We start from the raw sequence: 235,426 nt of genomic DNA, 5'->3' as shown, positions 1-235,426 counted from the left end.
TAAATTACAAAGAATAAAATAAATATACTTCAATTCAAGATTATCTTTCATTAAAATTCAGCATTTGCATTATATAGAATATATATCAGATAAGAAAATATACCATTTAAACAAATTACCTTTAATAATCTCTTATATAACAACAACAATATAATTAAAAGTAAACTCAACATCTTAAGGTTTATTACTAATAATAATATTCTTCCAATAATATAATTATATTTCAATCATAAAAAAAACATTTTCAATACAAATCTTTATAATATTCGTACTCCTATTACTAATAAATTGAATATAAAAGATAATGTCAGTAAAAACACTAATCTGCTTTTTAATATTCAAATAAATAGTATTAAGTAATTTAATACTCAAAATCTTACAACTAGAAACAATGAATTGAATATATTAAAAGAATACTTTCCATTTAAATATTTTATAAAATAATAAATACAAAGTTGAAATGAAAATAACTTTAACAAATAGAATTTCGATAGAAATATTATTGTTTTTGAAGAAATCAATAAAGAAAGCAATCATACAAAATTGTTTTGCCTTTCAACTAAAATATTTAAAGCATCTTTCGATATATCGACTTTGAAATTGAATAATATTCTAAGTTTTTATCAATTTATAGAATTTATACCTTACCAAATCGACTTTATATTCTTTATTAACTTTTATACAATCAAAATAATAATTATAGAACAACTACTTAATAAAAACTTGCTTATTATAAACCATTATACTAAATAAATAAATAAAATATAAATAAATAAGGATTAAGCAATAACAATACTATTATCGAAAAAATACAAAAAAGGATTAGAAATAAAATTTTGAAAGAGATTTTGAATATATTAATAGAAATAAATAAATCTAATTAATTAAAGGAATTTTTTAATTTCTTAATAATCCAGAATTCTAAAATCTATCCCTCATACTAAATTTTTCAACCACCCACCTAAAATTTTTCCAGAATTAGCTCCACTTTCATTTATTCTATTGATTTAATTAGTTAAGGAAATATATAAATAAACTTGATATAATATTTCATTACACTCAAAAAATATAATAATATGAAATTATATAATCAACCCTAAGATTATGTAATTTGCCCATCCCTATCGCCCACCCATCCATCCTTCCACCAGCACCACCCAACCATCTAGAACCTCGCGGCACGACGATCCCCCAACGTGGAAGACGCACATCATATCATATCATATCATATCAAACCTCTCTCTGATCTCTGCGCCCTATCTCCCAGACACCATCTCCCATTTCCTCGCACGCCACACCTCCCAACCCTGCATCGTCCATACCCGTAGACACACACTACCTAGGTACCGAGTACCTCCAAAACACGCCTCGGAAAAATCGTATGATGTCTCTCGCGACTCCCCAACCACATCTCGCCCGCCTCTCCTTAGGTGCCGTAACTCCCAACTCAATGTTTCACTCCCATCCCATCACATCACATCACATTACATCACACCTACTCTCCCATACCAGCATACCAGTACCTATATTCCCCATTTCCATCCTCCCATCTTCACCCATCGCCCCGGCGGCCTGTGGAATTGAGTTTCGTTGGGTACCGACACTTTTCCCTAACCCGATTTCGTCACTCCATTCCCCATAAAAATGCGTGAACAGTGAAACCGAGCATGCCGCGCAGTATCGAAAAACGCAGTATCAAAACTCCCTACCTGCATCCTATCTCGATCTCTATACCAAGCATGCCATGTGCCTAATGTATATCAGAATCCAGAGATGTAGATCCCAAAGCCATCATGTGAGTCAACGGGTCATTCAAACGGAAGGAAAAAGAAATATTCAGTAATTAGAAGATTTTAATTCTGAGCGTGACACACTCTTCAAGTCTACCTAGGTATAATTACAAATTACCAACTTATGACACGGGCATCGTTAATACTCATAAAATTCACTCCATCCAGATCAATCTTCAAACATTCACTTGCATTCACAGCAAAAACAGATACTTATAAAGACCTATATACCAAATCGTGTCCATTCGCATCAATTTGTCATTCTGTATGTAACCCATCCATATATGGTACCCAGCCTGATGGCCTGCCCCATCCTGTTGATCCGTCTCCTCCTCATTCACTCAAATTTCATTACCCATTTCCCCAATACGTAAACATCCTAATTACAGACCCCTTCCAAATCTTTCCCCCTCCCTCGATAAACCCTAAAAGAAAGACAATCCTAGGTAATCCCATCAATACCAGCCCCATGCCATCCCATGACATGCCCCAGACCCAACCCTACAAGATATCACAGCAGAACGCACTCACGCAAGACCCGGACCACAAGCGAGCGAAGGAAATCAAAGAAATCTCACACGCACACAACACACAACAGAAAAGGCGAAAGCGCTCATCCCCAGTGATTCAAGAGGCTTTTAATTCCATTCCATTTCATTCCCGAGATCATCAAGTTTCATCCCACTATTCCATTTGTTGTTTAATTTTTACTCCCTCCTTGATATAGTTTTCCCACCTCGAAACATAACACCCCATGTGTAGGAAACGAAAAGCAAACACCCGTACCAAAACGCTCGCATAATATCAAACCCCACTTCAAGACCCCCAGATTGTTGTTTCGCCGTAAATGCCAGGAGACAAAAACAAAACAGCAAAATCCATGCCTACCCGTTATTACCATTTGAACATCCGAGAGAGAAAAAAACAGTAACAGACTCCTCCCTTGTGGCCGTTGCCGAGATTCAATTAGACTCCCGCAATATGTGCTGAAAGCAAAGCATGATAGCGAGGTGGTGAAAAACTCGCTCCCCTCCGTCCAGAACCTGCCTTCCGATAAATTCTGCAAAGGTTCCATACGCCTGCCATGCCAAGCTTATTATCGATATTCTTTTGTCCTTTCCCACCCACCACGCGCAAACATATGCAGATATCAATCAATCATACCCCTGTCCTTTCGCGCCTATTTTCTATGTTCATTCATAATCCCATACCCAATTTATCCCCATACCGAAGCCTGTACACCAAGATTCTTGTTACCCCAAACACCGCTCTTAGATCCCCAGCCTAATCCACTTTCAGTCTGTCCTTGCGGGTTGGGGTTTGACGCCGCGGAAGTCGTTCTTGCATCCTTAGATTCAGTAGTTGAATCATTAGCAGCAAAGCCATAGCTTAGTGGAGATGGCAAAGGGGTAGTGGATCGCTTATTTAAAGCTGGATTAGCAGCTTGACCACTAGGTCTAGTGCCAATTGGAGCCACGCCGCTAGCGGGAGCCTTTCCTCCTTGGCGTGGTGGGGATCCACCGGGGGAGGAAGTCGAAGTCCGACTGGACTGTTGAGCAGCAGATTCGAATAGACTAAAGCTGGTAGGGTTGGACGATGGGGAGGATGTGCTGTTAGCACGAGATCGTTGTTGACCTGGAGCCTGTGCTGTTGCGGCAGATTGAGACTCGGGAGCATTTTGCTGATTTGAGTTTTCCGCCTGGCTAGCTTGAGAATTGAAGTGCTCAAAGGCAAGAGGCGAGTGTCCTCTAATAGCACCTGGTGCAGCATTAAGGGTTTGCGAGGTGGACCCCTGATTGGTTGGGCGCGGGGTACCATTTTCATCGAAACTGCCATTTTCGGCATTGAAGGCTGGACCTTCCCCATAGAGAGCACTTCGCTGACGGGCAATCAACTCACGACGTTCTTCCTCGCTCATACCGCTACCTGGGCTTGCGATACGGTCTGGTTTGCCTCCCAAGATTTCAGCTGTAACGCCTTATTCCAGTCAGTAAATGTGCATAATAGATCTCAAAGATAAACAACAAAGACAGATTTTTCTTTCAATTTCACACAGGACAGTTGTAGGCGAGATGAAAAGAGTCATGAAAAAAGTCATGTACAAAATTTTGACTGATAAAAACGAACCACTGGGTAAGAGCCGCTGGGTACAGGGTATTTGACAAATAAGACTTTTATACATTGGAAGAGGGTGGCCTACTTCGATTATATTGCTGCTCTTGATGATAGTTGCGCAATTCTCTCTCACGTTGAGCCGCCATTCTCCTCTTCGCCTGCATCACTTGTTCGGCTTCATTTGCGCCTCTCGATGGTTGGTGTCGCTGGTTGGCATAGAAATTCTGAAGATTGGATCCCGAGAAGGACCGAGCATCACCGAAATCGCTAACCGAATGGTGTCGTGGAGGACCAGCAGTCATTCGAGGATCTAAAATCAATAGAGTTAGGGCTGAAGAGTTTCAAGTTGTCCTCTCTGAAGGTGAAGCATACCGAATTGTTCCGGAAAGGTTCTCGAAGGACCAACCATTGGCATGGAATCACGACGACCACCCGCTGGTAGGTTGAACATTTTCCCACTCTTGACTAGATTGTCAATGGCACGGTCGACCTCTAGATTTTCAAACTCATCAGCTTCTTGATCATGAAATTCCTAGCACATTCATCGAGACCATGTAAGGATATAGATCATTCCCATCCTAACCCCAAACACCAAAATCCTATCCTGCGCAAGACAAAAAGGGCGAATGGGCCTATTCCTACGACCAGTGTATTTCATTGAACGTACCCTCGATTTGTGTGCTGAAAGCAGTGGAGTCCTCACGCGGAACGACTGAGCTGGCGCCTGTGACACCTGTTAATTGACACCCTGGCGATAACATGAAGAGTTTCCAGACATACCAGAGCGAGCAGGTGGGGTTTGTTGCTCCCAAGAAGGTTGCCCGGAGGCAGACCATTGCTGATTATCGTAATAAGACATTTTTGGCAGATTGTCAATTCGAATAGATGCTTCGAAAGAACTGAGGGCTAGCAGGGTGCTCGATCTGAGTGAAAGGAACGTATACGACTAAGATTGTCGTGAGTATGGAATTCTATATAATGATTTCTTGCAATTAGTAATGATCGATTGAAGAAAAGTCAAGATCCTCTAGAGATGATACTTGGAGGCAAAATCCCTCGAAGATTGGAGCGCATACAAGGAGAAGAAAAAAAGGCATGAACGTATGTAGCCGAGGATTGAAAAATGATATTGTAATAGCAGCGAAAGCGGCGTGTGGATGTTTTGGAGGAGGGGAAAGAAAAAGCGAAGCAAGAGAAAATTTGTGTCTCACTACTAGATTTTTTTTTTATGAAGGAGAAAAAAAGTTCAACTCACCAGGAAATGAAAATCCAGCAACCACAACAACAATGAATGAGACTGAACACCTTGTGGAATAAAGCAACAAGTATTCGACTGGGAGAAAGGAACAACCAAAACTACTCCGAATGACCAATATATATATATTTATATATATGTGTGTGTATATGTAATATCGCTGGATAACTTATTCTAATGAATATCGTTATTTCCTTCGTTGATGGCGAGAGAAAAGGAGATGGAAGAGAGGTCGGAAAGAGGTTCAAAATCGTGTTGTTAGGTAAGTGACGATAATGAGGGAGGGAGGGAAAGAAAAAAAAGGATGGAAAGAGATTAATCTTTTTTTTTTCTTGGTGGATGGTGGATGTACGATAGATAATACTAAGGCAGGAGAGGTAGGCAATGTTTAACGGTTAGTAGTAATAAGTACCTGGGCACCTGGGTAGTCAAATAATGAAATTGGGAATCGTAATCTAGGGTACAAAAGAATACGATATCGTAACTGATTCGATCTGAACTGGGTGGAAGGAAATATAGCCAAGGAGGAATTTATTGTTATTGCAAGTTTACCAGTTTACCAGTTTACCAGTTTGCAAGATTGCCAGTTTATCAGTTTGCCCGTTTACATACTCCGTACACATACAATACACATACAAGTTTACAACCTTTCGTTATTAGTCCATTTTCATACGTTTCCTCTTCCTCTTCCTCTTCCCTTTCGCTTTCCCTCCCCCCTAGTTGGTCAATCAACAGGTCCATAATGTCCCTCTTCTTTTCTAATCATCATCTAATAAGAATTCCTGTGGTCACTTGATGAGCGGGTGGTTCAATCAAAAATGGCGAATGGTTACCCTTTTCGGTGGGAAGAGCCGGTATGAGGGAATCGAGGATGATCCAATTCTTACCACTAGCGAAATCTCTTTTTGGTAGATCCGTGAGTTGGGAGTGGTGGAAATCTTGCGATAATTTTATTACTTCGGGTGGTGGTGCAGTAGTGTGTATTTGATGAGGAGTGGATGCGGATTTTGCTGACAAGGGACGAGCAGAGGGGAAAGAGAGGAAGCTTGAAAGAAGGAGGGAGATGAGTGATGAGTGATGAGTGATGAGTGACGAGTGACGAGTGATGAGTGACAAGTGATGGATGAGGAATGAGGAATGATTGCTCTTTACCAATGGAAATTCCATAAAGCTACATTTGATGCAGAGATTCATACCTATCGTACATCATCGTCTTTTCTTCCATGGGTCTGTTGTGAAGATGAACGGCCAGTCATGGGAGCACTGTGTTCGGTTTCTATATTTCAACGCTTATTGTCGATATCAAGCTGCTCTCTATATTTATTTACATGCATCTCCAGCTTCTTCCTTTCTTTGCTCGTTGTATACCTGCCCTGTTGAGGATTTGTACCATCCATCTAGCTGTCTCCTCCTGCCGCTACCACTTACCCACTGATGTCGCGTTCTACATATTCGTCAGACACTTCAATCGTACCGTCACGGTTCTCTAGCTGTCCCTCTTCCTGGAGACCCATTCCATTCACCCCATTCATTTTCTTCCTAAGTATTATCGTTGTGTCAGTGCTTCCTTCCTAACCATTTGTAGTACTAGTTTTACTCATATATCAAAAGGTACCAAACCACTCACTACCTGGTACTTAGATATTCTCCGTAACATGAAAACTATATTAGTTCAGCAAAAGGTATCATATCTACTTTCCTCTTCCATCCTTCATTTCCAACTCATTTCCCTGATCGTGTTCTCGACACCTATCAACCGTTGATATCGGTACGCGGTTATGGAGCTTGGTATGGAGATAGGAGAGTTGCATCATCACTCGGGATAACAGAAACTTTGATTTGATTTTGGTCACTGACTGTGTTCACCAAACGAATCGGATCAAGGCAAGAGGGGGTGGTTATACCACACTTTGTCCCCTCGTCCCTCTTTACATGAAGATGGGTTTGTGCAGGAAAAGCCGTTGATAAGGATCATGATGACCTACCTACCTTGATCATCTATTTTCATGTGTAAGGCTGATTTTTCATTTATTCAGGATTAAATGGTGGTGACAGTGTATCACTCACTTGATTCATCATGAGATATAATATCTATTCAGCCTCATCGTTAAGTCTTGGTCGGAAGTTCTAGATGTTGTTCCATCTCTTCCCAAGTTCTCAGACATTCATCCCATTTATCCCTCAAATCGAGGAATCCGTCCTCGGAGCTTCAATATTGATGGATGATTGACTGATTGATGCTAACACACCTCCCTCTTCAATCTTTACTACTCGGCCCTAATCTTTTCTAAAATGACCTCCACAAATCTACACGGACAGAACAGACTATCCAAACCTTCCAAGTGTATCAAATTCGTTATTTAGCGATAGCTTCTTTCGCTACACCCCACATTCATCTTTTGGTCTCTCCACTATTCTCTGGGTCTCTAAGAGTTTCCACTCTTCTATCGAACAACTTTCCTCAATGGAACACACCTCGAGCCCTAGACCGTACGATAACCCGCCAAAGTGTGCACGTTATGTCTTTGATTCCACACAGTCCCAAAGTATAACCTTGAACCCTTTGGAATTTGACTGGCAAGCAAGATTCATGGAAGGAAATGCTCTTCTCTTGCCTTCTGTTCTTCATCAAGCACCTAGCGAATGAATCGCTCAATCGCTCCACCACCAATTCCAACGGACGTGCAACCAACCAACAGGGGGACTACAATTTCGCTGAGCGCGATATGCGGATGATCCTTGTACAATTTGTTCTCTGGATGTCAATGATCAAGCCACAGACGACAACCTGAGAATAAGTCTCGGGTTATCTGGATGAAGTTGTCTAGTCCACCAGGTGGTCCCGAGGTTTCTCGTGGGGTTCATAAGAGAGAAAGAAAATTGAAGATCTCATTCCTCAATTTTACCCCTATTCGAAATGGGGTGAATCTGATTTCATGGCAAGACAAAGTCTTCGCGTACCGGTATTGACGGATGAGTGGAAAATCCTTTAGTGAGAAAGTCGTGCTTGATATATCGAACATTTACAGGGAGTCATTCATCCTTCAATATAATATTCCAAAAAGAACCAAAATATCTTGTTCCTTATCGCACTCACGCACTACACGCACTACACTCCTTTTACAAGGATCCTCACCCTATCTATCTTGCTGCTTTATCATTCGCACAACTCCGAACACCTTTCTGACATGCATCATCAAAGTTCAACAGCCGAGCCGAAATCTACTTCGTACTTTGTAGAGAATTAGCAAAGCACAGACAAAAGGAAAGATGCAGAAACTTTATACGACTGTTATTGCAAACCATGTTCTTGAGAAACGGTTCTTCTATTGAATATGACCAATCTATAGTAAAACATTTCCAATGCCGGTAAGCCGGTTGAATCTTGCTTCTAAGAAAAGCGTCACCTGGCAATCATACCTACCCACACGCATTGGAAATTCCCGCCGGAAACCGAACCACAGAAGGGGAACAAACAACAAAATCTGTAAGGTGGCCCAACGAAACTGCAGAATGTATGCATCCCACACCTGGGCCATCCATCACACCCAACTCCATGCCGGTTTCTTAATGCGGTGCACGCCACGCATCTGCAGATTGTAATACCTTCGCCAAGTTCGCCCCACCATTGGTCAAAATGGGTTGGTTTGATTTGCTGTACTATGTATGGAAACTTTGATGCAACATCCCCCTCATTCACACGGCTCTTCCCACAGGAAATTGCAGTCACACTTTTGCTCTGCATATAAAAGGCTATATCTAACCGTCAGTTCGGAAGGAAATAGGCTACAAATACTGAAGCTTTCGACTTCCCGATTTCATGTACAATCGGTGATGAGTGAAGTTGCGTACTATGCAACTTTCTTCCACTCAGGATATCTTCAAAAGAGAGAAAAATCAATTCTAGCTTATGCATCGGATGCGAGAGCTTCATATACAAAATCAAGAAGGATCAAGATGGCAACGTGCCTCTCAAATGATTAGTTTTTACCATCCATATATGAATTCAATAATGAAGTTTCGGGATTGATTCCGGATAGCCTACCAGTGAGGTATATACTTGAATTCTTGACACGATGGATATTATCCGCCTTCGTCTCCCACCAGTTCATTACTCCTTATCATCACGGGGAAATACAAATCTTTACTTATCGGAGTATTACCCCACCATGAATTTAACCATCCAGCGGGGTTTACGAGCGGTGAATTCATCATCATCGTGATGTTTGAATGTTTTGCTTTGAAGTCGATATGAGGTTCCTGAGCTTGGGGGGCTCAACTCGAATATATTATATTTTGCATCATGTCTTTTCTTCCCGACTAAGGAACTGGCTCCCATCTGTTCACGAATCTCTCACTTTTCTCACTTCTCTATCTTTCTGGTTTCTATGTAGCTCTCACCACAAACACAAACCACAAACCACATCAATAATATATCGATACACGACGACCATATCAAAGAAGCCCAAACCCACAACTTCTAAAAACTACACACAATCTAGCTACTTTCGGGCTTGAAGTAGTCTACAACATTCACCACGGCCCAGAGCTAGACAATCGAAATGTACGTAGAAGTTAATTCCGAAGGTGTATCTATCTTACCTTTTCTATCTATCCTCCAGCCTCTCTTCCCTCCCCTCCCCTTCCAGATCCCACAATCGTCTCATCTCATCTCATCTGATAACCGACGTCTCACCATCAATTCATCACCATACATATCTACTTAGTTCCTCATTATCTCCTCTCTTTTTTTCTCTACACTTCCAGATTCCTTCTCCCTTCTTTTCACTATAATCAGTCAGTCAGTCAGTCAGTCAGTCAGTCAGTCAGTCAGTCAGTTAGTTAGTTAGTTAATCAGTTAATCAGTTAGTTAGTTAATTAATTAATTAATTAATTAATCAGTTAGTTAATTAGTTAGTTAATTAATTAATTAATTAATCAGTTAGTTAATTAGTCAATTAATTAGTTAATCAGTTAGTTAGTCAATCAGTTAATTAATTAGTTAGTCAGTCAGTCAGTCAGTCAGTACTCATTCTATCCTCTCTCCTCTCCTCTCCTCTCCTCTCCTCTCCTCTCCTCTTCCATTTAAACCCACCACCCTCTATACAGAAAGCGAGAGAATCCTAGGCTAGGCTAGATAGATAGGTACTGTACCGTACCGTACAGTACAAAAATCATCCATTTCAATCCATTTCATTTCACCTTATCTATTTATTTATCTATCTACTTTCCTATCATCTCCTTTCCTATTAGCACTACCCAGCACTACCTACCCCAGCACTACCCACCTCGCATCATCCAACCCCCCTCCTCCCCCTCCCCCCCAAAAAATATTCATCAAATTTCAAAATTTCAAATCCAACAAGAAATCAAAATTACCCTGCAGATGAAATGGATACAGTCCCTTACCTACTACCTCCCTACCTACCATCCATTAATCAGTAGATACCTTAGCTTACCTACCTTACCATCCTTACCTTACCTACCTACCTCCCTTAGCTTACCTATCTACTATTCAGATACTTCCCTCCTCACCTGCAACATCAACACTTAATAGTTTTTAAAGGATATATATATACCTATCTATTTATTTATTTATTTATTTATTTATTTATTTATTTATTTATTTATTTATTTATTTATTTATTTATTTATTTATTTATTTATTATTTATTTATTTATTTATTTATTTATTTATTATTTATCTATCTATCTATCTATCTATCTATCTATCTATTTATCTTCTTTCCTTCTATTATAAATACTTATAAACCTAGGTATAAATACTATCTAGTAATATATATATACGAGTATTTCTAAGAGGGTATGTTAAAGATCCGATGTAGATAATATATTTCTATTTATATTTATATTTTTATTTTTATTTTTATTTTATTTTTATTTTTATTTTTATTTTTATTTTTACTTCTATTTATACTTCTATTTATATTTCTATTTATATTTCTATTTATATTTATATTTATATTTATATTTATTTTTATTTTATTTTTATTTTTATTTTTATTCTTATTTTTATTCTTATTTCATTTCATTTCATTTCTCGAGTACTCGAACACATACTCGAATACTCGAATATAAATCTATATACGATATCTTATATCTTATAACTAATACTATCTAATTAATGAATTTACTTATTTCAATTCATGTAGTAAAATCGTAATGTATATATATATATATTTATTTATTTATTATTACACTCCCTGTTCTTCTTGTTATTCTTCCTCTTCCTCTTCCTCTTCCTCTTCCTCTTCCTCTTCCTCTTCCTCTTCCTCTTCCTCTTCCTCTTCCTCTTCCTCTTCCTCTTCCTCTTCCTCTTCCTCTTCCTCTTCTTTTCTTCTGTTTCTTCTTCCAATGATATCGATAGTAATGGTATCTAATGAGCGCCCTATCCTCATATTCCTATTCCTATTCCCATTTACATTTCCCGCTTCACACTTCATACTCTATACTTCATACTTCCTCAATGCAATTGATATACACAAGCCCAATCATAGCCATCAACGCAAAGTTCGCTTCATATCTCATTTGTCATCCATGTGCAGACTAATTCCATCCACCACCTATCGTATCATACAATTTCGTCATTTCTTATTCATGTCGTTTTGTCTCGTGGGACTGCTTGCTTGCTTCATATTCGTGGGAGATTTACTCCTACTCCTTGGGTATGCGAATGGAGATGGATTTTCATCTCGTTTAGTCTCCTCCTGTTGCCACTTCCTCAATCACTGTCATCATTTAAAAGTATTCCCTCTCTTCCACAATCGGCGTCATCCTCCTAAACTCTTCACCCCTCTCTCTTTCCAATACCAAAAGCGGTCTGAACCCTTCCCTCTCCACCAACTTCACCTTCTCCCCTCTCTCCACATCCCCCCTCTCTCTTTCCCTATCCCCCATCTCTCTTTCCCATTCCCCATCATTCCCCATCTCCTCATTCACAAACAAGCCCCTCGCGTAATCCCTCACACAAAGCGCGCCTAAAACCTGCAGTCCCATAGCTGCCATAACCCCCGCAATCAGCGTTATATATCCCAGCGTAATAATCTTCTTACATCCACTCTCGGTCCATCCATCATCTCCTCCCGTCCTCCCTACAAAATCCGCAAAAGATGCGATGTGTGATGATGCGGGGATACTGGTCGAGATGGTGTAAGAAGCGAGACTTATTTCTTGCGTATTTTGCGACAGGGAGGGAGGTTGAGTGACGGTGGAGAAATCGAGAGAGGTGGTTGAAGAGGGGGTGCAGAGGATAGAAGAGGAGTTGGAGAGGAGGGTTAGGAGGAGGAGACGGGGGATTGCGCTGAGGAGTGTATCGAGGAGGAGATAGTTTGAGAAACAGAGAATGGAGAGGGAGTGTTTCTGAGGGGGTTGTTAGTTCTTTTCTCTCTTAATAATTGTTATATATATCTAGTGATATCGATATCGATTCATGAATTTCAACAAAGAGTGGAGAGAAATTCAGGCCTGGGATAAGGAAGAAAGAAATATACATACCCTCAAAGCCCCAATAACCCCAAAAACACTCATCACGTTTGCAAAATGCAGATACAATCCATAGTTAACCGCGAGGTGAAACGGCTCGTCGGGGATTTGGTGGAAGAAGATTGAAGAGAGGGTGTTGGATGTTAGAGAGAGGAAGGCGATTAGGAGGGTCGTGGAGCGGGATGAGGTGAGTGAGCTTCTGGGTAGTGTTAGATAGTTGTGGGGGGAGATTGAGAGGGGGAGGGGGTGTGGATGGATTAGAGTAGATGAAAGTAGATGAAATAAGATAGAGGAAAAGATCATCCATACCTTGATAGTAATCGTGTCATTGCTGGTGTATGTATATAATTGATCAACACAATAAATAAAGTAAAAAAATGGTATAAGAATGTGAATATCCCAAATCGAAATCCCCAACACCGAATTCCCAATGCGGATTCAAGTCCGGTTTCAATTTCAATTTCAATCCCAATTCAAAATTCGATGTCGATATCGATATCACTCCAGAAAAGATCTCGAATAGAAGAATGTGAATGAATATAATGGAATCCTAATCGCAATTCGATAGCCAAGGAAGTTTCCTTTGGTCGTAGGTAGTAGTTGTCGTAGTAGAAAATAAACGTATAGACGTATGTAGCTCAGGATATGTATATATATATATACCTATGTATCTCCCGATATACACAACAAAGAACAGCTCGGCACGCAAAGTACTTAGGCAATCCTCACACCTTTTTCTCCGGGCAGAAGAATGAAAAAAAAAATGAGAAAGAGAATCCGTTTTCACACAAGCTGGCGCTTTTCTTTTTTTCCTCGAACTCGACCTCGATTTGATTCGGTACTTGGATGTGATATGCTAGGTAGGTATGTAATGAGGAGGAGATAAAGCGGATATAAGAATATTGCGATTGCTCAGAGAGATCCTTAGGATAATTTATCTTATGTATATATTTCTTGCATGTGGGTATGTATGTAGGTATGTATGTATGTATTTTATTTGATATTCAATGTGATGATGCCGATGAAGAAATGGATACTATAGTAGATTCGTAGTAAGTAGATTAGAAAGAAAGTAACTTTCTTGCTCTGCTTTTTAAGAGATGAGGTATGCTCGATTGACTGTATGCTTTGAAATAAATGAATGGGTAGGAAATGGAGAAATGGACAAAAGTGATAATTCCGTGAATTCCGAGAGCGAAAGAGAGAAGCTGTGGCAGGGAGGGGTTGGACTCGGGATAGACGGATACCGGTTGGGTTGGTAGCCGGGCTGGGAATGTGTTGTTAGTTAGGTACCTAGTAGGTACGTAGTAGGTGCTGGGATTTCTGCGGTTGTGCGGGTTTGGCTTGGCAGAGAGTTTGAGAAAGATGATGAGACTCCGTAGATGATGAGATAGATGATGAGGATGTGGTGAGAAAGTATAATAAGACGGATGAGGAGGGCACGGAAAGATATATATATGTATTGTTATTGTGTGTAAGTTTTGATGGATCAATCTTCGTGTGCACGTACGATACGACACGACGGATGTTGATTTCTAATGATGCATTAAGCTCTTAAAACCTTAATTCGAGTTCCCAATGACGTTCTTCATTCAGTCCTAGAGGCAAAGACGGGAGGAGATGCATACATTCTATCTAGATCTCAAGTAAATATCCGGGAGTGGATGCCGATTGGATGTTAGGAGGCGGTTCTAGACAGGTACTAGAGGATGGGTACTAGATGTTTAGAGGGTTAGAGTGTCAAGAATTTCTTGCTTGAGAATTTTTGTTTGCTACAAAGGGCCTTTTAGGGACGAGACAGATGAGAGAGAAGGATGGAAAATGCGGAAGGGCCGGGTAGAAGTTTTAGTTCGGAGTTTAGAAATTTGTTCACAGATGATTAGATCATTGAGTTGAGGGAAGGCTAAGTGGGTTGCGTGCTTTTTGGGAATAACCTTATGTCGGGTCTGAGTCTGAGTCTTTCGGGGTGTTTTTCACCAATAGGGTTGATTGTCTAAGGAATATCGTAGGTAAGATTGGATGAGGATGAAAGAAACGGGTGTGTTGGAACAAAGCTGACAACCTGATACCTTTCTTTCCCTTCTTCACTTGTCACTGGCGAAAAGAGTTCCAGACCAAAGTTGGTGCTTTGTTATACGAGTCCTTCGTACAGACAGAGTAGATGAGGTAGTTGGGCTCCGCAATTAAGGCGGAAGAGTAGGCTGGCCCCCCTCGGCCCCGTATGTGGACGAAGTATTGAGCTGATGGATTTAAGCGGCTTCTAGACAATTCAAGGCGCGATTCGCGATGCTCAAGAGAAGATGTTACCTCATTGTTTGCATGCCAAGGAGCATCGGGCGTATAAATCGAGATGTAAGTATTTCTTTTGGGATGAGAATATAGAGTCAAAATTGGTTGGTGGAGAAGAAATCGTGATCGAGATACAAGAAAAGTTGATTAGTGAGCGTGAGCATAAGCAGTGAGGAAAAGAAAAATGAAGAATCCCCCCCCCCAAAATTGCCAAGAAAATGACTTCATGATTTGGAGGTTTGGCAGACTGTTTTGAATGTACCCTGGTATTATTCAATAAGTGGTACGATATAAGGCGGAATGGGATAGAGTGGATGAATCAAGTCTTTGTTTCGTTGACAAGGAAAAGGACGAGGAGGGGAGAGATTGAGAGGGAGATATGGTATGGTATGGTAAGAATAATGTGGAACATGAGAAAGAAGATGATAAAGAAGGAAGTGAGTTCTTTGAGTCAACATGAAGCAATCCTAACAACCAAGTTATTGACGAGTGGACTCTGAAAGGCTGGCTGTACGTTAGTATTCATACAATTTTGAACGAGCATTTTGAGTACACATCATGAGAAGTCTCTAGTAAACATACGAGGTAAACGTATTGAATCCTGCTTCCTTACATTAGCACATGTCGGCACTTCAAAGTTGGATATGGATGTGGGTGTGAGTGCATTTGCAATTGTAAAGAAACCAAAAAGGGATCGGTCGGGAAAGATAAGTTCATTGCCGCGGAAGATCCCTCCGATTCTTCAACCACCAGTGAACCCCCAAAACTCAAAACACGACAGAACAGAACCTCAAGGTCTTGTTAATCCTAATCCCTTCACGGCTGTGGCGTAACATGACTTCTCCAGGGCTTTTCGACACCTCGGCGGTTAAGCAGGCGAGGCAGGGCTAATGAAATTACCGAATGAATGCAGGGAGAATATATGGATGTCACCATTACCAGTATCCAAATGAAAGGAATAAATGAAGAATGCATCAAGGTAATTGGTAAATTGGAGAAAATGTGGGAAAAAAGGTAATTGTGTGCCGCCTTTCCCCAGATTTCTCTTTCTTGGACGTGGTGGATCGGTTGAATTGTGTGAAAGGATTCATTATGGATTGATTATATTATCATTGATCATTGAAAGAAAGGAATGATGGATGCATTCATTGTTCCCTGGGATGGGAAGACGTCGGGGATTTGATCAATCGTATATCGGAAGGATTCTGGAAATCTTGGAGATTCAAGGAGATTAAATGTGAACGGAGAGCAACAGGAGGACCCTGATGAACCCCTCAATTAACCGGAAATCCATACATCTTCGTAGGATCGTCTGAGACTTGGAAAGAAATGCTTCTTGTTCCTTTTTTGTTTCCAGATTTGGAGAATGGGACTGGGGTAGGTAGTAGGTCTGTACTTGAGCGAGGATACTATTCAAGGCACACACTCTGTCTAGCTGCTATCGTAATCAACCTGATTCTCATGTTGCTCATGTTTCTCTTTGTCTTTTGGATTATTCCAGAATTCTTTGCCAAGGTTAATAAGGTTTGATCTCGGATTTAAGGGGTAAATCAACCATCTTTGATATTGTTATTGTTATTGATTGATATTGATTGATATTGAGGTTTGGCCCTTCCTACCCGCAGCTCCTTAGCATGATTCGATGTTGTGAAGGAATTAATGATCCTGGAAATGTAATGGATAACTCCAAGTACCTTGGTAGTTGTAATTTATGGATAGATGGATAGATATATATCCATCAATGAAATGATTGCCTGGGAGAAACATGAACCAATAAATCGCATCGAGGAATCGGGATGTCGAAGAAAGGTTCAAAGACTAGACTGTAGAAAGGTCGGAGCTTGAACCCCTTCGTCTCAGAAATGGTAATTTGACTTTGATGTACGATACTGGTATTAAGGATTGTGGTTGAGCCCTGCAGGCGGGGTTCTTTTTAGAATGAACGATTCGAGAAGGAAACAAAACGTCTTGGACTTGGGACTAGCTTAGTTTAGAAAAGCTTGCACACTGCGAAGGTAGCTTTATTAGGTACTTTACATACGAAGTAGAATTGTTCAGGCCGTGTTCGTATTGTTGGATTGTTGGATTGTTGGATTGTTTCTATGTTTTCCCTTTCACTGACTATGCTTCGTGGCCTCACTTTGGGCTGATCTTCTGGTAAGCTGTAAATTGCCCCCTCCTGTCAGATTGGCGATTGCTTGGAGAGAGGAGTAAAGTGTGGTATGAGTATCCCGAAGACTGCCATCTTACTTGCCAGTCCCCAAACAGGCACAGGCTCACTGCACTACACCGGACTAGGACCTAGGTAAAACTGTCCCGTTATGCAATCCACACACACACACTGTATGCACATGGATAACTAGTACGAGGTACCACGGTCACGTCGAGATTCTCCAAGATGGGGAATTGTGATGGAGCTTTTAGATACAGGAGCTGAATACATACTCGCCCCTCAAAGGAATGAGACTCTCTCCAGGGCTGAAACTTATACACTCGAGTGACCAACCAACTCGTTATTCATGATCATTTTCTTCCAATTACTTGGCCTCCTTGGTACGTGCTCTATGAACATATATTGTACCAGCGAAGAAGAAACCGTGGAAGAGCTGGAAACTTCTTTGCACCTAAATCTAAATATGCGGAGATATTTCGTGCTAGACTGGGGATTTGTGATGCAATTTGGGTGGGCACATAGTACCGGTATCCATATTAATATTGAGGTCACACAGTCACCCTCGGTGTTACATGAAATGTGAATGGCTAGATGGTTAGGCAAAAGGAATAGGCTCACAAAGGAAATGGACTTATATTTTCCGAAGTGGTGACTGGCACGAGGGATATAACCAAAAAGTAAAGTTTGAGTAGCTGGGACCAGAGGAGAGGAGAGAGGACTTGGCTATGGGGGAGATTTGCGTTGGCCATGGTTATTACTCGTATCATATATACATATACATATACATATGGAACTCTCCAGGTTGTCTCGTAGGTACGGCCAGTACATGGAATTGGAGGAGGCAGATCTACGCATGTTGTGTTGTGAACCAATTTACCAGGAGTCGAGTAGTTTTATGAGTAAATCTTAAGAGACCTCAGAATGGCCCGTATGATGGAGGATTGTACATGTGAATGTGTGAATGTGTGAAAATGTGAATATATAAATATATGAATGAATACATGAAGAAAAGGAGGTACCATCTCTTTCCTTCCATTCCCTCCAGGGCGATGAATAACCGCTTCAAAAAATGGTCTTGATATTCAATTCTTCCATTGTCCAGTTCTCCGATTATAATTTCTATTGCTGAAGTCAATATCAATACCAATACCATACAGTTCGAACTAGTACCTACATACACCTACCACCTACCACCTACCACCTACCGACCTACCTATACCTACCTAGCTGGAGGTAGTTACGAATCACATGGAACCCTTGAGATAGGAGAATATTGAATGAAAATACGGGAAAGTGCCATTCTCATCTTTTAAGCAGCAACTCTTTGGAGCAGCAATTCACCTCCTGCGAGTCCTCCTTATTACCTTCTCCTGCTTGATTACTTCCTCCTTCCTCCCTCTCACCTCACCTCACCCTGTTGCTGCTCTGTTGGGACCAGAACCATGCTTAGCGTTCCTTTTTAAATCGAGGAAAGTCCAATACTCACGTTCCTACCACACACGCCCCGAGAAAGTGCTGCTTTACTCCGTCCATTGATTAATTACTACGACTCACTATAGTAAAGTAATCAAGTACAGACAGTATCCAGTACCTACCTAGTACACCACCTAGTACACTCTCTGGTATGAAAGTGCGTAGAAGTGTGATACAACGGTGGAAGAACAAAGCAACAGCCCTCCCAAAATAAAATCTGGTTCCCCTCCAATTCTCTTTCTACCAACCAGATTCCTACTTTTCTCTCTCCTCTCATTCAAGAAAAGAAAAGAAAAAAATTAAACAATTGATCAATTTCATTCTCTTGTCATAATTAAAACCAAAAAGACCACGGAGGAATAATTCTTCTCGTATGTTTATGTTCACACTGCACAGCGGAATCCCGTAACAGATACCCTCGATTTTTCCAAAGCAACGAGTTCCCTTTTTTTCTCCACTCTTCAATTTCGATACGAATTTCTATGGTCCGGAATTAAAAAAATAGCGAGGGACCAATACATAGGACCACACTCTCAACGCAACTCAATATCAGAAGGGGGCAATCTCGAAAGAAGGAAAATCAACCTCCGACAACCTCTCCTTCTTTGAATCCACGAATTACGACCACAACCACGACGTTTGTTTACGGAGCACAATTACATATACTTCCTACATTGGGGAGACTCTTTGATTCTCTTTCTCTTTTCATAGTTGCGTGGCTACCTCCATCGTCTTTACTCGTACCAAGATCCGTGTGTCTTTGCTTCGATTTCCCCGTCGGTCGTTTAGAGTCGAGACATTCTCAACACATCGTCAAGAAAAACGACATCCCCTCGCCCACAACAGAAGGAATTTATAAGGTTGATGGAGGGCCAGCCTTCTACAGGTAATTCTAAATATCAATATCAATCTGCACAGTGGTCGCGACTCGTGCGGCGTAATACCCACGCCGATTCAAATTCCAGCTCCTCGCCGAGTGTTCCTGGTTTCCCTCAGCTTCCAACCCAATTCATTCCCATTTTACTCCCCCAACAGCCCTCATTTCACCAACAACAACTTGAACAGTACAACAAGCTCATTTCTTCAGGCGGAAACACTAGACTGCAAACTGCACCACTTCCCCCACTACTTTCAGCACAACACATTCAGGCGGTGCCCGGACAAAGATCCAGCTCAAGTGGCGTTACCACGGAACGAAAACCAAAACCTGCTGCGAGGGGCGGTCATGGGAATAGGGACGTACGAAAATTCAATAAAAGCGAGCGCGCGCTCATAACAGAGAAGGAGACATCACCAGCGATGCCGGGCAAGAAATTTGAGTTGACAGCTCAACTCCCCCCACGACCAGTTGCACAACATCAAAATTCCACATTGTCTCGAGAATCGAATTCCGTACCTTCTACACCACATCAGCATCCGAGGAAGTTCTCTTTCGACGAGTCGAGAGAACCTTCACCAAATGCCCCTGGCAGCCATTCCCCTAGATCGGCATACTCCGAATCAAATATAACTCTACCTTCGAGACCACCTCCTGCCCAGCGGAGAGGATGTCAGTACGAAACGGCTATGGCCTCCATAAGGCGGCGCATGCCTTATAGTCTTGGGGCTGATCGATTGGAACAATTGAAGGATTCTGATCTGAAAAGCAAATTGTCAGATGAAGAAGAGAGAAAATTGTCCACAGATATGCGCGAGCTATATGATCGTTTATTGCCAACGGCGGAAACCGACGAGAGAAGGAGGAAGCTGGTGTCGAAGCTGGAAGATATGTTTAACAAAGAATGGCCTGGGCACGATATACGGGTTTATGTTTTCGGTTCATCGGGCAATTTGCTTTGTACTGATGCGTCAGATGGTAAGTTGAAAAGGTGCTAAAGTCTGAAAGCTCTACTGATAGATAATCTTAGTCGATATTTGCATAACGACCGACTGGAAGGTGATGGAGGGTGTATGCATGATTGCAGAATTACTCGCAAAGAGTGAGTATCCCGACCCCAGCCAACGACAACATAACTGACATTCTCTAGATGGTATGCAAAAGGTAATTTGTGTATCAACTGCTAAGGTTCCCATCGTCAAGATATTTGATCCGGAGCTCGAGTTGCCTTGCGACATGAATGTCAACAATACCCAGGCTCTAGAGAACACTCGAATGATAAAAACGTACATCGAGATTGATCCCCGTGTGAGGCCCTTGGCTATGATAATCAAGCATTGGACAAAGTCAAGGGCGATCAATGATGCTGGTAAGAATAGGAAACCCCTTGGCATGACTATTTTCGCTCACATTCTTTAGTTGGTGGCACATTGAGCTCATATACATGGATATGCATGATCATCAATTTTCTACAGAGTCGGGAGCCTCCTGTGTTACCATCACTACATCAACGGCCTCACCTTAGGTTACCAACGAAGGAAGGGGGTGAAAGCAGCTTCGCAGACGATATTGACGCCTTGAGGGGGTTTGGTCTGAAGAACAAATCAACCTTGGGAGAACTTTTGTTCCAATTTTTTCGATTTTACGGGCACGAATTCGATTATGACAAGCAGGTAGTCTCGGTCCGAATGGGAAAGCAAATCTCGAAGCAGGAGAAGAAATGGGCAATAGCAACAAACAACATGCTGTGCGTGGAGGAACCTTTTAATACTGAACGGAATCTTGGAAATACCGCAGATGATTTCTCCTTTCGTGGACTTCACTTGGAAATGAGGAGGGCATTCGAGTTGATATCTGGCGGCAAACTGGATGAGTGTTGCGAAGAATATATATTTCCAAAAGAGCAGGAGCGAGTTTGGGAAAAGCCACCCCCGTCTAAGAAGCCAACATTGACTGCTAGTCATCCCCCGCATAGGAATGGCAGAGGAGGTCACCGTGGCGGTCGTAACAACCATTCTAATCGCAATTCGTCAAATGGCAGCCGCAAATCTTCAAATAGCAATTACGATAACCACATGTACCCACAGCATGGGATACCGTCGAATATCTCTACACAGGACCAATGGGCTGCCCAGCAACAAGCGCAATCACAGTTGCACAACCACCTCTACGCCACGTATTCGGTCTTACAGGCACAAGAGAATACTTTAAGGATGCAATTGGTCCAACAAACGTACATGGAACAGGCTCATGCTCATGCTCAGGCTCATGCCCAGGCTCAAGCATATGCACAGTCTCACGGTCGCATACAAGGCGGTGGCATGCCAATCAAGCAACAAGCCACTGATCGAAATCGAACCTCTTCGTTTGATCAAGGGCCATTAACAGCACCTATACGACCGGACGGGATGTACTTTTATCCGTTCCAATACGCTGGGCAACAAATGTATGCCTACCCAACCTCGAGTACGAATCCCTCATCTCCGCAATTGAGTGCTGTTGTGCCAGAGATGAGGAGAGGTATTCATCGGTCCACTGTTACAAATGGCTCGAGCTCCAACATGGTTCAATCGAATGGGTCTATCAGGTCACATTCACAACCCGGGACTCGTACTGCTCCTTCGCCTCTTTTATTGCAAGGAAATGGGCATCCTGCTCATGGTACCAATGGAATTGGGGTGTATCAACCTTTGCGACCACAGGGCAACGGTGTTCCCATCCCAAATTTTATTCCAGACGAGTCCACTGAACAAGGATATGAGTCGAGGCGAACGGCTACTACTCCACCAGAGCTTAGTACGCCAAAGGAGTATGTTGGGTATTACGTCAATGAGCCAACTCAGCCATATACTCGCAGAGATTTGCCTTTAGCGATACCTTCGTTTGGAGACATATCTGGAAATAGACGGCGATTGTCAACCGATCAGCTGCCGCAATCGATTCGTGACAGGATCAAACGTAATCCTTCACGGTCGCCGTCTCCACTAGGTAACGATAGACGCTTCTCGCTGGCTCAATCTGCTCCATCTCAACATGCGATGTCCAGTTCTAATCTTCGTACCCTGCACACCAATGGACCATTGGTAGTGAACGGTTCTTCTGCTGTGGGAGTCCCTAATTCTGTTCCGACAAATGAGGGGCCAATCTTTGAAAATAAGATTTCCCACGCGAGAGGATCTGTTGGATCAATATCCCAAGCGTCTCTTACTGAGAGTGATATCTCATTGGGGGAGGACTTTTCTGGGCAACGTACACCTAAATTTACACGAAGTGGTCTAAGCGAGGTTTCTCCTTTAGTTGCTAATGGATCTAGTCCTAACCCGACTCCCCCAAATGGCTCTAATAGCCATCAATCAATCGCAAACGGATTGACATCTGCAGAGGGCCTTGATGGGTATTCACGGTTGTCTCCTAACTCAAGGAATATTGCCGCCCGCAATGTCCCAAATGGCGGCATCCCACTCCTCAACATTGCGAGTGGTCATAATGACATCCTCTCAAACGAGCTGTCGCATCTTTCACCCGTATACGAAACGCACACACCCTCACCGACGATCAACAAAAAACTTGAGAATCTGAAGTTGAATGGACCTGCTGTCATTGAGAAAAATAAAATTGATCATTCAAGGCCAATCCCAAAGCAGTCAGTGGGAATTGAGCAGCCGGTCAAGCAATCTCCATCTAATTTGAAACAAAATGGGCATACTAGATCTGCTAAGAGTGAGGGTGGTGGACCCGGAGTGTCTTCTGGAAAATGGCAACAAACTCAACGTAAAAAGGGGCGTACTCCTATTGAGGCTAAGAATGTTAATGGTGGTCATTCGCACGGCGAGAAACTCCCTGTCAACGAAAGCGAGCGTAAGGGTGGGTAAATTGTTGGTAGCTTGAGATAAAGGTCTACTTGATCAGGTGAAAGTCCAGCTGAGAGTCGCTCAAAGGATCAATAGGTGCTCGACGTTCCAATGAAAGGCTTCTCGCAACTAATTGTGGATGTATTATAAGGCAAGCGGCTTACCTTGCGCGTCTTGAATGGAGTTAAAAGGTTGCACACATCTGCATATGAATTTGCGATATTTGCAGCAAAAAGTGGAGGACAGGTCAAAGGGAAAGTTTGTTTGCATATCAGATCTCCTTGGCTATCATCGAATAAGCGTGTTTTACGACTATTATAGATTTCCTCTCCATGTCTGTCGACACATGGTCAACCACTGGAGGCGAAAAGAAGAAAAATTAAAAGAGGGTTTCTCGAAAACTCATTCATTCAGATGGATACTTTGTTATGGTTTTCTATCTATGCATTTGCAAAGCGATATGGTTCTGGGTTCCGGTCCGGGCGACTTTTTCTGGTTTGGGATTGTTGTCGATTCTTTCTATGCTTTTCGATTTTAAGTTTTGCTATTGTTTTGGTCAGAGGGTTCATAAACTTGCACAATGGGTTTCGACTGGTCGGGTTGTTCTTTGATATACAATTGGCATGCATACACATAGGGAAAGCTCAAAAATGCGATACTTCATGCAAAGTACTTGTTTTGATGGCGCGAGGCGACGTGGGGGTGGTCGGTCAGCAAGGCATTAAGCGGGAGTGGGGTTTGTGGATTTGTTTTTGTTTTTGTTTTTTTTAAGTCATTCGGATTGGGTGGGATGGTATGAATGGATGGTAAATGAGACCAGCGAGGAAAGGGAAGCAGCGTATGATAAGGAAGAAACGGAATGGTCTCGTGTGTATGTTTATAGTATGGATGTGCAAGAACTGAGCGAGCATAGCAAGCGATGAATATGAGAGGGTGGATGAGGAAATTCCCTACTGGGTAGAGGATTATACATACCCAGTGAATGTGCGGAGCAGAGCGAATACTGACGCAGCAAGCGATGCACAGTGGAAGATACATGAAATGAAATGAAAGAATAAAAAAATTGTCAAAATGAAATATTTGAATGGATGAGGGGGTGATTTTTGATTGCGAATGTGAATATGAATGTAAGTCGCTGAATAGGAGATCCATTATTGTGGGAGTGGTGGAAGTGATGGTCCTCTTATCGAGTGTCTCTAAAAGTTGGAAGTCTTTCTTGAAGTTGTGGAAAAAGTTTATTTGTTCATTTATTCATTCATTCTTTCTGGGATTCGGTATATATTTGCTTTGTGGGGGATGAAACTTATAGAAGATGGAGGTTGGAAGACGGAAGATGAAAGATGAAAGATGAAAGATGGTTCTTGGGCTTGGGGAGAGATGTTGAGGTTGAGATACTTGAGATTTGATATGATGAGATCTGGGTTGACTGTGTATGTATGGATGGATGGAATGGAGCACCAGAGAATCGAACTTGAATCAAGGAGATATCGAAATTACATCCTAGGTAATCATTACAGATCTTTAGCGAGAAGGAGGATACGATAACTAGGTAGGTACTGTATACTGTATACATTTCCTATATGTGGTTAACTAGCGAATGAATGGATGGATTAATGAATGAATGGATGAATGAATGATTTGCTGATTGGATGATATGTTATTGCGCAGGTGTTTAGGTAGGTGGGTAGATAGATAGATAGATAGATAGATAGATAGATAGATAGATAAATAGATAAATAGATAGATAGATAAATAAATAAATAAATAAATAAATAGAGAAATAAATAAATAGAGAAATAAATAAATAGATAAATAAATAGATAAATAAATAGATAGATAGATAGATAAATAGATAGATAAATATAGATAATATGAATATTATAAATTGCTATATTTTGTTGAGGTTTATAGTAATGAGTGTATTATGATGTGTTATGATATGATTGATCATTGATCATTGGATAGAATGCACTTGTAAATTGAGTTTTGAATGGAATTTAATTGAATAGAATAGAGAAGATAAGGTGGCGGAAATATGTTTTGGGTGGAAGTGAAGTTGGTTGGGGAGTATTGTAATGTAATATGGTATTGTTGAGTCAATCTTGTTGGATGAGGTGGTGAGTATATAGGTAGGTATGCTGGAGTTTTTTGGGGGAGGGTTCGAGGTTGACAGAAGTCGCTGGCTTACTTACTTGGCTTTTGGGGTTGGTTCTTGAGTGGGAGTTGTAGTTGGTAAGGGTAGGTTTGGATGGATGGATGGATGGGAAGGCTTGAGGGGAGTGGTGTGAGTTTAAGATGGATGGGGTGGGATGGGCTGAGATTAAGCGATTTCTTTAGAAGTTGGAATGGAAAAGGGGGAGGGTGGAGGGGTGAAGAGAGTTATGGATTGGATTGTTGGATTGATGATTGGGATGGGACGTCCTGTGCAAGTAGCGGTACAAGATTGTCATGATCAACAGCCAAGGTGAGGTTCAAGTATACTGGTTGGGTCTGATGCAGTAACGACATTACTGGCTCGTACAGTAGTGAAAATTGCTAACGCCAGATTACCAAATGTGTATTTGAATGATGTTCATATGGAATCAATCACTGGTATATGAGACATTCGAGTTCTTCAACACCGATATAGAAATGCAACAGAACTGCACCCTAGGTTCTTCTCGCCCGAAGCTTCAGAATGGCCCTCGTAATAAACTTATAAAATGCCGGTTAACTATCGGAGACTCACCGAGGAAATCAGGTTGAAATAGAACAGTGATTTGGCTCCTCATGATCTCGACATCTTCTGATTTAACTGCTTGACAAAATATGAATACTCTCTATGTTACCGATCTTTAGTAGCTTTCCCATTTTAATTCACATGCAAATTAAGCATGAAAATTTCGCATTGCAAGCCAGGTCAAAACACGATTGACGTTCAAATCGGAAGATTCAGGGTCCTTATTGGTCTAGCCCTAACAAATATCCGACTTCGGGTTGAACGATTAGTGTGTCCGTCCCGCCGTCCCGTTTACCTAGCCGACTAAGACCCCCATTCCCCCTTTCTGCCTTCCCCAAGGTAGTTCTCCAATATGATGAATTGAGCGAAGTGTCATCTGTTCACTCAAAATGATGCACCGAGTAGGAACAATGTGAAGCATGTCAAATGATGTCAGCCTTGCCCCATATATTATTTGTTCTACTCTATTCGTACAGTGAAGAAGGGGTCTAGAGTTCCAAAGGATTGCAGTTCCATTTGCAGAACGGGCACGGAATGTGAGTCATTTGCCGTATACTGCCAAATGATAAAGCAATATTCTAGATCTGCACGGCACTAGAACCGTTTGTGCGCCACTCTTGAGAGGTCTATATATATTAGCTAGCATGCCCGCCCTCGAAATTTCCGATATCATGTAGGGGAACTTGTGATGGGTGACGGATGAGTGATGTGTGAATGCAATTGATCAATCATATCTGTCCATTAGAAAGTTCTGCCTGTCTGTCTGATTGTTACGCGAAGAAAATCATGGGGAATTGAGAATGACGCTTTTCCTGATTCTGTTGGCCGAAAAGGCTATGCTAGTCAAGGACCATGGGAACCAATCGTATTGATCTTGTAAGATCCACATTGACTCGCCGGTACAAAATAGGTTTAGTTGGCTGACAGGGAGTCATTGGAGTCATTGCGACCTGCTTTGATTACTTCGAGTGAGATGAACCTCGAAAAAGTCATATTAGATACAGTTTTTTCCTTTCAGGCTTTCAAAACTTCTCGTCTTTTCCGTAAGATTCATCGATACTGATTCAAACTCTGACTCCAATTCCCTTTCCAATTGTTCATTCAATACTCCTCGTCGTTAATTCTCTTCTGTGAGTTCAACGGCAAGTAGAGTCACCCCGGGACGAATCCAATTACCTACCCCTCTTACAAATCATCATCTAATCGATAAGGCTGTACGCGTAGTCAATTGATCAACAATGTCTACAGGAAATCAAATGCCTACTTTCAACACTTTCACAATTACTCAACCCTTCTTGGGCGCACCTCTTCAATTCCAACCTGCTCTTGGATCAAAAGAGCTTGAGGAATTGATCGATGCTTACGTTATTGGAGATGCTTGTAAACAAGACAAGCTTTCCACCGTGACAATCGATTTCTATAACCATGCAACCGTCGATATTAACACCGGCTCCCTGGTCCGTCGATACGATGTTATGCCATGGACCTTTGGGCAAAGTCCTTCGCAATCACAATCTTCGGGATTGAGCCCACCAATTTTCACTCCTAGCCCTGCTTCCTCAGCTACCTTTGCCGATTCTACTTATAGCTCAACGAGCACCCCACCCAATCGCACTAGGGGGTCACGAGTTACAAAGAAGACCAAGAAGGATACCACCAAGAAGTCTGCGGAAGTCAGACTACCTGGCTTCTCGATCATGACTAAGGATGGTATCGATGTTACAAATTCCGCTGGCCGTGGAACTAAAACGAAAGAACAGAGAGAGCATGCACATCTGATGAGAATCATTAAAGCTTGCGATGAGTGCAAGCGAAAGAAGATCAGAGTGCGTAAATCTCAATTTTTTGCTTTTGGGTCGAGTCCTTGCTAATCAAACTATAGTGTGATCCATCTCATAGACGTGCTTCTCATACAAACACGCCGAGAGCATCTACGTCAAGCAGGCCTTCTCCTCCTTCACAATCAAACCCAAGTCCTGCGGCATCAACACCTTCATTATCTAGAGAAACTACCCAAGGCTCTGAACAAAGCAGTCCTCCTGTTGATTCATTCTCAATTGAAGATTTTGTGCTTTTTCCAGAGGATGACCTCAACCAATGGAACCCAGAGATGGCTATCCCAGGTTTTGATACCCAATACAACGACTTCAGCATGACTAATTACGAAAACTTCCCTGATTTCGATACTGGTTTCTCAACAATGAATGATAACATATCATTCGACTTCCCAGTATACGATCAATCCTCATCTTTTAGTCCCCAGCTATTAAATACCACTAGCCACATACTAAATTATCACAACACACAACCATTGAGCTCTGCAGATGTCAACTCGCAATACATCTCTCAAACTCAACCACAGCCCGATCTAGATTTCTTTGAATCATTTAGCAATATACCGAACTTCTCGCCAACCCATACTCAACAAGCTCATCCACAAGGCTTACCACATGAAGATCCTGGGAAGATTGATAGTTATGGACATGCTTCAACTGAGAGATCTCAAACCCACAACATCTCATCGGTACTATCAACCGCAAACACCCAGACCAGTGGTGCAAATATCCTAAATGACTTCTCTACGACATTCGGCTTCTCCCCAACTGATAGTTCTTACCAATCACAAGGCTCAGAAGACGGCTTCGTCAGCACAGGCCCCGATAATGCATATGATTCTGCTACTGGCTCGGGTGTCGACTCGGGCATTGAACAATCACCACGATCTGAATCAAGTGATAGCGGCCATGAGACGGTATCCAGTACCGAGAAGGGACGCAGTCGCAGCCTGCGCAACAGACAACAAGTACTCCTAGAACGTGAGCGCGAGCGTATTGATGATCATGGCCGCCAGCTTATGAAGGCTCTTCTATCCAACAATGGCAAGTCTCATGTTCCTGGTGCTACCACCGAACAACCAGTTTCAAGCCCGAGCGTTCCACATGGCGGTGACGGCTTCGTAATGACCACAAACACCTCCAGGAGCTTCGCTTCTAGTAGTATGCCCGTTCATGAAGAAACACCATGGAGCTTTGAATCGACGCTCTCTTCATTGGCTAGATCTAGACCGGAAGTACCACAAAATGCGATGGAAAGCGGCCGCGCCCATGGCGTATCTGTTGTTGTGAAACCTCACGAAAACCCTGACGGCTTTGCAAGATCGAACAACTCGACGATTATTGATGCCTCTCTAAGTCGTGCTGTACGACTAGCTGGCGATCGTGTCTCTTCTCGCTTTGCAAACTTTGCCACGATCAGCTCGGATAGAAAGATACTAAGTGTCGGCACCGACCGTGTGTCTACACACCTAGTTGCAAAATCGGCATTGTCAAGTCTAAGATCCAAGGTCGCAGTAGAAAGTACGCCAACGATACTATCTAATGTAGTTTCAACTGGAACTCTAGTTGTACCGGACCAAGTCGGCGTTGTTTCTTCTCCTGGTTTTGTACTTGCGAAAAAGCTTTCAAAGGCATCATCTGGTTCTTCCACCAAGGTCAACAGTGGCTCTTTGGATTACAGCGGCGTTGAGACAGTTGTTCAAAAGGCCCAGGGTGCTTCTGCTGGACAGCTTTCGAGCCCAGGCTTGAGCCTTCAAACTTCGGGATACACCTCCACGCTTTTCAAGAATGGCGCAGAAGCAGTAAATACACCGGCAACCGCCACGCTCGGCACGATCTCAACCCTCGCAACACTAGCAGCACTTGGTCTTGCCACTACCGTGGCAGTATCCAGACATGCTGAGACAGCCGCGATAGTATTGGCTATTTGTCTACTTGCGTCTGTGTTCTGTGATGCTCGATTGGTTATTCCTGAGTCTGGAAAGGGTTTCATGAACATCTCGCTTGGTGCATTAATGTGGAACTTTTGGTCCGATATGATACTCAAGATAGATTGCGAACGTCAACATGTAAGTTTTCCTGTGCCAAAACCTCTACTTTATCTACACCCTGGAGAATATTTACTAATATGTTTCTAATAGGTATTGAATGAAAAGAACAATGGATTGTTTGCTGCGGCTGGAGAGATGGCGAAGAAGTTTTCCTCGAGAATCTTAATCTAGATGTTGGCATTCGTGCTAGACATGATTAGAGATTTGAGGAGACGACACTTCACCTTTTTTATTGATGTGTTGCTATTTGGCGAATGATATATCGGTTGCGACATGATGCTTTCTAGCATTGCACTTTTTGAAGATGAGAGACAGGGAAAGGCATCGGTGTGTAGAACTTGGTTGGACGAGGTTTGAAAAGCACATTGGAGTATGGTTTGTTTTCATGGCGCATAAATACGGCATGGCATATGTTGTTTTTAATAAAGTATGTATGTATACGTAGGTATATCCTAGATGGCGATATAGATATAATAATTCTTCTGCCAATCTTTCATCGTCGTGGAAAGCTGGTGGATCAATCCTGTTCGCATCTTGATGTGATCGCTTTTGTGTGTGTTCCTCTCTTCCCCCTCCATATCCCAATCATCTCATCCCAGCTTTGCTGGAATTCCGAATTGATTATTCCGTATCCTTTTTCTAATCTCGTTTCTTCCATCTTCTCATTCTCTCTTTTTTTTTTTCTTCTTCTAAATCTCATCTCATCTCAGCCCAGCCCAGCTCAGCTCAGCTCATCACCCTGTCTTGTTCATCTCATTCATTCCACTCCGTCCATATAAATCAACAAAACATAAAGCACAACAAAAAAGAATAAGAAAAAGAAAACAAATAAGAAGACGAACATAAACATAAACATAAACAAGCAACTAAATGAATGAACGAGTATACTATAATTCTAGCATCCACACTCAAGTAATACGAATAGAATTTTCGAAAATTATCATATTCATTGATAAGTGGAAGGTGTATCTAAGATACCTGTCTACCTAGGTAGGTACTTGGAGATGATGTGTAGGGAAGAGGTATATATGTATAGGTAGTGATAGGATATGATATGTATAGTTTGAACTTTGAAGTTTGAAGTTTGAACTTTGGGATTTAGGATTGGAGAGATGGATTGATGAATTGATGAAATACTAAACATTAAACGTACACCAACTACTACGATAGAATTCTAATTCAGTTTTAACCCTTCTCTAAAAAAGAATAATAAATGGAATCTGTATATATTAGGATATTCGGTTATATAGCTTTAATAATTCGTGTAAAGTATCAGTAGAGAGGAAAACTGGAGGTGGTGTCCCTACCTGGACTGGTTGATCGATGAATTACTTCTGATATGGGATATGAGATATCTTGATGTTTATTAGAGTGATTGGGTAGATGAGCAGATGAATAGATAAGTAGTGAAATACTTGATAGATGAATGGAATTCATCGATATCTGGATGAGGTCTATAGGTGGTCTTTAGGTAGGAGGTGGTATATTATGGGGATGAAGTTTTGACATTACAGTCATTTTTTTCTTCGTCTTATTTTAAATTTTCAAATATTGTTTCATTCCAATTCTCACTCTCTGCTGTGTGAAGTTTCAGATCAGACTACGTAGGTATGTATGTATGCATGCAAATTTGTATGTTCCATCCATCCATCCATCCATCATCAATCATGCCCAACACACAATTCATTTCTCATCCGCTGCTCTCCTCCACCATTCCCCAGCAATACCCCGGCGTTATCCAGAACGAAGAAGTATCAAAATACCAATGAATAAAATATGCTTTCGATTCCGAAAATTTCGATCAAGTAAAAGAAATGAGCACCTTTGATACTTAATAATACAAATACAAGTGACATGTTGACCAAGTGAACCCATCCGTGAGTGCAAGCTCGCGACCCAAGTAAGCGAGTAGACACCGCACCGTGGTTGTTAGTGTTTAGTCCCATTTTGCTCTAGTCGTGGCGAGAGTAGAAAGTTGCTAGCACTGCAGCATCGAGAAAGACAAGGAAGATTGATTGTAAAGAACAAGAGAGAAAAAAATCAAAGGTGATAGTAGTACGTAGGAAGGATGTAAATTCAATCATATGGAAGGTCCCCTTGAGACATTTGAAACTTTAGGCACGGCTGTTACAGCATCAGTCTCGTGTATATCAAAGGCGAGAAGATAAGATTTGACTTACAAATTCCCAGGTAGTCGGGAGATAGGTCGACGATGCATCTTGCGATATCGTCTAATAGAGAACGAAGAACCATAAATTTGTTTTGTACAAACTATACTCCAACGTATCAGGGAATTGTGTTGTACCCATGGAACCCAAATGAAGACCCAAGCAAAAGCTTAACTAATCGTTTATTGGTAAAGGAGTTTTTGAATAGCGTCCCGTTCTTTTTTTAAAAAAAAATCTCAGCAAATGTCTTTTTTTCTAATTGCGCATCGAAGAGTATGGGGGAGGTAGCCTCACAAATAATCTCTCTCGAATTCCGCATCCAGATGAACGGGTACCCTATCATGATCCTCGGAGTCATTCCTCTTATCTCTTTCTCTCTCCTTGTCCTTGTCTTCTGACTTGTTTGCTAATAATTGCAACAGCAATTTATTATTTTGTGACACGATAAATTCAATTTTATCGACTTTGCTTTCTAATGCTCGTAGTCTTGAATCATTGCCCATGATATCGCGCCAATCTTCTTTGCTCAATTGGCCTTCTACTACGACGCGTCGAGGTGGGGATGGAGGATGAGGAGGCGCGAGTCGATACTCTGGGGCGTAGGGAACCATTGGCTCTGGGTGAGCTTGAGGTGGTAGATGGTGTTCGTTATTCGTAGTTCTTCTTCTTTTGTGAGGACGAAATCCGTTCGCATCGCCAAACTCTCCATTTGGGGCTGATTGGTATACCATTTCTTGGCCAGGAGGAGGAGGAGGAGGATGTTGAGGTTGATTTTGTCCCATATCTGCGATTGGCTGTGGGGGAGCTGGACCCGCGACAATTCGCACACCTGGGCTTTGGTTTTGCATTGAGCTTTCCTGCGCAATCACTTGTTTCCTGGCTTCTTTCCTTGATTCCTCTACCCTTCTTCTCGCATCCACCTGTCGTTGCCTTTCGGCCTCCGCGTCCGAATCTTCCACCTTTAAAAATTCAATCCATTCATCCAATAACGTATTTAATTCTCCGCCTGGCTTATCAGGAATAACACCATTTTCCCAATCGCACACTTGTCTCCTACGAGCTTCCACCAATCTTGCGACAGTCGCGCTCATTTGCGCCAGAACTTTGTTAGTAGACTCATGAAATTGTGCGTTAACTCCATTCCAGAATTGACTCTTGGTTCCCTCCTTGAAATTGTGTTTTTGAGCGATGCAAGCTTTCAATGCTTGAATTTGATCGCGCTCATCTAAATTCTGTCTGGGTTTGCGCGTCGCACTTCCGCCTCCAATACTACTCGCGACGGAACTTTCTCTTAATTCTCTAGCTGGAGTCATCAAACTTCGTGGGATACTAGGAGGATGCATGCGCGCTTCACTGTTTGGAGTTGTCATGGTGGGCGTTTGATTTTGTGGTTGTGTTGAAGCTGGGGTTGAAATATTGGGCGATGGACGCGAATTTGCTGGGGTGGATGGAGGTAGAATGGGAGCGGGATGTGGTGCGGAAGATAGCGATTGTCGGGAAGAAGCGTTTTGCGCCATTGCTGGAACGAGCTTGAATGTGTGAAACGCTGATGGCATAGGTGAGTTGAAGTTGAAGTTGGTTCAATACCTGAAGATGTGGGAGAAGTTTTTAGATTTGGTGCAGGGCAGGGTGCGAATTTGAAGCCAGAGCGGATTCATGGTTCGAGATGAGGCTAATTTTAGAAACTAGTCTCGATAAGGAATAGCTTACCTGCCTATGGTTTGATCAATTGTAACCGGTGGTAAACGACCCGTAGGGACCATTATTGCTTATTTTGGCCAAAACTATTGATTACTTGGTTCAAGGTCTGGGAAAATTCCGAAAATAAATCTGTAATTTGTGAAGTATTAGAGAGATAGATGTTGTTGAAAGAGCGGTCCCTCGCAGTTACTTTTAGCTTCCTAGTTCACTATATTCAAGGAAGGTTCTCGCCTTTCCGAACAATATTAACGACACTGCCCCTTCCAATCTTAAATAATGAAGTGAAACATTTCATATTTATTATAAAGTCTATTCGACTACACTACATTACCATTCATCAATTAGACAAACATTGGTGATAGGCTAGAGATGTCAAAGAACTGTGCTGATGCTGATCATTTCCTCCCCTCAAATTCTAAATATGATACTCAAAATCTAACTCTCCATCCCCAGTCTTTACTTTCCTATTATCCTCAATCTCTCCCTTTCCAATCTTCTCCTTCGTTCTATTCTGACTCTTCACATACCAAACCTTTACTACAATCAATATTTGAGCAAGACACAACGCTCCCAAGGAGAAACTGTTTCCAAGAACATAAGGAGAGGTTCGATATATTTGGCCTGCTACTATTCCGGCCGTGTTGGCAATAGATTGCTGAACACCGATTGCTGTCGCACGCCTGTAATGTGGTGCTACGTTGACGTTTAGCCAGGTTATGTTGAGTCCAGGACCTGTATAGACGGCGATAGCACAGAGGAAGGTTGCGAAGAATTTTACTCCTGAGATAGTGGTTAGTATTTCGTTGATAAATAATCTGAGAAGTGTAATCTACCTTCAGCCTTCACTGTGAGCAGTAAAATATACCCGACTATTCCGAAGATGTTGGCAAAAAACAAAATCTAGAATCTTGATTAATCTTCGCCTTGACTCGAAAATCCGAGATTGACTTACAGGTCCACGCATACTGATCTTGTCCGATACCCAAGCCAAGAACAAGAAACTAATCGCACCCCACATATACACTGGTATAGTAAGATAGTTTGCTTGAAGTGTGTCGTAGTTCATTGCTTTTAAAATGGAGGGTAAGAATGTACTAAACCCATACAACAAGCAATCTTGCATAAATTGTATGGCAGCACTTGAATTCTGGTTAGCCCAAAGCTCAACTAGACTTAGAACTTCTGCTCGTACCTGATATAAAGCTTGGGGTCTTTGAGCTCGATTCGAAATTCTTCCCATGAGAACTTTTCGGAGCCTACGTATAAAGATGAGCTGAGAATTCGTTAATGTGACGAGAACAGATTACACACCCATATACTTCTGCCTCTGTATAGCCCTCAGTCTCATCACCTCCCTTTCTTCTGCATTCAGAAACCATGCGTTTCCAGGGTCTGTCGGAAGACCAAACCAAACGACTACAGCGACTACGACACTGAACAGCCCTTCGATGATATATACCCATCTGAAACTGTTAGCTCCTTTCAATTCAATCTTTCATGAAAGCGGAACAAACCTCCAGCCCGCAACTCCTGATACACCATCCATTTGAAGAATTCCATAAGCTAAAAGACCTCCAAATGCGCCGGACAAAGCAGCGCAGCTGAACAAATATCCAACTCGCTTAGCCTGCTCTTCTCGACGATACACCATCGTCAAATACAAATTCAGACAGGGAAATAGACCTGCTTCGCAACATCCAAGAATCAATCTTGTAGCATAAAGACCTCCGATGTTTTGAACAAATCCGGTGAAAATGGTGGTGAGGGACCATACAGCGCAAAGTGTCGACAAAATCACGCGAGGAGTGATTTTCTTCATTAGTACCGCTGCTGGTGTCTCGAAGGTTACATAAGTTGCGTAAAAGATTGATACAGCAGTAGAAAACTGCTGGTCTGTAGCACGTATGTCTGTCAACATACCAGCTACTTTCACATTGCCTAATAATCGTGAGTTCCTAATCAATTCTAAGGCAATAAATCGTGCTTACCTATGTTGGAGCGATCTAAGAAACAAGATAAATATACCAACATTATCACTGGAGTGAAGGCAAGATCGAGCTTCGCAAGTAGCTTGACTTCTTTTGCTGGATCAATGTAGACATCGATATCTGAGTCGTCTGTATGGCCTAGAACCCCAGGCTTCTCGTGAAGCGACTCCATCTTCTCACTGTGAGGTTGCTCCATCATGACTGATTTGTGTTAGGTGTGGCGAAAATTGCTCAGATCAACTTCAACACGAGGGACAGTCGATATTGACATACATCGATGGCATCATAAATTTAGTCAATACCCTCGTTATTATATGTGCAAACATAGTGTCGAACATGGCCAGGGAAATATGATGTTACCCTGTTCACGGTCTTACAGTCCCGCGCGCGGGGTTGGCCCGATAAGACACCTATCAGGAGGTTTTATGGAAGATCGTCCTGCTATCTGCACTTATCTGTACCCATCCGTGCGAACAATGGTTAATCTTTGTAAACGTAGCCGTTCAGCTAGTGACATGTATGCAAGGATTCCGAGTTACTTCGCGTGACCGATAATGCACCCGACGGTGGAGGAACTCCGCTGTATGTACCATGCGGTCCCACATTTTACCAACCCCATAAATGATGTTTATCTTGTCGGGAAGATAACTGAATAATGTTAATACATGAAGAGACTAAAATTCTGATACTAATCAAACTCTGGACACACATTGACTTACGATCCGTTAATCGGATTTATTGTATGATATCCAAATCAAATGAAGAGGATTTCTCAGCCTGTAGCCGAATAAATCTGAGGCCCTGTAGACTACGTAGTACTCAAAACAAGATATCCATGTAATGACCCGAATGTTGAGAGATAAATCATTTTCATATCTGCGAACCTAACCCATCGGACCATGTTGAATATCCAAGCGCAAGATCGCTGCCCATTAAGAGGTCGAATTCAAAATCGTTCATAGCAAGATTATCCCAGTCAACATTGTCTGAGGAAATGGTGGTATCCGCTCCAGAATCGAGAAGGCCCATCATGAGATCAAAATTACCCGGAGAGGTCTTTTGGAGATCCTCTGTCGATGGTTCTCTTATAGCAGCTGTAATGGCATCTCGGACTTGTTTTGCGCATGTCCATGTTAACGATACACCATTGATAGCCTCTAATATTTGATCCAAGGGTCTTGAAACTGTAAGTTCTTTCCAAGAAGAGTTTTCGATAGATCTTTTCATCAATATAACACTCGCAGCTGATGCGAGGGTATGAACAAATGTAATAGGAAGGTGACTATAAGGGTATTTTTGAAGATTATTAGAGTGCATTCGAAGAAGTTTCATGATGATTTCCAATGACTCGTAGCATATCTGCATGTCCTCGGTTTCGCCAATTCCTGGTTCTTTAAAAGCAGCCCTTGGTGGGCGGTGAAGAAGTATCATTGCTGTATGATATTGCATGCTTAATAGTGTTAGTAAATTTCAAAATCACAGGCGTCTAAGCTTACTGTAGATGGAGTACGAAAGGAGGCACATTGCCTGCAGTCCATTTCGTCCAATGAAGTTTCGCTGGCAAGTTCTTTAGCCATTTTGTCAAGGCCACATCCACTTCTCTAATTGAGGTCTCCAATATCGTTGGATCGGTATTTACATTTCTATTTTCGAAGACTTTCGTAATCATAAGATGTAGTATTTTGCAAAGCTCGATTTGATGAACCCATGAAGCGACTAATGCAAGACCATCCTCATATGCAGTCTCGGAAGTACCCTCCATTATGTATTTATTGAGAAGAGACTTCCATTCTGGCGGATAAGGTATCCGTACAGTGTCATGAACATCTGATTCCGCAGGATAAAGAGCGGGCGGTCTTCCAAAATAGAGACTCAACTGTTTATCCGCTATAAAAGCAGCCCAATAAGCTCTTCGTAAGATCTCTCTGTCGATCCAGGAATCATTAGAACCTTTCCAATTTGTAGGATCGAGATGCAATCCCATCTCATGAGCAATTCGAAAAGCCATGCCGGAAAACAGCCATCCCTTGGAAGTCTTTCCATGTCCAATTTCCCGATGACCAAGAAGCAAAAGGGCTTGTAAAGTTGTAAGGTTTGGAGATTCGAGCGCAGTTCCATATAGAATTTCTTGAGCACGATTGGAAAATATATCGGATAGCTCTCTCTGCGTTGTACTCTCACTAGCAAGAGCACCCATGGAACAGACGGCATATATGAGAAGATCTGAGTAGTATGGCCCCGTACCAGCATCGAAGTCTCGGAGAAAATATTCCCTATACAAGCACATATGGTATTGGTACTGGTTTTGAAAGAATATTCTCATAAGACATTTGCAGATATCACTTCGAGGAGAAAAAGCTAAGTGCTCTTCCATCGATCCACCTGTTATATTTAGGGTTTGGGTAGTAACTGGCTGCTTGACTTCAAGCTGCGGTAGTATGGTAGATGGAGAAGTATCATCTAGATCCTCTGACGGGCTAATCTGGAAAAAGCTAGTTGCACCATAGAATTCAGCCGAATTACCGTCTTTGAGTTTCCTGAGGTGACCGGCCCTTGATCGTACAGGAATTCTCTGGGTTTCTGGTGGACTGGGCTCTGGAAAAGCAGAAGATTGCTTTGACTGTAGACCCAGATGATTCGTGGAAGCACTGAAATCAGCTAACATCTCGTCTCGCTTGGAAGCATCTGCGGCAATGAGTTTGGTAATAAATAGTTCCAGAGAGGCTATTTGCCCTTCGAGGGCTTGTACATATCCTTTTGGTACCGGCCTAGACTCGAGTAAGGAAATTAGCAAGAGGCACTTTACTCAGTGACATGCATTCAAGCATACCTAGATTTTTCCGATTGCGGATAAACACATTCATGATTTCCTTTCCGACATGCAGGACACGGCTGCGTACGATCACACTTGATCTGATTTCTATCGTCAAACACACATTTCTTGTGAGGGCTTATCCACTGAAATTACTTACCCGCCTATACCGGCATCTCTCACATCTGTGAAATAGACATTAGTACTTCAGTGTGACCAAATCGCCGAATATGACCTACGAAACTTTTGATGCTTTTTGTCCAGGCAATCTACCTCCTGAATGACTCATTGCGGGGGTGTATACTTCGACAACTTGTGTCTTCACGTAGGGCTGAGGTGTCGATGCAGCACAAGCGTGTAGACTAGGGCAGTCACGAAGGTCTGGTATCACTAAACTCAAAGAGTTGAAAGCTAATGCGTTAGATTTTGAGGGAAACTGACATAAGTTTATCAAAATTGTATCTATTGAGTCAACGTTTTATTGTATTATATTCAGGTGAGGGTGGTGATGATGTGTGAGGATTAGCCTGGTTCTTCTCAGCTTGAGCTCAGATACGCCCACCTAGGCCCGAGCTAACGGTTAAAATGTTTGTCCCGTTTGTGTACCAAGGCCTAGGTAGGCGAGCTCACTCTGCCATCCAACTGTCTAATACAGAACCAAGCAGACCTCAATTCTAATTGAAAGATTTACAATGCCTTTACACAGTTTACATATTCTTTAGACTTCACGCGCGTTGAACAATTTCAATACCATTCGGAATTTAAACTGTCACCAGGTAAAGATGTAATTGAGCACCGAAAGTCGAACTGACAATCCTGTTTAGCTATCGATCTTCGACTCCTGAAAGCCAAATAGTTGATTTATGAAATGAACATTGAAACCATTAAAGAATGCTGTTAGGAGGGTCTTTGAAACCTCAGGATTATTTGGCTGAAATCTATATTTGGACATTCAAGAGTCTTACGAGGATGCATTTTTAGTCAGACAAACCTCTATATCGACTCAGTTCTTAACAAGATCACCGTCTCTGCAGTCTAATACTAGCATGTGGCCCGGTGCATGACCCATGACGGTTCCCTCCAAGCCAGCGCTGACAACAGCGTACTGCGGGGTAACACCACATCCCCAAAACACCGGAACTATTTCGTCGTCTAGAATCAGTGGGCTCCCATTATCATTGACAGAAGCATCGCCCCAATCTGGTTTAGCAATGTCCCGAATTCCCAATTTCTCCACGGCATCCCATCCCCAAGCAATTGGTTCCCCGTGAGTTGCTAGAAACGGTCTTGTGATTTCTCTAACTTTCTCGATATCATCCTTTCTGTATGGCCGCATAGATACCACGTATGAGCCCCGATCAAAGACTCCAGCAGGACACAACGATATGTTGGTCCTGTACATCGGCACATTTCGATGGTGTCTGATGTGCGATGGCGTTAATCCACCATCAACAAGAGCGCCTTCAAAACTGTACGAGCATCCGATTAAGAAAGCTACATGGTCGTCTGTCCAGTGCGCCTTTATGTCATCAACATGATCACCCAAGAGCGCGCCATTCTCGTAGACCATATATTTTGGAATGTCGGTTCGGATATCGATATTTGCAGCCAGATCTTCATCTGCCACTCCCTCTATCCACGATTCGAGAGCATTATAGGATCCTACTGTGGCAGATTTGGCGATTAGAGGACATGGTACTGGATTTCTCTTACAGAATCGCTCGAAGTCGCCAGCGTAGCGCGAAGGGAGGACGATAAGATTAGCTTGTAGATGGGATGGCGCAAGAGCTGAGGTCTGTCCTATCTCGCATTTGCGTGCCGATTCTCGAACACTTGCACCGGACATTGTTAATGTATGATGCTATGTACAATGGAAATTGTATTAACGTGTGGAGGTTGATGAAAGGTGGACGTTCGTATTTTCACCAATAGCTAACAGACATATGAAGAGTACATAAGAAAGAGAAAATGGGAATATACCTACCTAAATACCCACCCAAATATTTGGTTCTGGTGACTTTTATCGAGCTGAGAAAGGCACATTTATGAAGACGGAGTTCAATCTGCGCTTCAAGCAAGAAGAACATTCTGCCACATGCGAGCAAAGGCGGTAAGACCGGCCTGTCAGTTTTCTTATCATCGACTGCAAGCTATGCAGCCTTTTCCCATATAACTATCAAACATGAAGCTATCATAATCCAGGAGGGAAAACATCGGTTTCGTATTGAATTTTTCATTATACAATAAGTCATCTATCTACGGCAATCAAAGGCACCGTTTTGAAATCCGTCAAGGACTCCCGAGGTCCTGACGGTTGATTCCTTGTGATCATTTCGGATTTTGGATGGAGAGAATGCTACTAGACTTTGTATTCAGTCTAGTTTCGGAAATCTACAAGCAGGATTGTTTATCAAAATCATGATACACAATGTGTTCATATGCACTGCAGCTATAGGTTTAGCTGATGGTGCAGCAGTTTTTCTGTGAAGGGTAAAGATATCAAGTTTGGGCGACCAGAGGAGCATACCAAGTAATCAACATGAGGTGCCTGTTGAATATGTACAGTCTGCATATAAACAAGAAACGATTGTTTGAGGATATAAATATTGCCTATCTACACACAAATACGTCTGCCGTTGACAAACGAAGACTGGTGGGAGAAACGAACGGAGACATGGAAGCTGGCTTTCTCCAAGGCAGAACAGTCCTTAAGAAAAAGCTATTCGTCCAAACTCTAGCTTTTGAGACCTTTGTCCTTATTGTTGGTCATAAATCTGATCTGGTTGAAATGAATTTTTGTTATGGACGAGTTCACTCAGCTTGGAGAGTGAAAGGCGATAAGATGATGACATTGCCTCCTCTTCTGGGATTTCCGGTGGGCAAATTCACAGATTGATAGCATTTCAAACAATATCATGAATGGCCTTTATTGTGTTTGCTACGTATGCCTTCTTGTCTATTCTACTTAGGGTCGAAAAGTTTCTATACATCCGAATCCAAACACCATAACATTGTACAACACAACTGGTGTACAGTCTGTATTCGAAGATTCAAATACAAAGTCCGAAATTCGCGCGATTTTCCCTGGTAATCACCATTCGCACAAATCCTATTGAACGCCAAAACTCCTCCCCAGGTATCACTAAGGGAAATAACCAACTGGTTCCTGAACAGTCTACAAACAAATGCACCAATTCACATTCCCCTCACTGCATATTCCACTCGCGAGGCTTCCACTCATCATCCATTGTAACTCCACTTTTGATCAACCCACACTCCAGCGTTCCCCATTTCTCGAGATAAACTCCTCTTCCTAATGTGATGGTCATTTGAACGGCCTTTTCAAACCCATCTGCATTGCGATAATAAGGCTCGCCTTGACCTCCGGATTGTTGATGCTGCCATGTATTCCGACCATCGCCGCCTTGGGAGTACTTGGCTCCTACCATGTCGTTGACGACTTGGAGGAGTTGAAAATATGCTGAGGAACCGGGCTCGTCGGTTATCCATTTCGTGTTTAAAGATGTGGATGGAGAAGATGTGGTTGATGCGGTTGGACTTGTTGAGGCTGACTTTGAGGTGGCGTCATGATGGAGATCCGCTAATGATTTTATTTGAGGATTTGCTGATGAATCTTCCAGATCTCGCTTTCTATACTCGCCCACATTTGAATGGGTAGTTGAAGAACTGGATTCTTTCTCCCCCTCTTCCTTTTCTTGTCGCAATTTTTGCTGTCTATCTAAGGATCCCTTTACCTCAGCATTGCCAATTTCATATTCTTCACTGTCATCGGCATTAGTTTTTGGGTGATCCATAATATGACCTTCATTCTGGGCCTTTTCCTCCTGTTTTTTTATCTCTTCGGCTTTATTGTCAAGCGTAGCTTGCTCTCTCATTGCCTGAGCTTTCACCTGTTCTTGCATTGCCTTTGTATGCGCTTGCGCATTCTCATCATCAATCACAGCCTGTTTTTTGTTTTCTTCCGCCTTTCTCCGGGCCTCTTCTTTCTCTTGAGCTTCCTTTTCCATCTTCAGCTGTTCCTCGTTATGCTTGCGTGCTGCTTCAATATCTTCCGGTCTGGTCTGGTCCGTAAAACTGGCTTCTACAGTATTCTTCTTTCGGTATAGAACAATCAAATCGTCAATGCTGTTCGCAACATCATAAATATATCCACGTCCCGCTCTATCCAATCCGTCAAAATCATTCCCAACTGTTGTCATTAAATGGCGTGGCTCGTTCATCTCATATCCAGCCATGATCAATCGATCGTACATATCACAATCAGTATGATAGAAAGGAATAGTAGTATCGAATCCACCGATCGATTCAAAAGCTGCTCTGTTTACCAAGGTTAAGTAATCAAATGCAAAGAATCTCATCGCCCATGGCTTACTTCGATCCGAGGAATTTGGATCCGGGCCAGGTGATTGTGCTGATTTAAGAACTTCGACAGCATGTTGATAGATAGTTTTGTGCCCAGAGTAATTATCAGATGCAGAGGTGTCCTCTTCGAAAGTGATAGGAACGATATCCATGTGACTCCAAAAATAAGTCTCGAGATCCTTTTCGATAGCGGTCCAGAGAAAGAAATTTTGCAATTGGGCAAATGTATAAAGAGTAGGTGTAACTATAACATTCACACCTAACATATGAAGTCGAGTGTGATTTAGGAAAAAAGGATTTTGGAGGGAAAGACGACCAAATTCGTTAGATCTCATCGTACCGGTATTTTCAACGACATATATATCTTCGGCTGGCCAACCCGAAGTTATCCATGAGACGACCGTTTGCTGGAGTAATGGCCAATTCCTAGTGAAAGCAATGAAAAGGGGTGTTTTCTCTTTAACGTGGGGGGTCGGAGGTTTGTTCCATGGGGGAATAGGAGGTAAGTCGGCGGCGGAGCGAGCGTTCATTGCTAATGGGAAATTATCTTTGATCATCGGATTGAATTCTTGCTGTTGCTGGACCTCTTGAGATGGAGTACTATTATGTTCATTACTGTCTGCTTTTGGAGCCTGTGTCTGCTCCGAGGGAAAATGTTGTCTTGATTCCGAGGCCTCATTTTGAGCCGCCTGGAATTTGGATGACTCGGCGAGTTCATGTGGCGTATTTGTTGGTGTTGGTGAAGGGGTCGATACCGTTTGTGAATCCGTCGCTACCGCAACTTCAGGTGTTGTCGATGTCATCACTTCTTCCACTGAACTCGTAGTCGAACTCGTTGTCGCCACCCGTTCCCTCTCAACCCCAATCTCGTTATCGTGCAAAATTTCATTGTTTTTCTTAACCTGTTCCCAAACATCCTGCGGTATGATCATCTCCTCACCATAAACCACCCTTTTTGGAATCCTTGGCAGGAAGAATTTCCATGTGTAACAAAACAACAAAATAACCCCAAACAGCACCAAAGTCCTCAATCTTTGTACCACCATTTTCTCAAATCTTCTTGCCTCCAAATCTTTCTACTATAATACGCCACGAATAATTAGAAAAGAATGAAAATGTTATGCAATCCAATGTCAAAATGAAAACATCGAAATTGGAATTGGAAAGTCATCATTCTATAAAAACCAAGGTTGGTTTCTTTTAATACACAGCATAAGGTTGGGAAAGTCTACCCCGTACATTTTGCGTGGAACAAAGCACCGGATCCACCTAAGCCGGAGAGTGGAGTATTTGTAGTCGTACTACTTGTACGATATACAGACGGATAGATTGCTCGCCGAAGTAATAAGCGCTTTAAGCCCGTCTTTTCGTCGTTGTCTAACCTACTCCTACAAAATCCAATTAGGACAAGTATCTAGGTAGCGATATAAAATCTGCGGTATGTGCAACGAGTAAACGTTGCGCATCCAAGATTTACATCATCAATGACTAGAAAATTACGATAGGCATCACCCAATAAAGTCTATCAGAACCTGCACATGCAAGATATTGTTCCCATAGAACCATTTACATCCAACTGTACCTAGATAGTTCTAGGTCCTTCCAGGCTGGCACCTTACAAATTCTAGGTTCTGTACCTGGCGCTAAGCGAGCCACGCAATCGCATCTCGCAAGCCCCTGGCGCCCCTCTAATTTTCAGGGTCACGAAACTGCCGCGAATATGTGGATACCGTACCTTAAAACTCCCTAAAATGTCAAGCCTATGATATGCGATGGCAAGCTTATGACAGGCTTGGCATAATATATGTGAGAAGCAACTCACGCTACTTTGTACCAATGCAACAGATGCAACTTGCAATCATGCAAGTGAAAAAGCAAGGTGAATCACTGAAGATATGCTCCACCTCCAGGAAAACTGGAAGCTCAAATTAGATTTCACCGATGTGCGACTCTGTGATACGTGCTAGTGTGTGATCGTCGCTGGTCTGATTTTCATTGGAGTGCTGATCGATTGTTGGGATGAAACAGAGTATTTATTTGCGACGGGTGGATTGACATTAGGAGGGGAAAGATAGACTGATTACGACATAAGCCTGTTTGTTTTAAACTGTAAAAGTAATTATCGCGGGGATCGTTCATTGAAATCTAGAAAATATGATTCTTTTTCTTTTCTCTTCCAGGATGTGGGAAATGGTGTCTTCGCTGCGCTATGCTATGATGTTTTGCTAATCTATCCCTTTTAAACCTCCTTCGAAAATTATAACTGTATACCCAATCAACAATTTACAGCCAAAGATTAATGGCTCTCAAACTCCACTGATATCACTATCCACTTCAAACAAGATTTCTCGTTATTGTCATCTAAAAATTACTGGCTCTCCTTCCACCTTCGATATGTCTCATCCTCACCCTTTTTCGCGGGCTTCAACTTCCTCAACTTAACACCCCATCTCTTTCTCCACTTGTGCCCTGCCCTCTTTATCCTCTTCCGCGGATAGTTAACAGGACTTTCACCACCCGCAAATATTGCAGCATCATATAAGAACGCCCCAAAAATAGCACCCAGAATCGGCGCACACCAATTTCCCCAGATCCAATATACATCAGTGAAGAGATCCTCTCCATAGCCAAGTGCTAGGAGCGCAAGTCTTGGACCAAGATCTCGAGAAGGGTTCAAAGCAGCGCCAGTATTGTAACCAAAAGCCATACTGAGAACGACGATCACGAGTCCCATTACAAATGCTGACATACCAGCTCCTGGAGGTGCGTTCATGTCGTCTCCTAGTGCTAGGACTGCGACTGCTAGGATTGCAGTTCCGACGAATTCGGTGAAGAATGATGTACTAGCGTTAATCCAGGCATACCTGGGGTATGTAATAAAAGCTCCCATAGTATCGCCGGTTTTCAGGTTGGTCCCTCCATATTCGACGATGTTGGTTTGATAGAGACCGAATGCTATCAACGCTGCGATGAACGCTCCTAGTATCTGTGCGAGAACATACATTGGTACTTTGCGAAGAGGAAAACCTCGATATATCCAGAGCATTATGGAAATGGCCGGATTGAGATGAGCTCCGGAAATACCACCAGCAATGTAGATACCAAGCATTGATGCCAAACCCCAAGCCCAATCGGTAGTAGCTTCGTTCCCTGCAGGTGATGAATTTTTGCCTGATGTTACCACCACTAGATCCGCACAAAATCCGAGTGTAAGTTGGCAAGTGACCTAGAAACTTGTCAGCAGGGGAAAGAGTTTATTTTCAATGAAGAAGGACTCACGGCCAATAACTCCGCAAGTGGTTCTCGAAATCGCAATCGTATAACGGACCAGTGTGTATGAAGATTGTGAATCTCATCATCGTAATTGGGATCGTACGCTACCAACGGTATCTCTTGGCCAACCCATTCTCCATCTAGGTCATCCGGACCCGCAACTTCCGTTGTCACAGACCCTTGGTCATCATGGTCCGAAAGATTGGGGAAAGGCTCATTCTGCGAGTGTTGTGAATTCTGTGAGGGTCGACCATCAAAAGAGAGGGGAGGGCGTGTTGGAGGACGTTCTGGAGATGTCGTATCTGTGTTTGTTGGTTTATCGGCTAGGTCCTCTTCTTCAATGACCTGCGACGGAGCAGTCAATGGCTGCTGCTGCGATGTCGTACTTTGTAAATTTGTCGGCGAAACCAACCCATGTGCTTCCATGAGGTTGTTTTCACGTTGTTGTCTAGCATTTTGAAGTGCGGTTGAGATTCTGGACAATTTGAGGGTTGGTTCAATCCTACCTTGTTCTAAATCCAAATCCGCCTGGGTTTGAGGCTGCTGTTGCTGTTGCTGGGCCATATTGATTTCTGTGCGTGACGGAATCATACCTGGACGTACTACACGGGGTAAAGGCTTGGCCAAACCCCATACTGGCCTTACATTCTCGGGTTGAACATAAGCAGGATTTAGATGGGCGTACCCTGGGTCAACATAGGGCTGATTCTGCATCATGGTTTCAACCGGTGCAGGCCCAGCCAATGTAAAGTTATCTCCGCCTCCAACATCGGCTCCTGAGGTCACGGCTTCTAATGCAACAGTTGGTCTTCTTCGGATGGAGGCTCCTCGTTGACGACTTGTTGTGCTCATGCGTGGGCGAAGACCTGACGCTTGAGTGCGATCGGAAACGCCACTAGGACGAGGTTCTCTCTCGGTAGTAGGAGGAACGGCTCCTCGCTCAGGAATAGAACGCATTCTATCACCGCTTTCTCCCAAAAGAATTGAGGTCCCCCTCCTTAAAACTTGTCTCCTTGAAGATAGATCATTATTTTGAGGCACCTGGCCAGTCAGAGTTCGTCCGCGTCTTCGAGTATCTGGTGAGAGTTGGTTCCGTCGTGTGGGTAGTGTATCAAATCTTTTCAGAGGCTTGACCCCCTGTTCTCCTGTAGATTGTGCTCGGCTGGATCCAGCTACTGGACTTAACTCACGTGGGGTCTCCTCTCTCGTACTAGGTAGATTTGGTAGACTAGTCATTCCATGCTCATGTTCATTATGTTGTCCTCCTCCAGCCTCTATGCTGCTCGTGGGCTTGATCTCTTCGTCCGCCATGGTCTATTACCAATCAAGCTCACCACAGATGAAATCTCAACGTAACGAGTGATTATGCTGTGGCAATCGACTAATGTCGTAAATCGCAAACAAATAGAGTTTTATAACAATAACATTACTAATGAATGCAAAAAGCAGAAGAAAAAAAGGAAATCAAATGAATCCAGATCTGGAGATTGTACGAACCATATGATATTCCAATTTTGCACCGCGGACAGATTTTGGGCCGGCATTTAAACTTTTCACCAAGCTTTCCTGACGCCTCAGCGGGGATCCGCCGTAAATCCACAACTTTGTAGACCGAAAGGGCCTCGAGTGTTATGAGAAAGGGGTCAAGCATCATCGCGAGCGATATTATTCCATGTGAAATTCCACTTTTCTGAGTATTTATGGAACGTTTATGAGCGAAATCTCGGGAGATTCAAGGAATACTGATGTTGTGAGGTGGTAGGTGGAGCTCTTATTTCGTCAGTCATCAAAACCAAAATGTTCTAGGTCACATATGGAATGGTGTTGTCAGGGGACTAGACAAAGATTGTCGAATCACGTGTTGAGATGTTATCTATTTTCGAGATTTGATCGGGAATTCGGAACTTTTGTAGAGGTATAAGGATTGAAAAAGCATCCAAAAGAAAATTTCAGATCTCAACGTCATTTTATTAGTGCTGAGGGTAATATCTATCTCGTTTCTACGATATACCTATGGACGGGAATATTCTTCTAGGTCTCATTGTCCTAAATGAAAGAAAAAAAAACATATTTGACGCGTCTTCTACAGACAAGTCCTTCGTTTCCGAACTGTCCGAACTGGCGAGCAACCGACTGGCTAACAACTCGTTGGTGACCTGAATGTAGATTGTGCATATTGTGAAACATTGGACCTGCGTTAAACAATCCATTCTCGATCCAATCCAAGGCAAAATACCTCGTTACTCGTAACCTGTAGGATCATCACTCTATTTCCTCGTATTCCCGCCCGATAGAGCTCTTCAAGTCAAACCAACCGAGTCGCCAAATTTTCTCGACATTAATTGCGCCCCATAACTCCACGATCAAATGTTCATGGCCTACATCATAGATGCCCTCCAAGTTTTCACGAAACACCCACACTCTTACAGGCCTCTACCAAATCGGGTATCTCGTCAGCACTCTTACTCGCAGCACCCCATTTAATGGTCCCCATCTCATCTGTGGCCCAGCTTCCACCCACCACCCATCGATTCCCACTCGGATCAACCTCTCTTCCCCAATTCCCCTCCTGTTTCCCCAGTTTCTGTCGTGCAATCTCGGTCCATGGATTCAGCAAATGCCACGTCGTGCTTACTCCCAACCCCCAATTGGCATAGATTTCCCGATCTTCATCGACGACTACTTGAACTGACCATGCTCCCCCAACCTGCTGCACCCATTTATCCGTTGCTTCCTTGGAGTTGTGAGATATGGCGATGAAATGTAAGTTTTGGTGTTTATTGGCTAAGCGACGGAGTTCGATGAAGGTCTTTTCTGCAACTGAATGGGAAAGGGTTAGCCTTGAGGCCAGTCTGATGCTCCAAATTTTGATAGACGAGAACGGGTAACACGGCCCATTAAATCACAATACGACGACTAATAAGCAAACTCACAAGCACATCCACAGCACCTCAAAAATACGAGCACGCAAGCCTTTCCATCCTCCATGGGTAATATCAATTTCCCTGTGTTTGGCGCCTTCGTTCCCACTATCGGTGCAGGGGCAACTTCTACTATTGCCGGTGGTGGATTTCCCCATGATTTCCAACTCTTTGGGACATTGACCTCTGAAGTCATGTTTGAGAAAGTGTCTCCCCATGTGGCATTGCTGTTTCCAGACTTAGGATTGATGGATTTCTGGTCGCCATTATCGAGATTTGTGATTGAAAAGTTGGAGAGAGTGTTTGACGGGAGACCTGCTTTTCGAAGGGCAATCTTGGTGGTGAGTTTACTGAACATAGTTTAGATTGATGAAGATGAGGCTGTGGTTGGGTGTCGTAGAGTGGCTAACGACACTATCGTGGTGGTACAAAAATGATACAAACTGGATTGGAAATTACAAGTCAAGAATTGCATGAGGTAGATATACATCCATCCATAAGCCTCGGCCAAATACAGACAAGTGCAAAGAACTCCTTCGTACAAACTCTCAGGCTGGCATGAAACTCAAAGTTGTCGCAGGTCCGCTCAGACCTGGGCGTGTTTGCGTTGATATAATGTCACGTGACATAACCATGTTGTTTCGTTCCTTCAAATTTGTTTATATTGACTTAGTTCATCCGAGGTTTGAAACTATTGGGAAGTACTTTTCAAGCCTACCTAGTCTTGAAAAGTGATTTAACTCACTCAATTAGATGATTGTTCATTGTTCATTGTTACTAGTTTCGATTTATCATGCTTGGCTAGTCACCAACCAGCGTTGTAGCAGCGGTTTTGACGAAAGTGGTTTCATCAGACTCACTTAAGTCTTAAGTCTATTGGATTGAAATAGTTTCTCTTCTCTTTACTAGAAATGTCACTTTCGACAATAAATCTAGAGCGTGTGCTTCGCCCATAAAGCCTGGAACAGAGAGCGGATGCTCCAGCGAAGGTGCTATGGTGAGACCATCAAGGTCATTAGAACGTTAATAGTACTATATGATTATATCGATTAGCTGGCGAACAGGGCGCGAGCGCCTTCTCCCCCAATTGTTGAAGCTCTACTTCAACTTCTTGTTCTCCCCTCCTCTTGCTTTCCATAATCTATACCTCCCAGCCACCTTGTAAAGATATCTGATAGCTACCTACACACACACTCGTGATTTTTATACAGTATTATATTGCGGCAGAATGGTATATGAATCCCTCATCATTGATAAGATTTCCATCAACAACGACATGAGCCAGAGCTTCCAAGCAAAACATTCAAGGTATATCTCAAATTAGCGACCTCAATCTGGCAGCAAATAGGGTGATCTAATCACTTACAGTACTCCAATGACAAACATGATTGAAGCAATTGCAAACTTCCTTTTCCTCTCCATCTTCAAACCCCACAAGCTCCAAATTGCAGCCCCCCAAAGCATGACTTCGTTCAAAAATGGGAAGATTGTCGAGCTAGCAAGCCAAATGTGCCAATACGAAGCACTAATTAACCCGAGACATCTATCAGAAGTTGGCATAAATGTGCGATTCGTTTCCCCATCTTTGTTCACCAGACATGGCTTGCATATCATATCGAGCGTTGCATTGATTGCCAATAGGAGGAATTGATTACACATAAAGATCAAGAAGGAGACGAAGGTAGAAAGTTTGAGTGGAAGATTTATACTGTCGAAATTGCGCACATAGTGGATGTAGATGAGAAATTTCAAGCCGAATATTGGACTAGTGATTGTTGTTACATAGTTGGCGGACTGAATCTTGTGTTAGCATGCAAGAACGATCATTTCTGAGTATACAGTACAGGTATAGACACTGAAACTCTGTCTTGAAATAGATTGCACAATGAATGTGAGTAACAAAAAATGCTTTGGGCCTTTGGCTTACCTGACTCCGCTTAATCATATACTGTTCCTCATTGATGAGTTCTCTGAGTCAAATGAATGATATATATTCGGACAAACCCATTACTATGGGCAGGAGGAGCATCAATCATACCAGTAGATAGAATAATTTATCTTGCCAATATGTATATACGTTAGAAATTTTTCGCTTTTCTCTTTAAATGCCCCCAACGAGTTCAAATAAGGGAAACATACAGTCGCCTGATCCCATGTACATATAATTACATTCAGTAGGGAAGCAGGCGTAAAGGATCAAGCTAGACAATACAATGATTGAAGGCGCTGCATATCCAATCATCTTTATAATTTGTTGATTCATCATCATTTGGAAGGCTATGTTGTGAAACAATGTGGGAATCGCGAAAAGGTGTGAGCCTGACGTATATCTAGGAAATTACACATGTTTTGGTGGGTGAGAAATGGGGGAAAAGATAGTAGGAAAGTTCTTTTTCTTCTGGGAACCTCAAGGATTAAGTAAATGATGCGAATATGATAGTATATGCAAATGATGTAGTGATAGTGATCTAATTGGTCACTCTCTCCGGTGCGTGCATGTAATATCGAAACAGGATTTACTCACAAAAGATCGTGATATTCAGAACCCTTGTGCGGCTCCGCTTGGTCGTGGCATACCAAACTGACTTTGAATCCTTTCTAACATGAAGTAAAGACAAAGAACATATTATTCGAGATTGAATGCTTTAGAGTCCACCATCCCAGTTTCAACAATTATAAACCATTAGTTAATTGTAGACACAGATTTATTTTGGTGTATTATGAAAAGCTACGACTAAACAGAGCCGCGTGCCTTTATATTTTTCAATGGAAAAATTATTCATAATTTCAAACAAAGTATCCATATGTTTTCAACCTTTATACTCTAATACATTCTCTCCTAAAATTAAAATTAAACTCAATAAACATTCAGTGCCTCTCTCAGATTCGCCATCCACATATATGGCTGAGATAGTCCATCACTACTACCCGCATCAAAGTACTCCCATCCATTAACACCTCCAAAATTGGGATATTTGTTTCTCAAACTTTTGATCGTGTTCTTAAGCGTACTGATCGGAACCCATCCACTCGCATCATTTCTTGCAGCCGAAGCCAGCATTACTACTCTTGAGGGATCCCAGCCAGCGCTGACAATAGCGTCATAATCATTTGTGTTTCCTGTGGATCCCCAGCCATTGGTGAACTGAGCATTGTAAAACGATATCATCGGTGTGCCGGTATCTGGATCTCGAGCTTGGGCGTCGAGATCAGAATAAGAAAATCCCGAGAGACTTCCGCCGTGAGATAGAGCTGAAGCTACTGGTGACATAGTTATGTCAAATTCGGGACCCATGTCGGTGTAAAGCTGTTTGATTAGACGAAGAGCAACAGCGATATCCACGAATTGCTCAACGTCAATGTCTATGCCATTGAGATTGTATTTCCTGATGAAATTATTGAGGAGAGGGTCGTAGTATTGGTGAAACTTGAGAAGCATTAGCAATGAATATAGAACAGAGATTATGGGGTGTCAAGCTACATCATCGTCATCTCCAGTAAAATAGTTCCAAGTTCCAGGAGCAGCGCCACCCATCATACATGATACTCTTATCCCTGCTGTCTGAAGAGCCTTTACCTGATCCCATAACTCATCGTACATTGGAGCATCAGGAGGATCGTCATTCAAATGAATAACCCCTGGTGTGCTCATGACATGCAAGGCAGCGAGGATGACGTGGGTTGGTAGGATATCTTCACCCAATAGAGGTAAGAGAGATAGATTCCTGTCTTTGTTGTATTCCTCGTGGTAAGTTTGAACGTACACAGCGAGCCGTGGAATTATGGCTACATCATCACTGGTAGAGTTCTGAGCAACTTGTGGGTCGATTGGAATCGCTTGAATTAGGGGCAAAAGTGAAACGGAAAGCAGGTTAAGAAATTTCATCTTGAAGACTGGGTGATATCATATCAAGCCATTCAATCAATCGAGGAAATCTTCAACCTTTAAGAATACCTTCATATTTACCAAGTGATACTTTTTGCAAACATGTTGGTTTAATTCCGCAGTAATATTGAGCAAGGCTCGTGAGTGACCCCTGTGACTGGAACCATTCATTGGTATCTGTATATTGCCGGCTCTGTCGTTGTATAAGCGCGCAAGAAAACAGAAAGAAATCTATCCCCTCCATCGATAGAATGAAATATTAAATATGAAAATCATCAAATGACTTCCATAGGATACTTCCTATAGATTAAATCGCACAAATGGAGATTTTAATTGAGCCATGAGGAGAAAATCAGGTGTTACCAAGTCTTCCCTTGGTCATCAAAAGTTGCACCCGATGTCCAAATATCGAGGCATAACGAGTGAATAAAGCAAACGAAGTGAACAGCATGACTGACTAAGCCGAGCTGTTTCCACAAGATCCCCCGAGACTAAAAAGCATGTGTGAGATAAGGTTGCATTTTCGGGGTTCTGGGCGTTATTTGAGGCCGGCGCTTGCTAGGTGGATACTACCATGCCCTCCTTACTCTTTTGGGACTGTACAAAAAGTTCGCGCTTGAGAGAAATGCACGAGAGTGCACAAACTAGTCTCATGCTTCTGTCGCATGTTGGAGATCACTCGTTGGAAAAGACTGTTTTTGATAGGGTTTTGATAGTTGCACCGCCTGATATACACTTTTAGGAAGAATGATCGCTTTTTCGGGATGTACTATCATAGGAAATGCTTGGCAAGGCGCTCATGTGTTGCCTTTGTCTCCTGTTACAACGACACTAGGGCACAGATCCAATTTAGTAGCACAAAAACAAAATAATGGAAAGATCTAACACGTTGGTATTGAGGTCCCAGAGCAAACAGTTGCTAGATGGGAGAACTTGAGCTTGTCGTCAGAGGGGCTTTCATTGGGGATAGGCGGTTGCTCATCATCAGAACATTCAAAAACTGCAACCATATGCTAATGTGATGAATGAATGAAGTTGGTCTTGATCGCTCGAATGAACCGTAAGTTGACAATGAAAGGTGCCAACACATTTCATCTTGTCTCGCAAATACCGTCCGATAATTGCTACAACCAACGGTGACAACACAACAAAAATGGTCCTTCTCATGGTACGAGTCTGCCATGCACAGCTTGATAGATTATCAGAAAGAATAATTTGCATGAACATGAGATTTTATCCTTTGATAGGTGAAAATGGTGAAGAGGAAGAAAGAGAGAAAGAATGATCTCCGTAAACTACCCAACGCTAAAGCTTCGACCAAGCTTCCCGCATCACAACTACAATCGACTACGTCAAGAACTACATTAGGACTTTTATATCAAAAAGTATTTGATCCAAGACAACCTCCGATTTTTATTTTTGGACTTTTCAATTCTGCATATTTACCTTTGATTCCTGAATCTAATGTCAAAATGTCAATTGATAACGCAAAAGTCTTAAAAACAGAGCCATTGGTAGAGTATTCCCTTCATATACTCCGAATGCCTAAAACCATTGAAATTCTGACTCCATAGCAGGACCCTGCCAAAGCAAAATGGACAAAACTCGTGTTGTACGTGTTGATCTGCTTAATCTAAGCTAAACCATTGTAGCTGATACATTTACAAATATTCAGGTCAACGTATCGCGATCCTCGAGGAAAAGTTCGTGATTGGGAACATGCGGAACGATCTACTCGACCGAAGTCATCTGAGATAGACGGTGTTGGAATTGTCGCCATAATACAGAAAGAGACCGGTATGTAAGGTCATCTGGATCAAACTACACTTGGGTAAAAAATAAAAATGTTGATACCAGTGGAACTCAGGCCCGGAATTAGTTTTACAGAAGCAATACCGACCACCGTTGGATAAATTAGTGATCGAAGTACCCGCCGGACTTATCGATGAGGGGGAAACTGCAGAAGAAGCAGCTTTAAGAGAATTGAAAGAAGAGACCGGTTATGTTGGAGTCTTGAGTGAGAGTACACCCATAATGTTTAATGGTAACCCCCTCATATTTTGCTGTCACTCACATAGAAATCCCCACTAATGGATGTTCTCACAGATCCTGGATTCTGCAATACAAACCTCAAGATGGTGCATGTTACGGTTGATATGTCTAATCCAGCCAACCAGAATCTAGTGCCCGAACTCGAAGAGAACGAATTTATTGAAGTATTCACTTTACCTCTGAAGGATTTATGGGAGACGTGTAAAAAATGGGAGAAAGAAGGATATGCGATAGACGCCCGGGTAGGAACTTTGGCTGAGGGAATTGAAGTTGCCAGGACGCTGAATTTATTTTCAAAATAAAGTACGAGCACGATGTTATGATAGATAGATGAATATAATAATAACGTCCGGTACATGTAGTGTAACATGTGTAGGAATGCTGCTCAGGTCCATGGGTATTCAAGGTAATGTCATTTAATTCGGAAGCTATTGTTCGTGCATGTGATTCTGAAGTTTCATAGCTTTCCTGTTCGCTTTAACCCATCGTAGAGAGCCCAAGCGGTCAAAGCCTTACTGTCCCTTGCACCCTCCTTCCACAAATCCTCCAGTTTCACCAGTTTAAGTGTAATCTTCTCACCCTCGTCTCTCAACCCCGTAAGCTTCCCTGTGGTCTCCTTCAACTCCTCTCTTGAGATCTTCTTCTCATGCAAGAAGACTTGGATATACTCATCACAGCCCCCGGCACTAGGAAACATTGCCCTCGGTAACACTTCTCCCTCTTTGTTCGCTCCATCACCAATAGCCAGTTCGCTCAAGTTGGTCAATTGATCTGCCGGTATTGTCCAGCCCAGCTCCTCTTCAATTTCCTTCGCAGCTGCACCTTTGAACGTTCCATCATCAACCATGCCGGCTGGTAATTCAATAAATGCTAAACTCCCTGAAGCAGGTCGAGGTTGAACAGTCATCACAACCCATCTTTCCTCGTCAGGTTTTTTTGCGTCATCAGGTTGAACAATGACCATCATTCCAACACTTGGGCCTCTGAGGAAGATGTCCCCGGGCAGAGACTCGCCTGCTTCATTCGTGATTTTGCTGCTGATCTTGATAAAACCGATGCGCTTGCCCCAGCGGTCGAGTGATTGGATTTTAACAGAGCGGAGCTGATAGGGATCGGAATGGAAGGGATGATCAGAGGATTTGCCTTGTAGAGCGAGAGATTCAGTTAGGCGATTATGCCATGACTATGAAGGAAGATAATGTTAGTAAATATCGCAGGGAGGAGTAATGGAAAGAGGAGGACAGTGATGTATACTTTAAAGGCTGGAAAATTCAATAGTTCATCCTTGGTGATACCTTCACAAAGTGTAACCTCTACGTTACTGTCTTGGATTTGAAAGGTAGACATTCTGATAGCAGTAGTTCGGTATCCTCTATGATAGAATCTAGAGAACGGTGGAAATAGCCTTGTGAGGATGAGTGATGTAATTGAGGATTTCAAGGTGGTTTTATGCATAGGTTACGGAGTACAACCTTTGTACTTTGTAGCTACTAGTAGTACGGAAGTAAACCGATTCATTACTACAAAATCTGCCGAACATATTGGGTGAAATGGAATAATCGATGATGCCCAAGCAAGGAAAGAGGTAGTAGAATTGATGTACCTCATAGGTGGTAGGGAGGTCCACGGGTAGCCTTGCAGCCTCCCCATGCGCCACCGAGGCTGTGGCTGTGCCGTGACCTAACATCCCCGCCCCGCCATGGATGACCTCGGATCCTCTTCAATTAATATTTTACCTTCATACTACCTAGGTACCTATAGCAGCTACACAGCATTTCCAAATCATATTAATACTACTTTGTGTCTTATAGCGCTATCATATTGATGCCAGGACTCAAAATATACAGCAAAACTAAATCCAATAATGATTGGATAACCATCGCCTCCCTCACACCTACACACACTGTGAAAATTCCGCAACTCCTCAATGTTCCCAACTATTGGACCCACCAGCCTCGCCGCTTCAATCGTGCGGTCAAGTATGGCCAAGTCCAACGATGAAGGGGTGGCCTTCGCTTGTATTACCTCAGTGCCATAGTTGGCCACTTGTTGGTTTAATATCGTTGCCGCGTGGGCCAACATTAATTCCTATTATTATAGTAGCTGCTTCGCTTTTTAAAAGCCAATTCCGAGAGCTCAAGCGCGGAAGCCAGATGATATGATGTAGTTCAGGTTTGATTTAAGACCGGAGGATTGATTTTTTTGTGATTCGAGGCTGAAGCTCCCAAGACAACAGTTGCTGATGTTGGTGCATCGCAATGTAGTTTGAAGGCGGCATGGGCGGCGCAAGTGTCTCATCTTATCATAAACACACCTTAATCTTCCATTTTCTTTCTTTATTTTCTTAGGTTTGGTTGTTTTATTCATTTTCATTCTAGCAAATTTGTTGTATTTCATAATGGCTGCATCACAGACTCCAAAGTCACGAGCAGTATCATTGGTTTTAGCATCACTCTTTATTCCTCTTGCATCAGCAGGTTCTAATGCAATATCTCTTCAATGGTCAGACAGAAGTTATGGCCCTGACGGACCATGGCAAGCAGTTTCTATTGATATCGGCACACCCACTCAAGCTATTGACCTCCTTCCAGGTGGGACATGGACAGCTAATATCCTAAGCACTTCAATTTGTTCTAATTCTTCAGGTTGCTCATCATCGAAAGCTGGACTTTTTGATAGGCATGCTTCCACTTCCTACACTCAAATCAATAATACTGGTGTCATTGCCAATACCACAATCGCAAACCGGGCCGGTGCATTACCCAATTTATCTGGCACCGCTTACATAGGACTTGATACCTTGACAATTTCCAATGGAACTGAAAGCAACACTATCGAGAACTTTGAACTGCTTGTCATTGAGAATGCTGTCCAAACTCTATCAAATGGAACAGCATACGCACCTCAAGTCGGGACCCTTGCCCTAGGTGCCCCAGCCATTAATCAGACACTCTCTTCAAATATTACCGGGCAGTTTCTCTCCTCTGGTTTATACTCCCAGGCTAGGATTCCGTCGAATTCGTTTGGATTGCACATTGGCTCTGCTTCGGTGGGTATTCCTGGAAGTTTGGTACTTGGTGGATACGATCAATCTCGAGTTTTGGCGCCTGTCACTACGCAAAAGGGCTACAATGGTACATTTTCTGTGTCACTAGTTGACATTTCAATCGGTACTATTGATGGATACTCTCCTTTGAACTTCAATACCACTAAATCTGGACTTCTCTTCAATAATGCAACTTTCGCCGCATCTAATGGCTCACTAGCAGTGAACGTCGATCCTTCAGTTCCACATCTCTACCTCCCGACATCAACTTGCGGCATACTTGCCTCTTTCCTCCCCATAACATACAACGAAAATCTAGACCTTTACCTCTGGAACACTACATCTCCACTCTACAAGCCCATCATCTCATCGCCTACCTACCTTGCCTTCACATTCTCTAACCCAGACTCAGACAATCAGAATACTCAAACCTCAATCAAAATTCCCTTCTCCCTCCTTTCACTTTCGTTAACATCCCCCCTATCTAACACTTCTGATTCCGTTCCCTATTTCCCCTGCCAACCATCCTCACTCCCCTCCGGCTCTTGGGCTCTCGGCCGTGCATTTCTCCAAGCTGCTTTCTTAGGAACCATCTGGACTGACTCATCCAATATCTCTTCTTCCCAAAACACTGCATTTTTTCTAGCTCAAGCGCCGGGTCCTGATGTTCACGATGAGGAATTAGTTAACCTTCAGCCTGATTCTACTTCCCTCGATACCTCAACAACCACATGGAAAGACACCTGGTCGTCTCATTGGACGCCCCTCACCACCCCTATAGATCTTTCCTCGCCCCAGTCCCCCACCTCATCGTCTTCATCTTCGTCTTCTAGCACAGGACTACCTACTGCGCAGATGATAGGAATCTCCGTTGGCAGCGCCACGGTTTTTATTTTTATTTTGTCAGTAATTTTCTGGATTTGTAAACGCAAGGCCAACATAGCGCGAGCAAACAAAGAAAAAGAAAAGGAAGAGGCGATTTCACGGGAAATGGAAAAGAAAGAGAGGGAGAGACAGGGTATCGACTTGGGCTGGATTAAGTTGGAAGATGATCCTTGACTTATACAATGGACTTGTACTAGGGAATATAATGGAAATATAATAGGAGTTTTAGGTTTAGCATTGAGATTACGATACTGTCATTATAATAAAGCTGGTTAGTGTTTGACTGCAGACCATATCTTCTCAGCTGTTCGGTTGCATGTCAATCAGTGTGTGGTGCTAGCCAAAGTAGAACTTATGAGATGCAGAGTGCTTTATTTACATGGTTGGTGATACGTTTCAACCTTATAAGATTGTAATTTTGCATTTTATACATTCATCTTCCCATCCACGCCTCCCCACTCGATATTAGATAGAGCATCCCAGCGACAAGTGCTTGATAAAATCTACCACGGCACAGCCTTTGGTCCCGTAACATCCCGCCACTGCCCATCCGTCTTCACTTGTTCCTTCCTCGTCTCCCTATCCTCTCTTTCAAGCCTATCCGCCTCCTCCTCAACTTTCCTCTCCCACCTCTTCCCCATCTTCGTCTTACTAAATCCCCATTTCCCTACCCACCACAAACTACTCATTCCCAAAACTCCTATGACTCCTGTAGGCGCAACAACCCATCCTATCCCCGTCGCAAAACTTCCAATGGTAGTAGCAGATAGCGCTGCGACGACAGAACCCACAGCTGCGTACTTGGCATACCGGATAACACGCCAGAATATAAAGACAGTTATGGAGTGAAGAGCCCGAAGAAGAGCGCGGGTACGAAATCGAACGGGTTTTGGGGAGGTAGGAGAGCCGGGAGAGATAAGATATTGGATGTTTTGGGTGATAGAGGTGAGAGCGCTGGAACTGCGAAGTTGAGCTGTTCGTTCTGTTGCAGTGAGGGACTGAGATTGAGGCGAGGTAGATGGGGATGTAGGTTCATCAATTGTATTACCCCTTAAAGGCGACATGCTTGCGGCTATTTCATAGGGGTGTTTTTTTGTTGATTGTATTTACATTGAAAATATAGCCTTTTGTCGTACAAACAAATTATTTGTGCTACGTCATTGGTGGTTAGGTTGGTGGTCTGTGCGTTTGCGACCTCCTTCCTTAACCTCACCTCCAATCCTTCTTACTCTACATGCTCCTTGCGATAATATCTCATAATTACCTGGATCTGTTTATTGCTCTGCATGATATCAATTCTCCGACAATGCAAGCAAGACTGAGCATCACAGACCAGTGCGAGTATAGGCTGGAAGATTCTTCAAATCCAAGAGTCTATAGCTAGGAAGATGAGACCACCGGCTGCGGTCAACGATGGAAATGGCGGGAATCTGTTTGGACTACGCGGCGAGTAGAGTATCCAGTGATGCAAAAATTTGTTGCTATTATGCTGTCTGTACTCCACGGTAAATGCAGGTTAGAGAAGACTGGGCGGTTGACAAATCGCCATCTACTTGTCTTATGAGCTTTGAAGAGCGCTGCATTAACTTTCAGTTGATTCTCGCAAAGCTTATTGAGCTGTCATATGCCAATGTCCGGACCTTCGAACTCTGTAAAGCTCTAGACCATTGTGAATCCTATACGATTGCATACATCAGACGAAAGGGAGCCAAGAAACAAGACATGCGGAGCACTGACAAGAAGAAGGCCGCTGGTAGAACTTGATGAAAGACGGACTATGTATCCATGTTTTCACAAACAATGAGAAACGGGGCATTCTTGCTCGGTATGAGACTTCGAGTTTGAGAAACTGCATCTCTCTTTATGCTCTTGTTTCCGTGTGGTCTCATGTGCGTACACAGAATTGCGAGGAAACTATTTACGGATTATAGTTGGACTGCGGCCATGACTGCATTCCCAACAATACGGTTGTTGGTTGACATTACGACCGTGATTTGCAGTACGGTTCATGACACCAAGGCTATACAATCACCTTCTAAACTTTCAGGATATCTCACTTAAATCATATGCAAAGTGCAATGAAAGACGTTATTCTTGCCAGCACAAAGATGTCTGAAGCCGATCATTCAACTCGCAGGCCACAGCAAAACTCAGAGCATACCAACAAAAACACAGGCTCGGACGTCTCACAAATGCCTCCAAAGAATGATAGTTTACATCGGCTAACCCAAAGCTCACGGTCAAGCGAACAATTCCTCTTGAGGTCTCGGGAGCGTGAAGTCGAACAAGCCCATGAGGAAAATTTGACAGGGTGTATGTGCCTCGTTCTCGCAAAAGTTCCGCATTTTCACTGGTCAAAGTATTAATTTTTGGTTCTCCATTCATGCATTTGCTAAATTTTGCAAGAAAAAAAGAGCAAAGGCTGGCGGGGGATCAATTTGCATACGATCTCTGGCATAGACCACGGGAGGAACTCGACGAATCACCCGTACAAAAGGGATGTCCCTGTTGTAAAAGTTTTTGCAAATGCCCTAGGGCATGGAGACAGTGGCTTGGATGGGGTGGCAATTGAGAATTTTTGCTGGTTATAGTACCTATTTATACTGTTTCCAATAGCATGGTAAATTACAAAGCAACTACTTGAGATTGATCTTGAGAGACGGAGCGGCGGAGCGGAAAAGTGTGCGTTACGCGGAACAGCTACGTACTTGAGGATTGGCCCAAGCAATACCCTCGGAAGAAGTTGTCAAATACACATACAATGCTCGTCTAACTTGGGCGTCATGCATGGTGTGAATACAGTTTGTTCCTAAATTTAGCACTCCTGTATGATAGATTGATAGTTGATAGAAATCAACTATGTGGAAAAAAGATGATCGGAGATCAACCGTCAGGTGAACACAGTCAAAACAACTTGAAACCTGTACCCTGTGCGTTGTTATTTGTACAGCACGCATACAATTCATATCTCATCAGGAGCCAATTAACGGCTCGGGACCCAAGCCTCTTTACACTCTAGTCCAATCACCGTTTACCCACTGGGTCCCTTTCTTTAGCGAGTGGACCACGTATATAAACAGCATCCCCTTGCAACAAAATCTTCTGGAAAACTGAAACTGCGCAACAACAATTTCGACACAATGCATTCTTCTCAGCTATCCATAGTCAATCACTCAAGTGTTAAATCATGACGCATACAACTCATAAATTCCACGATGTTCGCTCTCAGATTCAGAAGTGCGGGGAAAGAACACCTGACAGGCAAGGGATGCACGGAACTTATTCACATACTTTCCCCGCACATGATTTACCACCACCTTGACAATCCACTCATCCCATGGGCATGATTCCAGGAGTCGACCATTTTGCGACAGCAACGACGACGACGATATGGCAAAATCATGACACGAGTATGGGATTCAAGGAGCTCCGGAGAGCGTCGCCATGTTCATCGCTACGCCAGCTGTACATCGAATCTCAGCGCGGGAACTGCGGAGATAGGTATACACCAACTTTACGTCGTGTCAAGAGTTTTTACAATCCACCTAAGGACTTTGCGCTTGTTTTTGCAATGTCGCTTTTGAATCATAAAGATTCGATGGTCGAGGTAAAAATTGATACGTCAAATTTCGTGATTACAGTTGAGATACCATTGCGAATACACAATCCTTACCAGTCAGTGCCGATGGGGAAAATTCTAGAAAGGGAGGAATTAGAGTGTCCGGAATGCGGTAGAGAATTTATGGGGGAGTACGGAGTGGAGGATCTGGCGTGGCATTTCAATAATGTGCATTGGAAGAGGAGGGTTGAGAGAAAAAAATGCTTGAGTATGGGTTAGGAGACTGGTAAAACAAATCGACTATTGCAAAAGGTTATAGAACCATGGATTCCAGAATACCTTGGATCGAGATTGAAATTGATAATCAGAGTTTCTTTACGGTTTCTACTATCCGGAACCTTGACCTTTAGAGTCAGTCTACTTCTCCCCACAAGGATAGAAGGCACGAACGTTCGTCCTTCGCACCTGTCTGTCATCAATGAAAGTAATTCAGAAACGCTGACTGGCCGCCCTAAACTCGTTCACTTCACACCAGCTCAAACGTATGCATATTGACTACATTAATATAGTTTTAATAGTTTGAGCTCGATTGTATTACTTTGGATATCGAATATTGAGCAGTGTATCCTTTCTTACACAAAAGTACCGCTCCTTGAGAGACATGGATCTTGCCGAAGACAGCCCATATACGACCATGGACGGGAATGCCGCATCTGCTCCTGATGAAAAAGAAATGCAGCATCGGTCAAATTCTGGTGGAATGATGGATGGTATTATGGGTAAAGATAGGCTAGATGAGGATGTCTCTGAAGAACGATGCAGCCGTTCAGGCTGTCCCAGTCGATTCAAAAAAGACGGTTTCAATTGCAAGGAATGCCAGTCGCAGATATATTGCAGTATGTATTTCTGTGATTAGCCAAACACCGAAAACTGAACATCTTTAGGTAACGTATGCGCAGAGAGACATTGGCCGGAACACAAACTTACTTGCGAGTGTCTTAATTATGTTCTGAGCATCGACATGTGTTTCGAGAGATATCGCAACAATCGGCCTGGTTGTATCATGTCCTGTCCAGCAAGAGCCACCTTTGAGGACTTTTACCAAGCACTCAGCATCTCCTTGCCTTGTCTTGAACCTGTATACCGCTTTTACATCTTTGACAGGGGCCAGATAAATGCTGCGATTAGCCATTATCCACGACCTGAAAAGATTATTACGAGACCGGGATCAAGCTCTAGTGTATTAGATTATCGCCCTGATCTACGACAATTACTAGGACAGTCAACGGATATGCCTTATTGATGTTTTATGCAAACATCCATATGAACAGAGCCAAAAGATTATTCATTACATATGTCATAACCGCAGAATTCAGAAGACCTGGCAGTATATGACCTTATTCATGGACAGAGCACCAATTTCTCCATTTCTGCTTATGTGGAGTGGTGCCTTTCGATGTATAGAGGATTATGGCAAAGGCCAAAATTTTATGACCTTGAGACTTGCATATGAAGCTTCTGAACCGACACAAGAACAGAGAGAATTGCTCTCTTGGTACGAATCAATCAAAGCCTCGAAGGCTACCAGAGAAGGAATCAACCAAACTCTGAGCCGTATCCGAACTTCCACCCGTCCCTCTTATACCCATTCTTCCCATACCGAAGCAGAAGGCTTTTTCTAGTTGAAAATTATGATTCGATCCAGAACAAATGGAAGAGAAGTATTAAAGTTTCAATTTAACTTGGTGAGGAGGGGGCGAGAGAAAGACTATGCAAATTAAGCCTGTGACGGTGATAGGTACAAGGTCTATTATGTATATATAGTATATGCAAACTTCAGAGGAGTAAGAGCATTTGGCATAAGTCAATACACACAACTCAATAAAATGATTCTATCCCATTATTACGTCTCGCTTTAAATCTTGCCTCGAAAGTGGATTGCTGGTTGTTTGATTGTCCACTTGGTAATTCAACATCGCCAAATCTCATCAGAGCTGTAGAGCGGGGTTGGTGAGGACGGTGTATATCCTAAGGGCAACGATACGAATACTCACCAGATACAGGCATTCGCTCATGTAAGTCGCCGAGCGCTTTCACCGACTTGTATTACTTGCAGTACTGATTCATGTAAATAGTTATACGCACCGTCCTATTCGAAGTTACTAAGGAAATGGTTGAAGTCCAGAGAAAGAAGAGCTCCTCAAGAACTATCAAAGTGCACATCCTGTACAACGAGTGCGAAGCCCAGGTACGCAAACGATTCTTAGTATTCACTGTGACCTGCACCAATTTATTCACTGATATGAAATCCCATTTGAGAGACGATACTGACTTCCCAAATTAAAACAGTTCAATATGGGTCAGTGGGAGTCCACTCCTAACGAGATTGAATTACGAAAGGAAGAGCAGATGGCGAGATGTGTGAAGGATAACACCACCGAAGTTACATACTGATTATGTACTCAGGATAGAAACACCATTCGCAAATCAGATGTCAAAAATTTAACCAAAAATTATTTCCGTTTCTCGTCATGCGCTGTCATATTATGTCAAATGTCTTAAATTGAGGCTAATATTACACAGTCAATATGCCAGTATAGCTCTTACTGTCTGTTTATTATAAAGTCATATGGTATCAGTTGAAACTGTTGTTACATGAACTTTAGAGCTGTAGCGGAATCTTCATCTTTGAACAGAAGGAGTCAAGCATAAATTATTCAACGGATATTATGGTGATTCTTCTGTATTCCTGAACCCGGTATCCCACTTGAACAACTTGATGAGGTGTGTGTACACTTACTATTAGCAGTTCCCCATCAATGAATACGATATCTGAAGAAATACATGCTCTGAGAAAATGGTTAGACGTCTCGCAAATACCATTTGTTGATAGAATGACATGATTCATTTGATCTTTGAATGTGTTACTTTCCCACAGAGAGATATTCCTCACTAAGAAGGACGATTGGGCGGTTTCTCTGATATAGAATATTTGAGATACCACGGGTCTGTCGTCGTACGTGATGGTGTGCACACTATAGAGATTAAATTGCCATTCTTGACTGTGTGATCAGGCACATATCTAAGACGAGATTGGTTGACGATGGTGCAAAATGCGTGTGGTTAATGACGAGGCCAGCGAGCACAAGAGCTCCACTATAGATAGATGAAGCCTATATAAGAATTAGTCTTTCCCAACCCAATTCATATAATATAGTCTCTTCTACGAATCACTTCAATATGAGCAATCAAAAGGCCGAAGAGGCGGTCAAGCAACCATTAAGTGACAACGACATCAGTCGATTTCTTCGTAAACCAGATTATCAGAGATCAAAGTGGGCGCGCGATCACGATCAATAATATCAATGCAATTAATATCTCTACCAGAGTAGAAGCCGTCATACACGCCAAGGCAAAAAATGGCGGCTTGCCTAAGGACGAATCGTTGGAGTCCAACTTCGAGCACAGTTCGTATCGAGTGAAAGTCTTTGATGATTCACTTGAGAGCTCCCCATGGTAAAGTCTCCATCTTTGGATCGGGGACAAGTATCGACTAATAAATCTTCCCAGGTTCGTGGAAGATGACGCGTCGAGCCAATTGCCATAATATCTCCCAATCACTGACTTCTATGAAGATAAAGCGATTTCCATGAAGAGATGCATAAAGTCCTGACAAATTTCACATACACAGACAGCGTACCGGTAAGATTGAAGAGAACTGCCAAAACTATTGCTAAGATCCCCGCTATCACTAGGGAGTCAAATCCTGCCACTAAGAGGTTTTGGGTGTTGATAACCGATATGGGGACGGCTATATTATTTCGACCCGGTGCGTATGCAATCACCAGTTCTTGTCCTTTACCGCTTCAACGGCTTTTAGCTCTTGAGGCCCATTGATCTGTGTTTGACGTGTATCGTTCGAACTCGGAAATGTTAGATCGGCATTTGTACTACTTGTACTCCTACTGCCACATGTACTGACATCTATCATTGAGAGCTGAGGGTTGCGAATTGAAATTTCCAAAAAAAAAAAAAGGATATAATAATGATGATGATAATACCAATGCTTGCCATTGCCAGGTTTCGTCAAAAATGGTTTTGATTAAACTACGGCCAACGTGATGTTAGCAGTCCAGAGTAGCCAGGTACCAAGACCAATCGACTAGAGAAAGGTTTCGCATCCTTTAAGATTCAAAACAGACTCTGTCAACCCAAAATAATAGTGAACATCTATAGTGACGGCCCAAGATCCCAGATTCAATGAACTCCCGTTTAAACTGATTGCAGAACGAGATGCTACCCGCTGTAGTCAGACAGTCAGATAGCATACCATAGTTATTAGCTAGAAAGAGAGAACGTTATGGATGACATGATCTTGTAGATATTGGACGTGCTAAGAACTTGGGTAGCACGGTAGTCTTCAGAAGCAATTTATTAAGAGAGATTTTCTTTTATCAAAGCTTTGAAACAGAACCGATTTTGGGGGAATTTTCTCGCAGGCGAAAATCGAAAACAGGGACTCGGATACAAAGAGTTCCGATTGGTTGAAAATACGATTTGACAAACGAGGTCTAGCCAACACAAATGTAAGCGACGTTCCGATCTCATCACGTGTTGAGCAGAACGGCTCGGATTCGTTTACCGAGCTTGTTGATAGGTTGAGATAAGAGAAAGAACGGATACTTGTAACCGCTTACAATACCTAGATGTGAGAAATGAAATTTGCTGGCCGAGCTGCCTAGCAAGCCCGACAAGGCGAAACATGAAGTCTTTATTTTGATTCATGCCTTGTAACGACATGTAACGGTTGATATTTGGAGGAGCGAAATAGCTTTATAATAGCTGATCATCAGCTTTAAAAAAACTCTGAAGCATTTTTTTCGCTGAGATTCTTCTTCAAATCTGAATGAGAGAAGACTCTACCACTCCAACCAAAAACAGAGACGGAGTAGATGCCGCTATTCCCATTGCGCTAGTCAGGACTGAGTAAAACTTGACGATCGGACCTAGGCTGCTCCGAAATCCCATCTCATTCCTCCACTTACAAACATGGGCTTGTTCCCTCAACAAAGCGACTGCAGCGCTGTCTACAATCCAGTTAATATATAGAAATGCTGACAATTCCCACGTAAGTTTCTTCTCTCTTTTACCGTCTTTCTGCCAATTTAAGGTAAATTCATCTCTTTCACACATCTGATATCATTTTTGCCTACAAACGGAAACGGGAATCGTTTTCACGCCGTGTAAGATTTTCTTACACATCACTTTCGCCGCACCCTTACGTCTTACTTTTTTCCTCGTATATCATATTTTCAGCCTTTCACTTGTTGAGTCAGTCTCTCGACACTCTTTATCTTCTGGATTTCTATTATCTCATAAACTGAGGGACAGCCTTTATCGACACTTTATTCTCACATCATCGCCACCATGAATTCCCTTCTTATGCTTCTCCCTCGAAACAAACTGGATAGATTCGCGGATTGCACAGTCGACACATGTCCGATCTCTACATCCTATTATTTCTATCGTGTATCAATCGGCGCAAATGCGGCTTTTCTCGCTCTTTTTAGCATTTCATTCCTTGGATTTGTCTTTACATATGCATTCACTCGTCGCGCAACCGCCTTCACATTCGCTATGTGCGCCGGTGTTATACTTGAAGTAATCGGCTATGCGGGTCGTATAATGAGTTGGGAGAATCAATGGAAACAAGATGGATTTTTAATGCAGATTGTTTGCTTAACAATCGCACCGGCATTTATGGCGGGAGGAATCTATTTGTGCTTGAGAAGAATTGTATATGCTTTCGGACCGGAAAATTCAAGGATTAGTCCTGAAGCTTATACCAGAATTGTATGTTCTTGACACATTTTCACCATTCGTCTTTTCACATCAGCCTAATACTAATTATTCCATAGTTCATTCCATGTGATCTTATGTCACTTCTCCTGCAAGCTGCAGGTGGTGGTTTGGCATCCGCAGCTTCACACTCAGGCAAATCCCCAGATACTGGAGATAACATCATGGTAGCTGGTCTCGCGTTCCAAGTTTTCACGCTATTCATTTTCATGATCCTCTGCGTCGACTTTGCATTACGCACACGTTCCCGATACCGCTCCCTCGGTAACGCCGCATTCGATCAAAATCCCGCTTTCATAACACTTCGCTCTTCTAAAGGCTTTAAGGGGTTTTTAATCGCTCTTGCCCTTGCTACGATTTGTATCTTCTGGAGATCTGTATACAGGGTCGCGGAATTGGCAGAAGGATGGACTGGGAATCTTATCAAGAAACAAAATCTATTCATCGGATTTGAAGGGGTTATGGTTATTGTGGCTTGCTTCACTCTAAACTTGTTTAACCCTGCCATTACCTTCAAGGAAGCAATGACCGGGTTGGGTGGTTTAGGCACGAAGAAGAAGATGAAGAAGGCAGGAGAAAAGACTAGCGATGGGGTTAGTGCCAGTAACAGCGATCTTGAGGCTGTTAAGGTAGCTCCTGTTTAGATTGTGTGTGCGACTTGACTTAGCAACAGTTTTGGAAATGTTTTACGAATATAATCTCATAGCATTTTACAAGCGTTTATAGTTTTCTTTTAGATATCCTACATATAGTCGAAATATATTTAAATTTATTGAGTGCTTTTAGTCTCTTGGCAATGCATTGGTGGTTCTGCATGATCGTGGTCAAGTCGACTGCTTGTCGCGGGCTTGTTTTCCGATTTGATGGCGAGGGACTGACATCCCCTTTTCTGTGCGCTCTTACACTATCTGATGCACTGGCTCCATTTGAAATGAATTCGATTCACTGGAATCTCTGTCCCTTGAACATCGGTGAATGTTCTGACTCGCCTATTTGCTTCATCTCTGACACCGTTATTCACTGTGGTCAAGCAAGCTACTTGTTTGTTATTTTTTTTGCGGCAATTATAGACGTTGCTTTTCTACAGCAAAATACTACGACAGAAAGTTGAGAACTATTTCTCAAGGGATATATACAGGCTCGCCTAAACCCGTATTGAATCTATCTCTTATTGCTGAGAGAAGGTTTCGTGCGAATCTTCTCACTTTAGGTAATGCATCATTCTATCAACGCGCTTCGTTCCTCATCGGTCTTCCAGCAAAATTCTTCTTTTCGGGCAATCTTTGACTAAAATACCTGCCGTGAAATGCTTCCGACGTCCGATGAAGATATACCCATGTTGGCGGTTTCAAAAAATACCATGAACCCGAAGGCCATAATGCATACACGGCTTTCAATATTAGCCGATCGTCCAATATCTATAATTCGACAGAACTCTTTACAAAACCTCCATCAGCTTGTCGTAATCATAGTCTGGCTAGGGGTATCGAAGATTTGGCTGCGAATATTACCATCAGCATATTCAACGAACCCAAACTTCTGTAAGTTCGCCGCGACATCAAGTACACACATCATCAAGTATCTCGGAGCTAACATTACTTTAGTAAGCAAAATGCAACAAATGTTCCAGTTACTTCTCGAATTCTACCAACGTCTTCTCGTATTCCCCGAAAGATCATTACCTCTCATATGGCATCGCATTTTTCTTCATTTGTCTTAGTACAATCCTTGGTTTACACGCTTTCTACACTAATGGTGTTGTTCACAGCACAGCACTGTCGGTCATTATAGCCACGACGAGGAACCCGGATCTCGATATTCTTGCCGGTGAGAATTTGGTAGCTAACGCATCATTGAGTAAGAATATTAGAAATGTAAAGTCAAGGTTGGGCGTGATGAGGGGGGAAAGACCAGGGGAGGAGAGAGTGGCGTTGGTTAGACCCGAAGAAGTGAGGGAATTGAAAAAGGGATGGGTTTTGGACCCGGGCGGGCTACTTGCGTGCAATGTGTTATAGATGATATTCTTTTTATTATACCGATAGTCTCGAGCAACGAAAGTAAACCTGCTTTTGAGTTCTGTTAAATGGAGATTGTTTTCCGAAAGAAAGACAAATTATCACCTGCAATGCAGCTTATTCATGCTTTACACGACGATTAAGAAGATTTGAAGGGAATGCATATTCCTCATCATAGAGCAAGAGAAGATCATTGATTTTACGATAGTTGTGTAGTATCCCGAAATTTGAGCCGCGACATAAACGTTTATCACCGGCGGTTACTCCTAAATATGGAAGAGCAGTAAGACCTGATACTTTACTTTATTGCAATTCTTAATATACCTTAAAACAAGAGTCAATAATTTATTTTCCGAGTCGATCTTAAAAATGACGTGTCTATCAGATCGGTGCGAGCAATGTAATCAGTACCACTCAATCTCACAGAAAATAATGTACTCTATGCAAATGACAATCACGATTGACGTATTTATGTATTTTGGCTCGGACAATCACCATTTGAAATACAATTTTTCATGCCAATGGCAACGAGAAATAATAATTGTTCTCATTCAAGGCCTGATTTTTATCGTCCAAATTCACTTCCAGCAATCTATCAGACCAAATTCCTACTGGTGAAGTATGATTCCGCATCTACAACGTTGTCTCATGTCTCGTGACAATCACGAATTGTCTTTGCAGAACAAGGATCACCTCAGTCTTGGTAGCAACTTTGACCTCACATTGAGGTTGGGACTAGGAAGTTTTTTAGAGATTGAAATCCTTTTTAGCCACCGGATGAAAAGTCTAAGAGGAAGATGGATCATGCAACGCATTTCGAACAGCAGAATTCTCAATAAATTGTGTTGAGTTTTGAACCTAGGAGCCCAGTGGAAAGCTATTTTAGGAGTATATAGAGCTTTCGGAATATCAAATCTGGTACAACAATTATCCATATGATCAAGACGCATAAAACATCTTTTGCAGTCTCTCTCAAATTAGTTCTCGCACCACTACAGAAATGCCCTCTCTACTCACGAATACCTCAATGAGCTATAAGATAGAGACTGGAATTACAGCAGCAAGTCTAGACAAGGGATTGAAGTGGCTTGCTCGAAGGAAAAAATGGTTCAAATGTGCTGGAGAAAATCACTGTTCTGGATTCGATATGAAGAAATAGAAAGTTGGTATATGACATTAGATTAAGTTTATTGTCAATTGTAAAGTTGTGCTGGGGACGTTTATCAAACTATCGACAATGGCAGCATGAAAAAGAGAAAGACTGAAACATGGCAGCAACAATTTATAGAACTAAAGGTAAAAATGTTATATTTTTCTTATTTTCAGGTCATCAAGCGAGGCTTCCTTGCAAATACTAATCACGCAATACACAAGGTATTGAGGGCGACTGGTCGACCTCAAATGTAAAGAACGTATAGTCTGTAAATAAAAAGTAGATGAGAGTAATAATATTCGTTTTTACTCCATAATCCCATTCATTCAAAGCAGCGATATTGATGAATTGGAATGCAGACTCCATGTCTTTCAGCCGAGAACTGTGTTGCCAAATATTACTAACAACTAAAAGCCAATGCTAAGCTGGTAATTTGCTGCGAAAGGCTAGTTCAAGGAGGTGATGTGTTTGTATCCACCCATGTTGCTTAAGCTAGCTGTGTTCAACCGCTCTCTATTGCAATAGAGATGGTAGAGCGATATGGAAATGAGAGAAAGTGAGGGGTCTCTCATTGCTTTGTGGCTTTCTGATTTCCGGTACCAAGAATATCACCCTGCTCTTCGCTTCCGTTCTTGGCCCGATCTATCCTCTCTTGAGTCGTCTTGAACAATCGTGGAACACCAGTCTTCTCGAACGGTACATCTTCTGAGACCATCTTGGCAATAGCTTTACCAGAAAGCCAAATGACTGGCATACCATGACCATTGAACCCAGCAATTACAAACTGATTGGGTTTTCCAGGTACCTCACCGACATGAGGATTTGAATCGTAAGAATATCCCATAACTCCAGTCCAAATATTGTCAACTTTAGCACCAGAGTCCTCCCAGCCATTGTAGGTTTCCTGCATGTAATTTTCATAATAATCCTTTGCTGACTCGATGAGAACACTGTCATCAACATTATTGTACCATTGATCTTTATGAGGTCTAAATTTCGACCCGGCACCACCGACGATGATACTACCATCTGCTCTGGGTATAAGATATGAAAGGGTGTTGTCTTCTGTTCGGTTGATATAAGTGTTGTTGAGAAGTGGTGCTGTCTTGCCTTCAGGTACAGTTATACGGCAACAGATACCTTTGCAAGGAACTATGTTTTGATTGTATTCGGGAAGAAGCGCAGATATGTATGCATTGTTGGCATATACTATCTTGCCAGCATGTGTATTTCCTCTGCTTGTCCCAATGGTGAATCCTCCACTGGGTACACTGCTTACACTAGTCACTGGTGTGTTGGTTTGCAAGTTAACTTTCCCGGTTGGCAAAATTATTTCGAGAAGCCCCAGTATAAACTTATAAGGCCACATACTCCCAGCTGTGTATGAAGCACAAGCCTTAGCACCCTTAACTCCACAGATCTAAGAAAAAGTTAGAGATGGATCATTCTGATGCACGGAATCTCACTTACGCCTTCAACTTCTTTCCCCGTATGGAAGATGACATCATCCATGTACTCAAAATCGTTCTTTACCATCTGGTCATATACTGCCTTAGCTTTCTTTGCCATCTCCTCATTACACCATACATCAACTGTGCGGCAGAGGCTAAAGTCACAATCAATATTCTCTTTTTCGATGAGTTTCTTGATCTCCTTGACGTGAGCAATCTCAAATTCTGCAATCTCAGCTCCTGCACGTGGTCCACCTCGCTCAACATAAGTTGGAATATGACCATACAAATCAGGTCTCAAATGTCCTCCATTTCTACCAGTTGCACCCGAACATGCACCTCGTGCCTCTATGATAGTGATTGACTTGACCGAGTCACCGCCCTCTTTGACTAGATGATATGCGGTGCTAACCCCAGCGTACCCCGCACCGACAATGACTACATCGCTGTGCGTTGGGAGATCTTCTGTAGAGCGGTGGTCATGCAACCTATGCTTTTCAGATTGCCAGAAACACTCTCCTGGGTTAGAAACTGGCAGACACTTGGATACTGTCGAGTTTGATTTTGATGGTGCGACCGAAATCGAGAGGTCATTTAAGGTTTCGGAAACAGTCTTCATGGTGTCGATAGTGTTCTTCGTTTCTCAGCTTTGACTTGGGAGTTCTGAAGGAACACCGGTATGCGTATATGGACTTCTGAGTAATTATTTTGATCGTTTGGCGGGAAGGTAATGTTTTATATTTTTGCTGTGTGTAATTCCGAAAATGGTTGTCCAGGTACTAGGTATATAAAGTGAAATCTTGGGACACTTTCTAGTGATACGGTAGTAATTGACATGCAGAGGTTTCTTCGTCTCTTTAAAGACTCAGACAGCAACCTACTATAAACATCCGTACAGAGAGAGGTTCACGTTAAACTATATGTATACCTTTGATAATTGATTTGTAATATTGAAAGCTCAAAGGTATGTATTAGGAAAGGTTAAAAATATTTGTAATCAATCTATCCATATGTACGTATTACCTTTTCTAACACACAGATCTTTACAGAAGGTTACTGTATAATAAGAATCACTACGCTCATCGGAATTTGCAATGATCAGACTAAAGAGTGAGTAATTGATTGATTGTGAAAGTAATTGACAGCTTGCAGTACCCGTAAATGCAAGAGTACAACGAGGGTGTCTTGATAATGCAACGTGACATCTCCTGATCTCTCCATGTTCTTATCAGATGTCTACGTCGCTCGGCCCCTGTCCTCCAACCTTATCAAATTGGCCATTGGGCCCTTCACAATCTTATCATCGATATCCCACTATGACTACCTAGGTACTGATACCTAGGTATTTATCTCCGCAATTTCACTTAGTCAACGCAGTCTTCAACTTTCTCGAATCGGGCTAATTTCAAGCTCCCTGACGTGATGATGTTGTTATGTGACACCTTTCATGTATATCAGACGGTTTAGGCATATGAAGTACGGCCAAGAATTCCGCGGCAATTGCAGACGGAATTGCAACGGTTAACTTTGCAAGCTTACGTGGTAAAGTGGCGTAAATAAACTAGCCGCCTCGATTTTAGTGTCTTCCGCCGTCCCGAGTGGGGATTCCGAAGGACTACTTCTATATCTGGCTCTTTTATCCAAATGAACGCATATACTACCCAGCTACCTTACAGGTAGTATATTCCAGATCCGGCTGAGCTCAAAGTCATTGGTTAATTGCAAGTATGAACATTACGACGTATCCCCCCTTATTTTCTTGCTTCGAGCGGCTGTTCTATAATCTGAGCTAGCAGACAGGTTGGAACAACACCATATTCACCTGCGATTTATTGCCTCGTAGAAGAACTGGACTACTATCTAACTAACTTGTAATTTGGATGAACTACGAGGAAGCTACGCTTTAGGCTATGGAGGAGGTGATTCTAATCTAGGTTTTCAATAATGTCAAAACTCCAACAAACCATTCAATACAAAACATCATCTGAAGTATAAAGACTGCAAGGGCTGAATGCTTATCAGCTCTGCGGGTAGAGGACCCTGGAAACTTAGCACGCAATGAGATAGTTCGCAGCTTCAACAAGTTGGTTTGGCTGAAGGGATGTTATCATTATGTGGGTTAAGCAGGGGACAGAGCCGAAGGAGCATTTTGGGTATCATTGACTTCCAAGGTTAGCGGGGTAGCAACCAATTACGGATATACCCTTCCTCAGTTCTGGCAAAAGCTATGATGCAAATTGCTTCGAGACGAACGAGAGATGACTTTTATCATGATAAGGGACTTCTACTTGATATACATTATCTACAGCTAGCTCGATGTGGCTTCCCTACCAATGCAGGGTAGAGGATTCTGTGATCTGAAAGAGTACAAGATAGACCAGAAATACGCTGTATTCAGGTCCATCACTCTTGCACAGGAAATTTTTCTTTCATCCCTCTTGGTTGATATTGGTATCTTTCAAAGATGTCCTTAGATCATAAATCAGACGACTACGAGCTCGGCCATGGAGGCTCCAAAAATGAGGCTATCGGACAAGGGGATATCGAAGTTCACTCTGGTCAACATGAGAACGGAACGGTAGTAGAGTTTCAGGAGGTGAAAGCTTTTAAGCAAGGCCTTCATCAACGCCATATTCAGATGATTGCGCTTGCCGGAACAATTGGTACTGGTCTATTCCTTAGTTCTGGCCGAGCAATTGCAAGATCCGGTCCTCTGGGTGCATTTCTTGGTTATTCGGTGGTTGGCCTCGCTGTTTCGAGTGTAGTGTTTGCTGTTGGAGAAATGGGAGCCTTAATTCCTCTCACTGGAGGACAAGTTCGTTATGCTCAGCACTTCTTCGACCCTGCCATGTCTTTCGCCAATGGCTGGAACCAAGTCTACTCATACATTGTCTCTATTCCCTCCGAAATCGTTGCCGCTGCAGTTTTAGTAGAGTTCTGGACAACAATCAATAATGCAGTTTGGATTACAGTTTTTGCCGTTCTCATGATCTTGACCGCAGTCACTTTTGTTAGGGTCTATGGTGAATTGGAGTTTACGTTTTCTATGCTCAAGATTATGCTTGTCATCGGAATTAATGTAATGGCTCTCGTTGTTACCTGTGGAGGAGGTCCGAACCATGAATCGATAGGCTTTCGTTACTGGAGGGACCCAGGAGCTTTCGTCCAGTATTTGGGTATTGGCGGTAGCTTGGGTCGCTTCCTTGGATTTTGGACAACACTCAACAATGCTTTATATGCATATTCTGGAATCGAGAATATCACTGTAGCTGCTGCCGAGACGAAAAATCCAAGAAGAGCAATCCCAATGGCCGCTAAGCGCATCTTTATCCGAATTCTTTTGTTCTACATTCTGACCATCTTCATGGTCGGTCTTGTGGTTCCATCCAACGATCCCAATCTTCTTCAGTCTAGTGGTACTGCCTCACAATCACCATTCGTTATTGCTGCGAAGAACGCCGGTATCAAGGTTATCCCATCTATCATCAATGCTGTTGTACTTACCTCTGCTTGGTCTTCCGGAAACTCCAGTATGCTCGGCGGGACGCGAATTCTCTTTGGTATGGCTATGTATGGACACGCCCCCAAATTCTTTACTAGAGTGAACCATGCCGGTGTTCCTTATATTGCAGCTGCTTTATATGCTGTTTTCATGTGCTTGGGCTACATGACTTTGTCGAGTACTGCTAGTACAGTTTTCACTTGGCTTCAAGATCTTGTCTCAATTGCGACCTTGGTTAATTGGATATCCATTTTGGTCGTCTACCTTAGATTTCAAGCTGGCTGTAAAAAGCAAGGCGTCAATCGCCACACTGAGCTTCCATGGGCCGCACCACTCCAGCCATACACGACGTGGGTTTCTCTGACCCTCTTTGTCATTCTCCTCTTTACCGGAGGATACGTGACTTTCATTCATGGCGAATGGGACACTGAGACATTCATCTCGTCGTATTTGAACATTCCTCTCTTCCTAATGCTGTATTTGAGCTACAAATTTTATGCCAAAACTAAAATGGTTTCTTTGGAGGAAATGCCTATTCGTGGATTCATTGAGATTTACCAACAAAACCCAGAGCCAGAGGAGGAGCCCAAGAAGGGCCTTGCGAGATTGAATATTCTGTGGTCATGAGACCTTCTGCAGCAATTTTGTCACATAGCATGTTTAGCATTATTATTACATAGTTACTTGAACAAGATTATAATTACAACTTTTCCTTCTTCTTGTAGATTTAGAATTCTGCTGAACAAGACGGGCATATGTTAGGGCGTGTATTTCTAGCAATATTGCTTATTCATCCATCAACTCTACAATACTTTGACTTAGAACTTTGACTATCATGATTTCATGAATCCCAGTTTCAGCGCAATTCGTCATCGCCACTCACTCGTCAACAGACGACACAATTTTCAAAAATGGTAAGCACTTGCGACGGTTATTCTGAATCTTCTTCACCATGGCCAATGAAAATCCAAAATATCCAAATTCATTTTCAACCGGTTTGGAGATAACAAGATACCTGGAAACAGAGTAATGTAGAGTTTGCGGAAAAGGAACCCCGTAGATAAGTGCGATACCCGAAGCTTATCCGACCTCAACCCCTGAAGCCGACGCATGCAGTCTCGCAAAGTTGCGATAAGAAGCGACCATACACAGATGAAGTATTATAAATAAGAGATGCTATAATAGGAAGGTGCTGTAGAAAGATGCTGCAGATAAGATATCTTGAGTGGGATAGTCGTTCTCGGGGAGTTAACTTTAATGCTGGTTTAGACGCCGAATATGGAGCAAAGAAGGAGGGGTGTGCATTAAAGTTGAAACCTACCAGATAAGCCATAAGATAAACTTCCTTCAAGAACTATGTTCAGTAATCAGGAGATATCAGAACTTCGGGCGAGATCGGACATGTTATTAGATTGCGGTTGTAGTGAGGTTACATACAATATGGAGATGGTGCCAATGCGGGGAATCTCTTATTGCGGATCACGGCATATACATCGTGGGGCTTCCCGCAATTAGCAATCCGTAGGTGGGATCAAATAGATATTGAGATAGTGTCTCTGTCATTAAGTATATCGTATTTTGAATGACACATACATTGGTATCACAAAAGTAACAATTGAGTTGGAATCACATATTGCTGGAAGGTAGAGAGCACAAGTTTAGTCATTCAAAGCGCAGAGTAGATCAAACCAATTATTTCACTCTGTACCTCTGTCTCCGGATCAACAAATCTAAACTCTGCATTATACCACTTGACCAAAATAAACCGTTCCATTTCCACGAGTCAGCAAGCAGTCAATTACTAAAACCCAATTACCAAAGTCAAAAAATACAAAAATGGGCGGCCAAAAACATGTCGTCTTCGACATCGTCGGTACCCTCGTCTCATTCGACGAATACCACGCGCAAATCGACCGCGCCATTGGCGAAAAACTCCGCGCCCACAACATCACCGCAAAATTCTTCGGCTACAGCTGGATGACCGCTGCCGAGCTGGAATTCACATTCCTCTCCATTTCCGAGCGATATAAGCCCTACAAAGGCATCTTGGAGTCAACTTTCTACCGCACTTTATGGTTCGCTGGAGTCGACGACCCGCGAGCCCTGTGCACTGATGAAGAACTCAACGCGTGTGTGCAAGGTTACTCTGAGCTACAACTGAGACCCGGCGCCAAAGAGTGTTTTGAGATTTTGCAGAAAGGCGGGTTTAAGGTGTGGTTTTTGACCACGGCCGATTTGAAGCGTGTGCAGCAGTATTTCTCAAAGGGGGGCGTCGAGATGCCTGCAGAAAACTTTATCTCGTGTGATAGCTCTGGAGTTGCCAAGCCGGCTTTGGCAGCGTATAGAACAGCGTTGGAGAAGTTTGCTGCAGATGACGAGACGTGGTTTGCGGCGGCCCATATGTGGGATGTTTCGGCAGCAAAGAAGGTTGGATTCAAGGGTGCTTATTGTGCGGAGTACGAGAAAGAGCCGTGTTTGGATATTTTTGATACTGAGCTGGAGGTTATGGCCAATACCTTGCCGGAGATGGCTGAGAGAATAGTGAAAGCTTCTTTCTCGTAAGGTACCATATCATCAATATAGTAATTTTTAGTGATGGCACTGTCACGAACCTCTGTAATTATTCAATTTCATGCCTATATTCCAGGGAAAACTCCTCATCTCACTAATCGTGGAGCAATGGAGGAAGTGCAGTAGCAAGATCAACATTCAAGCAGGAATTAAAAAATATCAAGAATAATTTCCCTGTGACACAACCATCATGCCCAATTCACAGTGTATCATGAAACTAAACGACAGCAGAAGCATAGATCGCCACGCAGGTGATAAATTACCACGAGCAAAATGTAAGATTACTTCACCATTCGCATTCACCGAAACAAAGACACAATAGACATTGAGTAAAAGTCGCCGCCAAATCTATTTGCGTTACCTGCTATCGATGATAGTAACCCGGTTTCTCGACCAGTAATATTTACAAGTATCTACACTCCTCGTCGATCAAATATGTACAATCTTTCTTTTCGCTTCTTTTTCAAGGCCTTTTCCTCCATCAATCATGCCCTGGCACATGCCCACCTTCTATTCATGAATAATGCAATGCAATGCGATATAAAGCAAACCAATTCCACGCTCATTGTGCTGGAAAAAGTAGCCCCCTCCAAAAAAGCAACGTGAAAGAAAAAAACTGGGTATCCATCCGTCATCCAAATGTGTTGTATCCCCCGATCCCGCCAAAGCCTCCCGAAGCCCCCGGTCCAAATGGAATTCCTTACAAAAGAAAAAAAAAGAAAATCGTAGAAAAGTAGTACATGCCAAGTTAACGCCGTTCCGTGTGTATTTTTCGTTGCCTTACCAGGTCCAATCTAATGTCAAAACTTGGTGACTTAAGAATATGCCTGGCAGTGTGTCGTATGAGGTGTCATTTGTTCCTTGCTAATGCCAATGAAGCGGAAAGTATGTTGCTCTTTTAGATACCAGCTCCAACTGGCACTCTCTGCATGATAATAGGCACGTCACTAAAATCCAGCCCCCACTGCTGAGACACTTCGACTCCCTTTCTCCCACCCTTGTTCATCGTCCCGCTGTTTCTCGTTCCCGCACTCCCGCCTAGACCGTAGCCGGGCTCAAATCCATATCCCAGACCTCCCGCATATCGGTCCAGTACTAACATATCCTGCGTTGAATTCCCCATATCCGGAATTGGCTGAGATTCTTCAAAAGACGGAGTGTCATATTCGTTGGCTAAAAACTCACCAGAAAGATCATGAAGATTAGTAGAAGAGCCATACGTGTGATCATAAGCCCCAGCATGAATCTCCCACTCCTTTTCACTATAAAGACTCGCAGCTCTTGAATTGTTTCCAGACTTTTCCTGAACATCGAAACTAAAGTGATGAAGAGGGATAGGTCTATGGTATTGTGTAGCTGGTCTAGCACTTTGCGATCTTATCTTGGACGGCCTTTCAGCATGACCGATTTGAAGTTGTGCAGGGATGATTTGCTCTTTTGTATCAAACCAAAGTTCTTGCCCCGATGCCAGGGATCCCTGACTTGGTACCTCTCTGATGGGAGGAGAGGTTGAGGATCTTGGAGGCGGAGTGACTGATTTTTGATATGAAGAAGTCATTATTTCCGGCGATAATGGCTGGGAAAGAGGAGATTGTGCCACTGATGTAGATCTCAATTTTGGCAACGCCAATTGCCCTGGAGCCGGAACTGGTACAGATTTTCGCTGATTCTGGAAAGAGACAGGCGGGGGACTATTAACCCTGTTGGTTCTTGCAATGGATAACCTCTTCGCATCCTCCTCAGCCGTTCGTCTCTGCGATGGTAGATCCCGAAGAGTAAATGTGGAGCTTGATGAAGTAGCTCTTGAGCTCGGTCCAGTACTACTATGATCAAACGGGTTGCCGCCCACAAGCTTATTGTAAGAGTCCTGACGGCCATTAATATCCGGCCTTGATAGTAGAGGTTCCTCAGATTGAGATCGAATCAAATTAGTGTCTGTAGATTGAAGTTGCGCGGCTGCGCTCTTCATCTTAGGTGTAGGTGCACCCCTTGGCGTAGCTCGTGGAGGCGTCCTTTCCATTGCTGTAAGTGCCAAATCATAGGGAGACCCTCCCAAACTATTCTTAATATTGTCAAAAGATGTCAGATGATTTTCAAAATCTGTTTGGTCCTCCTGTGGATATGTATTCAGAGAAGTGGGAGCCTGATACGGTTGGAGTGTATATCGATTCTTGGGTGTAGATGGAGCTGATGGAGCATATGAATGTCTTCGTGCGTTTGGTGGTTTCCACCCGGTATGGTAATCCTCCTCTGGAATGGACGAAGGAATAGGAGGGATTGCATTATGTAACCTATTATATGTGGACTCCACTTCCCCGGGCTCCAGAGACATTATAGTAGTTATCGTCTCTTTTGAACTGACCCTTCGCATTGCTTTGTATTCCATGATTTCATCTACACTGTCGCTATTTTGAAATGAAGCCGCAGTAGGTAGATGCATCTCACTCCGTGATCGAGATTGCGCCGTGAATCTTGGAGAGCCAGGGTAGAAAGATTGTGGGCGTTGTCTCTGCACTCCCCAATTTGAGCCTGAAGTCTCACCAGCAGTGAAAATTTGAGGCTGACGCGGAACTGCTGGCATGCTCTGTCTGTAAGACATGGGCGTTGGCTGTTGAACTTGAGATTGATAGCTCGAACTTGGCAGAGAGACGTTGCTCAATCTGGTCATCTTTTGGGATTCTAGGCTAACCATTGGAATCGCGTGGTTAGCAAGAGGTGGCGCTTCTGTTGTCCTGAGAGATATCCTTGTCGGTGAAACTCGCGCTGTTGAATTCCTTCTGGAAGTAGATGAATTGTATCCACTGTCAGTTGTTACCAGCTGTTTTGAGATCATATCTTGTTGACTATGGATCCGGCCTAAAGTTTGTTGTTCTGGTGTAGCAGGCGATGGGCCGTAGCCAGAGTCAAATGAACGATTGTCATTGCTGTAAGAAGACTCGAGCGTAGGTGTAGTCATTTCAGCCTCAAATAATTCGTCTTCTACAGCAGTGTTCTTGCTGGTAGCTTCTAATGGGGACCCGATGGGACTGGCAACAAAAGAAAATGGACTTAATTGAGGAGGGAGATTCAAAGAATGATTATTAGTAGGAGATAACGGCGAATTAAGAGTAGATGTAGTACCCGGGATTTTGATGGTTAGAGAATCGTGAGAATCATTTTCAATGGGAGATTGTGAGAAAGAGGTTGGTGCCCAAGGACGTTTCACGGCTTCTGCGGGGACAGAAATGGTATAGCTTCGATTGGCGATACCTTGAATCCTGGAGCTTGCTTGTAAAGTAGCAATATGTTGATCATTAGATGGGAGACTAGCTCTTCTTTCGTCGGCACTAGGCGTAGGACTTGCTGAACCATTTGTAATTCTCAAAGAACCAAGCTGAAATGAACCAATATGGCCAAGGTCATTAGGAGTAGAAGTACGTGCACCGTGATTTTCATTCTCCACATTTGTTCTTAATGTCAAAGGTGCCACAGACCATTTTCCAATATTTTGGTACGAAGCTGGTATTTGATTCTGAACAGACTGAGGATTTGATATGACGCTGTGTCTTGTCGCTACACCATGTTGAAGAAGAGATTTTCGACGGATAGGTGCATATATTGCAGGGTCTGATTGAGTTCTCTGGCAGAATGGGTCTGACAACTGCCAATCCATCTCTCCACCGTGTTGTCCAGCCAAATTTGTTGCGACATTGATGGAATCTGGTCTCGGAGGAAGGCCTTCTGATACAAGGGAAAGGCGATTATTATTATTCGATGGAAATGGGACATGGGGAAGTGATTTTCGCGAACGATGGAATGTTGGTCTGGTATTTAATGAGCACATACTGTAAATAGAGAGTATTTAAAGTGACTTACCTAGGACTTTGGGCAGCCCATGACTTTTCCTCTGTCGCCTCAATAGCAACAGAATTTACAGAATTACTTCTTGTAAACCTGCCAGTATTTATTGGTGGAGAAACACTCGGTATAACATCAACGCTGGCGCCCAATTGAGGGTTCTCCGTATCCTTCTTTGAATTCCTTGACCTGAATATACTCATTCTCTTCTTCTTCGTGGGTGTTGGCTCTGATACATGTTGAAGAGACTCAGTCTCGAGAACACTGACAAGCTTGCCATTGGGAAGAACTGAAGCTGCAGCTGTTACAATCCCTTTTCCAGTAACGGAGTTTCGACGACTCGGATTTGGGCTGTTGGAGTTGGATAGCGGTGGCCCGGTAGGCTTGGTTTTTGGTTTCGATAATTTCTTGCCTCGTCTTGGGCCTTGTACTGATTGACTGTTCCCCATTGTTGATGCGGAAGAATGACAATCGAAAGACGAGAAGGCTGAAGCTTAATTATTATACATCTGGCGATGTATATTATATTGCTTCCATTTCGCTCAGATTATACTTTACCAAAATCTTGAATTAATGACGATCCTATGGAAAGTATGTAATATAGGGCAGATTGGGGAGAGAGAGGTGTAATGTCGGTATATTAGGAGGGGGTGGAGGAGGTGGAGGAGGAAGGAGAGGAGGTCGAGGGCTTCGACATGAATGGTGATATGCCTCTTGTATATATCAATTCTTGATACGAAGGGAAGAGAAGGCGCGATGTTCATTGGAGAGTAGTACAGGGGCTTGTTCAAGGATAAATGTTGGATAGAAGCCTTGACAAGGTTTCGTAGCTCATACCATGTAAATAGAAACGGGGTAGCTTTGAAAGATATCAAGGATAAGTGAGGAGTTCAGATGCTCCTACTGCCAATGAAAAAGCAGGACAGCGAGGACAGTCAGGACAGAAACAGGAAAGGATATGAAAATTGCTCCTTTAGGATTAAGTAAATGTATGAATTATGCGCCATCCAACTTATGCATGGATTTTGTTCAAATGCGCTTGGAAAATGCGCTTGAATGCTGTTTCAAAGGATGCAGAAAAAAGATGCAACATAACTAATTTGTATAGGAATTTCTTGTACCCGCAGCCCAGAACCATTAGGTGACACTTGCGGTATGTGAAAACTCAATTGTTGTTGGCTTGGTCTACATCACCAAAATGCGTCCAAGCTGACGACGATCCAACTTCCGCGGGATGAAGAAAGAGTTCTCATATGTACTTTGTATGATGATGTATTCTTGATTTTTGAGTGGCTGGCGTGAAGGCAAAATGAGTGAGGTTTAGGGATACGATGGTAGATGTCACGGCTCACGATAATGCATCCAAGTTTTACGAGATAATGAAAGCTTTAATAAGTAGTAAGCATGGGGGAAACAGACCACTTTCGTTATACGGGTAACGGATGAAACATTATTATATGGTCCTTTGTGATATCCAACAAATTAATATTTGCATCATCGTTTTTAATATCAAAGCAGCGTGTACCATTTATTGGCATTGCAGCGATACATGCACAGCGATAGCGTAAGCTGTCTATACCAAGCATATAGATAGACAGATACATACATTGCCGTGCCGTACTGCCACTGAATGAAGCCATCACGCCATTTTCTCTTTCTCTCTTCCTCTCTTCTTTCTGTCTCTCTTTTCACGATACAGTAGCTTTCAAATGGTACTTGATTGATCTCTATCGGTCTTCCCCAATATCACGGAATCTCCGTAGATCCACGACTCTCATTTGCTTTTTTACCCTCCGACTATCTTCCTTCACCGTCGCCCCTTACCGTCGCCCCTTACCTTTGTCCTTTACCGTCGTCCTTGACCGTCGTCCTTCACCACCCACCCTCACTCCAACACTCTCAAACATCAAATCCTCGTTCTTAAGAGCGGCAAATACTTGGTCGTTGCTCTCAAGGATTCGAAGGCCACGACAGGTTATAGTATGGTAATGTGGAGATAGATACACCCAATTGGAATCTTCTAATCTCCAAACGGATAGAAAAGATCGGCTTGGCTGATGCATTTGCATTAGCGGGCGGCATAAGTTTTGGTGGCATCTTCCTTCTTCAATAATAATGTTTAACTTTCATTCAAGGATTCAAAATAATTAAAGAGGTTGGCCCCGCTTGTAGTGGCTGAGGCTCTAATCATCCTCCATGGCGCGTCAAAATCTATCAAGTGGAGTGTACAACTTCATCTCGAAATTTTAATCGTATGTGCGTGCACAAGTGGAAGTTTATTCATTCCACTTTCAAAAGCTTGAAGACGCTCATTAAAATTGTGATCGGATCCACCAATTTGCTATTTTCAGATGCCCTGATCACGATGAGATCCTTGTGGCGGAGCATCTATCTTGTCTGTTAAATATACTGTTACTTGACTGCCTAGGGAGATTATACTCCTAATATTACTATTTTCAATTCAGTCGCGCGCGTAGGGTTGTTTCTACTCTTATCGTCTCTAAATCATGATCGGTAAAGAAGAAGAACAAGTCATCCCTCTCCTAACTAATTTCAATACTCACCGTGTAGAACACGAGATGAGACACAAATCGAGTCTCATCAAGAATCTGTTTGAAGGCGAAACTCCATCTATCTTGATACGCATATCATCGCCAGATCTGACGTTCTTCAATAGTACGGAGATCGTCTCCGTAGTTGGTATCATAGCACTTAAGCCAGGCCAGATTTGAGACTACGCAAACTTTTGGGCATTTTCCGGGCCAAATGTGGTTCCATGGAACTATGAATGATATACACGATAGATCGACCGTGGCTGGCTGTCAAATGTCGTTCTCTGGAACTATAGATGATACACACGATAGATCAGCCGTAGTCTTTCTCGACTGTCAAATGATATTCATGAATCTGAATCACTAAATGTAGAAAGAACATTTGAATACGCAATCGAGAGCATGTTAATGTAAGCCGATAACCAAATTTGTTTGAAATTGACTATGAACCCCTTCATCCTCGTCCTAATCTGCATGAAACTAAGCGAAAACCATCACCTAGGGCCCGAATGTAAACAATAGCCCTCTCAACAATTCTCGCCGAGCTATCGTATATTGAATTATGAATTCATCTAGAGAGAACTTTTCCATCTACCTCCCTGATTTCTCGTATGTTGAAATTGTACCATCAAACACTAGTGCAGATATCTAGCTTGGCTCTTGGTTATCCTTAACGCGCTGAATCGACCATTTTGCGACATGAGACGAAAAGCTAGATCATCGGGAAAATTTCTTGAGCCAGAATTAATTTTTATTCTTAAGCAAATCTCAATCATCGCAGACGAGCCAGGGAATCATCAGCTTCCAAATAAATTAAAATTCTATCGGAAACATTAACGTCACGATCTCCACAGGCAGGTACAGTGAAGCGACAGCTGAACGGTGTTGCGGCGTTCCGAAACGCGCTCTCGAAATGCCATCTTAAAAACAACAGCAGCCCAAACTACGACTAATTTAATGATGCACCAATTTGAATTTCAGCTTTCGTTAGTATGTTGTTGTCGTAGGAGACGCCGTATTTCTAAAAACAACACGCCACGTTGTTTATGCCAACTATTTAAGCTTGCGTTTGAACCAACATCATACTCGGTACCGACAATCCTTCAGCAGACAGTGTACCTGTTGGAGGATCTTGTCAAATCCTAATAACATGCAGATCCAGCCAGCAACCATCTTTCCCTTGATGCAGTTGAACAACCACGATTCCTTCTGTCTGTACAAGACTTCAGGCGCGCCCTACCAAGCTGTCGTACCCAAGGGAGCACAAAAATGATATTTCAGCTCACAAAAAGGATGATCTGGCAGCGGAAGAATATTCACTTCTTGCATGCATAATCTCCACCCAGTACGGACTTGACCACAGCACCATAGAGAAGTACCGTCGAACCAAACCACGCGTTAAGTCACAAGATGTGTATTGGCACTAGAAGCCTGCACAATTTGGACCAACTGAGAGCTCCTAGGATTTCGGGACATAAATGCCTTCGATGCATGAGAACGCATTGCGCTGCAGCGGCACAATGCAACTTTTCCAGACCTTCAATGTTTTTTACTCCAGGTTATCGCCAGCAATTGTAATCTCAGCTTTTCGCGTTACAGTCAGGCGTCATCTATTGTGTTACCACAACTAATCTTTGCGCATTTGCTGTTGAAGACACTCGTCCATCATAAGTATTGTTTCTCTCCGCTATAGCTTCTCCGTAGGTTCAATGCTTCACGATATCGTCATCTTTCCTACCATTTGCTTTTACGCCTTACGATTTTCTATCATGCATACATGACCACTTGGGAAGTTCCGAACGAAATCAATCAGTTCTATACATAAACGTTCCAGAATCCAGATTTTCCCACTAGCTGCGATCACACGAACTCCCCTCCCACCGTTATCAACTTATCTATTCGAACCTCGGAAACCGCCCGCTGCATTAACCTATCAGACTTATCAGCATGACACTACAATACGGATCCCCGTCTAGCCCTACACACTTCTTTTTCAAAATAAAAGATACACAAAGCGGAGGTTATGTAACAGAAAAGAAGAGATTGGACGGTAGATACTATGATAATGATGAATCAATGAGCATAGATACGAACTGGATAGAATTGTAAACCTTGGAAGCGTACACGGAACCGGAAAAGCATATGGGATTTACGGTTTCTCTCTATCAAAGCTCTGTACGAACTTCGAAGTATATATGTAGCATGTACCATGTATGAGTGCGAGCAGATGATGAACCTTATTATTAATCAAGAAGCAATCATGTCAACTCTCGAGGTGTTTCTTTTTTTCACCATGTCCCAAACTTCTTCTCCAATCATCAACGGCAATTCACGTCCGATGGTTACATCTTGGTTGGGTATCACTCGCTATCATATCATCTGCTATTTACCCCTGTAGTGATACGCTACTTCACCCTCTCGGGCGACTTCGCTCGGCTTCTCCACAAACTGACACATCTAACTCACCAATCAAATAACAATCAATCTATGAGTTCGAATCTCAGATTCTCCTCCACCTTTTTGAAGGAGTCCCAGACTTCCGAATCAACCATGGGATGTATCTCCTATCATATTTTTGAACAACACATCAAGAAGATCATCATCACCAGCAGCAGCAAGATCAGTTGTGGTTGCAGCGAGCTTGATTCCAGATTCCAACTTGATCTCCTTGGGAAATTGTGAATCAATATTCCAATATCACTTTCATATTCACCGATGTATCCTCCTAAGAATTCTTTGAGATGGAGACGATAACAATACCTTCTCCATCGGCATTTCTTTCCTCCCCTGTTCTCAAGCCAGCACCAGAACCACCTCCACCACCTAAAAAACGAAAGCAATCGACTTCCAAGCCATCCGCTGCTCAATCCTCAAAGAAAGAACATAGTATCAACAAACCTAAGCAATCAAAAAGTCGGAATGGTAAGCTTTGGATACCTTCATTTTCATATCTCTTATCTTCGTGATTGATAAGAGCTTTTGTGCCCCGCATTGAGCTTCACATGCTGATTGAAACTCCTTACAACTTGTTAGGTTGCATAACTTGTAAAGCAAAACGATTAAAATGCGATGAAACAAAACCCTCTTGTCAGCAATGTCATAAGAGGGGAGTTTCCTGTGGAGGATATAAAAAAGATTTCAAATGGAGGCCATTCGAGGAGGCTACATTTACAAACAAACCGCCACCGCCACCAGCCCCTCAAAAAAGAGGTACTACAGTGACTCCAAGCTCTATAGACTGGCTCTAATATCTCTAGGTTCAATAGCACTGGAAAAAGCACCAGATAACTCTACAGCTGCAAGTCCAGTAGCTTCTGATGGAACGGCTTCTACCCCCGGCGGAGAAGATACGCAGATGCAAGACTCGTTTTTCAATGCCGCAGTGCCTTCCCCGTCTACTTTTGATGTCTCGACTTCGCTTCCGGAGCTTCATTCGGGATTCTCTCCTATGTTTGATATGAGCACGCCTACTTTTAGTCAGGAGGATTCTCAACGCTCTCGGATTGAGCCGGATTCGGTCACAAGCAGTCTAAGTAGCATGTTTGAAGACACCGGTCTAGTCACACCAACAAGATCAAATTTCTCTGGTCAGTCACCAAGATTAACAGATCTATTACAGTCTGGATCGGATCTGAATACAAGGCCGTCATCCATGTCCATGGCTTCGTCCATTCCTATGACATCAGCAATGATGGGTATGCCCATGTCAAGCCCTAACATGACTCAATTTCAAATGACGAATGATTCATCGCTGGAAGATGATATTGAGGAAATCATTCGAGAGCCTCCCTTATCTGATGCTGATATGTGGTTGGCCATGAGTCCCTTTCAACCTCAATCAAGATCTCCCAGTGCATCTCCTAGGAGTTTTAGTCCAATGTATCGACAGCCGGATGTGCCGGCCGGTAGCCCAGAGATGCTAATGCTTAGATTTGATAAGCAGACATGTGGCATTTTATCTGTCAAAGATGGCCCTACAGAGAATCCATGGAGAACATTAGTTTGGCCTCTTGCACGCGATTCCCCCGCATTGTATCATGCTATCGCATCCATGACCGCCTTTCATACATCCAAAGAGAAGCCCGCCCTTCGCGTCGACGGCATGGAACATATGCGTCGCAGCATTCGATCTCTCGCGACAGGAATTGAAAAAATGCGCACCGATACTGCACTCGCCACAACGCTTGTCCTCGCATTTGCTGAGTCTTGGGATCAGCATATTTCAACTGGGATTGAACATCTCAGGGGTGCAAAAATCTTGGTTAATCAAGCACTCATAAAACACAACAAAAGGAGTCTTGTGGGTGATGATCTCGCCAGATTAAAATTTCTTTGCAACACTTGGGTTTACATGGATGTTATTGCTAGGTTGACATCGATTGATGATGAAGATTCTACAGATTTTGAGAACATTCTTTCGCCGCTTAATAATCTCTCTACCAATTCCTTTTCTTCTGCTTCTTCTTCTTCCGCCAACGTCACTCCAATGTCAGAAATCGACCCCCTAATGGGTAGCGCGGCAACACTATTTCCTCTAATTGGTCGCGCTGCAAATCTGTGTCGCAAAGTACAAAAATCGAAATCAAATTCTATAGCCATAGTATCACAAGCCATGGAACTCAAGCAAGAAATCGAGCAATGGCAACCTTCAACCGCATTCTCGACTCCTGAAGATCCAACTTCCGAAATTCAACACGCTCTTCAAACTGCCGAAGCCTATCGTTACGCTACTCTTCTTCATTTACACCAAGCCGTCCCTGAAATCCCATCTTTAACATGTGCAGAACTTGCGAAGAAAGTCCTAGTTTTCCTGGCTACGGTACCGCTTAGCAGCCGCCTCGTTATCGTTCAGATATATCCACTCTTGGCAGCAGGCTGTGAAGCAAAGGATGCCGAAGATAGAGCCTGGGTTAATGAAAGATGGGCAAGTATGGGAAGAAGAATGTGGATTGGGAATATCGATCGCTGTTGGGAAGTCATGCAGGAAGTGTGGAGAAGAAGAGACGAAGTTGCTAGGAAAAAAGAACAGGAATTGATGAGGAAGAATGGCGGTAGAATGGGAATGTCGGGGATGCATGGCGGGCCCAGCGATAATATGAGAAGGTTCGAGGAAGGAATGGAGAATGGAATTGGAAATGAAGAGATTTCATTTTCGGATCTGTTGAATCTCAATGAAATGGGGATTAGAGGGCAGAGTAGGAGAGCTTCACCGGTGGGAAACAGACAAAGACATAGCATTTCGGGGCCGTCTCAGGGATCATTTGGGGAACTCATGGCTCAAAGACAAGCCGCGGGTCTTATTACGGAGGAGATGGACCAGGAGTTGACAGTTAGAGGAAAATTGCATTGGGTGGGTGTCATGAAGGATTGGGAATGGGAGAGTAAGTCTAATTTCTTTCATTTGGTCTATTTAACTTTGTCTTCTTTATGTCCATTATCCTTTCCAGACTGGGTATATCCTCATCAAACTCCCATCCATATTTCCCTCCCACCTCCTCTCATTTTTATCGTGTAACAAAAGAAATCGTTATCGGTATGATATGTATGATATAACGCTAATGAATGACATTGAAACAAATAGTCCTACTTGGCTAATCCACAATTCTGCAACCAACTTCTCGTTCCAGCAGCGTCTGATCTTCGGAATCCTTGCTGCCACGCGTCGTTCGCTTTGCGCACAGCTCGCTTGTGTCTTTCCCGTCTTTGCTCCTCTTCCAACGCATTTTGCATAAAGGCTTCGTATGAATCCGGATGTGGGTGGTTGTTTGTTTGTTGGCTTCTGGGAGGTTGTTGATAGGAATTTACTTCGTTAAGAAGTGTAGATGTGATGGACCAATTCGTCGCAGAGGAGTTGCGATGACGGGGACAATAACTATTTTGCTCCGAATCGCATTGCTGGTATTGTCGCTGTGATTGGGGCGTTCGAGAGAAAGATTGATGCCGCTTTTTGCTACTTGATGGAGTATTCTGTTCTCTCTCTCGCCATGATGATGAGGATGACACTGAGGACGAGGCAATCTTTCTTTTGATGTTGGAAATCATTGTGTATGAATGAATGGGTGGGATTGAGCTCAAGTAGCTGATTTTGGTTTGGGATACTTCTAGGCCCTGTGTCTGTAAAGGGATGTTTTGTACTCGGGTCCCGTGTGGCTTGACCTGTGAATCGCAAAGTGATCGATGATAGGGTGTGAAAATGTATCCTTTAGCGAGGCGTCTGGGTGGCTTTTTGGGAGTAGAGGAGATAAATGGCGTTTTAGTTGTTGCCCTTGGAAGCCGTGACTTTGTCAATTGGTTTTCTCCTATATGGATATTGAGATTGGATTTATATGGTTGCTTTGGACCGATGAAAATGAAGTTCGAGATGAGATATCAGTTTAACTTGATATTTACAAATATAGAAAGAAATATCAACCAAGCAAGATATGAAACTGATGGATTTCCTGCTACTGGAGCACGCAAACACGTAATGGCTTGAATTGCGTGTAACAAAGAACCTTGCTTGATGGAGTAGAGAACAGAAGAGAGTAATGTGAACAATATGATGTATGTAGGTGCTGCGAAAAACCAGAATCTGAAACGAAGTCTTGGATAACGACAGAAAGATGGAGATTCAGTTGATAGATAGGATCGTTTCAATCGAATGAGATTCTCGTGTTGGGATGATTAATGCTTTCTCTGGAATTTCTGTGCAACAGAAATGTCAATTATAGTGCGCGTAATGTGTGACGCAGAATCGGTGTGCTGTTCGACGGTCGATGGGAATGCGATGTGCGGGAGGGAAAAACGTGATGAGGTTTGGAAATTGGAATCAAGGAGGGGAGGGGAGGGAAAGTAATGTGAGGTGAGGTGAGGTGAGGTGGTACTGGCTGGAGTCAAACGGATGTGTATAAGCAGTGACCGGTTGGAAGAAAGAAAGAAAGAATGAATGAATTTAGGAGGTGTGCTGATGAAATCTTAGGGATCTGAGGGGTACAGAGATGAATGGATGGATTGCGATCGATCTGATCGGTCGATGCAAAGCAAAGATGAGATGGAGACGGATTTTATGATTATATAGACAGAGTGGTCGATGGGGTTGTGTGACTTATTTTCGCTTCTTTTCTCTATGTAGCTAGGTCGGTGGGTAGGTAGGTAGACTCTCTAGAGTTCAGATGACTCGATCAAGAAGCTAGGGGTTTAGATTTCTTGAAGTTTCTGGATCGAAGACGGATGAGTGGTGAGTGGGGTTGTGTCGGATGGATGGACGGACTCGGGGGGTGTTCTCGGGATGCGGGATTCCGGGTTGATGGTGATGGTTTGGATGGGTGGATGGGTAGATGGGTAGATGATGGCTGGACTTGAATGATCGTGTGGAACGTGGGAGATTGGTCCGCTTGGTGATATTTGAGAAGTATTCAAGTTTCAAATTTCAAGTGCCACGGTGTTGGATCTGGTGGGTGGAGATCGAAGATCTGAGATCTGATAGATGACTAGGTAGGTAGGTAGGTAGGTGTCTGGATGAAACGGGGAGTTGGACTGTGGTGATGCGTAAGGTTCAAATTGCGTGTATGTGTATGTGTATGTGAAGCTAGAATGCGGAGATGGAGTCGGAGAATACGAAGGGAGATGGAGATGTAGGACGGAGAGATGAGACTATTTATGTACGATCGAAGTGAACGGGTGTATGTATATATACAATATACTAGGTTTCACGTGGAGAATATAGATGGGATAGGGCGGGTAATATTGGAGTGGAGAATCAGACGGTGCTAGTCAGAATATATGCGTATGTTTCTGATATAGATTTTGATTACTCGTCTTACCATCGGATATCCGTACACACGATTTCCACAGTTTTGTTAAACTTTGTAATCGAATCACTAGATCCATCATTCCTATTCTCTACTCTCTTGGCTCTTACGGTCTATGATGTTATATTACATCGGTAAACGCTCCCTCACGAGTAATTACCCCCCTTCTTGCCAGTCTGCTGAATAAATGAAGATAAAATCCCAAACAATCACCCCAGATCCGACGCATGATTTGCGCACGCAGTCCCTGATCTGCCAAACCCTTCTCGGGTTTCCTATAAACGTCCGGAAGCTAACTCGATCGAGTATCCCGAAACCTGGGGGATGACGATCTGGGATCTAGGGAGAGAAAACGAGATATGCCGGAATTCACCCGGTCGTGATATTCCGGGGTATAATCGGAAAAGTGGAATCAAGGTGGAGGCAAAGAGAATGAGATTTTGAAATGGATGGTGGGGATTCTCTTGGAGGGGTGATAAGATAAGGATAAGGATATTTTTCGAGTCAAGTAAATTGGAGTGATTCATGTCATGACTTTCATGACTTATTAAAGGGAAATGATCGGTGATGCCGACAAGTTGGAGACGAAATGGTAGAACTGGAATGTCTAATCTCAACTCGTACAAGCTCCGGTGTAACAAACTTGGTATATCGTTTTTGTACTCTGATATACAAGTCTTACCATTTCACCGTGCCATGGTTTAACATGTTGTATCCTCATGTCGTGTTAGCTGAGCTGTCGTTTCGAAGTACCGAGAAACCTGTAAATAGGAACAGTGAGTCCTGAGCCTTGCTCAAGTTGAAAAGTCGGTCGCTATTCACACCTATGGGTTCACATAAATGTTCTTGTGAATAACAACAATATGAATAGTAAATCAGCCAAAAATAGAAGATAAAAATAAAAATGCTCGGAATGTACATTGACTTCTCGATGATTGACATCTTAAAGAACTGAATAGATCTAGTATGTTGATATATCCAAATAAGAGGAGCAAGAATGATAGCTTTTGATGACGGATCAAACACTTTTTTACTGGTGCTCTGTGTATTGATAAGTGAGTGAACATCGCAGATATTTAGATATAAATTCCATGATAGATATGTATGTCTTGCAGAAGCTGCGGGCGTTGACTGTTTCATATTATAGGCTATCAAATATATAAGCATACCTCTTCGGCGAGACATACTCATGCAAAGCAGCATAATTAAGTGTGGAATGAATGGGCTGAAGAGCACGCAATATGCACAAAATATTCGACATATTCTGGGGTACAGAATATGGTAAATACATATAGGTTCAACGTACGAAAAATGATGGATTTTGTGTATGATAAAATCAAGCAAATTTAAATTTGCTTTGGTGCAATATATTGACCAAAAAAGTCCATCTACTAAAAATTACAAAAAGATATTCTTGATTCAGAATATCGAAAGAATTGAAGCGAAAATATGAATCCTAAATCGCAACAAAGTGGGGGGAATAACAAAAGTCAATCTATGGAAATGGTTTGAGGGTATCTACTGAGGTGAAAAAGGCGCTGGCTAAGGAAAGGGTAATTTGGATATCGTGCGATCGTAAAATAGCGTTATAGTATGCATCGTTCATTGCGGATGGAGGTAAATTGAGAGATAGAGCTTCAAGCTCAAATTCCATACTTGGATGGGGATAGTGTGGGTTGTTGGTTGGATTCGAGGTTCGTGAAATCTTTCGTCTTTCTTAATTTCGTATGAGACATATCCGCCGAGTTGTCCTTGTATTATGCATGCAACAACCAAAGCTAGAATTTGAGAGTGGAGTGGCAGAGAGTGTTTGCGTTCTCCTTCCACATTGTATCATGTACTCATCGAAAATATACTGAGCAATTTCTGGGAAGTTGCGCATATGCATGTTGTGTCGTCGTTTCCTCAATTTATTTGTGTGTGTTGTCGTGTCTTCGTGTATCAAGGATTCCGAATAGACCAGCTTTCTTTTCCTCCATTTCGTAAACAGAGAGAGAAAGTGTGTCGACAACTCCTCTTTCTCCTTTTTGTAACTTCACATCCTCCTAGCCCACGGGCTTAAATTGACTTCCTTCCTCTTTTCGGCCATCTTCTTCCTCTTTCTTTCTTCTGCCTCTTCTGCCTTTCTACACTTTTCTAAATATTCCCTGAACTCTCGTCCTTCTAGATTCTCATCCATCCCATTATTTATTTCGGATGTCTGTTTGACTTCTGTACATATGCTTGTTTTCCGCGGAGAACCATGGGAACCATTCGTGGAATTGGTTGTAGACGGTGACAGAGGGTTTTTGTGTTCAGAATTGGGAGTTCTGAGTGATTTGCGACGTTGATGATGCTTTTTATCGTCCTCTGGAGGAGTCTTGGAGTTTAATGAAAAGGAAAAGGATCGAAGCTTCTGCAGAAACATCTTTCGCAGGAGTAAAACCTCGACCCGGCGGGGATATAAGGGTATACTTATAGATGAATCGTTCGAAGAAACCGTTGCAGGGTTGGGAGGATGAATCAGTATTGGCAGCTTTGACGCAGATTGCAAGGTTTCGAATATGGACCTGTAGATATTCAAAGTCAGAGGCCCGAGGTCCGAGAACGATTTTGTTTCAATCGTCGAACAGACTGAGTGGATGCTTGGGGTGTTGTTGCTTCTGGATTTTGATTTCAATGCGAGGATATCAAGGATGCTGGCAGATTGAAAGTTTGTTTATCGAGATTCGTTGGAATAATCGAAGGTGCGTTGATAGGTACAGTGAAAAGTTTCTTTGTTCCCAAATTAATTCTCAATCACAAATTGTAGTTTCTGAATGGTCTCGTGCCTCATCGAGTGGTGGCGCTTCTGGAATCACTGTCTTGATGTCAAATTAGTCACAATATTGAATTGTGAGGAGGCGTAGGTGTCGGTGTCGGCGTCGTATGAACCATAGATACTGCTTATCGTTTGCAAATCTGGGAACATATGATGATGACGGGGTTCGGTGTTGGTGCTCCTGTCATGCTTTGATACCTTGAAGTCGGAAGACCGTCCAATAATCTTCACACTGGTATATCAAACCCGTTTGTACCTGTGCAAAGTCTCGCTGGAAAGATATCGTCGATTTGCTGAATTGCAGCAAAGGCTGGAAATTTAGTTCCAAGATTCTTTGTTCTCCTTGGCCTATTGTCTATGTGGTTGACGCAAGAACAATCAATCCGATGCTCACGATCTCAGTTCCGATTTCCAATTTGGCTTTAGTTCGTTTCCCCTTTCTCGTATCTGTGTGATGTTACAATTCAATCGTTTCTGTTGTTGTTCTTGTTGTACAAATCACTTTGATCAAATGTAACCTCGATGAATGCCCCTTCTTGGCGAAAGTCCCCCAGTCCACATAATTTAATTTCGACTTGAACCATAAAAGGAAGCTAGAAGGAAGCTTGCATCAAGTGGTCTGATTCTTACCCGTTCGGACCCGTCTAGTTGGTTTTGAGTTCCCTTTGAGTTCGGTTGGACTTTTTCACCGCACTAGAAAATGACTAGAAAAACACAAGGCTATCACAAGCCTGATACTCCGCAAATCAGTGGATTCGGGTGGTAATAGTGCACATGTCAACTGTTTTAGCTCCTGCAAACCTTTCAATTGGTACGATTCAAAGTTTTCACCAGGACAAAGTGGAAGAAGGGAGAGCGGTCTAGAATTTGACAAAAATATCGAAAATTGATGGTTACACATACGACAGGGTGAGTTCAAGAGATATGAAGTGTACGAGTACTTTGTAAGGTTAATGTAAGATTGAAAAGATAAGAACTTGAGGACTGGCTAAAAGCGGGGTAGGTCTTGCTATCATCACGTGTAGGGCAGGAAGAGGTTAGGTAATTATGGGACCGTAGGATCAGTGAGGTGAATGGAGAGGGTTATGATGTCTTGTACATTTGCACGCATCTTCTTCATGCCCCCGACTCGAGAGCGAGTTCAATATTATGCCTTTCTAAGATCTCACAGTCTGTGGAATACTATACTCATCAACCACATATATGCTCATCTCTTTACTCTCGAAACAAGCGAGCTTGGGATTGTACGTGAAGTTAACATCCTTTGAGTTTATAAACCCTAATTATTCATCGTTTTGTATCATCTAATTACCTAGGAAATCTGGAACCTATATCATAAGATTACCCAACGAGGCAACTCCAAGGAGAAGACTTTGAATAATCCTGAATAATTTCCGAGAATTACCTACGAATCTATTATCCCCTATCTTCGAAACCATGTCGAAACGAAACAGTATGTCCATTTCCCTCCAGCCATGAAATAAGCAGCCCTAGAAAACTCCCGGTATGATCCTTCGAAAGGCTTGACCCATTGACAAGCTCCAACTTCCGAAAAACTCCATATGTGCAGTACACCCTTTAAAAAACCCCTCCATTACAATGGTCCCCAACTCCGTAGACTCTGCATAGTCAAAAATCGCTTGAACTTCATGCTGGCAACTCTCGAGGTCCGATGGGATCGGCAGGCATCTCATGAACAATTTGATCGGCATGCATCTCATGCAGAGGCTGATCAGCATAAGCGCTATGCATACTTTGTGCGTCACCCGGTACCATGAAACTCGGCCTCATGCTTGGACTCATAGCGCTTGGAGTCAACATTCCACCTGTATGTATACTGCCATTATCAATGTTCGGACTACCAAGTGGACTATCCGTATATCCCGTCGGGACGTATCCTTGGCTAGGGCTTCCGGGGGGCTTCGACGACCTGACGGAGTGACGAACAGATTCCGCTTGAGTCGCACTCATTGCATTGGGCAAGTCATGATCTTCAGAGGAAGAATGTCCAGGGTCATATGCAAGTGCTCTGCTGGCTCTTTTCTTCGACTCTCTGCGATGATGAAAGATCCAGGCAAGAACCCCCAAAATTGAGACAGCACCAATCCCACCCACGATTCCACCAATTATGGCACCCAAGGAGTGATTACTATCTGGAGAATCTGTATCGACAGTGCTGTTACCTTCGCCTGTTGGGCTTACAAGTGAGATGGTCAATATGCTTGAACTTTTCGATGACATTGTAGGTGTTGGTGTTGCTGTCGTTTTTGACGTTTCTGACGTTGCTGTGGTGGTAGAAGAAAATAAGGTGTCGAAATCTATAGAAATCGGTGTAACAAAAGTGGCTTCCCAAGTTTTCCAGCTTTGTTTATCACTACATGTGATGGATGTATAGACATATGTATCCGATACGAGATACCGCATGGCGCAAAAATCGTTTCCATCCTCATTCCCACCACTATTAGATTAGAATGTCAGTATGATCTGTTCTAGAGCCTATCTCAATCCTTGAATTCTTTCTCTTTCTATTCGCCCTTCGGATTTTTTCAACTTTGGTTGCGGATTTTGCAATTTGGAAACAATAAACCCATAGATAGCTCACATACCAAGTTGTAACACGGATGTTTGGAACTGATGTCCTTCCACAACTACTTGTACAAGCAGACTCGTCGACGCAGACCCCTGCCCAGCCACAACTCCTCGGATCTGAAATACCAGCATGGCAAGTTCCAAACATCAATCCATTCTCGTCGACCTGACAAACATCTCCGGGGTATAATTCGAGATCAAAATCTGGAATTTGATAGTTGCCGCATGATTCGACCACTGTTACTCGTTTGACCACATGAAATGTTGGAAAGTCCGGTTTTTGAGGAGGGGTAGTTGGCGCAGGTGCTCTTGTGGAGACTTTGATGCTTGACGAGATGGAAGTTTTGGTTGGAGAAGGATTCTTATGCTTGAAGCCAGTAAGCGCAATCTTTTTGGAAGTAACGTTGTTTGCAAAACAAATAGCGATGATGAAAAGAAGGATCAAAATATTTCGAGACATCTCTTCAATCTGGGGGTGTGATGTGGAGATGTTATTTGGACATCTTTAAAGGTCGAGGATGTTGACAAGGTGAAAAAAGTGAAGACGCTACGGTGTAACAACAATCTCTTGTAGTCGTATTAACAATTATTCACTTCGGAGAGCTTTCTCATATGTTATTGTTGTGGCTGACCAATAGGTAGATGAGGTTCAGATACCAACAGTTGGTTCGAAGTGCTCGGAAATTACATTACCGATGAAGACGAAATTTAGACAAGAACATTCAAAGAATATCTAGATGAGTAGTCAATCTCTTCAAATTATCCAAAGAAGTGTTATTGAACATTCATTATCAATCACATTAAGAGCAGAGTCTCTTGAATCAGTTAACATACTTCCTACTGATGTCAAACAACAAAGCACAAGTTGAGGAAAGTTCTAGTAGACACCATATCAACTCCTTTCTACCAGCTCACTTCCTATCTATCCATCTCTAGTCATTTCAGAGCAATGAGACTTTGGCTCTATTGTTAACAAGTCACATAAACTCCTCGAAGAAGTGGAGCCTTCATCTCTCTTGAACGTTGGATGTCTGTGAAGATTCACATTTTTAAATTCACTACTACCCGAAGCACAGAGAAACACATTTTCAAACTCTCCAACAAAGATTAATAGATACCTAGGTAACTAACAGTAAAAGAAATGCAAAGCTCGTGATCCAAAAACCTGAGCACGAAAGGAAGAATCAAAGTAAATCAATCAACTTCTAGCAGCCTCCTCCTCTATTTGAGCTTCTTAGAATATGAACTCATCTAATCGGGGGTTCATATTTATTCACCCCCTTATCTCATTGGTACAATGGGGGGTGAAGAGGATCGTAACCCCCGATTACTGTCATTCATTCATTCATTCTTTCTTCCAGCCATAACACCAAAAATAAAGAGTTTCTTCTCTCTTCTCTAACACCCGTAATACCTCATGAACAGAGACAGACCAGGCCTCTCCACTTCCAACTAACAACGACTTCGAAGAATTCAACTGAGCGTCCTCCTTATTTGTTTCTACAAATACTGCCTCAAGTAATCTTCCAAACATAGTAGGCGTTTTAGTCAAGATTATAGTATCCAATAGTCCGAACTATAGTTCAATAATATAAGAATTTAAATGTTTAAAAGCAATGAGAAATTTGAGGATAGTTCAATGTTCCTATCAAATTCAACATCTGAAATGATTTAAATATTCTAATTGGTTTGAGAATTTTAATAATCTTCATTGTTGGACTGCAGTCCGGAATATTGGACACTCTGATCAAGACATCTCTCCAGCTCTTTTAGTACACTGCTGATACATGATCCCGAACACGTTCTCTACGAACAGACAGAGATGTGTATCTCATCCAAGAAAGAACCTACTACAGTAGGTTTTGAACGAGACCCGAATCATAATCAGATCGACATGTGGGTTCTTCCACGAGGTCGAAATTTACTGCGTTCACGAGTGAGCCAGTTGCACAGTATCGGCGGTATTCTTATACACGGATGGACTATAGTACATACCCTTCTACCAATGCATACCCTTCTACGAATATATCCTTTGGTCCTTCGTCACAGCGCCGCAGGTTCAAGCGATATCTTTTTACTCCGAGTGGACGTTTCAGTTTCAGGAAGTAGAATACTTGATACTGGGTTGAACTTTCGATAGCAGCCGTTGAAATATCTCAAGAACCGTAGGGATACGATCTGAGTGTTTACTGGCACTCGATCGGACGAAATATCGATATGCAATCAGGCAATGCGTGAGGACGATAATTAAGAAAACAGCTGCGACAATGAATCGCGCTGGCTTGAGAAGCATTTTTGTGGTATCAACTAGGAGATGAGAGCGCAAGATTTTCAACAAATCCAGCCTGATATTTGTAGCTGTATTGAAGATGATTGACGCTGAGCGTAGGGTGCGTGATGGAATTTTGACGCGTTGCATGAAATGGCGGCTACAGCTTGAGACCCATTTGTGTCGCTCTCAAGCGCAATCAACGCAGGGTTATGATTAGAATCTCATAGTGATTCATATCCTCAGCGCCCACTAACCAATGAATCTCATCCTAAACTGAGTTTCTGCGACGAAATTGTCCCGGTAGATTGGAACCGAGAAAATAGTTAAGTCGTAGGCGCCAGGAGATAATTATTCAATTGAGGATTTTCTCCGACCAAGATCGTGAAAATATACTCCTGCTTCATGCAGCTTCTGCAGATAAAAAAATACAATACCGTGACGATCTCATTTTCCAAGATTGATAATTGTTACACTTAACTTGAACATTCGCTTCCGGAAGGCTCAAGTATCTTACCCAGAGTCAGCAATCCGTTGTTCCTACGGAAGTAAGCATTACATTACACGGAACGTGATCGAAAGACGTTTCAAATGTAACATCAATGGGCTCCCGCATGAATGAGAAGATTCTCTCCATGTCTGTAGAATCAGGGCTTATCCCTATCCTTCTTTTTTCTTTTGTTGGGCATCTTAAGTTCTGGGTCTTGATTGCACTCTCTGGCGATTAATAGACAAAGATGTTTTCACTGGTTTTTTGGACTCTGATTTATGGTACCAATGCCTCGCTCGTCGTATTACCATCACCTATTCCAACTACTACTACACTCAAAGCGCCAATCATACTGGAGAAACGCCAAGCAACCACTTCTGGGGAGACATGTGGCTACGCAAATGGAAACGCAATGTTTCCTCGATCCGCAGCACCTGGATATTTTTGCGGCAAAGACGCTCAGAACAGTTTATGGGGCTTCTGCTCAGACGCTGTTACTGTTGCTGATTGTGGACTCCACGGGTACTGCTTTGATAAAGGAGCATGTTCTGCTGGTTGCGGGGTTTCCGGGTTGATTTCCACCACTTGGTATGTATTGCTCTAGCACTAGCTGTAGGATGATACTGAGTTATTCAACTAGCCAGCCTTACTGCTTTTCGGAATTTCTGGTGTCTAATTACCAGACCTATACGCATATTACGTGCGCAAATGCTCCTGGCTCAGCTGTTTGGCTTGCGGTTCCCACCATTACTTCTCCCATGCCAGCAACTATATCTTCTTCATCACGAGCGGCGGTAAGCATATCAACTCTGGAAAGAACAGTAACTGTGTCTTCTTCGTCATTCGCCACGAATCCTAAAGTATCAACTTCCACACCTGCTATCATATCATCAACCATGACCGACGATCCAGCAGCAACTTCCAACACCGGTATAGCTCCAGTTAGCACAGCATACCCGTCAAGCAGCTTGCCAGTAGGGGCTATAATTGGCGGGGCTCTCGGGGGCCTTAGTCTCATTCTTCTTACAATCATCGTGCTCGTCTTTTTGAAGAGACGACACACGTCTACCCCGAAAGTCGTGAAACGTGAGCCAGCCAGCGAGTTACCAGGCACGACAGCTAGGAGTGAAATCTTTGAGATATATGGTGGTCAAGTTGATAGACGTGTTGATGGGCTTCGGAGCCCAAACGTAGTACGGAAAGCGAGCTCTGCTGCTTTTTCTGGAATCTATTGAGGAAACGGTTGTTTTGCTGCTCTACAGTTGAGTCGGGATATTGATCTCATGTTATGAGCGATAGTAAAGAAAATGATGTTTATAAGATGTAGAATATCGTGATAAACTGCAGGCCTCAGAATTCTGATTCAGTAAATTCAAGGGTAGATCGGCAATCTGAGAAGATTCCAATAATTAGAGGCTCTCCAGCTCCAGTTCCAAAATATCATCTGAAGGTAGTGGGTTGTAATTTTGGACCTGCATAATTAGTCCCAACTGTTGGGCACTTGGTAGCTATTTTAGCCAAGCACCCAGCTAGCCGGTACCACAATAATTCCTCTAGCCCTATAGAAAACGCCACATGTGTTACAGAACTGCGGGTTCCTTTTTTGATCTTTAATGTGGTAGTAATAGCCGCCGTCATCGTAAATGTTAATCATCATATCATGAGGGTTCCCTCGTTGCAATAATTTCGATTTCGGCTTGGACTTTCCGTAATGTTCGCTGGCCGAAATGGAAGACATAGCATGGTAGTGTATGTAATTCGTTATCTGAAGATGGATTTGTATTTCCTACTTTTCTTCATTTGCATAGGTTCAGGTGCCGCACATGTTATTACTCCTCGAAAAATCATCTCAACTGGCTCCCCCACAGTTCTCGGGTTGCAACCTCGACAGACGACAGCATTCGCCACTTCCACTTGTGGTTTCCTGAATGGGAACGCAAATCAGCCACTGGTTGCGAACAGTGGCTCGGAGTGTACCTTTGATCCAACTGCTACGCTATGGGGCCTATGCAGAACTGGGTTAACCCTCACAGATTGTGGCTTTGGTGGTTATTGCATCGACGCTGGACCTTGTTCGACAGGATGCGGGCTAACAGGTACGGATGTAAACACATTGAGTTGGTACGCTTAGGATCGCTAGATGTATTGGAGTGCAGTCTCTGACAAAAACTTTAGTGCGAAACAGAAAAGCGCTAGCTTTTGTGTCTCAAGTCTCCTCCTCTTCGGCGCAGATCAAACTTACACACATATGACTTGTGCATCCCAAGCGAATGCAAGCCCGCCTGCCTTTCTATTTGAAGCAACCACAACTGCTCCAATATCTGCGTCGACTTCTGAACAAAGCTCGTCGGCTGCAATAACGGCAAGCCCATTGAACGTGCAATCAGATCGGGAGTCTGCCAGTCCATCCGCATCAGGTTCGGCCACAAACACTGCTAGCAAAGCATCAGCCTCTGATTCCGGTTCCAACTCGGGTTCGAACTCGATTTCAAAGTCTGTTTCAAACTCGGTCTCTTCTGGTGCCATCGAATCTCAACCATCAGATGCTACACCCTCAAGCGAACCTACCCCAAGAGAATCTATCTTCACTGAATCTGGCTCCCTCGTCACCTCCTTTTTCGGTCAAACGAATACCATAGGAGTTACAGTATCAATTACTACCACCGCCAGCGGAATCTCATCCCCCAGCCCCTCCGATTCTACCGCCCCAGCTCCCAAGAACCCTCCCAAGTATGATCCCAAAGCACTAATCGGCATTGTACTTGGAGTACTCGTCTTCCTCCTCCTCCTAATCTTCACTCTCATCTGGATAGGAAAATACCGACGAGCGCAAAAGAGCAAATCTACTACCCCAACAGCCGAAAGTCCTACGAACTTCTTCTTCAGCAATCTTCCAGAAGTGATGGAGCCATTTGCAAAAACTGATGGGATCCATGAAATGTATGATGATCACGGGGAATTGAGGGAATTAGATATTGCAGGAGCAGTTGCTGAGAGGACAGGAAAAGTAAGTGTTAGGGAATTAGCTGCTACGCCTGTGGGGGGTGGAAGACGAAGTGGCAGAAGAAGCGCGAGGGAGATGGAAGGAGATATGTCGTGGGGAAGAGAGAGAATAAGTATTAAGGAATTGGATGGTGGGGTATTCGTGAGGAATGGTCGAAGAGGTGACAGCATGACGCAGGTGTTTGAACTTGATGGACAATCGTACATATGATGAGATATGATTAATGCCATAGTACTTAATTAATGAGAACACGACCACTGAAACAATCCGGAAAGTGATAGGGCTCGATAATCTTCGGCACTAGCCAGAAAATCATATATCAAGGACAAGTAGTATCAGATGAGATCGTCAAGTAGTGCATCATAACTCATGACATTGGTAGTTGTATTTACAAACAGCAGATAGACTCCATAATTCATTATCCCATTATCCAATTCCATTTGACTGATATTCCGCTCTTATGCGGTTCCAGTCTGTCAAATAGTTAGCCCTATTCAAGTACGTGAAGCTTTATTGAAGCATACCTTTCTCTGTCCAACGAAGAATCCCAACCCGAAAGTTTCTGTAGTGAAAGTAATCTTACTTCCCTTTGGAACTAATCCAAGTTAGACTATAAGCTTCTAAAGTATTTCTGGGCAACTTACAGTAGAAAACATCGCCCTTGGTGGCATGAACCTTCTGTCCAGTTTCATCGCTAATATCAAACTCTCCATCAACGATAATCTTCATCTCATGATATGTGTATTCGTAGATCAATGGTGTGCCCTTTTCTAATCTGTAGAAGCCAGCTGATAGTGGTGCAGCTTCATCGGTAGATACTGCCACATCACCGAGGAATGCATTCTCGTTAGCAATGAGAGGAGGCTTGAACTCGGTTTGAGCATTGGCGTGGTATGTGAATGGAAGAGAAGACATCTTTTCAGTTTTTGATGAGGATTTAGATGATTTAGCTTTACTGATTATAGAACCCATTGTTAGTCTTGATGAATGGATAAAGAGGGCGATGAGAGTGAAGCGTGGATGAGATAGTAAGATGTTATAGAGGTGATATTTGGTGATTGAGGAAATGGGAATATTGGAAAGGATCATGATCGTATTCATACCTTGAGTTCTTATCTTCTCACAGTAACTTGCAAAGTTCTTGAAGAGAGTTGATTCGTGAATATGAAGTTATTGTAAGGTATGTCTTGTGTTTCTGCAGATGATAAGAAGAGTGTGTGTCGAACTGGAAAGAATCGCTTTCTTCGTCCATGGTGCCTTCATCTTATATATCCATCTCTGCTATTAGCTCCCGATAATGCAAAACCACCAAGTTGTTAAGTCATCCCACTGTAGCAAGAACATTTGCCATATGAGGTATTCTCAATGTATTCCGTGGACTGTATTGCTGAAATAGGAAATGCGCGGGGTATGATATGCCTTTCTGAGATCTAAGGAGGGGTACATTTGGAGCTCGGGCACGACAAGAAAGGCATACGGGCGGATTTCGGATTCGAATTCAGGTTGTATTCTTGATAGGTATCGACATGTCTTAGCTATCGCTCTATAGATTGTTTGGGGATATGACTATCTGTAGATGGAGCGTGCATCGTCGGTATCTTTGTGTCAGAAACCTTAAGAGCTTAACCGGCTGGTTGTTTTTAGCTCCCGTAGCTGATGCATTCTCATGCAGCAAAAATGGCGAATGTTGAATGAAGGGGTCGTCGTTGATCTGAGATAAGGAAGCGATGGAAATTTTGCCCGAATGTAGTTAAAATGAAGCTTATTAGTCGCGCCCCATAATTTTTGGTTTGATGCTTTTTTGTCAACCTGAATTCTAATTCCAAACGCAGGAAACCTTTTACACCAGAATGCCATCCAAGCTCTTCAATATCAATACAAACAAAGTAAATGAGATAGGTAATTATGAGAATAACACGGGTCTCTCTCTTTCCTCTAGCAATCTAGCTAGCCAATAAAATTGCTAAAATGTTGTCGGCCCTCGCCCTTTTACCCCCTGACGCCTCGGGCTTTCGCGCCCTTCGCCCTTTTCTTCGCCCTCTCGCCCTCTCGCCCTACGACGTGCAACAAAACATGAATTGTCACATGGAATTATTTCCATTGGTTAATCATTATAAACGTTAAGCTACTGATTGGTTTGGTCGGTATTGACCCTGTAGTGTATTGCTGCAACGTCCTTCGGGCTTCGGATAAATGCTCATGTTTCAATTACAATACCATCCACACTGCATCATGGATCCCATGGGCCTTTCGCCCTGGAACCCGTAAGAACATCTGCTTCACCATTGTCTCTCACGACAAAAACGTCTTCATGCCTCACGCCAAACTTCTCTTCAAGGTATATTCCAGGCTCTAATGTGAACGCCATCCCTAAATCTAGGAGTTCTCCTACATTCCCCTTGTTCAAATAAGGACTCTCATGCGCCTTGATACCAATTCCATGGCCAACGCGATGTGTAAATGCTTTCTCGTAGCCGGCATCTGCGATGACATTTCGAGCCGCTATATCTACAGAAGCGCATGATGAATTTGGTTTCAATGCATCTAAAGCTTTAGTTTGTGCCTCGAATACTACGTCCCAAATTGCGATCTTGTGTTGGGCAATTGGTGAAAGAAGCGAAAAATCTTTCGGTTTCGAGAAGAAGGGTGGAAAGAATGTTCGGCAAATGTCTAAAGAATATCCATATAGATGAGAACTTTGAGAAATTACATCAGCTTAGATATATCCAAGGAGTGAAGTGCTTGGAGCTCACCCAACATCGATCAACACGAAGGTCTCTTCTTCCAGAACTTTACTTCCATTTGGTCCACCATGTGGCATTGCAGCATTCTCATCTATTAGAAGATCAATACTATTCTCCGTTATGCTTCATACTCATTTCCGCCCAAATGAGAAGTGTGAGATAATCAGTAGGTACACAAGATTGATGTGCGTCATAACTCAGTGAGTTCTACACAGTAGAAAGGTATGTGCAAGACAGGAAATACTCAAAGACCATTATGCGAAAGAACTTGAGAGAATCAATGATTGACTTACCAAAAAGTACGATATCAAAGAATGGATCCATCCCACCAGCTCGCATTGTACTGTCAAGTCCAGCCATGACCTCATTTTCAGTCAAGCCCGGCACCATACACTGCCTCATAGCTCGCAATGCTTCGACAGTTCCTGTATTGACCGCCCTGAGTATATTTACTTCGCCAACTGTTTTCGTTTGCTTCACTCGTTTCACACTGCCAGCAAGTCCCACCACTTCGAAGCCATTTTCTCCAAGTCCTCTCTGGATGAAGTCTCTCATTTCTTCGTCGACCATCACCTTTGGAACTTGAGCAGACCCTGCATCTTTCTTACCGACGACAGTATGCCAATTTTTCAAAAGCGTCAAATAAGGATCCCAGTGTTCCTCCCAAGTAACGATGTACAGGTCACCTTCGAAAGGCATACCGAGCATTCTTACCCTCCCTTCCTCGAAATGTGGTGCCAGAAATGATGTCTTTGCAACAACTCTCCTCAAACTTGTATCATAATGAGGTGTAATGATCATGAGAAATGGTCGCTCTTCAGGCTCCCAAACTTCCCAGGCTTTTTGACTGACGTTGGCATAATACTGAAAGGTATATCCTGGTTCAACGATAAATGCATCTATTCCATCACTATCAAGAGCGACAGCTAGATTATCTCTCCGCTGGACGAATTCTGAGAGCACAATAGGTGAAGCAGTTTCTAGCCATGGCAACCCGGTCTCAAGAAATGTATTTACAGAGCATCTCTGGAATTTCTCATATCTGGACAAACTAATATCTCCAAGCATCAATGGTGCCAATGGCCAAGACTATTTGCTTTAAGTTAACATTGAATCTAATCATCGAGGCTTGTGGCGGACACTTACCACGAAATTTGGTAAAAGTTGTACGCCGAAGATAAGGATAACGAATGCAGTGAAGGCGACGACGTGTCTCTTGGAAGACTGAAGCCAATTCTCCGGGGACCTAAAAGACCGACACTTTTCCATTTTGTGATGAGATATTTCAATGTTGTGTACGAGGGCGTGTCTTTGATGAATGCCGGGTCCGTGCGCAAGCACTTTTTCACACCAAAATTCACCCAAACTCACCTATTTTAAAATTTAATATTAAATCAATTAATAATATTATATATTTGAAGTTTTATAAAAATAATAAATTCTTGTTTAAAATCTAATAATACAGATTTAGTTTTTTTATTAAAGTTTTCAATTAAATCAAAATTTATATTGAATTTTTAAGCTTAAAATCTTTATAAGAAATAATGTTTATTTTAAAAATCAAATTTCTATAAAGAATTCTATTATCAATTCAAATTAAAAACTAATAAATCTAATACCAAATTAATCTTTAATCAATTCTCTTAATATAATTCAAATTTCAAAGTTTTATAATCAATATTTGAATTATAATTCATTTATAAATATATAGAATAAAGCATAGTTTTGGTGAGGAAATTCGCTTAAATTTCAGCCCGGCATTCATCAAAGACACGCCCTCGTATTTAATTCATGAGTTGAACATCATCGCACGGTGCTGATAAGGAATGTTCTTGATAGCGGGGGCGGGGTATCACCTAGGTGTGTATGGAGCTAGATGCTAATTCCACCCCGATAACCAAATCACTTCTCCCCATATTATCTTCCTACCTACGGTTCACTAGCATAACTGAGATACCTGAAGTTATAATAGCTTTCCCAATAGTGCGGACGAATTCTGAAGATACTATTATCAATCTCATAACAATCAAATCAATTTCAACATCTCAAATTATTTCAATGTTTAGAAGGGATTGGATGTTCTAAAGTTTTTGATTGTTGGACTGCAGTTCGGACTATCAGACACCCTTATTAGTTTGAAATCTGTTTGTATATTATTGGAGAAGTGTAGCTAGCTGCTTACCTACTTTTACCATGAGAACTAAACTTTCAGTGTTTATCACTGTTACCCGATGTAACCATCTTGGATTCAGGTCCTTCCTCCAAGCTATTGTTGACACATTTCAACGTGGTCTTTCAACAAGCACTCCTGAATCATTGGACATCAGGAGCGAACTAACGATGCATGTCCTGATGAAAGTAGTTACCTACCTGCCTTTAGGTATCGAGGCTATATTCAGATCATTCCCAGTATGGTGGTAGGATCAAAAATGACCACAAATTACCATTAGTCAAGATCTCAAGTCGTGGTTGAGCTTCATGTCACAATTGAATTGACAACCAACTAGTGAGTCGGTGGTTCACCTAGAAAATCACTTGGAGAATAACCATTCACTGAAATATAAAATGGATGCTGTCAACATTCGCTTCATTGGATATCTAAACAATGCAATACAGATAAAGAGTTGAAACCCCTCATTTAAACCCCTCAAATTAAGTTCTGCTGAAACCTCCAGCAGGAGTGACAACTCTGACATCAGGTGGTGCCATCAAAAACTCAGCTGCCTTGCTATCAGCCTTGTATGATTTGACATGGGCACTCTCCTCATGAGCTTTGAAAGCTGCCTCATCTTTGAATCTGCAAGATCTGGTTAGCCCATAGATCCAGAATATATGAAATGGAAGAGGAAAGGAGAAGGGGGAACGTGTGACAGGCAAGTTACTTACATCATAGTCATAACGATTTGCTCTGGGCCATCACCTGACAAAGGCTCGGTCTTCGATACTTTGTACATAAGGCAGCCTGGCTCGGCATCTTCAACAACTTTGGCGAACTTAGCACCTTCGGCGAGAGACTGTTAAATTGTTATGTTAGAGAGTGTGAAAGAAGATATTCGAGGATAGTAAGAAGACGATTTGGGGGTTCGATGGAAAGAATAAACTTACTTCCTCGATCTTCTCCGGCTTAGGAGTGAAGGTGACGACTCGAGAAATAGGACTCATGATTGCGGTTATGAGAGATTTGGATTGTAACTTGTTTATGATGAGGTGGTTGAATGGCTTGATGAGATTCGTCTTCTAGTGATTTGGTTGTATGTTGTAGAGCAATAAGGTTGGCTTTCTTGTCCTTTATATAATTCGAGGGGGCGAAGATCTCCGCATTAGATATCTCTCAATGTCGTACCTGTGATACTAATGCATTGACAGCTTGTAAGTAAAAATAGCTTCGGATTACGCATTCTCGAAAGCCGTCCGAATCCAACAATTGCTTGAGAGTCCGAGGAGGTGGTGGAACAGACGTGGCACGGGTCATTGCATGAGCAGATTCCCCACAACTCAAGATATCATAGCGGAAACTTCATGGGTTGCCTTTGTTTCGATTCAACCCTTCTACAAGCACAGCTTCCCATTTGTTGGCAGCACAGCCATAGCATGATTTTCGTGTTGAGGTACTCGAATAGTATTCGATGACTGACTTGTTCTCAAGCACTTATGCTCGGAAGGAAATTGTGGGGTTCAACAATCCAGAAGATTGGATGGTGGATTTCAGCTTCATGTTTGAGCGAAAAAAGCAGTAATAGTCGGCTTTTCAAATGGCCGACTTGTTACCACACTCAACCTCTCAAGTAAGGCCATCCAAGACACTTATGTCTCAGGGATTTATAATGATATCAATATATAGAAGTACGAATAATAGAAAATGCAGCGTAAATAATGCCATATCTTTATTCAAATTTTGACTGAGTACGATGATTGTTAAAAATTATATCAGATATTGAAAAAGAGTGTTTATTTTTGGGTTCTCAGTCGTCCCGCTGAGGCTCAGACACAGCAACTACCCGTGGACATCTAATGAGTGAGCTCGGAATACGATGTGTACATGAAGCTTTTGTTGTCCTAGAATCAAGTCCAAACGCCCACAGTACTCAAATAACAAAACTGACCAAATGGATCATTGCCGTCCTTTTTTCAAATGAAAGTTCGCAATGGCACAACTTCATGATCTGTCTTGCTTCGAGTCCAGGTGACGCAGACACCGCGATATATACATAAATTCATGAAATTCTTCAAACAGCAAATGGAAATAGAATCAAACCCTAATTTTATATCATGACTAGTAAACATAATAGATTGAGGTGCACGAATATCCCAAGCACGCGATTTTGACTATTTTGGTCAGAATCTCCGTCCATATGTGTTGTTAGTGCTTCACGTAGTTCTTTGTGGTCCAACCTGAGCTCAAGTTCTTGCTATTTTTAGTCAATCCAAACTCTCACAACTGATTATTCCACTACTAAAAATGCAATAGGCGTGACCAGACGGAGCACTGGCTGGTGGGACAGTCCATAACCGCGGCTGCGGAAACTTCTACTGCAATTTCCAGTGTGACCAGCATGGCCATTGTTCTTCACATATTTCTCGATAATATCTTCCTTGGTACCCCAATATAGCCACACCATTGGCTGACGTCCAGCACCAAGAAATATCACATGCTTATCCCCAAATTCCATGGTAGACAATTTGCCGCGGAAGAAATATTGTTGCATTTGACCGTCATGAGCTTTCTTAGAATAGACTTCGGTTGTAACATCGACGGAAACAGTGAGTTCGGGATAGAGAGTCATCAGATCTTCACCCACGTTGACGTCAACCATCGGGGCATTGATATGTATTCGGGGGAGGCTTCCTGTTCCGTCATCCGTATGGTAGATGTGGACTCCGCTTGAAACTGTCTGGTTTTGGGCGATGGACCTACTTTTTGCGTCGAACGACAGTGGAGAGTCAAAGTTCCGAAGCGAGTCGGACTGTAACAGTAGAACCTTCAGGTAGAGAGCGCGATATTGGATTTGGTTGAAGTGTACCAACTATCTCGATCTCAGCATCGGGGCTGCTATTGAGGGGCTCACTGCTAGCTGTATTATCTTTCATAGTATCGTTTTCAGAAAGAAATTGCGAGAACCAGATGGAGTAGCCCGTTCGTAGAGCGACTTTGGAGCCTTTCATGCGAATTTGAGGCAACAGTGATCATTATTGATGACGTGGATGATGATGATGATGATCGAAATAAGGTGCTTATCCTTAAGATACTGATATTCGTTCATCCATTGGCTGACAGTGTCATAGAAAGCCTGCCGTATCTATCGAACATATCGTCTTTTAGAATGAAGTTGCTTAAGCACATTCGGCCTTACTGCAAAGGAAAGTCCTAACAACTTATCATTGTTTTGTGATCACAGAGTGACCAATAGTCTGGACTGTAGTCCAAAAACAAGGATTGTCAAATCCCCCAATTCAAACATAACATTCAAATGATTTGAGATATTAAATTTGATTGGAATGTTAAAATATTTTCGGATTTTTAACTTCTTTTAAACATTCAAACCCTTGCTGGTTTGACAATGAAGAAGTTTATCCTGCTTCAAAGCTTTGAGCGATGTCTTCGTTGAAGTCAGACTCGTCGAGTTAAACATATCTTCTCCACTGATTCTAGAAAGTACAAACGTTCTTCGAATGAATTTGCGAATGTTCACGATTGATCGATCTGGATTCTATAATGCGTGTTAGTATAGGTATTCCGACGTATGATGGGTTGAAGGCGAACAGCACGCATACCTATAGTGCCATATATCGAATCAGCGAATCAGGGTCGGCAGATTTCATGAAGGTGAGATAATGTCATTGTATGAGAAAAGCCAGTGGAGTGTTTAGCTAGAGTTCGAAATGACACTGAAGAAATAAGGCGTTGAGATTAAGATGGAGCTAGAGACTGATAGCGAGAGAGATGGAGGAGGGGGTGATCTTGAGATAGACATTCAAGAATCCGCCGAGGACATTGGATGTTCGAGAGAGATACTGAGAAAAGCAAATGTGCAGGTAATGAAGTATTTTTCATAGAGCCTGTTACACCTCAATGATAGTGTCACTTGTCTTGTTCTCTTGTGAGTTCAAAATAATCACTCGTATGTTTGGCTCTGGGTTCCCTTCTTGGGTCATCAGTTCTGACTTGGTTTCGCCGTGTAATTACGACTAAAAATGCTGAAAATATGAAGGTGAAGTGATGGTGATGCCTACCTCCTCTTTGTGACGGCCAAATTGGGCAACCACCACTACCACCATCACCAATATATTCATACATAGTGAGAATCACCTGATGTCCTGGTTCCTTCTTCCTTCAAAATTCTCATTCTTAGCGAAGTCCCACCATGCCTAGATAATATTCTCAATTCTTCTTCTTCCTCTTCCTCTTCTTCTTCAATGCCACCCCAGAAAATGAAGAGCTTTTGTAAATATTACCATCCTTCCTTCGAATGGTTCATCAATTCAATCAACATCAATCAATTCAATTGGCTTCATCAAGATCATCCATCAATTGATACAGCCATCAATTGACATATCCAACTTGAGCTTGTATACTGACATTCTTTGATTACATTTCACATTTTACACTGCGTTATGCGACAAATGCTAACAATTCCTCCAAAGATCAGCAACCGTCATCATCAAAATTCCCCGTGCGAAAAACTACCATCGCGATCGACCAGACCGGGAGAGACCGTTACCAAGATTAAGTTGGCATCCTTCACTTCAATTCTATCTTTAATGACCATAGATAGAGAGTTATCATCCCGCAAGATGTTTCGGACAAGCTAACGTCACCGACAATTCTTCCCTCTGTCAAAGTCAAGTAAGTTATCCTTCTGTCTCGAAATTTGACACGTGGTTCAGAATGCTAAGGTTCATGTAGTTTTTCTGCGAGCAGAAACGTAGAAATGATGGCGTGGGAAGCTTTGAAAGTAGCAGTGAGAGTGCAGGCTCGGGCAGTTGCTGCGTATCAAAACACAGTTAGCAACTTCAAGTTGGTCTGGGAGGAGGTTCGTAGTGAGGGCGCGATTGTGAAGCCTGCAACGGCTTGATGGTAGTTTTCTATGTCTATAATTGATATACACATGGTTTTTACACTTGATACGTTACTCAAACAGTTACACTTGCTCAATATGAAATGGAAATGATTTTGCTCTTTGTAACGAGAATGTTTGAGATCGGCTTTCACGATACTATGGCCACACTATGCTTTCTAAACCAAGCCGCGCTACCTTGAAAAACTTCACCTTTATGTGGTTGATTCAATGGTCCAACTCCGCTTCTATTCACTGTTTGCACAACCACAAAACCGAGCAGATGGTTGATATAAAAGCACATTCATCAATTCGCCCAAGAGAAACAACGAGCCAACGAGACGAGCTCGAGAGCTGTACCTGACATTATGATGATTAAATTCTCACACTCGTGCTCTCGACATCTCAATTTTCGATGCTGAGAGATCATTGCTGAATATGACGCTTGACGCCCACTCCGAACAGATCTTTCGAAAGAAATATGCGGACAGTCAGGGCCGGATGGTAGAATTATATCAGCCAAACTGGATCGAGCGCAAGATTTTGGTCGAGATAGGGTACAACTAGTCCGCATCAGAGCGGTTCATCTCTCACATACACCAACCTAGGAGTACCTACCAGCATATTGTTCAACGAACCGCCAGTGACTACATATTTTTCTATGGCCTCAGCTTTTGGGAGACATCCAATACTGAGTATACCTTCATACCGGAACAGGAGACTTGTGCTATAGATACAAAGACTCTCACAGCTCTTTCCTCAGCTTTGAGTAACAGGAAGAAAGCCGAGTTGAAAATAATCGAGCTGAAAGGTTGAAGGTTTGGATGACATTCTTTTGACAGCGCAGGTTTCAACCATCGGAAACTAAACTCTAGAACGGGTTGTGACAGTTAATGAGTGTATAGATGTCGGTGCAGATGGAATGAACTCGAAAATAATTGAGGTGGAGGTAAACGCCGCCGATAAATGTAGAACGAGGGACTGTCCATCAAAAGCTAGATCCGTTGACTGGGTCCGGGCAAACAATTCGGATAAACAGAGAAAGCACAATCACCCCAGACTCGCAAGGAGCGAGATGAATCGCTTACAACTAACAGCTGAGCCTGACGAGGATGCAGTTGATGACAAGAGAAATACGCAGCAGTTTTTCTCTGGTATGTAATGACCACAGGCTTCTTCTTTCAGATATATGCTCCGATGGGTCAACTGAGGAGTTGTGAAAGCGAGTATGTTGAAGATTTTCATTTACAGGTCTTGTGTATATTGCACGGAATAGCGATGCCATGCCACTAAGCTTGCGATGAAACACATGGATTGTTTCAGGAAGGTTGCCTGATCATGAGTCAAGAGTCTGACGACTGAATGAAGGGTTCGCCATCGTTTGGGTGTGTGAGATGACCATAATTTGAGAGGAAAATAGAACATGCATGCCGTCCTGCGCAGCGACGTTGAATCCAAAAGCTGGACATCATTCTTAATAATTGGCTTGCGGCCTTGCTGGTATATAAGAATGGGAAGTGGAAAGATGGAAGAGAGCTTTCTTACTCAGTGCTTGGTGACCTTGGCCACGAGGGGAAGGGTTGCTCTTCGACAGGAGAATTAATCACAGCCGGGATACATTACAGCCGGGCATCATTACCAGAAGGGAGAAGGAAGAGAGAAAGAGAGAAAGAGAGAAAGAGAGAAAGAGAGAAAGAGAGAAAGAGAGAAAGAGAGAAAGAGAGAAAGAGAGAAAGAGAGAAAGAGAGAAAGAGAGAAAGAGAGAAAGAGAGAAAGAGAGAAAGAGAGAAAGAGAGAAAGAGAGAAAGAGAGAAAGAGAGAAAGAGAGAAAGAGAGAAAGAGAGAAAGAGAGAAAGCAGGCGATAATAGGGGGGCGGGGAAGGAAGAGAAAGGAAGAGAAAGGGAGATGAGATGGGGATGAGAGGGAAGGGGGCGCGAGGGAAAGGAGAATGAGGCGACAATGAGATGATATATCTCCGGTATAAATTTGGAACGAGGATGATGAGAGAGCTGATGGAAAGTACAAGGACGCTTGCCGCAGCCCCTGAGACAAAACTTCTCTCACTAAACTCGACCAGATCAATATTTATAGGCTTAACGCCCTTGTCCAAAATGCCTTTTGACATCCATTCTATCACTGCTGGTAGCAACTTTTGGAGATGAAACCTTTCCACTGGTTACATTTTCCTGAATTCGGGTTTTGGACTCATGAGTAGATTCAAATCTGAACGTCTATTTGGCTTTTTCCTTTCTATTTGGTAAATTAGGAGTGGTCCAAATTGCAATAGATTTACTTTTCAGTCTCTCCGGGCGCTATAACCTCTGCGGTATCTTTTGACTCTTCGATCTATACAACCGCGACTTCATCTTCCTCTTCAAACTCCATTTTTTGCCATTTGTCTGGGTATCGGAGACGTTTTGTTATCGGTAACCTTCTTTCAAGGAAACAAAATGACTTGTTTTTGGATACTCAAAGAAAAAAAAACAATTCTCCGAGTTTCCCCTACACTTTTGGGAGAAGACAATTTCCTCAGAGAATTCTCAACGCCTTTTCTTCGCCGCTATGATATCTTACGTTGAGTTCTATAGGGGTTTCCAAGAAGAGTTGTTTCTTTGACAGCAGCTGACTCGAGTTAATTGAGATGTAATTGCGAAATTTCTCACCGAGAAGGAAATCCAAAGACAGTAGAGAGCAAAGGGCAATACTGATGATGAAATCTCGAGGCAAATGGACAAGCGACAGGCTCGGAGAGCCACTTGTCTGAAATCCTCAGATTCACTTGTCTCCAAAGAAACCACACATACAAACCCACACAACTTATCAACCCATGGCATGATATCCATACACCCTACCTCAATCAGCCACCCGCCGACTTCAGATGGAAGTTTTTCCACCCTCCTGGTCAGGCTTGTATCCTTCTGCCTCGTGTTTCTCGAATCTCGAGTCTCCTGCATACCAACGGTAGCTTACGCTTCCGAAACGCAATCGGAGTCAGGTAGGCGCGATGCCTTTGCGCTAGAAACCCTCATATTTTTGATTGGTGAATGCCGTTGTCATAGAAGCGTGTACTCCAATTCTGGATGCAGATACAAGGAAGTGAAGATGTACCTATTTGAAGTGATGTTGATAGCATGACGTGGATGAAAATTCGAAAATTTGAGGTCGGGGGACTAGGCCAAGGGAGAGATGATGATTTAGAAGATTGAAAGGAGAGGAGGTATCTTGATGTGATATTAATAGATCTTGTTCTGGGTTGGCTCATATGCTTTAGGGCCCGGAAAAAAAATGTGGTGCCAAGGCTTCAATTTTCGTGGAATATTTTAGGGCTTGGCAGTTTGGTTCCGTGCCGAATAATCCCACATCTTGCACATCGGATTTTGTATAAAAGTGTAGATAGCGTAACATATCACAATCCAATAAATTGTTGTTTAATGGCCTTACAAAACCTTGAGTTCGATCTGTGTTTCAGTCCATGTTTTGAACAAAGTTATATGAAGGGACTAGAAAATACAATACTGTCCTCGCTTTTAATCGGTTGAGTGCTTTTTGAGCTATTGTGAATTTTATAAGATATCATTAACCTCGAAAACTTAAAAGTTTAGAAGAACACCTCTAAAATTATGTGCTTTGCTCAAATCAAGAGTTCGAAAAGATAGGTAGCTTTAATCATCAACGTGTAGAAACATTTGATTGGAAGCTATTCCCACTTCCTCGTATTTACCCAGCTAGGAAGGTAGTCTCTTAAATCTCCTTGTACCCTACGAACACCCGCTCTCTCGCTTTGAATTCACAACTCATAGATAAAGCCTTCTTGGAAGTTCTTGTAGGAACTAGGCGGCCGCTTACCAATAGAGAGCTGACTATCACACCAAAACTTCAAACTTGTACAACTTCCTCAAATCTCAACTATTTCTTACAAATTCAACTGTAAAACGATCCTCCTAGACCTCCAGACTCGCAAAAGCGAGTCACACAGGGCTCGAACCTGTAATCTTTTGATGGAGAGAACTATTATCTCTAATAGAAATCGAAGTCAAACGCGTTACCATTGCGCCAGCAACCCAAGTGTTTGATGCGGGATACCCGTCTGGTCTAATATATATCCTATTTTCTGTGCTCCTGGAATTAGCCGGAGGATATCACACCTTACAATACCAAATTAAGTCCTCTCAGAATTAGACATGATCATTGTCACCAATTTCAACCTAACCAAATGCTAGTATCATCACAAAATCAAATCATCATACTCATGTATTGCGTTGACAGAATCTTATATTTGAGTGTCAATATTTTGATATAATCCCGTGCGAGCCGTGGTAAAAGAATTCTATTGCTGGCGGAGAATAATGGCTCATTCACGTGATGGCTCTGCCCCAATGCTTGTTATTCACCAATTGGAACTGGTTATCTCAATATTCAGACCCTCTTCGTCAATAGAACGTTTTTTTATCGAATTCTGAATAATATCTATATTGATCTTTTTGGTGGTGTTGTGCTTATTAATAATCAAAAAAAATTCGGCCAATCAGGGATCGGGGGAACGTTTAAACCTTCGGAAGGCCCCTGCCTCGAAATCAAGGCCAAAAAATTATGTAATCACCGTGTGGTCTGAGGATGAGATAAGGAACTGGCAGGAAAAGAGATCCACAAAGAAAAAAGTCTCATCGGTCAATTCAAAGGTATTCAAAGTACAGAAATAAATTCAAGTTCGGTTGTGGAAGAGAGCCATTTTCAGATTTGCTCTCTTTCTTTTGAGCTTGGTGTTCGTTTTTTCCCTAGCCGTTGCGAGGCAGGATAATATACAATATTGGACTTCTTCACGATTGACCTATTCAAATCCACAATTCACAATATACCCGCCCATCTTTATTCCCATTTGCTGAACTCTAAACTCAGTACAATGAATGGGCGAGATCTGATGTGCCGGTCTCAAGTGGAACCGCTACAGTCGTATCTGGCTTGTTACAACCAAGCTGTAACTATTCCCAAAATGCTTCCATCTTACTTCCTTAAATCTCACTCATGTATCACGAGAACAATCTCTTGGGTCCATTTCCCCACACTCCGGGCCGCTGCCACCGACACATATCGGCAGTATTCTTGGCGGCAAATATCCTATATTGAAGAATCATTTTACCCACCCTATCATACACCCTATCATAGCGATTCCCCTGACATTCGGCAATCTGTCTTAAACCTTTTTCAACCATATCTTCAATTCACTCCCGGGAGCCCCGTACATAATAACCCTTTAATTCACCTCGTGATATCTCTTTCGAGCCATGAAGGGGCGGAAGATCTGTTGCCGAGTATGCGGGGATTACATGCTGAAGTTTTTAGTAAATGCATTTTTAATTTACGGACGGATTCCCTACTCAGTCTGGCGATCAAGTGAATGGATGCCATGGCCCGACGGGATTGTTATGGGATCATTCTGTACAGTAATTGCAATATGTGCTAAAGTACTTAAGATGATATTGTCCCATTGATGTTAATCTATTAGAAGTAGTTGTCTCTAATCTCCCTATCTTGATAGAGGTATCATTGAAGCCATGAAAACTGCTGCAATTTTCAGCGTGCTGTCCCTGGCAGTGGAGTTAGTATACTCCCAGGCTGCAGGATATACTCAATGTAAATTTCCACCAACGTGTGTTATCATTTCTTGATACCTAGTTACTGATTTAAAGATAGGTGGTGGGAATGGCTGGACTGGGGCGACTACCTGCGCTACTGGATATGTTTGCCAATCTCAGAATTCGTGTAAGAACCCCATCAAGTTGTACCTTTACATGACGAAGAAATACTCATTTCTGTAGATTACTCTCAGTGTGTTCCGGGTACTGCTACCACTGCAGTACCGACAACTCTGACTACGTCAACGAAGTCCAGTACCACATCCGCAACTTCTATACCAACAACATCTACAACCTCTAAGCCAATCACATCCGCAACTTCATCCTCGAAAACTAGTTCGACGGCAACTTCCACGGTCCAATCGGCATGCACTGCTGCATTCACCCCAATCACTGCTTCTGCCGCATTCGCCGCATTAAATCCAGGGTGGAATCTCGGGAATACATTGGATGCTGTTCCAGATGAAGGATCCTGGAATAACCCTGCAGTCACTGCTGCTACCTTTTCAACAGTGAAGGCTGAGGGATTCAATAGTGTCAGAATACCAGGTAAAATCTCACTCCAATTCCATCTCATCCATGATTTCAAAAGTACTGACAAGATTTATAGTAACATGGGCGTATCATTTTGTAACTTCTTCCCCCAGTTGGACCGTCAATACCACTTGGATGGACCGAGTTGAAACAGTCGTAGACCAAGCCCTTGCTACCGGAATGTACGTTATTCTCAACGTCCATCATGATTCTTGGATTTGGGCAGATGTCTCTGCTAGTGGGGCCAATCTTACCATGATCGAAGAGAAATTCTCCGCCCTTTGGTCTCAAATCGGAACGAGAATGAAGTGCAAATCTAGTAAATTGCTCTTTGAAGCTATCAATGAGCCACCTGGAACAACACAAGAGAATGCGAACGAACTTAACAAACTCAACACTCTCTTCCTTACGGCCATCAACAAGGCTGGAGGTTACAACCCTCAAAGAGTTGTCACCCTTTCAGGTCTTCAGATGAACACAGTTTACACTCAGCAATGGTTCACCAAACCCACAACTTATACAAGTCAACCTTGGGGTCTTCAATTCCATTATTACTCACCCTACATGTTGATCTTTGACGCTTGGGGAGATACCATCTGGGGTTCTGATGCCGATAAAGCCACTTTGACATCAGACTTCCAACAATTCGCAGGTAACTTCACAGGCATCCCGACATTGATTGGAGAATGGCAAGCTACACCTCAATTTGTTGAGCCTGCCGCTAGATGGAAGTATACAGACTATTTTGTGAAAACCGCCAAGAGTTTCAATTTTGCTCATTTAATCTGGGACAATGGACTCGATTTCTTGGATCGTACTACAAATACCTGGATTGATCCTATCTCCATGTCTATACTTTTCAACGGTGTTAAAGGAGTCTCCAACTCACTCGCAGACAGTTCGACAGATTATCTCGCCACCTCTTGGAACTCTTCAGCTTATCTCTTCCATAAAGTTGGCGATGCTGTCGTCGCACAATCTGTTCCTTATCTCTTAAACGGAAATACCCTGACATCTATCAAAACCTCCACGGGCACAACACTAGCAACCACCTCGTACAGCATGTCCTCAGCCGGTGTCTTAACTTTCACTCAAGCTTATCTCGCAACCCTCTATTCCGCCACAACAGCCGCCGGTATCAAAGCGACCTTGACTTTGACTTTCTCTGCTGGCGCCCCCTCCCAGCTACAAATCGTGCAATGGGCTACTCCAACCCTCTCGCAAACTTCCTTCACCAAACAAACTACTACAGACCTCACAATCCCAATTAATTATGCGGGATTACCACAAGTCGCAGCTATCAAGGCTCTGAATGCAGATGGGTCGTACATGGTTTCTGGTGATGCTTGGACCCAGTATTTGGGACCATTACAGCAAGCTCGATGGACCTGGGGCGCCTGGACGAGCAGTAGTGCTGGACTGACGATTCCTGTTGCGGGATTGACTGCTATCAGTAGCTCATCTCAGAAGGTTATTTTAACACTTGAAGTAAGTTTTTTCTAAAATTGGATTGGTAATTTGGCATACCTCGCTTCCCTTTCCATATTACCCCTTCATTTACCTCGCTTCCTGTTCAAGCACAACAGACCCAATACAATACTAATGCCGATATAGTTTTTCCCGAGAATCCAAGGACAGAACAGCGTGAACATCACATTCACATAAGCGTGGAATGACTAAATGGAGTGAGGCAAATTACAGAGTACATCATGGCGTGTGAATATCTTGAATCAAGGAGCTTTGGTGTACATATATATAGTTCCGACCAATAGATTGAGCTGTATATATTCATGAATTCAATGCACATATTACTTTCTACCAGAACTTGAAGCAATTTCCAAGAGATATATATACCAGTGCGACTACGTGATTTACGAATCCTTCCTCCATTTATTTTGTCAGCGCCAGTATATCACCAATAAACATCCACCCCCACCAAATCCACCGCATAATCCACCAATCCTCCCGCCGCATTGCCAAATGTCAAAACGTTACTTCCAACCTTCCACCCACTAGTCAATACCCCAAAGATACCCGTATCCTGCCACCCCTTTGTCCCGAACAATTCGGAACTCTTCCCACTCAGTGGAAATTCTGCGCGTGTCACTACGCCATTAACGCTAATCGTCATATTTCTTGTATTAGTGCCTGTAGTCCACGATGTACTGAATGCGATATCGTTATTGCAAAAGTACACAGAGAGGTATTTTGTAGAAGAAGTGGCAGTAGATGTTGAAGGGGAATTGACGGTAATGGAAGCGGAGCCGCTGGGCGTTAAATAGCCGATTTTGGTGCCGCTTGGAGTACAGTAGTTGGTGCTGCATGTTACGTGCGTGGCGGTGCCGGAGATACTCATGCTGGATGAGGAGTAGAATGTTGCGGGAGGAGATGTGATGGTGAGAGTGGATGGGAGGAGAGTGGAGGAGGAGACTATGGATAGGGTGTTTGTGCTTGATGCTGTGAATGAGAGGGGGCCTATAGCGAGGGAAGTTGAGCCAGCGGGAAGAGTGTATTTTTTTGAGGCGACAGTGAAGGTCGTTGAGGAGGTGGATGTGGTATTGAAATGTAGTGTAGCAGTATAGTTAGAGCTCGAGGTTTGGGCGTAGATCTTAGAAAATGTAATGTTTGAGCTACGATCAAATTAGTCAAGTACTACAGATAGAACAAAGAATTACGGTGATAAACATACCCAGAAACAGCAGCGTCATCAGTAGCATATGTACCCGCTGCAGTTGTCCCCCCGAGTTCCAGAAGCATCGTTCCATGGGCACCCACATTCGCAGACCACGAGGTCAGAGCATTCCTCGTACTGATATTGGCCCAGATATCCTTGAGAGTACCTGCTTTTTGCAGTCCCACATCTGGAAAATTCAAAGTAAGTGTCCTTTCCGTATTTTGGAGGTTAATGAGCGCCACGACAGTGCGATTCCCACTCAATGGTCCCGCCCATACTTCATATCCATCGGTTGTCCATCTCCTTCGGAAACTTGCTGCAACACCCAAGCTATCCTGGTTATAGCTTATAACATCTTTGTTACTAAGAATAGCCAGAGAGGCAGAGCTAATACTCGTCAACGGATCCTTTAATGCGGCTCCGATGACCAATGGACTCTTCAGAATCGCCCATAAACTAAAATGAGTTTGTTCCTCAGTAGTGGTAAAGACATTGTTCCCCACTTCCAACATATCAAGATCGAGCCAATGCCCAGGACCGGCGAAAGATGTTTGTGGTACAGCCTGGTTCAAAATTCGTGAAACAGTAGAATAGGATGGGATAATATCGTTGGTAATGCGCCAGGTGTTTCCCATAGCTGGAGCCCACGTAGAAGGGAAATCAACGCCCCAATCGCAAATCTGGAAAAGAATGGGTTTACTGAGAGTGGCTAAAGCATTGGTCATATTCTGATATCTGAGAGATGGAGATGTCGAAGGTGCATAATTGGTGTTTGGAAACCCAGTTGCTGCATCGGAATAGCAATTATCATCTGAGACTGTTAGCTTGAAACTTCATTGTGTTGATTTGAATTTGAAGTGTACATTTCAGTAGATCTGCTCCCCATGAGGCGAAGGTTTGTGCATCTGTCAATTCGTGATCTTTTGGCAGTCAGCATTCATTTTCCTCGCATCAACCTTTCAACTGGGAAAATGTTCCTAGAAAGCCTAGTTTTTCCACTGATCCTTTTGGCGATCTTAACCGTAACAATGAGTAATAAACTCACATAGACTTCCCACTTGTGCTGGAGTTCCAGTCATACACATTTGCACCCCGGAATCCGAATATACGCCAAAACCCAAGCCCAGCCCATGAATGAAAGTTCCCAAAGCTGGATATCCACTTGGAAATCGGTCAGGATTCCAAGTTAATGTTCCATCGGAAGCTCTATCAGGCAAAGTCCATCCGCAATCTACAGTCACATAATGGTAACCGAGAGCAGAGAGACCAAGAGAAACGAGAGCTTGTGCGTTACTATGGATAATAGTTTCATTGGGGGAACAAGAATAATGGTTATAAGAGTTCCAACTAGTTTTCGGTTAGAAATGTTGAAAATGAAATCAGGAGAGAAAGAGTATACCTACCCCATAGGTGGAGTGATGGCTAAACCATTGTTGATTCGGGGCTTGATACTCTGTGGGAGTGCAGTAATGGATTGAGAAAGCAAAGAGAGAAGCAGCCATTGCTGCCCAGAACAACTGAGAGAGCGCATTTTCAAAATCAAATCACGATAGTTTCAAAAGACCAACATGAAAACTGCAATCTGTCTACGATATTTCTAGCATTTATCTACCTCGGACTCTCGTAAGAGTCCCACACATGCAGCTTGCAGTGTACCATTGGTCCTATTTCTAGACTTATAATTTCTCCGTCCTAAGACATTTCAACCTTTTGCATCAATTAGATACCAATATCGCAGAACAATATGAGGGGTAAAATGGAGAATGCGGAAAATTCTACAAGTATACCCCGCATCCTCACCGGGACTTGGATGACGAGATGCGCTCCAATCATCCGGTGGAAGGCAATGAACTCCGGCACTCCTATTCTGACATATCGTCTTGGCAGACGTGTAGGCTCTGATGAAGATCGTAAAGATTCGTTCTTTGGACGTCACCAGTCATCCTTCTCTAATTTTTCTTTCGCAATGGAGGCATGCAGCTGGTGTTTAACACTCAGTTTGGCTGACCCGTGAGAAGTCTTGTTTGTGGGTACGACACAATTGAATAAATCAATACGAAAATTTCCACGTTTTATATTCTTCCCGGACTCTTGGTACCTGATATTATTTCTGTCAAATTCAGCCTTAGGATATCATAACAGGTATACTGCAGATACCTAGGTACTTGTCTTCTCGTACCACAGTACAACGTACCTAACTCCCACCGCGCGGCCCAGCCCTAAATCCTCCGTCCGTAAAACGACCACGTAAAGCCAAGGGCATTACCAATGGATACCAAGTTTCTCTTGACTTCAGCTATCAAATATTAATAATACAATGTCTCATCCTCTTACAGACTTCAGGCTCATATTGAAGCAACAAGGTTCACGCCCCTGAATGATAATTCCGACATTTCGTAACCGCTGTTGCTTCGTATCCGTGTGTATAGCGGCGAGGGGCACAGCGGCGCACCCTGAAAGAATGCCCCTGCGTCCGCCTGACTTACATGAGATGAATTATTTCCCCTGCGTCTGACAGATGAAACTCTTACTTTTGATCTCATCTGGTAGTCTGAGCCTGATACTGCATTACACACAGAATGCTTTACTCAGCCTTATCAGCCACCCTACGATTCTTTTCACAGTATATTGTATTGAGATAATGCATACGAAATTTGTTGGTGGCTGTGGGTTGTACGCCCCAAGGTGTGTGATGTTGTGTAAGTTTGTGGAAGTGAAATTCCCATAGTTTTGTGCTACCAAGAGAGAAGACTTCATTTCAATTTATAAAATGAGAATTGAATTGTAGATTTGCAAGCTCACAAGGAGCTGGATATTTAATTACAGTGGAAGGCATACCGAGATAAAATCACATTATTACACAAGGTAATGTGAATTTGGAAGATTAGTGACATTTGTATTGAGATTCGTCTATACATGCCCCTTTCTTTGTCCTTTTTTTGCTGGATTTAGTCCTCCTCTTTGAAAATATATACAAGAAATATGTAACGACATGTTCTATCTCCCATGTCTGTGTACAATTCGAATTTCTCCGACAACTTATCTCACTTTGTGTGGTCGATGTTCTTTCTAATCGCCTACCATGAAGTTTATTAATCATTCATAATCCATCAACGATGCAACCACTCCTACCCGTATCCCGTGCTGAATTACTCTCTCTCCAATCTTAAAATGTGAAAAACTACCTGCAATCATGCAATTATGCGATTATTCCTTTCCCCAATAATTTAAGCCCAAACGCCAAAACGCAACCCAATGCTTTACATGAGGGTCATTAAGAGAAGAAGAACAGCGATGATAGTAAAAAGGCGGTAAATATTGGGCCTAATGATGGTGATGTGTGAGATGAGAGAGATGTGCTGGTGGAGGAGGCATGTGTTTTGTTGACATTCTTCATGGGAGTTGGACAGAGCGTGGTGTTGACCAAAAGGGAGCCCGGCATCCAAACCTGTTTTTAAAATTAGCACTCATAAACATTACGCACATGCGTTGAAACTATGTCGACATACCTGTGGCTCTCCATTTGTCAAGGTGAGGGTGAACGATCCGCCGACTCCTGCGACAGTGCTATTACAACTCAAGATTTCAATGAGGAGATTTCCTTGGCTGAAATTGGTGTCTTCGATATAGTAAGGTCCAACAGCCGCTCCCTCGGTACCGACATTGGTGATAGCTGTGACGATCGAATGGACCATCCCTTTCCTAAACACCAATACGTCGTCTGTTTGTTTTATGACCGAGGCTTTGTATGCCCAATAAGGACTCCAATTAGAGTAATTGGTTGCTATCATGTAATTGTTGACGGCATTGCGCGCGGTGTTCATCGTTTTGATATGTTGATACAGAACTGCGGTAGTATCATACCCAGTTGGATTTAGCCAAAGAGCTCCACGGTTTTGAGGGTCGCCCCCACCGTCAAGGCCTTGCTCGGCTCCGTAATATACAATGGGAATGCCGTCTGTAAAAAAGTTGAATGTGAGGGCATTCTTTCTTTGAGACACGTCACTCGTGTAGGATCCAAAACGAGCAACGTCATGATTCTCACTAAAAGTACCGAGAAGTGTAGTATCATAACAGTATCGTTGGGTTTGATCGAATTGGTAGCTTAAACTTCCCATACCATTCGTCGAGTTTGACAGAATAGATGTGATGTAATACCAGGCAGGATAATTGAGGACAGAAGAGAGAGCATCGACAGCCCATTCGCATGCATTGGTAGGCAGCTCGTCAAAGACCTCACCAATAGTGAATGTATTAGCGGCCTGTTGGAAGCCAGGCCAGAAAGGCTTGTCGACGTGTTTGGCGGCATCGATACGAAGGCCATCAACTAGAGATTGGGTTTATGTTAGCCCACTCTTGTTGCAATATATTGTATTGTGCATGAATATTCCCCAGATTTTCCCCACAGCCAAGACTTCCAGAAAGAGCAAGGGGTAAGTAAGATTCATGATCAGAAGTACATACGAGAATAATTGGCGACCATTTCTGTTACCCAGGTTTCCCATGTTTGCTTGACAAAGTCAGATTCAGTGTCCAGATCTGGCAATGAAACTGTATCGTCTCCCAGCCAACAATTTTGGAAGTTTGTTGCGTTTGAATAATCGGTAACATAACAGAAAGGGTGGAAGTATTCTTTTTTGTTGAACGGAACTAGAGTAGAGTAATCGACTGCGCTCCCTTTCCCTGCGTAGGCCATGTCGTTGATAACCGCATCAATCATCAGATACTATAGTGCGCACAATTGAATTAGAGCTCATGATCCATATGATTGAGTTGCGAATGTGAATGCAGCTTACCATGCCACGATCGTGCAAGGTCGACGACAAGAGCTTGAGATCATCTGCTGTTCCAAAATGTTCGTTGATCTTAGTGATATCTTGACTCCAGAATCCATGATAACCTTGCCCATATTTCGTTGTTTCGTTAATATTCTGTACAACCGGTGAAATCCAGATCTGTGTTTGGCATCAAGTCAGCTCACGATGTCCAGGCTATTGGATTTTCCTGTCTTTCGTCGCAACGGTCGTACGAGACACGACAGAGAGAAGGATCGTTCATACGAAGAGCGTAAAGGGAAGCTGAGATAGACAAACTCACAGCCGTAAATCCCATGTCCTGGATGTAATCTAGCTGGTTGATAATTCCTTGAAAGGTCCCACCGCAATACAGTTCCGCTGTGTTGTTACACGCATAGGTAGTCGAGCCATCCGTTCTTGCGAATCGATCCGTGATGATTTGATATATAGATTGGCTTCTCCAATCGTCTGAAGTGGCAGCGTGAACATCTTTCACGAAGGATGTCAACAACACCACCCACAACATTGACCAAGTAACGAATGCCGTCGAAGTTTTCCTCTCCGACGTGGTCAACATGATTTCGAATCGTAAACTCGTAACGCGATACCGCCACTATCTTAAATGTCGCATATAAACAAAGAAGGCTGAACCCCCAGAGAAGAAGCTGATTAGATTGGCGTCGACAATGTAATCAATTTGCTTTCTTTGATGCAGAACACAATAACGAGTGACAATCGACGCAAAAACTTGTCAGTGGTCTACTACGACCCGAGATAGAGAGAGATATGATTTTCTTGGCACGGTGGATGTCCTGACGCTTGTACTTGATGCAGTCTAGTAGATAGGAGATCCTCCAAGTGTACTACCTACCAAACGGGCTGACCTTGCCGGGAACTGATTTGGAAGGATAATGGAATCAGGCTAAAATTGGGAGTGTGGACGGGTAGTAAAAATAAATTTTGGGGACATGGGAAAGGTATAGTAGGAGGAAGAAGAATCAAGAAGCAGACTGCAGTGCCACCAACATTACTAGGTATTTACCTACAATAATAGCAGGATTAAGGGTAATTATGACGGGAAATGAACACCCGCGATCTACCCTACTTACCCAGCAAACGTTCTTCTAAGTTCTAAGCTTCTAAACTTCGATTTGATCATGTCAATCCCAAGATCTCCGAAAGTTCTAAATTCCCAATTCAGCAATTTGAACCCAGATTGAGGTGTCATGTGTAAAAGAAAGGTCTTGTTGAACTCGTTGGACGCCGTGGGGGACCTGGCAGGCTGGCACGTCCTTGATGAATTTGACAAATTAGCTGTTCGTATATGAACCACTTCTTGAGCCACTGTACCTATTTCAATGTGGATGGTAAATAGATCCCCGCCTTTGTTAATCTTAAATCCTGCACATAATGACTTGGCGGTGCAAAAGATAGGGGATGTATCATGGGTGGGAATTTTCTAGTCAGGGGTAGTGGCCACTAAAGCACTAACTACTGCGTACAATTAGTCCACATTGATTGCACTCTGGTCTGGTATTTTACTACTGAGGGGGAAATCTCGGTGTACAAACAATACTGCTTTTTCTAGAATTGATTAATACAATAGTCGCATAATTTAGTAATATTGTTTACTAAACTTTTGGGTTAACTTTGGTGATTTTTTACTGGAAATCGATTGAGCCAGACCGCCGCTGGTAATGGCATAGAGAATCGATATAAAGTACCCGTATTTATATTTGAGGAAGCTATCGCAGCCGTCAAATAGCTTTTGAGCTAGAATTGATCAGAGGGCATTAAGGTGTCTAGTATTCCGAAGGGTTCTGCCTTCAGTACAAAGTTTTGCCAAAAAAATCCCTATAACTACCTACTAAAGGGTTCGGACGGAGGGTCCGTAATAGTGTGGTGATGCTCAAGATAGGGGTTCCACAGATCATACATCGCCTTCTACCAAGATTTCCTATAACACCTCGGACAAAATTCGATCTCTTCTTGCAACTTCTCCATTATTTCAGACTCTCGTGTTCATCACATTCGACGCCCCTCTGTGGACCAACTCTATACATATACTCACTTCTACTCCGTACAGCCTCAGATTTCCGTCATTAAGTTTAGGTTTGGCATAAGGTTTTTCTGTCTCTTTCCAATTTTATTGTTGATCGATGGATTGATCATCATGATTCCAACTACAACGGTCAAATCCGTTTTCCATACGAGATGCAGTGGGTTGAAATTCAAGGGTAGTTCGTCGGTAAGTATCTTTACTATTGTTGCATTGGATTTCGACATTATGAGGCAGTTGAGACAGATCGAAGCAAGGAAAGCTGCAGGAGGAAGAAAAAGAAGAAGAAAAAGCAATGTGAGCTAAGGAGAAAAGAACGGGAGTCCTGCAGACATGACATTTCATTTCTTTTAGCATCGCAGTATAAAATTTGCATAAGCTTTTATACTTGCTAGCACTCAAGTAATTTAATGCCTTGGTAATCTTGAGCAAATCTTCTTAGAGTTTCATTCATCGGCGAAGCTTTTCAACTGGTTTCTATTACCTTGATTCATTTACCTGGCATCAACTATTCTTGAGCTAGAGAATTTTCTTGATTTGTGTAGAAAGCATTACAAAGCGGCATTGTGGTGGATGACTAGGCTCGGCTATCCTAAACTCCTTGATCCGGCATGTCGTTTCCTTCTCTTCCATCGACTTTGCCTCGCTGGAACTTCTTTACGGAGCACAATGTCGGTTTTCCCTAAACATCTTCGACTTTTGCTTATCAAATGTCCGAAACAGGCCTCATAAATAAGGGAGCCGGTCAGGACTTAGGAATTCAGATTGAATCGTGGTTGGTGCGCTTTACCCTGCCTATTGATATTCTCCCGCCACACCTTAATTGAACGTATCATTCTGCTGCAATTTATCGCATCCCATGCTTATCTCCAGACTACTACTGGAACTTATCCGTCGCTGTTGATAGATGACCAATCCACATGCAGCGATGCACAGATGTTAATGCAGAAACAGATTCATCCCATCTCCCATTAATGGCAGCCAAAAAGGAATGAAAATTGACACATGCGGCATCTGAATTTATACCCAAAATTCCAACGGAGGTCTTGTTATACTGTACACCGCATATGAGTCAGTAAATATGGGAAAATATGAGAATAATGGTTAAGGGGCACAAACTTTTTACATTTGGAGCTTATTTACAATGCGAAAACTTTTCACAGGGACGGATCGTATTCAGTCAACATTGTGTCCAATTATTGTGGATTATCGGTCGCACCCATCTGCTCGCTTATTTGACTTGACTTTTATCTCACGAATCGTACAGCTACGGAGTATTCTACCATACAAAGGAGAGGAGAGCCATTCCATTTGTTATTAATCATTACATAACGAGCCTAGTGCAGTATTCTTTATTATGTACGTATCAGAATATTTCTCTCGGAAAACAGCGTGAGAAATCTCGTATCTTCCTCTCGCCCAATTCCCAATCCCTGAACACCATATCCCTACACGGAACGGCTACCCATGCTCGAAGTCCTCAGCCTTCTAATCAGGGAAACTTGATGTCTCACCAATTAGCCTTCCAGAGCCCCGGTATGTGGCTGTTCTTCACCCTGGCCAATTTCTCATATCTGGTATACAATTTCGATATTAGGTTACACCAAACACCTGTGTTCAATTGTACTCTGTTATATCTACCGGCAAACAAGCTATTTCGTTGATTCAATGAGCCGGATCGCTTGCAAATATAGTGTACGGATAGCTAGCTAGCTATGGCTAACCATTGGAGGGACGAGCCAGACCATTCACGTTTTTTCCCTCTCTCAAGATCCTTACGTGATTCGGTAAAGTTCTGTGCGGCGTGGCATAGATGCTAAATTTAATCGAGTTAGACGAAAACTCAAATCAATGCTTATACGGTGGTATCTAGAATGCCACATTAGGCGTTATCTCTCCAATTTTGTTATTATCATTGGTCGTAAACCACACACGGAAAACAACAGTGGAACTCGTGTTTGGGGATTATTTATTTGAAAAAGATATCTAAGTAATGGATCAAAGTCGATCCCCACTACTTTACTCTCTGAGTTACTGGCCCGTCCAATGACGCCCGTATGGATTACCCCTGGCTCCCAAGACTTTCGTGCTTTCAACTAGCATGGCAGCTCGTGTCAAAATTCAGTTTACTGCCCTATTAGTCCCACTTTGTTCCATTTCAGGATGGCTTACGATTAAAAATATTCCATCTCAACCTGGGTTGTAGGCTTTAGGCATCCGATATGCTCAGGATAGTAAGATCGACCTCTAGGGGGCAAGCAACAACACCGAGTTGTCCTTAGTCTTTAAGTGATCTTTTACACATTCACACTTCAGCCTCCTACCTCTCGTTCAAGTATCTCATCATAGACATACTACACTTTGTTTTTTCAAACATCTTTTTCGTCAATCTGCGATTTGCGGTCGACTTTCACGCTCGTTATTTCTCATTCTTGTCCGCAAGCTATTTGTTGTAATTTTTTTGGTGTTGAAGAACTGGTTCAATCTGGGATCACTTATCTGTGGATATCATACGAGCAAGCTACATAATACTTGGGAATATTGGAGGAATCCTTCTTAATATCTTGCTGGTCCCGAACAATTTGAACTCCTGAAACTTTACATACAATTCGGCAATAGTTGATGAAGAAAAATTCATGATTTTGGTCACTTAAATATCGTTTCTGGTCGGTTTCGTTTGTCACGATGTTCGCGCGAACTCTCGTTGCCTTGTGCAGCGTCTTGTTGAATACACAAGTCGATGCCTTACGCTACGACGAACAGTTTGTGGGCTACAATCTGAATACAAATCAGACTGCAACATCACCCTTTGATTACTATGGAAAATGGGAAGATGTACGTGAACACTCAAGGCTCTTGGAGTGTTAAAAACTTCAGTGGTGGATTTTTTGAAAATCCAGATGCACATTGGCTAACCTATCTTTTCGTAGCACGAATTTCACTCATCTCCCGAAAATTGGCGTTTCCCCTTCTACTCTTTCTTTCTGGATAAATTCGTGAATGGAGATCCAACGAACGATGATATCAATGGAACCCAATTCGAAACTGATTTCATGCAAACCCAATTACGACATGGAGGTGATCTACAGGGTCTCATTGATAGTCTGGACTACATACAAGGAATGGGAGTAAAAGGAATTTATATCGCCGGAAGTCCTATGATCAATATGCCTTGGGGTGCGGATCAATATTCTCCTCTGGATTTCAGTCTTCTCGACCAACATTTTGGAGATATCGATTTGTGGAGGAAAACCACCACTGCCATCCATGACAGGGGAATGTATGTGATTCTCGATAATACCATGGGAACCATGGGAGACTTAATTGCTTTCAAAGGTTATGAAAATTCTTCGACTCCGTTCACCCTGATCGAGCACGAAGTCCTATGGCGTAATGAAGGCCGCCAATATCTGGATTTTTCCTTCGGGTCGAAGTACAATGAGTCCTGCAACTACCCCAGATTTTGGCTTGACACTGGATATACTGTCAAGGAAGATGTCACCGACCTCATGAATGGGTGTTATGATTCCGAGTTCGATCAATATGGTGATACCGAAGCTTTTGGTGTCTTCCCCGATTGGCAACGTCAGTTGTCTAAGTTTGCCTCTGTCCAGGATCGTTTGAGAGAATGGGTTCCATCCGTGAGGACTAAAATCGAAATCTTTACTTGTATGATCATCCAACAATTAGACATTGATGGACTGCGTGTGGACAAAGCGACACAAATTACGGTCGATGCATTGGGAAGTTTCAGTCACGCAATGAGAGAATGCGCAAGGGATGTGAATAAGACAAATTTCATGGTTACTGGTGAAATTACCGGAGGAAATACTTTTGGAAGTATTTACCTCGGGCGTGGACGTCAACCTGACATGTTACCGACCAGCATGGCAAACGCGGTTCAAATGACCTCCAATTCTAGTTTGGCATATTTCATCCGTGATCCTGACCAAAACGCGCTCGACTCCGCTGCTTTCCATTATAGTATTTATCGCACGCTGACCAGATTTCTGGGAATGGACGGAAACTTGGCAAGTGGTTATGATACACCAACTAACTGGGTAGATGCGTGGAACGAAATGCTTGTAACGAATGATCTTATCAATCCCAATACTGGAGTTTTCGATCCAAGACATATGTACGGAGTCAGCAATCAGGATGTTTTCAGATGGCCAGCCATCCAGAATGGCACACAAAAACAACTTCTAGGACTCTTCATTACGACTATACACATGCCTGGTATCCCTTTGCTCTTGTGGGGTGAAGAGCAAGCATTTTATGTCTTAGACAACACAGCCGACAATTATCTCTTCGGTCGACAAGCTATGTCTCCTTCTCAAGCATGGCAAACTCACGGATGCTATACCCTTGGTAGTGGTACCTTCTATCAATTTCCCGGCGACTCTTGCACTAAAGGTTGTAATGATGATTGGAACAGTCGCGATCACAGAGATCCATCTCATCCGGTTCGAAATATCATCAAGGCAATGTACCAGATGCGAGACAACTACCCAGTTTTGAACGATGGATGGTTTCTACAACAGCTTTCCAACCAGACAGTCGAGATCCTCTTGCCAGGTAGTAACGGTACAGCTACTGAAACCGGAATGTGGAGTACCATGCGAAGTCAATATGATGGTATTCAGGATTTGTCTAAAGCTGGCGGTCAAGCAAATCAGTCTGTTTGGATGGTTTACCACAACAATTATGACACAGTTACATATTCATTTGATTGCAGTGACAACGAAACTGCGCTCGTTGCTCCTTTCGTTGATGGCGTCACTGTCAAGAACCTGTTCTATCCGTATGAGGAGGTTACACTGAAAGCAGGACCTTTCAAGCTAGGGATCGCAAATCAAACTGGCTTCAATGGCTGTCTTGATAGCCTCACTCTTGTTCCATACGAGTATAAAGCATATGTGCCAAAAAAGAACTGGGTTGGGCCTTCGCCTATGATTACCTCATTTTCACCAGGACACGATGCACGACTTGCTTCAACAGTTGCCCCAGGAGAACAAGAAACCATCGAAATTGAATTTGGTTTCAGTGCCGAAATGAAGTGCTCTGATGTCATTTCGAAAATGACAATCACCTCAGCAACAGAGGACGGGCAGGTTGCAACATTAGCCAGTGCTACCGGCGACTACTCTTGTACTTTGCTTGAAAGTCCGGTCAATGTCACCGAATTCGTCGGATCAATTCCAACTATGTGGACTTTTAAAGGAAAGCTTAACAATGTATCCAACGGTGTCCACTCGCTTACCCTCACCAATGTCTCCAGCAACTCTGGAAATTCGTCAACTGGAGCCACAGATACATTTTTGTTCCGTATTGGACAAGTTGATAATCCTATTACTTTCCCCGGTTCCGCAAACTTCACAAGAGAATTACTTCACAAGTATGACAACGGCACATTATATGTCAGCCACAAAGCTGCTGGAGCGGATCAGTTTAAATATTCTTTGAATTGGGGAAGTTCATGGTCTGAATGGATGCCATATGTTGGTGGAAATACCACACTTGAACCACAGGCTTGGACTGGTACAAGCAAACAAAAATGGGACGGAGATCACGTCATCATGCAATATTGGAGCAAACTTACTGGTAGCAGTGATGTGGTTCAACATGCTGATCTAGAAACTAACACCTGGTCCCGTCGTCTTCCGCACTTGTTCGCTAATGGTCCATTCAACCAGTATGGTTATGATACTGGTATCGAGAATGGTTTCTCTTTGAACAAGAAAGACAGTCTCTGGGAATACAAGTTCATGACTGAATGGCCAGCTGGTAAGTTGTATTTTCATTCGATATACTGAGGCATTCTAACAATATCTAGTCATGCAAGTGAATGTTTGGGGTATGAATCCTGATGGACAACCTGATGAAACTATCGTTATGGGAGATATCGACGGTGATAATATTCTTGACCGTATGCCACCCTCATCGCTGTCCACGGCGCTCATCAACATTACACGTGTGCCACCATCACCATATCTTGGGTACAAAATTGCAATCGACGACGGTAATTACAGATACTATCAAATCCCTTACGGAAATCGTTCCTACCAAATGTTGATGGTTGTCCTTTTCTGGATTGTTCCCGTTCTCAGTGGTGGTCTCAGTATCTGGCTGTTCATGAAATCTTTCTACGCTGTCAAACTCAACAGTGTCGGTGTCAAGGAGGCAAAGAACTATATCCCATTAGCCTTGCGCAGAAAGCTGAAGAGAGAAAAGAAAGAGGACGAATCTGAGAAAGAAATGACAGTCATGGGAGGATTACACTCAATGTTCCACGAAAACGCCACACAACTTGGACTTCAAGCTGATGTTGCAGCTACCGGACGACGAACTGTACTTATTGCTACTATGGAATACGATATCGAGGATTGGGCTATCAAGATCAAGATTGGAGGTCTCGGTGTCATGGCACAATTGATGGGAAAGAATTTGGGTCATCAAGATCTCATTTGGGTCGTTCCTTGTGTTGGCGGTATCGATTATCCTATTGATCAGCAAGCTGAGCCTATGGATGTCACAATTCTTGGAAATTCCTACACTGTTCAGGTTCAGTACCATACTCTACGAAACATCACTTACGTTCTTCTCGATGCACCAGTTTTCAGAGCACAATCTAAATCTGAGCCATACCCAGCTCGTATGGATGATTTGGACTCGGCCGTTTACTACAGTGCTTGGAATCAATGTATCGCTCTTACTATCAAGCGTTTCCCCGTCGATTTGTATCACATTAACGATTACCACGGAGCCGTCGCACCAGTCCATCTTCTTCCAGAGACAATTCCATGTTGTTTGTCCCTCCACAACGCCGAGTTCCAAGGTTTATGGCCTATGCGTAACCAGAAGGAGAGAAGCGAAGTCTGTCAAGTCTACAATATTCCAGAAGAAGTCGCCATCAAGTACGTTCAATTCGGAGATGTGTTCAATTTGCTCCACGCTGGAAGTTCTTATCTTCGAATTCATCAAAAGGGTTTCGGTGCTGTCGGTGTCAGTAAGAAATACGGAAAGCGTTCCTGGGCAAGATATCCTATTTTCTGGGGATTGAGCAAGATCGGTAATCTTCCTAATCCTGATCCTTCTGATACTGGAGACTGGAATGGTACTCAGGATTCAATGGCCAAGACGACTGTCAACCAGGACTTTGAAAGTCAAAGAGGCGAACTCAAAAGACAAGCACAGGAATGGGCTGGTCTTGAACAAAATCCTAAAGCTGAGCTCTTGGTTTTCGTCGGTAGATGGTCCATGCAAAAGGGTATTGATTTGATTGCTGATGTTATGCCTGCTGTTTTGGAGGAGAACCCCAATGTTCAACTTATTTGCGTTGGTCCTGTCATTGATCTTTATGGAAAATTTGCCGCTCTCAAACTCGATGTCATGATGACAAAATACAAGGGCCGTGTCTTCAGTAAACCTGAGTTCACTGCTCTTCCACCATTCATTTTCTCGGGAGCCGAATTCGCCTTGATTCCATCTAGAGATGAACCTTTCGGTCTTGTCGCTGTAGAGTTTGGTAGAAAGGGAGCTTTGGGTATTGGTGCTCGTGTTGGTGGTCTCGGTCAAATGCCTGGTTGGTGGTTCACTGTTGAATCTACCACCACCACCCATATGCTTCATCAATTCAAACAAGCCATCAAGGAAGCCTTGGCGTCCAAATTGGAAACTCGTCAAATAATGAGAGCACGATCTGCCAAGCAACGTTTCCCAGTCGCTCAATGGGTCAATGATCTTGAGACATTGCAAAGTAAAGCAATCAAGATTCACGACAAGGAAGAGGCCAAACATTCTGGTAGACCAAGATCTAGAGGAAGAGATGGAGGAAACATTTTCTATTCTTCCGCTAAGAGATTGTCGAGTTTCGGTACCAGTCTCGCTAGTACCTCACAACTTGATGTTGCCAGTACCATTGGTGGCTCTACCAGGCCATCCTCCCCAACCCGTGTTGAACAGCCACCAGCCGGAGGTGGACTTAACCGAAAGCTTTCTTTGGGATACAGAGCTGGTCCAGGTCATCGCGTGATGAAGAACAGATTCAATGGTAGCAACGCATCGATCGGAATGGGTGGTCAAGTTAAACATGACGAAGGACTGACCGATGTGGATGAAGACAGCGATGATGAAGATGCCCGAGTTCGTGACGACATATACGATGAATACGTACTCACCCCTGAAGAATTAGAAGCCCGAAGACAACAAGAGCAATACAGAGGACGATCTGCCAGTCCTGCTGGAGGCGCATTCCTCGCACCACAACCAGGATACTTGGATTCTCCACGGAGAAGTCCAAGTGCTAATACTGGTAGTCTGCATATTAATGACTCTGAATTGTCGTTGCCACGTCTCAAGGATGGCTCAAATATCTATTCCACTCACTCGATACCTGCTTCCCCTGGTTTGGAGTCACCAGGAACACCCGGAGCTCACGAGTCTTTGCTTCCTCCTCCATCGATATTTGGAGCCGGTGGTGAAAATAACAGAGCTTCCATGCTTAGTTTGAGTTCGGTCATCGGTGACAAGACAGATTTCAAACTTCAAAAGGTCGATCCATTCTTCACTGATACTCAAGGAGAATACTATCAGCAATTTGCCAAGAATCTTGATAGTCTGGATGGAAAGAATAGTGAAGGACTATTGTGTATTGAGGAATACTTGATGAAATCTGAAAAGAAATGGTTCGACAGATTCCGTGATGCACGATTAGGAAGAAGCTCAGTTGCACCTTCATTCTCTGCCCTTGGAAGCGGACGAAGATCTCACGACAGCCGTAGACGATCCAACAGTCGGGATAGCTTTACCAACGATACCATTACCCACTCCAGGCAAAACTCTAGTCAAGATAACATGGCACTCACTGGCGGATCTGCTCCCAATGATCAATTCTTACTTGGCAAAGATTACAAACCACCCACTGGTCTCCGTCTGGTCATGCAATACCGCTTCTTTGATTGGCCGGTCTATTCATTCTTGCTCGCCTTCGGTCAAATCATTGCAGCCAATTCTTATCAAATCACTCTTCTTACTGGTACTGTGGGTCAAACTGCAGAGAAACTTTACATCACAGCAACTATCTATCTTGTTACCTCGATCATGTGGTGGGAAGTCTTCTCCTTCTTCAAGTCAATCTACGTCCTCAGTATTCCATTCATCTTTTACGGATTGGCCTTTTTCCTCCTCGGCATGGCTCCTTTCGTTGCCGGCGCTGATGGCAAGGGTTGGGTCCAGAACGTGGCTACTGGTTTGTACGCTGTTGCCGCTTCATCGGGTAGTATATTCTTCGCTTTGAATTTTGGAGACGAAGGAGGATCTCCCGTCAAAGCCTGGGTTTTCCGTGCCTGTATCATTCAAGGAACACAACAGGCTTATGTCGTCATTCTCTGGTTCTGGGGATCTTATCTCAACAGACGTCAAGCTGATGGTCTCGGAACTGCCTTCACAACTGCCAGTCCCAAAATGGCTGCAGTCGTTCTTCCTATCGCGTTCCTCATGTGGGCGGTTGGTCTCGTCACTTTCCTCGGATTGCCAGAATATTATCGACAAGCGCCTGGAAAAGTCCCATCGTTCTACGCCTCGCTCTTCAGACGTAAGATTGTCATGTGGTTTTTCGTCACTGTCCTGATTCAGAATTTCTTCCTCTCGACGCTCTATGGCCGTAACTGGCTTTATCTCTTCTCCTCCAACCATGCTCCTACATGGGCCATCGTCCTTCTCATCATCTTCTTCTTTGGATTCTTGTGGTCAGCCTTCCTCTGGTTCTTCGCCATCTTGAGTAAAGATCACAGTTGGGTTCTCCCCATTTTCGCCATTGGTCTCGGAGCTCCTAGATGGTGTCAAATGCTCTGGTCATGCACCCCCATTGGACAATACGTACCATGGGTCGGCAGCGGACTTGCCAGCGCTATTTTCTCCCGATCATTGTGGCTTTGGCTTGGTATGCTCGATGCACTTCAGGGTGTAGGATTCGGTATGCTGTTGCTCCAAACTCTTACTCGCGTTCACATTGCTTTCACTCTCATTGCGGCTCAAGTCTTGGGTTCCATAGCTACCATAGTAGCCAGAGCATGTGCACCCAACAACGTTGGACCTGGACCTGTCTTCCCCGATTTCAGTGACGGGGCAGCGGGTCTTGGAAACGCATGGTTTTGGATCGGGTTGATTTTACAACTTGTCATTTGTGGTGGATTTTTCACATTCTTCAGAAAAGAGCAACTTAGCAAGCCTTAGAGCTATCTTGCGTTTTATTTTTGGTTAGAGGTTGTCGCAAAGGGTGCAGAGCAAATGGGATGGTGTAAATGCATGCAGGGTGGGAGGATGTTGTGTGCACGAATGAGGCGTTTTTATATTCTTTTTGTATAAAATGGTGCAGACTTGGACGGAATTATTGTATTTGGACATTACCCCTTTGGTGGGATGACTGAGCAAGGATTTTACACGATGGAAACGATACAGAGCGCGCAATATAGACTTTTGATTTTAAATGTTCGCTATTGACGAACGGGTATTCGGTGGAGGTTTTGGGAGGAGAAGCACTCTTTTTTTCTTGTGTATTCGAGAGTGGAATGGGCATAATATACACACACTTGGTTGAGATATAACTTAAAGTTTAATGAACTTGTCACATACATTTATCGTTTCGTGGTGCTTTTGAATTGTGAATATTTTTTACGATCGTCTCTTGTCACCGTCATTAAAAGATTTAGGAGCGGTGTTATCTTCCTGTCGTTCCAAAGCATTGCCTTCAATCAACAGACACAACATGAACTGGGTATGTATCAAGGCACAGTAGTGCATTGTACATTTGTAAAGGTAGCCCAAGAGGGTATCTCAATGAATTCTCATAACATCCAGCAGAATATCTCCCTACGAATTACATCCATCTCATGCATCATAATCTCATAAAGCGCATCGCATCATATCTTCCCTTCCTCTCATCTCACACCATCAAAGAATCAGTCTACATCATTCCCACAACTCCCAATCCAGCCGCAACTGCAACTCCCATAACCCCAACCGCAGGAACACCTGTCGCCGCAGCCGCCGCACCTTTACTCGTCTCAGTTGCTACCTTACTCCAAACACTCGACTCAACCTTGTCAACATTGCTCATATAAGTGCTGACAGCCTTCTTCACATCATTTGGAGCCTTCTTGGTAAACCAATCGGCAGTGACGATCTCATTGTAGTAAAAACCGCTTTTGCTGATCGAGCTGGCGACGGAGGATGGGGCTGCGGAATGGACGGCTTCGATGAAGGATGTGAAGGCGGCTTGGGTAGTCCAGGAGTTCTCGACAGAGGCGAGGGCCGTGGCGAGGGTGGAGAGAGCGCCGCCAGGGAGTGTGGGGGTGGCGGTGAAGAATTCGGAAATCACGGATGCGCTGGGAGGAAGTGTTAGTTTGGGGATTTGGAATTTGGGGGAGGGGAGGGGGAGGGGGAAGGGAAGGGAAGGGATCGCGAGAGGCTATGGAGGGAGACATACACATCGACACTGGTCTTGTCTGCGGAGACCAGTGCAGGAGCTGCGAGAGCGAAGAGGATGGAAGTGTATGAGAACTTCATTTTGGTATCTTTGCGTATATTTCTTGAGAATTGAGTGGTTATTTGGTTATGGATCTTTCTTTTTCAAGAAGCTAGACAATTTACAAGTAAAAGTAAAAGTAAAAGTGCTATCAATCTTGGAAACTTAAGATTTCTCAAATTACAGAGCAGAATAAAAGAAAATTCTCCCTTTCGCTTATATATCAATCAATCAATCAATCAATCCACCAAGTATTCATCCTCCTCCCATCTAGCCAGGTAACCTCATCACAACATACAGCACTCCATCTCGAAAACGGCGTAGTTTAGGCAGCCCCGTCGTGTGATATATTTCCACGAGCACATTCACGATTCCGACCTTTCGCAGGCCCTATCAATATTCAATATTGCATCTCCATCCAGATTTCTCCAATCATGCGTACCTGTACCTCGCCGCGCCGCACATCCGCATACAAGCCCTGTCACAAAATCGTCCGCGGACGGTCGTACCTGACATTTTCGTGTCTTTATCCGTCGTGTCTCCTCTTTCATCCAATCATTCCTTCATCCCCGAGAAAACCAACCTCCAGACCCAGTGATGATGCTAGGGACCTAGCAATCCCATCAAATGTTCCTTCATCATTTGTTTTGGGATGGATGAAAGATAAACGATCGTATGACAAACAAGTGAATTGGAACCTCGAAAACAAATCAAAAATAAGCCTAACGATCAACCACTAATGACCTCGAAATCCCTTCCCCACCTTCCGCATAATCCGGCATCCATCCAACTTAAATTCGAAGCTTAATTACCTAGTACTTTGTAGTTAATTTCGCAAAATTAATTATACTCCATATATTCCATCCGTTTTATCCGTTTTGAGATTTTCGGTACGAGTATAATAAAAACTTTAAATAGCCATGCTACACCTAAATCACATTCGCAAAAGCAGCATTGACACTCGGCACGGGAAATTTTATCCGAGCACTAGGTATAGTACTCCGTTCTTTTAAGTTAAAGGTCCGACAGGAACCCGCTTTGCTTAATTCTTCAATACGTACTAGGCAAACGAGCAATAACTTAGTCAAGTTGAGGCTCGGAGACTACGAGATCGTTTGGATACTAAAATAGTGATGGCTAGAAAGAATGGAAAAGCTAGAGGTTAGAGGATGGTAGCCTACGGAGATATTTTACATCCTTCGCTTAAAATGTATCGATTTCTGGCTTTGGGAGAGATGAAGAAAGTGCATATTTCGTAGGTGGCTTGAAAAAGTGCAGATGAATTACATACATATGTTGATCGTGTAATGGAAACACGAGACTGATTGATTTGTGAAGGGTTTACTAATATGTAGAAGGTTAGCTGTTGTTTGCTAGGAGACGGATGATTATCTGTTTCTGTGTATTCGATTCCGTAGCGAGTGGAGAGAAAGCTTTGTGTTTTAGGTGAGAAATATTGGTATTTATGCCCAGTGCCTATCTGGAAATCTTGGTTGAATTTCATACGAGCATTAGGTGGGTATGCAGGATGTCGTCAATACAATCATGCATCTCAAATTTATCCATTGCATACGCCTGGGCTATGAATCCTATAATATACTTGATCGTCTACTCAAGGACTTTGTATTTTATACTCATCGCCAATTAGTACCTGCATAGTATCTACATAGTATATACAAAGGGCTTTCTTTCAACTTCAATCCAGGAACCAATCATATTTACTATCTCAATGAATGAAACCTACTCCACACAATACGAGAATACTTTACTACCCTCGCGACCCTTGAAGAGAGCCGCAAACTAGCACTAATAACAATAATACAAACTTTTATATACTTTCTCAATTACAGAGCAAATGTATATTTTATTTCAATTTGACAAAAACTTCAACGTGAATACTAGGTCTTCATTCTATGATGAATATATCATAATTTTAACCTCCATCTTTTCTCCAGCTTATAAACCACCAAATGCATACAAACTTATCACCCAGATACTCCATCCACAAACTCACCTATCAAGGTTATTTCTCATTTCTCATTTCCCAATCTTTACTCTACATCTGCATCTGCACTTTATTAACTTAGTGTACCCAATTCCCACGACTCACCCATCACAGCAATGCACCACGCACCACCCCCTCCTCTCCCAATCCTCTAATCCACGAGTCATCCATCTCCTAGAAATAAAAAGCGACGAGATGCGACAAATCTCCCTAACCATATGTATTATCGAATGAAAACGCATTCATTGTACACTCACTCACTTACTTACTTATCTAGAAGTAGATTCTCGTGGGTTTACATCGGTTGGGTTTATTGTTAATAAATAGTATTGGATACTAGACTAGGTAGGTAGATAGATAGGTATCTATTAAGATAGCTTGTGCAGGAGATGGAATATATTGAATAATTTAGAGAGAGGGGAAGGAAGGAAGGAAAGAAGGGAATCGAGATATTGAATAAGGTACCACCTACCTACCTCTCGAGCCTACCTAGTAGGTAATAAAAAGCGAAGATAGCCACAAAATAAAATGTCATGAAATGCAATAAAAGAAGACAAAATGACACCTACGATCTATAAATTTCACGATTGGGATTTTTTTCTTTTCGAAAAGTCTTGATTTCGATATCATGTGGAAATACTTTACTGTGTCGATTTTGAAGTATACGCTGTGAACGCCTGAATACTTCAAATGAAACGAAATAGATAGATAGTATGATAGTATGATAGTATAATAATAATACCCCAACTCCACATCTTAACTTTATTTGACGATATAAATATAGATAGCAATCTGATATCCAACGCATCCATGTCCTCCTATTCTTTAACATTATATCATAATCACTCCATCGAGTGTGTGTTATTTTCAAATCTTCTTCTTCTTTGGAATCGTTTTGGGGTTTCTTCCCTCCCTCTCGCCTCTCGGTCTTTTCGAATATATCCAGATGTCATCTCCTCATTCTTTCTTCACTTCCCTTCCAAGTTCTCCGATCCACATGTCCCTCTGTCCCCCTTTCTCATCATCTCCCATTCCTCAAATCCCTCCTCATCCACCACCACCACCACCACCACCAGACCAAATAACCCCCATCACCCATCACCACTCACCCCTAAGAATCACACACAAAATCAAACTCCGCATTCGAACTCGTGAGCACCTGAAAGTTCGTCTGCGTAGCCGTTGCTCCCGCCGCTAAACACGATGCTGAGGTTGTGGAAGAAATTAGCTTTCTTTCTTTCTTTCATTCTTTCTTTCATGCATATCCCATCTCTCATATCCTCTTCATACAATCCGCCGTAGACCTGGGTTCCAACAGCATTTGCCTTCTCTTCCTCCTGATCCCTTTCTCCCTCTCTACTTTGTGTGTTCGTTCCCCCTTTTCTCATCTCCTCAATATCGCTTCTAGTACCTATGTAAACATTATCATCGACGATTTGGAACCAGCCCTTCGTCTATCTTTTAACAAATCTATCCCATGTAAACTTGACAACCCAATCCAATCCAATCATTGCCACCACCGCTAATCTACAAACCCAACATCAAACCCCTCTCCCTCCAATCCTTCCCCTAAACCCCTAACAAACCCCCACCAAAAACCCCCCAAAAAACAAAGTCACAAACGCAAAACTCCCCAGAAAAAATAACACCACTCCCCTCAAAACCCCAAACAACCTACCTACCCAAATCCCATGAGAAGAATCCGCTTGTCTCTTCACCAAATGCGATGATGTATGTTTTGAAGAAGAAGAGGAAGAAGAAGAAGAATTAGAAGGGATAAACATACACTCCTGAGTTTGACAACCCTCCACACTTAAATCCGCAGCGGCTTTTGCAGGATTATTAGCTGCGTCGGCGCATTTGTTGTTTTGGTTGGCGCAGGAGCGAGAATAGGCGTCTGCGAATGCTGGCTAGAGGGGAGGGTGTTAGTATTTTCTTCTTTTTGGGGAGGTGGATGGATGATTGAGAGAAGGGATTAGATAGAGCAAAAAGAGAAGACCAGATTAACAAACATCACAACCACCAGATCAGCAAAATAGATATCTCCCCCTTGAAAAGAAATCAGAAATCAAAACTCACAAAAGTATCTCCCGCAACCATATACGGTCTCGCATGATCCCCGGAATTTGTTATCTACCCCAGATTCAAATCAGTAAATACTTCTCTCTCATTCCACTTTGCCCATTTCAACATCCATTTCCTTATTCCATCCCAATCTTCTACAAGAAAATTTCTACAACCACAACCACAACCACATCCCTCTCCCCCTCCCCCTCCCCCTCCCCAAAACCCATCCTAACAAATGAAAGAAAAACAAAAACAAAAAGAGAGAGAGAAATCCCCACTCCCCTCAAACCCAAAAATCACATACCGGATCCGCCGACACACCACCCATAGAGCCCGTGAAAATCTAACCCCAAAAAATAAATGTCAGTTACCATCTGTAAGTAATTATATATATACGCATATATGTATATTCCCAAATACATATCAATTTCCCAAGAAAATCTAATTCATGCGCTTGCAGATATGAACTTTCGGTGCTCCGATAAAATGTTGTGTTTTTCGTTTTTCTTATATCACTTTTTTCCTTCTTTTCTCCTCCTCATACCTACCTAGTACTCCCTTTCCATGTATTCCTCTCTTCCCAGGATTGAAACCAAAATCAAAATCAAAAACAACATACCTGCAAATTACTCAACGCCCTCCCCCACACCCCCCTAAACTCCCTCGCAAACTCTCCTTCCAGATTCGCATCCACATCCACATCCACATTTCCACTCCCCATCTCATCCGCATACACACTCCCCCCCAACAACAGCATCAAGCTGCACGACAGACCGAAGCTGAAACTTGCTAGATGGTTGAATTTCATCGTCGTGTGTTGTGGTGTGGTGTGGTGTGTTGTGTTTATTCCTGTTGTGTTTATTCCTGTGGTGTATATGTCGGATATGTGTTGAGATGTATTCTTATTCTTATCTTCTCAGATATATGGATATCTAATATATCCAACGTCCAAGAACAGCAGATTTTCCCAAATGTGCGTATGCAGCGAGCACGGCGATTATATTCGATTTCGATTTTGATTTTGATTTCGAGCCGGCGTGATCAATTCGATTTGATTCGATTCGAATTTTCTCAGGACCTCGGAATGATTTCTTTTCTTCTCCTCCCTTTTCTCTTCGTGTTTGTGTTTGTAGGGAAGGTTGTATTCGTATCTCGATGAACTTTATCGATTCAATCGAATGAATCGAATAAACGAACAAATAGATATAAGAGCTTAGAGAAATCCTCTGTAAAATCTCAAAGCTCTCACTCACTCACTCATTCAATCCCTTCTCTTCCCTTCTCTTGCTTCAACTCAACTCAACTCCAATTATAAATTTATATTCCCTCCCAAAAATGAAAATCAGTATACCCAAATCGTCACTCTTCCTCTTCCTCTCCCTCTAACTCTCGAATCCCAGGTTGTAAGAAATCGTAGATATTGATATTGATAGGTATTGATATTGATAAACTTCGATTGCGCCGTTGAGATATTTCAATTTCAATTTCAATTCCGATTCCAGTTTACAAATCGATAAATAGATAAATCAATAAAAATAAATAAAAAACAATCGATCAATTCCCAGATCAACAAAACAATCAAGACAAAACAATTCAATCCCCTCCTCTCCTCCTCCCTGAGCTCCCCTCCTCAAAAAATTAACCGCTCAGTTCGAATTCTCAAACAAGTTACAAGCAACCCCCTTCCCTTCTCCTTCCCTTCTTCTTCTTTACCCACATTATCCATCCCTCCCAAAGCAAACCCCTCAAAGCAAAGCAAAGAAAGGTCACAGACTCTAGATACATCACAGCTGGTGCAGTAAAGATCCAACCCCAATCCCAACCCCAATCCCAACCCTAACATCAAATCCCAACCTCAAACCTCAACCTCAAACCTCAAACAATCCCTCTTACCTGAGACCGCCAACCTCACCACACAACCAATCAGCATCCATCTCTCCCTTCCAAAATCCAACCACAACCCCTCCTAACCAGCCGTCTCTCCCTTCCCCATTCCGTCCCGTACTCTCCTCTCCCCCATCAGAAAAACTCATTCCGTATACGAGGTACGAAACACTTATGCGACTGCACTCGTTACATATAAAAGTAATCTTATTAATTACTCAATTTACTCTGTCTAGTACGATATGGTACACTACGTATAGTAAATCATAGTAAATCATAGTAACTATTTCTTCTCTCTAACTTTCAATCTTTCGAACCTGGTGGACTACGGAGGTTGATGGCGTAAGTATTGTAAAACATACTAAAAAGCAATCGAGCTTTTCCTTATTTTTATTATTTGGATTAATTATATTATTATATTAATTGAAAATTTATATAGTAAACTTTAGATAATAAAAGTATTATAAATTTATTTTATTTTTAACAAAATTATTTAAATTTATTGAAATTTATATTTTTCTTTTCAGAAATATTATTCTAAGCTTATTTAGAATTTATAAAAAGCTTTGAAAGCTTTAAAAGCTTTAAAATTAAAAAAATTGAAAATTCGAATAAAAAGAATCAAAATTCGAAATTTTGGGAAGGATAATTGAATATCTAGTAAAATTAATAAAAGCAGTATTAGAATTTTATAAAACAGCAACTTTTATTAAAAATGAGGCTTATATAACTTATGCCTTCAACCTCCGTATTATCGATGAATCGATCAATCAATCAATCAATCAATCGATCAATCAATCGATCAATCAATCGATCAATCAATCGATCAATCAATCAATAATAATACTAGATAGGCTCTACGAGGAGGTAGGCTCGAAAAAAAAACTATAATAGATATTAGAAAGAAACGAATAAATAAATAAATACAGTAAAAACAAATCATCAAGCGAATTCCTAATAAATATACAAATTCGTAGATAAACCAATTATATCCCCTAGACTGTCAACTAGCGGCGCCGTCGCTTAATATATATTTACTAACCAATCAGAACATCAGGATTTTGAGAATTCTTATCATTTTGATATGTTTTTCTATAATAATAGTTCAATACTTACAATTTTAATAAAAACAAATAATATACTTTGAAAATCTTTATATAATCTTTTATTTACTCTTTCTTTTTTTAATAAATATTAAATTTTTGATTTGATATATATTTTTAAATATAAATCATATAGAAATTGCCTACAAATATCTTCTATTCCCAAAAGTAAAATATTATAATATTTATAAAATCTTAGAATCATTATTTCACAATAAAAAAACCTTGAAGATATAATTAATATATTTATTATCATTTTTTCAATAAATTCTAAACTTCAAATATAATATTAAAACTTTTATATATAATACCATTTATAAGATTATTAATGTTCTTGCTCAGTATACGGACTATACACGGCGCCGCTAGTTGACAGCCTAGGGGATAATTTATATTATATAAATTTATTGCTCCTTCTTACTTATATACAACCTAAAAATATCAAGATATCTACTAGGTAGATATTCATATATACCTGATAATCTCTATCAATATATATCAATATAAGAGTTATCGAACATACTTACCGCACAGTATAATGTTTTATAATATAATCCTTACAAAATTTATATTTTCTTATATAAACTAAATTCTTATATAATTCATACAATTATAAATATTAATTTATAAAAACTTTATAATGAATAATTTAAATCGTTATTTATATATAAAAATTTCGAGTTTATTTTTAAATATTTTTGTTGAAAAATTATATAAGCTTTTAATTGAAAAAGTTCAGAATTTTTAACTTGTAACGCTTTTCTCATATAAAATAAGCGAATTTTTCGAAATTTTTCGAATTTTCAACTTTAACCCCTCAAAAATACTATTATAAAAGTATCTAAAAATAATAATATATTTTTTTAAATATTTAAATAATTTTCAATCTTTTATAATACCATATTCAATTTTGTTTTATATAGTTATAAATAATCAAAATATAAAAAGCTGAATAATTGTAATTTTAATTAGAAAAATATTATACATATAATAGTAGATTCTAAAACTCTTATATATCAATATATTAATTCATTATATTATATCATCTATCAAATAATCATTATATACCTATATACCTATATATACTTGAATATAGAAACTCTCATTCTCATTTATATCTATTTATAATCCCCTAATCCCCTAATCCTCTCAATCCCTCAATCCTTTCAATCTCCCAATCCTCTCATCCTCTCATCCTCACATAAAACAATATAAATATAAACATAAATCATAAATCATAAACCATAAACCTTCATATCCCCATCTATCCCCTCATACAATCTCCATCTGCATACCCCATCTCATCCCCTCGTATCCTCTCATCATTTTCTTTTATTCTTTTCCTATCCCCTCTCATCCCCCATTCCCTTCCTAATCCTCCTCCTCCCCTCTCATCCCCCATCCTCCACATCTCCTCCTCATCCCCTATCCCTTCTCATCCTCCACATCTCCTCCTCCTTCTAATCCTTATCTCCATCTCACATATACAATCAAAAGTATTTACTACCTACCTATCCACCTATCTACCTACCTACCTACCTACCCACCTATCTACCTACCTATCTACCTACCTATCTACCTATCTACCTAACCCACCTATCCACCTACCTACTAATCCACCCATCCACCCCCAAAATATCATACATACATCCCCTCCTCCTCCCCTCTCCTCCTCTCTCCTCTCTCCTCTCTCCTTCTCTCCTCTCCCTCCTCTCTCCTCTCTCCTCCTCCCCTCTCCTCCTCTCTCCCCTCTCCCCTCTCCCCTCTCCCTCTCCCCTCTCCTCTCCTCTCTCTCCTCCCTCCCCCTCCTCCTCTCCCTCCTCTCCTCCCCGCTCCTCCCCCCTTAAAAACGATATTTCTATACTATATATATTAGATATACTATAAGGTTACTATACTATAATTATACTATATTAAGATATTATACTATACTATATTAAGATATTGAATTATACTCTACTACGATATATAGACTCTGAGATATATATTATACTATATTAAGCTATTATATTATACTCTACTGCGATATATAGACTCTGAGATATAGATTATACTATATAGATTTACTATAATATATAAACTTTAAAATATATACTATGATATATAAACTATAATATATAGACTATAATATACTCTATTACTCTACTATACTATACTATACTATATTATATAATATAATACAATACAATACCACAGTACAAAAAACCATTCATTCGTATTAAATTAAAAGTATTCTTTTCATCTCCTATCTACTCATCTCCTATCTGCCTCATCTCCCATCTACCTCATCTCCCATCTACCTAATCAGCCACCTACCAAACTATCTCCTATCCAACCAAATTTCCTCAACGCTTACTCTTACTTTTATTTTCACCACTCACCCCTCTCTCTCTCCCCTTCCTTTCCCTCCCTCTGAATTCACGCTCGCATACATACATCAAAGGTATCCATCCATCCACTCAATGCATTCATTCCCCAATTACAATTCCCCAAAACATACAAAAAAAACACCATGCCATTAATATATATAAACGCTGTAATAACTTCAGGCCGTAAAAAAAAAAGGAATGGAAGGCATACAAGTGCTTTTTGTAAAAACTCAAAAACTCAAACTATAAAAATGCTAATGATGTGTTGGTGTTTACCAGTGAGGAATTCCATTCCATCTAAAATGCCACTATATCACACCACCTAGATACCCCATTGCAAAATGTGATAAAGAAAAAGAAAAAAGAGATGAATAATCTCTGACTCGCTGGCCAATGTACTCCAATCTCCTATCCATCATGCATACATACATACATGCAATGCAATGCAAACCCTTATCCATCTGACATATACAGCGAAGTGATTTTTCATAATGAAAAACAAAAAACAAAAAATGTCCTCCCAAAAACTAAAAAATCAGGAGATCATCTTTTAGAAGTTTGCCGAAACATTTCCTCTTCCAGGTTGATGATAACCTTCCAAAGTAGTTTGAAAAGGATTGGGTGCAACACCACCTTCATTCTTCATTTCGTGACCGGCAGATACTGGATCGTAACCTCCCATCAATCCATCATTCTCATCTTCCTTCTTGTTGCGTCCCCAGATTCTCCATGCGACGATGAATAATCCTCCGAGAAGAATGGCACCACCAATACCAACTACGACACCAATGACGGTATTGCGTGTCTTGGTTGACATACCCGTGGAAGAGGAGGATGAAGAATCACTAATGGGAACAGCGGTTGTCGTGGTGTAGGCGGCAGGAGTAGTAGAGGTAGTGTATTCCGAGGTAATAGTACTTCCACTAGATGTTGAAATGACGGTTACGACGACTTGAGTTGCGGATGGGGTAATGGTGACTTCAGAGAAAGTGGTAGATGGAACGGTTGATGATGAAGATGTAGAAGACTTGCTACTCTTGGTGCTAGATGTTTTAGTGGCGGATGTCTGAGTAGTTTGAGCATCTTCGGTAGTTTGAGCAGCAGTGGTTTGGGCTGGTGTGGTTGCTGAAGATGTCGTTTCAGGAACAGATACGGGAGTGGTTGCTGCAGAAGTTGTAGGAGCTGCAGTTGTAGGGGCTGCTGATGTGGTTGTTGGAGTTGTGGGTGCTGCTGAGGTAGTGGCTGAAGTTTCACTTGTTTTCTCTGCTGAAGTGGTTGGAGTGGCAGATGTTGTTGGTGCTGCTGAAGTGGTAGTATCTGTATCTGCTCCGCTTCCTCCGGCACTGGTGGCAGCACTACTTCCACCTCCTGATGTCAAGGCGCCAGTACTATCTGCTCGTCGATTAAAGACGCCACGATCAATCCAACCGGCTTGAGCAATGGCGAAGATGATTGCCAATACTGACAATAATCTTAATGACCGGGAATACATTGTGTGAGAAGATCGATCGTTATTCCCAGGTGTCAAACGAAAGATTTTGTTGAGGTAGATGGAGGAATGAAAAGAAAATTGTGTTCCGTCTCTGGAATAGGTTTTTGTGTGATGGATGGTATGTTTAAAGTCTTGTTACTGATTGATTGGTAAACTTGGCAGAATGGGGTGGAAATGTCGCAAATAGATGAAGAAAGTTTGATTTTTGGGTAATCGGTATGAGCGAGAGTGTGAATGTGAGTGTGATGTGAGTGTGTGTGTGTGTGTGAGTATGGATGTGGATGATGTGGATGTGAATGTGATTTGCCGTTGAATATTTCGTAAAATAGGAAGAGAATAATCTTAGTGTTTTAGATTATTGATTTATTGTTGATCTTAACGAAAGTACCGTTGATAATTTGGAACGAGGGGAATGGGGATGGAAATGGAAATGGAAATGAAAATGGAAATGGAAATGAGGGAGGGATGAATGAATATGAAAGAGAGAAAGAGAATAAATTTTGTTTAATGCTACTAGGAAGGTTACATAGGAAGGGTCTGATGTGGGTTCAATCCACGGCTCAAGGCTCAAGGCTCAAGGCTCAGGCAAAAAACGAAAGAAAAAAACAAGCAAGACACACAAGACAAACACAAACACAGTGCACACACACATACAGATGCAGATGGAGATACAGATGACCGAATGATGGATTCGAGAACCAAAACTCAAAAGAGAAAAGTGGAGAAAAATCAAAAATGATGGAATTTCATTGGAGGGCAGATCAAGGTACCGTATCCTAGGTTGGGATCATGTAATGGAATGATGTGGGTGTGGTGTGGGTGTGGTGTGGCAGTGGCACTGGCATTGGCATTGCATTGATGGAAGAAGGTTTAAAGAAGGTCAATCAATGATTAAGGGTGAAGGGTGAAGATTGAGAGTGAAGGGTGAAAGGTGAAAGGTGAAAGGTGAAAGGTTATTTAAGGGTTAAGGTTTGAGAAGTGAAGAGTGAAGATGGAAAGTAAAGAATGAAAGGTAATCAAAATGTGACCAGTGAAGATTGAAATGAAAGGTTACCTAGTATTTTGAAGAGTGAAAAGAGTGAAATATTGCCTAAGTAATAAGGCTCGTAAAGTTCAAAGGGTATCGACCTATCTACCTAGTAATATTAGAAAGGGTTCCCCTTCTCTCCTCCATAAGCCAACACTACCAACACTACCAACACTACCAACACTACCAACACTACCAACACTACCAACACTACCAACAACTAACCAAAATAGCTCTTCCTCGGACTTTCTGTGACTTGCATAAGTACGAGGTAGTTGAGGTAGTTACCTCACCTAGCATATCTAGTCTAGTATACTTTATAACCTTTACTACAATACATGTCTAAGTAAATCTATATATAGAATTTCTCAACAAGTTTCCAATGTTCAATATTCAACATATAAATCATCAGTACTCTTCTCTTCTCTATATATATTGATCAGATCTCTCGACAGATATCATTCTTGAATTATTGATTGATGAATATCTTGTATATCTTGATGATATCGATGAGAGACGTTACCTCATCTCATCTACGATAGACTGATAAAATTGCTAATTTAAGTAGGTACCTAGTATTCTTCAAAGAGGTCTCAGTTGGGGTTCCATTCATCCTTTAAAGGAGGCAAAGGATGGAGATAAGTACAGAGGGAGAGGGTACTTTATATCAAATACAAAGTATTGATTGAAATCTTTCTTTCTTTCTCTCTTTCTCTCTTTTTCTTCTGGTGTTCCTCTCTTCTAGATAATTTTAATTCATTCTTTCAAATTCTACATCTTCATTTCATCACCATCTCCATCAATCTCTCTATCCTCCCCTCCTCCCCTATCAACCCCCCATCCATCTCCCCATCCCAATTTCACATGTCTCATAACCTCAACTCGTATTTCGACCACTCGTTCGTTACAACATCCTCACATCCTCACATCCTCACATCTCACCAAGCTCCGTACACTTTTCATATTCCTTGGCCTTTTTCTGAACCCACTGATAGGTTATTAGGTGATATTTCAATTATCAATCATCAATCATCCTCATCCTCATCCCTCAAAACATTTCCAACTCCCTCTCCCAACCAATCTCAATCATCTTACTCTTCCCACATGAAACTACTCGTACGGAGTATTCAATCATCTTCCTCTGTACTCCGTCATTCTATTTCCAGAACACGAGTATTGTATGGTAGGTACCACTACTGGTTTAGGTAATGATGCGTTTAATTTGTTTGATTTGTTTGATATGATATGATATGATTTGATAAGATACCTACCTACCTATATAAATTTAATACCGGTAATTGTAGAATTAATTCTACTTCCTCTCCCTTTTGATTCAATCAATCCATCAATCCATCCGCCAAATCAAATCAAATGAATTCAATCAACCCTCCAAACCATCTACTCCGTCTCGAGTCCGTATCTACCAACGGATAATAATCCAACCCCGCCACGCCGAATATCCTGCATATTTACTAAGTATTTACCAAGTACCTACGATACCCTACAGCCTACCTCCTAAAAGCATCCATTCATCCATCCATCCATCCATCTCCATCTCCCAAGGTCCTCAGCACCACAGCACTGCACACCACTGCACTCACTACACTGCACGCCACAAGCAAGTAATCTAAACACCCTCGACACCTTAGACTTAGAACATCCATACCAATCATGAATACCTAGGTATCTATGCACCAACAGTAAAAGTCTCACTCGGATCATATGATCTACAGTACAGTATAATCTACAGTATAATCTACAAATACCGGTCCAGGAAATCTATGATATACCTAGGTAGGTACTAACCTTATAGTAATCAACTCCATTTTTGAGGGTTTCGATGTCATCGGAGTTGTTGTTACTACCTAGATGATACTCCAGGGCTACTCGTATCAGTGAGTATATCTAGAGGCTATCTAGACTAGATAGGTGGGTGGGTATTGGGGAGGGAAGATGGATGGATGGATGGATGGATGGATGAATGAATATTTCTCCTTGTTCATACTCTAGAATTTATGAGGGAATAAGGATCTACGGAGTACGAGTAAAGATTAGAATTTTGAATTTTGGATTTTGAATTAGAGAGTTGTAGTTGAAGAGAGTACACCAGATATAATAGAAGAGAGTATAATAGAAGAGTATAAATTAGAGATTCTTATTATTATTTCATATCCCCCTCTAATCATTCTATACCCCTCCTCCCCCCCTCTCAATCATATATAGTATAATCATTACATCTACTACACTACATCTACTACTGTGCGTGGGCTAGTGTACGGAGATTATATAATATAATATAACATAATACAATACAACACTAGTATAAAAAATAACCCCCTCCTCATTAATAAACAGCCTCGATAATATAATCCCCCCCCTCTTACTAACGCCCAACCTTTCAAATCCCAAGTTTCAAATCTCAAGTATCAAATCCCAAGTATTAAATTTCATCTCTCATTTTTCATCTCTCAACTCTCATTTCCCATCTCTTAACTCCTGTCTCCCATCTCCTATCTCCTATACATCAAAATGTAAGTCTTAAATACTAACAAGTCTATTTATCTAATACAACCTACCCACCCATCTACACACACTCCTCAACTCCTCAACTCCTCAACTCCTCAACTCCCCAATTCCTATATAAACACTATAAACTCAATCCTTTCTTTCTTTCTTTCTTTCTTTCTTTCTTTCTTTCTTTCTTTCTTTCTTTCTTTTTTATTTAATACACTAACTAAGAACTTACTAGATATTTCATTTTTTATATTTTCCTTTATTTTCCTATTACAGTATAATAATATATCTATCTAATATCTAATACCTCTAATACCTTTATTATATATATAATATTATAATCTCTCGATAGGTATCTATATTAATATTAATATTAGATTAAGACTAGGAGTAGGAGTAGCTAGTAATTTATAAATATATATAAACTTAGGTATAAATTTATATATATTTATTCATATATATATATTCATACATATCATACATATCATTCATTATTCAACTCAACTCAACTCAACTCAATTCATTACTTTCCTTTCCTTTCCAAAATTCCTTTCCTTTTTTCCTCTTTACTTCTCCTTCTATTTCATCCTACACTTTAAAGATCAGATCAGATCAGATCAGATCAGATCTATTATTCTATACCCAAATTAATAATATGTTTCCAAAAAAATAAGCGATTTTTTCTACTTCATCAATTTTGAAATTTAATTTTAATTATTTCTAGACTTATCAATATATCTTCAAATTAAATAAATTTTTTAGAATAATGAATATCTCTATTAAAGGAATTGATAAATAATTTTATAGATATATTGAATAAATAATTATAAAGTTAAAAGTAGATAAAATTTAAATTTGATTTTGAGATTGAAAATTAATATGTTTTCAAGCTATTTTCGAACTTTCGTCTCGAAATTTCCAATTCGATTAATAACAATTTATAACAATTTAAAACAATCAAAAATTATATGAATAATATAATTCATTATTCTCTATTATTTGATCAAATTTTCAATTGAATTAGACTACAATTGATAAAGATATTATAGATTGAAATTAGAAAATCTAACATTTAGGTGTTTTTGATGAAGTATTGAAATTTAAGGTTTTGGAAATAGATTATTAAATTAAGTGTATTATTCCCCCATTCCCCCATTCCCTTATTCTACCCTTCTCCTTCTACAGAGGTTGACGATATAAGTATTATAAAATACACCAAAAAGCAACCGAGCTTTTCCCCATTTTTATTGTTTGAATTAATCATATTATTATATTGGTTGAAAATTTATATAGTAAACTTCAAATAGTAAAAGTATTGTAAATTTATTTTATTTTCAACAAAATCATTCAAATTTATCAAAATTTATATTTTTTTTAAAAAAATACTATTCTAAGTTTATTTAAAATCTATAGAAAGTTTTGAAAGCTTTAAAAGCTTTAAAATTGAAAAGATTGAAAATTTGAATAAAAGAAATCAAAATTCGAAATTTTGAGGAGGATAACTGAATATCTAATAAAATTAATAAAAGCAGTATTGGAATTTTATAAAACAGTAATTTTTATTAAAAATGAGGCTTATACGACTTACGCCTTCAACCTCCGTACACTCTCAGATACCGAGTTTGATAGGCTTGAACATAACCTTGGAAACATGAGGTAGATACCTAGATAGGTAGATAGGTATTCATTATACAATACAATACAATACAATACAATACCATACCATACAATACCACACAATACCACACAATACCACACAATACCACACAATACCACACAATACCATACAATTCCCAATACCTCCTCCAATAAAATCCCAAACCTACTGTATATCAGATTATAATACTAGCATACACACACACACACAAAAGCATCCAAACCCCCTCAACTTAACATTTACTTCCAATCATAATTCCAATTCTCAATCCCAAAACTCCAATTCCAAAATCATAAATCATAAATCAAAAATCAAAAATGAATTCTCAATACCAACACATACATCCAAAAAACATTTTAAAAAAAAACATCAAAAAAACAATGGGTATCCTCCAACCAACTAACCAACAAACTAACAATCCCCCATCCCATTCTCTATACTAGAATGAGAGCCAAAAGAAACAAACGCCATATTCAATCCTTCCTTCATTAGATACATATCCAACATTAATAGATCCTGCTTTCAAACTCTTCAGTTTATCCCGTGTTCCAAAGATGAATCACTTAGACTCATCTATCACACCACTTCCATTGCTTCGACCCCTTCCAACCCCTCACTCCTCCACTCCACCCTCTCCATCGCCAATTTAACCAAATATCCCTAAAGATACAAGGCCATAAGATAGTTACCCAGTTGATTCCCTTCTCTCCCTCTCAAAACTCATGAAAAAAATCATCATCATCATCAAACCCAAAGTCAAACTCACTCTCATTCTCATTCTCAATCTCATTCTCAATCTCACTTTCCTCCTCATCCAAACTCCCCATCTCAACATCTGACCCCAACTCCATCCCCATCCCCACCCCCTCATACCCCCTCAACTGTTTCACAAACCCCGTATTCGCCTTCAACATCGCATACATATACCCCGCCATGGGAACCTGTCCATTTTGCTTTGATTTAATCAACGCAAGCTGCAATCCCGCCATCCACCACGGAAATGTCGATATCCTATCGCTATAATTTTTCCTCGGTTCGTATGTAGCATAAAGAGCACTCGCTCTCAAAAGTGCCCATGTTCCCGATTTCGATTCAGTATCTTGATCTGGCCATGCTGGAATCAATTTGCTGCTTGGGAGAGGTTTGATGTCGCAGAAATCTTCAAAGCATGAATCTCGAATCGGTGCAAAATCTGGTCGGGACTCGTCATCATCAGAGTGAAATCTTTTAGATGGTGTTCTTCTGAAAGAACCATTCCATTTGTTCTTGACTTTAGCGATATCCTCATCCAACTTGTCGAGAAGAAGTTTCCATTCCGCTGCTATTTCGATTTCCTCCAAAGTCACATTTTCACCCACCCTCACTTTTGCCTTGACTCTTTGATCCTTGTAAAATTGAGCCAAGGTGGAATCATATTGAGGTGGAGGAGGACTGATGCTTTTGCGAAGCTCATCAAGAAATTTGTCAGTTTGTACCTCAACCACACTCGTCATTTTATCAAGAATGTGATTTGTGAGCTTTTGCCTTTCACTTAAACTTTTGACCTTGTATGCTGGAATGCGAGGCACACCCACACTTTCCTTTATGTAATTCTTAACTCTGAGAAGGTGCTTCTCCGTGAAAATATAACCTTGCTTTCCCTGATCAACCAAATTGCTAAGCAAAGTTGCCAAAAATGTGATTTCAGGCTTATTGAGATCACCAATCTTGTACTCAATCGATTCCTTCCAAGCTGTACATTGACCCAGCAAACTTTGACACATATTGAAGTCAAAGCTAGCATTCAGAAATTTGTTCGTAGGATCAGAAGAGCCCTTGGTCAACTGTGCGTAAGTAGTTTTGTCTTGCTCAATGTAACCCTCTTTGACAAGATCCGGAACTTTGGGAACTTTCGCATTAGCGAAACTTTCAACAATGGCACGATCCCAACAAACCCATGCAATATCTCCATCATAATCACCACCTGATAATTTATCAGCTAGGGCTGGATAACCTTTAGTAGAGAAGACGATAACATCTTTAAGATGCCTCAATTCGTGTTTGTTGACTGCAGTGACGCGTTGAATATCGCTAGGATAATGAGCAGGGTTTCTAGCAACGAGTACATCGATATTTTCCAGTTGAGTATCAGATAATCCAGTTTCATTGTCCACAAAACTTGAGAAATCCAAATGAACCTCATTGGGCTCCAAAACACCCCAAAAGTCTGGAACCATGTACACTTTGGTAGATTTCGCAACAGTGATATTGAGGCGTTCTTTCAATTCCGCACATTTCATATCGAAAGCTTTTTTAACCAAGTCCATGACAAACTGTAGTCTTCGGGGATCAAAACCAGCATCAAGAAGTACACTAAGTTTATCTTCATGCTTTGCTGGTAAGCCTCCAAGCCACTGGAGAGTACCATTCTTGACCCTGTCTTGGAGAGAAGAATTTGTGAGCCGATTCCAACAACGAAGTTCTTGAGGAGAATTCAAAGCGCTTCTCAGTTCTTCCAACGATTGTTTTAACCCTTCTTTCAATGCATCCACGATTGCATTTTCCATCTTCTTTAGATTTGTGGCTTGATGCATGAGAATTGGAAGAAGCTGAGTATTTAGATCCGCCGTCTTTAAAGGAGCAGAGTGTCCCACAACTTCAAAGGTGCGATGGGAAGGATGATCAAAATCTTGGCTGCTCTTTTTTCCACGTTTCCATTTGCATTGTTCACCATATAACTCAATCCAATCATTTTCGATGTCCTGAGTACGATCAACAACCCAAAGGCCTTTTGCTTCACCAAATCTTCCCTGAAATGCTGATGGTATGTACGACAACTCGAGTTTGAGTACTATCTTTCTGGCTAAAGCTAATGACATTCTACCAGCACCATCTGTCATAACGTAAGTCTTGCTGGAATCATTTATATCCGGGTTTCTGATATCTTCTTTGCGACGAATCTGAGTCTCTTCAATGGTAACAGTTGCTCGATTCCTAGAGACAACCAAAGCGGTTCTCGCAAACAGCTTCATATATGGTTGATGATCATTCTCTGAAGTCGGTCTGATACTATTCAGAAGTTCATCAACTGTCATACGAACAAGGAAGTTTGGAGTGGGATTTCTCGTTCTACTTCCCTTGAAGAAGCCATGGCCACCAGTCGCAAAGAGAAAGGCACGATAGGGTAAGGCAAAACTATCATCCTCAGCATCTGACTTCAAAGTGCTCTTCTTCTTTCTTTCGCCGCACTTGACAAAATATGATTTGTAAGTTCTACCCAAAATTTGATGATCTCCATTCACCAGCCAAGACTTCAAAGCGTTCCATGCATCAGGATTTACTTTTGCCATCGCGGAACTCTTTCTTCTACTCCCCAAGTCGGGTATCGCAATTTCAAAAAACCTATCACTACCGAATCTTCGTTCGAGACGGTGAGTCAAATCCAATCTCATAGGTTTCAGCTGAAAGGAGAGCAGGGGTCCCGACTCCTTTTTGTTTTCGAGCAAAGCAGCGGTAAAGACCACTCCATTAAAACCTCGAATGTATCCTTTCATAGCGACCTCCCAAACATCGGCTGCACATCTTTCCGGAAACTTTTTATCCCGAAGAACCGGAAGTGTTTTCAACATATTCCAGAGTTTATCATATTGTTCCCACTCTTTAGTGTATGGCAAGGTGAATTCGGCCATGGAAACCTCGACGAAGAGAAACACGCGAGTAATTTCATAACTGACATAGAAGGGAGCCTTTTTCAGGCAATGCGGTAATATTGCTACAGTGAAACATCAGCAACCTTGAGCCTGAGTGGCAATGTCAAAAAGCATTAGGTAAACTTACGTAGAACTTCATTCAAGCACTTCTCCGTTTCTCTTTGATTTGTGTTATTCATGATCTGCTTGAATATCTCATCGGTTGATTCCTCCTCCGTGTCATCAAACATACCATCAGCCATATCAAACTGAGGTCCAGCTTGCGACGGCACATTGGTACCAAAACTTTCCATCACTTGGCACACCCTCTCGGCTTCAATAGCATCAAAACTACTGCCGAAATCAGAACTTTGTGTTCTTGGCCCTTGATCATCCAATGAGTGGGGTTCTATCCGTAACTTCATGATGGGCTCCGGTTCTGGCTCGGTAGCTTGGGTGTTAACGAGAGTACTACTACACCCCTGTGAGAATATGGTCGATGCATTTGTCGTAAAACTTGTATCCCCATTTGAGTTTCCATCATCTTTCAGAGGCACCGTTTTGTATTGATCCGTATTTGTAAATTGGGACTTTGATACGTTCCATCGCGGCAACGGAGGGTTAGAGAGACCTTCGTGGCCTGACGACTTGGTCGCCGGCCCTTTCGCCTTTTTCATGCTGGGATTAATACTAGGAAACGGTTCCAGGCGATGCTTGCCTTCGTTTTTCCTAGCGGAGCTGAGCGGAAAAGGAAGAGGACTGTCGTCAGGCTTTGGTGTTTCCCCAGCTGAGCGGAGAGACGTGTAAGCTTTCGATGAACTATCTTGGTGTGAACGACTTGCTGTGATTGCGTATCTGAGATTTAGAACTCTCAAAAATTCCTCTTGTAATTTCCTTCTTTCGTCGGATGTTATTGGACGTGGCCTATGGCGAGTCTTGTCAGGTAAAACGCCTCGATCAGCATTAACTTTCAATACCCACCCACCATATAGCTTGTGAGCTTGCGCATCGAATGTTTCAAGAGCATCGAGCAGTCCGCCTTTGTCCTTATAATAGAGGAACCTGATTCGGGCCACAATCTTATTGACACATTCCTCCTCTTCCGATTTACATTTTAGTTGTCGCTGCTGGGGTGACTCAATCTTGTTCACCGGAAGCCTCAAGTCCCATTTAAAATTGCGACCCTCAAGAATATGATTGATTCCATCTGTGTTGCTGCTCCTCCCGAATCTGTCTGCCAAACTTGGTGTCCTCGGTACCGCAGACATTGTGCGAGTATTCTCCTGACAAGTATGTGCCAAGCGCAAGTGCTTTCCCTCCCTTCCCCATATATTAAAAAACCTTCGCTTTGCGCGTTTGCAGTCCCCAATTCAAAATTACATATGTCTCGATTGGGTTTCGCGCCGTTTCGTGCAGACGGACAGCTACGTCTTTGAAGGCGGGGTATTCTGTACGTCTAAACGAATTGTTTTTCGAAGATAAGAACGATGTATGGATGCCCATATGTCGGTAGCCCGAAAGGATCGCAGAGTAGTAGCTGGACTTGTTGGGCGCGAAACAAACGGGACGAATGCAACACAATTGCGTTGTCGGCAAGGCTGAGGGGAACTGGTTGGAGAGCAAACGAAGTTTATGGAATTGCGGAAACAGCTACGAAACAGTGAATTGCATGAATCAAGACAGGAATCAAATGAAATGCAAGCAAGCAAATGACGATAGAGGGAATGGAAAACCTGCGATAAAGTAAAACAAATAGCAAAAAGAGATAATAATCGAAACTATGCGATGCAATTGATTGATCGTGCCATAGTGATATTTTACCTGGTTCGGGTTGACTAATTGAAAGACTTGAAGGGTGTCCATTTGTGGAGTATGCCTTGTATTAACGCAGGTGGGTGGGTTATCAATTCTAGCTGATCTTTCCCATGAACATGAGGGGATACTATACTTTGAGAATATGAAATGAGGATATACTATCCGATGATGGGATTTGAATAATCCTGAGGCATGTAGATGCCTAGTAGGTGGACAGACGAGACAGACTCGGTAGGTAGTTGTAGTCTTCCTGATATCTGAGGACCATTTACAAAGAAAACTAGGCTCGGTACACAGTCTAAAAGCATTCCGGCGTTGGGTAGAGCGACCCCTCCTAGATCTTCACGAGCTAATAATATTTAAGTAAGAGTACAAAGTCAAGCTACGCCGTCTTTATTTTAGCGTCCAAATACTCTAAAAATCCATTTTCTTATTAGTTTCTTTAAGGTATTAATTCAAGGTTCACTCAATTGTTGCACATCTGAAGATTTCGGCATTGTTACTTTCGAGCTTTGGCACCGATAGTACCCATTCCTCAACTCCAGAGCATTCAAATCACCAGCTACCTAGGTAGTTAGTATAAACTAATAATTCTTTTGAACATCTTATTAGTTACTATACCTACCCTCCCATCCTCATTCATAACGAAAAGATTAGGAGAGAGAAAAATAAAAATAAAAATACAATAATTCTCACTGGCGGTTTTCTCGCCCATCAATGAAAAGTTATACAAAATAGGAGGCGAAGAGATCGTAGTCCTCAAAAACGGGATATACATATATATAGGTATATATATATATACCTTAGTGGGGGTTGCTGGTTTTTTATTATAGTGTCTAAACTGTATTTAAAAGAAAATATTATATATATAAAATAAAACTGTGTATAGAAAACAAAACTGTATACGCGAAGCAAAACTGTGTATACGAAACAAAACTGTGTACGCGAAGCAAAACTATATAGAAAATTAAATTATAATTATAATAATACTATATTAAAAAGATAATACTGTATTAGAAAGATAATACTGTATTAGAAAGATAATACAAATTAGAAAGATAATACTATATTAGAAAGATAATACTATATTAGAAAGATAGTATTATATTAGAAAGATAGTACTATATTACAAAATTAGTATTGTATTAGGAAATTGATATTAATTTAGATGAGATATATATTAATAAAAATGAATTTGATTATATAATCTAATTTAATTGAGTTTAATTATCAAAAAGAAATTATATAGAATAGTAGTGCAGTAGTAGTATATACTACTTATAATTTAAAAAAGAATAAAAAGAATAAAAAGAATAAAAAGAATAAAAAGAATAAAAAGAATAAAAAGAATAAAAAGAATTAAAAGAATAAAAAGATTAGGGAAAGAAGAATAAAAAGAAGAGGAAAAGAAGAAAAAGAATAATAATATATTTTAGGAAAAGAAAAGTGGGGATTTATTTATTTTTATTTATTTATTTATTTATTCGCGTATACAGTTTTACTTTTGTATACAGTTTTGCCTTGCATACACAGTTTTGCCTCGCATACACAGTTTTGCTTTCGTACACAGTTTTGCCTTGTGTACACAGTTCACTTTCCTACACAGTTTTATTTTCATATATAATATTTATTTTAATATAATATTCGAGTATATTATAGTACTAAATATAACTCTGTGAATACACAGCGTTTCGCGCACCACAGTTCTACTAAATTTTCATAGTTGGGATACTATAATAAAAAACCAGCAACCCCCACTAAGGTATATATATAAATTAGTGCTTTGGCTGGACAAATTTAAACTTCATATACAAACAACGAGTAGACAAGAGAGACCTTCAAGATAACAATTTCATCTCAACCCCCCTCCCCCCTCCCTTTCATAATCTGCATCCCTATCAATATTTCAAACATCAGTAACAATCACTTCTAAAAAACTATCATTCAATACAGAAAATTCTCTTCATTCGCTCACTCCCCCTATCTATCTATCCATCGACCTACAGGCCACACCTCCCTCTATACATTCCTTCCCAGTTAACCTCCTCCCCCTTCTATACTATAATACAAATCTCACTCCACCTTCCCATTCCCCCATAACACACACACAATTATTTTTCCCTTTAAATATCCCATCTATGTACTATCAAAATAATCACTCCCACAAAAATATCGCTCCTTAGAGCAAGTCCATCTTAGAAAGAATCCCACAAAAAAGTCCAGTCAAACACCCTCCCCCTCTCCCCAACATCTAAACACCTTTGCAATGCACGCTAGATGAAACCAAAGTATGACACATAAGTAAGCTGTACAAAAAGACAACAAGAATCAAGGAATTACATATTCCTCTACTTTAATTTTTCCTCCCATTCCATGTTCTCCCCCCCAAGCTCTCAAATTACAACCTCCCTAGTAACGACTTCGCTTTTTTTCTCCCCTCAATATGCGTTACCTCCCCTCCACCAGCGTCTGCATCCATATCTGAATCCTCATTCAATCCCCGCCCATGGTCAATCAAAGTTGGGCTGCTTCCCACTGCATCCCTATGATTAAGTGGATTTTTCTTCAGCCTCTGCAATGTATTTACCATGAATGCGCCGGCCGAAGAATGAGGCCTTTCCATTGCATGTCCCTCAGTCCCACCACTTCTGCTAAAAGGTCTTAACGAACTTGCATCCCCATCATTTTCCCTACTTGCCGGGGTCATCGTGAATGAGGCTTGATAGGGGGGTCTTGAAGCTTGTGAGATGCCAGAGTAAACGCTACTGGATCCACTTGCGGGAGCTTCTATACCATTCCGGCTAGATGCAAATGATTTTCTTCTCTCGCGACTTTTTGGTCGGTCAGCTTGATGGCTCAGTGATCGATCGGAATGACGGGTTTCTGTTGGACTGATGGCAAAAGTACTGCTCGCATCGCTATTATCATAGGAGTCCTCGTTGCTGGATGGAGGCTGACTGAGAACAACACTGCTCGTGGCCAATTCTCTCAAACGACTTTGTTGTGCTACGGTAGGACGATGTCTAGTAAACTTATTGCCAATGATGGCTCCAGTGTGTGATATCAATGCGCGAATGACATCCTTTTTGAGAGCAAGGGCAAGGTCAAGGTTTGACCAGGTTTTATTTCGGTATTCAATCGCAGGCAACCGAAAGACAAAATCATGTACATCCTCGATATTCCGGTCACCTTTACCCTTATAACTGAGACAAAGAACCACACTAGGAATTTTGACATAAGCGAGGGTCATGTACTCAGATGCACGACTCATCATTTTGGTCAGGTCGTCCGATGGCTTCTCTTTATTTGTCTTGCTGCCACGAACACCAAATCGCTTGCTTTTAGCATCTCCATTCGTTGACACTGGTTCGTTCATTATTGAAGAAGTCCCTGATCGTGTTACCGTTGGTTTCAATGATTGACCGGACTGTAAGCTTTCGAGTGAAGGCTTCTTTGAAATTGTCGTTCTTGTCGATGATCCTCTCCTCGACGCCGTAGAATTCTTGTTGGATTGGAAGAGTCTAAAATGATGACCGTCACCACTGTAACCTGAAAGCATACTGCTCGCTTTGCTTTTTGTAGATGCAGACGTTGTTGGTCTATATTCAGAGTTCATTGTTGGATGTAATCGAAGTTCCAGTGATCCTGCTCGCGTGCTCGATGCAGAGTCGGTATTATCCACATCAGTAACATGTAGGTTGATAGAATTACTACCCGTGGTGGTATCATTTTCATCTTCATCGTCATCCATAGGCATCATGTTTTTCACCATGAATGGAGATTTGTTTTTCGTGGCATTCGAGCTCGACTTGTCGTCATCATGTCCGGGAAACATGTACTCGAAAAGTCTCTTACCAACCTCGCGCTCAAGCTGGATCTTCATTGGGAAAAGATTGACCTCGAAATGGTCCATGACCGGTATACCGGCGATAGCTTCCAACATGTACCAGTAAACTCTCAGCATTTGTTGATTTCCTCCCTCGTTGAATGCTCCACGTTCAGCAGCATCGGAGTATGGAGCAAACATCTCCGGATATATGGCATCCGGCATCAGATTGAGCCCTACAATGTTTCCGATCTGCATGAGATTGATATGCGAACCATCAGAGTTATCAGTTCGATCATACTCGGCACGTTGAATTTGGAATTCCATCAAAGGTTCGTTATTATCACGAAGAAGATGCCAGACGATTTGGTCCGAGGAGATGTTCCATCTTAGAAGACCGCTAGTTTGCGTAGCATCATACTTTCGCTGAGAAGTTGTGATGGCCTTCATCATAAAGAAAAGTTCATCTTCACAAGCGGCAAGATCTCGATCCAACATAATTCTATCTTCCCAACCCTTTTTATCAAGCGACTTTGCATGAATTTGGAATTGAGTTTTGATCTCATCGAGCTGTCTAATCCGTTCTTGGAGGCGAATAACCATCTCGGGAGCCCCACGCAAGTCGCTGAAATCGGACGCGAGCATAATCTTTTCGAGGCGTTCATTTCTCGTCTTTTCAAGAGGCTCGCTATACATAAGCAGATCTAATACAATAATGTACATAGCATAATATTGCGATGAGTTACATAGAGCCTGAACCTTTGGAAACTCTACCCATAGATTGTCGATGCGACTCTCCATTCCATTTGGACCGGAAGCGTGGCCATTTTCGTTACTGATTTCATCGTTGTATTTGAGACGCAACGTGTTGTATTTTTCGTAGCGTAAACTTGCAGAGGTCTTTTGCACAACACGTTTGAATCCAAATGGATCAACTTGGAAGTCGAACATAACTTCCATCGGTACCCAAGGAGGCCAAGCTGATCCAGCGGTGGTACCATAGCGACTGTTGGAATACAACGCCAAAAGCTGAGATGAAAACCATTTTTGGTGTGTAACGAAGAATTGCGTACCGTCCATTTCGACTGAGAAGCGACGTTGTACAAGACCACTGACATCATCAAATATACGGTGGTTATCCATAACCTCGACAACTTTTAGCTCCATTCCTTTAGCCGTTACCATTACGACAGACTTCGGATTCTTCTCACTTTGAAGTTGTATTTGCGGTGCGATGAGTCGGACATGATAACTGTTTTGTGGTGTGAATTCGGAAGCAATGTTAGAAACTAGTTGATCAGTTGACACTCCTTGCATAGATTCGTGGCCTTGAGGATCATCTGCGTTTACAAATTTCTTCCCGTCAGCCAAAATCTCTTTGATACGATCCTCAACTTGCTGTGTCGCTGCCACATCTGGCACATCTGGCGTTTGAGCTCTGGACGCAAATTTCATAGAAGGTTCTCTTGATTGTGCTTCAGTCGGCCGGGGGTTCTTGGCTTTGTTTTGCTCTTCGACAATGTCAAGTATGAACTTTACTGCTCTTCGAGATAGATAATACACAAAGCCTCGTCTTTGGCTGACTTGGTGAATATAACGAAGAATGATGTTTCGCAATAAATTATTCCACTTCAATTGCATGTTATGGATGACGAAACGGTTATTAAAATCACTGACGAAATCACCAGCGGGAGAATTGTCATCAATCGCTTCTGACTCGATACCATAGTCATCTGTTGGACTTTCACCTTCACGACCAGCATCTTCGCCGCCATCAGGAATGATTCGTGGATCATTGGTATTCACACGCTCCAGCATACCATGTTTCATCGATTCCAAGAAGATCTTTTTATTGCGCAAAAATGGGCCATGAATACTCAATTGGTCATATTTAGCTTTGAGGGTCGGATTTTGCGGGTCTTGCGAATATGCCCACTCGGCTGACTCGAGGGCTTCTTGGTGATCTTCAATTTGCTTATCAAGTTGAATCAATCGGTCATTGATAAGCTGACATTGAACTCGTCGTGGATCGTCATCTTTACTCATGATGCAGAAGTGTGTTGGTTCGTTACCGAAAGGACTTGTTCGCTCTGGATCGCCAGCAATATTGTCACCGTGGTCAGTTTGTCTGAAATATGTGAAACGTGGAGCAAATGCCAAAGGCAAAATCTTCGTTTCTGGGTTTGCTTCGGCTGGAAGTATCCAGTCTAATTCAACAAAATCATCCATATCAATCCAGGTAAAATCATTGTCTGGGATATCGAAATGTGATAGATCTGTTTGACCTCGTTCCAGTTGGGATACCAAAGTAGGGGCAGACGCCTTTTGAAGATCTTCCGGTGTCGTTCCTGCAATACTAGCAGAGATGGCACGAATATCTGCCGACAGCAAATCTAGTTGTGCTCGATGTAGTTTCATGGCGCTTGTTTTGGTTTGAGTGTTTCGGCCTTTGTCTTGTGTCATGAACTCTTCTCTTCGTTGATGCATGTCGAGCATAAAGCTATCTAATCTCATTTTGAGACCAGTAGCAGACACGACATCTTCAGAATAGTCCTCTGCATCTTTATGTTTGTATACGTGGCTAAGGAACAAAGGTGCGAGTAACAGATTGTACTTGATTGTGGCAAGATGTCTACCAAATTTCTTGCTAGACTTCTCGATTCCTGGCCACAACGAACCTTGTCGAATTGGCAATGACATAGTGCCACCAAACATCGACCACCAAGAAAAGAAATGGGTGAAAAATCGAGGGGTGAGATGTACAGTGTTGTAGCTTCTTGAAGGCTCCACATTCGATACAGACCACTCACGGTCAACGGGTGCTTTGACTGCAATCGACATATGAATGTGGTGACTACGGAAACCACGAAAAGCATCATATTCCTGACCTGGTGGACCTTTACAGTATTGAACTTCCTTTGTCACTACATTGTAATGTGGCTCGAAGTCGAAAGAACGTGTCCCATCGTCGAGATCTCTCTCAAACATAAGACCAACCAGCCATTGAACATTACCGGATAGTTTCATTACTACTTTTTTGAAAGTCGCACCATGCGTGAAGCTGTCGGAGCTCAACACGCTATCATTATCCGTCTGCTCTGAGGCAGTGGCGCGAGCTTGATGGCTGAAATCAGGTATAGCAAGGATATACTCGCCACTATCCACAGTGATGAATTTGCGTGGATCATCATCCCGGCATACACTCAACCGCACATCGTTGCGCCAACACATAAGAAACCCAGCACCATCTCCGGTGACAATGTAAGGATCTCGAGTTCCTTTTAATGTGAAATGAACATCTCCGTCCCCCTTCCATGAAACGTCAATTCTGGAATGGAAACTAAGACGAAGCTTATCCCAAAATCCAGTTCTTTCAGAAGGATCGACTTGTGGTTTTGTAAATGTTTCAATGACCATCATCATATCCTGAATGGCCGGTTGATAAGAAGCACCCCAGGTTATACGAGTAGGCAACCCAGTGTTAATGTTGACTTGTATATCCGAATAGGATTTGACAGGTGAAACTGTCCTACGCACATCTATGGCAAATCTTCTTGTTTTTGACGTTCCTGGCTCATGATTAAGTTGAGGAATGATATCGACTTTCACATGACGAACAGACTCCGGTCCTCGAAACTCTTCAGCTATAACAAAATCCGTCTTGAGGGACCAAGCTGGCATTCTTGGTGACTGGCCAGCTTTGATTGCTGGAACGTGCAATAGAGGTAATGGGTAATCCCGCAGCGTCACTCGTGCTTCTCCCATATCGATTTGGACATTCATTGGCATAAGGAGTGAGTACTGCATATCTCGCGGCATACCTTTTCCCATTTTATGAAGAAAATCAGGAAGCTGGCTCATGGGGAAAGATGGTTTATCAACCGTTATATGCAGGTCACTAATTAAAGTGCTCATCAATGCAGGTCGCTGTGGAACTTCCAATATATTTTCAGTTTCCTCCATATCGTCAGGTAGTTCGTCAGGTCCCCAAAAGACGCCACGTAGATTTTTCATGCCATCCTTTGCAATGTCATAAATCCTGTCGATTCTTCTCTTCCAGCTCTGGGCGTTATGGCGTCGGAGCCTATCATGCGCTTCAGAGACAGATATTTTCGCGGTTCCACTTATCCCGCATGTTCCTTCAGGATCGTAACGGAACTTCCGGCCTCGTTGAGTTCTAGGTGAGCGCTCTTCCTGCAAGTCATCGCCCGCGCTCTTGTGTCGTCTTGAGGAATCTTCCTTGTTGTTGCTACGACCACGAGGATGTGCTGATCTGTTCCGGTATCGATGCGTGTCTCTGCGCATTTCTTCCTCTTCAATCTTCTTTGCTTTTACATCGAATGCCGCTTCTCGTGCCAAGCGTTGCTGTTGCTCAATCAGACCAGCTCTGTATATAGCACCCAGTTTCCACTCGAAGGCTCCATCTTCTACCTCGAAAAGTAATGCTTTACTACGTATTGACAGTCTTGGGATGAGCTTCGGGCCTTCTGGATGCTTATCGAGAATGTATTCGTTAGTACCCGTTTTTATCCGATGGTGAAGTTGTTCCACAGCTTTGAGTGTGTTGACAACGTTATCGACAATTGTGTGCAGAACGAGCTGATGCGGTACCGCCAGCCTTATGGCATTGGTTGTGATATCTATTGTCTTCTCTTCGTGCATCTCACCGGAACTACGCATTTGGCGTTTTTCGCGAAGGTCGATTCTAGCCGACTTTATGCTGGCAATTCTGGCCCAAACCCTCTTCATTTGAGGAGCCTCGGCATACAAGCGAATTAGCTTCGCGTGAAAGAAAGGTGCCGACCACCTGTGGCGACCAGCGTCGGCGCCATATATTTGGATCATTAGCTTGGGGTCCGATGGCAGATGAGCCTTGATTTGGATCAAGGTAGATCTAAAGTCTACGGTGACCAACTCCTTGACCCCGAAAGCAAATTCATGATCATCTTTTCCAGGCCACGCGAATCCACCAGGGGAAGTCACAGGCGATAGAAGTGTGGAAGGATCGGATTTCCATGTTGATGCTGATGCACTTGCTGCCTTTTCGGCTTCTGCAACATCGGCACTTGTGCGAACAAAAGCCTTCATAAGCATTGTCAAAGCCACACCGCAAGCATAGTGTCGATATAACGAGTATTGCACCAAAATGCTCTTCACGTGCGAGTTGAGATGGAATATTGGTCCTTGATTGTCGCTCGAAGTTGAGAGAGCAACCTCAAATTTAGGAATTGCAACAAATGGCTCTACTTCCCATTTTTCTGTTGACTCGACGACAAATGCTTCAAATCCACGAACGTGGACTGCTAATCGCCTACCATCAGTTGGGTGCTGATCACGCCTTTTTCTAGGTGAGGGAGGCATGGTAAGGAATATTTCAGGATCCGGAGTGAGAGAACGACTTCCTGCACGACGACGAATTCTTCTTTCATTCGACTCGACTTTTTGGGCTCTGTATTCGGCCGTCCAAGATTCTAATTGAATTGCAACACCCCGTGTGTCATCTGCTATCGATGCATCAATTCCAGCGACTTCAGCGCTGAAATCAGAGCCCTGTAGTTGAAAATGCAACAACCAAGGAGGTAGCGCACGGATAAAATTTGGGTCTCGAGAACTTTTAGAGTGAGGTTTCTTATCTGGTTCAACATTGAGCCTGAGCTGGCGAACGATTTGGCGAACACCGTCACTAATCTCGGGTCGAACCATATGTACCGAAAATGTTTGAACATTACCCGTAGCGACAACATAAACTTCTGGATTAGCACTGACCGAGACTTTCAGATCGAGTGTTTCAATTTGAAGCAAGTCAAATCTAGATCCGGAGCAGGTTTGGTAATAGAGATCCTGGGACTGTAGTCGTAACGTAGATCCAAGACTGTAATGCAATTCTCCCACCGCGGAATGCGAAGATTCTATATCCAGAGATATGGAGGATAGAGAAGATATGATAAGATCGAAATCATCTTCGTCTGCGGTTTCTTCCACAGGGGGTAAAGCAATCCGAAGAACAGGCTCATGCATCGATAATTTGACATTAGCTTTAGGTAACAACCGAGATATTAGTATATGACTTTCGGGTGTGTTATTCTTCTTAGATTTTGGCTTTGATTTTGTCATGGCTAAAACAAGGGGGAGATGTCTCGGATCAAGATCAATAGAGGGTGATGTGACGACGGCATTAGCGAACAAAATATTTGCGTTTCGCTCGTCCGCACTGTTATCCGCAGCAAATTGAACGGTTTTTGATAGAGATGTAGTTCGAATTGTGGTAGTTGCCATTGGAACATAGACTAGTCTGTCGGATTTTCCCCGACCATCATCAACTCCGATAGAGATAGAAAGGGCCGCAATAAGAGCCTGATGGGCAATATCTTTGGAGGAAAAATACATTCGGTGGGCGGGAGACTTTTGATCCAAACGATGAAGGTCCACTCCGACCTCCTTCATAGAAGCATTGAGATACATTGGCGAACCTGAAGGTTGTATTGACGTAATCTTCTTACTGAATCCAATGTAGCTCACTGCAAACTGCACTTCCTTTATACCCCGAAGAATAGAGCTCGCAAACTCTTTAGAATCCGACACCGTCTGGACAAGATTTTCCTCTTCGCTGCCAGGCCTTTCGAGTTCCCCGACAACGCTTGCCACAGATATCTCCTTGGGTGCAGTTTTTGCGTCCTTGGATTTGCGCGGTTTGCGACAACCCTTATATTTGTCTATACACGTACTTATATCGTCATATGGTATATGGACTCGGCCTAGCTTCAAGGCGATTGCTGCTTCTCGCAGACCATCAAGTTCCTTGTACAGTATTCCGTGTATGTTCAATGTAAGGTGATCCAATACCTCCAAAGAGTCCCCTCCCTCCGGTGTGAACAGAACGCTGCGGATGGTTAGCATCCATTCCGCTGGACTCTGATTACTGTTTGCCTGCTTCACATGTGTAAACATCCTTCCACGATCAACTGTTTTCCTCCTGGTATCCACTGCCATTGTAAAACTTCCCAACTGTATGTTACCAACATCAACTATGGTGACCGACGAATTCGAGGCCACGACATCCACCATGCGAATCCAATTTATATTTCGGTGTAAACGTTTAATTCGATTCTTGATGCTCGTAAGTTGCTCCCACATTTTGCTGCGCTGCGGCTTGAAGGAGGTGGCACGCCGAGATAGTGGTTTGATCTCGGGCTCGACCTCGCGACCTGAGCCATCCTTCTTTTCTTCTTCCACCCCTCCATTCTCCTCAGGAATGCGTGCCGATTTGTCTCCATCTAAAACCTTCAGATCCAGAGTAACTGCCAGCTCCGTCAAAACAATGCTGAGCCATGTCGGTTGTGCGAAGGTAGGTCGATGAACGTTTATTCCCAGACCTCGAATCTCAAGCTTGATCCCATCTTTCGGGGTAAATGCGAGTCTCCTCAGGGAGAAGTAACCGATGCGCTGAATAGATATGCCTGTTATAATTCGTATTATGGCGAAAAGTACAAAGGAGGATAGGTATAGGAGGACTATCACCCCAAAGATGAAGGTGGGATTTAACAATGCCATGGCAACTTAAGTGTCAGTCGCAAAGCGCCATTCGCATAGTTTCGTGGCCGGCATATAAATAAACAAAACCCTCAGACTTCCTCCAACAAAGATACTTTTGATATTAGCAAGAAAGTAAATTCCATTCGCGCGTTTTCATTGCTGAGAAAGTATTGTAAATGAAGTTCCGAGTGGGGAATTTGGGCAAATTGAGCTCAAATGTGTCTAATTGGAATTTCCAGCTCCCGAATGTGTCGTCTGAGCAAGCCAGCCAGCAAATCAACCTTATTGCGTAGGTAGGTAAGGTAAGCAAAGAAAAGAAAGCTACAAAGAGTTTTCGAGTGCTAGGTAGGTACGTATAGATAGAATGATAAAAAGTTACTGGCTGATGGATTTATTTTCCTTAAGCTATTTTTGTAATAGTTTCCAAGCTAGTAAAATAGGTATTAGGGAGGGAGTAGGCACATCCGCTTTGTAGTAGCTTACAAAAGGGTACTTACTCACGGTAGATACTCGTAGGTACTTTATACTCCGTGATGGACTCTTGACCGTTGACGATTACCTACCTGGGACATTCATACATACTAGGTCGGTCTCCTTTATATCGTGTTTGTGAATTGTGGATGGATGGATGAATGAATGGATGGATGAATGAATGAATGGGTGAATGAACGATCACAAAGCGGGCTGTTTACTTTTCTAGATGAAATCGTATCTTCAATGCATATTGTATACTAGCTACCCCGTCCATTTTCACCGGTATCTGTGAATTTATGAACACTCCGTACGCATGCGGCGTATAGAATGCGTATAGAACCTTGGAACGCGTAGAGAATGAACTTGGATGAATTCCTGACATTGTTGGTGGACGAAAAGGGATGAAATGATGTTGATAAGATCCAATTCGGCGATAAATACCCTTTTCTCCGTATGGGCAATTATGGAGATGGATCAGAGAAGAAGGGAATGGCAATCTCGAAGTAATATGGAGGAATATCCAAATATCAATGTGGGACTGACCCAAATTTATTTATTGTTTGCAAAAGAAAGGGTTCGTTTCGGCCACAACTTCACCGGATCCCCCTTGAAATTGATTCTAGAATTCGTTTTGATTCCCTGGGCTCCTGGCTTATGTTTCAATCATTTCTAAACAAACTGGAGCAACTTAAAATGACGAGATTTCAACTTGGCAGGGGATTTTGAGACTTCTCCTGTCATATGAAGCCGTTGATCAAAGTACAACGTTGAAGCGTATATGTGGGTAGGTAAAGTATAATAATAATAAGTATACTTAGTACTACTACTACCTACTCCTTCTCCTGCTTGTAGTACACTTCGGGGTGGACGAGATAAACGAGACACCAAGAACAAATTTCCTTTTTTCTAAAATCAATAATAAATTAACAGATCAATATTCTGCTCTGAAAATGAAATATATATGTTAAAAAGCCAACAATTGAATGAGATCTCAAGTCTTTTATTCTTGTTATATTATTCACACTTATCGTGAGTGAATGGAATTATACACCAACCTGCACCTGCCACATAAGATTATATGCGAACTACTATACGCACGAGTATACACACGACTATACACGACTATACGCACTACACAGACTAATAACATACGAATTGCTATACGAGCTAACAACACCATTGATCAGTTGATTGTACTGCTAGATGTACCTATTAAAGTAGCTATTTTGTATCTTAACAAAGTATCAATCCTACAAGAAATCGACAACGGTCCAATTGAGTTTCGTTGTCAATCCTGAGGTCACTTAAGTATTTGACAAAGTAGGTAGGTACGACTCCCTTAAGCTCCCCAGTTCTTTTGTTGATATCGCAATTGCAAACTCCCCCATCATCTATCTCAACCTATCACCCTCTTCTCAAAATTTCTATTTAACACTGCCACTCAACATATCTACCTAGGTAGTATTCATCGCCAGGGACTAGTAAACCACACCGTGCCCTGAAATCTGTTCACTCATTCCTCCTCACCATCTCTTCTTACCTTTTCATTTCTAAGAACAAACCACAACGTGTCCCGAGATCTGTTCATTTGATTCCTCTCTCCATTTATGACTCACGCAATTCCAATTTCTCGCAATGATAAAGTGAAGCTTTCTTCCTTTTCCAATTCCAAAAATTGAATGTTTCAAACTAGACCTTGAATATCCATACACCATCAGAAATCAAGTCTCAAGTCTCAATCATGAATCGTCGTATCGTTGTATTTTCTGGCGGAAGTGCCGCCAACAGTCTGGTGGATGTTTTTGGGAAAGTTGCCGAAGAAAAGGCCTGTTCTCTGAGTTAGTAAGTGCAAATTTATCTCATGGAACTGTGTATGAGGAAATGAAATTAATGTTTCTTCAGTGTCATTCCGATTAGTGATAATGGAGGCTCTTCCTCTGAACTTATTCGTGTCTTTGGTGGTCCTGGTATCGGTGATGTGAGAAGTATGTTACCATCTCATATATCTCAGTTCAGATGCCTCTCGATGTGCCTTTAGGATAGGCTGTTTCTCTATCAAACTCTTTCCAAGTCTTCATGAAGACCCTTCATCTGAGTGGATGCTTTGGGTCACGTGCTACAATACTATCCAGTCTGACTTGAGCCGTCGTGCTATCAAACGGTTGAACTTATGATACTACCAAGGGGTCGAGCCCATGACAATTACAATCATGCGAATCAAAATATCCAAGACAACTCAAACAAAAGATTAACCAATATCTAGGTAGACTAGTCCGACTTATCCCCGAAGATTCCACTGGCACTAATCCCGAAAGATCCGCTCTAAGCACTTTCTTCAACCATCGTCTAGATCCCTCCCCCCAAGAGGCCAAACATGAATGGCTAGCCATAGTCGAAGGTCACTCTCCTCTATGGAGCGACATCACTTCTGCCAAGCGTGAACTAATTCGTTCCTTCCTCAATACTATTAACCTCGAGATTGTCAAGCGAGCTCGTCCCACCTCTGTATTCAATTTTCAATCAGCTTCTGTGGGCAACTTGTTCTTGACAGGTGCTCGTATCTTTACAGGAAGTTTTGAGGCGGCAATTTATCTTTTATCAAGTATTACCGGTGTGAGAGATAATGTTGAGGTTATCCCGGCTATCAATAGTAATTTTTCATATCATATTTCTGCAGGATTACGAGACGGTAAGATCCACCCACCCAGCTCTCACCACTTACATGAAATACTCGTCATCTTCAATTTCTAACATATTCTTAGGTACAATAATCGTTGGACAAAATAACATCTCCCACCCCATAGCTCCCACCTTCGTCCCTACGCAGCCTGTTTCTCCCGCCACCTTCCACAAGCGTCAATCCATTGACCTTCTATACCACGATCGTATCGAAGACGCCAATCTCCCAGGCTCCCTTCCCACCCTCCGCAAACAAAATATCCTCTTTCAAAAATCTCACACCGAGGAGCTGTCCTCTGCCATTGAGCGAATCTGGTACATCAACCCCTATGGCCAAGAAATTCGTCCTACGCCCAATACCAAAGTCATTTCTGCTCTCCAGGACGCTAGTTGCGTAATTTATAGTATCGGCTCTTTATACACTTCTATTCTACCTTGCTTGATATTAAGAGATGTAGGACCTGCGATTGCGGATCCGAAAATTAAGTTTAAAGTCCTTATTTTGAATGGGTGTCTAGATCGCGAGACGCCGGGGTATACGGCGAAAGATTTTATCCAGGCAATTGTTCACGGTTGTACTGGGAATGGAAAGGAAGAACATGATCACGAACAAGAACATCATGAAAAAGTAAAAGAGCAAGAATGGAAAAAATACATCACGCATGTAGTATATCTAGAAGGCCCAGGTACACCGATGGTAGACAAGGCGGAGCTCAAGAGATTGGGTATCGAAGCTGTGAGAGTCTATGGACGAAGATCGGATTCTGGGAAAGAGGGACAGGCTGTAATATTGAAGAATCCGGTTATTGATGCGGTGAAGAGTGAGGATGTGGGGAATGGAACTGAAAATAAGGTGAGAGAGGACATTGTGGGAGCCATAGATAGAGATGATAGTTCGGGAATGAGGTATGATGGAGTTGGCTTGGGACAGGCGTTGAATGCTATTTTGGGAGGTAAACCGGAGAAGTCGAGGAGATATACTTTTATTGGTTGATTGTGAATTGAATGGTTGGTTCATGCTTGGTTTACATTTGATGGTTGGTTGGGCAGTTCTTGTTTGGGCGGTCATTGCGGATAGATCGGAGATGGAGTGAGTCTTATTCTTATACCACGAAATTGTACTTTTAACCCTGGAAATATATCTTTACGTTCTCATCTACCGATTATCAAACTATTAAGTACAATCAACAAACTTAATTTACGCAACCAAACTATCACATCAAATAGACATATCAAAATTTACCCATCCCCCTCCTTTTCACACCCCAACCCCAAACACACGCACATCATCACTCTCATCCCCCCTCCCCATCACTCTCCATCACTCCCCAACCTCCGGCCCGCTCAAAGCCTCCTCATCCTCATCCATTTCAGGATCCGGAATCCTCATCCCCCAATTATACGTCTCGGGATCCAAGCCCGCCTCCAACATTTTCCAATAATTCTCCTCACCCATCCACATATGACCCAAGCGATCATAATACTTCAAAAGGCCCAAATTCCTCGCAATAGCACCTGGGGCCTCGATTCTCCGATCCGGAATATTCACACTGGGTCTCTGATCGATCATGGGCGGACCATGCGGGTATCGTTCCGGAACCTGCGGCTGCGAGCGCGGATACACGCTGTGTTCGTGTTCGGGCAGATCGTCGCCGTTGTAGATTGTGTCCTCGTCGTATTGGTGTGCGCGCGGCCACTCTGGGGTTAGGGTGCGGGGTGTGGGCGGCCACTTGAAATCTTCAACGTCGTAGTGTTCGGAAAGGTCTCCCTCCCAGCCGGGTTGCGGGGTGCGGAAATGAGGGGGGGCTAGTGTTGCGAGGGCGAAGAGGGCATGCCTGGGTGGGTATTTGATTATAGGTGCATTGGGTTTGTGAGCTGGCTTTTCGCGGTGCAGATCATCTTTCCCTGGTCCGGGGTAATCGGGGTCGTTGAAAGCTTGGTCGCAGTCATGAAAATGGTCGTTGACATAGTGAAAGAGATTTATGGGACGGGGTCGAAGTTCGGGCTTTTCCTTCATGCAGTCTTGGACGAGCTTTATTAATTGTTCGCTGTATCCTTTAGCTCCAGGTTTATTTACTCTGCTTTTGCCCTCTGACAGAGAGTATCCGTACGTCCTTGGAGCCCGGTTACTATACTCTCCAAAGTAATCGTCGCACCAAGCTGGATCTTCGGGATGCATCTCATGTTGAGCAAAGTTTCCTCCGTGCATGAGAAGACGGATAATGTTCGCAAATTGGAATATGTTGCTACATGAGCCATGGCGGACTGGATGTACATGCTCTGTGTCAGGGATGAGTTGTTCCTATAGTGAGATTATGAGTATGCTATGAGAAATACAAAGGAGCTCTTCTAACTCACGGGAGCCTGGTAGCCCGGTCGGCCATTCCTTTGGATTGGACAAGTATACCTCCCGGCACGTTGTTGTGCAATATACTGAGGAACCTCGAGCGCGTCCCCGAAATCGCATAGCTGTGAGAATTGTTATTCATCTTTCCAAGAGGCAAATAGAGTAATACACACTTTAAGTACCGGAACACGGTCTTTCTGATGATTCTTATATCCAATCAATACTACATTTGACGTCAGAAAAGCCAATCGTCACATTTCTACATGGGGAACTTACTATTGCTTGGCTGAATATCGTAATGACATATCTCCACGTTCCGTGAATCCCAAAAAGACCGCCTCTGACGAGAATCTCTCGGAATCTCACTGCCACACTCCATCATCATAATCATCCTCACAAACTGCCTAAAGATGATCCATATATCAATCTCTTCAATGAACTCAACATTATTCTTATCGAAGACATCTAAGTCATAATACCGAGTCTGATCCTCGGGCGTAAGAGTGATCACAATACCAGGGCAATATTCTAAGAATGAGATCACATTCTTATCTTCGATTGGTTCGTTCTCACCATCGCCAGGCGGCACTACTTGGTCACAATAATGCCTTATAATATTTTGGGGCCGGTCTGGTATGCAGTCGCGATTCTTATAAGGTTTCCAAGCATAGTATCCAGAGAGATATTTGAGAAATCGTCCTTCATGAGCGAACCCTTTATAACCTTCCGGATAGCCATTGGGTCGACCTCCTGCAGTAGGTCGTCGAAAGTGGATCTTGGCAACTATATCTTTGGTGTGAGGGGGATCGTTATCTTCACCTTCCCTGTCTTCGTATTTGAAATGCGCAATATATGCTCTATCACTTGTGCGGATGCGACCCTGAAATTCCCACCTGTCTCCCAGACGGACTTCCCAACTTGGCTCGGTCCTCACAAATTCTCGAAGCCCTCCTCTCTTTTTAATTGGATCATCCAAGGTAGTCATGGTGAGGAGTTCGTGATTTCTGGAATTTACATTAATTTGCTGGAAGTGATTTGATGCCTTTGATTTGAAGGAAGCCAGTATGAAATGTATTGCTTGAAACAAAGGCCACATCAAAATAATTCCTACCTTGAATGAAATCCTGCAACCGGTTGAGATAGTACAAAGCAACTTGCTCGATACAAAAATGATAACCGGATCTGGCTTATCCAAACAAAGGTTTCCAAAATCCACATTGTATCAATCTTCAGGTTTGTCTTTTTTCAAGCGAACTTCGCTCGAAGGATAATCATCTTGTTGTGGACATAGTACTCAGATGTGCAATTCAAGATTTGACATCTCCCATGGTAATGATAAAATATTGAATAAAAGGCTTGATAGAGACGGTATGTCTTTCAGACATCCTGATATCCAGAGAGTGAAGGATAGCTGGCGATTGTAGTAAAGAGTTGAAGAATGAGTTGAAGTTTACGAAAATTGAATGCCTACTTCAGATTAGGCTTGGTGTGTTTCATTTCATCGAATGTACCAATTTTCTTAACAACAATGACAATAACGGAAGGAGCTAAGTTACATGAGATACTGAAGCTCAGGTTTAACTTCAAAACTTCTCAACACTCAATTGATCAATACCTAGGTTTGCGCAAGATAACGAGAATTTGATCTCATGAAATAATATTCATCTCTTTGAGATTTGAGTGCACTAGGAACACTTATATCCATCATCTTTCAGATTTGTATTGAGCTCGTATGTACATATATCGGAAAACTCGACAGTCGTTGATCGTGACTCCTCACAATAGGAACCATGTCAGCGTTCATGCCACACCAAAAACCCCCTTATAAGGATAATTCATGCTACATTTTCTACCCCCTACCTTTTCCTTTTGCTTTTAACATCATATTGCTAGATTCCGACTAAAGTAATATGTACAAACAATCAATTCTTATCTCTTTCACCGCACTCGAAGTATACCACCATATGTACTGTGTTCTATACATCTGTAAGATTACATTCGCTAAACCACCAGGAACCATCATGTCTCTACATCAGCGAAAATTTGATTATCATTTCAAAGAACTTTAACAATTCATATATCTTTTTAGTATAATATTAAATGATAACAATTCAAACGATTCAAGTAAAGAGAGCCCAAGTTTTCGTTTGGTCTTTTCGGATTTTGATATATATTCTGGATTGGAATTAATAGTTCAATAAATGAGTGCCCAGGTGTTATTGAGATAGCCTCAAAAAGATCAATTTCCGTTACTAGTCGATGAACGAACTAACGGGATACTGCAAAAGGAATTGACTTATGAGTATCTTTTATATCAATTTATATATCTTAGAAATTGTTAAAATCATTTATTTAAAATAGAATAATCAGAATGTGAAATTTGATATCAAAGAGAAGAATGAATTTGTTAAAAGTAGAGAATTGTCCCCTCAATCCATGCACCCACTCGAGCCACTTACTGGTGCGCCTGCTTTTTTCGCTTGCGTAGAACACGCTCCACTATCCCACAGCTGTCAAATTAACCAAGTGGAGACACATTGATCTTAAAATATATACTGAATTTGCAGGTGGTTTGTCATCAGAACAACAACTGACACAGCCCGTTTGGCTTAGCGGTAAAGCGCATCACTAGTATTTGTACATGATGAGATCCTAGGTTCGATTCCTAGAACGGGCATTCGCATGACATTGGTTTACAAACACAAAATTATTTTGCATTTTTGGTCTCAGATCTAGACATGAAGGGGGAGGGGAGGATATGGTTCGATTCCTCAAGCGGGCAATCGCACAAAAATTTGACTTTTTCTTTTCAGAGTTGATAACTCTGTATAAGATAGGTATTTTGCCAAAGAAAAGATTCGTTTCTTCCCGGGAACTACTGCCCCTCTCCCTCGGCATGGTTCGAACCGCAGGGTTCTGGTGGTTCTTCACGTCTTTTACGAATCTCCCAACATTCATTCCTTTCAAGGTTTATTATGTATTATGTGACTTGTTGTTGATTGGTCAGTTTTTGTTGCAAAATAGCGAATAATATATTCTTGTAGCGGTAGTATGAATCAAATTATCGGCTAGCTAAGAGGTCAAATAATTTCAATCTTGTTTCCGTAAATTTCAGCTCATCAAATGAAATTTTGCTGTTATGGTTGAAAAATTATCCAGCGACTCATATTTACTTCACGCAGCCTAATATCAAGGAACTCGGTCAATCAAATGAAATTTGGCCATTCCGCTTGAGGTATCCTCTAGCAACTCATGTCTGCTTCACTCCTCGCTCAGTATCAGCCTCGCTCTGAGTAATGATGGAGGGAGTTGTGCTTGAACCATCCGCCTTGAGCTCTATGGCGATGAAAGCATCTGCCCGTCCGTTAATTGGCTTTGAAACTGTGAGGCCAGCCCAATTTTCAGTCATCTGAACAATGAAAGTATCATCATTCCCATCTGTGTTTGCTTTTCCGTTCAAATTCAAGGCGAAGGATCCTCCTGAAGATATGAAAAATCTGTCAGGATCAGCGTAACCGGCAGTCCCTTGCGGAGAAATGGTGAACTGCATCTCGTTATTCACAATCTCTACTTTTGCTTTGAGGTTCTGAGGGATGCTATCTCTTGTGATCGACCAGTGTGAATCGGAAGTTGTATCTTGACTCCAACTGCTACAATCTGCATTCCAGATACAATGATCATTCACAGCCTGCATTCTCAGAAAAGTAGCCTTAACTGATTTAAAGGCTAATTTTGCACCAGATTTGTTCGATCCTTGGAGTGTGAGATTCGCTCGTTTTGAGTCGGCGTCGTAGGTCACCGAGCCCGTCCAGGTGATATGTGGAGTATCTTTGGTGACAGATGTATCAGAAGTATAAACCACATTTGTAGCTGTGTTTGTATTCTGGGGGTGATCGCCTGGCGTAGAAATCCAGGTGACTCGACTCGCATCTGGCCTACTTCATTGTTAAAATATACTTGCGGGTTAGTTTATATTTGAGATGTTTTGCTCACTCTAGATAGTGAATGGGAATAATGATATCGCCCACTGCGTTCAACGCAGCGGTTCCGAACTCAAGCTCATTCTTTCCTGGGCACGCCACTTTGATATCTGGGAAACGGAGCAGGTCGGGTATTTGCACAAGTATTCCACCAACCATTTTCCTATAACCCCTCAAGAAATAATCCCAGCTCGATTCTGGATCTGAAGGGACCACAGAATCGAGATCTGAGGGAACTAACAGCTGTTCACCGTCCACTTCTTTGAGGATACATTTGCCGATTTTTGCAGTGGGGTCATCCGAATCTAATTTGTCCATATTAAATGTGGCCGTCCAGTCTACCTCATGATTAAAATCACTTTAACAGATTAGCATCTGTACTGATTCAAGAGGCTTACATATAATGCTTACGGATACCATTGTGCAACATTGTCTACATCTTCTTGGGGCCAAGTGATCGAACCAAAGTACTTAACATGTCCGCTGAGTGTAAAAATGGGGGAATCTGGCGGCCCGATGCCTAAATGTACGGATGTCTCGGCAGTCAAAGTGTAGTTGGCCTTGAAAGCTCCATCAGAGGAGTATATCTCGTTTCCTAGTGCGGATACTGACTTCGGCCAGCAATACTGAACATCAGAGGACTTACTAAGATCATAGTATCCTTCTTCAGATTGAAATTGTTGAAGATCGTTGTATTCATCGTTGGTCATGTCATCGATCTTGGCAAACCTTTGTGATAAATACACTGTATTCTCACCAGGCCTTTTGTCAATCACATGAGGCGGAAGAGGGTAGGCAATTACCTCTTGGCAGATACATTGCACAAGGTAGTGAAGAGTACCATCAGGGGACGCACTGCTTTTGATGGCAAATGTTCCCAGAGACTCGTCTTTTGAACCGTCTCCAGGCCATGCAAAGTTTCCATTAAATGGCAAAGGATCTTCTGGTAATGACGAACCATGATCAAAATCAATCTCGCAAAAGCAGAGACAATTATAAGGATTCCCTGTTCGGCCAGTCATGGGGGATCCGGTGTCTTCCACACCCCATTTATCTGGGGTGATATATGGGTATTGTTGCAATCGAAGCATTTTTGGAGCTTAGATCAAAGTCAGAAAAACAAATTTGGAAGATGCTTAGAACAGATTTACCGATGTTGACTTCGTCTTCACTCACTTCTCACACAGTCAGCATTGGCTAGTGGAGATGGTTGGGGAAGGGAAAATCACCTTTGGGCCTAGGTATATCTACTTGCATATTTTGCATGAGAAAAGATGCGTGTTTATTTGAGAGTCCTAACTCTCGCATAAACTGCTGAACCTGACTATACAATGCATTGTTGCTTGAATCTGCTGCCCACTTATCGAGATAAACCTTGGTTCCATCTTGGTCTGTCAAATAGGATTCTTCCCATACAGGACTGCCCCAATCAAGATCTGCAAATAGATGGTTAGCTCTTCTTTAACAAACATATCGGTCAACGAACAGGCAATGATGGCTAAAAGCCGATGAATAGAGTATTCTCCTGGACTGAGACCAATGGCACTAGATTGCGTAGAATTCACGGTCTCAGGTGTGTCTTCGAGCGCGGCGACCTGATCTCTTGTCCCATTGAGGGTGGCTTCTTTGGGCCAGACGAGGTTGAAAATGACGACCCAGCTATCAACTCTTTGATAAGTGTTCTGGCCAAAATAGATTTGGCCTTTGTCAAATCTGTCATGAGAATGAAATCAATACAAAGTTTTTCCTTATTGAGCGCAGAGTGTATATTTACCGAAGTGCCAGCTTGAAATTGAGACTATTCACAGTCTCCACATCAAGCTCAATTTGAGGCGCCAGCATTGTTGATCTCAATTGGCCATCTGACGCTTGTTCATTCTCCCAAAGCAGTTCACCTGCTGAAGATGGCCGCTTTGCGAAAACACTCTCCAAGGCAGAGTTGATAGCTTTCTCTGATATGGCACATACATGCTTAAAGCCACCAAGAGATAAATATCTGGGATTAAAGGTTCCAGACATTCTGTAGAATAAAGAGAGGTTGTCGAAGATTTGAGTGTCAAATGGGGAAAAAATGAACAGTTGAACTAGATGAGGAGGATATAAAAGATACTTTTTTCTTGACGATAACCACTGCTGGCTTGTTATTTATCGTGAGCACAAGTACAAGTACAGATACAAATACTACAAAAATGAGCAAGTAACAGAATCACCAGCATAAATGCTACGAGATGTTAATTAAAGTTAGGTTTTGAGAAACATAAAGTGTGACACTAGTCATACTTCCCCTCACTTAGGTCCTACAGTATAGTTCCCCGCAAACAGGTTTTACAGATATTTGTTTTTCTTCAGCTTAACAAAATTGGTTGGCTTTGCAGAAAAAAGTGACACTGGAGATAACAGACAGTCAATCGGAAAACAATACGTGACAACAAATATGATCGGGCTGCTATATAGATTGAATAATGTCTGTCTTACATTCACAACTGTTCAAAGTTAGGAATGTGTCTTGAGAAAGGTTATCCGAATCAGAAATTCAATACATACAAATGAAAAGTTACCGTGTCACGCATAACATCAATATCTGATAAAGAAGAGAGTCGATTTTGATCCAATGGAATGAGTTCTGCCGTCAGGTTCTACATGCAGATATCTGGTACCAGGCTGGAAGTGTTATTGTAGTCAGATGCAGAATGACGAATAAAGCAGAAACACGAAAATGAAGAGTGAAGGTAGTCTAGCTCAATTGAATGGAGATTGGGGGGTGTAAACCTAAGGTACTAAGTTACATCTCAAATTTGCTGCAGGTATATTGTGAATAACGTGTTGTGAGTTCAGATTGCTACTATTTGTAGAGCTGTATGGAGTGTATTTTTGTATAGGTGCAACCCAGGGGCCCCCATCACCGCGGCGACAATATGTGTCTACAAATAAAAGCCCTCTACTCCACTTTGTAACTGCAAGTCACGATTATAAGCTTGCACTTCAATTCAACTACATCATCTCAAACGCCAATCGAGGCTCTTTACGGTAAAATCATGGGGATTTCTCATGCACGTATTACCACATGTATGTGACTTGAACTACATTGTGAAATATCACGGGATACAAGGCTCGCAGGCGCAGAACCCGATACATGTATTACAAGCAGAGGGAATTTGAAAAGTTTCACTCACGGATGGTAGATGTATGTGGAGATATGTGGTGCCTGGATTGTCGCAGAACCTAGACACTGGCTGAACTTTGATCAACAGGATCACTAATGCATTGATTGACACGTTACAATTCATGCTGTTCTTCTCAATCTTCATTGAAGCTTAGAAGGAAGACCTTGATGTAGTCTCAGTAAACTTGGGAAAATTCCGTTCTCAGCTTCTTAAAAGAAACGCCTTTGGCCACATCAATATAGGGTTTCGAGCAACAAACTTCCCGTTTAATTACTTTCCTATACTGAATTCTGCTCATAAACTCAATCATGTCGCCAAGTTATATCGAAGTCGTTGGCAAGAGTATTCTCAGCGATGATCTTACGCAGAAGTTGACCGATGCAGACATCAATCAGCCTGGAGATCCTAGGGGGGCTATTGATGCCTTTCTCGGAAAGTGGACTGTCCCTTGTAATGCCATCGTATACCTTACCTTCATCAAGACATTATTGATCTATACCGACGACGACGAGGAGATTTGTGGCGCATTCTTGACAATACTACCAGACGCTACTCCGGAGGATCTTGCGAAAGTACTTTTTCCGCAAGACAAACTTGATGAGTTGATAGCCTCCAAATCCAACACAATCCCAGATGATTTGACTGCCAATGATGTGAATCAAGTGCGAGCCAGGTTTCTTGCTGATCAGCCACTCGTCATTATACTTGTTATGATCAGAGACAATGGCGACTTTACCCTCGAAGATCGCCCACGTACCATTGTAGTACTAATTTTAGAATTGATGGTTAAGCGTCGAGCTCAACTTGGTTCTACTGAGCTGATCAGCATGTTAGAGGAGAGTTTTCCGCAGGATGAATCCCCGTTGACCGACAAAGAGATCACCTCCGCTTCTACGTTTGTCAGATCTGTAAAGACTCTCTCGTATCTCGTTGAAGACCCATTGGATATTCCTCGTCTTTACGACTCAAAATATCATTCCATACGAAGCATCACAGGCAAGTCGAAGAATGATTTCAAGTCTGATCTGCAAAGCGCAGGCTCATCGACCGCGAACGCTCTAAAAATTCACGATTGCGCTGAGCGTGTTGACTGCTGGAATGAGCAACTTTGGCTGGCGCTGATGAAGGCAGGTAAGGCTGATGTGGCAGATAGTATGATACCCCAGCCTCAGCCGGTGGACGATGACGGAGATTCAACGGACAATACCGTAAAGCCAAATCAGCCCTTAGCAAGCCTTAGCGGTCCTCCAGAATCTTGGAATAACTTGACGGATATATTTCGTCTCGAAAATATTGCATGCGAGGAGTGTTGCTCCATAACTTCCATGTCTGCTTATTTTGCAGATCTCTTGAACTTGTTAAGCAACACTACAGCTACAGGTGGAGCTGGAGCAACAACCGAAGATACAACTGCCGTTTCAGATTCAGGCACAAACAGCAGTCTCCTAGACTTGCTTTCAGCTCGGCGCCCAGATCTTAAAAATTTAGAGCTCAGTTGCGCAAACTCACAAACCTTGGTTCCTAATATAAATCTTGTTAATGAAGTACTCGAATCATACATTCGCTACAAAAGTCAATCTTTGCTGTCTGCGTCGGCTTCCGACGAGCAAGATTCTATACTTGTCTTTAATACACCTGCAGATGCCGCAGATGATTGCGTGCAAGATATTCACTCTGACGGACCAGTCTATCGGCCCGGAAACACAGACTTTGAAGTTTATTCCAAAGTCGTCTCCCAACAGATGTACCCGTTCACCTGTTTCCCATACGATTATGCGTGGTCATCTGTTAAAGAATATTTCAACATATTCCAGATACCTTATGCTCAACTGATCGAGGTGTTTCAAGCACCTGAGCTTCTCTTCGAGAATATAACACAAGTCGCGCGTGGGAAACTCTCTGAAGAGCAGAGAACTGGGCTGCTTGGTGGATCGGCCGAGGTGCTGAAGAGACAAATTACGGCATCAGTTCTGAATTTACACCAAAAAGAGTTTGCTGCCATCACGGGTGAAACTTTCTTCCCTGCCTGGTTTGCCGCTTGGCTCGAAGGATTGGCAAGTGATATCATACCCATAGCCACAGGGCCACCGGAAGGCGATACTGCCACTCAATGGGGCTATGAGGATGAAGATACAATGCTAGAGTCCACGAATGAACTTGGCCTAACGTACATCAAGCAACAGCTAATGAAAAGGTCAGGGCTAGATTTTCCCGACATCCTAGACTTAGTCAAGACTCAACTGTTCGGAAAAGACCTAGTGATCATCAACAAAACGGGATCGCAAGAGTTCAGTACTTTCATCGACGACCTCAGACTTTTAGCCAATGCATCAGAGCCACCGTTTCAAAGCCTGAACACTACCTTATGCCGAGACCTTCAATCGTTTTTACGCCTGAAGGCTAAGCTTGGATGGTCGACGAGGGATCTTGATGCAGCTATCTACTGCTTACGTAATAATGAGATGGAGCTCTCTCCGGATTTCAAAGTAACTACCGCCCCCAACACGCGACCCATCTCTGTTTACGTTCTCAATGGAATTGCGTCTATTATCAAGTTGAACAATCTATGTGGAATTGAACCCGCTGCTCTACTTCCATTATGGGGCCCTATCGATGCCTTTGGTAAAGATTCGTTTCTTTACCGCAAATTTCTCCGTCCTTCTCTAGGGCAAGTGTTCGCAATCCCAAAAGATGGCGAAGAATTCTTCGAGCCAGGCGGCTCAAAGTTCCAAATTTATGCATGCGGTACAAGTGTATGCGCAAGTCTAAAATGGCCATTTCAATATCTTAAAGATCTGCTTGAAGCTACAGGTTATTCTGATTCTCATTTGACTGTCGGCATTCTGTCAAAACTTTACCGCTATACTACCGTTTCCCAGATTTTGTCTATTCCTGCAACAAAATGTGCTCAATTTTTCAAACTGTTCTTCGACGAAGCAAAGGAGAATCCCTTGTCAAGCCCTGAAGTCACATTTAAAGTGCTAGAAATGTGGAAAAAGCTGTTGAATTCAAACTGGACAATCGAATCACTTCTCGATGTTTTAGAGACTACCCAGCTTGAAGACGTTCAAGATAGCTCCGGGCTACAACTCACCAGAGCTATTTTAGAAGGGACCGTGGATCTGAAAAAGTCACTTTCATCTATTTCTACAGTTGACATACCAACTTCAGAAACTGTCGTCGATTGTGTTGGGCGAACATTTGATGCAGCAACAGCAAGCACAATTGTAGGATTTATTGAGGGTGAGTGAATTCTCTAAACTCATTTGAAATTTCAGGCATTCGAAATAATGGAATTGCACTTGACAACCCGTGTAATTCTAACAGTCAAATTTAATTGAAGTATTTGAAATACTTCAGACTGGACTATTAGAAACTTTAAGTTACTGACATTCTACTAGGCACTCAAATTCTGACAAGCTATATCAAACTTTCAGACAAGGCGGCCCTCGACTCACTCGTTAGCCTAGCAAAGGACTGGCCAGACAAGATTTCGATTATTCCTTCTATTGAAGGAACGATATATTCTGCCCAGATAAAACTCTGTGGTATATTGACTTCAAGTGAAAAGACGAAGATCTTGGATGGAAGTGAAAACTCTCCCGCAATTAAAACTGCACTTGCTACTTTGGTGGCGACTTCGCTGTTTCCACAGAAGATTATCATATCACGTTTTGAGAACAATCCCGACTCCAGCGGGAAGCTACAGAGCAACATTCTTCTTGGTGATTGGGAGGAGCCACCGTCTGAATCCTCTGAATCTTCTTCTCCAGATGCATCTTCTATTGCCGCAGAAAACTATCTTCGGAATCGAAGAGCAGCTTTTATTGACTTGGCCAAGCCGACCATCATCCAAGATCTCCTTACTTCTCTCATTCTCAACTCTACCAAAGACCAGATACTCGACGTTGATGTTTCGATTATATCAAGTCTTATTTCGGACGTCGTTAAAGTTCCAACTAAGGACGGCAGCGGGTTCGAGTCCGCTATGACTGCTCTACAGAGTCTTAGCGTACCCATCGAAAGCTCGATTAAAACGAATCTGGACGCATATTTCACACCTACAACCACTGATGATTACACGATACATTACACGGGAACCAGTACTAATCCCGAGATAACCATTAATGGACTTAAGATGCCCTTCGATGCATCTGCAAACATATGGAGCCAGTTTCGTATGATCTCTGGTCAAGCATACCTCTTACAAGCCGGTTTTGATCCTTCTCAAGTGTCTTGGTCAACATGCAGATCAATGCCGACGCCTTTTACCGACGAAGAGCTATTATTATCGGCGACAGTTCAGCGAACAACGAGTGTTCTTGAAGCAATTCGCAAGGCAGCACTTATTTGTCAAACCTTGAAGCTGACTACGGCAGAGATTGCATTTTTCAACCGTCAAGTACAACTGAAATTCGAAATGCTGGCTATCGACCTCAATTCACCGAGTCTGAAAGATCTTGTCCAGCTCCAAGATTATTGCGCCTTGAGAGATACTTGTATCCCTAGCACCAAAGATGACAATCTGATGAGCCTATTTTCCTGGTTGTCTAGCTCGACTGATACTGATGTAAGCAGTATTGTAACGAAAATCGCGGCAAGTACAGGCTGGAATAACACGCTTGTAGAAAGCGCCTTGAACGAAAAGTATCCGAAGTATACTGCAGCAAATCTGATGGCAACTTTACGTAATTACGATAACTTCTTGGGCTTAAACGCAATTGTGTTGTTCTATGGCAGCCTTGGCGGTGTATCTGACATCAACTCCATGCCTCCCATGGCCGAACTTTTTGACCTAGCTAGACCTGCGCAACAGCTAGATAATGCAGACTCTTATGTTCAAGCTGCACAAGACCTTCAGAACAGATTGACCGCCACACAACAGGAAAACTTTGAAGATGGACTCATGCAGACCCAGCGTGCTGCCCTTGTGAATTACCTATTGCAACAAGACTACATCAAAGATCTCAATATCTGGGATGCAGATGGACTCTTCGAATACTTCCTTGTTGATGTGCAAATTGGTCCACAATTGCGAACATCACGCATTAAACAAGCAATTTCAGTGGTGCAGTTATATACACAACGTTGTTTGCTAGGGCTCGAAGAGGACGTCGCGATGACAGATTTGCGACGCGACAAATGGGATTGGATGCAGCAATATACCCTCTGGGAAGCTAACAGAAAGCTGTTTCTCTATCCCGAAAATTGGATTGATCCAATGCTTCGGGATGATAAGAGCCAGTTATTTGATCAATTTGAAGCTGCGCTGCTTCAGAAGGATCTGAGCATCGACACATTTTTGCACGCTATTCAAAACTACGTATACGGGTTGAATGAAATCTCGAAGCTTGACATTGTTGCATATGTCCACGAACCCGAATTTAAGCAGGCTGATATATTCCACTTTTTTGGGCGGACTCGTACCGCGCCATATTCGTTTTATTATCGCACTGTGAGTATCTTGGCAACTAGTGAGATATTCTGGCAGCCGTGGACCAAGATTGAGATGGATATTCCGTCGATTGAAACAGAATGGGAAGGTCATCGCCTCGAGAACATTGGCAGCTATCTGCTCCCCGAGATAATTGGAGGTCGACTTTATCTTTTTATGCCATCAATCATGGCGAAGTCTTTGGCTACGAATATAGGGAACAATCTTCAAGGTGTCACCACTTTCGACGATTTACGCGGGAAGCCGCCTGATATAGCGGCCCCTGAACGTGTATGGGAAATCTCAATGGCTTGGACTGAACTTATCAGAGGCAGTTGGGCACCCAAACGTGTATCGGCAGGAACTCTTACTGTGGGCTTGGTAGCTTCTGCATCGCAATTTCGAGTTGAACCAACTTTTGACGATAATAAGATGACAATGAAGATAAACTATTCGGCAATAGGAGATACTGACTTCAACGAAATTGGCAGCTTCATATTCTTTAACGATCAGATCAGTACAATCAACAGTGGCTCAACAAAATCTGTCCATGGCGACTTTCCAACTTACTTCCAGAAGGTGCTAGGCAACGGTATCAAATCAACTGCTCTGGAAATTGATCCCTCTTTCCCAAATAAGCCTCTGATTTGGATACCGAATGATTTAAAGTCCTACGAACAAAATGATCTCACTTGGACTCTGTCGAAAACACAGCAACGTGTCACGGCCCTTGTAGTAAGCACCATAGATAGCGATGGTATGAGTCTAAGCCGCTTTAATATGCCAAGAACAGAACTCACTCCGACGGATGGACGCCAATGGACTACTCAAAGAGTAATAGATGATATGGAGCTTGTACAGCTGGATCATTCGTTTTCTCATGAGCTCATGGAACATACTACCGACCGTGTCGATCCACTAGGAAATCTTTATAATAACCTAGCTCTAACACCTGCAGACCAGCTAAAAGAACGTTACGGGGCCGGCAGCCAAAACGCATCATATCACGAACTGGGTCGTCCAACTGCTATCTATAATTGGGAGATTGGCATACACGCTGTGTATCTGGCAGTTGATCGGTTGTCCACTACACAGCAATATGACGAAGCACTGCAAATTGCAAGACTTGTCTTTGATCCATCAGTATCCGTAAAAGTAGACAGATCTAATGGCGACAAGACAATAAGCACTCAATCCTGTTGGAAATTTCCACCATTCCAAGATATGGCTTGCATGATGTCGAATAAAGGCGAAAGCTCGTTTGATCCTCTAGATCTGGCAAACCTGAAAAAGGAGATCGAGCTTGCAATTAAAGAAAGACGTTCATACGGTGCGCTAGTGCATGCCGCCGCGCGTGGTCGACCTGTTTCATATATGAAATGGATTGTCATGAAATATGCTGAGATCCTCATTGCCCTTGGGGACATACAATTCCGACAAGGCACATCCGAATGTCTTCCATTGGCCACTCAACGATATATAGAGGCAGCTAGAGTACTGGGACCTGAGCCACCTAATGTGCCAGATCTTGGAAATCGGAAATCGAAGGTGCTGACGTACGCACAACTAAGAACAAAGGATAATGCATTCGATGAAGTCTCACTGGATCTAGGCCTGCCATTTTCATTCAACATAGTACCAAAAGGAAACGCTACAGTCTCAAGCACTGACCCAAAAATGGAGAGCATTACTTGCGTCCTGAAGACAGATTATTTCTCCATTCCCTTGAATCCTAAATTCAAGACAATGCGAAGCCTAGTGCAGGAACGTCTTTTTAACATTCGAAATTCCTTCGATATTCAAGGAAAGCCGGTGGTCTACGCGCTGAGAGATCCACCCATTGATCCGTAAGCACCTCCAGGACTTTCATTTTATCCTCCCTTATCTCAATTCTCGTCTCATATTTCCTCTACATCTTCTCAACTTTCTTATATACAAAGAACTTTTCATTTTCCTCTCAAGTATTTCCATATTTAGTAATTACTGACTTCCCAATGTTCTAGCGGAGACTTGGTGGCTCTCAGCAAGCAAGGTCTCAGCATATCTGATGTGCTGAGCATGATTTCCGGCCAAAGAGATGGTCCACTAACTAATCAACGTTTTGCAACTCTCATGAGCGTAGCTTTGGACTTGTGTACCGAAGTACGTTCGCTGGGAGAAAGTCTCTTGGCAGCAATAGAAAAAAGAGATGCAGAGAGTCTTAATGTCATCATGGCTCGAAACAACACTGGCATACAGCAAGGAATGTTGGAAATGAAGCAAATCGAACTTGATGGGGCGCAAAAGACTATTGAATCGCTTTTGATGGATCGCAGCTCTCAAGAAGCACAATTAGATTACTATCTCAAACTCATTGGCGAACCAGATACCAAAATTCCCAAACCTAGCGACGATTGGACTGATGTCTCACAAAACATTGATGTACAGTCATCAGATGAACTGCGAATGTCTCCTTACGAAAAATTACAAATGACAATGTCTCTATCCGCATACTCAAAGAACAGCCTAGCTACAGTCACAGATGCAGTGGCTCTTCCATTGTACCTGTTACCAACAATACAAGGGGACTTTGAGCCTCTCGGAGTTGGAACTAGCATCTCAGCTGGCGGTACTCAGTATGCAGAGTTTGTGGCAGCCGGTTCCGCGCTATTGAGGGGATTTGCTGGGCTCGATGCCAGCCAAGCCGACCAAGCCGACAAGAAGGCCAGTCTTACAGCACAATTGCAAGATCGTCGATTCCAAGCAAATATTAGTGGGCGCCAGATCAAATCCATCGACAAACAAATTGAGATCCAGCAGATACAGATCAAATCCATACAGAAAGATCTCGATATGCAGAAATCCCAACTAGACGAAGCTGTTCAGGCTGAGACATGGTATCGTTCTAAATACACTAACGAGCAACTCTACAGCTGGATGGAGAAGAGACTTAGGAACTTGTATCTTCAAGCGTATAATCTGGTTCTAGATGCAGCTCTTCGAGCACAGAACGCCTTCTCATTTGAATCTGGTCGCAAAAGCTCAATCATCAAACCAGCCGGTTATTGGGATGCTTCACGTGATGGATTGCTTGCCGCGCAGGATCTATTTTGGGATTTAAAAAAGCTTGAGGCTGCACAAGCGGGAAATACTTCAGCGGACTACAATATTACCAAAACTGTATCCCTGAAAGAGATTGATCCTATGGCACTGATGAATTTCAGAATCACGGGAACTTGCGATTTCTCATTGGACGAGGTGCTTTTCGATATGGACTTCCCAGGCCACTATATGCGTAGGATACGATCAGTGGCTGTATCGATTCCTGCGGTTTTCGAAACCAATTGCAATGCCAATGCTATATTGACACTGCTATCGCATAAATACCGCGTTACCCAGAGTGCTGCCGACTATGTTGCTTCTCAGTCTGCAAGTAGTGAATCATTTCGCACTGATCGGATTCCAACGTCCTCTATTGCCGTTAGCTCCGGTGATGTAGACTCTGGAGTTTTTGAACTCGATTTTTCTGCCTCTCAATACATGCCTTTCGAGGGTGCAGGCGCTATCTCGAAATGGCGTCTGGAACTCCCATCACCGGTTAGGACTTTCAGCTACGAATCTATCACTGACGTGCTGTTACACGTGCAATACACAGCTTATGAAGGAGGTCCGTCGTTACGCGCAGCAGCGAACCAAGCTACACTTCAAGTGATGAAAGCGACGGGAGCGGAAGGGCAGCAGCAAGGGTTTTCGGCGATTTTCGATCTCAAAAACGAGTTTGCTGATGATTGGAAGAGCTTTGGTGATCAATTGGCTTCCGAGACGACTGGTTCAGATGCACCAAGTATGAAACTTGGAGATTTGAAAAAGAAACTTCCTTATTGGTCTCGAAGACAGAATGCCCTGGAGGTTAAGAACATCACTTTCATAACTCACAGCGAAGAACTGCGCAATAAACTTGACATCGAAAGTTCGAAGGGTGCTAGGGATTGGGTTGTAAGTCAAATCGGAGACTACTATGTAAAGTCTTCGTCTACTTGCAGTGATACGAGTTTAAATTGGACCATCCAAGCAGTCACATCCCCAACGAAATGGGATAAGAAAAATTTCGAGAACGCGTTTTTGTTGTTTCAGTATGTGTTTACAGGGACAAAGATTGTTTAATTATTTTGCAATCACCATTTATAGCACATTCGTGGGAATGCGATTGGATTGATTGTCTTTTTTTAGTGTAGTGGCGAGCATAGTTTGTTAAATTTGATGATTGATCCCTTAATTGATTGATTGCTTAAAGAGTTGATTTACAGAGTGCCAACAGTGCTTTTTAATCTTTGCTTCTCGTCAATATGCACCTCGTTGGTCTAGGCCTTATGTCTCTGATGTATCAATCTTCAAATATCAGAAAGATGCCTAATCGCCCATCCCCCTCCCCCAGGAACTCTCCATATTAACAGCGATTACCTACTATCCACATGCCTACCTACATTTGCACACCACAAGCCCCAATCTACCTACCTGCATCCCTTTCACTACCTAATTTCCAGCCATGCAAAACAGATTGCAGACCCTACATTCCTTCCTAATCACAGATGTAGACAGGCAAACGAGTTTCTTCATTCATTACCTACCTTTACCTATCTTTCCCGATACACGGAAAGATACCCAGCCCCTCAATCTATCTTCGAGATTATAGAGAATAGCAAAGACATTTCTACAAACATATTTCACAAGACGAGAACGCGTTGATCAGTAAGATCTCCCCGGATATAAAGAAGTGGGGTGATAAATGAACGTTCTCGCTTGATGATAAGGGGGTGGGTATCCTATTCGTAGGAGAAAAAACAGGCCGGAATTGACCACTGCTCTCTACGCGTTGCTTTGGTGAGGGTGCACGTACCATTGCGCAATGGTCAGTTCCGGCCTGTTTTTTCTCCTACGAATAGGTATCTATCGTTAGACGGTAACGGGGTAGAGAGTCAAAATGTCATTGTCATGTCATAGCTAAGAGTGGAGTACGGAGAGACGGCAAACTATTGGTTATCGTCGTATCTTTATCGTCCCTTGTTGTCGTATTTTGGGACAACTTGTGAGTGTAGTATATACCAATAAGGAAATTCAATCGAGAAAAGATAAAAATAAAATTCTTGAAATGATGGGTCTTATGCCCTTACTTACATCATGCTTACAAAATAGAGAAGATAGCGCTACAAGAATCCCGCAAAGTACGTGTACATTGCTCTCATGAACTCTAAAACCATTCACACTCATACAAAAGAAAGATTGATCCACCCCTCCCCTTATACACGTGGAAACACGAGAAGGCCAACAGTGAACATTAAGAAAAAAGAACAGCTTGTAAGTTGGCTGGTGAATATAAATCGATACAGCTATCCGAGATCGGATTATAAAGCGCGTGACTATCGATGAGAAAGAGTCATAGACATGTTGTCATGAACGCAAACATTGAATCAAGGTCACAGAAAATTGCGAAACCGTTTCACCCTATTGTCGTGAAAGACACTCGTTCTATTATTCACATATAGGGCAACTGCCCCTCATCATCTGTATTCCTGACCAAACTATCTTTTCCGTTCCTCCTTGATCTCCATTAACAAGCGTGAATCACAGACGAAGAAAATGAATTTCCATTTCACCCCGCAAACCCAGGTCATTCCCCTATAAAATGTTGACCGCATCTCCACTCGACATCAGTGAATGCCGTGGCGCAGTCCGCTCATCTGCTTTCCATCCCTCCAGAAATACTGATTCACAAGCCACCGTATCTAAATCCGTACTCACACCTCGGTCTCTATAAGAAAGACTTCAAATGGCTTGAAACTCCATACAACCTCCGACTTCCTTACACCACCAAAACGCCAAACAACGTTAACTCACAAGCAACTTGCTTTCAATAATACTTCTTAATATCAACAAACAACACACTGACTTACCTTTCATACCTTTATCTTTATATCTCACTCCCTCTCACATATCATATATTTGACATCTTATATGAAACACCACATTTTGTGACACCAAACCATGACTCACGGTTCAGACACAATGTCACTTCCTGACAACATCTTCTGCTGCGACTGTTGCACGGAAGTCGATACTCGACACTCCGACAAACCTTATCATGATCCTAACAAGCACTTTCACAAAACCATCTACCAATCGTTCCTCAATTTTGCAGCCCGATTATCGGCAGCCAAAGATCATCTTGAAATGGTCCGAGCTCATGAAGATGCTGAACGTCAACGCCAGGCTGCTCAAATTTGTGCAGCAGTCATCCCAGACCGAGAAGAATCAGAGTTTATCTCGATGACGCTGTCGGATATGATCCGAAGTTACAATCCTGATCACAAAATGACTAATCTAGCTCCACCTGCTTCGTTGGCTTCTACGAAGTCTCCCACCCCTCCATTAGCATTGAATAGTGCATTCAGATTACCCTCTTCCCCCCCAATCTCTCCATGTATCACACCAGCCAGACCGACCTTAACTCAAAATTGCTCGGGCTTCCACTCCTTTTCGAATAGCAATGCGGTATTTGAAACCCACCTGATGACGCCACCACCTTCACAACCATCTTCAAAGCCCAACTCTAAGATGTCATCTCTCTCTTCCGGGATTGGACAATCTTTCGTGGAATTGCTTAGAAACAAACCTAATGCTCCCCCACCATCGGGCATTCCTAATCTCGGATCAAGCATCACTGACTCAAAAATCCCTGAGTGGAGATCCCGTGCGACAATGCAAGCGATGCAACCTCTTACGCAGTCTCCCACTCCTCTTGCAACATCCCATCTTGGAACATCTCCAAATTCACCTTGGAAATTTGAGCCAACACTCTCTCCAGATCGTAATGGAACGTATGGGTCATTCCAGTCTTCGACAGCCACCGAGATGTCGGAGCCGCATCAATCCCTAACTCTCACTAGAAATTCGGGACCAACCCAGTATTCAACTCCTTTCAAACCGTTCGCCGACATTTCCTTCGATGATTTCAGAACTGCCCACGTACCATATTGGACACAAACAGAACCAGAACCTTTCGTTCCTCAACGAGTTCTTTCTCCGTCTAACTTGATTAACAATCCACTCGTTACCAATCCTCCCCCAACATACGTGATTCATATCACTTCCCGTCAAGACTACGGCAAAACTGAATCTCATCGATATTTTGTCTGTCCCACAGACCTAACATCTGACTGGCCGGAAGTCAGTTTACTGCAGTGGTTTGCAGCTGGAGTTGGTTATGACGTCAAGGCCGAGAAATGGGACCATAAATGTTTGCAACATCAGAGATTCTTCCGAATGGTCTTGAGACCCAATTTAGCGATGCGGGAATGGGGCTTGGGTAGACCATTAGAGGAGCTGCAAGCCGAATTGGCAAAGCTGAATGCAGCTGCGGCATTGGGAGGTGTATAGATTTGAGCGCATTATTGTTGTTCGCGTATATGATTTTGGGGATTCTTGGCTACTAGCCAATGTCGTTGGATTTTTCTTTTTGCGGAATCTTTGAATCTGACAGATAATTAATGGAGGAACTTGGAGGAGTCAATACGTGGAGAATTGAAACAGCATTGCTGGCGATGCTTTGCGGCTCAGATGAGTCTACCTTGGAGTAGTAGTTATATTGGTCTTCCGTATAGATAGACTTTCCGCTTAGGTGGCTTTGCATACTATCGTATGTTCGATGGTAATTGCAAAGACCTTGCGGACTAAAGTCTGGATCTTTGAATTTGGGCGTTCTTTATTGCGATTAGGCATTTTGAAAAGGAATGCAAAGCGTTGAATCTATCTGGAGTTTGACTTGATTGTGATGTGAATTGACAAGATGCTTCCTCGAACGTGATATAGTTAGCTTCCTTTTACATGGAGTGATAACTTCATAGTGAATCGTCTGAGAATACATAGAATAGTGCAATAGGTTTCGCTACTCACTCGTGGTCAATACATACTTCCCAGGTGAGAAAGTAGTAAGAGATCTTGAATTGCTCAAATAGAACTTCAAACAGACCAGGGTTCTTAACCTACTAGTAAAAAACAAATCGTACCTTGTTCAATATCACTTTCTGTAGTCAACATACGTAATAACATACTCTCACTACTCACCCACTCACTCTATTCTCGTCTTTCATTTACAATAATGTGGACATCTAATAAATAACGACTGCTCATCTTTCCTTTGAAGTTACGAAATTAAAATAAAGAGCCGAGCTTTACCCTAGAGATAAGCTAAAAGCTAGCAAGCTGCAGCTCCGAACCTCGGTATTATCGCGTAACATCTACTCCCGACCTTGCACCTCATCCATGTTCATAGGTATCCATCTATCCAAGTAAACAAAAACTGGAATTACCTTTGTTTTTCGTCTCTCTTCTTACATCTTTCCAAACTTACATATATATCTTTTTCATATACTCAAATCTATATATCTAAATCTACAACACCCAGCATGTCCGAAATCAGCGGGATACCACCCGCCGAAACCTCCCCCGCATCCGCTCTCCCTCTCCCCATCCCCACACCATCTCCCCCACAGATTCCCACACCACAAGCACTGCAAAGCTGGCTCCCTTTATACCTCTCCAAAACCGACAGCGTGCTCACTCACCTCTCCAAACTCCTGAGTACCCCCTCCGGAACCGATGTTCTCCTCTGCACAATCGGCTACAGTTCCCTCCTAACTTCCAACCTCCTTTCCCGTCTCTCTCTCCATCAAATCCGCCAAGCCGCTCGTCTTCTGATCGAAAAAGCCATTGCGCTTCCTCCTAACACTACTATCGTGCTCTCTCCTTCTACTGTTCCCGTACCCAGTTCTCGATTATTGCTATTAGCGACTCGATTCAAGGCACTGAGTGCATTGATATCCGATTTCAGGACATTTGGGCGTCTTTGGGGACTGCTCGCAATTTACAAATGGGCAAAAGCGACGTGGAACAGTCCGCCTGAAGATACATTGATCAGAAAGATTGTACAAATCCAAGTACTTGCGAATCTCTGCTACCAAGTTTTGGAAAACGGCGCATATCTCAGTTCCAAAAATATACTTTCCTGGGATAAAACTAAACAGGCGAAAGCGGGAATTTGGAGTGTGAGATGTTGGATGGTACATGTGGGACTTGATATTGTGAAGTTGGGGATCGAGTATGGAAGAAGAGATAAGGAGATGGCGGAGATGAAGGGAGAGAAAGAGAAGGAACATAGAGAGTGGATGGAGAGGTGGAGGAAGAGTTTAATTGTTAATTTGGCTTATGCACCTTTGACGGTGCATTGGAGTTTGGAGGGTGGTTTGGTGACGGAATTCTGGGTTGGTTTATTGGGAACTGTGGCAGGAGGAACGAGCTTGAGATATCTGTGGAGAAATACTGCATAGGAAGGTTGTGGGGGAGGGATGGAGGAAGAGTAGAATAGGATGATGGTCAAATTGGAAGAATAATTAAAGAACATGGCCATGCTAATGTCAAAAGGAGGAAAGAGGATGAAGAGGATAATTTGGAAAACAAGTGCTTACTTACATCCAATTTTCTGTATGTAGTATGTATACAAACATAACATCCATCCATCACACACCACAAACCTCCATGAGCTTAAGATATCCCATACACAAAGCCTACCCACCAGCGCCCTAACAAACTTCCAACCCACTCACCAAACAAACCTCATCTCCAATCCCCCAACCGTCCTCCATCCCCCAACAAACCCCCTCCCTCACATTACCATCCTCCACTCTGTACCTTCCCGCGCTGCATTCCTGGTACCAGTAGTCCTCACACTCTCTCATTGGTAGCTAATTGTAAAATGACATCATATCATATCACGTTATGCTACTTCATCACCGCTTCATCGTCTCACTAATTGATATCTCCCTCCCTCCAAGATATCATTTCATGGATATATGAATAGGTATAAATAAAGGTACTGGTACAGGTATCATTACGAGTACAGATACAACAACAAAAACAATCAAGCAAACCAGTATAAAAAGGCGACCTGCATATTTCCTTTCCACCACAGCATATACATGTATCAAGCAAACAACCCAACCCGCCATGTATTCGCCTTTCCATTTCCAATCAGAATAACCCTACAAATACAAATACCAATCATAGCCAATACTCCACAGCAAACAGCAACGAGTATTACACAAACGTAGGTATGTAGTAGAAAGTGTGTGTTGGCAGTGTGGTGCGTGGTGCGAGGGAGAGGGAGTGTGGTTACATATGTATCGTGTCGTATTGAGAGGATCGTATTATATTCTGCCTATCGATATGCTATACTATATAGTAAGTACTATACTACATTCAAACCTGAAAATTTCCTTTATCTGTTTATTTATTCATTTATCTACTAGTATTCATTTATCTATATTTAAATGTTCATTATAAATAACTATCTATATAGATACTTAGTATAAAGGAAAAGAAAATAAAAAAATAAAAATGAAAACTAAAATCTCGCTCGCTTATTCCCAATCCTACATTTGATAGTGTAACTCTAGAGATCTCAGATCTCAGATCTCAGATATCTATATATCTATACCTATATATATAGAATTTGATATATGCTGTATAAGTAAGCCTAGACCTCCAGCTAAATTTGAGGGGAGAGGAAGAAGGAGAGAAAGATGAATGATTGGTAGATAGTACATACCTAGACATAGCGTGTATGCATATACGTATACAAGCCATATCCAGTATCCCCCCAAAATTCTCGCAAAGGGATACCTAGCATCTAGCCTAGCATCTAGCATCTAGCACCTCGCACCGTACCGCAACAACAAAATCATCTCTTGATTTTCGATTTAATTTTTTTGTTTATCTATCCCCCCCTCTCTCTCGCGCGCAAAATGGAATAAATGATAAGTGATATTATTAATTATTCGTTTTATAAGCGGTGAGGATTCTGTTTCTGGTTGGGGTGAGAAGTGGATGGATGGATGGATGAATGGATGGATGGATGTGAGATCCTGTTGGTATAATAAGTGTTACTTACTTACTTACTTATCTTTTTTACAACCTATTCTCCAGTTAACATATCTCTATCTCTATATCTACTTCAATTTTGAAACTTCAACTTCAACTCCGACTTTGAACTCGAGAACTCGAGGAGGGGGATATATACAATAATATCTACCTACCTATCTACCTCTCTACCTCCCTATCTCTTAAACAAACCAATCTTATAAAACCGCATCAAGAATTGAGAGAATATCTATATCTATATCTATCCATATACATCCCCAAAGCCATCAAAATAAACACCTCCCTCTACGAGTACAAACTAAACTAAATCCCCAAAGATCCCTATAATACCCATCAGTACCAGTCAGTACCAGTCAGTCCCATCACACTCCCATAGCAGTACCAACCAGTCCCAACCAGTCCCAACCCATCCCAATACAAAGCAACCCCATCCATCCATCCATCCATCCCCAAACCTCCCAAATCCCTAGTAAGAGTAAGTACTAGGTAGGTAACACACCAACCAGGTAACATACACACACACACACACATATATATACACATCAACCAGGTAACATACATAGGTACTCAGCACAAACAGCCTACTCGGCATAAATAGCCTACTCAACGCGGACCAGTTTGCTAATAGGTAGGTAATAATAGGTAGGTAATAATAGGTAGGTAATAATAGGTAGGTAATAATAGGTAGGTAATAATAGGTAGGTAATAATAGGTAGATAATAAGAATAACAATAACAATGCATCATAGTAATGATCAAGACACTCAAAGAATAGATCTACCTAAATATCTAGCTAGATAGATTCCCACAACCACAACCACAACCAAGTATCAAGAAACTAACTAGCTAACTACTAAATATTTACCATAGATAGATACCGTAGATAGATACCTAATTAACACAAGTAGAAATATAGAGAGAATACCGACTGGATGAATGAATGAATGAATAACTGAATGACATACTAGCATACAATTAAAAGACTATCAACTACCTACCTATACTATACTATACGATACGATACTACCTACGTATTCAACTGACTGACTGACCAACCGACTGCTTACAGAACACTATATTCTTACTCTTCCTCTTCCTCTTACCCATCCTCTTCCTCTTCCTTCATTTTGATCCATAGTCTTATATCACCCTGATAAAATAAAGAAGAAGTGAAATTTCCAGTTTTTCCAGTCTGTTCAGTCCTGTCCTGTTCTGTGTGATCATTGTTTGAAGATTTTTCTCTTATTTGCCCTCTTCTCCTCCTCTTCGCCTCGTCAGTGTACCCTTCCACTCTGCCAATAACTCATTTCCTAATAACCCAACCCAACCCAACCCATTTTCCACATCCCACACCCCATATCCCATCCCCTCCCACCACCTCCACCCCCCCACCCCCTAAATAATCCTATACCCCTCCCCATCCGCCTTCCTCCTCAACCCCAACAACTCCAACAACCCCGTATGAATCTCCGGATGATCCTCCACACACCGGATATACATCGCAAACCCCTGCAACTCCTCCCACAGACCCCATCCCTTGATATACTTCTTCAACCACTCGCGCAACCCATCGTCCACCTTCGCGCTCATCATAATCGTCACCACGATCCCCGTCAACGTACTCCCGCTCACGATGTTATCCGAACATTGTTTCTTCAGCTGCGTCAGCGATTTCTCCATCACGCTCTTGATCCCCAGAGACGAAGAAAGAACATTCAGCGTCACGAGATCGTGGGCCGAGGCCGAAGAGAGAATTTTTTCTTCATTGATGCAGGAGAAGAGGGAGTCGAGAACGGTGTTTGGGATTTCATCTTCCTTTTTCTTTTCCATCATTTTGACGAGCGAATCTTCAAATTTTCCTTGATCGGCTAGAAAGGATTTGCGACACGAATATGTTTTGCCGCGAATGACGATATCTTTTGTGGGGAATCCGTATTCTTTCTTGTTACTTCCCCCACTACCTCCGCCTCCACCTCCACCTCCACCTCCAGAACTAGATTTTTCTTTACTCCCACCACCAGAAGAAGATGACGCAGATTCCTTGTGTCCTCCACCTCCAGAGCAACAATGATTATGCAAATCCATCGCATGTGAATGTCCACGATTATCATGATGACATCCCACCGCCAACGGCGCAAGTGGCAATCGCAGAACTTCGCATTCGTGACAGGGGCATGTATAAGGTTCCTGCGTACAGCCCCCTACCACCCCGCCTCTCCACGGATCCCTGAAGATAGCCGACGGATCTACAACTTGTACCTGCGGTGCGTGTCGCATGCGCGGATCCATGAGTGGATGACCATGTGCGTGTGGAATTCCATGGTAGGAAATATCCACACTTCCTCTCCTCATCGGCATGACCATGTTCATATTCATGTTCATATCGTTGTAATTTCTTCCAGCGCCACCTCCACGAGCAAGTGCTCCATGTCCGGCCCGGGCATTGAACACAGGGACGGGTATCATAGCACCTCCTCCGAGGGCATTATAGCCATTATCGAAAGAATTGCGTAGGAGAGGTCCGTGATGGATGTTTCCCCGGGCACCACCGGGATATCGATCAGATGGCGAGAGGACGCGTGCTCGTGGGGGAACGTATGGGGATAATGGTATCAATGCTGACATTGCCCAGAGTTGTGTTGAAACTGAGTGGGCTGACTTGCGAGTTTTGTGAATGAAGCGAGGCAGCGAGGCAAGAGCAGTGAGTAGTAGTAAGTATTGGGTGGGTAGTGTATAGAATGAGAGTTGTAAAGAGTAAAAGAGAGTGGCGAAGAGCAAAGCGTGCGTTTGTTAAAAGTTCAAGCAAACTCCGATATATTCGTTCAAAGGTGCAAACTAAAATGATGTAAGAAGTAACGTATGTACCAAAAATTTGAGATATAGAGAACCGCTTCGACTTTATCCTTATCCTTTTCCCCTCCATGGCTATGCCCCTCAATAATATCGTATAACACCCGTTTTTTTAATCATATGTTGTGTTTGGGTATTAACGACAAATGACAAGAATATGACTTACCTTTCCGTCTTCATGTCATGTAGCAATCGTATCCCGCAAAGGCGACGTGTTAAATAACAAGTTGCCTTCGGCAGATTGCTTTCCCCAATCCACCCAAGTATTACCTAGCATTCACATTCAGATGGAAGAGATTGACAAGCAAACGTCCATTCATTTCTACTTATAACCAATGAAATCGTAAAAACTATACAACAGGTGAGGGTGAGGCTTTTTACGTGGTATTGTGCCCCCCGAGAAAGAAGCAAGCAAGGCCTCGCATGGACCACAAGGATATCTGCAAGCGGTCGCCACCCATAACCAGTAAATCTGACCTCGTGCCAAATTGAGATCCGTGAACCGAAAATACATTATGATAAGGAAAAATTTGCGACAATAAGCACAGCCGAATTTGGTTCATGCTGTGCTATTTCATCTTAATGACCCCCTTCCCCTTCGTCCCTTCGTAAAATTAGTAGTCGCGTTTCTGTCCTGGTCCTCCCATTTCTCTTCCTGGTCCACTATGTGGTCCAGGGTAGTCGTCGGGTCTTCCTCCTCTAGTCTCATCGTAGTGTCTCTTGCGAAGAGCTGCGAGACGCTTCTTCTTTGTGGTCGCATTCACATAGGTTCCGATGGTGAAAGCGATGACGTTGAAGAATGGAACCCAAGTATGCTCGGGAAGGAATTTTTGTGCGAAAGCTAGAGCGAGAGGAGAAGTAATCCAGCTGACTCTCATAACTGGCATGAATCCAGCTCTCCAAGTCGCATGTACTTGATGAATAGTCTTTGCGCCTGCAATAAGTGCCATTGAGATCAAATACACTGTATTTTGAATTGGAGCAACCTTGATTAAACAATCGTTAGCTTTGTTTACATAATGAACAAACGAGCTGAACCTACAACTAAATTGCTCAAAAGAATTTGAAGAACCTTGGCCTTCAAACTCGTACGTCCAGCAAATATCTTTTGCAGAATACTGATCAATACATGGCCTAGCGGAGCACTGATGAAAGCACCGTATGCAGCCATCTTGGGTACTCTAGATGTGAAATAGTGGCCATCCTTATTACGATCCTTCGCGATCCATGAGGCCAACAGTTCTTGTAGAGCCGATAATGTGCCAGAGGTAAGCATTTTCGTACGAAGAGGATTGGTTTGTAGCTCTTTGAGATACATCTATTGAAGGATAACATGATTAGTGACCGAACGATTTGATTGCGCGATGGGTGGTTTCCCAAGATCAATGGCTCACAGATAAATATCCTCGTGTTCCTTCATTGGCTTTGCCTCCAGTTAATGCGACACCAACATTGTGTCTTAAGTTATGGCCTGGTAGATGGTGATGATGATGAACTTCTTTGACATCGATCGCTGGAACGCCTTGTATTCCTGCAAGAGGACCGGTGGTTTTTATGGTATCTTTCTCGAATTTGACCGACATTGTGATGGGTGAGAGGTCATTCAAACCCTCGGAAGCTATTTAATTGAACAAGTAATTAGTATGAAAGTTTGTGAACATTCGTGAATGCGACTTGTTTGATTAATAAGACGGTGATATCGGGAAGTTGAAGAAATGAGGAGGAGAAGAAACAAGCTCTCTCTCTCTCACACACTCTCTCACGCTCGTTGTTTATGATGCGGAGCCGAGGTGAGCTAAGGTAACAGTTAAGAGTTCTGGATCGAGGCGCAGACAGGCCCCCCTCTTCTTCTCTTCAGGACTAATTGCGCAAGAGGATGGATAGATGGATAGATGGATGGATGGATGGATAGGATTTATCAAAGTTCTCTAATCATCTCTCTGTACCTATTGTTTGGGAAATAATGCGGGGTGTGGATTAAAGTGAACTGACCTTTTTGTCGGGGGGATATTATTTTATTACTGATGTGCAAGTAATTGATGTAAAATTTGTTGACACGATGTTTATTCTCTTGCACAACCAATTGAGATTTGTTGGCCCAAAAGGTTTTAGTCGTTGGAGGCTGGGCTGGGTGAGAAAGAGGAGAGAGGAGGGATTTTTGGTGGCAGGAAAAAAGTAGCTAGGTAGGTAGCTTTTTCCAGGTCAGGTCAAGAAAAGGCTTTTTCGGGTCGGATATCAGCAGGGTGTAGGGGAGGTAGGTAGGTGAGGTGGTAGGGAGGATGGATGGTTTGGTTGGTCGGCTGGCAGGTAGATATGTAATATCATATATGTATTAATTGTGATGGAATACGATTATTGACTTCGATTTGAGTTTGAGGCAGGAATAATACCTAGTACGGAGTAGGGAATACTAGGTGACCTCGAGTGAGTGTGAGTGAGTACTGATGAAATTGGCATCAATCAATAGTAGGTAGGAGGTACTGAGGTACTGAGGTATCGGTCGGTTGATTGTGATTTTGAATTTGAATCCGAATCTGAATCTGAATTGCAATTTGATTGGGATGGGACGGGAATGGGACAGGATGGGATAGGGTAGGGTAGGTAGGATGGGATGGGAAGTGCGGAGATTGATCTAAATGATTTAGCGGGTTAACCAGGATTTGGTCTGGCTGGAAAAAGGCATCTAATTCTCACCGAATAGAGAGTATGCAAGGTGCCAGATGCAAGGCGCAAGATACAAGATACAATATACAAGCAAGATTATGGTTATGGTGATAAAGATATAAAGACACAAAGATGGCGTAGAGTTGTCGAGTCGAGATAAGAGAACGCAATAAAGCGATGATTAATAAGGGTCGAGGTGAATGAATGAATGCGTGATGATGATGATGATGATGGTGATGATGATGGTGATGATGATAATAATGATGATGGTGATGATAGTAACGGTAATGATAATGACGATAGTGATGATAGTAACGGTAATGATAATGACGATAGTGCTTCTTTTCTCTCTTTCCCTTTCCCTTCTCTCTCTTCGCGTTCGCTCTCTGTTCGAAATTCGGATCGTCTTTCCCACACCATTCACACACCACTCAACCTATTTAACACCTTAAAAAACGATAACGAAGACGGATGGGGACGTGGCTGGTGTGGAGATCGAATTAGGAATCATAAATTAGAATAATGTTTGATGAGAAAATGAAAGTTAAAACCCTTTTGCCGCCCGCATGGTCCTTTGCTGGGAATTAATATTAACGATACGAAGGGTCATGTTTGGAGTAGACGGTCCGAGGTACACTCAGAAGATATTTATTGAAGGGGACTCGAGGTATTCAAGGTATTCAAGGTACGAGATTTCCAAGGACGTGCTAAGAGAGATAATACATCCGTAAACATTCTCGCATGCTGCTCTTTCTTTTAATTAGTCGTCGTTTTCCGTCTCCATATATAACGTTAACTCTAAGTATTCAGATTTGATTCACATCATATCATATCATATCATTTCATTTCAGTCATCCACATCATCCCTCAGCTCTCATCGCCTCATCACCTCATACAGCATATCCCCTTCTCCTCTCTCTCCACTGTCGCTTCCTATCATCTTTGCTCCTCTCCCTTCTCTTCTCCACCCACTCCCACTCTCTCGAAATGGACAAATAACGATCATTCCGCTCCCAATTGATATCTACTCACATAGATCTACCCCAGGTTCGTGCATTGGCCAGCTCAAGCTCAAAAACATCCATTGGTACATCTCCATATAAATGCATACTCGCTCATGAAGTCTAGAATTTTATGAATGATGGGATGATCAAATGAGAGACATGTGTGGGACCTGGATGAAAAAAAGTGTCCAAGTTGTGAGACATCACAGTTGAAATTTCTGCAACTTGGAACTGATAAAGCACTCCAAAACCCATAAACCATGATAGCTTCATGCTAACGAAATCATACATTGATCCATCCAGTGTATTCGTCCTGTCATCATGTATGATTACGTGTTGTGAGATACAGTACCGTATGCTCGAGTTTTTATCCTTGAAGGATGGCAATTTACCTCTGTATGCTGACACTCGTCCAGATCTTTCGACCGTTCCTTGAATTCTGCGTTGCATTGTGACGCATAAATCTGAATTTTCATAAATATTCATGGGGTGGAACTCGAACATGCTTGGGTTTATAAGAACAATTGCAACTTGCAAAGAAACTCCCCAAGTACACTCTTTGAGTGCAGATGTCAAAGCTGCATAGAAATTCAGAGCAGGTTCAAGTAGCATTGTTCCAGCGGTCATTCCAAAAAGAGGATCGATTTAAGCTTGCATATTGAAAGAACCTGAAGAGCAAATAAATGTCCAAGGCAACCCTGCATTCCGCAGAGCCCTGAGAGATGACATTTCAGAAACGGGTCTCTCCATAATCGCATCAAATACATACCCGAGGGATAATTTTGCGAGTGGATTGAATGCTGGAATTCAACACGAAAGTGTACCAAGTAAGTAAACGCCTCAAGTGAGTGCTAGGTACCTGTTGAGGTTGGATGAGAGAAAAGAGAGGACAGAAGATAGAGGACAGAAGATAGAGGACAGAAGATAGAGGACAGAAGATAGAGGACAGAAGATAGAGGATAGAGGATAGAAACAGTGGCCATTTATTTTCTATTCCTTCCTCCCCAGAATGAAAATCATCAAGACCAATTTTCAGGTTGATTGATGTTTTGATCAGACCACTTTGAAATTCTCTTGAATCTCTTGAATCTCTTGAATCTCTTGAACCTCTTGAACCTCTTGAACCTCTTGAACCTCTTGAACCTCTTGAACCTCTTGAACCTCTTGAACCTCTTGAACCTCTTGAACCTCTTGAACCTCTTACGAGAATGGCAGGAACGATCGTCTCCCACACATCTGGTTATGAGTGTAATAATTACCAAAGATGTCTTTTTTGGAATGCGACACTTTCCTTTTTCAAACTTCAACGAGCTGAACAGAGCCACCTGGGTATCCAATAATCGCAATGATCCCGATGGATGGTTGGTTTCATCTCAACCCAATTCACATGGGGAGATCAACCGTCGAAGCTATAATTCACTTTCACCTTTCATTTTGCGTATCTTCTTGTCTGTGTGCCTATTGGTTATATTTTCTTCAAGAAAATTTGGGCAAATACACATAATTTGATTCTCGAAGCGAGTCGAAATTTGTCTTGATTTGGTGAACAAAATAAAAAAAAAATAAGAAAATACTTTTACAACCTATCAATAAATTCATTCAATCAACCTCGCATTTGGTTTCTTTATTATTTCCACTCTCAGGAGTTCATTCAATCAAACAACTTCAATTTCAAAGGCTTCCAAGGTCTGACAGTGAATCGTTCTCTCATTTCAATCGAAAACTTCTCAACGTGTTTGTGGAGCTTCTTGATCCTCCCATTACAATCATGGCAGCAACCAAATCAACAACAAATACTACAACACGATCCTCGAAGTTACCAGTACGACGTACATCAGCATCTACAGCCAGTATCATATCCTCAATGACTACTACAATGCCTACCAATACAAATCGACACTCTTTGCCTGCTGTGGCAGACAGTACCAGGCGCACTGCACAAGTTACAAGAAATGTACAATGCACACATTTGACTACTACACGACTCTTCACAAAAGAGTTTCGATGTGGGATTTGTTTTCGAGAAGGTTCGTTTGGATGGGTTTGGAGATGTACTCAGGATCGTGAACTTATGTTGGAGGATGATATGGATCATGGACACGCAGTAAGTTCTCACCGAAACGTCACCTTCTGCGTTTAGGATTATTGATTGACATTGTTGAAGAGTCAGGAGAAACTCGATGATCTTTGTGATATTTTCCCAAGACCAACTTCTCCTCGACCACGTGGACCAGAGGCACGTAGATCAAGATTTAGTTTCCTCGACGAAATCAACAGCAAAGACCTCAAAGCTTATTCACCCTCTCAAATTCAGACAATCCTCCAACAACGTAGTCATGTAAGTCCTCGACAACCTTTCATTCTTCGAAGGCTTTCTAACATTCATAATCAGCTTCATGATGTACTTGCCAACTCTGAGGAGCCCGTCCTTACACCATCGAACTCTTCCAGTAACATCCCACGATTTTTGTTCAATCCTTTCTCCCGCCCATCTCCAACCACTTCTCAAACAGTCCCAAATTTGAGAATTACTAATCCACGCCCATGGTTGCCATCAAGAGGCACAGAGTGTCAATTCAAATGCTGTCATACTTGTCGACCCACGCTTCTTGATCGCAGCTATCTTAGTCTCAATGCCATTGCAGATGATGACTTGCCCTGTACCGCCACCACTGGATTTGGGTTCAATTTACAAAAGTTTAGACCAGTGGGCAATGTTGAGGTCGTTAGAAATTTGGGATTGAGACCAAATCCAGTTCCTGCTGTATGTTCTCCTTTCAGACAATTAAATTCATGACGCACACAAGAACAAAAATTAACTTGATACAGGAACCAAACAGACCACGTTCCCGAAACTTGCGATCTCAACGACGAGCAACTGATCTTGGTCTTGGTGTCTTGACTGATCGATCGACTAACACATCCAACTACAACAACATGAACACCAATTCTTCACCTTCTCAGACAGATTCCTGTAACTCAGTACCTCAAGTTCCTACGCTTTACCATCGTTCTGATTTCTTTTCCGAGCCCCCTTCCTCTACCGCCGGATCATTCCCGTCCTCTTCTTCCGATAGTACTTCAACATCTGATGAACCCAGCTCTTATCCTTTCCCTTACGTTGGGAGATCAGCCCCTATCCACCATTCAAACAATAATACCAATCCATTCAGAGCAATGGGTTCAAACATCGTTCAAAATCATGCAGTACTCATTCCTCTTCCTCCACAAAATCCATCCGAAGTCTCACTTCTAGCCACACCTACCACACCCACTTTGATGGAAGCAACCGAGTCCGATGGTCACTTTTTCGGCGCGGAACCATTGGAGGTAGAGGATGGAGTTGCGGTTATGGAGGAAGGTGTTGGTTTACATGTTCCAGATGTTTTGATTACACAATATTAAAACAAAGGTCTAAAGGAGTAAATTCAAGGAAACGATGGTGGAAGTGGTAATGTAGCTAGATGGACAACGAAAATGGGGATTTTGATTTTAGGTTTCTACAGTACGGATAATACGAATAACACGAACACGCACAGAGCGAAAGACGATTGGCTATGGCAGGGGCTTTGTTGCACTGATTTGCAATTGCACCATCAAAAGGTATATTGGATTTCTGTTATGAAATTGGGTTTTGCTGTATGCAATAGATTACGACAACGACGAACGGTACAGAGACTTGTATGGAGTATAATATAAGGGACTGGATCCTTACACTACAAGACGAATTTGATGTGACATGATACGAAGGGAAACGTTACAAGAACAATAGCACGAAGAATATAAATAAAACTCGCACAGGGTAAAATGATATGGTGGATAGGAAAGGCTATAGCGAAGAAAATTGCAGGAAGAATCAAGATTTCTCAAGATGCTAGGGATCCTATGGATAATCGCCATCGATATAGTGCAAACAGGAGTGGTATCTGGTATGGGTATGTACATATCACAGGTCTACATGCACATTTAGATTCCGACAGTACCTACCTAGTAAGTAGTTTCAAACTTCGACGACTGACTAGCTAGCTAGCTAGTTCTATACACAGGTAGATAGATAGATAGATTGTCATCTTGTCTATTAGATAGCTAAAATAGAAGAAATTTCACCAAGGAAAAGTCTGAGATATGCTTGTATTGTTGATTGAATGTTTGATATTTGGGATTTGGGATTTGGGATCTGGTATTTGATATTCGATAGTTCTCTCTTCCTCTCTTCCTCTCTTCCTCTCTTCCTCTCTTCCTCTCTTCCTCTCTTCCTCTCTTCCTCTCTTCCTCTCTTCCTCTCTTCCTCTCTTCCTCTCTTCCTCTCTTCCTCTCTTCCTCTCTTCCTCTCTTCCTCTCTTCCTCTCCCCCTACTTTCCTCCCCCATATCTCTTGTCTTCTCACCCATTTCTTTCATTTCTCTCATTTCACCCATCTCTCTCATCTGCTCGCTCGTTTCTCCTCACTCCTTTATCCTGTCTCCTCATCTCCTCATCTCCTCATCTCCTCATCTCCTCATCTCCTCATCTCCTCATCTCCTCATCTCCTCATCTCCTCATCTCCTCATCTCCTCATTTCCCCCTCCCCCTCCCCCTCCCCCCTCTCCTCACTCCTTTATCCTGTCTCCTCATCTCCTCACCTCCTCATCTACTCACCTATCCCCTCTTCCCTTCCACCATACTATCCTACTCCCATCCCCTTTTTCTCTTTCCATTATCTCCCTTCCATTATCTCCCTTCCATTATCTCCCTTCCATTATCTCCCTTCTATTATCTCCCTTTCATTATCTCCCTTTCATTATTTTCATCCTACTGTAGATAAATACATATATAGATAGATAGATAGATAGATAGATAGATAGATAGATAGATAGATAGATAGATATATAGATAGATAGATAGATATCCCTACTCCACTCCTATAAATAAATAAATAAATAAATAAATCCATATTCAAATCCGATTCTTTACAATCATATTTAAATTTAAATTATATTTAAATTAAATTTAAATTAAATTTAAATTAAATTTAAATTAAATTTAAATTAAATTTAAATTAAATTAATTTGATATTATGTTGTATTAATTTGATATTATGTAGGAGAATATAGCAGAATACAGCAGAATAAATAAAACAAACCAAAACAAACCAAAAACTCATCTCCTCTCCTCTAAACTCCCCTCAGCTCCCACATCCTTCCATTAAAGAATAAACCAATATAAGAACCAAAAAAAACCCCAGCCTGTGAATAATGAGATAGGTAAATAAGTATATACACACGACAAACAAAAACACAAACAAAAGACTAAAAAGTACAAAAAACAAATATGCATATTGAATTGCGATTAACATTTACATCTCATCATAAGTTTCGTTTCGTGTCGTTATTATATCAGTCCGGGACTTTCTATACCTTCATCCCAATCCCATTTCCGCTCTCCAACGAACGCCTTGATCACACTCTTCCTTCCTCTACATCCATTGTCCTGTATCCATCCATACTCCCACTCCTATCCCCGCTCGCAAGCACCTTCGCTCAAATCTACCAGCTTATGTACAATTCCTAACGCTGGATACTAGGAATTCTTCTTCATATCTTATCTTCTCTTCTCTTCTCTTCCATTTCATCTTCATCTTCATCCCGTAAAAGGGGATGAGCGATCTCTCATCCCACAATCAAGCACCCACGCCACCCTTCCTCCTCGCCAATAAACTCTTACACGCTCCCAACACATTAACCAACGCCCCTTCGCTTCCCGCACAGAATTTAAAACTCTTCTCCTCCCCAATCACTTGAAAACAATATCGTTTCGTCCTACTCAACGGATCGATTTCCACAACATTAATTACATTTTCCATGGGTAAAATCATGACGGGCGAGTATTCCGAGTCATTTTTATAGAAAGATAGTGAGCGCGGACGAAGCACCACCCAGAGATTTTTCCAAGAGCGAATCCCATTCTTCGAGCGCAGATAGAGAAGATATCCTTGGTATACTACACGTTCGGGATCGTGTTCGGGGAGGGGATTAGGGTGCGAGAGGGATAACTGTGATGTATTGCGGCCGAGGGGGAGAGTGGTCGCGGGAGGTTTGACTTCGAGATCGGGATTGGGATTAGGATTGGGATTCGGAGGAGGATTGTGCAGAGTCAGAGAAAGCGTCGACATTCCGGGGACACGCGCAAGATCTGTATCTGAGAATTCGGCGTCGGAGACGAGTTCGTTGCCGGAATATTCGATCGTGTTGGAGGGACGTCTCCCTCCTCCCATGGCCGACATGTTTTGTTTCTTGTTTGCGCGGGGGATGATGGGTTCTGTGGGTTCCGGGGAACTACTTCCTAGTCTTTCGTCGTGCAGGATTTGGGCTTCGCTTCTTCGTTGGAGTTGTTCGTGCGCCATGCTTTGGTCGAAGCCCGGATAGGTACTATTTACGTTACCGGAGGGACTGGCGAGTAACATTTCTTCCTCTTCTTCTTCGTCGATTCGTGCTTCTTTGCGGATGAGATCGACCCATTGTTCGGCGTCGCCTTTGGTGGTGGCTTCCAGATGATAGTTGCGAGCGGGAGTGAAGAGACCGAAGACATTGCGCCGCTTTTGTTTGGGATCTTTGAGAAAGGCGACGGCTGTTAGATCGGAGAGGTGAATCTTATGACGAAGTTTATCTTCATTTTGATCTTTGTAGATTGAGAGGTAATTTGGTCTCAGGACGAGGAATACGGGTTTCCATGCCTGCGGAAAGTAGATGAGTAAATGTAAATATAAATCTAGTCGATGAAATCATACCTTTGTTTTCCTTGTTCGTTTCTGCAAATAACCACTCTTCAATACACGATCAAACTCGAAGCTTCCATTCTGGTTCACGGGAGAAAAGGTATCTAAAGCGAGATGCGAATTTCGAATGCGATTTGTAGAGGCAGATTGAGGTAATGTTGTGGAAGCTGGGGGTGATATCTGCAAAGCAGTGTCCTGTCCAGGGATTGCTCGTGGTTGGCTTTGTTGTAGAGACGGTTGCTGGACTTCCGCCATGATGATTCCAGGCATGTATACTGTTGTAAACAATTGATTATGCGATTTGATGAGAGGGTTATGATTCGAAGAGTTTCAATTCGTCGTGGGAGAGAGGTTATGCTCGGAGTTTGATATTAAGTTGTTCGGGTCTGTCGTTTATTATTGTAAATGTTGTAGAAAGAAGTGCTCAAGCTAGTTTCCTAAAAAATTCCTAGTGTAATCTTGAGAAAATGCTCTGGTCTAGAGTTTGAGGATTGAAGTTTCGGCTCTGTTCAGCCACCTCGATTTTTGGTTTGGAAGGGTGGATGATGTTTGTGATGTGGTTTCGTCTGGCTGTCTGGTTGCTGATATGGAATAATGTAGAAAAGGTCGTCACCGCTCTCTAAGATATGATGAGGATGAGGTTAAAATCGACTGCATTATTCGAGGCAACGAGGGAATGTGAATGTAGGTAGGTAGGTAATGTAATGAATGTACAGAGTAATAATATGATTTAGAATCTAGGTACTTATTGTTATTCTCCTATTTATTTACACAAAGAACAAAGTTCATTCACACAACAACTCCTTTCTTTTCCTGTTGGTTGGTGGTTTTATATTATTATTATTATTATTAGTATGGATTATTATTAACAGGTCTGGTCATTGACATCTGGACCTTTTCCCGATCATTCACCTCTGAATCTATGATGGTGAAACCGAATCCATCAAGGATCATGATGGGGATAAATCTACAAGTGTAGGAATTAATTATGGAACATTCTTTAATTTGAAGGATTGATTGGGTGAAGATCTTCCAAACATCGCTCTAACCGTTACAAGGGCGGTTTTGGCCTTGATATCTGATCATTCATGATTCATCTGATGAACGCCAAACTGGTTTCGAATCATTCGAGTTGAACTGGGTTAGATCATGGATGGCTGAAATGATAGGCAGGAGAGCGAATTGGGATACAATGATACATACTCGAGTAGATGATGATTGGATCTATCTACCCATGATTCCCATGATTCCCACGATTCCCACCCATCCCTCGAACATACCTATATATAGCTAATCAAAAGATGTTTCATAGCAATAAGAATATGGATAAAATTAGAAAAAACCCAATCAGTAGCCTCAACATCTTACCTCCCAAGATAAAATGTACTCGGAGCTTTTTCGACGTCTGCTAAAGTCGTACATGGGAAAGCTTGATCGTAACAGTTTCCATCATGGTTCCACCTTCGTTTCTTACCCCCCATCGAGCCATCCATCCATCCCCCTTTTCTGAATTTGATTTGTTGTCGGTTCAAAACTTCAGAGTGAGTGTCCACTATCAATGCTTGTTACAGTAATTTGTTCCACCCTTGAGTACTGCCGGCATTCGAGTTTGTTTCCATGTCTCAGAGTATATCATCATCGATAATATCATTACGACTTTGACATTGATGGGTATAATCTCAGAATTTCATCTCGAGAGCGGTATTTCAAATGAATTTAGATCCTAAGATTATTATTCATGAAAACTTTCTGCCTCTTGAAATGGATATCATCACAGATAGTACTCGTTACGACTTTGACATTGATAGATTTAATCTCAGAATTTCATCTCGAGAGCGGTACTTCAAATGAACTTTGATCCCAAGATCATCATTCATGAAGACTTTCTGCCTCTTGAAATGGATATCATCACAGATAGAACTTGTTTCGACTTTTGGAGACTGTGTTGCTTTTTTCACCCTGTAGCAACACAGATAGACATGTACGCACTGGCTGTAGTGGTAGCCATGGGTCCTTGGAGGTTGTGTGGGGTTTTTATATCTCTCAGAAAAACACTAAAGAGCGAACTAGACAGCTAGTCGTCACTACGGAGGTACATGCCCTAATCTTTGTCTCACCGCTTTCGAAGTCAAGGATTGATTTGTATGGGCAAAATGATTTGATTGATGGTAAATTCAAGGCGGTGAGACAAAAATTAGGGCATGTACCTCCGTAGTGGCCATGCATCACGTGTTCTGATTCACTACACTACCATCACATCATACATGCTTCCATTATAAGGTCATGCGGATCAAACATTGGAATCTTTGAATTCTTGGCCATACAGGCTGACTTTTGGACAATACATGGTTATGACACCTTTCCTCAATTTCCATCGCCCACCCTTCTGCTGCAAGATATCTTCAAAGCTGTCCTCCAAATCACAGTCGATATGTCGTCGCAAGCTAGGTACAACACTTAGTTTTGTTGGCGATGGCTTTCCGAGAGAGGCGACGTTACCTCCAGCCTCCTGTTCCCAGCGACACTGCACTTCTAAATTCCATCAGCACAATGCATCAACGACACGACAAAGTTATTGATGCCTAACATACCTCATTGTAGCCTGCTTTGTCAGAGAGTCACCAGCCCGTTTGGCCGGTACGTTTTCGTCGGGTTGGGCGAATTTTGTTCGAAGAGCTGCTCAAGCATTCTCTCTTGGCTGAGGATTTCGATATGGACGCTCGATCGCTCGCTCGGTTCTGTAAAGAAGTATGGGGTAGCCAATGCATCATAAAGTCGTAACGATTTGAAATCGTCATTGGCTAAAGCCTCAGTGGTCTTTTGTAATCATTTGCAAAGCTACCCATACCTTAATATATAATCTTTCACACTCTGTCACAACACAATACATGCAGTATTCTACCCTGCTGCGATGATCATTTTGACCAGTTCAATTTCAACGACAAGGCAAAATTTGCTGACTGCAAGTATATTAGTGACCTGCCAAGAGTTGTTGGTATGGAAGATCGTATTGACTTACGTGGTGAGGTATATACATCTCTGTTACCAGCGAGAGACGGTGGAAATGATGCCGAGGCGGTCTTCAGCAATGGCATTGTGGTAATCAAGAGCTCAGAATTCATTCAGTAAAGAACGAAATGATATAAGAAAAAACTCGGGAGGAAGAAAATTATCGATCGAGAAGAAATTAGTATTGAGAAGAGTTGATGAAAAGGAAATAGAGGAAAACAAAGAAAGTGGGCGATTTTCTACTCTAATATAGTCAATATTCAACATCTGCAGGAAAGAAGGATGCATGGTGAAAGCTCTAATGGTAATGACGGCCACTGCTAATCTTCTTCTTTCAACTCTGGGAAGTCGCGGCGATGGCTAAGTCGACAGACTGGGAAAGTGCTAAGCGAGATTCTGGGGGGATGAAGGAGCGCACTTTGGTTTCTTGAACATGATAGAGAGTCGAGAATTTACAGTATGAATGTCAATTACACGTTAGCTATATACAAAGAAATCATATTATGAAGTCGTGGCACTTCGTCTAAACATTGATTTCCAAGTGGATCAATTTGATTCAGCATTCTACAATTTTTTGGTATATTCACGAAGGTAGTCGCTAACGTTTCTGTGGCACTTTTCATAGTCTTCCTCTTTGTCAAAATAGGATAAAATTGGAAGGTACAAACAGTTCACATCATCTTTTTTAGTCTAATCATTGCTCGGAATTTGTAGGGCTTAGAGAAACACCCCTTCATCGCAACACCCCTATAATCTCTCCTACCTGCCGCACTCACCGCGGATATCAATTCATCCGAAATATACCATGTTAGATTATCCTATGGGTAGGCACACTTGAACAACAGTTTCAAGTCCAAAAGTCCAAATTAACACGAAAAGCGTGATATCATTATTAGCATACCTATCTTGGATCGAATTCTAGCTAGCACAATCAATATATCTCTTTTTACTCTATACCTACCAACTTGGTCTTACTTGCCGATACATCAACAGGTTATTACAGCGGTAAGAATGACTGAAATTCTTCTGAAAGACATATAGATGATTGGCCAATGAAGACAAGACCAACGGAAACTTTATGAGATAATTGAATGTGAAGTCGCATTTGTGCGATGCTGGAACTTCTCAACAGCAAGTACTCGAGTATGCATAGGTACTTACGGATCGGTCGATTAGCTACTTTCGCTTTTTTGTACGTGATAGGTAAGATAAATGCTATATCATTTCTAATTCCTAACCTTGAAGAGTTATTTGATAGTCAAATCTGAATCTGGGTATGGAAATGTATTCTGATTTTATAAGCTATGGTAATCATATTTGAAATAAGCTATTCAATAGTATTTTGGATTCAAGCATGAAGGGTCATATGATTGTTAAAACAGAATTGGGATATTAATGAGTTCTACAGAGTGTATCTACTATTTATCTAACTAAATAGCTGTATTCGAATTTGGTGTGCGATTCAATCCGATACTCAAGTACGAAACTACAAAATGATCTATCCAATATAAATCGAAATATTGAAAGATATCTATAAGTTACTCTCCTATAATATCCCGTCAGTCGATACACCTACTGGTGGGCCTAACATAATAATATTCATGTGGAAAGCCACTAACACTCCTTCAACACTTCTCAAATTCTTCTCCATCATAATGACAGGATCAATATGAAAGGCAAAAGGTAGAAGCTAGTTTCTATGATTATTCTTCGTCTAGTTATCGCTCAAAGTGTGTAGTAGGGGCTTAGCGAGATACCCCTACCATACTCCCTCAAAGTTGCCGCGCTCGCTCGTCGTGGATATCGGTTCATCCGAAATATACCATGTTAAGATCATTTCAAGTATGGATACGTGTAACAGTGTATTCTTCGCTTCTTTGGCGCTTCAATGCCTGCGGTAGGTACACTTAAGCAATAGCTTCAGATCCGGAAATCCAGGTTTATATGATGAGTACGATATCATTACTAGTAAGGTTATACCCTATCTTATACTGAATTTTTCCAAGTACGATCAATATATCCCTCTCTACTTCATACAGTCTTGTGATTTCTTGCTGGTGTATCAACTGGTTCTCACTTTCTTCTATGAACAATGAGAATGGCGGAAATTCTCCTGAGATGCATAGATAACGGCCAGCGGTGATAAGGCCAAGAGAAACTTTATGGCATTGTTGAACGTAGAAAATCGATGCTGCAGATGTTGAAAGCTATTTCGGAATCAAGCACAAAGGGCCATGTGAGTTCCAATGTCCGACCTGGAACATCTATGAGTTCTATAAAGTGTTCCCGATTATGTATTAGTATTCGAGTGGTGTGCGACTTATTAGTTCAATAAATACTCAAGTAATCTCACAGAATCACAAAATAATCTATTCGTACCCAAACATGTGAAGTGATAATTGTTAACCTTTCTCCTTTGTGATTTGGCGGGGTTCGGTGACGTTATGCTCGGAAGAGCGGCCGCGTCAAAAAATAATCCATCTTCTAACGTATCCATGGTCGAAGTTCAAATATTTTACAATATATCACACACTATCTCTCTCTTCGAAACATATTGAATCATTATGAGTCATTTTTTTGCGCATTAAATATTCAGTCTATACCACCTAGAAAAACGTTCAAAGCTCAAATAGATATAGAGATATCACTTCCAGTAACCATCCACTAGATAAAGTCGCCCCAAATAGGCAGACTCGACGGGAGATAGAAATACTCTTTGCGCATATAAATTTCGCCTTCAGTATTTCATTCATATCAAACACATACATTTTACATCCATATACAGAATGCCGATCGTTAATCCAGAGAAGCTAGTTGCTCTGCAACAGAATGCGCCAGATATCAGAAATGTAGGTCTTTGGCGGGGTAGATTTAATGCTAAGACTCCCAATGCTAACAACGTCCTCTCAAGATATGTATATTAGCACATGTTGTAAGCACATATCCCGTTCATACATCTCTTTGTCCATTGCTAATATCTTTAGGATCATGGAAAAACTTCCCTCTCAGATGCCTTGATTGCGACCAATGGCATTATCTCCCCGAAACTCGCAGGTAAAATACGATACCTGGATTCTCGACCAGATGAACAGACGCGCGGAATTACTATGGAATCTTCTGCCATTTCCTTATACTTTTCCATGCTGAGACGAAATGCGCCAGATGCTACACCCGAAAAGAAGGAATACTTGATCAATTTGATAGATTCGCCAGGGCACATCGATTTCAGCAGTGAGGTATCAACTGCCTCGCGATTATGCGATGGAGCTGTTGTGTTGGTGGATGCTGTGGAAGGAGTTTGCAGTCAGACTGTTACCGTTCTAAGGCAGACATGGGTAGAACATATGAAGCCTCTATTGGTAATCAATAAGATGGACAGACTCATTACAGAACTGAAGATGACACCAGCGGAAGCATATACACATTTGAGCAAATTATTGGAGCAAGTTAATGCGGTACTTGGAAGTTTTTTCCAAGGTGAGAGAATGGAGGAGGATCTGAACTGGAGAGAAAAGGTCGACGAGAGAATTGCCGCTGCCGCTGCGAAAGAACAAGAAAAGACAGCGAATGATGGAAGCACCTCGATTGATACCGAAGCTATCAATGAATTCCAAGAAAAGGACGATGAGGATATTTACTTTGCGCCAGAGAAAAATAATGTCATATTTAGCAGTGCCATTGATGGATGGGCGTTCACGGTTAGACAGTTTGCCAGCTTATATGAGAAGAAACTGGGAATCAAGAGGACTGCAATGGAGAAAGTCTTGTGGGGAGATTTCTATCTGGATCCAAAGACCAAAAAAGTACTTGGACCAAAGCATCTCAAGGGGCGAAATTTGAAACCATTATTTGTCCAATTAGTTTTGGAACAGGTATGGGCTGTTTATGCAGCAACAACAGGTGGTGATAATGGAAAGGGGTGCGTGAAATTCTATCTCTCCTTTAACTTGTTCATACATCCAATCTTATGCAATCTAATTCCCAATTCTAACTTTACTTCATTTAGTGATCCTGCCATGACAGAGAAAATTACAAAGTCATTAAATATTACTTTACCTCCACATGTTACGCGTTCCCGCGATCCACGAGCTATTCTTACGACATTGTTCTCAGCATGGTTACCATTGTCAACCGCTTTATTAGTTTCCGTCATTGAATCTTTACCCGCTCCTCCAGTCGCTCAAGAAGGTAGACTACCAGCACTTATTGATGAATCTCCTGGTGCATCGCATGTAGATCCTAAGGTTAGAGAAGCAATGATCAAATTTAAGACTTCAAAGGAGGAGCCCGTTGTGGCTTATGTAAGTAAGATGGTTTCGATCCCGGAGAGCGAACTACCCGAAAATAAGCGACGAGGAGGTGCTCTAAGTCCCGAGGAAGCCTTGGAGATGGGTCGACGGAAGCGAGCAGAGATTGCAAGACAGCAGGCTTTGGAAGAAGCCTCCACATCTGTTGATGGAGTATCTGATGCGCTTGGAGCAGTAAGCCTTGAAGAGCCCGCCGAAGAAGAGAAGAAAACAGACCCAGAACATCTGATAGGTTTTGCACGAATTTATTCAGGGACTCTATCTGTAGGGGATTCTGTTTATGTATTACCACCAAAGTTCTCACCTGCAAATCCACACAATAGTCCTGAACCAAAGAAGGTTACAGTAACTGCTTTATACTTGTTGATGGGCCGTGGATTAGAACCACTTACTTCTGTTCCAGCAGGTGTTGTATTTGGTATTGGAGGCCTTGAAGGCCATATCCTCAAATCTGGAACCCTCTGCAGTCAATTGGAGGGGAGTGTTAATCTCGCAGGAGTCAACATGGGCTCTCAGCCTATCGTTCGTGTTGCTTTAGAGCCAGCTTGGCCTGGAGATCTCGACAAGATGATTCGAGGTCTAAAGTTACTCGTTCAGAGTGATCCTTGTGCTGAGTACGAACAATTCGCAAGTGGTGAACATGTTTTACTTACAGCAGGAGAATTACATTTAGAGCGTTGTTTGACAGATCTTCGTGAAAGATTTGCTGGGTGTGATATTCAAGCAGGAGAGCCGATTGTACCATATCGAGAAACTATTGTCAAAGCTGAAGATATGAAACCTCCGGCGGACAAGGAGCTTGGAAGAGGTACTGTTGTATTGTCGACTACGTCAAAGCAAATCACGATTAGGTTACGTGTAAGACCTCTTCCAGTTGAAGTCACTGAATTCCTGGGCAAGAATGCTGGTGCCATTAAGAGACTTTATTCCGATCGTCAAGCAGAGGAGAAGAGCAAGAAGACTGGTGATGACTCTACACAAGAGTCAGCCGAGCAGGAAGAGGTTGATGAAGTATTGGGTGGTGAGAAGGTTCTGTCGTTGAATGAGTTTAAGGAAGAACTTCAGAAGACTTTCGAAGGAGTGAAAGGTCAAAAGGATATTTGGGCTTCAGCAGTAGATCAAATTACTGCGTTTGGACCACGAAGAACTGGGCCTAATCTTCTAATTGATTCCACCGCAGATGGAATTCTTGGAAAATTGTAAGTCCAATCAACTCTCAATCATAAAGAGTATACTAACATTTCAAAGTCTCCGTGAAGACACCACTGCCGATTCTCAAGAATCGGCAACTCAAACCCAGGCTCTCCAAGCCCGTTCCTTTTCTGACAAGATCAGTTATGCTTTCCAACTCGCCACTGCCCAAGGACCTCTATGCAATGAGCCTATCCAAGGTATCGCTGTTTTCCTCGAAGAGGTCACCATTGCTCCTTCCACCGACGAAGAATCATCTACCCGTGATAACTTTGGTAGATTGACTGGTGAAGTGATCAAAACTGTTCAACAAGCTATCAAACAAGGTTTCTTGGACTGGTCCCCAAGACTCATGCTTGCCATGTACTCTTGTGAAATCCAGGCTAGCAGTAAGTTACTCCTACAAATCATAGACTAATCAAGACTTTGGAAGTCAATCCGATAGACTAACACAAACAACAGCCGAAGTCCTCGGTCGCGTCTACGACGTGCTCACCCGTCGTCGCGGACACATTCTCTCTGAATCCCTCAAAGAGGGTACCCCCTTCTTTACCATCGTATCGCTTCTTCCCGTCGCTCTCTCCTTTGGTTTCTCGGATGAAATCCGCAAGAGAACATCCGGAGCAGCTAGTCCGCAACTCATCTTCCAGGGCTACGAGGTATTAGATGAAGATCCGTTCTGGACACCATTCACGGAGGATGATTTGGAGGATTTGGGAGAATTGGCGGATAAGGAGAATGTGGCGAAGAAATATATGGATGGCGTGAGGAAGAGGAAGGGGTTGAGGGTTGAGGGCGAGAAATTGGTTAGGGATGCGGAGAAACAGAAGACGTTGAAGAGATAGGGGGGATATTGTGAAGTTTGGTGGGGAAGATGCTCAAAGAGGTGAATGAGGTTATCCTTTTTTGTAGTTCGTATATCAGATATATAGAATTAGTTTTCTGTTCTTGTTATGTTGAAAGAGATACACCTGTATTTTGTTCAGAAGCTGAATGTGTGTCTGTATGAGTGAAAATGTTCTCGCTTTTAATGCATGGCATTGTATGATTTTTAACTTAAACGGGGTGAAAGGGGGGGGGGGGGGGGGGGGGGGCGGGGCGACAATGGGGACAGATTTTTCTTTTTCGGTATTATTACAATTTTAATTGGCCTTTCGCTATATACTATGCGCCTTATCTTATCCAATATGTACGCTTATGTAAGAGTTCTGGAACCTACTCATCGTACATGTAACACTTTTCCGGCTAAAATATACGATTATTCAGCTTTTTATACCCTGGTTTATTTATGAATGTATTAGATAAAATTGAATATAGTATTATGGAAAGATTTAAAATTACTTAAATTATTCAAAAAAATATATCATTTATTTTTAAATATTTTTATAATAGTATTTTTGAGGGGTTAAAGTTGAAAATTCGAAAAAATTCGAAAAATTCGCTTATTTTGTATGGGAAAAGCGTTACAAGTTAAAAATTCTGAACTTTTTCAATTAAAAGCTTATATAATTTTTTAACAAAAATATTTAAAAATAAATTCGAAATTTTTATATATAAATAATAATTCAAATTATTCATTACGAAGTTTTTATAAATTAATATCAATAATTATATAAATTATATAAGATTTTAGTTTATATAGGAAAACATGAATTTTGCAGGGATTATGTCACAAAACCTCACGCTGTGCGGTGAGTATGTTCGATAACTCTTACTTTTTATTTCCCCTCTAATCCATTCCGACTGATCCATTGTTAATGTTCAAATGTTCAATCGAAAAAGCCTTCCTATGTACCTCATAAAGGTGGCAAGCCTTCCCTACAAATTGGACATTGCAAACGATACTTCATCCAACCCACCAAACACTGAGTATGGAAAACATGTCTACAAGGCGTCACCATATAACTCCTCCTATCCCACGCCCCCAACACACCCTTTGCGCCCTCCTCTTCTCCTATCCCCACAACCGGAACCTCAAGGATCTGCATACATATTGCACAATCCACTGTTCTAATCCCCGCTTTACTATCTCTCTCATCCGCACTCATATCTGTTTCCTCAAATCCTGGAGTTGTAGGAGAACCCAATGGGACTTTCACAAGACCAATTGGTAAACCTCCAGACTCAACGTTATCTTCTCGCAGTACTGGATGATAGTCCCAGCCCTCCTTGTACCATCCGAACCGTTTTGGGATTGCCCATCTGGGACCAAGAACCTCTTGACTGTACAGTACTACAAGCTGACACCAGACCCATCCTGTTAAAACCATCATTGCTGTCCAGCTACTCTCACTAAAGAGAAAATTATCCTCATAGAGGAAAAAATAAGCAAAAGGAGATAACCTTAGTAAACTTTGTACTATGACGAAACGCCAAAGAAGCGCTTTGCGACAATTACGTGTGATGTTGCGTTTTATCTGGGGAATCCAGAGGGACATGTAAGTGAAGGAGCAAAGGTAGACATATGCTGTGCGGATAGGAACAGGCCAGGTGGTGGACATGATGGAAAGGAGAAGTATCACGGTTAGGAGGAGAATGAACTGGCCGTAGTAGGGAGTTATGTCGGAGGTTACTCTCGATTGTTGAACGATAGCTGGAGTGCCCGCTGGACGAGGTACCGCGAATGTCGCATTGACATTTTCAGCTATTTCTGCGTCCACGTCTTGATCTGAAGGGACTATGATGGGAACATTTTGAGATGCGTTTCGAGGTGGAGCTTGAGTTGAAGATGCGATAGGTAAGGGTAAGGTAGCTACACCCGCTGCCGTGATAACCGGTGCTGATCGCACAGCTGCAGGTGGATTCCTAGCTTGCAATTCTGCCAAAGCAGCCGCTTGTGCCCTTTCTTGCTCCAATCGTTCAGGTTCTTGAACTCCATAAATATTTACGATAAAGCGAACTCCAAGTGCCACAGACATCAAGCCGGCAAATGATGTCAACAACGCAGATGGAAATATACTAGATAATGTAGCGCTCGCCAGTGACATTGTAAAGAACAACAATCCATCTGCTAAAAGCATCATGGCAACGGTATGGATGCTAACACGGCCCACAGTTGATGGTGTAGAAGCCTCTTTACATTGATCCTTCAGAATCAATGCCTGTCCGAGAGCTACCGCAGCAAATACCAATAACCAAGAGCGAATAGTTTCTAACCAAACCTCTTGCTTCAAACCAACAAGGTGTTCTCCATCCACAGGAGCGAAGTTTGGCGGACCTTTCGATTCGAGCATAAATCCACAATCAGGCGAGAAGATTATTGTAGATAGCTGTAGTTTCGGCGCCTGGGAAATAGGAGCACCATTTGGGAATCGAAGTTCGTTTTCGAGTTCTTGGACAAAATTGTGTGCCTTGGGTGATCTGTCATCATATTCGAGGCCATTAAATTTCAAAGGTAATACTTGAGCAAACAAGATATATTCGCAATGGGGTGTTGGTAACCCATCGATTTGGCCCGAATTTGGTTCAAGAAGACTTTTCGGATTCTCCTTCGCGGATTCCTCAAGTTTTTGTAGTCTGCGGTAACAAATTTTCTTCATAATTTCCGCACTGCTTGTGAAATGCTCCTCATCGGTGGCAAAATGAGGAAGACCAAAAGCTCCTGCGAACTTATCACTGGTAGTTGTTAGAAGAACTCCCCCTTCATCTGGCCAATGTACACCATGCATCCTCATTTCATGTCCATCTCCACTACTACTCTCATCTTGAACTGTTAATGTAGCCGCAATCTCCCTTACAAGTATTTCTGTACCCGGATTTGCGCCAATTCCAAGATCGACTCTCTCAATCCCATCGGATATGTCCCTTTTCTCAATCTTTGCTTCCCTCTTCGAAGCTTCTTCTTCGGCCTTCGCTGAATTTTCGCCTTCAGTGACATGTTCCTTAGTCACCTGTACAATCATCTCCTCTACCGCAGCCTCATCCAACCTCAACATAACTTTCCCCTCCCTCCCCGTCACATTCCTTGTCCACAGCTCCTCGTCTGTGAGGGCCCAAGCGACCCCCGGCGCAATAACACTTAGATTCAATCCACTCCTTCTCTCCTTCCCCGCTAGCAAACCACTCATGTATCTGGCCCAATTTCCCCTCACCACTCCCGTCACATTGGTATAAATCCTGCCCTCCAATCCCCGGCCGCCCTCCCTGTCAGAATTCGATCCATCCTGCAGCCCTCTCGCCCACTTCCTCAATTCATCACTCCTCTCCTTGAAAGCACGCAATCTCTCCCATTTATATCCATCCTCTGCCTTAAACCCAGTCAAGTTCAAATAGCTTGGATCGTCCGATTTCTCCGGTGCGAAATCCCCATAACTTGTTGTATTCAACACTCCAAACACATGTCTATTGTGTGCCAACTGCTCCTCTGCAGTATTTTGTGAATCCCCGAGGTTGGATGGGAGTCCGGTGTCGTTGGACGCAATCCACCATAGAACCATGATGACGAAAAATATAAGAGAGACATCACCGCGTTGGGGTGGCATATTTGCGGATTGTTTATCCTTTTGTTCTTATTACTGTGTGGGAGTATTCCATATTCTATTCATCCATGAGAAAGATGAAAAGACATTTTGCATCTGCAAAGTTCGAGAAATGCTTAGTTTTTGTGAATTTGATATCTTGTACGATCAATCATTGTAATGAGGCATCATCGGGCACATTCCCCTCTTAAATACCGATCCTCACTGATTTCTTTTCCTCACCCAAAAACAAAAAAAGAAAACACTACACTGTCTCTACCTCAAATTCTGAACCATAGTAACGTCGCTCTATCTATCTACAAAATCATACCAACTATCCCACAATCATGGCAACAAACGATATTAAATCCCCAAACCCAAATCGCATGTCCACCATCTCCACCACATCTGTCAGTAAACACCACTATTCTACCCGTAGCACCGCCCTAACCTCAAGCTTCCGTACTCGTAACTAACTATCAAACCTACTCAAAGGCAGCAACCGATGCCTCAGCCACCGCTGAGCTTTCTCTCGTTGTCGATGAACTTCTAAATTCTCTCTCGAATAAATTCGCTGGCGTTTCGAGCGAGATTTTCGCAAAGAGTGTGTTTCTCCTTTCTTTCCAGCGCAACACTCTTCTTCTTACACATGCTTTTTGGGGTTATGATGGAGTACAACGGCTAAATATATGTGAATAGTGGACGAAATGTCGCGACGTTTAGATAATCTCGAGGCTACACTGCAAAGTAATATGGATCCGAAGGGGGACGGCCGAGGCAGCCCTACGAAGATGTAATCTGCAAGGTACAACTACATTACCATATTCTTGATTAAATTTTGGAGCCGATAGATGAGGGGGAATATAGATTGCAGTGTTGTCAAACGTGGGTGGAATTGCATACGGAAGTTTGATTACAATTGTACAAACGGGCGTTGAAATGGGAGGACATGGGACGAGATACCAAGGTAGTTATTCAAAAGTACATGATTCATAAAGTGTTCATTCGCATACAGTTATCTACGTCTCCGAGAACAATCCAAAATAAACTTTTAGTGTTGAAATCAACTCGTTTACCCCCTTTTACATTGAACAACTTAATCTTTCTACAACTCAGACTTTCCGGTTGCCTTCTCGATGAATCTTCTCAAGATGTTGGTTTTGGTTGTAAACTCATCCAACTTCTCTGGTGCCAAACCTCCCTTCTTGATGATACCATCCAATCTAGCAAGTTCCTTTGCGGCGTAGTTATCACTCTTGCTCAATTTATCGAAGACCTTAACGTAGTACTCGGCGTACTTGGATTGTGCACCCTCCTTGTATTCTTGAGCAGCCTTGGTAGCTTCTGCGGCGATCTCAGCAATGCTTGAACCACCAGTAAATTTGGTGACGAGAGCATCCAAAGCCTCGATGGTACCAGCAGTAGCATCAAGTCCACCACCAACAGCACGGTGTGTACCGGCCTTGCTGTTCATGAATTCGACAATATCCTTCTCTGAACGTCCACCAGAGTATGCTTCGGGTTCAGTGCTTCCCTTGGGGAAGAACTTAATGGTGGGGTAAGAGGTAACGCCTTGGTCCTTGGCTGTTGCTTTGGAGTTTTCTGCTTCGGCATCGACCTTGGCAATAACGACATTGGGTTCATTGGCGAAATCTGAAGCAACCTTCTCCCATACTGGTGCCAAAGTTTTGCAGTCTGAAACAAAAAAAAAGTTAGCAAGTCATTGTAATTGTCAACGCAGATACTGGATAGACTTACGGCCACACCATGGTGCAGTGAAAGCAACAATAACATCCTTGTCACTGCCAATTTGCTCCTTGAATGACTTATCGTTCAACATCTCGACGGCACTTGGGGCAGCCTTTGCCTTCTTTGGCTTAACACCAGTCTTCTGTGTGATGAATTCTGTTAAGCTATCGATATCTCTGCCTCCATTGTAATCCTCTGGGGTTTTGCTCTTTCCATCGAAGTATTTGATGGTTGGGAAACCTTGAACGCCGAATTTCTTGCCCAAGCTCTTCTCTGCATCCGCATCGACTTTCGCAATTGTGACCTTGTCCTTTGCAAATGCAAAGTCCGAAGCAAGCTGCTCGTAAACTGGTGCAAGGGTCTTACAATGTCCGCACCATGGTGCAAAAAATTCAATCAAAGCTGGCTTGCCCTCGAAGGCAAATTGATCGAAGTTCGAAGGAATGAGATCGATAACGGCAGATGAAGCTGTTGCAACTGTGGCAAGGCCAGCGAACACGAGACTTTTTAAGAGAACCATTTTGATGATTCGTTTCTGATAAAAGATGTAAGTATTTGTATGATTGAAGGAAACCCCTTAGCTTTGAAGGAGTTCTTGGGATTTAAATACCTGATTGTCAGAAGTTGGTTTGATTTCTAATAGAGAGGAAGGACAGCTTGCTTTTGCGGTGCTGCTCGGAAGTGGCTAACGATAAGCGATAAGGAACTAGCAAACCGGGTCGTCCTGGAAAACCCCACCCGTTTTGACGTTAATAAGGATGAGGTCGTTTATTTGCATGTACGAATTTATCACTATTCACAGCTCAATACGAGTAGATATCTTGAGAATCATGTTTGAGCTCCAGTCTATTTCTTTCACAGAAGCTGCAACGTTGATGAATATCTTCATTTCTCATTATTCAATCGGGTAGATTTCTTCCTTCTACCTCGTTGTAGATTACTGCCATACTAATATCTTCGTCTATGTCCTCCTCCATATGACGGGCGAGTCGAATTTTGATTGTAATACTCTGCTGTCCATGCCACTATTTGTGCCACTTCATTATCAATTACTTTTTGGACGCCAGCATTGACTTGTCCGTTCTTCAATCGGAGATCTGAACAATGGAATCCGCCAGGAATGATTTGTACTGGGTGTTTCGCAGTAGACTTCAATTCGCCACCGGGTCTGAATTGAGAACTGACACCGGATGTTCTCCATGGGTCATATTGACTATCGATATGTCAGCAGGTTGTTAGCAACTTGGACAAAGCCACATACCCATTTGTCCAAATAAGACGAGTGGTCTTCTCGAGGTCCCATCCTTTAGTGTATCTGTTGACTCGATCCACAGTCGCACCCTTAGCACTGGCATATGTGTATTTGCCCTCAGTTGGGAAGAACAAAGCACATTGTCGTTGCCAGTAATTCGCATCGATGAGACGGGAAACAATTGTAGGTCTGTTCTTGGGCGCTCCACTGCCAAAATTGTTAGCCCAAGCGATACAATGTCAATTCTGCAATACATACTCTTGCCAATAGCCAAAAGGCTCGTTGCAAAGCATCCAGTTCCATTGTCTATCAATTGCATTTCCAACGCTATAGTCTCTGAACATCAAGTTGTTGAAATCATGTGTATCGAAACAAGATGTGTCGTTGGCAGCGTAGCCAAAGCTTTCACAGTCTATTCGCTTTTTGTTAGTACCCCAATACTTTGATTGGCAACCAGATACTTACAGCCAGGTATGTAGCTCTTGGTCCATTTTGCATAACCCTCCAATGCGGTCGTAAGACCAACACCGTTCGCATCTGGAGTGACAGCGGCTCCGGCGGTGACGTTCTATTATTATCGAGTTAGGACATATTCTACCATTCAGATAAGAGGCTGCTCACTTCAATTGCGTCACAGAATTGGTAGAAGCCTGAATAGCCTGTAGAGAAACTGTTTGACTGCCACAACCAAGGGCCATTTTCGAGAACAGCCATGAAGTCGTCATTGTGCTTGACAGATTCCAAGCCAAACTTAGTCTTCAGTGCAGTTACTTCACTTTTGCTACCATGGGTCAAGACGTTGTCCATATAGTCAATAACTAAAGAAACGTCTTTGCTGCAGTTCTTTGGCATGCCATCTTGAACGGGGTAGAAGTATTGCCAATAGTTGTCGATAGCTTGCACTGGGGCACTGGATGCATGGTACGCCCAGAATGTACCAGGGCTTGTTGATTCTGTCCAAGCAGAGAGTGCACCGCTGTAACTACCACCTGAATTAATCCAGGGCGCAGAAGCTGCATTGCTGCTATGGTTTGAGTCGAATGGAAGGTCAACTGTCTTGGCAAAGTGAACGAAATCCGCTATAGCTTGTTTCAGAGTGAGGAGTTGTAGGTTGGTTGTTGTGAGATTATCATATGGAGAAGATTCGCCCCAGAAACGATCTGTAGAACAATCAGCATATCTTCCAACCTGAAAGTGGAAAATACATACGCTCAACCATAACAACGGCACCCTTAACTTCCTGCGCAAAGCGCCCGGTAACGGTGATGTTCGTCAAATAGCCACCATAGTTTGCAGCAGCAATTTCACCAGGAGTGAAGAAAACGATCTACAATTGTCAGTGGGAGCACAATTATTGAAAGTTGTGGTTATTCTTACTGGAGATCCTGGTCCGGCCCAAAACTCGGAGTTCCACCAAAACTTTTGTTGGAAAGTTCCTTTAGAAGGATTGTCATGATCTAAAAGCTGGGTGAAGAATGCAGAACCTGTAGTATTTACACCAGCTGCATTGATTGAAACAGGAAATTCGTCTTCTGCTTCAATCGGTGGGACCAACCTCCCTTTGCGAAGGAATGGGTGCTCAGCAGCTGCAGATGCAGCCAGCAAAGAGATCGCGGATACAATTGACCACTTCATGACGGATACTGAGGACTTGGAGAAACTCGAGCCCAGAAATGTAGAAGAAGGACAAACAAGAGAAGGCAGAGGAGTGGAGGTGAATACTGCCACGGATTCACCTCAAGTATTCATACAATTTTTTTCTCGGGAGGCCAAACTTACTGGTATCACCTACCTTATCTGGAAGACATGCATACGAGAAGACCCATGAGACTAATTCGATATAGTTTCGTAGATCCCCATTTCTTGGGAGGATAACAATCGATAACAATCACGTATGATAAATGAATTGTAAATGAAATCCATGTAGTCTATGAAGCCGAAGATAACCACAAAAGATGATTGGGGCTGTACCTCACTGATAAACCAGACAGAGCTTCAGAGCCCTAGGGGTCTAACCGTTATCCGGCATCTAAGCCGCTACTCTAAGCTTGGTATAACTTTCGTACTTGAGTAATGGTATTGCGTGTATTCGAGATGCTGATTCCGTGCGGGGATGTTCATGAAAAGAGCTTGGGACGATGGGGGGCTCGGACAGGATAGGGGATTTTGTTTTTGAGTTGCCTTTTATGGTAAGGTTATAACGTTAGTCCCACTTTACCGGATAAGGGAGGTGCTTCAATGTCAATGGCCAACCACATCATAACCGACTTGTGCTACTGTTACCCGAGCCAGCAGTACATACATATTGAAGTCGTATCAGGTACGTACCTGATTGACCGACTGCATGCATAATGAAGTCTCTTATGTAGGATAAGTTCCCCAAATAATGGGTTATACCCGCAACAATCTGACGGGCTCAATTAAAGTATTCAACCGGTTTCTTCGAGTTTGATGTGCTACTTGTTGAGCTCGCTGAGGTACCAAGCGTTACTTTGTCGACGTTAACCTTCTCTAGCCACACGAATTTCGCACAAAATTGGTTGACTATGAGCGGTCTACTCGATGATTCGCTCTGCAGCCAGACACTCATCAATTTCACCGCATTTTGTTCGTTTAAAATTGTTGTCAGTTAAAAGAGTACAGAATGCTATTTTACTATCAGACATCTCTAA

General features: G+C 42.4%; 63 protein-coding genes across 63 annotated transcripts; 25 read left to right on the top strand and 38 right to left on the bottom strand.

Moving 5' to 3' along the window:
* Nucleotides 1-3,006: 3,006 nt before the first annotated feature.
* EAE98_004912 (uncharacterized protein) lies at nt 3,007-4,764 on the bottom strand (the record flags this gene model as incomplete). The annotated part of the gene is made up of 5 exons (XM_038952533.1): nt 3,007-3,767; nt 3,991-4,215; nt 4,278-4,397; nt 4,573-4,629; nt 4,686-4,764. 5 exons carry the CDS (start codon nt 4,762-4,764, stop codon nt 3,007-3,009), a joined length of 1,242 nt encoding a protein of 413 aa, XP_038811183.1.
* Nucleotides 4,765-11,388: 6,624 nt separating this feature from the next.
* On the bottom strand, nt 11,389-14,757 carry EAE98_004910 (uncharacterized protein). The gene is made up of 3 exons (XM_038952531.1): nt 12,973-14,757; nt 12,676-12,862; nt 11,389-12,540 (listed from the first exon to the last, which is right to left on the bottom strand). Exons 1-3 carry the CDS (start codon nt 12,990-12,992, stop codon nt 11,920-11,922), a joined length of 828 nt encoding a protein of 275 aa, XP_038811181.1. The 5' UTR covers nt 12,993-14,757; the 3' UTR covers nt 11,389-11,919.
* EAE98_004911 (uncharacterized protein) lies at nt 11,397-11,624 on the bottom strand (the record flags this gene model as incomplete). Its single annotated transcript, XM_038952532.1, has 1 exon — nt 11,397-11,624. The coding sequence occupies one exon, from the start codon at nt 11,622-11,624 to the stop codon at nt 11,397-11,399; it is 228 nt and encodes a 75-aa protein (XP_038811182.1).
* Nucleotides 14,758-19,462: 4,705 nt separating the features above from the next.
* On the top strand, nt 19,463-23,347 carry EAE98_004909 (uncharacterized protein; the record flags this gene model as incomplete). The annotated part of the gene is made up of 4 exons (XM_038952530.1): nt 19,463-20,453; nt 20,506-20,577; nt 20,626-20,844; nt 20,895-23,347. The coding sequence occupies 4 exons, from the start codon at nt 19,463-19,465 to the stop codon at nt 23,345-23,347; spliced, it is 3,735 nt and encodes a 1,244-aa protein (XP_038811180.1).
* Nucleotides 23,348-27,283: 3,936 nt separating this feature from the next.
* On the top strand, nt 27,284-30,102 carry EAE98_004908 (uncharacterized protein; the record flags this gene model as incomplete). Its single annotated transcript, XM_038952529.1, has 3 exons — nt 27,284-27,871; nt 27,928-29,949; nt 30,022-30,102. The coding sequence occupies 3 exons, from the start codon at nt 27,284-27,286 to the stop codon at nt 30,100-30,102; spliced, it is 2,691 nt and encodes an 896-aa protein (XP_038811179.1).
* Nucleotides 30,103-32,273: 2,171 nt separating this feature from the next.
* EAE98_004907 (uncharacterized protein) lies at nt 32,274-33,616 on the bottom strand (the record flags this gene model as incomplete). The annotated part of the gene is made up of 2 exons (XM_038952528.1): nt 32,274-32,316; nt 32,394-33,616. 2 exons carry the CDS (start codon nt 33,614-33,616, stop codon nt 32,274-32,276), a joined length of 1,266 nt encoding a protein of 421 aa, XP_038811178.1.
* Nucleotides 33,617-34,117: 501 nt separating this feature from the next.
* EAE98_004906 (uncharacterized protein) lies at nt 34,118-35,987 on the bottom strand (the record flags this gene model as incomplete). Its single annotated transcript, XM_038952527.1, has 7 exons — nt 34,118-34,580; nt 34,634-34,700; nt 34,753-34,939; nt 34,993-35,056; nt 35,112-35,263; nt 35,315-35,738; nt 35,789-35,987. The coding sequence occupies 7 exons, from the start codon at nt 35,985-35,987 to the stop codon at nt 34,216-34,218; spliced, it is 1,458 nt and encodes a 485-aa protein (XP_038811177.1). The 3' UTR covers nt 34,118-34,215.
* A 671-nt stretch (nt 35,988-36,658) lies between these two features.
* On the bottom strand, nt 36,659-39,092 carry EAE98_004905 (uncharacterized protein; the record flags this gene model as incomplete). The annotated part of the gene is made up of 5 exons (XM_038952526.1): nt 38,840-39,092; nt 38,761-38,785; nt 38,619-38,701; nt 37,285-38,556; nt 36,659-37,238 (listed from the first exon to the last, which is right to left on the bottom strand). Exons 1-5 carry the CDS (start codon nt 38,887-38,889, stop codon nt 36,659-36,661), a joined length of 2,010 nt encoding a protein of 669 aa, XP_038811176.1. The 5' UTR covers nt 38,890-39,092.
* Nucleotides 39,093-39,603: 511 nt separating this feature from the next.
* Nucleotides 39,604-40,446, bottom strand: EAE98_004904 (uncharacterized protein; the record flags this gene model as incomplete). Its single annotated transcript, XM_038952525.1, has 1 exon — nt 39,604-40,446. The coding sequence occupies one exon, from the start codon at nt 40,444-40,446 to the stop codon at nt 39,604-39,606; it is 843 nt and encodes a 280-aa protein (XP_038811175.1).
* Nucleotides 40,447-41,806: 1,360 nt separating this feature from the next.
* EAE98_004903 (uncharacterized protein) lies at nt 41,807-44,029 on the bottom strand (the record flags this gene model as incomplete). Its single annotated transcript, XM_038952524.1, has 1 exon — nt 41,807-44,029. One exon carries the CDS (start codon nt 44,027-44,029, stop codon nt 41,807-41,809), a length of 2,223 nt encoding a protein of 740 aa, XP_038811174.1.
* Nucleotides 44,030-45,351: 1,322 nt separating this feature from the next.
* On the bottom strand, nt 45,352-47,567 carry EAE98_004902 (uncharacterized protein; the record flags this gene model as incomplete). Its single annotated transcript, XM_038952523.1, has 2 exons — nt 45,352-46,209; nt 46,263-47,567. The coding sequence occupies 2 exons, from the start codon at nt 47,565-47,567 to the stop codon at nt 45,352-45,354; spliced, it is 2,163 nt and encodes a 720-aa protein (XP_038811173.1).
* A 626-nt stretch (nt 47,568-48,193) lies between these two features.
* On the bottom strand, nt 48,194-49,743 carry EAE98_004901 (uncharacterized protein). Its single transcript, XM_038952522.1, has 2 exons — nt 49,190-49,743; nt 48,194-49,076 (listed from the first exon to the last, which is right to left on the bottom strand). The coding sequence occupies exons 1-2, from the start codon at nt 49,533-49,535 to the stop codon at nt 48,661-48,663; spliced, it is 762 nt and encodes a 253-aa protein (XP_038811172.1). The 5' UTR covers nt 49,536-49,743; the 3' UTR covers nt 48,194-48,660.
* Nucleotides 49,744-51,846: 2,103 nt separating this feature from the next.
* Nucleotides 51,847-53,458, bottom strand: EAE98_004900 (uncharacterized protein). Its single transcript, XM_038952521.1, has 2 exons — nt 52,659-53,458; nt 51,847-52,604 (listed from the first exon to the last, which is right to left on the bottom strand). The coding sequence occupies exons 1-2, from the start codon at nt 53,061-53,063 to the stop codon at nt 52,035-52,037; spliced, it is 975 nt and encodes a 324-aa protein (XP_038811171.1). The 5' UTR covers nt 53,064-53,458; the 3' UTR covers nt 51,847-52,034.
* An 858-nt stretch (nt 53,459-54,316) lies between these two features.
* On the top strand, nt 54,317-55,417 carry EAE98_004899 (uncharacterized protein; the record flags this gene model as incomplete). Its single annotated transcript, XM_038952520.1, has 5 exons — nt 54,317-54,577; nt 54,641-54,675; nt 54,739-54,860; nt 54,931-55,107; nt 55,170-55,417. 5 exons carry the CDS (start codon nt 54,317-54,319, stop codon nt 55,415-55,417), a joined length of 843 nt encoding a protein of 280 aa, XP_038811170.1.
* Nucleotides 55,418-55,572: 155 nt separating this feature from the next.
* EAE98_004898 (uncharacterized protein) lies at nt 55,573-56,462 on the bottom strand (the record flags this gene model as incomplete). Its single annotated transcript, XM_038952519.1, has 2 exons — nt 55,573-56,298; nt 56,370-56,462. 2 exons carry the CDS (start codon nt 56,460-56,462, stop codon nt 55,573-55,575), a joined length of 819 nt encoding a protein of 272 aa, XP_038811169.1.
* A 1,051-nt stretch (nt 56,463-57,513) lies between these two features.
* On the top strand, nt 57,514-59,220 carry EAE98_004897 (uncharacterized protein; the record flags this gene model as incomplete). The annotated part of the gene is made up of 1 exon (XM_038952518.1): nt 57,514-59,220. The coding sequence occupies one exon, from the start codon at nt 57,514-57,516 to the stop codon at nt 59,218-59,220; it is 1,707 nt and encodes a 568-aa protein (XP_038811168.1).
* A 329-nt stretch (nt 59,221-59,549) lies between these two features.
* On the bottom strand, nt 59,550-60,110 carry EAE98_004896 (uncharacterized protein; the record flags this gene model as incomplete). Its single annotated transcript, XM_038952517.1, has 1 exon — nt 59,550-60,110. The coding sequence occupies one exon, from the start codon at nt 60,108-60,110 to the stop codon at nt 59,550-59,552; it is 561 nt and encodes a 186-aa protein (XP_038811167.1).
* Nucleotides 60,111-60,465: 355 nt separating this feature from the next.
* EAE98_004895 (uncharacterized protein) lies at nt 60,466-60,810 on the top strand (the record flags this gene model as incomplete). The annotated part of the gene is given in 2 exon segments (XM_038952516.1): nt 60,466-60,551; nt 60,567-60,810. 2 exon segments carry the CDS (start codon nt 60,466-60,468, stop codon nt 60,808-60,810), a joined length of 330 nt encoding a protein of 109 aa, XP_038811166.1.
* A 302-nt stretch (nt 60,811-61,112) lies between these two features.
* Nucleotides 61,113-61,618, top strand: EAE98_004894 (uncharacterized protein; the record flags this gene model as incomplete). The annotated part of the gene is made up of 2 exons (XM_038952515.1): nt 61,113-61,405; nt 61,453-61,618. The coding sequence occupies 2 exons, from the start codon at nt 61,113-61,115 to the stop codon at nt 61,616-61,618; spliced, it is 459 nt and encodes a 152-aa protein (XP_038811165.1).
* A 1,648-nt stretch (nt 61,619-63,266) lies between these two features.
* Nucleotides 63,267-65,059, top strand: EAE98_004893 (uncharacterized protein; the record flags this gene model as incomplete). Its single annotated transcript, XM_038952514.1, has 5 exons — nt 63,267-63,501; nt 63,550-63,886; nt 63,975-64,219; nt 64,741-64,853; nt 64,955-65,059. 5 exons carry the CDS (start codon nt 63,267-63,269, stop codon nt 65,057-65,059), a joined length of 1,035 nt encoding a protein of 344 aa, XP_038811164.1.
* Nucleotides 65,060-67,685: 2,626 nt separating this feature from the next.
* EAE98_004892 (uncharacterized protein) lies at nt 67,686-69,671 on the top strand. Its single transcript, XM_038952513.1, has 2 exons — nt 67,686-68,458; nt 68,524-69,671. Exons 1-2 carry the CDS (start codon nt 68,033-68,035, stop codon nt 69,106-69,108), a joined length of 1,011 nt encoding a protein of 336 aa, XP_038811163.1. The 5' UTR covers nt 67,686-68,032; the 3' UTR covers nt 69,109-69,671.
* A 153-nt stretch (nt 69,672-69,824) lies between these two features.
* On the top strand, nt 69,825-70,479 carry EAE98_004891 (uncharacterized protein; the record flags this gene model as incomplete). Its single annotated transcript, XM_038952512.1, has 3 exons — nt 69,825-69,873; nt 69,897-70,005; nt 70,095-70,479. The coding sequence occupies 3 exons, from the start codon at nt 69,825-69,827 to the stop codon at nt 70,477-70,479; spliced, it is 543 nt and encodes a 180-aa protein (XP_038811162.1).
* Nucleotides 70,480-72,200: 1,721 nt separating this feature from the next.
* EAE98_004890 (uncharacterized protein) lies at nt 72,201-73,702 on the bottom strand (the record flags this gene model as incomplete). The annotated part of the gene is made up of 2 exons (XM_038952511.1): nt 72,201-73,052; nt 73,103-73,702. The coding sequence occupies 2 exons, from the start codon at nt 73,700-73,702 to the stop codon at nt 72,201-72,203; spliced, it is 1,452 nt and encodes a 483-aa protein (XP_038811161.1).
* A 1,845-nt stretch (nt 73,703-75,547) lies between these two features.
* Nucleotides 75,548-77,212, top strand: EAE98_004889 (uncharacterized protein; the record flags this gene model as incomplete). The annotated part of the gene is made up of 1 exon (XM_038952510.1): nt 75,548-77,212. The coding sequence occupies one exon, from the start codon at nt 75,548-75,550 to the stop codon at nt 77,210-77,212; it is 1,665 nt and encodes a 554-aa protein (XP_038811160.1).
* Nucleotides 77,213-78,421: 1,209 nt separating this feature from the next.
* EAE98_004888 (uncharacterized protein) lies at nt 78,422-79,147 on the top strand (the record flags this gene model as incomplete). Its single annotated transcript, XM_038952509.1, has 1 exon — nt 78,422-79,147. One exon carries the CDS (start codon nt 78,422-78,424, stop codon nt 79,145-79,147), a length of 726 nt encoding a protein of 241 aa, XP_038811159.1.
* A 907-nt stretch (nt 79,148-80,054) lies between these two features.
* EAE98_004887 (uncharacterized protein) lies at nt 80,055-83,442 on the bottom strand (the record flags this gene model as incomplete). The annotated part of the gene is made up of 2 exons (XM_038952508.1): nt 80,055-82,959; nt 83,012-83,442. The coding sequence occupies 2 exons, from the start codon at nt 83,440-83,442 to the stop codon at nt 80,055-80,057; spliced, it is 3,336 nt and encodes a 1,111-aa protein (XP_038811158.1).
* A 4,844-nt stretch (nt 83,443-88,286) lies between these two features.
* On the top strand, nt 88,287-91,140 carry EAE98_004886 (uncharacterized protein; the record flags this gene model as incomplete). Its single annotated transcript, XM_038952507.1, has 4 exons — nt 88,287-88,467; nt 88,579-88,755; nt 88,803-90,926; nt 91,127-91,140. The coding sequence occupies 4 exons, from the start codon at nt 88,287-88,289 to the stop codon at nt 91,138-91,140; spliced, it is 2,496 nt and encodes an 831-aa protein (XP_038811157.1).
* EAE98_004885 (uncharacterized protein) lies at nt 91,129-91,587 on the bottom strand (the record flags this gene model as incomplete). The annotated part of the gene is made up of 1 exon (XM_038952506.1): nt 91,129-91,587. One exon carries the CDS (start codon nt 91,585-91,587, stop codon nt 91,129-91,131), a length of 459 nt encoding a protein of 152 aa, XP_038811156.1.
* A 3,783-nt stretch (nt 91,588-95,370) lies between these two features.
* EAE98_004884 (uncharacterized protein) lies at nt 95,371-95,742 on the bottom strand (the record flags this gene model as incomplete). Its single annotated transcript, XM_038952505.1, has 1 exon — nt 95,371-95,742. The coding sequence occupies one exon, from the start codon at nt 95,740-95,742 to the stop codon at nt 95,371-95,373; it is 372 nt and encodes a 123-aa protein (XP_038811155.1).
* Nucleotides 95,743-97,782: 2,040 nt separating this feature from the next.
* Nucleotides 97,783-99,184, bottom strand: EAE98_004883 (uncharacterized protein; the record flags this gene model as incomplete). Its single annotated transcript, XM_038952504.1, has 2 exons — nt 97,783-98,593; nt 98,742-99,184. 2 exons carry the CDS (start codon nt 99,182-99,184, stop codon nt 97,783-97,785), a joined length of 1,254 nt encoding a protein of 417 aa, XP_038811154.1.
* Nucleotides 99,185-101,730: 2,546 nt separating this feature from the next.
* Nucleotides 101,731-102,718, top strand: EAE98_004882 (uncharacterized protein; the record flags this gene model as incomplete). The annotated part of the gene is made up of 2 exons (XM_038952503.1): nt 101,731-102,071; nt 102,124-102,718. The coding sequence occupies 2 exons, from the start codon at nt 101,731-101,733 to the stop codon at nt 102,716-102,718; spliced, it is 936 nt and encodes a 311-aa protein (XP_038811153.1).
* Nucleotides 102,719-103,254: 536 nt separating this feature from the next.
* On the top strand, nt 103,255-104,697 carry EAE98_004881 (uncharacterized protein; the record flags this gene model as incomplete). The annotated part of the gene is made up of 2 exons (XM_038952502.1): nt 103,255-103,604; nt 103,659-104,697. 2 exons carry the CDS (start codon nt 103,255-103,257, stop codon nt 104,695-104,697), a joined length of 1,389 nt encoding a protein of 462 aa, XP_038811152.1.
* Nucleotides 104,698-104,945: 248 nt separating this feature from the next.
* EAE98_004880 (uncharacterized protein) lies at nt 104,946-105,459 on the bottom strand (the record flags this gene model as incomplete). Its single annotated transcript, XM_038952501.1, has 3 exons — nt 104,946-104,960; nt 105,012-105,082; nt 105,132-105,459. 3 exons carry the CDS (start codon nt 105,457-105,459, stop codon nt 104,946-104,948), a joined length of 414 nt encoding a protein of 137 aa, XP_038811151.1.
* Nucleotides 105,460-106,717: 1,258 nt separating this feature from the next.
* Nucleotides 106,718-108,500, bottom strand: EAE98_004879 (uncharacterized protein; the record flags this gene model as incomplete). Its single annotated transcript, XM_038952500.1, has 4 exons — nt 106,718-107,183; nt 107,241-107,322; nt 107,525-108,320; nt 108,378-108,500. The coding sequence occupies 4 exons, from the start codon at nt 108,498-108,500 to the stop codon at nt 106,718-106,720; spliced, it is 1,467 nt and encodes a 488-aa protein (XP_038811150.1).
* Nucleotides 108,501-109,701: 1,201 nt separating this feature from the next.
* EAE98_004878 (uncharacterized protein) lies at nt 109,702-110,590 on the bottom strand. Its single transcript, XM_038952499.1, has 3 exons — nt 110,337-110,590; nt 110,118-110,245; nt 109,702-110,028 (listed from the first exon to the last, which is right to left on the bottom strand). The coding sequence occupies exons 1-3, from the start codon at nt 110,391-110,393 to the stop codon at nt 109,884-109,886; spliced, it is 330 nt and encodes a 109-aa protein (XP_038811149.1). The 5' UTR covers nt 110,394-110,590; the 3' UTR covers nt 109,702-109,883.
* A 4,134-nt stretch (nt 110,591-114,724) lies between these two features.
* EAE98_004877 (uncharacterized protein) lies at nt 114,725-115,448 on the top strand (the record flags this gene model as incomplete). The annotated part of the gene is made up of 3 exons (XM_038952498.1): nt 114,725-114,843; nt 114,895-115,097; nt 115,162-115,448. The coding sequence occupies 3 exons, from the start codon at nt 114,725-114,727 to the stop codon at nt 115,446-115,448; spliced, it is 609 nt and encodes a 202-aa protein (XP_038811148.1).
* A 4,238-nt stretch (nt 115,449-119,686) lies between these two features.
* EAE98_004876 (uncharacterized protein) lies at nt 119,687-122,282 on the top strand. Its single transcript, XM_038952497.1, has 5 exons — nt 119,687-119,918; nt 119,979-120,047; nt 120,104-120,469; nt 120,531-121,942; nt 122,069-122,282. Exons 1-5 carry the CDS (start codon nt 119,840-119,842, stop codon nt 122,117-122,119), a joined length of 1,977 nt encoding a protein of 658 aa, XP_038811147.1. The 5' UTR covers nt 119,687-119,839; the 3' UTR covers nt 122,120-122,282.
* Nucleotides 122,283-122,330: 48 nt separating this feature from the next.
* Nucleotides 122,331-124,659, bottom strand: EAE98_004875 (uncharacterized protein; the record flags this gene model as incomplete). Its single annotated transcript, XM_038952496.1, has 5 exons — nt 122,331-123,084; nt 123,144-123,939; nt 123,992-124,048; nt 124,174-124,475; nt 124,532-124,659. The coding sequence occupies 5 exons, from the start codon at nt 124,657-124,659 to the stop codon at nt 122,367-122,369; spliced, it is 2,001 nt and encodes a 666-aa protein (XP_038811146.1). The 3' UTR covers nt 122,331-122,366.
* A 1,320-nt stretch (nt 124,660-125,979) lies between these two features.
* On the bottom strand, nt 125,980-129,251 carry EAE98_004874 (uncharacterized protein). Its single transcript, XM_038952495.1, has 5 exons — nt 128,226-129,251; nt 127,925-128,083; nt 127,593-127,854; nt 126,638-127,455; nt 125,980-126,576 (listed from the first exon to the last, which is right to left on the bottom strand). Exons 1-5 carry the CDS (start codon nt 128,499-128,501, stop codon nt 126,403-126,405), a joined length of 1,689 nt encoding a protein of 562 aa, XP_038811145.1. The 5' UTR covers nt 128,502-129,251; the 3' UTR covers nt 125,980-126,402.
* Nucleotides 129,252-132,319: 3,068 nt separating this feature from the next.
* Nucleotides 132,320-140,645, top strand: EAE98_004873 (uncharacterized protein). The gene is made up of 3 exons (XM_038952494.1): nt 132,320-132,818; nt 132,914-135,770; nt 135,820-140,645. Exons 1-3 carry the CDS (start codon nt 132,669-132,671, stop codon nt 140,217-140,219), a joined length of 7,407 nt encoding a protein of 2,468 aa, XP_038811144.1. The 5' UTR covers nt 132,320-132,668; the 3' UTR covers nt 140,220-140,645.
* On the bottom strand, nt 140,646-141,717 carry EAE98_004872 (uncharacterized protein). Its single transcript, XM_038952493.1, has 2 exons — nt 141,472-141,717; nt 140,646-141,370 (listed from the first exon to the last, which is right to left on the bottom strand). The coding sequence occupies exons 1-2, from the start codon at nt 141,549-141,551 to the stop codon at nt 140,950-140,952; spliced, it is 501 nt and encodes a 166-aa protein (XP_038811143.1). The 5' UTR covers nt 141,552-141,717; the 3' UTR covers nt 140,646-140,949.
* A 2,909-nt stretch (nt 141,718-144,626) lies between these two features.
* EAE98_004871 (uncharacterized protein) lies at nt 144,627-146,390 on the bottom strand (the record flags this gene model as incomplete). Its single annotated transcript, XM_038952492.1, has 5 exons — nt 144,627-144,721; nt 145,302-145,425; nt 145,595-145,648; nt 145,887-145,925; nt 146,202-146,390. The coding sequence occupies 5 exons, from the start codon at nt 146,388-146,390 to the stop codon at nt 144,627-144,629; spliced, it is 501 nt and encodes a 166-aa protein (XP_038811142.1).
* Nucleotides 146,391-151,488: 5,098 nt separating this feature from the next.
* On the bottom strand, nt 151,489-152,430 carry EAE98_004870 (uncharacterized protein; the record flags this gene model as incomplete). The annotated part of the gene is made up of 1 exon (XM_038952491.1): nt 151,489-152,430. The coding sequence occupies one exon, from the start codon at nt 152,428-152,430 to the stop codon at nt 151,489-151,491; it is 942 nt and encodes a 313-aa protein (XP_038811141.1).
* A 5,911-nt stretch (nt 152,431-158,341) lies between these two features.
* EAE98_004869 (uncharacterized protein) lies at nt 158,342-162,564 on the bottom strand (the record flags this gene model as incomplete). The annotated part of the gene is made up of 2 exons (XM_038952490.1): nt 158,342-161,379; nt 161,445-162,564. The coding sequence occupies 2 exons, from the start codon at nt 162,562-162,564 to the stop codon at nt 158,342-158,344; spliced, it is 4,158 nt and encodes a 1,385-aa protein (XP_038811140.1).
* Nucleotides 162,565-165,509: 2,945 nt separating this feature from the next.
* EAE98_004868 (uncharacterized protein) lies at nt 165,510-174,488 on the bottom strand (the record flags this gene model as incomplete). The annotated part of the gene is made up of 1 exon (XM_038952489.1): nt 165,510-174,488. One exon carries the CDS (start codon nt 174,486-174,488, stop codon nt 165,510-165,512), a length of 8,979 nt encoding a protein of 2,992 aa, XP_038811139.1.
* A 2,197-nt stretch (nt 174,489-176,685) lies between these two features.
* On the top strand, nt 176,686-178,617 carry EAE98_004867 (uncharacterized protein; the record flags this gene model as incomplete). The annotated part of the gene is made up of 4 exons (XM_038952488.1): nt 176,686-176,786; nt 176,847-176,929; nt 177,208-177,633; nt 177,707-178,617. The coding sequence occupies 4 exons, from the start codon at nt 176,686-176,688 to the stop codon at nt 178,615-178,617; spliced, it is 1,521 nt and encodes a 506-aa protein (XP_038811138.1).
* A 327-nt stretch (nt 178,618-178,944) lies between these two features.
* EAE98_004866 (uncharacterized protein) lies at nt 178,945-180,955 on the bottom strand (the record flags this gene model as incomplete). Its single annotated transcript, XM_038952487.1, has 4 exons — nt 178,945-179,925; nt 179,982-180,092; nt 180,144-180,193; nt 180,247-180,955. The coding sequence occupies 4 exons, from the start codon at nt 180,953-180,955 to the stop codon at nt 178,945-178,947; spliced, it is 1,851 nt and encodes a 616-aa protein (XP_038811137.1).
* A 2,265-nt stretch (nt 180,956-183,220) lies between these two features.
* EAE98_004865 (uncharacterized protein) lies at nt 183,221-185,969 on the bottom strand (the record flags this gene model as incomplete). The annotated part of the gene is made up of 7 exons (XM_038952486.1): nt 183,221-183,905; nt 183,964-184,308; nt 184,362-185,049; nt 185,102-185,125; nt 185,180-185,386; nt 185,437-185,663; nt 185,725-185,969. 7 exons carry the CDS (start codon nt 185,967-185,969, stop codon nt 183,221-183,223), a joined length of 2,421 nt encoding a protein of 806 aa, XP_038811136.1.
* Nucleotides 185,970-187,422: 1,453 nt separating this feature from the next.
* On the top strand, nt 187,423-196,691 carry EAE98_004864 (uncharacterized protein; the record flags this gene model as incomplete). The annotated part of the gene is made up of 3 exons (XM_038952485.1): nt 187,423-190,357; nt 190,516-194,395; nt 194,552-196,691. The coding sequence occupies 3 exons, from the start codon at nt 187,423-187,425 to the stop codon at nt 196,689-196,691; spliced, it is 8,955 nt and encodes a 2,984-aa protein (XP_038811135.1).
* Nucleotides 196,692-198,590: 1,899 nt separating this feature from the next.
* Nucleotides 198,591-199,961, top strand: EAE98_004863 (uncharacterized protein; the record flags this gene model as incomplete). The annotated part of the gene is made up of 1 exon (XM_038952484.1): nt 198,591-199,961. The coding sequence occupies one exon, from the start codon at nt 198,591-198,593 to the stop codon at nt 199,959-199,961; it is 1,371 nt and encodes a 456-aa protein (XP_038811134.1).
* A 52-nt stretch (nt 199,962-200,013) lies between these two features.
* On the bottom strand, nt 200,014-200,674 carry EAE98_004862 (uncharacterized protein; the record flags this gene model as incomplete). The annotated part of the gene is made up of 3 exons (XM_038952483.1): nt 200,014-200,284; nt 200,478-200,566; nt 200,657-200,674. The coding sequence occupies 3 exons, from the start codon at nt 200,672-200,674 to the stop codon at nt 200,014-200,016; spliced, it is 378 nt and encodes a 125-aa protein (XP_038811133.1).
* Nucleotides 200,675-200,989: 315 nt separating this feature from the next.
* On the top strand, nt 200,990-201,910 carry EAE98_004861 (uncharacterized protein; the record flags this gene model as incomplete). Its single annotated transcript, XM_038952482.1, has 1 exon — nt 200,990-201,910. One exon carries the CDS (start codon nt 200,990-200,992, stop codon nt 201,908-201,910), a length of 921 nt encoding a protein of 306 aa, XP_038811132.1.
* Nucleotides 201,911-204,913: 3,003 nt separating this feature from the next.
* Nucleotides 204,914-206,143, bottom strand: EAE98_004860 (uncharacterized protein; the record flags this gene model as incomplete). Its single annotated transcript, XM_038952481.1, has 1 exon — nt 204,914-206,143. The coding sequence occupies one exon, from the start codon at nt 206,141-206,143 to the stop codon at nt 204,914-204,916; it is 1,230 nt and encodes a 409-aa protein (XP_038811131.1).
* Nucleotides 206,144-206,982: 839 nt separating this feature from the next.
* EAE98_004859 (uncharacterized protein) lies at nt 206,983-207,951 on the bottom strand (the record flags this gene model as incomplete). Its single annotated transcript, XM_038952480.1, has 3 exons — nt 206,983-207,354; nt 207,411-207,686; nt 207,763-207,951. The coding sequence occupies 3 exons, from the start codon at nt 207,949-207,951 to the stop codon at nt 206,983-206,985; spliced, it is 837 nt and encodes a 278-aa protein (XP_038811130.1).
* A 1,289-nt stretch (nt 207,952-209,240) lies between these two features.
* EAE98_004858 (uncharacterized protein) lies at nt 209,241-209,555 on the top strand (the record flags this gene model as incomplete). The annotated part of the gene is made up of 1 exon (XM_038952479.1): nt 209,241-209,555. One exon carries the CDS (start codon nt 209,241-209,243, stop codon nt 209,553-209,555), a length of 315 nt encoding a protein of 104 aa, XP_038811129.1.
* A 2,249-nt stretch (nt 209,556-211,804) lies between these two features.
* On the top strand, nt 211,805-213,441 carry EAE98_004857 (uncharacterized protein; the record flags this gene model as incomplete). The annotated part of the gene is made up of 4 exons (XM_038952478.1): nt 211,805-212,140; nt 212,201-212,374; nt 212,429-212,800; nt 212,866-213,441. The coding sequence occupies 4 exons, from the start codon at nt 211,805-211,807 to the stop codon at nt 213,439-213,441; spliced, it is 1,458 nt and encodes a 485-aa protein (XP_038811128.1).
* A 2,253-nt stretch (nt 213,442-215,694) lies between these two features.
* On the bottom strand, nt 215,695-217,059 carry EAE98_004856 (uncharacterized protein; the record flags this gene model as incomplete). Its single annotated transcript, XM_038952477.1, has 2 exons — nt 215,695-216,747; nt 216,802-217,059. 2 exons carry the CDS (start codon nt 217,057-217,059, stop codon nt 215,695-215,697), a joined length of 1,311 nt encoding a protein of 436 aa, XP_038811127.1.
* A 2,628-nt stretch (nt 217,060-219,687) lies between these two features.
* EAE98_004855 (uncharacterized protein) lies at nt 219,688-219,884 on the bottom strand (the record flags this gene model as incomplete). The annotated part of the gene is made up of 2 exons (XM_038952476.1): nt 219,688-219,749; nt 219,809-219,884. 2 exons carry the CDS (start codon nt 219,882-219,884, stop codon nt 219,688-219,690), a joined length of 138 nt encoding a protein of 45 aa, XP_038811126.1.
* A 2,700-nt stretch (nt 219,885-222,584) lies between these two features.
* EAE98_004854 (uncharacterized protein) lies at nt 222,585-226,141 on the top strand (the record flags this gene model as incomplete). The annotated part of the gene is made up of 6 exons (XM_038952475.1): nt 222,585-222,647; nt 222,710-222,730; nt 222,783-223,717; nt 223,805-225,304; nt 225,354-225,685; nt 225,759-226,141. 6 exons carry the CDS (start codon nt 222,585-222,587, stop codon nt 226,139-226,141), a joined length of 3,234 nt encoding a protein of 1,077 aa, XP_038811125.1.
* Nucleotides 226,142-227,092: 951 nt separating this feature from the next.
* Nucleotides 227,093-229,777, bottom strand: EAE98_004853 (uncharacterized protein; the record flags this gene model as incomplete). The annotated part of the gene is made up of 1 exon (XM_038952474.1): nt 227,093-229,777. The coding sequence occupies one exon, from the start codon at nt 229,775-229,777 to the stop codon at nt 227,093-227,095; it is 2,685 nt and encodes an 894-aa protein (XP_038811124.1).
* Nucleotides 229,778-230,049: 272 nt separating this feature from the next.
* EAE98_004852 (uncharacterized protein) lies at nt 230,050-230,724 on the top strand. Its single transcript, XM_038952473.1, has 3 exons — nt 230,050-230,163; nt 230,249-230,357; nt 230,453-230,724. Exons 1-3 carry the CDS (start codon nt 230,101-230,103, stop codon nt 230,548-230,550), a joined length of 270 nt encoding a protein of 89 aa, XP_038811123.1. The 5' UTR covers nt 230,050-230,100; the 3' UTR covers nt 230,551-230,724.
* A 134-nt stretch (nt 230,725-230,858) lies between these two features.
* Nucleotides 230,859-232,022, bottom strand: EAE98_004851 (uncharacterized protein; the record flags this gene model as incomplete). Its single annotated transcript, XM_038952472.1, has 2 exons — nt 230,859-231,448; nt 231,512-232,022. 2 exons carry the CDS (start codon nt 232,020-232,022, stop codon nt 230,859-230,861), a joined length of 1,101 nt encoding a protein of 366 aa, XP_038811122.1.
* A 428-nt stretch (nt 232,023-232,450) lies between these two features.
* On the bottom strand, nt 232,451-234,389 carry EAE98_004850 (uncharacterized protein; the record flags this gene model as incomplete). Its single annotated transcript, XM_038952471.1, has 7 exons — nt 232,451-232,715; nt 232,764-232,961; nt 233,013-233,166; nt 233,220-233,322; nt 233,376-233,914; nt 233,964-234,081; nt 234,132-234,389. The coding sequence occupies 7 exons, from the start codon at nt 234,387-234,389 to the stop codon at nt 232,451-232,453; spliced, it is 1,635 nt and encodes a 544-aa protein (XP_038811121.1).
* Between the last annotated feature and the right edge of the window lie 1,037 nt (nt 234,390-235,426).

This window comes from Botrytis deweyae (assembly GCF_014898535.1).
Source record: "Botrytis deweyae strain B1 chromosome Unknown BDEW_009, whole genome shotgun sequence".
Lineage (NCBI taxonomy): Eukaryota > Fungi > Ascomycota > Leotiomycetes > Helotiales > Sclerotiniaceae > Botrytis > Botrytis deweyae.
Note: the sequence above shows the minus strand (reverse complement) of the source record. Positions and strands in the feature narration are given on the sequence as shown.

Coding starts and splice junctions, on each gene's coding strand:
- EAE98_004892 (XM_038952513.1), top strand. CDS start 68,033: ATGAATTCCCTTCTTATGCTTCTCCCTCGAAACAAACTGGATAGATTC. Junction 68,459..68,523: donor CTGAAGCTTATACCAGAATT/GTATGTTCTTGA, acceptor ATTATTCCATAG/TTCATTCCATGTGATCTTAT.
- EAE98_004878 (XM_038952499.1), bottom strand. CDS start 110,393: ATGAGTCCTATTTCTCGAGTCGTCACCTTCACTCCTAAGCCGGAGAAG. Junction 110,246..110,336: donor AGCCGGAGAAGATCGAGGAA/GTAAGTTTATTC, acceptor ACAATTTAACAG/TCTCTCGCCGAAGGTGCTAA. Junction 110,029..110,117: donor CAAATCGTTATGACTATGAT/GTAAGTAACTTG, acceptor CAGATCTTGCAG/ATTCAAAGATGAGGCAGCTT.
- EAE98_004901 (XM_038952522.1), bottom strand. CDS start 49,535: ATGTTCAGTAAACTCACCACCAAGATTGCCCTTCGAAAAGCAGGTCTC. Junction 49,077..49,189: donor GAGGTGCTGTGGATGTGCTT/GTGAGTTTGCTT, acceptor TTTCCCATTCAG/TTGCAGAAAAGACCTTCATC.
- EAE98_004910 (XM_038952531.1), bottom strand. CDS start 12,992: ATGACACGATTACTATCAAG. Junction 12,863..12,972: donor ATGACACGATTACTATCAAG/GTATGGATGATC, acceptor AACACTACCCAG/AAGCTCACTCACCTCATCCC. Junction 12,541..12,675: donor GGGTTATTGGGGCTTTGAGG/GTATGTATATTT, acceptor CAACCCCCTCAG/AAACACTCCCTCTCCATTCT.
- EAE98_004900 (XM_038952521.1), bottom strand. CDS start 53,063: ATGAAATTTCTTAACCTGCTTTCCGTTTCACTTTTGCCCCTAATTCAA. Junction 52,605..52,658: donor TTACTGGAGATGACGATGAT/GTAGCTTGACAC, acceptor ATGCTTCTCAAG/TTTCACCAATACTACGACCC.
- EAE98_004873 (XM_038952494.1), top strand. CDS start 132,669: ATGTTCGCGCGAACTCTCGTTGCCTTGTGCAGCGTCTTGTTGAATACA. Junction 132,819..132,913: donor ACTATGGAAAATGGGAAGAT/GTACGTGAACAC, acceptor ATCTTTTCGTAG/CACGAATTTCACTCATCTCC. Junction 135,771..135,819: donor CATGACTGAATGGCCAGCTG/GTAAGTTGTATT, acceptor AACAATATCTAG/TCATGCAAGTGAATGTTTGG.
- EAE98_004872 (XM_038952493.1), bottom strand. CDS start 141,551: ATGAAGTTCTCATACACTTCCATCCTCTTCGCTCTCGCAGCTCCTGCA. Junction 141,371..141,471: donor GACAAGACCAGTGTCGATGT/GTATGTCTCCCT, acceptor ACTTCCTCCCAG/CGCATCCGTGATTTCCGAAT.
- EAE98_004876 (XM_038952497.1), top strand. CDS start 119,840: ATGAAAACTGCTGCAATTTTCAGCGTGCTGTCCCTGGCAGTGGAGTTA. Junction 119,919..119,978: donor GGCTGCAGGATATACTCAAT/GTAAATTTCCAC, acceptor ATTTAAAGATAG/GTGGTGGGAATGGCTGGACT. Junction 120,048..120,103: donor TTGCCAATCTCAGAATTCGT/GTAAGAACCCCA, acceptor TCATTTCTGTAG/ATTACTCTCAGTGTGTTCCG.
- EAE98_004852 (XM_038952473.1), top strand. CDS start 230,101: ATGGCAACAAACGATATTAAATCCCCAAACCCAAATCGCATGTCCACC. Junction 230,164..230,248: donor CCACCATCTCCACCACATCT/GTCAGTAAACAC, acceptor ACCTACTCAAAG/GCAGCAACCGATGCCTCAGC. Junction 230,358..230,452: donor GAGCGAGATTTTCGCAAAGA/GTGTGTTTCTCC, acceptor ATATGTGAATAG/TGGACGAAATGTCGCGACGT.
- EAE98_004874 (XM_038952495.1), bottom strand. CDS start 128,501: ATGTTGACCACGTCGGAGAGGAAAACTTCGACGGCATTCGTTACTTGG. Junction 128,084..128,225: donor AGGACATGGGATTTACGGCT/GTGAGTTTGTCT, acceptor TGCCAAACACAG/ATCTGGATTTCACCGGTTGT. Junction 127,855..127,924: donor CCTTGCACGATCGTGGCATG/GTAAGCTGCATT, acceptor TGCGCACTATAG/TATCTGATGATTGATGCGGT.